Below are 288358 nucleotides of genomic sequence, written 5' to 3'. Positions count from 1 at the left end.
AGGCTTTCTGGTGCCTCGCAGTTCTGCTGGGGAGCCTGATGAAAGAGAAAGCAGGTGCTTTCTGATAAAGGCTTGTCTTCTGAGTCAGATTAAAGGCTTACTATAAGGACTAAGGGATGAAATTTGAAGATAGGGAAGAGCATGGGAATCTGTATGGTAAGGTCTCTCCTACATGTTGAAGCCTTCTTTAGAGGAAAGAAATAAAAGTTAGTCTGGAACTGAAGCACAAGAGAGCTGGAGCCTGCTGTGGCCTTGGGAGAGGGACAGAGTAAGGGAATAGTGTTTGGGGATCTCCATGCTCTGCCAGCGAAGCCGTCTGGTGCAGTACTGGTCTTGTGTCATCTCTGGGCTTTCCAACAGCAGCACAATGGCACATCTGTGGTACTCAAAACAAAAAGAGAAGCTAGAAATCCGATAGCTTGACCACTAGCCTGACTCTGCTATCTTTTCCTTAAATCCAGCCTCATTGCTACACTAGAGCCCCTAGTTTCAAAACCTCAATTCCTCTGTGCCTGCTCCAAAGTTGATCCGTATGTAAACTGTGCAAGCTGGGGTTTTCAAAGTTGGAAATATGCCTTGGGCTGTTTTAATGTTTCATCTAAAGTGGGTCATTCATTTCTGAGGAGAAGATTAGGGAAAAAACAAACACCGCTGCTTTGACCACACTGAACAAAATTCTGACAGATGGGTGGTTGGAAAGTGCAAGCTTATATGTTGGAGATGGGAATCGATGTTTGTAAAATACCACTCAGCCTAACTAGAGCTGCCCCAGTGAAAAGCCATGCATCTTTGAAAACTCCCCGGCCCATCCGTCTTCTGTAGAGACCGGTTGCAACTGGACTGCTCTGTCTTCTGAAGGGCCTGTCTATGCTGAGCTTGCCTTGCCTTCCCATGGCTCCTGCAGTCCAGTTTGACAACACCTCCAACATCCACAGGGTGATTTTTTTGGTGCAGCTGTTACTCTGTTGTATTGTGGCAAAGTTTTCAGTCCACAAAGCATCCTACCGCCCTACAGCTAAAAGATGTCTCCCCACCTCACTGTGCTCAGGATGAGTCTCCCCTGGGAGTGCGGGTGGGTGAGATAAGGCAGGAGGCGGCCCCCTGTCCGAGAGCTGCCCTGGCTGCTGCACATGGCGAACGTGGGGAAGGACTAAGTCAGGGAAATGCAAAAAGCAGAAGGATGATCTCACGCTGCCCAGCCCGAGGGACTGGCTTGCTTTATTCCTCTGTCACTGAGCTCCTTGCTGTCAGGGAAAGGTTGCATAAGGTAAGATGTTCATTGGGAGCAACTCATTCCTCCTTTTCTGAGTAATGAGTCTGATTTGTGCTGTCCATTATAACCAGATGGACTCATGCTTCAAAAACATAAAATCCCATGTAAACCCTGAAAAATCAGACTTTAAGATCTTTGCAAATCTAGCATCCCAAATTAATGATAATTTTGAATGAATTTGGCTTTGTTTCTATCCTTCAGTTCATCAGGTGTGAAGATAATAAAACCACCTGATTCAACAGGGAAAGTGCTGATGAATAATTCATTAATACCTGTGGCACTCAAACGCTATCATCATAAGCAGAACTTAGAAAAGGCTTAGAGGAAGGGCTTTGTCCCCTGCTGAAGGCTGTGAATGAGCTGGAGCCAGAGAGGCTGAGACAAAACTGGGAGGATTGGAGCAATGGGAGTCAACGTGAGCAGAGGCAAAATACTACCTGTCATTGTGGTCCCTCAGTCTGGAAACCTTCTCCCTGGTCCTTCTGAGGAGAGAAGGCATGGGGATACTCATCTTGGGGTGCTTGGTGACAGGACTGGAAGGATGCTGAGGAACAACCATGCCCTGGTACCCAGGAATGGACCAGATGGGGCTAAATGGGCCATCTCCATCGCAGCATCCTGTCCTGTAATTCCCTCCTAGAAAGGAGCACAGGGCTGAAGGGAAGAGACAAATGGTCCTCCTGGAGGGAGTGCAGTATTAAAAAAAGGAACTCCACGGAACCCTAGCTCTGCTCTGTGTGCCAAGATGCAAAACAGGACAATGTCAGCTAACTCACCCATCACCATGCTGCTGGCCTCCATCACTCCTGCTCCTTGTCCACCGCACACTCAGGCGTTAGAATAAGAGCAGTCTGCTGGTGCTATCAGACCAAATGCAACTAGCCTGCAAGGGAAGGAAGAGCATGTGTTAAATATTAAGTAGCTTACAGCCATTAAGCACTTTTGAGAACTTTCAGCTTGGGTGTAAAAACTTACTGAACTGCTAATCAGTCGATTATCTGCCAAACGGTAGTTTGCATCAACAGAGTGGATTATAAGCTTGTGCACACAGTGCGAGGCAAAATCATCCCCAGAGCTCTGCTCCTCAGATGGGCTCCCTCCCTCCCTCTGTTTCTGATCCCCACATAGACAGTCTTCTCAACCCCCAACACTCTCTGTCTTTTCCCTTAGTGCCTTGAGATAGTAAGTTATTGAGCGGTTTAATTTCAAATATTGACACTGCAAAAGGGTAGGAGTTTTCTGAGAGGTGGCTCACATATGCAAAAAAAGAACAGGGTGGTTTGATTTTACTGGGGTGATTCTCCAGCTGCTGGGCAATTCAAAGCATCTGACATACTTCTTCGCATGGCACAGTGGTAATATGAGCTCCCTCTATCCCACAGAAGTCTACTACTTATCAAAGAGATCAAAGTGATCTAAGTGATGGGAATAATCTGTCTGGAGGATTGGATGGAGGTAATACACATCCTCAGGTGATCCAAGTGTCTGAACCCAGGTGACTCCGACTTCCTCCATGATACATCACTAGAAATATCAGGACATGGATCTGCAAGTGTCTCTTGACTGTGTTAGCTCTTGGTGGACAGCCTAGGTCAGGTCAAGCAGTGAGCTACTACTTTGCACCAGGTCAGAAGTTACCTGCTTGGGAGATAAGTATGCTTTGCAATAATCTGAGCAGTTTGAGCTAATATTTGATCAAGAAAGTGCCACAGCAATGGGGTTTTCCACCAAAAAGCTCCAATTTATTGAAACCCAGAGTGCGTAGCAGTAAGAGCTGACTTCAGTGAATGGGAAAAAAATATATGTGCAAGAGTATACATTTGTAGGGAAAGAAAAGTTCCCAGATTGTCAAAACCATGATGAAATATTTGAGGCTTTCAGTTTGCAGCAGCTTTCCATTCTTGAAATGTTAGTTAATTCATACGTAGAAGAAGAAGAAGGAAAAAAAAAGCCATGAAAGCGCTAAAGGTTGAACAGGCTGTACGAATAAAGGTCTATAGCCTTGGAGCTGTTGGAGAGGCACGCTCGCCGCACAAGACCTGGGCTGTCTGGCGGGGCAGCGATATCTCCCATCTCCTCGGAGGAGCACCGAGGCAGGCTCTCAGCCCCGGAGCGACAGCCAGCTGCTGGCCAAGGGCTTCTTCTGGGCACCCTCCTTCCAAAGGGCCATTTGGCAGGAAAAGGACATGTTGCCACTGGGCAAAGGCAAAGATGCTGCGGCTTCCTTCCCTGCTGCTTTCCCCTCCCAAGTCACAGCTGGATCCTCTCAGGCTGAGGGGAGGAGAGAGGGGAAGACGTGCCAGCAGGGAGGGCCGAGCGATAGCAGCCTGTTTGTAACCCTCGATAAATGCCACGGTGCAGCCAGCGTGAAATGAAGAAATATTGCTTCTGGTAAATATTTATTTTATATCAGAAATTAGCATACCAAATGTAATTAAAAACAACTTTATGTGCACATCCCTCCCCCCCCAAGTCTGTCAAATGACATCTTAGAATAACTAGTCATAAAGAATGTGGCCTAATTAGCAAGCATCCCAGCCTACTGTTGCTGTTTGATAATTACCCTACAATGAGCTTCTGAAATTAGGATTTCATTCCCCTCTGCCCTCCTCCAGCCGAAGCCAGCACTGGCTGGTTTGCATCCTCCCCACTTTTATTTTACCTTTCTCCTGTTGAATATCTGAGCACCTACGTGCCAGAGCCAGACTCGAAATCCCTCGCTTTGCTGAGCTGGAGATGTGAGTGACACCTGTCAGCAGAGGCATCCCCGTCACGCAGGGTGGTTTTTGGAAGGCAGGAGCTGGGGTTTCACCTGTGCTCCTCAACTCCCCATCCAGGCACCAGGGAGGTTGGCTAGGGCGAGAAGAGCGAGGGGATGGGAGGGCTGGGGTGGGGGGAGACAGGAGAGAGCCATAAGAAGGAGCAATTAGAAAGGTCTTAAGACAAACAGGAGAGTGGTTAATCCTGACCTGGCATTCGGCTGCTTAATTGCTCATCCCGGGACTGCTCCAGGAGTGCCGGCATGCAGTGAGCCTGCTGCCTCCATACACCAGGGCGTGCACGAGACAAAAACCTGTTTTAAAGAGGGCCTACAAATCTTAAATCCATCAGAAATGACCCATCAGTGGCAGGAAAAAAAAAAAGAAAAAGAACCAGATGGCACCTTGTGAAAGCCTTTCTCCTCTTGTTGCTAGAGCAAAAACAAGGCTGCCTTCCCCAGCCCTGCACAGGCTCTTACTGAGCCCCGGGGAGAGGGGCTGCTGGCTGCCAGAAGCCCGAAGTTCGGGGACATGAGTGGCTCATTTTCTCCTCCTGAGATTTTGGACTATCCCCCTGTGATCCCTGCTGCTCATGCTCATGTGCAGCCCTGTCTCACCCTGGCCCCTTCCTTGCAGATCCATGCCCCCAAGAAGCATCCAGGGGCTCCCAGGAGCAGGGCAGGTGGAGGACAGTCCCTGGGGCAGGTCCTCAGGAGACCTAGTGGGGACTCACTGCCTGCCTCAGACATCTCCAGTCTGCCTGTCTCTGCCTGAATGAGCCCCTTGCTCCCTTCTCCCTAGAGGAGAGGACAAGGTGCTTTTAGAACCTGATTCGTCTGACTTATTTTAGACATTGACTTTAGTATGAGACAAATTACATCATGGAAGAGTCTGTTTTCTTCACTGACTAAGCAGAGACCCCAGGGTGACTTGCTCAGATGATAAAAAAAAACAAAACAAAACAGTGAAATGAATCCCATTCTGAGATCTTGTTTTCCCACAAATAGAGGCTAACCAAGACAAAGCAGAGGAGAGGGGCAGCTAGTATTAAAGAACAACAGAATTAACTATAATGGGAAGCATTTCCCAAGAGGCTTTTCAAAAGAGGCTTTTCATCAGCACACAAGAGAGGCATTGGCTTTGTCTGGCTTTGTCTGGGATGCTTTAGTAAGAGGAATGAGGGCACAAAGAGCCAAGATTTTGGAGAGAGCAGCAGCCAAAAGGGTCACACTGGAGCTGAATTCCCTGGAAATTTGGAAGTGATGCTGAGGCACCCTCAGCTCCATTGGCACACTGGTGGTTTTGATAGCTTGGTTGGGAGGGGGAGGTGTAAGGGAACCAGAGGCTTTGGGGAGTAACCTTGTGCATGTTTGGGAAGGCCCTAGGGGCACCTATTCAAGCCACTCCACATCTCTAAGGGCAGAAGAAAAGCTTTGTCCTACTCACCCCTTCCATCCCACATGGGACCAGAGACCTCAGATCCCAGCATGGGTCACTTGCTGGTGGTGCACTTTGGGTACAGTGACCGGCACACTGGGAGGGCAGCTCAATGGGAACTGGGAAGAGAGGCTGTGATGGTTTTGCTGGGTCTGCAAGTGAGGAGGGGCTTTGAGCAGATGTGCTGCAGTAGGGGCTGTGACCGTCCTTGTTGCCTGCCAATGCTGAGTCTTGTTTTGTGTGAAGTTTGAAACCGAGTTTGGTGTCCCCAGAGACGGTTCCCCAGCCAGACCCTGCCCTGCCTGGGGCACGCTGGGGCTGTTGCATGTTTCCAGCCCTGGGGTCGGCTCTGAGGCTGGGCTCTAAAGGGCTGTAGGTGCCACGAGGTACGTGAAAAGCACCATGCTGCTGGTGGGCTGAGACATGCTGGCAGCCAGGAGGATGGAGGGCAGGAAGAGAGGGGAAGGGACCTGGCTGGCTTAGGAAAGCCTTCCTGAGACTCTGCAGTAGCCTCTGTCCCTGTGCTGGCGGGGCTCCCAACTTTATGGAGAGCTCCTCATCTTCTCAGAGAGGGCAAAGAGAATCTCCATGCTGACATTGCAAATGCAGCAGCCCCAGGCACTGGTATCCTAATTGCTGTGCATGGCTGGGTCCTCTTGGGATTCCAGCAAGGAGGGCTATTGAAGATAAAGAAGGCTGGCGTTTCATTTAAGTCATTAGAGAGCTCCTCAGGGAGCTGGAGGAGAGACAAAGTGAGAGGGATGGAGGGGGAGAGGGAGGGTGAGGCAGCAGGAGAGGAGGGGAGCGAGGAGACAAGGAGGGAGTGAAGAAAGGTGTGGGCGAAACAGGATGGAAATATGGTGAAAGTATCTGGAAGGAAGAACAAGAGAAAGGGAGAGGAGAGAGAAAGGAGCGTGGGTGAGGGAGACAGGGGTTGGTGATGGAGAAAGGATGCCCCCATGTCAGAGGATGAGAAAAAAAGACCTGGTGCTTACCAAAAGCAAGCAGCAGGAGCACTGCAAGCCCATTCCCTGGGGTGTGCTGTGCCGAGGCCCTGCAGCCACCCGCTTCTTCCATCCGTCTTCCCTCCCTTTCACCCTGCTCTTTGTGCCGCCTCCCCAGACATTCTTCCCCCCAGTTCCACCCTCTGCAGCCATCTCTCTGCTCTGGCTTGGGCAGCATCAGGCAGATTTTTAATCCGGGAGGTTTTTATTTTAATTTCTGACATCAGTGAGAGCAGCACTTAGTCTCCTTCACCCACTCTTTATTTTCCTTTTTTTTCCTTTCTTTTCCTTTTTGTTTTGTTTTCCTTTTTTTTCCTTTTCCTTTTTAAAATTTTCCTTCTTTTTCCTTCCTTTTTCTTTCTTTTCCTTCCTTTCTTCCTTTCTGCCTTCTTTCCTTCTCTCTCTCTGTCTCCCCCCCACCCCCCCTGCTTTTGGACTCCTAAGCCCTTCTCCATCTCCTGCTTCCCCCTCCCCAATGGAGGGAAGCGGACGGCCACTTGCAGAGCAGAGGAAGGAGCCGACCAGCAGCAGAGTGAGCTCAGAATCACAGGCTCTACTCTCAGGAACTTCTAACTGGAAATGGTTGGCTTGTTTTCTTTGGAAATATTTTCCACTTAAAAAACCGACCCTTTTCTATACACTTTTTTTTCAGTAGCAGATTGTTGTTTCTGTCAAACATTATGTTTTTTAGATGGAAGAAAATAACAAATATGTATAACAAATATGTACTCTCTTTTCTCCCCCTTTTTCCACATGGGGAAAAAGAGAGAAAGCTCAACAAAAATGACACGTCTGAAAAAGTGAAATATTTTCATGGATTATTTTGAAGAAAGTTAATTTTTGTTGTGGTTGCAGAGCAAAAGAAAAAAAAAGACAGTTTTGATGAATTCTGCTGGCATTCTGAATAGACAAAGGGAAATATCCTCACTATAGCTATTTCACTGCTATCTTGCAGCAGGGAAAACTGAGGTACAGACAGCTTCATGGATTGGCTCAAAGGCAAGCCGTGAGTCTGTAGGGAAGTGAGGCATCGACCCTGGCTTGCAGGCAGTGCCATACCTGAATGTCTTCCCTGCTGGCCATGAATCCCACCCATCTTAGCAGCTCACCAGCTCTGCAAAGCCCAGGGGGCAGAGGGGAACACAATTTTGCTTCCCCTGAGGATGGGGGAATGGGAGGGGGCTGGATTAAGCTTGACAGCCATGGCTAGTTGCCTTACGGACAATTACCTCCTTCCAGTCTGAATTGCACTGTGCTTTTTCCCTGCTACACACAGTGTATTTGCACCTCACCTGCTCCGGCTGCGTTCCACCCCAGCGCTGGCTGCACCCTTGCGCTCAGGGCAGTGGGCACACCAGTTAAGAGCTGTGCACCAAGGACGTTTCTGCAAATGAGGAGGCCAGGGAGGAATAGAAATGAGAAGATTTAATTGCTGGAGCTCAGGAAGTTTTCCAGAGCTTGCAACACAGAATTTCTCAAACACGGGATGCATCAAACCTAATTGCTCTCCAGGCTGGCCTGCTCCTTAATTAGAAAGTGTTTTAAAGCCTCATGTCAACTCCCTGCTGATAAAACTGCCTTGCAGTATGAAATGAGAACCAGCTGCCCCAGCACCTTGCAGCACTGCTCAGACCAAGGCAGGAGCGTAGGATGCCTGGTCCTCTGCCTGCAGAGAAACTCCACAGGGCTGTGGTGTTGTGGGGTTCAAGGGTGCCTCCAGCCACCCCACCTTCCCTCAGACCGTTTCCCAACAGGACTGTCCCACTGGATGTGTGTGCTTCCCCGGGAATGAAATCCCCTGGATAGAAATTGCCTGGATAGAAATCCCAGTTCAGTGAGGACATGAGCGGTTGTCGTGGGTTCAGTCTTGAGGCTGGGCAACATGACAGCAGCAAGGGGCAAGTAGGGGAGATGCTCCCTGGCTTTCCCAGGCATGGAGATGCCGCTGCATCAGCCCTCCTGTCTGAGCTGGTCCAAGCTGTAGCACATCCGTGGGAGAAGAGAGGAAGCAAACAGTCTCCAGCGCAGCCTCCAGCCTCTGAATGTGTCCCCCTCCTCTGCCTTTCCCTGCTCCCCTGTTGTCATTTCCCACTTGGCCGGCTGCACAAACATCTTAATTTCATGCCTGCTTGTCAGGGCTGCTTTGTGAAACATCTGAATGACATTAGCGCAGTGTAAGACTGTGACAGACTGAGGAGCAGCAGCCTCCTGTGATCGTCTATTCCAGATGGTTAAGTGACAAATCTCACTTCTGATATCTTAACTACAGAGGTGCAGGAAGCAAATGTCCCCTGGGAACACCAACCCCCCCCCGGCCCCAGCTCTGAGCCTTTGCTGGGACCAGGCACCGGTTAATCCAGATGGAAGGAGACATGCGGCAGATGCCATGTTCTTCAGGGACCCTGGAAAGCTTTTCCCCTCCCTCTGACTTGTTGCTGTCTCATCTCAATTACATGCTGTGCTGGTTTTGGCTGAGATAGAGTTAATTTTCTTCACAGTAGCTAGTGTGGGGCTATGTTTTGGATTTGTGCTGAAAACAGTGTTGATAATACAGGGATGTTTTAGTTATTGCTGAGCAGTGCTTACACAGAGTCAAGGCCTTTTCTGCTTCTCACACCACCCCACCAGCAAGTAGGCTGGGGGTGCACAAGAAGTTGGGAGGGGACACAGCTGGGACAGCTGACCCCAACTGACCAAAGGGATATTCCATACCATATGATGTCATGCTGAGCATATAAAGCTGGGGGAAGAAGAAGGAAGGGGGGGATGTTTGGAGTGATGGCGTTTGTCTTCCCAAGTAACCGTTACGTGTGATGGAGCCCTGCTTTCCTGGAGATGGCTGAGCACCTGCCTGCCGATGGGAAGCAGTGAATGAATTCCTTGTTTTGCTTTGCTTGTGCGCACAGTTTTTGCTTTACCTATTAAACCGTCTTTATCTCAATCCATGAATTTTACATTTTTTTTCTGATTCTCTCCCCCATCCCACCGGGGTGGGGGGAGTGAGGGAGCGGCTGTGTGGTGCTCAGTTGCCAGCTGGGGTTAAACCACAATATGTGCACAGCCATAAACAGCTCAGGCAGATCCAGTGCTTGTTCCTGCAAGCGCCCTTTGCCCAGCGACTCTTCTCACTAGGGTAATACTCTGTCACATTACCTTCAAATGGTCTCACAGCCATGCTTTAAGTCCCAAACCATCACAGGACATTTTGGGGAAGAAACTCTGCATTCACACCAGTAGTGAAAGACAAGCATTTCCCGGGGAAAGTTTAGAGTCAAAACTTGATGTGTGTGTGTGTAAGGAAAAGGTAGTCCAGGCTGGTGAAGCCCCTTGCTCAGGGTGACACTGCAAGCTGCTTGCATCTCAGCTGCCTTGCTGAGTGCAGCTTTGTTTTCCAGTGCAACCCCTCCTGGGTTGTATCTAGTTCCTGGACCACTCCTTACATTAGTGTAAGTAAGTCTCTCCTACTACTATTACCTCTGGGACTGATAGAAATGCATTGTAGGACTAGTGCTGACAGGTTCAAACTCTGCTAGCAAGTAAAGCTAGAAGTTTCTGGGTCAGCACTGGTGATCGTGTGTGTTTTTATGGATTGCTATTCTACCTCTTGAAATGCAGCTGACCCCAGCTTGGAGCACAGCAGCTGGTTGGAAGGACAGGACAGGACAGGACAGGAGGTGGTAGGGCAGGAAGTGAAGCAAAATACTGTAAAACTGGGGAGGGGTACTTAATGATCACCTACAGTTGGAGTTTTGTGCCTCATCTGCAGTGTAGCAGTGTTACAACACTTTTAGTGAATAACCCGTATAAAATCTTTCCTTTTGTCCATGCAATTTAAAGTGAGTTTCCCATCCTAGCTCATGCCGTAGCAGCAAATATATTCTGGGTCTGCAGGCCACAGAAAATACAACACGCAGGGTAAACATTGAGAGGCTATGTCCTTCTATGCTCCCAATGCTGTTCCCATTGCTATAGTTACAGCCATGTGAGTGTTTGCTTGGTAAATGCCCTCGCCTCCCCTAACCCTCCCCTACCCCCAGCATCTCTTCCCAAGCTCAGACACCCAGGGGCAGAGGCTCAGAGAGCCTTTGCTGCCAGCTCACCTGGCTTGCTTGTGTCAATGACCTGGACAGGGAGTTGAGCAGCTTTTCTAGCGTTCAAACAGGGAAAATTGTCCATCCTTCCTGCCCCGACGCAGCCTCACAGCCCTGAAGCGAGGGCTCCCTGCCTTCCAGAGTGAGAAGCTGAAGTCATTGGCAATAGGTCTGGGAGGTGGGAATGAAAGACCACAGCCGATCAGAAAATAAAACCAGAGAGTCTGGGGAGAGGAAGTAAATCTGGCTTTTACTGATCTTACATAAAATAGCAGCAACCTGGTAGTTAGATAATTGCTTTTGTAAAATGCTTGGATTTCAGTGTAATGGTTGAAGGTTTCCTGGTGATGCCACACAAATAAATTTGGAGTCTGCGCAGGTACTGCTTTCCTCTCAGTGAGACATTTGCTTTTGGTGGCAGGTGACTCACAATTGCAACCAATGCTCTAGTCTGTGCTTGCACTCAGCTACTGCAGTCCGGAGGCAAGTCTGACATTGCATGACGAGGCATGCTCGTGGGAGGCATCCATCAGCATCCTGGTTCCCACCTGCCTTCTCCCTGTTGTGTTGGAGCACATCTGTTACTTCAGAAATGTCCCTTGAGCCTCTTTGAAATAGAAATACATGGGAATTAGTATATGCTGTTGAAACCCTATCTTCTGCCCTCTGCAGATGGGAGGCAGAAATGGGGTTGGATCCAGCTAGGATTACTCTGGATGGTTGAAATGATTCCCAGGCTGGTCCCAGAAGAATGATAGGCAGAAGAATGAGTGCAGGGGGAACAGACCTCTAAAACCAACCTTGCCAGTGGGGAGATGTTTCAAGTTACACCCTCAAAGAAGAAAGGAGATGTTCAAGGGCCCAAGGAAGATGACCTGGCCTGATGTAGTTCCTCCGAGAGGCTCTGGGTATGAGGAATCACCTGCCCCAGCTTCCACTGGTACATGGTGTTGCCCATCACCTCCACCCACTGCCTCCCTCCCCAGGGACCCTGGAGGAAAGTGACAGGCAGAGCAAAGTGGAGCCGGCAGGACTTGGGAAGACAGCAGCAAAGTCCCCAGCCATGAGTAAACTGTGCATTTCTCAGCGCTTTTAAGCTCCTTATTATGGTAATGGGCTGATAACTGATTGTGTAGTTAAAATGGAATTTGACACCAGGGCTGCAGTTTCTCTGACTTCAGAGAGATGCTGCAGTAAACAACCTGGTAAAGAGCTATAAGAGCCGATGTTCTGCTTCAAACCTGTGCTAATGGGAATCTGGAGAAGTGCAAGAGAATAAAGGGAAGCTGAATTTATGTGGATAGATGCGTCAAATGGCCCTGGATAAATAAAGCATTTCTTGGCCTAGAAAGGGGATGGTAAGAGAGGTCACCCTGTGGGTGGACATGAAAAGGCACGGAAGATACAGGTGCTGTGTGAATAAAAGACTCTGGGACCACTGGCTGCAGTGTACAGTGTCTGCACAATCCTGCTGCGGTGGCTGTACATGTAGCCTCAACAGGCAACTGGCCTAGCTGACACTGATGGTCCCATCATTTGCTTACCCCTGCAACAGCACATCACCTTCTCCTGACATGGTTCCTCTCTGCTTGGCCCAGCTGATCAGTCAGTGTTTTAACCACACTTCAGCCTTTTCCTTCTGCTGTTTTATTAATTTGTGGCTGCTGTTTTTGTACTGTCTGCTGTATTGCCTGCTATGAGGTCCGGAGTGGCCCAGCATGTTGGCTAAGGATTTGCCCTCCATGGATTTCCTTTGAATTTTCCAAATGTTTGGGAACCTAGCTCTATCGCTTCACCTGATCTGACAGCTTTGCTCCTATCCTATCCTATCCTATCCTATCCTATCCTATCCTATCCTATCCTGTTCTGTCCTATCCTATCCTATTCTATCCTATCCTATCCTATCCTATCCTGTCCCATCCCGTCCCATCCGATTGCAGATCCCCCCATTCAGTGTAAGGCTTTTCTAGGAAAGCACAGTACAATGACTAATGTCCATGGCCTGTGGTTTGTTCTTATATCTTCACTCTTGACAGTGGTTTGGCACCAAGCTGTATCTCTACAAAGATGGAAAGGGATCTCTATCATGGTCCTATCAATTAAGTTGTAGAGGATAAGAAACATGAAGGTGACAGGGCTATGAACCTATTTTCTTCTCCATCCCTATAAGCACATTTCTCCCACACTATAGAAAAAGAAGGGGAAGAATCTCTCTCCACTCACTTTTCTGAGACAGGTGACAACAGATGACGCAAACTGTGAACCCCTCTGGACTGCTGAGCTCCCAGTACTTTTCCGGGATCCTGAAATCTGAGGAATTGCAGGTTGATGGCCTGATGGCTGCAGGGAAAATCCTTGTGCAGTCCTACTGGATTTACCCCAGTGAAGATCCCTATTCATTCTCTACCAGCCACTTAGACCACTCTGTTCTCCCTTTGAAAAAGAGAAACAAAAAGATTGTTATTGTGAGGCTCTGCTTTTACTTTTTTTTTAAACTCACGGTCAAGTACATTTGCGTGGGGGAAAAAAGACCCATTGAATTTCAAGGTCTTGGGCAGCAGCTATTTCCTCCATTAGGCAGACGGACGTGGGGAAATGAGGGAAAGTGTATTGATTGATTTTACCAAGGTCCATTATAGGTTGTGTGGATATTGAAATATGAATCTGGCTTTGACATTAGGCGGAGAGGAAGCTAGACTCCCGAGAGGATGCTGTAATGAGAAGGCACAGGCTCGGTTTGTTGGTGGGCTCAGCAAGGGGAGGATGAGCAGTGTCCCCAGGTGGTGCCACATTCGAAGCTGTGTTCAGATGCTGCAGATAGTCCCCAAGTGCTCACGACCAGTGTCCCAGCCCATCCTCCTCCTCCTGAGGCAGACTAGGTGTCTGTGAAGCCTCAGACCCCACTGTGAGCATGTAGGGATGGTGTTGCCCTTGCTCCCCAGGCACCCTCTGCCTGTGTGCTAGCACTGGGAATGATATTAATATGGCTCCTTCGCAGGAGAAGCTCAGGGACTGCACTTAGCCTGTCCCTGAGTACTGGATGACTCAGGTTCTTGATGAAAAAGCAGTATTTATAGAGGAGTCCACTGGAACCTAAAGCCTGAAGGGTGCTTTTTAGGGGAAATACCGGCTGTCTGGTGCGATTAGTTGAGAATACCATATTTAGCGTGGAGGCTTTTATCTAGCTGCACATAGCACCCTCAGGTAACGAGAGGCAAATCTGCAGGCCTGCAGAAACCCCTTGCTGGCTGTGCTCTGCAAGTGCTGGGAATCAAGCAGGTCTGAGGGGATTAAACTGTGATGCCCACCAAAGTTTGCGTGCTAACGGATGTCTCACACCCACCTTTATTCTCAGCATGCTGAGAGCAAGGAGAATTCACTGCGCAAATAAGAGCAAGTTCATCTCCTTTAGGCAAAGCAATACTGCAAATCAAGCTGTGCTGATGCACACAGCATGTGCTAAGCTGGGGAACTCCTTGCCACAGGAAATTATCCTGCTAATGGTGAGAATAACTTAACAAAGCTTGATGACACAAGTAGCTAGGCAAACCAGCATGTGTAGCAACACAGTCTTGTGATCCATGGCATAAGGAGGAGTTTCTTTTCTAGCTGTTAGGTCTGGGGGGGCTTTCCCAGCTTTTTTCCAGCCTACTGAACAAATACATCTTTGCTGTAGGCATGTTTCTGTTTGCACCCATTTTTTTAGCAGGGGATTAGAGAGAGGTGACAAATGTTTTTCATCTGTGGGGTGCTGGTTGACTGATTTACCCTAAGTCAGAGGCTTGTGTAAAAGTAGCTAACAGGAGTCTGTGCAGTTCTCTTTCTTTCCCAGAGCTGTCAGTAAATCCAACACCACCATCTTACAGTTCAAGCCCCTTAACCATCCTGGCTGTTGTTTGGGAGAATTTGTGACCTTCTTCAGCCCTGACAGTCAAGAGCATGCCCTGCTCTTCTGCTGGGAGACTTTCCGTGTCCTTTTCTGTCTACATCTCAGCTCCCTCATCCCAAACTTTGCACTTGTCAGACACTGCCTATCAACTCGGAACAAACGGACGCTGTTTGCTGCCGGCTCGGCTGCCTCCTTCATATCTCTGTCACTGTGGTTGCACACCAGATTCAAGCCAGTGTTCCCTGGTGTGAGCTTGGCTCTCGTCTCTTCCTTCCCCTCCACTGCGCATCGTTTGTTTCCTTGTCACCTCTCTGGTGCCACGCTGCCTTCTCTCTTTGCCTTCTCCCTGGCCTCTCCTTATCAGGCGCCACTTCCAGAGCTTGCATTGGGCTCCCTCCCTTTACACAGTCCCAGGAGCACCCATTAGCATTAGACTTCCCCTCCTTGCAAGTCACAGGCAGCCCCACTCTTTTTGGACTTTTAGCCTCTAATTTTAGCATTGCTTTTTCTTACAGCTACTCTTCCCATAAGGTCAGAAGAGTCCCTGCCCTGTCAGAGACGTTATTCTCTTGGCAGCAAGCAGATATTTTGTGGTCATGCAAGCCAGCCTTCTCAGAACAAAGCAACTTTTATTAGGCAATGGGGATGCAGTGATTCAGGGTCATTAGGCTAGGCTGGCTTAGAAAAGCTCACACGCACATCTGTGTCGTGAGCACGTACTTGCAGCTCTGCTTGGCAATGGCTCGGGGTCCAGCTCCAGCCCTGCACTGGGCAGCAGAGGGGTCTCCCTTCCCTGGCTGGTACTGCTCTACAGCCGTGCTTCCAGAGTAATTCCATACATGCACAGACCTGGATCATGCCTCTGGGAGCAACCCCCTTTTTCTCTTCCCAGTTCCCAAGGTGTAGGGAACCCCTGCAGACCCTGGAGGGGTCTGTGCCTGGGGATGGCCCTAAGCTTGGTCCTTACTCAAAGGTTATTGCTCTGGTTTTGCATTTCAGAAAGCTACTTAAGTGCTTGGGAGAGCAAAGGTACAGCAGAGCCCTCCTCTAGCTCCTCTGGGAGAAAGATGTGCTTCCCTAAGCAGGAATTCCCTGGGTCGCTCAACATCTCCTTGAGTGTGTGGCTTTTCACAGAAATTGCCTCTGTCGTCTCTGAGTTGACTGACACCCTCTGTGAAGTGAGCTGCCTTTTGGTAGCACTGCACTGATGGTATGACAGGGCTGTGTATTGAGGTTCTTTGGGAAGAAAGGCAGCCTCTGAATTATTTAAGCATCTATGTTTCCGATTAGCTTATGACTAACGTTCATTGCACTAACCCCTGAGACGCTGCACGTTAAAACTACTGGAGAAAATATAATGAGTTGAATTGCTTTCTAGGTAGCAAGGTACACACAGAGCTTTTGTGGACTTTTGTGTGTTTGTTTTGCTTTTAGTTTTAAATAGGCACAGTGAAAGAGAACTCACAAAGTCTACTCAGGGATTGGGAGTCCACAATGGCCCTGAATCATTTTTCAAGGGCAACAGGCAACAATGGGGAGTGAATACCACAGCAGACAAGGGAATTAGAAAGAAATCTTCTTTCTGATGTTACATTAAGGTTTTAAAAGCCTTAGGACTGGGAGATGAAGCAGGGAGTAGAGATTGCCTTGAGATAGCCTGTGGAACAACGGGTGCATGAGCAACACCAGCAAATTTCACATCATGTTGAAAAAATATAAAAAATAGTGTTGGTGGAGCTCAGAAGCCAGAGGCTGATGTTAGAGCAAGTTAATAAATGTCTGGTGTGTACTGACCTTTTTGTGGTCTATGGCCAGAGTTGGAAACCCTTTCCTGCTGGAGTGGATATACGACAATCGCAACTACATACCTCTTACAAGACAGTGCAAGTCTTATGTAGGAGCTCAGCTACAGAACCCCTTTTAGATTGAAGAGACCAGCCCAGAACCTGACAATGCAGAGACTTAACTAACGGTTTCATGTAGGATTCAGATACTCAACATTACAGTTTCCCAAATGATTCCTGTACCTATTAGCAGCGCCCTTTGCCAGGCAGCAGGTCTGTCTTTGGGTCATTGGGGACCACAGATATCTTTTGTCTGCTTCCCTTCTTGCTGTGGGTCAAATGAGTTGAAAACTCTCAGCTCGTGCTTCTTTATTCACATGCACTGACTGTTAGCTGCATGTCCCTCTGGATACCTGTGTGCGGCTTATTAATCACCTGAGTTAGAGTTGCTAAATAAGGGTATTGTTCTTGATCACAAAACCCAAGCAGCAACAAAAACGGAAACTTAATTACTCGTCACATTATTCCACAATGTCAGAGCCAGCTGTGCCATGTTCCCAACAGTGTGAGTTTCCTGCAGACTTCCATCAGCTGAGCTCCCTTCAGGTAAGACAGCTAGAACAAAAGCCACTTAGAACAAAAGTTTGGGGTCCAGAAGGAACAGAAGGATATCCCCTGCTGGGGACCCCAAACCAACTCCTGCAGCCTCCTTCAAAACTTGCATCTGGTTCCCAAACTCCTTTTTTCTGCACACAGGTCTTTATTTGGGTTCCTTCCTTCTGAAGGACCAATATGTCTTGGGCCTGTCAGGATTGTCTGAGACCCCACTTACATCAGGAAAAAAAATTAAGAACAAAAGAGATGTATAACAATAAAGCCAAGGGTTAAGGTCTCAATAACAGAATGTGCAATTCATTGCACTGATAAACATTTTCAGAGGGTACTTCATCTGCTCTCTTTATCTGGAATAGATGAGATTTCTCTTGTCCTTAAAATGTCTCTTCTACTGTAAGAGGAGTCTGGGATGATTATTTCACATGGAGGCATTTGCACAGCAGACATCTAAAGGGTGGGCAGGAGGGGGCAGATTTTGCCCATGGTTACAGAAGCAAATAATAAAGATGAGAGCTGTCACCCATCTCTTCTCGTCGCTCCCTTGTAACATTTTGTGGAGGAATATCTTGGCCGTGGGAACCAAAGCATTGTTTTCCAGAACAGAGCCAACCAGTGAGTTTCTGATGCCTGTTTAGACTTGGGAGCTTCCAGCTTCTATTGGAAGCAAACAGAGCTTCAAAGCATCTCCCAAGAGCTCCTCAATGGCCCTATTCATTTAAGGGATCCCACTGTGCAGTAGCTGTGCCTGCCTGCCTGGTGCAGGCAAGAAAGCCAAGGGAACATCTGATCCACAGCTGGTTTTCCTGCCAGAAGTGCAGAGGGTGCTGGAGCACAGGCTCTCCCTTCCCTACTACGCTCATCTCTAAGGAAGCCAGCTCAATCACAACTCTGAATTTATGTGGGTGTCTGTTGCCAGTCCTAGCTCATCAAAGCATCTCCTCGCTGCGTGGTGAGCGCTGGGCTTCCCGGCAGTTTACAGAGACTACGTATCTTAGACTAAGGCAATAGGTGTGGGACCCACTTCTGCCTGCTCCCTTCATTAGCTTTGGGGGGCTAACTAGGTCTTTTAAACCACTTGAAGTCTCCAGAGGTTCTCCCCACAGTCAAGATTTCACCAGATCTCCTAAAATAAGCAGGTTCTTGCCTGGTCAGTGTGCCCATGGGAAGCCTGCAAGGCACATGCGAAGTGTTAAAGCAAACTGCAGCGGCTTTCTGCGTCACTGGCACAGTCTGACATGAAGGGAAGCTTTGCTGCGGGATGAGCAATCTTGTAGCTAAATCCTGAAACGCAGACTTCAGTGATGCCTTGTCAATTTTAAGCCCTGTTTTTGTGACTGTACCACAAAGTTTGTGACATCGCTTTGTGCACCAAGCTTCCCATTTGGGCTGATATTCTCCATTCCCTGCCCGATTTCTGCAAGTGCTGCCTCATGGTCCACCCCAGGGCCAGCTGCACTGCAGCACTAAGGGACTCCGTTACCTGTGGGAGACCCTTGAGGGGGAAGGTGCTGTAGCAGTGCCTTCCTTGATGGTGCTCCCTGCCAAGGGAGGCCATTGCTGGGGACCAGCTGCTCTCCCTCTCTACCATATGTCTGTTTCTGTATGCAGCCTGAGTGCAAATGCATTTTATTAAATAAAAACATCTTTAATTGAATGAAACTCCTAAAGCTGGTTGGACTCCAAAAGCAACATCAGCTCCAGGCACTGCTTTCCTTTTCTCTTTCGACTTTTAGCTTCTTAAGTCCAAGCATCTCTCAGATATTATCTCTTCTGCATTTTTAATTGGCAGGGCTCACAGGGTTAAAACACTTCTGTGCTCAGTTCAAGGAACAGCATGGCCTTGGGACAGTTGCCAGCAGGATGTGCGGGTGAGGCCATCCTGCTTCAGGAGAAGAGAGTGTAGCTGCATGGATGTCAGAACCGTGCCATGCTGCTTAGTTTCCTCACCAGAGAACAGCTCCTGGCCTCTGAGACGAGGAGAAAGGGTGTCTTGTCCTAGTCTAGCACTTCTGGACTCCTAATGCTCCCTGTCACTGCTCCAGAGTGTTGAGGCCAGGCTGGCTGTGGAGGGAGATCCCTCACCTCCACAGCTGTCCCAGCAAAAGGATGGACAGAGCAATTTTTCTGTAGCCCTGGGGTTTTTCTCCTTGCACACATCCCTCCCCAGCCATCACAGCTAGGCTTGACTTGAGGAAGGTAATGTGCTGGACTGGTACAGGCTCTTCCTGCTCTTGGGTTTCTCTGTAAGATCTTCTTCCCAGGCCAGCAAGCCTTTTGTGTCCTATCTCACATCAGACAGTCCTTCCTCAGAGTGGGGCTAGCCCTGGAGGTACTAAAATGGAGCCCCCCAAGGGAGAGATCAGTTCTGCCCTGGCCTGGGCAGACAGGGCGCTTTTCTGTGATAATAACGCTACCTCGCGTTGTCTGTTGCTCTCTGTAGCAAACCAGGGGCAGAAGACATGCATGCTAAGTGATCTCTGACTCATCTACAGCCCTGTAGCTCCTCTGCTAGCAGGGATGATTATCACCAGCCCTGTTAGCAGCCTGAGCTGTGCTTACAGCAGTGCTGTCCTCGGGGTGCCGAGGGCAGGAGGGTGGTGAGACAGAGAAAGGGCCGCAAACTGGTGAAAGTGTGCAGGAGGCTAAAGCACTCAGAGAGGAGGTGTACAGTATCTCTCCCAGTAATATCTTAGAGGCATGGCACCAGTGTGTGGAAGACAGTCTCCTTCTGCCAGTGTAGATACAGGAGCAATTTTCTACTCCGTTTCGTTACAGTCACTTGTAGCAAGGTCATGAGTCTTGCTTGTGCACCCAGGTGTTGCTGCGAGGTTCTTTTCCATGGTGACCCTGCTATAAGACATCCTACTGAACTTGTCCTCTCCTTGATACTATGAGTGTTGCCTGGTAAGAGAGGGGACCTGTCCCTTTATCACTTACAACCTGCTAAGAAATCCCTCTCCCTGGAGGTCCTCATCCCCACACTGCCCATGCTGTGCTGAACTAGCCGCAGCACAGGCAGCTGCCTACCACCCAGCAGCTGCAAGGGACACACATGTCCTGGGGATGGCCAGGTGGGCTGGTACGGATGTGGGCTATGCACAGGGTGCAGAGGGTCTTTGCGGGGTAACCGGACTACAGCAGGACATTTTCTCCATTCATGTGTCGGTCTCTGGCCGCCACACAAAGCTCCTGGCCTGGATCTTCCCACAGATACGCAGCGTTGGAGCATTACAGAGTGATGTGCTCTGGCACTGTGCATTAGGCAACCTTGACATACACTTAATTGTTGTTTTCAAACAAAGACAAAGGCAGTCATTAGTGCACAGACATTATCTCATCCATCCTAGCAGTACCCACTCCAGCTTCCTCAGCGTTTCTCATGGCACCCCCTCAGCAGTGCACAAGAGGATGGCTTGACCGCCTGATTCCTCTTCATTGCACTTAACTGCTGCTGCCTGCAGCCAGCACCAGAACGAACCTGTTTCTCCCAACAGTATTTTCAGGCTTGGGATTAAAGCAGCGAGAAGCCAGGAATATTTCCCTTCTCTACAGTCAGGCTGTTGCCATTGCGAGCCTTCATTTGCCTGGGTTGAAACTTGAAAGCAGAGCTCAGGGATCTGCAATTAGAGCCGATTGCTTCTGTCACCTGATGCTTTCAGCACTTACCTGGACACAGTCCCCAGCCATTCCTACAAGAACTGACAACACTTTCATAGTGGCATCATTTCTTGCAACGAAAGCACTTTGCTTTTGACAGTTGTCCACACTATGCTTTTTGCAAGACTCGTGGTTAATGCCTTGCGCAGATCATATGATGCTGTCACAAATCCCTGGCATTTTTAGTACTTGTTTCCGGTGATATTCCAATTTCTTGAGCAGGTTTGGGGTCAAATCAGCCTCACTCTATAATCACTGGTTGGGGGTTGTTTTATTTCCCTGAACACAGAGTACCCAGTTCCTTCATGCATCATTTATATTCCCTGCACCCTGGCAAAGCTCTGACCATTTCTCTATTCCAGCCACGTTTTCAGAAATGTTCATTTTCTTTCAGATTCTCTTTATAAAAACAGAAATGCTCTATCATCTCCAGTGACTCTGAGGATAGGTGATTTTGTAGATTTTCCACAATCTCAGCAAATGCTTTGTCTGCAGATTTAATAGACACTGTTAGGCTATGCAGCAGATTATAAATTTTAGCCCCCATTATGATCAGTAAACTGCCAGGTTTTTTTTAGATGTTATCCATTGTTCACTCTCATAGCATAGGGGGAGCGGTTTTCTCCCAAGCCAGTGGAAAAGCCCATTTTCCTCAGACAGACAGACATGTTTAATCCTTTTCTCTTTACCTCTGCATGAGTGGATTACTCACGGCCCCACGCCTGCACCGTGCAGCTCCCCGTGCCATACGAGTGGGTCTCACGGCTCTCGTCATTCACCAGCAGCCCAGGAACAGGGTAGAGCTGAACCACAAAAACTGGTGGGGAAGGAATGGCTGTAAGTCCTGAGGGCTGGTCTGTACCGACAGCTTTGCAAAGGGATGGTTTTGTGCACCCGTACCAGTGGAAGAGCTGTACTGTCACCTTGTGTGATGTTACACAGGCCTCCCCCCACCTTCTCTGTCTTGCAAAGTGACAGCAGAAGCTCTGCTGATTCCTGCTGTGGGTTTGCATGGCATGGGCCATCACTCTCATCTTGGCTGGGACTCCAGTTATTGCCATGACACAAACACCATTAACCTGCCTGCAGGTTGCTAGCAAGCTGCTGCCACTTCCATGTTGGAAAAATGACAGCCCGGTGGGCTCCGTGCAGGTTTTTGCCTTAGCTGGTGTGTCTTCAAAGAGGAGAGTGGCTGCAAACTGAGCAGGTGAGGCATGACATGTACTTTCTTCCTCCTTCCCCATGCCTGGGTTTCTTTCTGATGGCTAGGTGCTGCCTGGCTCATGTTGGTGGCTGTTTTGTGAGCCTGGACATCTCCAGCCAGGAGGAAGCTTCCCACCTCTTTACATTTTGGAGGCTGGCTGATGAGGACCTGCAAATGCTTAGCCAAGTAGCACAACTCCAGGAAAGCTTCTGAGTCCTCTCACCATCTCTCCACTCCTTGCCTTCTGATCCCATTGCTTTCACCGTACACTTCCTCTGACAGCTGGATTTTACTCCTGGTCAGCTCTCCTCCTCCTTCTGCTTTCTGCAGCTTGCAGTCAGTTCGCTGGATGGAGGGATGGGGAGATGAGCAGGAGTTGGATAGACAGAGCAGGCTGTGGCGGTGAGATGCATAGCCCTCAGCATCTTGCTTGTGCACATGATGGGACCTATGAGTTATGGTATCACTCAGTATCAAGAAGCTGGGCACAAAATGCCTTCATGCCTGTGTCATAAGATGGAGGCATTGGGCTGGCCAAGTGGTCTCCCAGGCAGAAGCAACTGACGCAGAAGAAAGGACTTTCCCGAGATCCCTCAGCCCCTGGTCTCTGGGTGGAGGTGATGAGGGAGGTCATGCTGCACATTCCAGGCCCAGTGTCCCTCTGGAGAGCTCTCTGCTCTGGGCTGACATGCTCTCTGCTGAGCCATCCTGACCTCCGGAGACCTGGGAGAGACGGGTTAAGGCAGAGCATGCCTGAGCTGCGGGAGGCCCTGAGGCTGTGATGCAGCTGAGCAGAAAGGCAGCTATTGAGTCTGCTGAATGTTTTATAGTGCATTCAAGTACTGAGCCCACTATCAAAGCTGCGCATTATCCATTTAGAGCCTTGTCTTTAAAATAAATGATAACTCTTTGAGGATGAGCTGCTGCCAGGTGAAGGAGGGGGGGTGTATGCCTGATACGGGAAGAGAGACTATACCAAAAAGGCTGAGCACTCTCACCTGAAGGGCAGCAGAGGTGGGAAATCAGCTCACAGAGCCTAGGTATCTCTTCAGACCATGGCATCATCTTAAGCAAATTTCCCAGCCAATAATATTTTTACATTAAATTGGAGAATTTTGAACCCCACACTCACCCCAGAAGAGAGGGTTTGCTTATTTTTTTTTAAACTGCAGAGGTAAGTAAACCCTGAGTCAGTACAAATGGTTGGGGGAGGAAAGGGGAAATAAAAAGGACTGTGCTTGGTGGGGAATGCGATGCCACAGGCGCTGGCATGCAAGGGGGGGCAACGTGGGCCTGGGGAGGGAGCTGTGTTGCCAGGGAATTAACTCTGGGATGAAGATGTTGTGGGTTGTGGGTAAAAAGGAGCTGTAGGTGTTTAAAGACGTGAGGGACAGGTGAGCAGTGGGGGTATAGGAAGGTTTGCACAGATCTGCAGGGAGCTGTGGGACTTGTGAGCCCTGCGAGGGGCGGCGGTGGGAGGGGGCAGCATTTTGTCTGATGGAGGTGCACAGAGCGGGTGACGGGCATTTATAAGACAGTAATGCCCACTGTAAGCCCAGCCTTGCTCAGATATACAGAAAGAGACAATCGCTGCCTGGAAAAACACACGAGCCATGAAGCCAAGTGGTAAACAAAAGGCGTGAGGGAAGGGAGAACAGGCGGCCATTGTGAACATAGGAGATGCCGCACCGGACAAGATGAAAGTCCCTTTAGGCCCTTATCTCAACCCTGACAGTGGCTGATATCAGATGCTCCAGAGAAAGCTGCAAAAACAATCTTCACAACACATCTGGGCATCGATGTGATAATATCCCCATGAGGGCTTTTCCTGCCAGACCCCATTTGCTGATCAGCCTACACATGGAAATCAGAAGACTGAGAGCTCTTGTCAGTTTTGCTCTGGCTGATGTTGCAGCCAGAAGGACTTTCACTCATGTAACCTGCTAGCCCAGCTGGTTTCCTTCTCCAGTTGCTCTGTTCTGGGTGTGCTATGGGCTCCTCAACCCTTCTGGCAAGCGTAGACCCATGAGCTATGTCCCTAACCCCTGTGCTCTTGCAGACAAACATAGCCCAAGGTGAGGCTGGACTATACCCTTTCTAGGTACGTCTAATTGCCATGAATTGAGGGCTCATCCATTCTTCATCCCACAGTTTTAAGCACCTCCTTTCAAGTGTGGGTAGGCAGCTGGAGCAGCATGCCACCACTCTTTTCCTCTGTGGGGGACCATTCCTGGAGGATGGGTTAGCAGGAGCGTGAAGAACAAACCAGGCGATCCACATACCACTGCCATGGATAGTCATGGAAGGTCCAACAATGTTACATGGCCCAACTGGAGGTTCTATACCAGCATTTGCAGGGGCCCTAGACTTTGAGCCTGCTGCCTTCATTCTGCAGGCAGCAGGACTGATGAATAGGGGAAATAAATTTGAGGAAGGATCCCAGGAGCAGATGACAAGCATCTGGGATTTACTGACAATTGCTGAGCAAGTTGATGGAGTGCAGCATTATCCCAAGACATCTTTGACAGGCCCTAAAATGATGGTCTGTAAGATACCAGAGTGTAATCTACAGAGCTATTGTGCATAGACCTCTTCATGGAAAACCCATACAATCTGTTCATGCTCAAAGCACAAGGAAATCAAACAACAAGAGAAAAATAAAAAGGAATAAAAGAACTTTCAAAGTTTTATTTGGCTGTAAATGAGAGTTGCTCTGGACTCTCTGCAGAGGATGCTCTTCAGGAAGATTTCTCAGCAGCTTAGGTGGCCACCTACAAAAACAGAGGTGGTGAAACTCTGATCTGATAGGTTTTCTGGGCAAAGTCACCATGGATCTGATTAGATGTGAGCCTGGGACTGCCCTGAGAAAGACCTTCCCTCTCCTCAGCACTGCATGGGAAGTGGCAGCATAAACCACAGGAGACCTCCTGGCTCACGGCTAGTTCAGTTCCTCTGATAGAGACTGCTGAACACACTGAGGGGTGTGGGGCTCTGTTTTGGGACCTCCTGCCCCCTTGCATGCACACACGCGCATGCATGTGCACAAGTGCCAGTGGTTTCCCAGTGCCGTTTCTGTGATTTCCCCCAGCTGCAGGATTACATGTCCAGCAAGCAGAGGTGTTTTTGTTCTGTCCCTCCATGCCCTCCCTCAAAGAACTGATTTTGGTGAACACACTGCACCAGTTCATTGCTATTCCTTTATGTCCCTACTGTAAAAGCGTTGACCGTGGATCGCAGCTCCACTGGCCTGTTTAACGTGTTCGGGTTCACAGCACTACAATCCCCAGGCAGTGGTTGCAGCCTGCCGGCCTCGCTGTGCCCTCGCTGGAGGTGCCCCAGGGAGGTGAGCGCTTGGCTGCTCAGCTGCTGTCAGCCCTCCGGATGCCTGCTCGCGTCTCCCCTCTGCTAGCGCCGGGGCTGTACCCCACGTGGCAAATCATGAGAGGCGGGGGACCACGGGGCTAGGTTGGGACACATGTGGTGAGCACATGGTGTGGTGAGGTCTGTCCCAATCTGCCTGCCCTCCATGCCCTGCTGCAGCCCCCAGAGGAGGTGGCTTTCACTCCTTAACTGCCTGCATCATGGGGTCAGGGCTGCGTTGACTTTGCATTGTCACCGCGTGGCATGCGAGCCCAGTGGAGGAGAGCAGGTCATTCACAGGAGTCTTAATGCATGAGACTTGGCTGGGCACTCCAGCTGCATTAAAGTCCTTGGGAAGATAAATCAGTGGCTCTCCTGGGATGATCTCTCCATGCACCAGCCCTTTGCTTCTTCTTTCTCCTGGCCTTTGGTGTGAACCTTCTGGCTCTCAGGGAGGTAAGTAGGGACACTAGAAAGCTATGATTCACGGTTTTAGGCTTATGCTGCCTGAATTTTTAAGGCTCAGAATTATTTGCTGCCGAGACACCACACTCATGCTCCAGCAGCCGCTTCAGTGCCATTATGTGCAACAGCGCTCGTGCAAGAGACAGCGCCCAAAGCAATGCCTCAGCAAGAGCCCAGCTCTCCATGGGTTATCACTGCCCTTCCCTGGGCAGCTAGGGGCAGTGGCAGCTTGGCACACTGCTTTTGTATATGCAAGGTGAGGGCAGTGGGTAGTATTCCTCCTTGGACTGCTAGTGGGTCCTGGTTTGTTATATGTGAGCTTTGTGGTTTCTGGTACTTGGTTGGAGTGACTGGCTCAGAATGCCTAATGCAGAGCAGTGAGCAAAGCCTATTCACAGACCACATGAATGTTTGCACTCTCTTTCCCTTTAAATCAACACTTTCAGGTTGTCAACATGGAGTTTGGCAGCCCGCAGAGGTTTTCGGGTTTTTTGCCTTTTTTATCCCCACTTTAGTGTAATTGTTTCTTCAATAAACATGGTTGGTTGGTTGGTTTGGGTCTTTTTTGTTTTTTGCTTGTTTGTTTGTTTTAGTGGTAGCAATGGCTATTTCAAAACTAACTCCAAACCAAAAAAGCCCCAGAATTACTCAGAAAGTTTTTACCAGGCTGGGAAAACCTACAAATGATGCAAAGGCAGCTATGTCCTGCAACAGGTTATTGAAGCACACTAGACTTCGCCACCCCCCATGTGCAAGAGCAAAGCCTACAGTTAATGCAGACCACAAATTGATGAAGTGCTCCTCACATGGTTGCAACCGTCCCCCCCAACACATTCTCCCCTTCATACACATTATAACCCTCCCCCCCTAAAACAGCAGCTTGGAGCTAGGGTAATCCCACTGTCCACAAAATAGGGATCCACAGCTCAAGGACTACACTAGTCAACTCAACACAGCTGCTCTCCAAGGCTTGCTGTGGGGCAGGGGTGCCAGGGGAGTGAAGGTTGTTTCTATGCAAAGAGTTTGAAGCAAAGCTTGGGTCTCATGAAGCTGAGATTAAATGGTCTATTAGCTTTGTGGAGCCAGCAGAGGATTTTGAGCTTGGATACTGTGGAAGTCAGAAAAGGCACTTGGGAGAGATAGGAGAAGGGCAGGATTGTGCCTCTGGCAATACAACTGTGTAGAAATGTGTTTAGCTGGATAAATTGTGTAAGATCATCTCAGTGTCACAGAATAAGTGTCCACGTCCTAAAAACTTGCCTTCGCTGTTGGTGACACACATGCCGAGGTGGAGGACTGAATGATGGATTTGTAGCTCCCCAATTGCTCCTAACAAAGATCCCAGTACTGATCCATGCAGTGCCTGTTATCTGTTCTGTGCATAAACAAGGGAATTCATCCTTCGGGGACTCTCAGTCTAGTTTCTTTCATTAAGAATAAATTAAACATTAAAAAAAAAAAATTGTACAAGGAAATTAAAAAAAGTGTTTTTTTGATTGGAACACATTTCTGTAAAGCTCTGACTGGAATAAGCAACATGTAGTGCAATGTATTTCAAATACATAGAAATAATGCCCTAAATATATCAGGCTAATTAGATGTACTTTCTCTACAAAACCACAATTCTAATGTTCCTGTCTCACTGTAATTAAAGAAGCATTTACCACACATTGGAACTTTTAATTAGGTCTAACATCTAATAAACTTGGAGTAAACTAACAAATATTTTCTCTGTCAGTGGGTAGTTTTTAATCAGTGTTTAGAGGTTTAAAATTTCAGATAGCACACATCAGCCAGTGTCTAAAGAGCTTGAAGAGACATTTGGGCATAACCTGGTAACCATCGTGCTCACCCATGTAAGGATGTGTCGAGGGAACCGGTTCCCAGCCTTTTCCCTTTGGTAGTTTAATTCTCCTGCGGGGGGAATTACTCTGCAGGCTGTATTTGCACGAGGTTTGCTGGGCTATGGAGCGGACTTGGGTCCCTGCTGGGTGCCATGTGTGGGCTCTTTCCCCCTTGCAGCAGCCATCCAGAAGCTAGACCAGCTCCTTGCTCTCCTGCTGTAGTCAGCGGAGGAAAAGGGGGTTCATTCCTTCCCAAATAGGTGAGGCCAACCCCCTGTCCAAGGTTCCTCTCTTTCTCCCTCAAGGCAGAGCACCTTGGTGGCGATCCCAGATTAAATATCTAAATTATAGACAGCTAAAGAGAGGTGAGAGGTCTCTCCCCACCCTGTACCCCAAGAAAGCCCTGCTAGTAAAAGATGGAGATCTGGGTGAGTTTGCTGACATGTCCCTGCACAGAAATCAGAGCATGGCCCACAGGAGAGCTGTCAGGGAGGAGAAGACATCTCCTGGTGGCAATGGGGTTGCAGGAACCCAATGGGGAGAGCTTATGCTGGCTGTGTGGAGAACTGTGGTCCTTTCCTCAGGAGGAGGGGACAAAGCTGGGGGAACTGGGACCTGGATGATGGTGAGGACGGAGGGGCCGGGGTCACAGCTACACCCATGTGCCACGTGCCTGTGTGGGGTAGGGAAATGGATATGTCTCTTGGTGACAAGAGGCTGTGAGTAGGAAGGCTGGTAGTCCATACTAAGCAGTTTGCTAAGGCTGCGTTGAGGTTCACATGGCAGTAAGACAACCAGGAAAAGACATGACAGTGGCCATACATGTGCACAGCTGGACAGCAAAAGTGCACAGGCCTGTCTGTGGGTTGACAGGTCTGAGGCCTGGGAAGGAGGACGTCTGAGGAGATGAGATCACCAGGACAGACTGCATTGGAGGAGAAGAGTGGGCAATGGAGGAGTGCATCCATCTGTTTTCTCACAGTGGCTCTTTCAGTGGGATCAGACCAGTGTGGACCCTTTAGGACTTGCCCTCTCAGTAAGTTTGCTGTGTGACAGGACAGCCCTTCTGAATCATACCCTCCTTTATCTGTTCCTCTGGAGGGCAGGGGCGTGATGCCAGAGCAGCAAAGCATAATCAGCGTATGGTGTATCTGCTTGCAGCACCTTCACTGAGCATCCTAGACTGCCTTCAGGCACTAGGCATGCTATCTTCCCATGTCCTGCATCTTCCGTCTCCTTCTGGCAGTTATTTGAAGTTAATGGTCCAGATGATGGTCTTCTATTACAGCTCCAAGGTAACTTTACTCCTGTGCTAAAGGGTCCTGAGAGACATTCCTACCTACTTATTGCCTTGGGAAAGGAATTCCCCTCCATTGCACCCAGCGGGGTGGCGGGACAAAGGGAGTGGGGAAACTGAATCATGAAATAACTCAGAGATTTCCACATTCTCTGCAGAAGGAGAAGGGGCGGGGGGAGGTAGGGTATAGGAATATATGTTAAAGGAGCTACTGAGGAAGCAAGCAGAGAAGGCAGGAGACACATGCACAGGGCAAAAGCTAAGGGAACACTGTCTGGAGAAAGAGCGTAATGGAGGATTGGATGCAGTGGAGAAAACTAGGAGAAAGGGGTAAAGACTTTCAGATTTGGCCATGGAAATGGGGTTAGGAACCTTTGGAGGGGCAGAATGAAGCTGAGGTGCTGCTGAAAAATGGGGACACAAGACGGTGTCTGTGAAGGAGGCTGGAGGAAGGAAGACACTGATATTTGCTTCAGTACAATTGGCAGGTGCCTGTGTTTTTGGAACAGAAGGTCATATATTTTGTGTGAAGTCTCCTGCATCTAGGGAATGACTTTAATGTAGCTTGAAGTGCCAATAAGTGGAATAAGTATGTGCCATTACCAATAACAATAACAGCCCTGGAATACTTTCTACCCAAGGATCTCAAAGCACTCCTTTTTATGACTTATTCATTGACTCTTTATGTCCCCAGGGAGGGAGGGGATTATAATGATCACCCACTTTACACGTGGTGAAACGGAGGGTAAGTGGCTGAGCTGTGAATAGAGCTGTGACTGTTGTCCTCTGACAGCATCAATTTCCCCAGTCATTGGTTGGGAGGGAAAAAGCTGCAGCAGCTGCCAGGAAAAGCCTCTGGCATCACAAGGGGTGCGGAGGGGGTGCCTGTCACACCTTCCTGATGTGACTGCAGTGTGGAGAAGACAGACACTCAGGCAACTTGAGGACAGACCCAAGTAGGCTCAGCCTTGTGCCGGGTGGCACGTTCCTAGGTGCTCTGGCTCCCGTGGCATGGCTCCCAGCACCATTTGGAGGTGCCCCACCTGCAGACCTGCTTTGAGAAACAGATTTACACAGGTGAACCCCAGCTCTGTCCCCTCACTCTCGGGCACACAGGCTGGTTTCTTGCCCACTCGCAGTGGGCAGTTCATGAGCCAGACAAGGGTGGTTGGTCTGACCTGAGAGTGTGGAGAATATTTGTGGCCTGCTACATCCATCTGGCTATAACTGATGTCCACGTTGGCTCTTATGCTAGCAGACCAAAGATTAAAGGGTTATGGCACAGGTCCACACAGCTATGGGTCACAATGCAGACTATACGCTATAGTGTGTGCTATACGTACGAGGTATACAGATATAAATGGAAATTTGAGCTCCTCCATAGGGTGCTTGGGAAACTTACCTCTATTTACATCTTTAAGAAGCCTACTAGGAACTTAGCTGGGCACTACCAATGTAGTAGACAACTTCCTAAAAGGCAGCTATCCACAGTGGTGGAGACGGTTGTTTCCAGATGCAGAGCAAAAGCTAAAAATATTTGTGTTGAAGTGGGAAAGGGCTCAATCCCTAATTGGACAGGATACAGTTAAGCGGCTTGGCCAAAGCCATTGAGGAGGTCTTTGGCAGTGTTAGTGAAGCCTCTCTCTTGCCTCCCGACCCTTTCCACCAACATGACTCCCTCTTTCCCCACTTGCTGCCCTTACTGGACCTGACTGAACAGAGACATGAGAAACCTGGACCATCAGAGCCAAGCTCCTGAAGATGTTTGTCCAGTGGGGCTGGGTCTGTCCCACCCAGAAGGTAGCCTTGCCCCTGCCTACACTGGCCGGCTCCATCTCTCAAACATGTACAGGCTAAAGCAAAAAGCAGCTGAGGAGGGGCTGGGGGAGCTGCGTGGCAGCGCTGAGAGTTATTGCTATGGCACTCATGAAGCATGTTGCTATGAATCGATATCTCACCATAATTACCTCATTTGCCCATTTTTCAAATTAGATAACAAGGTTGAATGCTTGACCAGACCATCCCTCATCCAGTTACATTTCCTCCTCTCCTTGGCAGAGGAGGGGAGCCCCTCTTCTATTAATTAGCAGGCCTTGGGGTAAGTGAGACTACACCCTGAAAACTCACAGCTCCTTTTGCCTCTCATGCCTGGACATTGTCATCAAAAGGTGGGAGGCCAGGCCAGACTGCCTGCTCGGCAAGGACAAGGGCTGTTCATCCCGGCTGGCTTTGTGCTGAGATTGGAGGTGGAGGGGAATGAGCTCACGCTCTGTTCAGACGGTGACATTTCCATGGGGCAGGGCTCATCCATCATGATGTGGTGGCTGAGGAGAGCTGTTAACCATTTCGAGCTGGCTGGCTGCCTCCTGCACTGCAGCCAGGGCTCACTCCAGTGGGAACCCCAGGACCCGCAGCAGCCCTGGGGGAGCGATGTGTGGGGTGGTCTGTGGGAAAACCCAGCCCCCCCAGGTGGGGGACAGTGAGGAGGACAGGAGACTCCCACCATGACTCACTGCTTGGGGAACACAGAGCATCCATTTGTAGGGGCAGTGCTCCTGTTGCACCCCTGACGGCCAGCACTGGGGAGAGGTTTTTTCCCCTCTGTACCCGCTGTTTTCTTCACGGAGGACAGGCAGACTCCCCCCACCATGTTCCCTGCCTGCATGGGTGCTCACGGTCTGCACCACAGACTGACATGCGTCCACCTCTTACCCCAGGGGTCAATTCCTGGCTGGACCCATCACCGCCCCCCATGCTGTGGCTGGGGCTTTTTTGTTTCTGTTGCTCAGCAAAGCACTCATGCTCATCTGGGTGGCCACTTGGCTTTTGTGAAAATGATACTTGCTCAAAATCAGAAGCTCTTGCAGCTTCTGATCATATCCTCACCCCTCTCCGTGCCCCGTCCTCCTGAGCCAGCCTCCAGGGCAATACCTATTACCAGGTATTACTAGCAAAGCAAATGCTTGTAGTCAGATGGCTCATTAGCTCCCGCTTCTCTGGGGATGCCCCTGTGCCTTTCCTCTGCTCTCTCTCCTCTGTGATGAGCAAAGGACCCCACCTTTGTCAGCGCTACATAAAGAACAATTAAAGAGTCATTAATCTGCAGGAGGGAGGGCAGGAGGGGCACCAGCTGCTGAGCTGCTGTTGTACAGCTGAAGTGTGGTGTTTCAGGGGGAGACGGGAGTGCAGATTGGATCAGAGATGGGGGAACTGTCTTGTGCCTCTCCCTTGCTGCCAATTAGTCCAAGAGGTTAGCCTTACCTCCAAGGAGCCAGGAGACCTTGGAGCAGCTCTCAAAACCGCAAGCAGACTCTTTGGAGACTAATTGGGGTCTTTCACCTCCTTTTAGCTGCTTCTGAGTGATGTGCTCTGGAGTGCAAACAGAAGAGGAGGTGCTTAGTTTGCCAGAGACTGGGAGTCAGTAGGGCTTCACCAGTGCCCTGCAGCCTGAAGGGTAATAGAAAAAGAGACCTGGGAGACATGGCCCTGAGGTCACCAAGCCACTTACAATCATTTATCAGCAGTCCTGGCTAACCGGGGAGGTCCAAGTTGACTGGAGGTTAGCAAATGTGACGTCCATCTACAAGAAGGGCCGGAAGGAGGATCCCGGGAACTACAGGTCTGTCAGTCTGACCTCGGTGCCGGGGAAGGTTATGGAGCAGATCATCTTGAGTGCCATCACGCGGCGCGTACAGGACAACCAGGTGATCAGGCCCAGTCAGCATGGGTTTATGAAAGACAGGTCCTGCTTGACTAACCTGATCTCCTTCTATGACAAGGTGACCTGCTTAGTGGATGAGGGAAAGGCTGTGGATGTTGTCTACCTAGACTTTAGTAAAGCCTTTGATGCCATTTCCCACAGCATTCTCCTGGAGAAACTGGCTGCTCGTGGCTTGGACAGGTGCACTTCGCTGGGTAAAAAACTGGCTGGATGGCTGAGCCCAAAGAGTGGTGGTGAATGTAGTTAAATCCACTTGGCGGCCAGTCACAAGTGGTGTTCCCCAGGGCTCAGTACTGGGACCAGTTCTGTTTAATATCTTTATCAATGATCTGGATAAGGGGATCGAGTGCACCCTCAAGTAAGTTTGCGGATGACACCAAGTTGGGCGGGAGTGTTGATCTGCTTGAGGGAAGAAAGGGTCTACAGAGGGATCTGGACAGGCTGGATTGATGAGCCGAGGCCAGTTGTATGAGATTCAACAAGGCTAAGTGCCGGGTCCTGCACTTGGGTCACAACAACCCCATGCAACGCTACAGGCCTGGGGAAGAGTGGCTGGAAAGCTGCCTGGCAGAAAAGGACCTGGGGTTGTTGATCGACAGCCGGCTGAATATGAGCCAGCGGTGTGCCCAGGTGGCCAAGAAGGCCAATAGCATGCTGGCTTGTATCAGAAATAGTTTGGCCAGCAGGACTAGGGAAGTGACTGTCCCCCTGTACTTGGCACTGGTGATGCCACACCTCAAATACTGTGTTCCGTTTTGGGCCCCTCACTACAAGAAAGACATTGAGGTGCTGGAGCGTGTCCAAAGAAGGGCAACGAAGCTGGTGAAGAGTCTAGAGCACAAGTCTTACGAGGAGCGGCTGAGGGAACTGGGGTTGTTTAGCCTGGACAAAAGGAGGCTCAGGGGAGACCTTATCGCTCTGTACAAGTACCTGGAAGGTTGTAGTGAGGTGGGTGTCAGTCTCTTCTCCCAAGTAACAAGTGATAGGACAAGAGGAAATGGCCTCAGGTTGCACCAGGGGAGATTTAGATTGGATATTAGGCAAAATTTCTTCACCAAAAGGGTTATTAAGCATTGTAACAGGCTGCCCAGGGAAGTGGTTGAGTCACCATCCCTGGAGGTATTTAAAAGATGTGTAGATGTGGTGCTTAGGGACATGATTTAGTGGTGGACTTGGCAGTTTATGGTTGGACTCGATGATCTTAAGGGTCTTTTCCAACTTAAATGATTCTATGATTCTATGAGGTGCTCTGCAGCTGGGAACAGACCCTCGCGTGGCAGGGTGGTGCCTGCAAAGGCACTCAGTGTGGGGGCTCCCCACCCCCAGCTTTCAGACCCTGCACGGTCACCTCCAGAGCCTCCCTGCTCTTGCATCCTTCTCTGTGCCCAGGTCCTTGGGTTGACACTTGTTCAACAACAACCTGTAAGGGACCACCTGCCGCCTTCTGTACCTTCTCCTGTGGTGGGAACATGCGTGGGGAGGCATTTATGCATGTGGGGGGAGCTGGTGTTTTGCCCATGATGTGCTGCAGAGGAGGAACATGTACATACACGTGGAGAAGCACCCCTTACCCCTGCTGCTGCAGGAGGCTCATGGTGACTTCCATCAAAAAGTAATGGGAGGTGTCCTATGAAAAGGGAAGGGGAAGGCCTGTCCAGAGGTCTCCTCCAGGAAAGGTGTCTCCTCCTGAAGAGAGGAGCAAGGGACAGGGTTGTTCCGAAGAGATGCTCTTCAGAATATGCACCAGAATACGCCATGCGATGAGTTTGAATGGCGGCTAGTTATGAGCCCCAGGGGGGGCAGCGGGATTCAGGCTCAGTTATTAAGACTATAAATCATGGAGACAGTCATAGGGAAGGCTGATGAGGCGGGTGCACGCAGCCAGGAATGCCGGGAGGGAGAGGCGGTGGGCATTGGAGGCACGCAGCTTCTCCACGTTGCATGTTATTTTAAGAATTTTTCATTTTTATGGTGGTGCTGTCAGTTTTCTCAGAAGAAGGGACCAAATGGTTTCAGGCTCCCTGATTTCCTGAAGACCCAGGCATGAATTCCAAGTGCTCCTGATCAAGAGCGAGGACTGGGGAGTGGGAGTGAAACAGCATTGGCACGGGGTGCAGGGTAAGAGCTGGAGGCAGGGACAGGGCTGGGGTGAGGCACTGACATACCAGGGAAGAGCCTGTATTTGGGGCAGGGAATGGCCAGGATTGGGGATGGCAATGTTTTCACTGCCAAAAGCAGGAGGCAGTTTTTGGTGAGGGGGGAAGATGGAGCTGTTGGAGGTAGCTGGGAGTGAGGCTGTGCAAAGCCAGGTGAGTTGCAGCCCTTCGTCTTGGGCAGACTACACGGCACTGCTGGCTTCTCTGTTGTCTAGTCTGCTGCAGTGCCCAAGCCCTGCAGTTTGTGGTCAACTCTTGTATCTCTGTGTAGATGTGATGCCTGAATATCTGGAGAGTACGACAGGCAGATCCTTGCCCACTTGCGGCTGTCCAAGCCTCCTGCATCTCCTTATGAACCTTCAGCCCTTTCTGGTTAGATGCTGGGGTCTCTCTGAACTATCTGGGGCATGGAGAGATAAACAGTCACTCAGAGCTGTGTAGCCAGTGCACGTGGCTACTGCACTTTGCTCAGGGAGAGCCCCTGTCATACTCAAGACAACTGCCTGGCTGTGGCTTGGCTCTGACTTTGGTTTTGGCTCTGGTTCGGAGCATCAGGCACAGCTGGAGCTGCATGGGCACAGCTGGGGCTGCACGGGAGACATACAGTGAGCTTGAGACACAGCTCAAGTACTGACAGCAGGGCACAGGGCTCAGGCATGCTGCAAAACCTGTTCAGGACACAGGGTTAGCAGAGGCTGTCTCATGAGTTTAAACCTATTGGAAAAAGGACACCCCAGTGATTTCCCTCCACAATCCAGCTCTTTTCAGAGGCAGACGAAGCTGAGTGCTGCCAGGGCAGCTGATGAGAACATAAAAACTGGCCCTGGCATTCTGGGATGGTGAGCTGACACCTAGGCTGACACAGGGCAGGAGTCTGGCCAAGAGCTGCAGCTCAGCCGTCAGGCATGGGGTGGGACCCCCTACTCCTCAGTGGTGAGAAGTGTTTTCTGATGCTCATGCAGGCTGGAGATGATACCTTGATCTGGTTTATGGTCTCCTACCAAACTTGACTTGCAGCCCTGCACCCTGCAGGGTTATGGGTGGAAGGGGCTGCCACTGAGGAAGGAAAAGAGATGCTTTGGGGGGCTGTAGGCTCCCCTTCCATCAGAGGTGCTGGCAGCCCCATGGTTTGCTGCAGGGAAACCCAGGAGAACAGAAAGCTCATGCGGTTTCCTCCAGGCCAGATCCAGTACCATCTGCACAACAGTCCTACAGCTGCACTCAGGTACGGTACTATTCCATACACCCTCATCGCTGCTGCACCCCCTTGCCTGTCTGTGGCTTGCTCTGCCCCAGAAGAGGCTGCACGCAGTGTCCGCCTGAGGGCTTTTCGTAGGGGTCTGCCGTGGGTGCACCGGGGGCACCTCTGGTCTGTCCAGAGCAGCCAGGACCCTTATATCTGCCACCTTCATGAAGGGCTCCCTCCCCAACCCGCTGTCCCTCTGGCGAGCTGCAGCCATAACATAAATATGACCGGCAGCTGCATGAGATGCAGCACCCTGCTCCCTGGGAAATGCCGGCGCCTGCCCCAGTGGGCTCCTGCTCCACGCACACACACCGGCCCGGCTAGCGGGTAAGGGCTGGTCCATCTCTGTCACCCCAGGGAGCAATGGCCCTCTCCAGCAGCATGCTCCCGCAGGGAGCAGGGATGGACAGGGCAGCTCCGGGCTCCAGCTGCCGAAACCTTCATCCTGCCCGGCGTCCCCTCACAGCCACCAGCCGCTGAGGTATCAGGTGCTGGGCTAGCCCATCTCTCCTCAAGGCAATGTGAAGTCGTTAGCTAATTAATCCCCATTCCCTCTCTGCAGCAGGGAGGAGTACTGGCTCCGTGCTAAACCTGAGGTGCAGGAGCAGGCAGTGATTTTGCCTTATGCTAAATGAGGTAGCAGACCTGGTGTGGAGGGCTCCAACATCCTGAGCCCCCGGCGCAGCAGGGGGGGACAGGGCAGCAAGCCCTGGGATGCAGGGCACCCCCTGCCTCAGCTGCGGGCAGCAGCCCTGCTCCTGGAGGTCCTTTTCCCTCATGTCTGTCCCACATGGACATGGGCTCTCCCCTTTTCTGCCCTGCTCCAAGGGACGTGAGGGCAGGCCAGAGGAGCTGGGCACCCTGGGGACCAGGCTGCACCCTCTGCCTCCTCCCACCAAGAGTCCCCAGGGCAGCAAAGAGGGTCAAGACGCATCTGTGAGAGGCTGAAGGGAGTCAAGGTGGCTGTCCCCATGCAAGGTGGGACAGTGCTGATGGCGGGCCATGCAGGGAGGAGGGTTTCCCAGCCTCGCCTCGGGGATCAGAGATCCAATGGGAGTGAAAAGCCAGGAGCAGATCTGCAGCTAGCATCAGGGCAGGGCTATCGCTGATAGTAAAGGGCTGGGGGAGGGAGTCAGGGACAGTCAGAGCCCTCATGGGGATGGATGTGTGGCAGGTATAAGGGACTACACGATGGAAGAGCATGACAGTGTGTGTGGAGGAAGGCAGCTAGAGGGAGGTGCCCGCTCCATCACCAGATCCCCAAGCATAATCTAATCCAACACCGCTTCCCCTTCCCCTGCACATCGAGCTGATGGACAAGGCTTTTCCAGCCAGACTTATGGCCCCACTGTGCTCTGGGGCTCACACGGGCTGGCAGGATGCTGCTGTGGTAGGCTGTAGTTACAGCCTGTGTATCTAAATCTTCTCTGCTTTTTAGGTCACTTTGTTCTGCTTATAAATCCTGGCCTTGTTGTACAAGCCATAAATCTTCCTCTCCAGTCAGCATCATTTATTTTTTTTCTCTGGTCTTGTTAAAATAACAGGGTCAGAATGTTTAAAATCCAGATTGTTGCATCTTCTGCAGTTTTGGCTCATAATAAGTATTCTTTTCTGCTCTGGGAAACTGCCACAGACTCATGGCCAGACAGAACCACTTGGGAACTTGGGGGGACAGAGGAATGAGGGAAAAAGGAATCCAAAGGATGTGCTGAAATGATCTGCCACTCAAAAAGCCCTCATATGTATGCACAATCCCATGTATGCCTGTGCACGCAACCTTGCCTTCCCTGCTTTCACACACCTGCTGCTTTGCTGGCACCCTGCACCTGTCTTCACTGAGGTACAACCTTGCACGGATCAGAGCTGCATCTTCTCCCCCCATCCCTGATCCCCATATCCCCCAGATACCTGGCAGGGAACCACACAAGTGGTTCCCATCCTCCCCCTTGCCAGGCACGACTGTTCAACCAAACCTGGTATGTGCTGTCCTAGCTTGGTGCTCTACAGCTTTCCACCCTCCCCACTGCCAGGAGCACCTTCTCAGCCACATCTTTACCCAACTGTGCTCCTCACCCCTTCCCGCAAGATGCTGTTGGGTCCCCATCTGGGAGGAGCAGCACCTCTCCTCCGCTGGCTGCCCGGGGAGGGGGAGAGACTTTATGAGAGTTGGGTTCACGTGTTGGCACAGCGGGAAATAGCCTCTGCTAAGCACCAGGTACCAGGGCAGCCCTGCATGGGAACATGAGCCTGCCAACAAGGTGTGTGTGATGGTGCAAAGCCAGCGCTCCCACACTCAGCCAGCTGGGAGCCCGCAGAAGTGCAGTGAAGCATCCCTGTGTATCTGCATTACGGTTTTCTTCTTAATGACCGTACAACTAGTGTTTCTGCAGATTTCATGTGAAGGGCTGTACTCACTTGAGCATGCAGTCAATACTCCTTTCGATCTTCATCACTCACTGCCTGGCTCCAGGCTTTATTTATTGCACAGCATCAAATCACCGAGCCAAAGCCAAAAACAGCTCGCTCCCTCCTGGCCCACCAAAAAGGTGGGCATTCCCAGTGATCAAGCTTTAACAAAATTAGCATTGCTTCTACCTTTGGAGGAGATATTGCTGTCTCTAGTGCATGCAGGAGGGGCTGAGCTGCAGCAGTTGTACAATCAATAGTACAGAGCACCTTGCAGGAACAGCCTGGACCTCAGTCTAGTTTCTAATCTGCCAGCACATGCTCTTCTCCCTCAGGGAAGAATTGCAACATAAAGTCCAGGAATATATTAGCATGTAGGTTGTGAGAATGACCGCAGATGGGGTGTAAGGCATAGACACAAACTAAAGAGTAAAGTCTGGGTTATCAGAGGTAATTCTCAATGGTGGTGCCCTGTTTGAGAGAGCCAGAGCCCATGCTTTTAGAGTATGTATCATTTTATAGCCAACAACACACTGAAAGATGCAAGTGCTTCTGCAAAGCAGACCCTGGTGTTGGGACATCTAGAACAGGTGGAATTAACAATTAATGACAAAAATACAAAGTGACAGGACAAAAGATCAGTGGCTAGAGCAGACTCCAGCTCTCTGGGTGATATTTAACAACCTTACATGTTCCTTCTCTGGCTGCACCCCCCCGCCTCATTTACCTCCCAGCCTGTGCAAGAAATGAAGCCAGGTTCCTGCAAACTGCAGCCTGCTTTCCTGCCCAGCCCCTGCCTGGCCTCAGAGCTGTTCTGGTGTGTGCGCTAAAGGAGGGGGGCCCTGAGGAGAAGTCATGGCAGAGTTGGACTCTGTGCCTCAACATGTGCATGACGAGCGTGAGCTGAACTTGTGCAGGAGTGACAGAGATGAATGCTATGTGCATGCACATATATGCGTATATATATGTATGTTGCATACATATATATATGTATTTAATAGTACTTTCCATCTTTAAGACCTGAAGCTCCACAGTAATTCCAGTATCCAGCTCCCTCCAGACTCCCATCTGGAGCAGTTATTTTTCATTATGAGAGAGAACAAAGGAAGCACTGACTAGGCGTGGTTACTTTCCCCTGAAGGAACCAGCCTTCCGCTTTGCCAGTGGGTTTCACAACTGCGCGCTGTGAGGGGACCATAGGAGGCAGAAATGCTGGGTTGGCTGGGAGGACCCTTTTGCATTGCTTTGAGCCCTGTCCCAAACTTTCTCCAGGTAGCCCAAGATGCCACTGACTCAGCATCGTTAACACCAGCAGAAGCAGAGGGCTGTAGCTTATGTGATCCACTGGCCCACAGTCAGGGCAGGTACCTGGGTGCTGTTTTAATATTTTAGCATCTGTGGAGCTTCAGCCAACAGTTGCAGCTTGTGGCATGTAAAATGAAACTATGTTTGGCTCTCACATCCAGTTCTCTTTAAGTGTTGCTCTAACCACAGTGCTGGGATAAGGCAATTTTTACTTAGGCTCTAGCTGGGTAACCCTGCAGATCTCTTGGCACAGAGAAGACACCTTCACCCAACAACATCTTAGGCATTGCACGGGCCATGGCTGGCATTGCCCATTCCCTGATGGGCCCATGGAGTGGCTGGACCCATGCTGGAGACCCCAGGGTGGAGGGAAGTACCAGGACAAGGGGACCTGGTGCCACACTGACATCCCACGGCTGCCGGCTTGTTTCACACCGACTAGTTTTGGAGCTGCTGCCCTGTCTCCTCTCCTTGCAGGAGAGGCCAAGAGCAAGGGACAGAAGAGGACCAGCTTTGCTTAGTGGCAGCAGGAGCCAGCAGCCTCAATAGCTGCAGGCGTGGGGCGGGAAGGAGAGGTTTGGGAAAGGCGGCAGCAGTGCTGGGTAAGGGCACATCAGGGGAGGGCTCTGCACCGCCCACCCCGTGCTCCCTTCACAAGGGTCCCACAGCACTAAGTGCCCCAAACCTGCCCGTGCAATGTCCTATGCCCAGCCACCGTGGTGGGGTTTGAGAAAAAATGAGAAGCCTTCCCCAGGGACCTAACTAGATGGTTTGGGAAGACCCAAGGGTCAAACACTGTCATGTACCTCAGTGTTAGGCAGCAATACCAGCTCCCTCCTGCCCCAGCCACTGTGAGCACAAATTGCAGGCTGCACCTCATCATCCCAACCCGGCACAGAGGGACACGCAGGCTCACCCACTCGAGTACTGCAGCTTTATTTGAATGAAACAATCCACGTTGAGAGTCTATAGGTTACACGGCGGGTGCGTCAGGGTTGGGGGGCAGGGATGGATGAGGCAACGCTTATAAAACATCTCACCCTGTTTAAAAGGTTCAGTTCAGTCCCTTTGTGTTTGTGCTTTTATCATTGTGGACAGCTTGGTATCGTGGTGGTGAAAGGGTCCCAGCTCCGCTCGACGACAGTGACAGCACCCTACGAGATGTGGAGCGGGGATGGGACAAGATGTGGTGGCGGCGATGAGGGAGGTGGGTGGAGAATGGGGCTCTGTCCCAGGGTCCCCATCCAGGATACCAATGGGAAAAGAAACAAGAGACACCAGAGGACCCCCCATCCTCCACAGTATCCCCAAATACACAGAGTCTGTGTGTAGCTCCTTTTGGGGGGGTGTTTCTAAACACTTCTGTCAGGTCCAAGTATACTTTCTACTGGCCTCGGCGACCTGGAAGCATGAGCGTGGCATAGTCCCACTGGCACTGGATCCCACTGAAGTGGCTCACTGTTGGGCCTGAGCTGGTTCTCCCTGCCCCTTGCAAGCTGAGGACGGGATTTTGGTGTGACCCCCTTCTATGGGATCCAGGGGTGAAGTCTGCTGCTGATCTCTCCAGGCTGGAAATGAAACACTTGGTGAGGATAAGTACGGAGCAGGGGAATGGAGTGAGGAAGAGTGTGGGAAACACTGTCTGACACTCGCTTCTGGCCAAAGGCAGGAGGTGCCACAGTTGCTTCCCCATGAGACAGTCGTATATTGGGTGACGGCCCCTTTCCTCCACTACGTGCATTGCAATACAGGCAGGATGGTTCTGGCTGGGAAAAAAGACCCAAGCAAAACCATGCTGGCACCAAATTTTTCATCCCATCTAGAGAGCAGAGATTGTCTCCCTGCTGTCAGGCAAGGGCTGTGACCAAAACCACAAAGAAGAGCCACATATCTGTAGCATCCACAGCTTTTGGGGAATGTCCTGAGAGATGAATGCATGCTGTGGAGGCCTCTGGGGTGAGATGGTAAATCTAGAAGACCCCAAGAACTGGAAAAACAGGCCAAGCTCATCTATTTGAAAGCACTGACACTAAGCCACTTTACCCAGCGTTGATGCCACCAGTTACATCAATGCACTGAGAAGCTGGGGATGGGCAGCAGAGGACAAACATCAAGGTTTGATGAGAGGAAAAGGTCACCTCCAGCAAACTCTGAGAGAGTCTTCTTGTCCCAAGATGTTACATACCAGGGCCTCCAGGAAAAAAACAAATAAATGCACAGGAAAGCTCCTTTGCTCCCAGTTGTAAATACCTTCCCCCATCGGCATCTGAATTTTCCCAGGGAAACCTCCAGTGCTCACAAGTCCCTCGCTGCTCAGCTTCTGTGCGGTGCATGCTGCCGCCTATACAAAAGACCTAAATACTGCCCGCAGTTAATGCTTGTGGCATTTCAAAGAGAGAATGAAATTGATTTTCTCCTCTCACCACAATTTAGGTGCTGTCTGAGCTGACCATGCTGCTACGGCCTCTCCTGGCTGTTGCTCTGTTTATTGATACCCATAGCTGGTTCTCGAGAACGAGGCCCGGTGAGACAAGATATACCAAATGCCCCCACCTTAGAGGGTGCTCAGGGTTGGAGTGCGGACAGTGGGAGAAGGGAAAGGTGGGGACTGGATGGAGATGCTGCTGCCTCCAAAAGGGGCTTTCAAGTCCTGTCTCCTCCCTGCTGCATTGCTGGCAGCTGCAACACATCCACACCTCAGTTTTCAGCTCTGATCCCTTGACAAGCTGCTAAGATAAACACCTTACCAGCGCTGGACCTACACAGTGCAAGCAACACCTGGAGACAGCTTCATCTCGACGCCGCACTGTATGTCACAGTCACCAAAAGAAAACCAGTTGGTGCCTGCCCGCAGAGGCTGCAACACAGACAGGGAAGTGGGGCTGCACTTGCTCTTAGCTGGTTTGGGCTCAGCCTGTGCCCTTAGCAGCTGTAACGCTGAGAGCAAAGGAGTCACTCCTCACCCACAGTGGCTGAGCAGGACTGCTGACATCTGGCATGTTCCAGCTCCTACCCAGGGCCTGACTTTGCTGATTATCTGAGGTATACTATAGTTATGCAAGTTTTGAACATCTAGGAGCAGCTCTCCATTGTAACAGCTGGGTTTTACACAACTGAAAGCCACTTCGCTGCCTAAATGGTAGGACCAGAGCCCAGCTCCCTCAGCCAAAGTAGACCTCCGTTGGCTAGCAGCAGCAGCGGGTCTTTTATCTTCCTACAGACTTGGCTGGTAGACAGGACATATGCATATGCAGGGTGGTAGAGCAGCCAGGTACCCTTCACTTGGCTCAGTGCTTCAGGCAAGGACCTGGCCGTTACAGCATAAAGCACATCCAGCGCTATGAGCTTTGAGTGCCGGCACTGCTGGGGGTACCGGCACTATGTGAGGGCTGTCCAGCTGCCCCTGTATTATGCCGAGTTTAGGCCACCCTGGGGGTAAAAAATCCCACTGTCAGCCAAGCATTCATAGCCAAATTCCCCTTTAGGACAATAGTTAATGGAAGCACAAAATTTTGCCTCCTTCCACAGGAGCAAATGGTTTATAGGCCATACCACATGCATGCACAACCTGGATTTACCACAGACCTTCACAGCTCTCCACAAAAACCTCTATTCACCCAGCTCTACCTTTGCAACAGCTGCCAGCAAAGATGGCATCTCTACCCTTCTCTTGTTCCCTGCCCCGTGCTGGAAAACCCTCACCATGAAAGGCAGCAGAGGGAAAGGCAGCGCTCATGTGCTGGGACCCAAGTGCTACCTCCCTTTGCAGCTTCCCCAAGGGATCACCCATGCTGGCACAGCGGGTTGCTCAGCTTCTTCACGCACAGATGTGCTGAGGATCTGGAGCTGGATTGGCACATTTTACTAGTACGGGTCCGCCTGGGAAATCTGGTCTAAGGGCTTTCCTTTAGTCTCCATCACCTAGCATCTGAGCAGCTGCAGGTCAGAGCCCGCTGCCTCTCACCAGTGAAACAAAGAGCAATGCAGCGTGGAGCTCGTCTTTCCCCTCTCCTTTTCAAGAAGAACACGAAAAGCTCTGTTCCATCCTCTCAGCCACCCATGGGGCTGTTGTGAGCCCTCTTTTGCCTCTGACGAAGCCAGGATGTGGCCCACACTAGGTCCCTGATGGAGCCAACACATGCCCTGAAGTGCTCCTGTCTTCCCGCTCCACCACCACCACCCAGGCAGCCCCACCAGCCCCTCAGGCTGTGCCAGGGCTGGGGGGAGCAAGATGGAGAAGGTGCCAGACCAGATCTAGGTGATGCCAGAGGCAGTTATCAGTGGGACCGAGCCCCCCATCCCCTGCAGCCACACAGCACAGGGACACGGTGAGCCCTGCTAACCTGCTCTCAGTCTCTGGAGCTCTCTCTCCTTTTGAGGAAGGATGCTTGATGGCAAAGCACCTGAGCATGCACATTATACCCAACCCAGGGTCTAGATGTCAGGCACACACCTCACTCAGCCAAAATGGAGTGGGATGGCACTGCTCTTCCACAGGCAAGAGGTGTTCTGGAGACTACAGCTCCCTGCAAACTGCATCCCCTCCCTCTCTGGAAAGGCAGGTTGGGTGAAGGTGGCCCTGGGCTGTCCTCCAGTACTCCTTGGGATGTTTAAGGCCTCCAGGGCACAAGTGACTGCCTCTGGTTTGATGTGACCATACCAGGCTGTAAGTAGCCATCAGAAGACCCCAGAATCCCTCTGTGGTGGGCTCGGTGGTGGGAGACGGTGAGCCAAACTGGCATGTGTCTTACTCCCCAGGGGAGTACTGAAAAACACATATATACTACAGCTATCATTTGGGATGCCGAGTGTACCAGAGCTATTCAGCTCCCTGCTGGAAACCACCAGCTGCCAGTTATTACCACAGAGTGTAAATTGGGCCCTGTTAAGATGCAATTTCCAGAGCTCTCCAGCACTTGTTTTTCTGCAAATGCCTTTTGTCTGCATTAAATGCCTTCCCAGGCTGAGCGGGATGAACAGTTATCAGTGGGACCAAAGAAAATACAAATGGTGGCAACACCTGGCTTCTCCTGCAGCCTGCACAGGGTCCTGCTGCTGTACGCTTGTTGCCTCTATGAACAGGGGTGCACCCACATGGAGGACATCCCAGAAGAGACAAGATGTCAGGGCAGTTTAATGGAGAAGGAGCAAGGGACCAAAACTGGTCTTTGCCAAAGCCAAGAGTGTGAGGCAGCCTCTCTTTTGCACAGGAGCTACTCAATGCAACTTCTTGTCCTCACTAAAAAGTAGGGTCCTGCTCCCTGGTTGCAAGAGCTGGCCATGTGGTGGGCACGTGTACTGTGTCCCACCACACCCAGCTTAAAGCACAGAGCTCATGGTGATGTGTCCCTCCGTGCTGTTGCTGGGCTGTCCAAAGGCACCCAGGAGGCCAAGGGGTGCTGCAGCATTTCCAGGGAAAGATGGATATCTGCATGGCTCCGACGGACGAAGCGGACTGAAACAGCAACACCCTGAAGCAGCAACTCCCTGAGCTCTCTGCTTTAAGGCAAAAGTTTGTCTCTTTGAGTGGGGTGAGGTGACACCATTTACCCCATCTAGGAGGGTAAATGCCCTGGCTCCTTTGTCTGTCACTGCCTGAGGCAGGTGGGGTCCCTCAGGACAGCGTGAAGGACCCCCTGGCTATTCCCACAGGTAAAACTCCCTGCCTCAGCCTTGCTGAGAGCTAGAGGGGGAGCAGGGCTTGGTCCTGCCAGCGCCTTCCACAGGGACCACTTCACGCTGGAGACAAGGCTCAGGGCAGCGATGGTGCGATGGAGGCATGCTTCTCCTACCAGCGCCGCTTGCTGCTCCCAGTGACTGTCCCTCCCAGGCTGAGAAGCACGGGGCACCAACACAAAAGCAGCATGCTCTTCCTGGCACAGAGTGATAGGGACGGGCTGAGGAGGAGGAATCCAGACCCTGCTCTCCCTTTGGTACTAAAGCGGTTTTGTGTCATTCTGGAGTAGTGCACCCACAGGATTTCGTATAGAAAGAAATTAAATTTCCGTAGTTTGAATAGCAAAAGGGAATAAAATACAATTTGTATCATGTTTACTACACTCATTCATACATTCATAAATTATTTTTGCAAGAAATTTACCAGCCTAAACATCTGAACCGCCCCCCTACTTTTTCCCTGATTGCCATCCTATTTCCTTCCAGAAGAAAGCTACTTCCCAGAAGAACGGCTCCGTACCGCTGCTGCTACAGCTGCTCTTCAGGCAGCACGCCGCGCAGCTCTGCTGGGGCAGCTCTGCATGCGTGCCAATCACAACACTTCACTTTAGGAGTTTCCGAACCATTTGTGCACTATGCAAAGTTTTTCATATAGATGAAACATTTTTTCACTCCCATACGGCTGGGAAGAGTTGCACTCAGGCGTTCCAAATTACTTAACTCCACATCAAATGAAACGTATTAGCTCCATCGCTTTCTAGTGGCTAATCTATGTGGAAGAAAAATAGTCTATTACTATTACCAGCCAGGAGTTGCTTTTCAGAGCAAGCGATAGGAACTGATGTTCATGTTGTTAAAAGCCATGGATTAAAGTCCTGTTGATGACCTGTTATTGGGACTTGCACTGAACTGTGGAAAATTATAATAAAAAAAGTATATTTTTCAGAATACAATGAACAACTACAAAAAGAGGTTTCAAGTGAAAGTTTCTTTGTAAGCCCCACTTGTAACTACACAGTAGCATTCACTACTTCTAATATCTACAACTTATACCCAGGAGCCTGCACACTCACATATTTTCTGTTTTATACCCTGAAAAAAAAAAAGAAATTGAGCATATATCGGCTAACACCCACATAGCATTCTTCCTAATGTATTTCTACAACTACCAAGCAGAGGTCTCCTTGTAAATAAAAGCAATCTCTTAAATTTATATTGCACTTTTCTTCTGCAGGGACTTTCATACTATGTACAGGAATAATCTCCACCATCACTGAAATGCAGCCACTTCTGGAGTGGAATAAAGCAGCTACTCGATAGGCACAGAGCAACATAAAACATCAGGAAGAGAAACATAATGTTGGGACTGCAACAGATATTTAAGAAGACAGTCTGTAATTAAGTTTAAGGACTGTAATTTAGCCAGAACACTGTGAAAAGTGTGAGGGGATCTTTAATTGCAAGGGGTAAGGAGCATGGCTTTATATCTCACCCAGGATGCATTACCACTGCAAGGAGAATTGCCCCCTCAAGCATGGGGTAGTAAACCACAAATACCAGGGACACTGCCTCTCCCCCCACCTCATCACTGCACAGCTTCTCATACTTGCTGCTGAAGTGCTTCTTTTCTCTGCTACACTCAGCACATCTGCCAGGGAAACGAGGACCTTCCTCTCATCCTCGGTACTTCTGACAAGCTGAGGCACTTGGGTTAATGACTTTCCCCCAAACTCACCACCAGCTGCTTTCTAGCCAGAGATAAAGGAGCAGAGGTCTGAGTGGGAAGGGGCTCCCTGAGACTTTTACTGAAGCTGACGGGCCCACATCTGACAGCAGGAGAAGGCTTCATCTCTGGCTGGGGTGATCTGCTTGCTCTGCCCTGGACCCACTGCCACCAACAGGCTTCTTGCCCTGTGTGCTGTGGGTCAGCTTGGTGAGGCACTTACATCCTTCCTCGCAGGAGCTGGCAGCAGGGCACGGACACCCTCCCTGCAGGTGTCCCTTTCTAAAAATGTGGTGCCCCTTTGCTGACACTTGCCTCACAGATAATGCTTCATCTGTGATCCTGAATCTTCAGGCTGCACCTCCCCTGCCCCACAGCACGTCTGCTGCCCACTAAACATGAGCAAAACATGCTTGTGCAACCCTGGCTAAGCAGCCAGAAGAAGCAAAACCACAAGGGTTTCTGTCTCAGAGCCTAGAAGGTGAGATGGTTGCCCTGGGCTATCTCTTACCAGTGGGAAACGCTCCCGTCTCCACCTTCTGCCCAGCAGAAGGCCGCTGGAACCAGCAACATAACACAAGTGTTTTGCCGCTGACAGATCAGGAGCTATCATGAAGCACCCAAGGGCCCCTGGAAAGCACCGTCTCTCTCCTAGGAGTGAAAGTGGACTCTTACCAGGAGTGAGGTGATGTCTTCTGGCCTCCAACAAGCATGGAGGAAACGAAGAGCACAGGACTGAAAGAACTCAGCTAAAAGATGATGGTGGCACTGGCTGCCCATGAAAATGGCAACACACAGCAAGAAGCAGAATTGCTGTCAGTACTCACAGCATCCCACAACACTGCCTGGCCCTGGGAAACAGCCACAGCTCTCCCGGTCAAATATGCAGTGTGATTGAGGTCTGGGCTCTGGAGGGAGGAGTGGAGACAGAAAAGACACAGTCCTCATTCTTGGAAATGGAGGAAAGCAACAGGAGCAAGGAAGACCTGTATCATCCCCTCTCACTGTCTTGTGAGGCCTCCTGTGAAGGAGGTCCCCTTGTCCCTCAGAGCTGACATCCTTTCTCTCTCCAATGGTGGCCGGGGAGCATTAGTACAGATGAATGCCCTTCCAGGACCTAGAGAGTGATGCGTTTCAAGACTTCAAACTGGATCTCTTAGGAGTTAAATTAAGAGCTTTCTCTCTCCATCAGTGGAAGAAATGAGGCACCAGCTGTTGCTGGAAGCTGAGCAATGCAGGAGGCAGCTAATACATTCAGATTATTTTAGACAAACACAGTTGTCTCAGAGAAGCTGATACATTCATCAGAAATGGGTAAGGAGCCATGGGTACTGGGGGCTCCAGTGAGAGAGCTAGCTCATCATACATCTGTGGTGCTTCAGATACAGAGTTTGGATGGGGTGTCCCTTAGGGGGAAGAGTCCCACTTAACTGAACTGCCAGAGTGTGGGCTAGTAAACCCCAGTCCACAGTCCTGTGGGGCTAACTCTGCCCTGTGCTGGGAGATAAGTCATGCCCAGAGCTGCTTCCAGTTGCAACAAGGCTATCACAACTCCCACTTGGCCGGTGCAGGGCAGAACCTTCTCCTGGGGGTTCATCTGGAGCTGCACGTGCCTCCACCCTGAGGAGGTCAGGCCAGACCTGCTGCAGGTCTGCAGCAGAGCGAGACACCAGCTTTACCCGTTCATGACGCCGGCAGGAAAAAGGTGAATTTCCCCCTCCCTGTTCCCCTGTTCCTCAGTGGCAAATGGGGCCACAGTTCAGCACAAGCCCCTCTTTTGGGTCAAGCTTCCTGCCTCCATCCTTCTCGGGGCACTTCCCTGCCTGTTCCACCTTTCAGCTCCTCTGCCCACTACCTTGGCAGTGGAAGCCGAGTGCCTGCGAGACTGCACGTGCTGACAAAATTCAGCCACCTCTCCCCTGAGCAGTGATGCTGTTGCCACGCTTCGCCCACTCTGCAGCTAACGCACTGTGCCTGCTAAAAGGCCTCAGAAGGCGAGGGGGCAGTATCGGAGCTGCCCGAACTGCTGGCCCAGGGCCTGGGTCATGGGCATGGGACCCACTGTCTGGCTGAAGAAGGTTTAAATGCCTGACTCTTCCCATAATCCAAAAAGCTTGAGGTGGGGGAAGTTAAGCAATGGAATACAATACCAAAATAAATAGGTAACAACGGAAGAGAGGCAGAGAAGCAATCCTGGGCTTAGGGCTGAGGCGACTGTCATCCCAGCAGTCACAGGGGGAAGCCAATGTGCAGCTGCCCCCACTTCCCATCCCACCCCGCCCCATCCCTCAGCCCCACAGAGACACCCTTCTGTCTGCAGCTCAGACCTGCTCTCATAGTTTCTCCACCCAGCAAGAGTGCTGAGAGAGAGAAAGAGGTGCTCAGAGGCCAACACTGCAGCCGGATCCAGCCGGGACTTCTCCACCACTCAGCGTGGTCCATGTGATGGGTCCATTCCTGCTCCATCTTCTTCAGGCTGGCGGGTGAGAAGCACAGAGCGGTGGGGAAAGGCCAAAGCAAACCACACAGGGGGCAATTAAATACATGAGAGCCTGGAAGATGCGGATGGGTGGAGACACTGAAGCACATGCGGTGCGAGGCAAGATGCTCCAGCCACCGGCACGTGGGGCGGCTGCTGCCCCACGGTCGAGGCTGGTGTTACTGCAGGGAGCTGCAGCTGGAGCGGGGCAGCCCCAGCCAGCGGGAAAGCATGGGGAGACAAGGGGAGTACTGCGGTATATCATCCACTAAGCTGTGGGCTCTGCAGTAAAGAAGGTAACTGTTCTGGTAGAAATTTGTGCTTTAATATATTTTTGTTTGTTTGTTTAAAACAAGTTCCCACTTCCCTGAGGAAGCCCTGTCCGACATTCCCAAGGAAACATGGGGGTGTTTTTTTCCTCCTTCAGTTGCTCTTCACATTTCTTCATTCCTATTTTTTGTCTTTCGTTCCTTCTTTTCTGTGTGTTTGTGTCTTTCCTTCCTTCCTCTCTTTCTCTCTCTCTCTCTCGTGCACGTGCTTTTAAAAAACTTTTGTCTTTATTTTTAAATTTTGTTCTAGACATTATGACTTTCTCAAGGAGTGCTCCAGTTCTGAACCAGATCCCTTTGTGTGGTCATGCCTGTCAGTCTTTGGTAACATATGGACACTTTGGTGTGCCAGTGAGGAGGGGAGGAAGAGGAGCAGAGGTGGCTGAGTAGGAAAGGAGCAGGAATGTCTCGGTCCGAAGACAGGAGCGCTCGCTTGCCATCATCTGAGCAGCACGTAAAGGAAGAAAGTCAATGGGCCACAAAGACAAGGGCTGTGCAGGGCCGGGACACTGCTTCCTGGAAGAGCAACCGCTGCCAGCCGAGAAGAGAGGAAAAGAATTAGTGATGGGACAGATCCAGACCTCATCAAACAAGTCAGTGCACACAAATGTCTTAGCCTCTCCTCCCACCCCGAACCACGAAGCACCTCCCAGATCTATTGGAAGATCTTTCTAGCCTTCCCTGGACATTCTCAAGGCTTCCCAAAATTATTTCTTTTCCAACTCGGGAGAAAAGGTTGAATCTTAGTTACTTTTGCAATCCAACCCTCTTTTCTTCCCCAGAAGATTCAACTTGAGTCAAACAAAAGGTTCTGCTTGTGTTTTGGTTACAGCTTGGCCATCCTAGGCTGAAACAGACCTTTAACTGCACCTGAAACTTTGAAATTTTTATGGTGTTCTGACTTTTTTGATATTTTGTTTCCCCCTTCACCTTTGGAGTTAAGAAAATTGCTGAAAGTGACTCTTCCTCAACAAGGGTTTTTTCCTTCAAAAATAAGTAAGACACATTGAACCTTGCTCACAAGTGCCTGTCTGGCTCTGGTTTGCATACTCCGAACATCTGCTCTCCTGCCCACCTGAGGCATGTTATCGAGGGCACAGGCAGGACTAAGCCACGAGGCACACCAGGGATTCCCACCCAAGGACTAATGCCTACGTACTGCTTATGCACCTTGCTATGGCTTCAACCTACAGTGCACCTCAGTGAGAGCGGGATTGTCTCCATTTCTGCAATGCTGGCACCAGGATGATGTGGATGGACTGGAAAGGGGCTGGTGGGATTTAGCTCAAGCACTCACTGTCAGGATCGGGAGGGAGGTGATATACAGCTCAGGTAGCTTGCTCCCATCCTGCATGTGCAATACCCTGCCTGGCTGTGCCTCTCTGCTGAGAGGGCAGTGGGAAGAAGCCCAGCCCTCCCTGGCTCCAGGCCCCAAAAGGCAGATTTTTTTTCCTGGAGAAGGACTGACTTAACACTGCAGAGGCCATTAGAGCCTGCAGAAGGTCTTTCCCTTTCCAAAGTTCCCATACCTAAGGTTTCCAGGAAATCAGATATTGCAGAAACCTTTAGTGGCTTGGGGATGATACCCCCAACCCAACATACTGGTGCAGACTTCAGCATGCTGGTGTCCGGCAGCACAGTCCCTACAGGATCTAGTCATTCCTCTGAGCTCTTGCTAACTCACAACAAGAACAAGTTCAAGAGTCTGACAGCACCTCTGCTGACTTCTGCTGATGGCGTCAATCATCTTGTTGAGTCCCACCAACACGTCAATGTGCTCTGAAATTAGCTGCACATCCCTAGCACATGCATTCATTCATGCACTCCCACTGACTCGTTTTCCTCTGAGGCACACACACTCTCACCCTTATTCGGTCCAATTGGCTTCCTTGGACAGTCCCCCTTTTTCAGAGTGACGTCATCGATGGCAATGTCCCCCTCGTAGCTCGTGCCCCGGACACCTTCGAAGATGATCTGCAAGCAGAGCATGGGACAGAGCCCAGCGTGAGGCTGCAATTGTGGAGGACCCTTCCCGCGCTGCGGGGCTCTGCAGAGGTGAGCAGGGCACAGACCAGATCTTATCAGGTCCCCAAGTGAATGATTCCTTCCTGTTTCTCCAGTACTCATAGGACCTGGAGAGCCAGACCCCACTGCTTACAGGACCAACCTTTGTGTGCTGAGCGTCTGTAGAGTAATAAATGAGCATGTAGAGCTCTGCTTTATTAAGTGTGCTGCACTAACAAACCAACCAATACTGAACAGCGCTCAGAAGAGTAACTAAATTCTTATTTATTATTTTAAAGTACCCAAAAGTACTCTGGGCATTTTGCCATAGTGCCACAACTTACCACCCTGCACAGACCCAGCTCTCACAAACAACCCTACAACAGCAAAGTAGCATGTTGGGCAAAAACATCAGCAATAAAACATCCAGTAACAAAGCAGCCCAGTTCCTGGGTACGGATAAACGACTCGATGAGCAGATAGAGTGCCTAGTTCATATTCACAAGCTGTCCTACAGTCCTAAACCAGGGGACAGTGGGGGTGGGCTCTTGCAGCACGTGCCAGAAGGAGCCTCTAGCACTCAGAGTCACTTTACACCAACAGGCCAGCATCCCCCAGCTGCTCAACACCAAGAGACCTGTCACACAGACCTGGTACCAGAAGGAGCTCTTTGACAAGCAGTTTCCAGACCAGCAATAATCAGAAAATTTATAGTGCCAAACTGATGCTTGCACATAACAATGTTGGATGGCTTCAGAGAGAAGTGGATTTGATTTCTGTGCATCCACCAAGCTCTTGCCTTGCCCCAGTGACCCTGGGGGTGGAAAGCTCCCAGTGCCCTCCCTGTGCCCGACCAGCCCCTGTGCCATGGAGGCAGATGTCTGCTGGGAAGTCTCCTACAGCCCATGGCACATGGACAGGACAGGTGGCAGATGGCTCCTTGGCTGTGGACCTGACTTACCTGGAAGGGCCCGGGCGGGTTGATGGGCACGTGTGCTTGCTGCCACATGTTCCCCCGGTTCCCACTGAGTGACCAGACCTGGGTGTCGATGGCTCGCTTGTTCCGCACGCGAACTAGCAGGTTCAAGGAGCCTGTAAGAGAGAAACTGGGCGCTGGCGTGCCGGAGCAGGCAGGCAACCCTGCCTGCTGGGCTGGCCCCTGGCATAGCTCTGGGGCTCAGTCTTGAGCCACAGCTGTATGCCCCAGCTGGCCCAAGGACAGCCTGCAGAGCCCCAGTGGTAACCTCTGGAGGGAGCCAGCTTTCTCCTGGGTTGATAAGCAAGTGCCGCTGGCAATGTTTCATCCATCTGGTCTGCCCAAGGGAGGACACAGACCCAGATGAGGACAGAGAGGACAGGATGAGGAAGCAGCAGTCTGTAGCATGGCTGGGGTGGCACAAGAAGGGGGTGGCAGAAATGCTAGCTGCAAGGGACCTCTAGAAGCATCTCATCCAGCCTCCTGCTTGAAGCTGTCTCCAGCTCTACATGAGGGCAGCATGGCTTTGCCTGGCCAAGTCTTGAAATCCCCTGAGGAAATCAACTTTTCCTAATGTCCAATATGGACCTCCAGCACTACCAGTTGTGGCCGCTGTTCCCTATTATACTGTCTAATACTACTGATAAGATTTTGGCTTCATTATCTTTGAAACTGCCCTTCAAACAGTCGGGGGCCAAGGGCTGATAGCAGCCTCCTCTTTGCCAGACCAAGCAAGTCCAGCTCCCTCAACCTCTCTTCCCCAGGACTTCTGCTCCTGGCCCTTGACCATCCTGATGCCCCTCCGTTGGGCCCACACCAGTTTCTCTACATCCCACTTGAACTGAGGAGCCCAGAACACATGTTTGCCTCTCCCCATTCACCACTAACACCTGATGTATCCTACGCAGCTTATAGCCCTCTCCCTGCCCTGGCCCTGGCCATCAGCTGCAGAAAAATGACCTGTGTCCTCAGTCGCCACTTGCCCTGGAAGCAGCCTTGGAGCGAGCAGCCGTTCTTTGCTAGTGCTGGGTGGCACTGCCTGTACCACACTGCCTGTACCATCCCAGCCCCACGTTTTCAGATGGACATGAATACCCTGTGGATCACCACTGACTTCAAGTTCTTTCAAACAAAGCAATTCCCAAAAGGTTTTGTCTGCCATTAAAACAAAACCAAAGCCAACAAATCTCAAAGCATTTCCAGTTCTTACTTTGAAAACAGTGTCACATCCCCCTACCCTCCACCCACGAACGAAACCATCTCAGTTTGTCTTCCTGCAGCATCTGTTTAATAATCCTCTCAGCTGACTTTTTTTCCTTTTTTGTTTCAGTGAAAAAACATTTTTAAACATTCACTCAGGGTTGACCTGAAACACTTTCTCTCTTTTTTTTTTTCCAATTCAGCTGGTGAACCAAAAAATCAATCACAACTCTAGTCACACTGTTGCTCATCGGTGTTTCTGGTCTCCATACACAGACATATTACACCTGAGAGCAGAGAGGCAATAATAACCCTTACTTATATGTCCATAGTCTGTCTGTGCTTGGGATGCTGCATCCCCACCTGGGTAGGCCCTTCTGAGAGGCAGCAGCGAGAGGTCAGGGAAGGAGACAGGGAAAGAGACTTTCCTATATAACCTCCCTCCTACACGATCCCCTGAAATTCTTCATTCTTGGCACATCAGCCTTGGGGGCACTGTGTGAAGGACAGGGACCTGGAAGTACCCCTGTCAAGTGCCTGGCTGTCAGAAAGCGAGAGATACATAACAGGGAGTTCAGAGATGCATAATAAAGATGATGAAATGTTTAGATTCTGAGTGGCTGACTTACAAGAAAAGGTTAAAAGAATGAAATATGTGTATAATTTAGTGAACTGAGGAAAGAGGGGCATGTTATTGCCTGGAAATATTCAGAAGCGTTACCACTAATGCTAGCTGAGAAAACTAGATGAAGGCCTGATGGGACAGGGAGAGCATATCCAATTACCCAGTTTGGGATGCACACCATAACCCAAGATAAGGAGTGAAATAACTTGTTTCTCTCTCTCTTGAGACCAGCTGCCACTGTAAAACCTTGGGGAGACAGAGGTAAGTGAGTGGGATCTCCCTCCTGGAAACACGGTGCCAAGGACGAGAGAAGTCACTACGGGAGCCTCTGGCAAAACCAGCTTTGAGCTGCTGGTTTCTTGGTGTCCTCCCTGCCCTCAGGAGCTTCCTACGAGGCAAAGTCTCTTTAAGAATGATACCTAGTCCTCACGGAGGCCCTTGGCCCTTGGCCAAACTGATGGCCCACGCAGTTCCACGCAGGAACTACATAACCGCATAGATCAATGTCAACAGGAGTATGTTCAGAGCAGCTAATTACAGATGCCAGAGCCAGTGAGGTGAGGGATTGAGAGTGACTGAAGAATTAATATGAAGCTGCTAGCAAGCAAGGATTAAAAACAACCGTTGTCTATTCTACCCTCATTTGGGGACTTGCAGCTAGGATCTGCTGCACAAGAGCCTGGCTGAGTAGCCAGCACTGGGACAAATCAGGCAGCAAATGAACTTTGATGCCCTAGGGAAAAAAGCAAAGGTGAGATAGAAAAAGACCCAGAGAAGCATCTGTAATGCAAATTAGTGCCCCCAAAGCAGGCTGTGAATGCCTGGCCTGAGCCCAAACCAAGCCTGAACATATCCTGGCTGACAGCTCCACGTCCTTGCAGCATCAGGAAAAAAGTTTCAACCTTTTGGCCTGTGAATTCCCTAATAGAACAATACTGAATATGAGCAGGCATTCTTCAAATGGTTTGCAATCGGAAAGGAAGCTCCCTTATCTGCCACAACATGCAGTGTTTCACCACTCCTGTCTACACATGGAAAACTGAAGGTCAAAACAGACGAACAGCATGTCTATGACTGTCTTACAAATCAGTTAGAATTGTGAAGGGGAGTCAGATCTCATAGCCCTACCTGCAATCCCTGCTGAGTTACAGAGCCTCCCTGAGGCTGGGAAAGAACCACAACACCTCTCTTTCCCAGTAATGCTCTCACTGGGAATGTGCTTCTGGGAGGCATGGCAGAAACTCCAGGACTTCAAACCAAACAGGGATGAAGCCTCTACCTCACATGAACTCGGTCCAGAGTGTTGTAGATGTTAAAGATTGTGCAGGTCTTCTACTTTATTCCCTTCTACCATGTGTCAGTCTGCCACAGGCTGCCAGTCAAGTTTAAGGGCATGTAGCCTGTGATGGAGGTGCTTGGAAATGAACCTTCAGATCTGAGCTCCAGGCAGAGCCATAAAACATTGCAGTCCTGGACTACAGAAAGCTCCAAGTCATCTTTCCAATTCCTCAGAGCTTCTTTATCTCCATTTTTCAGTCTAGCCCCAAAAGCCAACTGTGTGATGGAACAAGTGCTGCAGGGCTTTGTGTTTTCCAAGGGAAAGCTTTGGGTTCAGCCCACTGCCCTAAAATCAAATATTGTTCCAGGACGCTACTTACAGTCATGAAAATCCATAGATTAAGTCTCAGGATAAAAAGGGAGGTGAAGCCTATGTAGATACTGACATCCGTAGCTCCTGACCTCTGGTGAATTCACAGCTGCCCACACCCACCTCCATGCAATCTAGCAATACCCATCTCATGCCTTATTAACTATCTTCACTCCCTGCGTAGCTTTCAGCATGTCACACAAGTTCAGACCAAACCAGCCACCTGATGGTTGTAAGGTGCCCCTCCTAGAGCACAGACTATACATCCAAATCCCACTTTGCAGGAGGTGGCCAATGCACAGTCCACACATGCGTGGGGTGTGAGGAGCCCATTCACAGCTGTGAACTGACTTGCCACGTGATCCTTAGCAAACTGCTTTTACCTGCTTTTATCTGCTGACATGATACAATGATGATAATCAAGAAGGATAACACTCACTCAGAGGGGAACTCAGAAACATAGCAAACATTTTACAAGACCTGAGCAAGAAGACACTAGGGAACAGAAGTGCTTGAGCTCTTCTGCCTTTCCAGTGGTCACAAACTGAAAAAGAACCAAAGTGGAACCTGCTCTCCAACCCCCATGCCTCCATCAGTGGAGATGTGAAAGGCCCATCTGGGACTTTCTCCAGCGCCAGCTGTTGCAGCCACCCCTTTTGCCTGGTTTTATACTACAGTCATGCCTAGTTTCCTGTATCAGAGTCCAAATCCAGCTGGCCAGTTTTGTTACCTATTTCCATCATTGTTGCCCCTTCCCCATCTCCCCCATCAGATGTGTCTGGCATTTCCTAAGGGCACCTGCTGGTGAGACACACACACAGAGAGGCCATCTATCTGCTGCTAAATCTCTCCAGCTGACCAGAGACAGACAAACACAAGGGAAATCCCAGGACACCAGCAATCCTGTTGTTACCTCTCCCCATAAAAGGCAATCTTTGCATTTGTCTTGTAATCTGTATTATTCCTTCTTCCCAATCAAAAGGGAGAATAAAGGCCAGTGACGAGCGATGAGGAATCAATTACAGGGAGAGTGAGCCATACCTTCTGTTGGCTGCCTTTAAGACCAGAGCTGGCATTTCAAAAGAGTGGCACTCACACAAAAGAGCACCAGCTGGGCTGCCAGATAGAGTAGCCCAAGGGATGCCTTTAAATGTTACCTTCTCACGACAAGAAAAGGTCTTCTCTCAGTTTCCACGGGATGGGGACTTCGCTGTCGCATTGAATAGCAGTGCAGATCCAGAAGAGCCAGCACAGGCAGCACTGGGAGGGAGGCAGGGTCTGTAAGGGCAGGGCCATGGGCACAGTCCGTGCGGGATGGCAGGGAAGGTAGAGGTTTCCTCAAGAGCTCTCCACGGGGCAGCTGGGGGGGGTTAATGTGGGGTGACGGGGTGGGGAAAGGCTGAGGCACAGCTCAGTTTACGTGGCTCGGATGGAAGGCAGGCAGCCGGAGCAGCTAGGAAGCAAAGGGAGGACGACACTGCACACTGAGAAACAGGGTGCTGGGCCAAGTGCAGCAGAGCTCCATGGGATGGGTAGGGAAGGCTGTCGGGATCCACAGCCAGGAGCTGGGCTGGCTGCAGGCTCACGCGCAGCCTGGTCTCACTACGACTCCCTGCTGCGCTCCTGCACGATCCTTGCTCCAGCACGGGGCGATCTCAGGAGATCAGCCATCCATGAGAAATCCTGGCTGCAGCCCCAGTTTAAGTTTGGCACCCAACTGGGAATCCAGGGCTGAAAGCCCTCGTGGAAATTCACACAACATTTCAACTGCAGGCAAGACAGATTAAGACAAGAAGAAACTGATTCATGGCAAGAGATGTCCAGTGGATGGAAACAGATACATGGTGTGGAAAGGACTCAGACCTTGTATAGCCTGGCAGAGTCACTTGCAGACCCAATATGAGGGCTAAAACCAGGCCAGGGAGAAAAGAGCTCTTACCTTTCTAACAGGGGCTCTGAGCACTTCCTTAAGTGTGGTTTAGTGTTAGCACCACTGATCACAAACTAAAAGCCCAAAGCTTAGTGCAGGCAAATCCCAGGAGCAAATGACGGTCCCCAGAAAGAATCTATTACTGTTCATAATCCCTGCAACAACCACAGGTCTCTCCCTCTCTTATTTAAATGGATGTTAATGAATAGCAGCCAGTGTCAGGCTGGTGTTCTCAGTTACAGTGCTGTGGGGGAAAGTCACTGCTCTGAGAGCTACAAAGCAGAGGGTGGAAAAATAATCATAGCACAGATAGAGATGGAGAAATAATATCAGCTTGTACTGAGTCATCATTTCTAGGCATGTAAGTTGTCTTCGTGCCATGATAGGATGTATTTACTCTTTCACAGTCTCTAATGATGCCTCATACATTAACATATGCGGAGTAAGACAACTAAAGCCTCTTGCCTGCTTTCCACTCCTGATTACAGATAACTTTACCTCTACATGTCTTTAACTGATCTCAGCTTGGTGTGCAGGGTCCCCTGTTTCCAGTCACAGGGTCACTACACAAACCCCTTCCTGCAGCCACCGCTTCAGTAACTTCAAAGCGGGAGGGTTCAGAGAGCTCATCAATAGCGAGCAAATGGAGTCTTGGTCACAGTTTGGAAAGCACCACTATCCCACCTCTACTCACAAGGCATCCCCATTGGCTTTAGAGAGGCACTGAGCATGTTCAGTGCTGTGCCGCAGGTCGGCTAATTGCTATGGGACACTCTCTGCTTCATTACGGTGGGGAGGCTATTGTGAAAGGGATCAGGGGAATCAAAGCCTCCAGTTCCCTGCTGTGGCTGGGACTTTCTGGGGATATAAACAGCAATATGGTAAGTTTTGATTGGCAATGTTTCCCCTACAGCAAACCTGTGAAAATTACTTATATCTGGCTACAGGGAATTTTCTTTGGATTTTACTGTGGATTTAAAAAATCAAAGAAACAAACACATTTCCACCCCTGACCTCCTAAACCACCATCAATGAGGATGGGCTTGAAGCAATATCCCCTGACATGGCAAAACCAATTGCACAGATTGATTTATGATCCATCACTATCTGACCTGTCTGGCATGCATATGAATTTTGGGATGGAGGGAATTGAACCAGCAGAGAAGCAACAACACTGCACTGTAAAGAGGCAAAGTGGACACGTGGCTGGACCCATGGCGGGGACATGCTGCGCAGGGGGACCTGGGAGATGCAGGCTGTGGGGTAAATGCAACGGTATGGTCATGTCTGCCTTGTGATGAGGAATGTGAGTGCTAACAGAGGAAGGCAGGCAAACTACAGTTACAGCTCCTTCTCTCCAGCATATCCCCACCTGTTTGTGTACATAGAGAGCAGATGGTGATATGGTAGGAGCAGACTTGCAATGGAGCTATGCTTGAGCTCCTTTGCTCATTTGATCCACAGTCTAATTAGAGAAAGTGTTGGCATAGAAAGATGAATGATACAAGACTTCCATCTTTGCTGCTATGTGTATGGAACAAAATCCTGCCACGCCTTTTAATGGAAAATTCCCTCAGAGGTTGTTTGTGACCAGTAACAGGCTTTCTATGCGTGGACAACAGGATGTGGTTTAAGGAATTCAAAAAAGGGAGAAAAAAATCTCCACGCTCCATAACGTTAGATTTATGCTATCTCAGAAGAACAAAGGCCCATCCAATATGCAGCCAGAACAGAGTAGAGGGAGGGTACAGAGTCTGGCATTTAAAAGACAAGAATTGGGAGTCCTCAGGCTTTTCGCCAACTTCACGTCCGATTCATTATACCATCTTGCTTAATCACAGCCCTTTCCCATACTTAAACATTTTGCAGGGCACAATGTGGACAGACTACGTCCTTGCCTACAGGACAGATGGGGTGTCTGACTTTCAGCCCCAAGCCCAGCTGTGTTTTCACAGCCCCTGAATGCCGCTGCGGGCAGCAGCTCTGCTCCCATGTGCCAGCTCACCGCACTGCTGTGCCGCATGGCGCCTGCCCACGGCCAGCGCAGGAGTCATCATGGCAATTCACAGCAGATCTGACCACGGGATCAGGCTAGGAGCAGGTTCCCTCTGCCTATCACCTGCTGAGCCATGGTCCTGTTTGCCTTCAGTCCAGACACTCAGCCCAATAGTGACCAGGTCCTCAGTTTCCCCACACCTCCTGGAGACCTCCTGCCCTCTGTAGGCAGAGGGAGGCAGGCAGGCAGGATGGTGCCTACTGCCCTCTCAGCTGGACGCATGCTTGTTTACAGCCCAGAAAAGCGGAAAACAAACGGCATCATGAGCTGAACGAGTCTCCAAACACCTGCGCTCCAGCACACATCCCCCTCCCTTGCCAAGCCCGGCGGGGAGAGCGTGCACTCAGCCCGCGGGGACCAGACAGCCTCTCCAGAGCTTGCTCTTCCCAGCCCCAGCTCAGGGGACACAAATGCTTTCCCACAAAGGCGGTCACTGACCCACATCAACCGGACTGGGAAGCACCCAGTAATCGCAGGGTCAATGATGGGAAGGACCTTAGTGTGTGTGTCCCTGCTTGCTTACTGAGCAGGATGGTGCTTGAGCTGCCTTGCTGGTGTCTTTGCCCCCTAGCAGCCCCAAATGTGCTGCCAAGCCCCGTTCCTGCATGGTGATGCTCCATCATGAGATGGAGATCCCTCCTGGGGTTCATCCTGCCTTGCTATGGCCCCCTCCATGCTGGTATACACAGTACGCTGTCGGAAGGCACTGTCTGGATGCAGAGAAGCTCCCATTTGCTCTGTGTTCTCTGTGCCATGATAATTCATGATAATGCTCCAGCTCCTTGCGTGACTCCCTCCATAACCAGTATGTGTGATATTTTACATCTGTCTGTCCATACACCTCTCTACACAGAGATTCTTTCTCATGGGATTTCTCACTCTTCAAGAAATACCACCAGCCCCAAAAGAGAGGAACTTGCATTACAAGAAAAAACATATATTTGTTGGAAATGTCTCCTGTTGTTTTATACTCCAGACCTGCCTCAACAGCTTGTTTTTATCCAGAGATCCTTGTAAAGGCTAAGGATGTGCACCCTTAGAGACCTCCCCATCTAAGAAGGAGAGGATGTAGCTGTGGAAAGAAGTTCTCCTGAACGTTTTGAGCAGAACTCCAGCTCTAGAGATTGAGAACAATCTGTACCACCCCTTATCTAGGGCTTGCCCTTTTGCTCCTAGCAAGGATCCTCTGTACAAAAACACACAGAGGATGTAGCCTGCCTGAAGTCACAGAGCAGGATGAGATATATCCTGGCCTAAATGCAGTTGTGCAGCTCCTCTTCTACCCATCCAGCCCTAAGAAAGGTGTTATGACCTTCCCATAGCCACTGCTTCTACTTATGTAGCCAGGGAGTTCGTCCTTGCTTTTTGGGAGCTCTCCAAGCAAGCCTGCAACAATACGATCTACCTAAATGCAGAGCAGGCAGAAACAGACCCTTCCCAGACAGCAGTGTTGCATTCCTGGCTGAGCTTGAATAGATAAACTAGACAGTCGGATCAAATCGTTGTTTTTGTTTGTTTAACAGAAAAAAAAACCCTCATCAGTGAAATTCTGTTGGGAGGGAAGATGTACTAAAGGCACAAAGTGTCTGGTCAGGGAAAGCTGGCTGTAGTAGCAGAAGGAAACATGATTTCAGCAGAGCAAGGGGAAAGGGTGATTCAGGGGTAAGTTCAGAGCTGGTCACTTGTCAGGGCCACAGCTGTGTACGAGCCCAGCCCTGCCTCTGACTCAGCCCCAGGCAGGGCAGAGGGAGCCCCGGGTGCTCAGCACTGAAATGGACGCCGCTGCCTTCATTTCTCTGTGCAGCTCCTGGCAAGCAGGATGGGGCATGCTGGTGGGGATGCACCTGCAAAGCCCTGACTCCCCCAGTGCAAGGCGGGCAGCTTCTGTGGGCAGCAAAACAGCCCAGCCCTGCTGCCTTTATTGTGGCCCTAATCCTCCCAAACACGGCACCATCTCGACATTAATTTAATGAGCAATTGTGGGACTATTTCTGCACCATTTCTGGTGGGCACATGGGGCAGGGGGACAGAAGGCATGCGAATTCGCCTTTATGGGGCATGTGATGGGATAGAGGGGCTGGCCCCAGCTTCAGCTGCCAGCAAAACCACCTGCACAGGGGCTTGGTATGTCCAGACAGGGCTCTGAAGGAGGCCCAGAGGGTGATTTGGTGAGGTCAGACTCCTGTTTGTCCTGAGTAGAAAGACAGCCAGTGTTGGTCTTTGTCAGACACACCAACCTCTCTCTTCTCACCTGGCAGCCTGCATCAGTCACCGCTCTCTTGAAGTTGAGCACTGTAGATTAGAGCATCTAAATTAATCTCAAACCCCAGAATGGACTGTCTGCATTATGGTCCTAAGGCCCTACAGAGGGTAGATGCCAGACCATGATTTTGCATTACAAAGACCAAGTCCAAGGCAGGGTTTGCGACCTACTCTGGTGAAGCAGCTGTCTAGAAGAGCCTCCACAGACAGCAGTTCTGGCCAGCCCATGGACAGGATCATTACACTTGCTCTGTGCCTCACGCGAGTGAGCTGCAGCAGCCCATCTTTCTTCCCCTCTGATATTTTCTGGAATCAAGCAGTCTGAAGGCAGCCAGGCAGCTCCTTCCCTCTTACTGTTGCTGTACCTGATGGTCCCCAGAAGTGCTGGGTACTACCTTAGGGAGGAGAGGCCAGCCTGGGGGAAAATGGGAGTACAAGGAATGCAGCAAGAAGGAGACCATGTGTAGGCAACTTTTCCCACCAATTTTGCAGACTCAAGAAGCAGAGTGAACCATAGTTGCTGTGAGGTCTGCTTGCTCCTTGTTCACCCTCTGTTTCGTGACATGCCCAGATGCCTCCAGGCAAATGCTCTCTCTTCTCCCAGCTTTGATAACAGACCCTTTCATCTTTGCCATCAGAGACAGCTGGGTCCTTTGCGCAATTCATGTGCTTAGCGCTCAGACTGAGAGCACGCACTCTGCTCAGCTCTCTCAGACGAGCTGAAACAGAAGTCTGCTTCATAGACACTGCCAGGTTTAAAAGAGCACAACAGCCAGATGGGGGGAGCCTGCCTGCCTCCCTTCTGTGGGCAGGCTTTGCAAAGACCTCAGCCAGAGAGGAGGGAGCCTCCCAGAGCCCCCGAAATACAAGTGGTGTGTGTGGGAGGGTTCCTGACAAAACCCCTGCAGAAGCAGGTGTACTTACACTGAGGAAGACTTTGCCTGTCTCTTCTCTGTCCCTATTAACAACCTATTTCCCCATCATCACCCAGTCTGTGGTCACTCAGTCCCGGGAGCCAAGCACAGGGCAGCTGCACGGCTGCAGGGCTTGGAGCAGATGGGCTGTTTTAGTGCGATGCTGAAGCCAGCAAGACAGCAGGAATGAGCAGCTGAGATCACATATTCTTCCTGTTGAACTGAAGACACCACTCAAAATCTGTTCTCTGGCCTCCTCCTCTGCCTGACCCAAGGAGAGGTGAGAGGTGAATGTTTCAGGCCTGGGAGTGGTTTGCTGCAGGAAGGCTGTTAGAGTAGGCTGTGTTCCCAGCTTTAAGGCAGGATGCATTATAGCAAGACACTCCTTTCCCATTTCATGCCCGGCTGTACTTTCACCAGAAAACTTCCAGGGGACTCGCTGAGACAGTGAGACTCCCAGCCTGGATCTGCAAACTTCTTCAATTCAAGTGCTGGGGTGCCTGTCATCCCTGCAGAGCTCTCTTTGGGAGAGGTAGTCACTCCTGGAAGTAATGGTCATGACTGACACTTGTTGAGCATTTTTCATTTTCTGGGAAGCATTTCAATACATGTTACAAAGTCATGTCTTGTTGAAGTTCAAGAACAGATTGGGATGGTTGCACAAGTAGTGCAAGATAGTTGTGCACTCTGGCCCCCCAGCCTTTATCCTGTCAGAGCACCCAGGGGGGTCTCCAGATGTGCAGCTGGAATGACCAACTTCAGTCTCCAATTGTACAATTAGGGCACTGGTGAAATAGTTAATGGTCCATGGAGAGAACAGAAGAGTGACCTGGGAGTGCTAAAGAAGTAGCTGGATATACACTGAAAGCTCCCATTTCCTCTTAAGTGCCTGTTAAGTTTTGTATCTAGCAATTATTCAGGGTCTGAATAATTGATGCAACACCTGATGTCTCAGGAGACATTCAGGTTGCAGTATATCCTTACAGCTACTCAACTTTGCACAAGGCTGCTGCTGCTGCTGTGAGCCAAGTCTGGAAAGATGCTTTGCTGAGAGCCTGGAGGAAGGGAGCGGGGATCATAGCAGCTTCCCACCAGACGAGTAACAGTGACTCAAATCAGGTAAGCAGGAGCAAAGATAATCTGTGAGGATTCAAGGCATCTGCAAATGAATTGGTGTCAGCAATCCGTGCCCCTGACAACCTTCACAACAAATTCTGCAGCAGAAATGTGGTCAGATCATGACTGGTAAGACAGAAGAAGAGGACTTTTGAAGAAGGCAACATTTCAGTGGCTACCTGCACTGGGAACTTGATTCAGTGATGCACTTTTAGTGAGGGGCAAGGAAAGGTGGGGATCAGTGCACCCAGATTCAAGGTACTAAGTAGAATGCCTGCATCAACATGAAGACACGCTATTTGTGGAATAAAAATAACATATAGCCAATCCACATCTGAACACCTTTCCCTCCTCTCCATGTCTTCTTCAGCTTTACATGCCAAGCTCTTTGGCTTAGGGATGATTCAGTCCCACATCTGCAAGCCATGTCAAGCATGCTGTTGGTGCTCTTTGTAAGTAAACATCCAATGAAGGTGTAGACACATAGTGTTTACTGGGCTCCAGCAAGAGTAACTGAAGGGAGTTCTCTGCCCTTGGTTATGCAGGAAGTTTGATTAGATGATGTATTGGTCCCATCTGGTCTTAATAATCTTTAAATCTATAGCTCTAATCCAAAGTTCACTGAAGTCTTTAGAAAAACAATGACTTCAACGGTCTTCAGAGCCACTGTATTGAACCTACAGAGCTTGAATGACACTTTACAAATATGTGGTTATCTTGCCAGGTATTTATAATCCTTGCTCATGATCATGGTATTTGACTAACTTCCCCAAAAAACCAGCAGATACTACCAGAAGAGACCACAGTCTATTCAAAGGGTCCATACCATAGACCACAGGAAGCTGCTGGATGTCTGCACAAAACATTAGTCTAATACACATCTATTGATGGAGGAATGAGTAAAGCCAAGAACCCATCTGAATAAGTGGAAAAAGAAAGAGTATTAAAAAAATTGAATACATTTTTTCATTACAAACTGTTCACTTAACTCTAACTGCAACTTGTTTTCAAGAGCCTAGAGGGAAGTGAATCATACTCATTAGGAAAATCAGCCTCCCCTCAATCAATTCAGTGATGTAATCTCTACGATGTAGTTATTGCACTGGAGATAATGGCATGGATTTCAGGAATGATGCCTTTGTATATAAGGCAAACTTTATAAATCCAACAGAATGCAGCTACCTCCAGGGTGCCACCTGTATAACTGTGTGCAGTAGCAGGATGCTGTATTCATAAACAACGTTTGGGTAGGAACGAGGGAGCTACGATGTTGAACCTTACAAAAAGGATGTCTTCATGATTCAGATTGCTTTTACATTGACATAGCTGGTACCTATCAATCTGTGTGACCTGACAGTTCTGACTACTGTCACTTGTCAGAAACAAGATGCAGCCACATGGCATCCGTGCGAACACTGGCTCCTATGTGTGATCATCCACCACGACCTCTCAGACACACCTTTGCACTGGTTGCATTATCGGAGTTGAAGAAGTAAAGAAGCAATTCAGTTTGGCAGGCCTTCCAGATCTGTGTTTCCTACTCAGCAGGAGTGTGCCAGTGGTGACACCACCAGTGTAAGTAAGTGGCCTGCCTACAACCGAATTACCTCTGTGAAACAGCTCATGGCTTTCTTGCACTTGGATGCTGTGGCAAGTGATCTGATCAGGTCTCATTGTTTCTAGTGACTCAGAACCAAAATCCCTCTTAATCAGCCCCAAGCACTGTTCCCCACAGTATCTTAGAATAGAACAGAATAGAGTAGAATATGAAAAGGAAAAGGAAAAGGAAAAGGAAAAGAAAAAAAAAAAAAAAAAAAAAAAAAAAAGGAAAAGGAAAAGAAAAGAAAAGAAAAAGAAAAAGAATAGTTCAGTTGGAAGGGACCTACAACCATCATCTAGTCCAACTGCCTGACCATTTTGATCACCTCTCTAGGAAGCCTCTTCCAGTGTCTGACCACCCTCTCAGTAAAGAAATGTTTCCTAATATCTAGTCTGATCCTCCCCTAATGCAGCTTTGAACCATTCCCATGCATCCTGTCACTGGATATCAGGGAGAAAAGATCAGCACCTCCCTCTCTACTTCCCCTCCTCAAGAAGCTGTAGAGAGCAGCGAGTAGTTTACAATTTCATTGGAAGCTTCCCATCCTGATTATACATAGGCTAGACTTAGCTGGGGTGGTCAGATAAGGTCTGTGTCAGCAATAAGCAGGAACAACAGCACCTTTAACTCTCCATGAGTTTCACAGATGCCGGACACATGCCAGAAAATAAGCCTGTTCCCTGATTTCTGGGAGAGGAACTGACCAAGGTAAGACCTTGACACGGCTAGTGCAGAAAGGAGGCTCACAGTACAAAAATTGCAAGCCAAGAGCAGGATCTTGAGACATTGCATTCAATCAGGCCCAGCTTTTGAAGCCCAAGACTTGCCAGTTTCACTACAGGAAGCATCTGAACAGTCCCATCTTGGGAGGTACCCCAGGGCGAGGTGGGGTCTTTGCCTTCTCCCCTCTCTGAGGCCTTATCTCGTCATCAGCCTGTGTGCAGTGACTACTGCTATTAAAAACACAGCAAACATAGTTTGAAAAGGGTCTACCAGTGAGCTCACAAATCAGAAGGAGGCTAAAAAAATGCTGCTTGGGTACATCCTACATCACTGCTTTTATGTAGGTACCCCTGTGAGCAAGTAAACTCTTTGACCCAAGCATTTTCCCCATGAGTACAGTCACTGGTTCACGAGATGATAGGGAGCTATAGCGTTAGCAATCGCTGTGTACCATGGGGACCACAACAGCCACACAAAAAGCTAAATCCACTGTGACTGAAATTTCCTTGTCCCTCTGAGCAACCTTCCTCCTGCTGTCTGACCATGAAGGCCTCTCTTGCTGTGGGGTCTGCGAGAGCATCCAACAGTGGGCAGGAGGCTGTGCAGATCATAACCTGGCTACCACTGAGCTAGGAGACGTGAGAGAGAGGTGGCAGGGGACTGTGGTGGGAGCAGTCTGTCAGTGACACTGTCCCCTCAAAGCATCCCCCTCCCAGGGACCCCCTGGGAAGGGAGGAAGAGGAGTCTGATGGCTGAAGCAAGGACTTGAGCATCTGCTCCCAGCTGTGATGCTGACTCACCAAGCCAACTCGAGAAAGAGGCTTTTTGAACTTGGTGACTGGTCGCTGCCTGCCGTGGCTAGCTTCCTCTCCTGAAGAAAGCAAGCAATTCCTCATTGGATATATCTGTGCCTGCTGCAAGCAAGACACCCTCGTTCTTGAATGCCTGGTGGAAACAGGATTTCTTTCCTTCCCCTCCCCCTGATTTTTGTGTTTGGGCTGGCAGGATCATAGGGCAATGCGAACGCTCATTCCAGAGGGGGCTGGAAGAAGGAAAACCAATGACCAAATAACTCCAGAAGAACAGGAATTGCCTCCAGGGAGCTCCCCTTCACCCTGCTCTCTCATCAGCTGAGAGATATTCAACATCACCCTGCTCTGCTAGTCACTGAATATTTTATACCATGGCTACAAACGCTCCATTTGTATTCTGTTTCTCTCTTTCGTCATATCTATTATAAACGAGCAGTGTCTGGGAACTCTCCCAGGGAAGATTTGCCTGGATGGCTATGGATATTTTATAGTCAAATTGTGAGAGTAAACCAGCTTTCAAGTTCTGTAGAGGGGGGGAAGAGGTAATAAAAGGGTTATTAAAAAAATAAATAAATGTCGGGATTTTATACGGCTTCTTTTCATAGTGACAGAGCTTCGGTTTGCTCCATGATGGAGCTGGAGCTGCTAGGAGAGGCTTGGGCTGGGAGATGTCCTCTTGCTGGCACTGTCTGCCAACAGGAGCAATCTGATACGCTTTTGCTAAATGCTACAGTTGGCTCAGCATGGCTGGCATCTGCCTTGGTAGGACTGGGCTGGCACTAGGTGAGCCTGGGGTTGGGGCCGTGACTGCAGGCATCAGGAATAGCTGGCTATATGGGAAGCAAGACATGGCCCAGGGTTGTAGCCACCTCATCTTTACCTTCATATTCTCGCATATGTGATACAGGTAGGAGGTCGGGGTCTGTCTCCTCATTTGACAGAAGTCCTAGCGAGGAGCCCTGTATCTGAGAGGGGGCACTATCCTACAACCCAGGGCTAAAGAAGAACAGCTGAAGAAACTTGCTTTGCCCTCAGGCAGGCTGCCACCTCCCCAGGGGACTCTGAGAGGACTTCAGCCACCAAGGGCAATCGAGCCTGGCACCATCTGAACAAGCTAAAGCTTTCTGGCAGGGTTTCACAACCTCCGCACAAGCAAAACCAGCCAGGGAGTAACCAATGTGCATTAGAAATGTAGATCGAGCCATTAGACCTGCTGGTGAAACAGCGTGTCCCAAATGCGGGTTCGTTCGTGCATGTACAGGGATGAGGAGAGCTATGCCAGAGTGCTGCCAGCGGGGCAGTAAGGAAAAAGACCAAGCAACGTAAGAGTTAGTAAGTAGGATAGCGGGAATGATGAAAACCAGACAATTTTAGGATTACTAGGCATTCTGATTTTTCCTGGAGAGGTCTCAGTTTCACCCTGGTGCCCTGATACGCAGAAGTGAAGCCAAAATGATTACAGAATATCATGACTGGCCCTGAAAGAAACTCCAGAGTAGAGAGCAGATACAAGGTACTGAATTTCAATTTGCAAACAGATATATTGTGGGTTCGCTAGACCAAGCCACATATTCCACAGGCCAAGAGAAAAAGAACTTTTTCTCATTTCTTTCTCTTTCATTCTCTGGCTCTATCTATTCAGTCTAATTTTAAAATAATTTATTCGCTCTCAGCTCAGCAGCACCCACCCTGGAAATCATCATATGGCATTAAAGAGTCTATCCACCTCGCACAAATTTATCCGCCCCTCTGTGCAATAAGGGGAAAATGGGGAGCAGGCAGGGGCAGCAACATTGAGTATGAAGGGAAAAATCAACAGATACAAAAGACGCCTGAAGCCGAGGAACAGAAAATGGCACTCAGCAGCTTTCTTAGTCTTGGGAGTCACTGTATCTTTTCCTCTGGGCAATTTGTGGGTGGAGCAAATGAATGAAGAGATAAAAAGCTAAAAGCTAAAAACCTGTAATGAATTGATTCCCTGGTATGTCCAGTCCACCCCACCTTCAGACAGACCACCACATGAGAGCTGTAAAACAGAGCTCTCTTCCAAAAGCAAGCAAAAGCTGACGGGCTTTTACTTTCCCCGTGAAATGAACTTGGAAATGTGACACACAGCTGTATTCCTAAAGGAAACAAAGCAAGAGAGGCCTCCTCCCTCCACATCTTCTTTCCTTGCCAGTCTCCCACTGGTCTGGGCCACCCTTCATAGCAATCACAAAGAATGAGATCCCTTTCAAAGCCTCCAGGAGAAGACGTGCAGGAATTAGGCAGCAAGGCTGACTGACCGCAACGGACAACTGCAGGGAACAAGGGAGTTTGCCAGCCAGCATTTAAGAGCTGGACTCTGTCAGCTAAGCAGGACCAGCAGGTCCAGGGAAAACTTGGTGTGAACCGACGCTGACAGTGCTCTGCCTGAGCAACCTGCCACCCCCAGCGTGAAGACAGCACGGAGCAGCCTGTCCGCAGGGGGAATACAGGTGTGTGCAAACACCTCTGACCGAGCTGGACCCTAAGTGCAAACAGCAAATATGAGCCCTCAGAGCAAAGACCGAGATGGAGACCTGCTCAGTGAACCGCAGCCCAGCCCTTACCCCCCGGTACCCACGGGGTCAGGGTTTCGGCCTCGCCCCCACTGAGAGAAGGAGATCCCAGATTTTGCAGCTTAACCTTTCTGCCGTGCCACACGCACACGGAGACATGGCGGCCAGAGTCAGGAGCATGTTCCCTCCCAACGACATCAACGGTGCTGAGCAGAGAGCTGTTAATTAACCCCGTTTATTGAAGGGCGGACACATTCCTGCCTGGGCCCTGATTTTTCAGTCAGGCTCCAGTCCAGCAGGTGATTAATAACCCAGTGTGCTGTGGGAAGAGTGCATCTATTATTCAAATTAATGAAATTATAATCAAGAGGTGACGAATTAGCAATTGCTCCTTGACTGGATATGGAAACTCATTAGTTTGCCAGGCGCTTCTGGGGTGCTCACTGCACTTGTAGGCTTACAGTTAGAGAGGAGGGAGTCAGGCAGAGCAGACAGCCCCTTGGCACAGCTGAGGGAACACACATCCTACCCACCCCAAAATAGCTGTGGCCACCACAGAGCCCTCCGGTCCCACAAACCCCCTGTACCTCTGTCTCCTCTCTTATGGACAGACTGTTCACCTGGTGTCCTGCTGCCTGAAGCAAGGTGGCTGTGGCCGTGAGCGGGGAAAAAGTGTGCACACAGGTACAATGCTCTTTTTTGTGGAGGGCAGGGAGCCTTATGCTGGAGGAGGAGTGAGCCAGAAGGGAAGGGGTGATGGCTGACTGCAAGATGCTGCCCCGAGGATGGGCTGCAACAGCCTCGCAACCCTGACACTGCTGGGGTGTGGGTAAGGGACAAGTATCTGAAAGCAGCAGCCCACCCTGGCGCTTTGAGCACTGGAGTGAGACTCCCATCCTCCTGAACCGCTGGCTGCAGGCACAGCTGACAGAGCAAGAGGCTGGAGGTCTTCCCCAACAGCCTGCACTAGGCTGGGGTTACCCATCCCTGGAGGGTACTCACCGATGTGCTTCCCGTACATGTGGTAGTAGAAGGAGACACAGTAATACTTGGCAGTAATGTTGTAGAGGGGGCTGATGAGCCGGGCTTTGTCTCCCGTCACCCGGGGCCGGGACGCCTCGATGAACATGTAATAACCTACAGAACAAGAGGGAAAGGTGGGGAAAGGCAACGTGCACTGCGTCACCCTTCTTCAAGCGATGGGAAGCTGGAGGCTGGGAGACCACTCCTCCTCTGAGAGACATGGACTTGCTCTTCCCATCCGCTCTGCACCCACTGTGGTCCCGGCCAGAGACACTTGCAGGATGTCCGCAGTGCCTCCCCTGCCTCTGCAGTATTTAGGGGAGAGCAGGAGAGACGGGCATCGGCAGACCTGCTGTGAGCGCATGCAGCAAATGAGTCCCTGAACATGCACACACACCTCTGTCTGGGTGCAAAATAAGCCTTTCTCCTGCAGCATGAGGAGCCCCAGAGCTGACTGCACTGTGTAAGGAGAAAACCAGAAAGAGGAGGGAGAAACCATTCCAGCCTAATTTTTCTGCCTCAAGCAGAGGGAGAGAGGATTCGGTATATCTCGCCTAAACAATATTGTTGTCTAAAGAGAACAATACCAAAGTAGTTGTTAACAACCCAGGGAGGAACAGATTAGCTATTTAATTTGTTGGCATCGTTTTCAATGCTCGATCAGGCTGGTGTACTGAACGCTAATGGGAAAAGCCGTTTCCTTAGCTGGCCATTGGATGTTTCCCATTTTTTCTGAGTTCAAAGATTTGTGCTTGCATACAAATTTACTCTCCTCATTAGAGAAAGGGGAAAGTAATATCCAGCTAAAATGGGAGCATGTACTCCATGCACAGCTAGCATGGGCGTGTTGGGTTTGTGTGGCGGGGGTTTGTGTAGCGGGGGAGGAGCTACAGGGGTGGCTCCTGTGAGAAGCTACTAGAAGCTTCCTCGGCTCCAACTCGGACCCGCCGCTGGCCAAGGCCAAGCCCATCAGCAATGGTGGTAGTGCCTCTGTGATAGCATATTTAAGAAGGGGAAAGACTGCTCAAAAAAAAAAAAAAAGAGCTGCAGTGGAGAGAGGAGTAGGATGTGAGAAAAACAACCGTGCAGACACCGAGGTCAGCGAAGAAGGCGAGGGAGGAGGTGTGCCAGAGCAGAGATTCCCCTGCAGCCCGTGGTGAGATGGCAGGCTGTCCCCCTGCAGCCCATGGAGGTTAATGGTGGAGCAGAGATTCCCCTGCAGCCCGTAGAGGACCCCACGGTGGAGCAGGTAGCTGGGCCCGGAGAAGGCCGTGACTCCGTGGGAAAGCCCACGCTGGAGCAGTTCGTGGAGGACTGCAGCCCGTGGAAAGGACTCGCATTGGAGAAGCTCATGGAGGGCTGACCCCCGTGGGAGGGACCCCACGCTGCAGCAGGGGAAGAGTGTGAGGAGTCCTCATCCAGCTAGAGGTGAGGCACTTGCTACCACCCCACAGGCAGCTCCTGCCTGGTCTCTCATGCTCCTGCTTGGTACTAAGGAGATCTGTTTGCCTTCCCAAGACCTTCTTTGAGGAAACAGCTGGCTAAAACCAGTAGGGCCGTTTCTAGGCCTTAGAGATGTTCTCCTACTTGTTTATCCTTTTTTGACTTCAAAACAAGCATCAGATGGGACAAGGGCATTAGGCAGCAGGCAATTAGCTGGTAACACGAACTAATGCTCACACTATTCCCTTAAACAAAGTCGTGGGCGTTTTAATTGTGTGTTTAATGCCGATCAGTAACATGCAAATTAACTGCCTGCTCCCTGAACCCCGTGCGGAGGAGAAGCGTGTTGTGTGGAAAGCAGATCAGCACTCCAGCAGCTCCCAGAGCCATAGGACTCCTGACAAGCGATGGCATGCATCTCGCCTCCACAGCCAAGCCAAAAGAAACCCAGACATGTGCCTACCCTCCGGCGTACCGCTGATGTCCGTGGGGGGCCCTGTGTTGACGGTGCGCTTGGGGTTCTGGGTCAGGGCGTTCTGCCGGGTCCAGTCAAAGTTGTCCATCTTGTCCTGCACGAAGCCGCAGATCTTCTCGTCCTCAAAGCGGCAGGTGTTATCTGTGGGGAACGGAAGGGGCTGGTCAGCTGCCGCTTTTCAAACCTCCTCCCCAAGGCTGCCTGGGTGCTTGTAGCAAGTCTCACAGCACTGCTATGTCACCACTGAGGCTCCGCATCAAGTCGGGGACAGATGGGCAGCCCTCGACATCGGGAGGAGGCTGAAAAGGAATATATCCGTGATTAGTATGATTAGGGAAGGGTTAATCCAAGTTGATGGACGTGATGGTCTGACGAAATGGAAGAAGGCTATTAGGGCTAAAGAGAGATTCTGCTGGGAGGTCTGAGGGGGCAAACATAGAGGAGGGTAAAAAGAGCACTGAGGGCAAAAAGAGCATTGAAGGCAAACAGGCCACAAGGGCTTTTAAACAACTTGATGGTAGAATAATTTCCCCAGGAGAGAGGAAAAAGCACCAGCAGATGACCCCCCTTTGGGCTATATATTAAACTAAACTATGGCACACATGAAAAAAATCAGCTGTGGAGAAGAGGTCAGCTCAGTGCTACAAATGTGTCATTTAGCTAGAGTACATCCAATTTATATCAGCTAAAAGGCACATTTGATATTGCAGCTTATGCTGGTTCCCCTAACAAAATAAGTCATGTAGGTAAAAGATTTTTGTGTAGGATCAACCACATGTTCAATAGGGCTCGGTTTTATTACTACCACAAGACAGTCACACCCTACAGCAATATTGTAAGAAAGACAGGCGAAAAATCCTGTGCATAGACATAACCCAATATAGAATTGCAGAGATTGGAATGAATTGGACTTGACCAGGCTGAAGATGGTAACCTTTGTGGTAAAAAGGTAGTTCCTGAGCCACAAAAACAAAGGCCAAGAACCAGCTTTACACTGCTGACACAGTAGGAGAGGGATGGAGGAAACAGGCAGAAGAGAAAGAGAAAACAGGTCCAAGACCCGATGTGAAAATTGCTTTGTGGTCTGAAAGGTCCCTGAGCAGAAACCGGAGCTGGAGAATGGGCTGAGTGGGATCTCAGACCTTGCGAGTGGCGCAGACACAGTAAGCACAGATCTCTTTACCTTCTGCCTTTATATAAGAGCAAGGAGGTGTGCTATGAAACTGAAAGATAAAGTACTTAAAAGCCGTGAAAGAACACATATAGAAAGGAAAACAAGGCTCTTGCTAAGGGCTTGGGATGTGCTAGAAACCTCATCCATGGCATGCTGGTGCAAGACTCAACTTTTTGGGGTTTACCCCCCACACTGTTCCTGTTATCATGCCCAGATGAAGAGAAGCCCAAATGCCTACTTGGGCTCCTTCATTCCTGTATCTTCAGTGGTGGTTTGCTCTGGTTCCTAGACAGGAGGCTCTCTGTCCTAGCATGGGTGACTCTGGCAAGACATGTAGGGCAGAGCAGCGTCAGCAACCTATGGGCTGGGTGCCAAGGATGGGATGGGCAAGGGAAGCTTTCTGCAAAGCCAGGGCCAAAAGCTCCAGACATGGTACGTTGTGATGGTAGGAGCTTCACACACCTACCATGCACACCAAAATCTGCCATCTTGTACCAGAGAGGAGAGACTACCCATGTAATGAACAGCATCTTCACTCTGAGATGCTGCACCTCCTGGTTCCTACCCTGCAGCTAAGGCCCTCCCCATCCCCTCCCATTTGGAAATGAAAACGACCGTCATCCAAACAGATGCACACAAAGCCTGCACACCCCTGTGGTAGGGAAATGGGTTCCCCCTTCTTGCCTGTCTCTCTCCAGCATCCCAGCAGTGAGAAAAGAGGAGGCAGCCTCGGGCTGTGGCCCGCAGAAAGGTCTTCACCACCACAGGTTGGGCACTGTGCTGCAAGCCAAGGGCTTGGTTCACGGACCAGGGCAGCTGGGTTTTCTGTAAGCTCAGCAGCAAACGCTGCTCCTGCGAGCTGAGCACAGCCACTGGGAGCTCTGTTGGGCTGGCCACTTAACTGCTGATTATCCCTGGCTAAGTGCTTACCGTTCAATCTGCTCATTTCTAATTAGCATCCTAATCCAAATTAGCCACTGCTCCGCAGTGCCGAGCACAGGGGGCCACACGGCCGCTGGAGCTGAGGGAGGAGAGAGGAGCGGGGAGCAGATAATGGGGCAGATGCTTGCGGGGTTGGAGGCAGGGCAACTATGTGGAATGGGGGTGGCCTCTTTCGTCCACAGCACAAGGAGATGGAGGGGAAAAAGGGTGAGAAAGCAGCTTCTAAGGGTCCTTCCCCAGCCCTCGTGGCTGAGAGAAGGGAGTTCATGACTGTACCAGGTACCCACTGGTCCTCGGAGCAAGGGCTGGAGCCCGCAAGCTTTCTGATATTGCTGGGTTGGTCTAACACCCCTGGCTTCTCTCCATCGGACCGAAGACAAACATTTGCGTGGCTCCAGCTCACAGGTTGCCAGCTGCAGTTAGAAGACACAAGTTTTCTCTTACAATGGCATTACCCTACACAGCAGGATCCACTATGACTGTCCTTTTGCAATCAAAGGGACCAGGGTGGTTTGCACCTCTGACCCTGTTGTGCATGTGGACCTTCAGAGGAGAAAGGTGACATCTTTCTCCAGCACAAAATTCCCTTAACAGGGACTATCAGGTGGAAAGCAGAGCTGAAAGCTGTAACACAGAGGCCAGCCAACTGATTGAGAGGGAGCAAACCCACAAAGGATGAGGCACAGAAACCAAAGGAGAGGCACATTAAGGAGAAAGCCCAAGCTCAGGTGGAGATCAGTGAGCTGTGCAAGACAAGAGGACTGAGAACAGTATTCCCAGCTTAGCACCAAGGCCTGGTTGTGCTAGCTGACGCATTGCTGTGCCTCATTTGTAAGAAGCCCCACACACCCATGGGATGAGACTGCTCAGAGAAGACGACTCGAAAGCTTGAAGAGAGCTCTTTTAATGCCAAAACAGGGCCCTGACTCCATCCTCTCCTCTCACTCAGATGTAGCTACTTCCAGAAGGCAACACTTCTAGCAGAGAGCATAAAACAGAGAAGGGTCCTATGCATGACAGATGCCACAACATGATCAAGCTTATGTGCAACACCATTTGCTGTGCGGGAGTTTATAACTACAGCACATTGCCTCTGCTTAGCTTGGGATCTCAAGGCACTTTGCAACAAGTAATGAACAAGACTTTTTAACATCTCTATGAGGTAGCAATGCCTCTTTCTCTGTATCTCCTGCGTTACACATGAGGAAACAGATGCACCAAAGTACAGAGACACACGTTTAAGGTCACAGCAGGCAGTGCCAAAGCTGGAAACAGAACCCAAGTGCACTGACTCCTGGTCCTTTGGTTTAAAACAACCCACAGGAAAGCAAAGCTCTGGCGCTTCTCCGAGCTAGAAGTGGAGGTGCCCAGAATAACTAGGAGGTGTTCGGTGTGGTTTGGGACACCGCCAGCACGTCACCTCTGGATGGTTATCAGAAAGGCTCACAAGGAGAAACCTGGCAGATCCAGCCAAAAAGAAAACCTTTAAAGGACCTGCTGTGTCTCAGAGGCTACAGCAGTGATCTAACTGCTGACCTCGGCTGTGCGAAGCAAACCTTCTTGCAGACTCACACCATCTGCCAGGGATCCTGGCTTAGCACTGCGGCGCAAAGGAAGCTTCCTGTTTAAAAATTAAAGAGTGGATTTAAATATTGAACACAGAAGTTGTTCTCTGGATTGTTACAGGTGAGATGGAGGTGGCAGGGGAGCCGGCTTCTCAAAGGCTGGAGTTAGCGCTGTCTTCACCAAACAGATTTCCTTGGCAGGCTTTGCAGTAGCAGCAGCTCAAAGTACAGAGATGTTTGCTCCTGGTTACAGACACCTCCCTGCATTCCCAGGGGAGAGACCCTCTGCCATGGCTATTAGCATTTCTTGTTGCTTTACCTTCTTGAGAAACATAATGGAGGTTTTCATTTCAAGTCCTTAGGGGGAAGCCATTCCTGGTCCTGAATTTCTGGCTGCCAGATGAATGCAAAAAATAATAATCCTATTCTAGCTGCAGACTATGGGTGAATAGCAGATGGAGCGCACTTGAATAAAATTGCCTTCGTCATTTAGCTGTGGTCTGATGACTGAAACTGGCTTGGAGCATAAGGGACCATGCTCTGAGCCTCAGCTCTGTTGCAGACCTGCTGCATGACCCACAGGCTGTCACTTTCTCTCTGGAGATCAGTTTCCCCATCTAGAAGATGAAGACAATGAAAACTGTATTGCGACCTCAAAGTGCATTGTGATCTAAGAAAAAGCATTTAACAGCCTTTTCCATGGCAAGTTTCTAAAGCATTTATAACCAGTAATGGAAGAAAGCTTCACAATACCGTAACTGGTTGGGTCATACTGGATTGCCATCTGCTTTAATATCTCCATCTGCGACAAGGGGATAATATGGCCCAGACAATCCTATTTGCCATCACGATACAAGGAATTCATGGCAGTCACCTTTTTTAACCTTTGTGTTACACACATTCCTGAGGAATGGATGCAGATTTGAGGAATCCAACTCTAAACACCAGGCTCACATCTCATTCCCACATGTTCATACCCGGGGAACATGTGGGAATTCCTCAGATTCCTCTGGACTGTGAGGCATTATCAGAGACAGGACACACAAGCACTAGACAGTAAGCAATGAGCCAGGGTAATCTACAACAACCAGCATCTGGTACTGATCACCACCCACCACACTTGTCCATGATCCCAAAACATTTTAGCACCACACACAGCCAGACTGCAGAACATGAAAAATAGTGTTGCTGCTCTGGAAGGGCAAGACACACTGGCCAAGAGAAAAAAAAACCAGCAATCCCATATGCTGCTTAATGCCCTCATCACCAAGGTTGCAAGGCTACATCTGCTAGAACCAGGGAAACCAAACCATCCACTGCTGATGAGCTGGAATAGTTTGCAGGGCAGCACTGCAGGGTTTGGGTTAAAAAGTGAAGGCTATATCCAAATGAAATTGCAGGGGAGAGGTAAGAAGGACAGAGCTGGTTCCCCAGCACTGGAACTTAGTCATGAAATTAAAATGATCAGTTATTCTAAGAGATCTTTAATGTAATACCTTAGAATTAAGATAATTCTAAGACAGTTTTTTAAAGATAAATTCTGGTTTTTAGAACCAGATTAACCAATTTTTAAAAGTTACGGTCAGTCTTACTGCTACCCTCTAAATATCTGAAATCCTCAATGTCTTTTGTTCACTTCCTCTGCTTTTACTTTGCTTTTGCTTTATAACCCCAGGACCTGGCTCTGTAACCATGCCACATGCATGCCTGCCCCAATGTCATTAACATCTTATTAGGCTGAAAGAGAAAATGCATGAAGAAATAATTGTATTAAGTGACTCTGAGAGTTTGTAAATTAATCACCATTGTGCATGCCCTTGGAGCAGGCTGCCAGAGGCATTAATCATCTAATCTTTGCCTTTCACGAGAGCTCTCAATGTTTGCTCCCAGAATTTGGCTGGGCAGCCTAGCGTGAGGATACCTTTACAATCCTGTCCCAATCCTTTTCCCTGGAGGCAGTGGTAGCAGGGGAAGTGGGAAAATAAGAGGTAGTAGCAGGGATTTCCATGTTACTGGGATGAGAGTCTGGGAACTGAGCTGTGGCCCAGAGAGAGAGCTAAGAGCCTTTGGGCTCATATTTCACTGGCAGCAGGTCTGAAAGAAAGGTGCATTTCTGACAGCAAGTGTGGTGGCTGCAACTTTAGGCAGTCAATCTCAAGGCATGAACTCACGGGCAGGACCCTGATGACTGGCCTAGAGGTCCCAATACCCACCACAGGCTGGGTAACTTGTATCAAGGAGAAACCCTAAGTGTTGGGTTTACTGCATGAAAATACAAGCATGGCTGAGTTATCCTCCACCATAGGCAAATTTAATGCAGTCGTTCTGGTCTCAGTCAAGCTGCCAAAGCAACCCGAGGCAAGCAGTCTGAAGGCTCAGTTTACAGAGACCCCAAGAGATTGACACAATTAGGACCGACGTTGCTCTGGCTTTACCAGTGATTTATGTAGTGTAAAAGCAAGTGGCAAAAGGCCAGATTTTGTCACTTCCACCTGTGGGCTGGGATGCTTGCCTCCTCCAGCGAGTACCGAGGGACACATTCTGGAGTGGGTCCCTGGCAATACGCTCAGTGTTTCCCAGCGAGTCTTCTATGGAGAATGTTTAAAGAGGATCAGAAAGTGGGGAAAAGCAAAGCAAAGGGAATCAGGAATTAGAGCCACAAAATCTCTCTGACTCTATAAGAAGCTCCTGCTCTCATGCAGAGTATGGTTCATCAAACCATCCTCAGAGTGCGAACTTGCAAGAGTGAATGCCTCGTGGCTGCCTTAACAAGATAACCCCATACCCTGATTCCTGGCTGCCATTGCCTAATCCTGGCTTTTCCTTCCCACTGCTACCCTGCAGTGCAGCAGTAGCACTTGCCTGCACATACACAGAGTAATATATAAAAAGACTGAATGCTGACTCAGCAGCTGGAAACAGGGAGAAAGAAACAGCTACATGGAACCACCTGCTCCCCATGGCCCACCAGCAAGTCGTCTGCCCATCTCTGCCCAAGAGCTTTGCCTGGGCTTATATCCAACAATCAAAGTAAAGGGACTTTGTTTCATCCCCTGAAGATCACTCCACTACTACTTACGGCATGCTAGAAATCCTCTTTTACGCTCGATGGGCACCATCATGTTCTTGTTAAAGACCATCATTCTGAGATGTTGTGTATTCTGCTCTCAAAATCAATGGGAACTCTGTGTTCTCAATAAAGATGGGCCTGCATCTTAGCAGGAATGACCAGAAGGTAAATAAGCAAGTAAACACTAATGACACTGGAGGGGAAGAAGAAAGGGACTGTGCTCAAGGAGTTTGCAAGAGGAACCAGATCTGAGCTGGAGACTGCTCCACACCAGCCTGCAGAGATGTCAAGTGGTGTCTTTCCTGGTCAGAAGAGGATGGGGGATATACATTCCTCAAACACAGATATTTTGGGGAACATTTAATAACCTGCTTACTGGATGCAGATTGCTAATGTTAGGTGGAGGGTGGGTTCAAGATCACAGCCTATCCAGCCACAGAGACATCAGGTGTGAGTGGGAGGCATATTTCTGGTGCATATCTCCTGGCAATAACCAGAGGTACAACAAATGGCATTACTTACTGGAAGCATTAGTGTATACAATTTCATCCTCTTTCGGGGAAAAAGATTTGACAAAGTCAGCTGTGTATTCCAGCTGTTTGGCTTGCCTGATCTGCTGGAGCACTTGACTAACATGCATTACATTCAGAACATAAATACAAAGGTCTTGTTGCTTACCTGTTGGGTTGGGATAGTTGATTGCTGGAAGAGGAAACAGAAAAACAAGTCAGAACAGCTAGTACTCCCTCAAATCGCAAATCACAATGAAAGTCTGAAAATAAAACAAACACATCAAGAAAGGTCAGAGATGCACAAATCTCCTAGCAGCATCCCTGTGAAACAGCAGTGCTCGGTGTCTGCCTTGGTGATGGAACAAGATGCTGACTCTCTGATCCAAGCAGCAACAGACCTTAAGAAAACCCCACCTAAGGGGTGATCCTGGGATTGCACAGGGGAACCCTTCTGGCAACGCAAGTAGTTTCTTTCTGGAGCACCCACTGGGATAGCACCCACTTAGATATCAAAGCTGGGTATCTAAGAGGGACATCAAAACAGTTTGAGACACTGTGGAAGTCTGAGACAACAGGTATGCTGGGGACACCAGACACATTGTCACTCCATGGGACAAGAGGGTTGTGTGAAATCATGCAAACAAAGAGGAGAGGGATCTGTACTTTGTGCTGAAATGCAGGGTCCAAACTCCTGAGGGGAGTAAAGAAATCATAAGGTTGTGGGAATGGGGAGAGTTGTGAGCTCTTGGGATGCCGGGGAGAGAAGCATGGTCAATGTATATCAATGGGATGATCTGGGATTCAGGGTATTGGACAGAGCTACAGGTTTACTAGTGACTAGTTAGGAAAGGAACTGTGCATTCAGCTCTGGAAAGAACTGAAGCCCCCTGAAATCCTCTTACTTTTACGGGCATGTGGCTAATATGCAATGTCCAGTGGCTGTCCTCTAAAATACGCCACTGTACGATGGGAAGCTGCAGCACGGCCTCACGAGGGACTGGGGTTTTGGGGCTCTCCTGCCCACAGAGCAGAGAGCATGAGTCAGAGCTGCTGAGTGAAGGATGAGTGGAGACTCACCCTCAGAGGTCTCTATCCAGTGCTCTGCATTGATGGCAACAGCCAAAATATGGCCAAATGTGATAGCACCGTGCCATCAAAACTCCATAGAGCAGAGAGATCCACCCAAGGGTCACAGAAGACAACATCTACGCATGCCCATGTCCCTAGGCTAGAGGCTCGGACCTGCTCTCGTAGCCAGGACCGAGGAGGAGACACCTACGTTCCATGTACCGGATGATGCGGGCAGCCATATCTCCAGCCCCAAAGCTGGTGATGGGTGTCAGGCGAACTTCATAGCTCTGAGGCACTTTCAGGTTGGGCAAGATGTGCTCCAGCAACAGGCCTTTCTCCATTTTCTGCACAGGAATGAAGGTTTGGATGGTGTTTCTCTGAGCCAACTGCATAGAAAAAGAACCCACAGTGTTATGAAAATCCTGAAACTGGAAACCTGAGGGATCCTATCCACCATCTAACACCCTATTCCTCCTCTTCTTATACAGACAAGTACACCTGGTTTATCAATGACATCTTCATGCAGAATTGATTTGAAAATTCCCACCCCTGGTACAGAACAGTGATCAAGAGCCTGAGCTCAACCTGAAGGGAAGCCTTGGGGTCCTCCTGAATGGGGGGACAACTTGAACCAGAGGTCCTGGAGCAACTCTGTGTCAGAACCAACGTCTCCAAGAGGGGAGGAATGAACCCAACTCACCTCCATTAGTGCACCTGTGCACACACAGCATGGCATTTTGCCAAGATACCCTTCAGTTCACAATCACTGCTGCAGAATTCATTCATTTGCTGCCTGGGCCCCGTGGCATTTCATTTGGTGCCTCGCTGGGACCTGTCTACTGCCATGCTTCCTCAGCACCCTTCCACAGGATCCACCCTTGAATCCCAGCCCATGCTGCCGCCACAGACAAGAGCAAGGGGTCTAGTTCAAGTCAGTGGTCCTCTGGAGTCACTCATAGGCTTCCTCTTTGTCTAATGCCTACAGAGGAAGGAGCTAAACCATGCTAGCTGAACCATACCGGCTGAACATTGTTCAGTTTGCTAAGGCAGCAGGGAATTTTCAAGAAAACAATGGGAAAAATATCATTGTCAAAATCACCACCACTAAAAATGATGAATTACATGTCAGTGAAACTTCCCTGCCACAGTCATGCTTGCTTGGCGGGGGAAGGACAAGAACAAGGATTGCATTGTGAAGATACAATTTCCTGCCTGTTGCTGTGCGGTGCCTGGATCCTTGTGGCAAGATATGTTATTGGGGATGCTGGTCCTGGTAAAAAGACCTTTGGCAGGGCTTTCCATGGCCCAGTGTTCACTGTCCCAGACACTAAGCCTTCTTCTGCCTCTGATATATCCTCTAGGCTGACAGGTTTCATCGCAAAGGCAATTCTCCTGATAGACAGGCTCAGTGTTTTTCATGAACTCTGAAGTTACAGGTTTACTGGAACAGGGATGCAGGGAGGAAGGTTTACAGCAAATCTGTCCATGTGGAGAGTGTGGGGCAAGATGGAGTGAGGTCGCGGCAGGAGCGAAGGCCATCAGCAAGGCAGGGCAGGGGAGCAATGCAGATGTGGCACTTGGTAAAAACAATCACGTGCAATCCCTCCTCTGCCTGCCTCCAGCCCTAATGTACAGAACTGTAAGTTCAAACTCAGAAGCAGCGGCTGCCACTGGAGAGCTTCCCGTGCCGGAGGCCTGTTCATTTCCAACATGGCCAGGACCCAACGACCCACCTCCTCACCTGAGGTGACCTGCCCACAGTTTGGACTGTGCTCCCAAGCAAAGGGGCAGGGACTGGCCCCTGGGAACCCGTGGCTGCATGTGGTTTTCACAGTAAACAATAACTTTGCACCTGCCTTACAGATTGTACCTAAAAGAGACCTTTGTACCTAAACAGATCAGGGTGCAAGTTGCTTGAGGAACTGCTTTCTGCACCGTCCTCCTCCTCCCCCGGCCAAGATGGGTCAGAGGGCCGGGAACTGCTCCAGTGCCTTCCCCCAGCTCGGTGCCTTCCTGCGAGGCACCTGGGAGCAATCCCAGCGGGCAGGACCAGGGCAGAGCCTCTGGGAACCAAGCATGAGCTTGGCACCGGAACGCTGCCAGGATCCATTCGTATCAACAACGCCCCATCCGCACGCACGCAAGCTGGGTGCCGATCCAACTGGCATGCCTACCGCTCAGCCCTCCCATCTGCCAGCCCTCTGCACCGCCACTCTGCCAAGCAAGAGCGGAGCTGGCTCCCAGTGGCAGCGATTTCACCTGGGATCATTAGCACCAGACCCCCAATTATCTGGGAGGAGAGGAGAGGAGGGGTCACAAGCCAGAAGCAGGAGGCTGGAGTGGTACGGCTCCTGGCATGGGGCTTTTTGGGGAGCAGAGCCTGACTGGAGGGGCTGGTGGCAGCTCCTCCCCGCAGGCTGCCATGAGCCGGGGCGCTGGGAAGGCAGCCAGCAAATAGGAGGAGGTCAGGAGCCATTTCCCTCGTCTAGACATAACCTTTAGAAGAGAAACAAAATGGAGAGTCAGAGAGAAGCCCGAGGGTGAGATTCAGACAGTGCAAATTCCACCTCAGCTGGGAGTTAGGTGGAATTTGGGTATCTAAATCCTCTGGGAGCAATGTCAAATCATTTACTCTCCCACATCACCTAATCCAGGACAAACTGAGAAATCAGCCTCCAGTCTGGACTGCAAAGCTCTAGATTCCCCAGTTGAGTCTATCCTCAGGGGCACATGCATTTAACCAAATAAATACCTGGCTGCCACTCAGGTTTGGCTGTGAAACAGAAATCAATAAAGGCACATATGCCCCCCAATGGGTCACAACTGTCCTGCTTCCCAGGAGAGACTTGGATCACTAGGTAATGGGAAAGGCACAGCCGGGGCCCGGCACATACCTCCTCTTGGAGCATAGGGGAAAAGTTTTGCGAGGGTCTTTTCCCTCCACCAAGTACTTCAGACGCAACTCTTCTCTCAGCCTGTGTCCTGCCTCTATTCAACCTGCAACTTGGACAGACACAGCAACTGGCTGCCAGCAAGGCTGCCCTCCGCACATCCTTACTATAGTGCCTACAGTCCTGGCATCCCAACAGAACTAGCCTGGGATGTCTTTGGAAAGACTGGCTCTTCTGGGTGAAAAGCAGCACTGGCCAAATGTCTCCCCTGGGCTAGCTGCAGCCGTCAGGAGAAAGGGCCAGATGCACTGCCAGCACAGTTTAAAGGGCATGAAATTACTGCAAGGGAGAAAAAGGGCACAGCTCCAGCCAGCCGCTGGCTCTGTGCACACAGAGCAGGTGCCGGCTTGCAGTCACTAGCACAGGTCCAGCAGACAGAAACATTAAGGCCAAAGTCTGGCTCTGCCTCCCCCTCCCTAAGCATCCTTTGCCTCCCTGATTGCCAGCAGCAGGTTTGTGCAGAGCTGCATGCATCAGTCCAACAGGAACCCATTTTTTAATCCTCTGCTTCAATCGCCTGCTGCTGCCCTCATTCTCCTGCTCCGTGCATGCTCTTCTCCCATGTTACCCTGGTATCTTCTTCCCTCCACCCCCTCCTCAGCCTCCTTCCTCTTTCTGATCACGCTGGCACAGTGCTCCAGCTTAATATTGCTGCGGTGCAGTTAATAAAGCAGAGGCAGGCGCAGAGGACAGTGAAACGCTGGCCACCTTATTAGAGATGCTGAAGCCTCAGTGGAGGATCTCACGCAACAAGCTCATTCATCACAAGGCTCGGGATGCTGCCAGTGGGGCCAGAACAAGAGCACAGCGCAATGCACAGCCTCATCTCTGCCTTCACCTCCTTTCATTTCCAATAATCAGAGGAAGGGGACGGGAAGGGAAAAAACAAACAAACCCACAGTTTCTACCAGCTGGCTGCGAATATCACACAGGCTGCAGAGGGGAGAACGTTCTTGCAGAATGGGTTCACTAAAAACACCTTACAAAGGGCAAAATCAGTCCCGTGTGGAACGTATTTATTCATATGCACAGTGTGCACCTGTCACTTGTAAGCAGTATTAGCAACCAAGGGAGAGAACACTCACATGCTCATATGTACTTAGCCATCAAGCCTCCAGGACCTGCAAACTAGGTCTGCCCTTTCTCATTCTTCACCATCACATTCTGTTGGTAGGTACTGTCTGCCCAGTCCCCCATCTTATCGTCTGAGCTGGCTCATGATGCTTAGAGAGTGCTCGTCCCACTGTGGCCAGCCGAGCCAGCTCATGGTCCAGGAACACACACCAAGAACCTCAGAGAGAAAAGCAGGATGCCACACTACCCCTGCCCCCTGCTTCCATCCCAGCTAGGATGCTGTCACAGCAGAGGGGTCCAAAGTATGACACTGCCACATCTACATTTTCTGTTTATGTAGGCTGTTAAAGGAAAAAAGGATGTTGTTTTCAGACTGAATACTGTTTAAGCCAGGTACATATCGTCTAATAGACATAATAAAGCCAAAGGATATTAATAAACACATCTGTCAACAGTTAATGTTGCAGTCCTGCTCAACAAACCGCACCACAGATTCACAAGACCATGATAACCTACCTGTGCTGGGACTTGGTGTGACCTGTGTAGCCACACATGTGGTCTCACAACCAGCTGCACATTAAGCAGCTATGCATGCTTGTTTGAGAAATTAGAAAGAAAACCTGTTTCATCACCAAGCCCCAGGGAATTGTTGCAAACACCAGCTAGAAAAACGTACACTAAAATCATGCAGATTCCCCAACAAGCTGATCGGAGCAAAGGAACTGGTCTGCGGGCACCCAGCTTCCCAGCATTACTATTCGCTCCTGCCACTCTCTCCTTACTTGTCCCGCTTCTTCAGCAACTTCTCAGCTCAGGGCACGAGCGCTAGCTCTGCTTTCCAGTACCTCCCCTCCAAATCCTTTCCAGACACGCTCACTCTCTCTCCCTTTTTTCTGAACCTCATTCAAATTCCCCCACCTGCTCCTTCCTGCAGCGCAAACGAGACCAGGGTGGCTGCCCATGCTCCCACTCCATCCTCGCCAGCTAACCGCAGATATGGGCTGCTGGGAAAGCTCCCAGCTCCCATCCCCAGCCACGCCGGCCTCTCCGAAGGGAGAGGAGATGGCAGACAAAGGCAGGCTGGTGTGGCACAGCAGCCTCGCACGCAGGCTCCCTCCCTACGACAGGCTCTTCCTCGCTCCCTGTACAGCTCCACAGAGGAGCACAACAGACAAGTGCTGTCTCTGGCACACGTGCAGGTGGGGCGTTAGGCTGAGTCGCCCCCACGCCACCCCTCCTCTCTCATCTGTGAGTGTCAGGACACTCTCAAGAGCAGATGTGCATGGGACCAGGAGCCATGGGGAGCCTGGTGGTGTGCAGGAAGCGCAGGTATCTCAAAAAGGTCTGAAAGAAGCACGGGGCAATAACGTGGACAAAATAATCTTCAACTGCCCATGCAGCTGGTGGGCTGCACTCTTCAAACAACCAGCAATCAAGGCGGTCATCAAAGCTCCATGCCCTGGCAGCAGTAGGTGTGAGGGCATCTGTCTCTCTCATGTGCCCAGGAAAACAGTCAGTCTCAGCCAAGCTGCCCAGTTTCTCATCAGGCATAGACATCCCTGTTGAGCATGGTCCAGGGGCCAGGAGAAGGTGACAGCAGTGGAAGGGCACTTTTCCTCTGATGGGCAATACCACTCACGGTGTGAGAGCCTCTCATTTTTACCAGTTCAGCCTGTTGGCAAGAGTCTTGGATACATTACATAGCTCTGTCCTAGAGCGCTGCAGACATCATCTCACATCAGATTTCCCCTGTGGCTGCAACTGCCATGAAGTCCAGCTAAGACACAGCTGCTCCCTTCCAAAGGGAGTGTTGTTCACAAAGACCAGAAACAATCACACCATTGACCTCAACCTGATGGGACTGGCAGTGTCTGTGGCCTTAAACTAGTGACAGCCAGGAAAGATACTCCCAAGCACCCCATCCTAGGGAGTGGAAGGGGCTGAGCTTTGTTATGGCGCTGGTAACAACTCCTGAGATGAACACGGGGCTCTGCAATGCAAAATACCCTGCTACCTCAGCAGACATGCCTTGCCCTCAATTTCTGCCCCAACTGCACCTCCAAAGCTACACAATGTCTTGCAGAGAGGTAACTTCAAAGAGTTTACATGCCATGGACTTCTTAAAGTTAAAAAAAAAAAGGAAAAGATGATGACAGGATTTATGTGTGTCAGAGTTTACAGTGTCAAAGATTGAGAGCAAATTATCCAAGGGCCAGACCCATTCTCCATTGCTGGAGAATGAGAGCCCAGGAGATGAGTTCCATGGGTAGAAATAAGATCATTGCAAATTCCTTGGGAAAAGAGGAATGAAAAATGCTCAGAAACAGGGGCAGGAGGGAGGTGGGGACAGGGAATTTTAGGAACCTCTCCTGAACATGAGGCTCCAATATTTTCCACAATGATGGAGAAATGCGCCATAAATCTGGCCCTTCTCTCCCACTTCTTCCCATTCACTTTCTGACACACAGCAATGGATTGAGATTCTAATCCTTGATGTCACCTTGGCACTACAGGGCAGAGCAGAGGAAGACGGTTTGTCTTTGACATTGCAATTGAACACCACAGATGTGATTCTTGCTCTCTTTTGGCAGAGGGATAAAACCCCTCTGCGCTGGCAGCCCCCTCCTATTCTCCAGGAGTTCAGAGAAGGGGAAAGCACGGCCATGTTCAGGGACACAGCAGGGAAAGTACACTCCTGGCTGACAGAGCCCAGTCCCCTGTCACCACAGGGGCTACCTCTGCTTATTGATTTTATGAATGTACCACATCCCATCTTAAAAGTCGTTCCCATTCGGCCTGCTCCTCCCGCTGGACGGCTGTTCCAGAGCCTGATCGCCCTAATGTTCTCATTTCCAGCCTGAATTTATTCACAAGCAGCTTGCACCCAGTTGATCTTGTGCCAATATTGTCCTTTAGCTTAAATGGCCCTTTTCCCTCCCTGCTGCTTGACCCTCTGATGTTTTTATAGACAGCAATCACACCACCTCTCAGCCTTTGCTTTGCTAGGCTAAACAAGCTGAGCACTCTGTGCCTCCTCTTGTAACACAGACTCTCATTGTCCCTGATCTACTCTGTAATCCTTTTCTGCATGATCCCACTTGCTGGAGTTCGGTATCCCAGCCCTGCACATAGGATGCAGCAGCACTTCTCCACCTTGCCTCTAAGTACCTCAGGCTTCACCTAGGAGTACATTTGCCCTTTCTCACACCTGCATCTTACCAGGAGCTCCTTGAAGTCAACTCACTCACCCACATCATTCCTCCACTTCAGTCATTTCCCACTGATGAGCTCCCAGCCTGTAGCAGATTCCTCTGATAGCACTCTCTGCACGCATGACCTTGCATTTGTACCACTGCATTTCATCCCACGTGAACCACTCAAGTAGTTTTCCATCTTTCAGATCTTCCTTACGGTATCCCGATCCTTCACTGAGGTGGCATTGCCTCCCAACCTGGTGTCAGCTGCACAAAATTTCAGCAGCACAATCCTAATAGGGGGTTCTGATCTGACTGGCTGGTATCAGCCTTGGGGAATATGCCTGCCCACTCTGGAAAAGCCATTTAGGTAAGTTTTGGGTAGTGGAGAAATTTGGTTTGGATATGAAGACAGTCACTGTGATGTTTCTTTATAATCTCTCGTCAAACTTCTTGTGCCTGTCAGATTGGATTAAAACATTTTCCTGGGTTAGTACTTCATCACCACCTTGGATGGAAATGATGTCAAGCATTAACAGCATCAATTAAAGGGCTAGGGTAAATTTAAACTTGGATTTATTTAATTTTCCTTGCTTGATAATCATTACTCATTAGGGGTTTCCAGAGCAAATAATCACATTGCAAACATAAAGTTGGCATTTGCCAGACAAGCACATCAGTGAACTGCAGTTCATGCCTATGTTGTTCACCAGTCAAGCACACAGGTTCAGATCCTGGGGTTAAGCAAGCATGGATGGCCAAAGCAAATCCATTATTCAGTCTAAATGAGGCGTCCTGGAAGCTTTTCGTCCTAAATTGTCCTTATCAGGAGGCTCCCTTTCTGGGCTGAAACATCTCCAGCTCCAAAGAGAGAAGCAACTGCAACCTTCAGTAGCTACTGAGGACAGCTGGAGCCATCTAAGCCAGGAGACAGTCTCTCTTTCTTCCTCTTGCACATGCAATCAGCTGCCCATCTTCATTAGGTGCCAAGAGCAGCAGTTTACAGCTTCCCAGAGAAGCCAAATTGGTGCTGTCATGAATTACTGTAAGTGCTTGTTCCACAGTCTTCAATAATGTCTTTCATTAGGGGCTGATCAGAAAGCAATATGTATTTTATTAGCATATGTTCCCCAGTCTAAGAAGAACAGACCTAATCTTCACTCTGTCAGGGAGACAGTAAAGTAAAAGCCCTAACTGAGGCACAGCATGACTGGCAACTTCATGAGCCATGGGCTTACTGGGGCATCGCACAGCTGCATGTCCAGAGGAAAGCGAGCCCAGGAGCTGGAGAAGAAAAGGAGTAAACTAACACCTGAACTTGGTGATGGGTGGGAAGGGAGGGAGAGCCACGCACTCCCCAGTCTGTGCCTATGTTGGTGTCACTGTGGTTGGTACTGAGCTAGACAGGTTACATGTATGTCTAGCTATGCTTGTTATCTCTCTCCTACTGTCTCACAGCCATATCTTCGACCCTGAAGGCATATGCAGTCTTTCTGTTCAGACTGGAAGCTCTATACTGCTGCTGCAAGATCCTACCTGTACTTGACTATGCACTGCAGAGCCTGAAATCACCTCTCTGTCTGCAGCACAGGCATAAGCTGAATAAGGGACAACATCCCTCATGTTGCTCCACAGCCCCCTCCTGCAGAGAGCAATGGTTCCAGTCTCTTTTGAGCCTCACATCTGAAAACGGGCACTGCTCGGTGCCTTACTGGATCCAACTTTATACCTATCCCTAATCTCAGTGAGCACAGTCTCCTCTTCCACCCATTTCCTTGCATGGGACAAGACTGCCTGCAGCCAGACCAATGTACATGTCTATGCACCGTGCTGTCAGCACTTCTGGCTCCAAGAAGAAACAGCAATCTGGCTCTGCATAGCCCAAGTTTGCCCAACTGCAGTTAGGTTGAGCTCTGAGCCATTTTGTCTATAATATGGTTGTAACTTACCAAGGGAGACATGCTCCACCAACAGGAGTTGCCACCTCCCAGGCTTCTTTTCTTGGGTTCTCTACAGACCCTGGCAGAGCCCTCTGTTAGGGCACCTCTACCCTTAAGAACAACAATTAATAAAGGATGGGGCTACTGCTTACTGGAGCAGAAACAGCCTTTGTATGGGACTCTGGCCTTCCCAGTCTGGTACATGTAACGAAGGTATACAGGTAAGTATCATTCCAGAGCCAGGCCACCTCTAACTCTACTGCACTTGCAGTCCTGTCTCTAGTAAAGAAGAGGCAGGCAGCACAGCATACGCAGGGAGAGCCATAAAGCCCTTCACATTGCTCCGTGCTGCCTGCACTGGCAGCATGACTGCGTACACTTAATTTCTTTATGAAACACAGTCAAAACATCTATATCTAGTGCGTACTCTTGCCTGTTTGTCACTAGCTATGGGAGAGACTACATCTCTCTTCCAAACCCTTACCCCTTCACACACTCTCTCCTCTCATCTCCAACACGTTTTAGGAAGTGAGAGCCAGCGAAAAAACCCAAAACCAAGAACAAAACCAAAAAAGGAAACAGAAACAAAAGAAAGAAGAGGTGGAAAATAGGAGGGGGAACAGGGAAGGGGAAGAAGGTGCACAAAGGAAAGACTCTGACGCAGTAGGAGGAACATTGGCTGACTACTGAAAACAACTGGTGAGCAGAGTAAATGGGAGGAAGCTGCATCACAGCCTATCAATAGGGACTCTCAGAAAGTCTCAATAACTAGTGTGTACCCCTTGAAGCCACCAAGGGAGTGTGGATAAGAGATGCACACAAAGGAATCACTTTTATCTTTGATACCTGGCAAGCATTTTTCATCCTGTGCTCAGCTTTGTAAAACACAAGCCAACAGCCTGCTGGATACAAACAAGCACAATGGTGTGAAAACAACATCTCAAGACTGCAAGGCTAATATGAGGGGTATATTGGTTGGGGGAATGTGATTATCTCTTCTCCCACATTCTCCTTACCCTGAATGAGCACTGAACAGTGGTGTTAGGAGCTAGAGACAGTTGAGATTTTGCTACTAGATGTGTTTTAAGATCATATGAGCCTTTCCAGCAAGATTATTTGTACTGTTCTTCTCAGGCACTGTAACTATTCCAAACAGACTTAAGAGTGGGAAAACTGTTCGTAATTATTCCCTTGTACTAGGCAACCTAAACAATATCCTGCTTTCTCTCTTGCACAGTCAAATACTTGAATTGCATTAGCAGCAGTACTTATGAAAAGTGAATGTTAAGGCAAAAATCTCTGCTGCAAGGCACCTTATGAATGGCAAACCACCTTGTAAAATTTTCAGCTACCCTGTTTTGGGCAGGTTACCTTACTTACTTTGGATAATCAGAGAAGAGAAATGGCACCATGAGACTGAGGCATAACTAACCTGCCACTGCTCATATTACCCATTTTCCCAACTAACTGATTACAAATGATCTGTGGACCAGGGATAACCAGCTCAGGAAAACCATGAATCATACTGAAGAGCAATTTGTGAATGCAAAAAGAATTAGTCAGACTAATTCTTTAGTTAGGCATCATTTGCTAAGCTCTCGTGGGCAAAGGGAAGTCTCAATAGCGGCATTGGAAGATGTTAGGCAGACCTAAGGGGGAAACCTCATCCCATGACTCCCAGCCATTTCCACTGAACTCATCTGACCCTTCAGTGCTGGTCAGGCCTGTGTCGAGCTTCCCTGGCCAGCCTTGTAGAAATCACTCCAATCCTCTGGCTGACAGGGCTAACAACAACCACGGCCGGGCAGACACCTCTGCCTGCAGTGCAATGGCCAGGAGGAAACTCCCTTCCTCTGCGCTGGGTGGAGGCTCTGCTGTTGCCAACTTAGCCAGTAAAGAATATGTACATGAAATGTGGAAAAAGATCCTTGTTTCCCACCCCCACCAAACATCCAGCTGTCCTGGAGTCTTCCCTTACAGCACAGGTAGAGAGGACCTTATTCTAGCAGCTGGTCTCATTGACATATCATCCCCTGTGACAGATTGTTAGGGACGAAAAGAGAGATGGCTCAACGTGCTGTCAGCTGCAGTGACTGACATTGTGTCCCATTTTCAGGCAGCAGAGAGCACAGCTGAGGCAGGATCCTACCCTCTCTGCTCCCAAACGCCTGTGGCAAAGTTGCTGCTTTACCCCCAGGTACCGCACAGGAATCTCATTAAGCTTCAAGCACAGCTTGTCCATCAAATGCTATTGATCAGCCAGCTCTCCTTCCACCAGCGCATGGCTGCCACTCAATCCCACTGCACATTCCAAACCTCTCCTCCTCTTGCAGCCTAAGAAGGCAGTGTCACCTCTCCCTTCTCTTGCTTTCCCTGGCTTTGCATCAGGATGACTGTTCAAACTGTCCGCCAAGAACACCTCCCGTTGACACACTGGCTTCTTTCTGCATCCTTTTCCACCTCCCTCAGGGCTGAGTTCTGCATGGCACCACGTACGCCACTGGCACAACTGAAGGCAATTGACTTGAGAGCACAAATGTAATCTGCCTACTCTCATCGCCTGAACAAAAGTTGAACTAAAAAAAAAAAAAAAAAGAGCACCAGTGGGGGAGATGGGAGAGTTCGAGCTGAAAAAACACCTTTTCCCGCTACAAAGGATGGCTCAGCAGGTAGGTGGAATTGCATTGATTTGACGTTGTCCCGTACAACAGCAGCCTGTGATCAGACATCAAACTGGCAGCCAAGGTAGGCAAAAAAGAAGACAGGACTAAAGAAGCTTTCCGGCAGATGTGACTTACAAGCCATCCTACAACAGAAGGTCTGCTTTGAGATTCAGTCCTGGGCAAACACTGTGAGGCCAAGTCACTGCAGTCCCCAGTTCTAACACCAGTGAGACAGGACCAGTGCAGCCTGTATCAAGTGAAATGATGAACAGTAAAGGGATGTGTCATTTGCCACACCCCACAAGCGTTTTGATCCGTGCAGCATCTCACATGCAGCCAGGGCCACCATCTGCTGCTTCATGGGAAGTCACACTCCCTTCCTCACTGCAGCCAGCTAGGACTGCGATGCTCTAGCAAGGGAGGAGGAAAGCAAAAGGGACTCGCACATCCCTGTTCCATGTGCCCTGTCTGTGCCCCACACTGGGACATCAAACTGGGCTGTCCAGTTAAGCAGCCTCTCAGCAGGAGGATTTCTTGGTGGATGTGACACCACAAGCCCTTTCCCTTTTCCAGGTAACACCAGGCCAGTGCACCATAGGTCACATTTTACCCAGAGCAAGATGGGTCCCTCCCTACTTTACAAGCCACAACTCCATCCTTTAAGCTTTTCATCTTCTAGTATGAAAAGGACTTAGGAGGACAGCCCTGACTGCTTTTTAGCTAAGCTGTCCTAAAACCTCACTGTATCACCTCCTCAGCTCTTGCAGCGTACCCCAGGTGAAAACCCCACTGCAGCAGTAATCAGAGGACACACAGGATGGGGCCACTGGGGGCACGGTGCCCCAGAGAGCCTCGGGATGAGGGCTATGGACCCAGGCCTGTCGGCCTTGGTGATGGCAGCGTTGCCCAGACAGCATGTAATCCCCCAGAGCCAGCAAAATGTTAGCCCCTTTGTTTGTAAAGTGAGTTCAGCTGCCCCTGCCTGCCTTGCACAGAGCTGCCTTCTTTCCTAGCCCTCAGCATCCCCCCAGTCCCGAGGTGCAGCCCTTGGGCAATCCCCTGAGGCACCGGCTGCTCAGTTTCGCAAGAAGCTTCGTCTGAAGCCATGGTTGCATCTGTAGAACAAAACGGATTTTGTTCACCTCCCAGAGCACAGGGCTGGGCTGCTGCAAGGGCCACCACCCGCTTGAGTACATCTCCTTTCTGCCTTCATAGCCTTTCCTAACCTGGGACCCAATAAACAAATGGGTTTATAGTATCTAGAGGCAGAGAAAGCAATACTGCATGTGTCTGTCTTGGTTTTATACTCTTCTCCAGACACTGGCCACTGCTGAAGGTGGGAGGAGACAAGCTTTTGGCCTGGATGTTCTCACTCCTGATAAGTACACGGCTGGGTGGATTAGCTTGCTCTGGAAGTTTGTTCTACCCTGGCTGCCCAAACTAGCTATTTATTTTATCACAGGGTTGCTTACAAGCATTGGAAGATGCATCCAACTCACTAGGCTGGTTCCTCATGGGCCAAGGGCCATGCACATGGGTTCACCAAGTCATGGTGGTGCACGAATCGGGAAAGCACAGTGGTGCGAGTTAACAGCGTTCTCAACTAGTTACGTAAAAGACTATGGGCTGGTGCAGTGCTTGCTCATCGTCCCTTTCAAGTAATACTATCCCTGCTTGGTGCATGAAGAGAGCAAGAGATGCCCCTGTCCTGGTCTGTGCGCCCTTGGAAGGGCGTCCAGCTCCGTGCGCTAATGAAGCCAAAGACAGACAGCACTTGACAGATGCTGCTGAAGTGGGCTCAGAAGACAGCAAAAGAACAACTCAGAGGCAGAAATGAAGCGATACAGATCCGCAGCCCATGGGCCTCAGCATAAAACCTCTCCCGCTGCGTTGCGATGGGCATCAGCAGAGTTAACCTTCCGCTCTAATCACAATCATTAAATTCCTGCTAACGCCCCTGTCCTATGTCTGTCCAAACAGCTCTGTTATCTGTCACCTCCCCACACGGTGAGCCCGGCTCCCCACTGCCACAGCTCTCATTAATGCTGCTCTGGCTGGCTGATGAGGCAAGTGGCAGCCGGCTCCGGAGCCCAGACGAGTTTTGTAGACAGCAGGGGATGTTTATCCAACATGGAGGGGATGAAAGTACAAACAAAGACAGACCATACAATTACTTAGGCATCGCACAGGGCCAGTCTCATTAAAGACAGTCTCCCTGACAGGAATTAATCTGAAGTGACAACTGAGTGAGCTAATTCAGCAAATGGGTCTGGGGCTTGGCCAGGGGGCAAATTTCAGGGGTCTGTCTGACAGGTAGAGCTGAGCCTGCTCTGAGGAGGGGAAAGGCAGGAATGTGTTAAGCTGGGCCCGTTCTGGCCCGAGCCTGCATATCAGAAGGTACAGAGGAGACAGCAGCCTCAGGTCTCCTTGAGGGGCACAATGAAGATAAAACTTCCCTACTGCACCAATACCTTCTCCTTCCTCTTTCTCTTGCAGCCTCAGGTCACTGACGGGTTCCAGCTCATTAAGTGCACAGTAATTCTGCCACTATCCCCTGTAACCGTAACCACCAGCCCAACTCAGATCTTTCCTCCAGGATGCAACCTGCTTGCAATATTAGATGGCTTTTCATTTCTCTTTAATGTTAGAGCAGAGCTCTGGGAGGGGATAAAATACACAGAGAGAAACAAGCAACTTAAAAGGCTTTTTATTTTTTAAGCAAAGATCTGGTTTGGGGAGGCTGCTTTGAATCCCCAAGCAATGAAAAACATTTTCAGCTGGAGCACAGTGCCTCAGTGCCTTTCTATGCTACAAGAATATATGGAAGAAAAAAAGCTGACCAAACAAATAGCCCAAAAGCCTCATGGAATCTGCCCACAACCAAACCACCCAAGGCTGTGAACTCATGAAGTTCACTGACTAAGGTGAAGTAAGGTGGTCGGCGTTTGGATCAGTTGCCTTGGAGCAAGAAAGGAAAAACCTCCCAAGTTGTCAGGACAGATGTCTGTGAGGCCCCTGCTGTTCCTCAGTGGGGAAGTTTCCCCCTCTGAATTGCCACTGCCTAAGCCCACCTGACCAATGCCCTCCGGGAAATAACAGCCTATTTGCAGAGACATACAACAAAGGCTTTACAAGAAGTTTGCTCCACGTTGCTATCGTATGCGCTTTGCCCGGGTCAGTGGCTCCAAGCTGTCAGGCTGTTTATTTGGTTTTAATCGAAAGTTAATTCTTATTCTACTGGAACTGGTACGTCTGCTGCGCCGCTCAGCCTGCTCCGCAGTGCTGGGAACAGTCGGCTCCTGTGGAAATACTCCTGCCCGTCTTGCCGTTCTTGCTTAGGAAACCAAATTCCCCCAGACTGCTTGCAATCTCCCCAGGAATGCCCAAGCAGCCCTCGGAAGCTGTTGAACATGAAGAGCTGGAGGAGCCACAGCACCAGCCAATTAATAAGCAGCACTTTTACCCAGCCCCATTTTCAGCAGCTGCAGCAAGCAAATTTAATTCAAGGGTTCCCAGGTGCCTTGCAAAGCATCCTGCTACTTGGGGATCTTCACATTACATATGCCAAGAGCTCTTCAAGCAAACCAGGGAGAGTGAAATGAAAACCAGCAAACCGTTTTACAACCAGTGGGCATCCCAGCTGGTTACCCTTCGGATTCCAGCTCAGCAAGAGTTAATCCCCGCCCCAGACAGCCCCTCCCCACCCCGAGACTGCAGGCTGCTGCTGCCACATTCATTCATCCTTAAGATGCTGAAGAGCACCTGCCTTGACCGCTGAGGCTGGGGAGCTCCCAGGGCTCGGGGAGAAGGTGGGCTGGCTGAGAAGGTGGGCTGGCTGGTTGGGTAAGCTTTCATCAGCTTGATGTTGGCAATAAATCAGTCGCGTCTGGCCGTGCGTAAGGCCCGTTTTATCTGAGATGAATATTCCACTTCAATCCTAGCTCTCTAGGAGGACTTTTGTGCCACCACAGCTAGTGCCTGGAAGCCAGTGTATCCAGTGAGGAAGGCGCGCAGGCCAACAGCAGCTCCTCGTTCCGGCAGACAAATCCCCTTTCTTAAGAGCTCTCCAGTCAGCAACGCTTTTAAGCTTTTGAGCTTTTCACAGTTACATTCAGTAATGTCAGTATGTTCTGCAGTCTAGCAATGGAACAGCAGGATACAAAGCTTAGTCCACGTGCCCCAGCACAGAGAAGAAGGTGCAACAGAGCAGCAAGCCTGCAGGACGTGGAAGAGGGTGATGGTGCAAGGGAAAGAGTGAAAGGTCAGGAGGTGTCACAAGGCTGCTTGGAGCCCAAGTGAGATATCATGGGGAAAACACCAGGAAGGCAGGACAGGAGCACAGAGGCATCTCTGGGAAACGGCAGGTTGGAGACAAGAGGGGATGTGATCCTCTGGGACAAGGAAATGAAAAGGGCTCAGTGAGACCTCAGTATGGCACATGGAGGCAGAGACCTCACCGTGAAACGCAAGTGTATTCATCGGAGGAGGGCCAGGAGGAGGCAATACCATGAAAGCCTTTTCCAGAGTGTTTCCTGCTTGTGCTTGACAGAAGTGGGAACAAATCTCCTCTGCTTCTTCCTCTCTCTGCCCTCCCTTATTCAGACCCAGGCCACCATGATGGCACCTGTAGCCATTTCTAAGAGCCTGCCCATACATGAGACTGGGCTACAGCAGGGCCGCAGTATAACACTCCTCTAAAACACACCACTCAATAGTCACAACTATGTGGTGATGCTGCAAAAGAAACATTAACAGCAGTAACTGACGGGGTATGAACAAAACGAGGGGGGGTTACATTTGCATGGGCACTCAGCTTCCTTTATGTCATAACTTAAAGCAGAAATGTGATTTTCCCTTTTCTTGATCCCTTTCAGTAGCAGCTCAATGAGGAATGGATCCGAGATTACTTCTAGGCACTGTGCAAAAGGAAAAAAACCTCAGCATCACTGGAGAAGGATAAAAATCACAAATTAGTTCATTGAGTTGCAGTGCTGATAACAACGAAACTTGGCTAAGAGGGAAGGGGTACTATGACAAACTGCCTTCATTATTAGAGGCTCCCCTGTGTCCTGTATTATTATTAAGCACTGCCAATGTGCTCCGCACGGTTTGAGTAACAAACAAAGGCTGTCCCACCCCAGAGAGCTCACAATCAAACGGAGACATAAAACTGGAGCCTACTGTGCAGAAATAGAGGAAAGAGACACTTTCCTCTTTAATTATCTTGTTTTCTATCTACAGTAAACAAACTTTTCCTTGCAAAATGCATTTGCTTCCAAGCTACCACTGAATGGCAAGAACCACCAAATTTTAAGTGTCCCCATTTTTTAAAAATGTTCAACGCAGGCACTTTGCTGAGCATGGATGAAAGTACGTGGCAATCCTACTAGGTTAATGTGCTCTTTAAAAACATCAGCCTCTTTTCCCTAACCTTCTCCAACCAGTGATCTCTTCAGGTTTTCCTCAGTTCTCCCCCCACCACCCCAGTATGATTTCTCTTCAGACTCAGAAACCTTGAAATCCACTTCTCTTCCCCTGCAGGGTTTATATAGTCCAAATAGCTTCATTACTGTGACAGTATGAAAGCCCTTCTGCAACACAAACAGCCGATGACTTTTTCCTGCAGTTCCTGCCTGGAGAGCTCTTCATCTTATTCCCTCTATTTCATACGAGTGAGGTGGATGGAATTCCACTCGCTTGAGTCTTTGGCCTATAAGATCTACAATACCTACTAATGACTGTGGGGTTTTGTTCACATTAAAACCCCATTCAAAACACTGAGCATGAACAGTCCGATGGGAGGCAGCAAGGCTTTGAAAGCCCTCGATTGCACCCAACACCAGATGTAAAAACTGACACTGAGCTGTGCACTTGGCCTGTCTCTTCCATTCAGTGGGGAAGGTGCAAGACCATCAGGATCTGGCAATTTCATCACCTTCAGCTCTTAATTGTCAAGGAGACATCGATGTAACTGCCTCCTGAGAGGTCCTCTTCCCAAGTGCATGCACTGAGGCTCCAGAAGAGCAGACCTTACCTGCCGGACTTCCAGGCGGTACTTGAGGATAGGATCCACAGCATCAGGCTCCTTCTGTGTCCACTGCAAGACGTAAGAGTAATTCTTGGATTGCTTCTGGCTCAAGGTGGGGTTGGGAGTGTCATAGTAAAACTCTGGGCTGTAAGCTTTTGCTGGAGGGGGGGAAAAAAAAAGAGGGAGGAAAGTAAAAGAGTGGGACCAAGGGGAACATAAATTACAAAGAGATGTGGTGAGAGTGGAACAGGTCCGCTCGCCCAGCTCATCCACTTGCCTTTGACATGATGGACACCTTTACTATTGTAGCTGGTGTTGCACTGACGTGCCATCATTTTCTGGGAATCACTAGTGCTTTCACAATCTAAACTACTGGGAGGGTTAGCAGCCCTGCAACACCAGTGGGGCATGACCAACACCAGGGAAGGTGGGAACAACTTCAGTTCTCCAGCTGGAACCAGCTCTAATCTTTTCTCTCTTGCTTTGTAGTTCAGATTGAGGTAAAAGCTTTAAACTGGCATTTCTCCTGTTTCATCTGCTGCTTTACAGAATCTCCTGCTAACAAACCCTGAGGAAAGATCATTTGGCCAGTAGGTCATAGGAAAAGTGTTATTTATCACACAGGGACCACGGCATTAAAAAGGAGACCTTGCTCCTTCTGCATCTCCCCTGCCTTGGCAACACAGTGCTCCAGCCTCTTTGTAACACAACAGTCAACTCAGCAGCAAAGGGGATGCTGACCTCAGCCTGGGTAAAAACAGCAGGAGCTTTTGCAGGGGCAGAGATGTCTTTTCTAAACCCATGTCTCCCCTCAAAAACAGAGGGCAGCAGGAGGAAGGGAAACAGAGGAGAAAGATGTACCACAGAGAAACTAGATAGTTCAGAGAAGAAGGGATTTCCCATGATTTCCCCAGCCGCTGCTGTCCTGAACCACTACCAAACAGGATTTGAAGACTACTGCCATGCAGCCCAGCAGCTGGTGGACTAATGCACAGGGCCCAGAAGCAACTCGAGGCTTACCTGCAACTGGTTTTGCCCTATTTGAAATTACCTTCATTTCACCCTGTGCACTTCAATTTTTGGCAGGTCCTGTCCTGGGCCAGGCAGCAGCTGGACCTGAACCAAAACTCTCCTTTCTGGGTTCAGGTCCAATCTGGACCTGCACAGACCAGAAAGATGCCTGGGCAGCAAGGGATGCTGGAGAGCAGAACAGGCATAAACACCATCTCCCCAGGCAGTCTGCTGCACCTTTCCACTTGAATCACAGGCCCTGCCATTCTGTGTGGTTATAATTAGGCTCGAAAGGATTCAATGTTTATTTTTTATGAACTCAGATGGATAATATTGATGTTTATTTCCAAGTCCTTTTTTTCTTATTATTTTTATTGACTTGAATTTTTGCACAAGCAAGAAGTTCAGAACAACCTCAGAGACTAATTGCTGCTTATTCAACTTGTATTGACTGTGGAAGTCAAGCTTCATAATGGATTCCAAAATAAAATCAGAACTGATGATAATCATCATCTTGCATGATATTAATTCCTTATTAATTGACTCCAAGATGGAAACGGAAGCTAAAAAATAAGCCTCCTAATAGAAATGCAGCACATCAAGATACTTTTGGAACTGCCTTTCTGGAAACTTTTACCATTGCTGGGAAGTTTTGTCTTTCGCTTATATCTGATGGGAAGAGCTGAAGGTTATTCACTCCATCTTTTAGGGCTTTTCTGTGGTTGTGGCTAGTGGGAGTGCGGGTGGTGACCAGTATGGGCTGCCCTGATAACTTGCTCAAGGGGAGTGGGTTGGATGTCTCGCTATCCTTCCAAAACATCTCAGAAAGCTAATCTCCCATCCATAGAAGAAACTAATCCTATCCTGGGCAGATTTATGTACTCTGTTTCCAGTACATCTGAATACCTCACAGTCACAAATGAGTCACTACCTCCCTGTCAGACAGGAAGGTTTATGGTCCTTCTTTCACAGAGAAGAAACAGAAACAAAAAGAGACTATGCCATTCCCCCTGCTCACACAGGAAGGCTGTGACTGATGGGAATTAAAACTCCAGCGGTCCTGAGCCCAAGCGCAGCCGTCTAGCCGCTGGATTATTTTTCAGGTTGCTCTACAGGCTCAGAAGGTCTAATTGATTTGTAACCGTCCAGGACACAGGCAGAGATGTCTGGCGCTGAAAAGCCACCATCAGATATCAATGCCTTGGAAATGGAGAAGGGATGCAGGAAAATAAATGCTTGCTGCTTTCCTGATGAGTGCTCTCTAGGGATGAACGCTGCTTTCTGCTGAGGGGATCTTATCTCGTGGGGCACAGCATGGCATACCAGGTGGCAATATGTATTTGTTACTACTTCCAGCAAGAAATTCAGATCCTGGGGCATTCCCAAGCTTGCTAGGGACACAGTTTGCTGTGGTGGCTCATAGCGGGATATGGTTTGTCATCACTTACTTAGTGACATGAGAGTTGCAAGCGTATGAAGAAAGGGTAGAGGGCCAAAGCTTTCAAGCAAAATCCACTGCCAGACAAATTCCAGGAAATCTCAAGGGGTGAGAGCAAGGTCCTGAAAAGGGGCCCCAACAGTAGAAGTGGTTTGGGCTTTCCCTTTTCTGAGAGCATCTCAGAGTTACAGCATACCTGAGCTTTTCCAAACCCTGGGAAAGATCTGCCTCAAAATCAGGCCTCTCTGGATGTTATTCTCATTTGTTCAGCCCTGACTTGAAAAGTATTGTAAATTGACCCTGGACTGAAAACCCAGTATTTTGGCTGAATTTACTGCTTATTAAGGCAACTTCATCGGAGAGCTTTTCTAGAAACTGGTGCCCAAGTCAATTCTAGGGTCATGGGAAAAGCAGATTTAATGATCAGCTGGAGAGGCTAGGTCAGATGTGTGGTTTTAGATGCTATAACTCTGCCATCCCTCTTTGCAGTTGCAGGTGCTGGAGAGGAGTTCCATTATGGTACCTGCTGGATTCACAGAAAACTGTCAGCAGCAAATCCACTGAGTACTAGTACCCGTTCCCAGCTCATGTTTGTCCTAGCAGGCGTTGTAAGACACAGACAGACAGGAGACATAGGAAGGTACAGGAATATCTAATACAGGTTTTTGTTTGTTTGTTTGATTTTAAAGGGGAAATTAGATGGTTTGGAGCCTGCTGAGGGGATGTAGAGAGCCTTTCACTCCCCCTTGGTCAATACTTATCTACAATTCAGGTTGTCCAAGCTTGAAAGCTGATGGCAACCTTGAGTTTAAGCCCTGTATCTTTCAGGCAAGTGGTCAAACACTGCTAAAATGTACCAGTGGCTGGCACTAACTGCCACAGGTCCATCCCAGACTTAAAGGACTGCCTGAATGATGGAGTCAGATCTCCCTGTTGGCTTATGGAAAACCATCCCTTCTGAACACAGCACCACGCACAGAGGAGGCAGTAGAGGTTGCCTGTATCAGCACCAGGTTATGGGGAGCAAGCTTCCCACGTCCATGGCCCCATCCAACAGCTCGCTCTGATGTGCACTCTGCGACTTACCTGACACCTGGAAGAGGCAGGTGGAGACCCCCACGTCGTTGGAAATGCTGCACTCATAGCTACCGCTGGTCTCCCGGCTGACGCTGTCCACCTTCAGCTCCGAGTAGTCCTGCTGCTCTGCCAGGGGCTGCGCCAGAAGGGTCCCGTTGAAGCGCCAGACGGAGGTGGCCACCTTCATGGGGCTGCCCTTCAGCATGGTGCAGCGCAGGGTGACGCTGCGCCCCACGCCCTGGCGCACGTCCTGGAAGGCCGGCTCCACCACGGGAGGGACTGGAGACCGAACAGAGCAACAGACGGGGATGCTGTCAGGGAACAAGCCGCCTCGCTCAACACGGTCACCCCGGCGGTGCCTCTGAGGAGACAGGCACCTATGATTTCCAAGAGATATTTATTTTCTAGCAGGAGCCAGGCTTCATCAAACCAAAAGCAGCAATGGTCGCCTGACATCCCCTTCTGACTGGGCTGGGGCCACCTCCCACCTCCCTCCCATTTATTAGGTAGGGGTGGCCTTTAGCAAGTACTCATCCCACAGTGAGACACTGCTTGGAGAAGCTAGCAAGCTCTGCTTTTTCATGTGAGAAGTGCAACTCCAGCAGCTAAGCGCCACAGCTTGGATTCAGTCCTCAGATCCTAATCAGAATAACCATAGTCCTCATACCCAGCATAAACTGCACTCCCTGAGCAGGCAGGTATGCTCCCAAGCAGTAACATTCATGTCCTTCTGGTCAATGTCTGACAGGGTTATCAGGGACACCGTGTTCAGATGGAGGGATATGCAGTGGCTGTCCCACAGAGCACAGACCTGAAGGGGTGTTAGAGGGCCTCTCCTAAATACATCAATTCCCAAATACATGCAACACATCAGGGACTGGCTACAGGGACTCTGGGTCCTATTTTTATCTCTGGCAACAATTCCCCGACGTTGGGAGGTGAGTCACATCTCTCTGTGTCGGCTTCTCTGCCAGTAGTGTGAGAATGGTGATGTGTGGCCACCTCCTTAGCAAAGGGAGGCTACTAAGTCCTGTTCTTTAGCACTTAAAAATTTACAGGAACCTCACAATTTGGACATGGTTGAGGCAGAGCAAGGAGAAAGTCTGGATTGGTATTGCTTGGGTTACCCCTTATTTAATGCAACGGCAGAGGACTTCAATCTCCACAGCCACCTGACGGACATGTTTCACTTGCAATAAACTCTTAATTAAAACACTACAGCATGGGAATAACCAGAAGCTCTCCCTCTAAAATGAGAAAAGCTTCCTGAACACAAAACAGCTGTTAGCCCAAATGTAAAAAAGGGAGAACAGATTTATGGCAGCTCCAGCACAATCACAACTCACCTTCTCCAGGTTCAAAGCACCTGCTCTTCCGCAGGCACTTCTATGCGCTGCAGATCTACAAAGCACCTGCCTCCTCTAAAGGGTCGCAGAGCTGCCAAGCACAGCCATGCCCAAAAACCTGCAACACACAGCATCTGCAGTGCCACAGACACAGCTCCACCAGGAACTACGGGTCACACAGCATCCCTGCTGCCTGAACACAGCCGTGCCTAGAGGGCTCCAGCACACCAGTCTCTCCCCTCCCATAGCCTGACCCCAGTAAGACCCACCTACAGCTCTGCAACGTTAGCAACATGTCCATTTTCACCACAGATGAAGGTGGTGCATGCACCACCCCAGAGGTATGCATGCAGTGTCCCCTCTCCCAGGGACACAGATGCATCTGTGGGTACTCAGCGTACAAGCATCCCCTCCACCTGGCAGCCCTTGTTTGACAGTGGCTGATTGTTTTCTAGGTACCCATTCTCAACTCTCAGCCTCTGGGCCCTTTGCTGCACTTAAGTGGATTAAAAGCAGCCCTTGACTGAGCTCATGTTGCCGTGCTGAGTGGCATGGTCAGCTCATTACAGATGGCTTTGCTAGCAATGTGTCTCTGCGGGTGCTCCAAGTGCTGACTTGCCTTTGGCTCACACGTCTCCCACCTCACGGTGAGAATAATGTGAGAAGTTGTTTGATTAGACCTAGTGCCATGAATGTGTCATCTCCATCCCTAGCTGCTATCCCATTTCTTGGGTCACATCTGCTCCTTAATTGAAGCCGGTGGGGTCTCACATTATAAGCAAGGCCAGCTGGTGATGTAGGGGAAAAAAAAAGAGAAAAAGGGGAGAGAAAAGAGAAAGGAAGCCTTGAAAAAAAAGTCACAGCAGCTCCAGATGTACTCAAAGCAATCTATCTCATGAGGAGGAGAGAGAGGGATAGGAAAGCAGCTTCCCTCACTGCACCTGTATACGCAGCTGGGACAGAGGAAGAGAAAAAGGTCTGAAATTGGACACAGTGCCCCTGCAAGGACACACGCTGCAAGGAAAGTGCCCCCCTGGGCCTCACTGAGGGAGTGTCTGAGGCTGGTAAAGGCTCACAGAGCAGCGGGGCTGGGACACTCCAGATGCTTCTTAGGTCACAGGAACAGCAGTGCAGCCAAGGATGCAGAAGATATTTAATCTTCTTCAGCTGGGAAATGGGATTTACTTGATTTGTACTGGGACAGGCTCTGGGCCTATGTTATCACCTTGCAAAGGGAATGTCTGAAAGTGCCTATATAGTAAAAATTGATCACATTTTCTCCTCTTGTCTCTGGCACTAGGAAACACCCAATGAGCATTAACTCTGCAGGTAGTCCTGGAGCCCCTGGGTCTTCTGGAGAGAGAGCTGAAGCAGGTCATCCCATCACTGCAAAGGATGCAGTACTACACCAAGGGGCTGCTATTCCTGAAGGCTGCCAGTGGATATGAAAGCAAAGTCAACAGCAATTACAGAGCCAGACATCAGCTCTGGCCTACAACACCTATTGGGGAGCCCACACTTCTTCAACTAGGTTATACACAAAAGGGAGACCCCACCACCAAGGCAGCGATTCAGTCTGCAAATCCTAGCAAATAACAACACAGCCTTTTCTCATCCCTGGCTTAAACGCAAAAGAAAGCTTGTTTAAATGAGCTGGTGCTCTGACTCCCCAGAACTGGGAACTGAACAACTCCAGTACACCTGAGATGGTGACTGTCTCAGAGCAGAGACCTCCAACATGATTCCTGCACAGACACCTTTAGGGAGCTGCAGGAAATTATAACGATTTTCCAGGTGCCTCTAATACCCACAGGGAAGCAGCATCCCTGCTGCATCCCTATAAGGGAGCAGTATCTAGCTATTCTGGCTCACTAAGCTTCCACGGTGTTCTTTGGGGAGCTTGGGTATCAGCCCCGGTTTTTAGCCCAGTTCCAAAGGTGGGTCCTTATCCAGAGGCTCCTCAGATGCCTTTCTGTATCTCCCCTGAACTCTAGTGCATGCAGCTGAAGTGCTCTTTTAAGCAGTGGCCACGTTGCAGGCAGCAGGTTGCTACGCTTCAAGGAGGACGTAAAAAGCCTCTCTGCATATACAGGGCTTCGGGATCCCCTGGTAAGAAACACAGCAAACAAATATAGACGATTACTGTTTTCTCTCAGCACACAGCTTAACTCTAGAAGAGCTAGCTGGCAGGAGGAGTGACAAAAGGGGTGAAGAGGGCAGCACATTATCGTTCTAGGCAACGTTGAAGGAGCAAGGCTCCTCCAGCAACCTTGTTAAGATGCGGCTGCTGTGAAACACAAGGCAGGGCAGCCTGCCTTTGCAGCAGAATTAGCTCGTTAGGAGCAAATCAAATCAGCCGAACACAGGCAACCTACTCCAGCATGCCAGGCACCCTAAAGCAAAGCCGGGCTGTAGGCAGCCCCCTTGCTGTGAGGCAGAGCAGATGCTCTGCACTGAAGGGTTGCTAAGCTAGCATGATGTTCATGATGATGAAGGGCAAGAGCGAGGGAAGCAAACAGAGAAATGTCAAGTGTCAAGGGGTGTTGCTTTGTGTCCCAATAACCTCTTATTTTCTTGGTTTCACTGGAAATAAGAAGGACTGAAATGCTCATCCTGCTAGATGAGTGAGAATTGCACTGGCTGTTGAGCTGTGGTCAAGTCTGTAAGTATTTGTTTTAAGTCTGTTTTTATTTTAGCCTTGAGGAAGGGAGGAGTGTTATTCCTTACAAGAGCCAAAGAGCTTGCAGGAGAGACCATAGTCTCCTTGCACTGTTACTGTGCTGTCCTGCTTGGGCACAGCTCAAAAAGGGGTACTCCATGATCTCTGCAATGCTGTCTTGCTCCAGGTTCCCATCAAATTCAGATGCTTCCAGAAGGCAGAGATGCTTCTTTCACCAATGATGAAGTCAGAGCATCCCAGGATGGCAGTGACGCACTATGGAAGGTTTTTCACTTGTGGGGTAAATACAGAAAAAAAAAATTAAGTGAAAAAATTTTTTTTTTCACTTTAAAAAATGGGGATGTTGTCATGAGGCTGCTCAATCTGATATGGACGAAAGACAAAGAAAGGCTCATATTGGAGTGGACTGATGCACAGAAATCAGTGACAAGCTTAAACACAAACCAGCATCTGCAGAACAGGGGAACACTGAGTGAACGGACCTAGCATTAAGAGCTCAGGCAAGAACTGAGAAGGTCAAAAATCCTAGACACCACTGTACAACACTACTATGCAAGACACGTGCAAAGTCTGCTTTCCCACTGTAGACTGAGGACTGTGAATAGCATATCCTGGTCAATTCCCAAATGCTGGCTCATTTTGAAAGGGCCTGTCAGAGCTGAGGAGCTCACTCATAACCTGCTTTCTAACTCACAGGCAGCCCTTTCCCCCCCTGTAGCCACCCTGACCAGCGGCTGACAACAGCCATCTCTGTAGGTGGTCAGCTGCCCACACTGTACCGCTGGTCTATGCAGCTGCCATGGGCTGCTGCACTCTCATTTTTCTACAGGGATTTGCTTCCCGCAACACTTCCTCTGCTGCAAAGAGCACCACGGCACAGCAATGTCCAGGTGGAAAAAGAGAGGTACAAGCAGAAAGACGGCCTGCCCGAGGTCACATGAACTGGCAGCATCAGACAGAAGCAGCACAGGAGTCCTGTATCCTGACCCACACTCAGTCCTTAGCCCAGGCTTCCTCCCCTGTGACAAACACCTTCTATTCTACCCTCCAGAGTCAGACATAATTTACATTTTTATTTAAATCTAGAAAGTGCAACACGTAACACAAGTGATGAAAATAGCAAGCCTTGCTAGATTAGAAAGCAGCTTTATTTTCAAGCAGCTCTCATCCCACTCTGCTGAATGACTCCCTCCAAGCTTAGCCATGCAATCACGGTGCCAGTGGGACTCCTGCTTGTAGTCTTCACCTTATCACACGTGTGAGAACTAATTGACCACTCACTTGCTGGATTAACACTGCAAAGGACACACAGATAACCTGGTATGAAAGACTGCAGTTTGTGATTAGTTACAATTATTAGCTGCGTTTTGTTATCCAAAGTGGCTAACGACACCAGGCAGTAATTTCTCAGGAAAGCAAATCAGCACAGGCTGCTATTAGGGCCTTATGAGACCTGTATGACCCCATACAGCATCCATTTAAATTCTGATAGGTAACCTTCTGTAGTCATACTGGATGCAGTATTCCCTAATCTTCTCTAGACAACGAAAGCGATCCCAGCAAAGGGTGCCTTCCTTATCCAGCCCCTGGTCCCATAATCCAGGGTAATAAAGATGTCACAGTCAAAGATACTGCACCTCTGCTTTCACAGCAGGTAGAAAACTCCATGGTTTCAGCTCCAGGAGAGACCAGAGCTCTCTACTCGAGCAAGCGGGAAGCTCTTTTATTGTCACAAGGCTGGGAAATCACAGCTGACCAATTCTGTTCCCTGCAACAGCACCCACATCTCAAGAACGCACATTAGGCACCAGCAGTTTTCCATGTGGAGACAAATATCCAACTAATATTTACAAGCCTAGTCTCATCTGCTTGTTTCTGAGAGATGGTATAATTGAGTAGTTAGAAGGGAGATGGAGGAAGGCTTGCTTAACCTATTTCAGCTAAAAGCCAGAATCTCTTTCTTTCATCTTCTATGCCTTTTGCCTTTGCACTTCAGTCTACCCATGTATAAAGACATAAAACGTGTATTTTTTGCAAAGTGCTTGAAAGCCAAGTTGCAAGTATTGTTATTTCAAACAAAACAAGTTTGTTTGAGTACATTTTCTGCTAGACAAGTGGGTGCAGGGACCAGAGAAGCAGGGCTCAGAGAAGAGAAGGCTTAGTTCTGTGCTAGTTGAGTGCTTTTAAAAGAAGAGCAAATGAAATGTATTCACTACCAGCTTTTCCGCTTTCCTCTTCTCTGAACTTTCCAAGCCAATTAGCTCAACCAGTCTTCACCTTGTTTTAATAAAGAGGGATTTACTGAAGGATTTCTTCTGCATGACGAGCTGTGCTGATTAATACATGAGACCCCTAGCTCACTTTACAGAGTGCTTTGAAGAAAGTCCAACCTGGGTGGGAATTTCCAGACCTTCTGCCTCACAGATATGCCTCCTCAAAAAGGATCTGTCCCAGACATGCTGGAACTCCACTTAGACTCACTGCCCAATTAATTCATGTTAACAAGACACTACAAAGACAAGTATTCTCCTGCCGTGTAAAGCCACCTCATTCCCATGCCTCACTTACCTTCAAGTGCCTGGTTTCAAAACAGAACACTCCTCTAATTGAAAAAGATAAGTGGGAAAAGATGGTGTATGTACAGAAGACACATACACATTTGTATGTGAAATGCATACTGATAATCCTCCCCCCACCCACATACCACCCAATTAGCAAAGTTATGCACAAGAGAAATAGAGGGTGAGAGAGTGGGCATTTCAGAGCTAATACCTTCAGTTACTGCCAGACCAATGGCATAACTCAAATCTAGATTTTTTTTTTTTTTTTTTTTTTGCCACAGACTAACATGAAAATATTGTCTCTAACTCACAGCCAATTTTGCTAGTTATAGCATGGTGAAGTAGAATGACGGCTAGGGCAGATCTGGGATTCTCCTGCCCACCCACATACCCACAAGAGGGGAGCCTTCCCATGCATAGCATTGTCAGACCACCAACTCTCTGCTCAGGTTCTGCCTCTGTCTTCTAGAAGATAACAAGATGTCAGCTCATACCCATGCATCTGTTATTACATGCTTCTGTTTAACAAATTGGGCTGGCAGTGACATGCCGCTCCCAATAGCATATAAATAGTTTAGATCCAAACATTCACTAACAGTCAGCCAATGATACTCTTTCCCCAAAAGCATCCCATATGCATTAACTTTTGGCAGAGAACCAGTTATCTTACTACTCAATAATTCATAGGTGAGCTACTCAGCTGGGTAGTTCTGGGAATAAAGCAACTCATTGCCAGTGCAAACTAAGGAAAAGTAAAAAAAAAAATCAACCCACAAAAGAGAACCAAATGAGATTCTTCTTCCAAAGCAGAGAATCCACATCTTTCGTCTTACTTCAGAGTTTATCACTAGTTTTTCTTATGATCTAACCCAATTCCCTCGCTGCAGTTTAAACCTACTGCAAGTCCTCCCTATAGGTGTTTTTATGTCCTAGTAATCAACTCTGTCCTATCCCCAGTAGCCCCCAATCTCAACAAATACTAGGAGGAGAGAATTCTTAGTCCTCTTCTCCTCTCCCAAAGTCCTTGACAAGGTGATGTTGATGTTTTATGTGTGTGTGCGTGTGTATGTACATATATCTTTACAATTCCCCTTTCTCTCCTTCCTCTGCTCTTCAGGTGGCAGAAGCACAGTTTTAGTTCCTATTTAGATTTTGTTTTCTCTGGGCAGAAACACTGTCCTAAAGTTTTAAATGCCAGAGGAATGACATGCAAAAAGTTTGGGAAAGGAGAAAATAAAAGCGAAACCTGAATCTACAGCTCTGACTCTCCTCACATGCCTGGCAGAGACAAGCAGGGTACAGGGGCCTAGAATGGGGCAGAGATCAACAGGTACCATTTGCAACCTTGCGAGCAGAAACAGAGCTGCTTGGCCCATCACAGCAGAATGCATTCCCTATGCTTCCATCCACAGTGTAAAAAAGGGAAAATAGAGGGAAAACAGCCAATCTGTGATGTTCATCGTCCTAGGATAGGCCCTCCACATTCCTGAGAAGGATTTGGAACAACTGGGAAAGGACTGGTCATGCCCCCAGGTTTGACAGCAAACCTGGAGCTAGCTGGAACAGGACTTTAAAGCCCAAATTTATCCCATCTAACTTCAGGCTCTTCATTGAGGCACCCAAGTTAGGAACGCCATCTCCCTCCAAAGCCATTGAGTGAGAGGGACATCTCCAGACGACGATTCAGATGGTACAAATCCCTAGCTGGCATTATCTCCCTCTGTCCTGTGCCTGCACAGGGAGCCTACGGTGATCTCAGCCCTCGCATCTCTGCTAGGTGGGATGAATGCAGACCGAAGTAAATGCTTGTGCGACACCTGCACAGAAGTGGCCAGTGCCATCGCTCTATAAGAACCTCTCCGTGAACTCTAAGTGCCTTGTTTAATGAATTCATCAGTAAGCTGAGTCATAACACGCATCTGAAACTTGGGCTGCATGTCCTGCTCTTGGACAGGAGACACCTCCTGTGTTCGAGCTGCTGCGTGCCACAACAGAGCTACCCTGGGAAGGAAAACAGACACCAGCCTGCACATTCCCCGTAGCAAATATAGTGATAAATCTTTGGACTCCAGACAGCATATAATTAGTGCCACTGCTAGGGCTCATGTCCAGAGTATGCAGTTGCCACCTACAAGGAATTGACTTGAGTTTCCCCTAGTCTCCTATGGAGGATCTCACCCACAACCAGAGGAGCCAGCAGGCAGAGCTGACTGCTGACTCCAAGCAGCAATCCAATAGCAACAGACTCCTATTCCATCACCAGCTGCCTGAGCAATTCAATCGCCTCCATATGTTTAGACCTTTTTAATAAAAGAACTGAAAGTTAAGAGCAGAGAGGCTGCAGGAGAAAGTGCCTCCGAGAACTGCAATCCTGTCAAAATGGAGAAGAGTCCTTGCTTTAGAAATGCAATGATTGTCAGGGCCACAGGTGGTCAGAGCCTTCTGCTCGCAGCTGGGCTACAGCATTACCTCACCTTCTGTTTTCAGTTTGAAAGCTAAATTGGGAGCACTAGTTGATCCCTCCACAGCTGCTTTCCAAACAGGCAGGCAAAGCAAAAGGCAGCATAGCCAAAAGCAGAAATGTTGATTAAAAAAATCAGACCTGCTTTAATGATGGGGTGGTGGGATCAGAGCTGGAAAGGGGAGAGATCCAAGCCAGAAAGAGCCTAGTAGGGGAAGGAGGGCCATCCAAGGCAATTAAGATAATAAAATATTAACCAGCACTCCTTAATATGTTTACTTTGAATTCTTTGTCTGTACTAGTAAGCAAAAAGGACGCATGGGGCAAAGCTAGACCAGGAAGAGTTAATACAGTGGTTCTCCACTTGTCTACAGAGTGGAAAGAGGACAAGCTTCCCCACACAAACCAAGCTCTTCCTCAGCCTCTCCTTCAGGCCTAGTAGGGAATTTGGACCAAGGAGGAGGAACTCAGTAGAGAGCAACACCCAGTTCTCCATCACTTCTCTATCGGCTGCCTCGGAGTTCTGCTGTGAACTGTTTAATATCGTGCTCTGCTAACTGTCATCATTACCCCATTTTTCCATCCTTCACCCTTGATTGATCTTGATTCATCTGAGGAAGATGACGACAATGAAAACATAACCATTCAGAAAGAGGCTGAAAGGATGCTCAAACTAAAAGATTTATGGCAAATGTTCAGTCTCATAGATGAAGCAGCTGAGGTCAACAGACATCAAAGCAATTTTTCCCATAAGAATTAATGTAACAAGGGGGGTGGTGCATACAGGAACTTAAGAAATGCATGCAATTTAAAAACACAGGATCAGTATATATAGCATAGGGAAAGGAGAAGCAAGAACATTTTTTACTGTAAGCATTTTTGCTGTCACTCTCTGGATGGTTATCTCTTCATCATTGTCATCATCTTCTTCAGATGAATCAAGGTAGATCAAATCAATCATGGGCAAAGGATGGAAAAATGAGGATAGGTTCAGGCGGTCCATCAGATGAAATGGCTGAGGTCTTTCAGAATAGTGACTGGCTCCAAAAAGCCAGCTGCCAAATAGCCACCATCTCTGCCATCTGAAAGTCCTGTCTTCCCCCTCCATCCTTCACACCGTTACCTGCACGCATTTAAAATGTGTGAATTTATAAGTGCCTGTGTCCAACTCCTCCTCTATTAATTAATTATGAAAAAAAAATGCTTCATCTGTCATATCAGTAACTGTCATAGCTTTTCATGAACGTGTCTTCAGCGGATTGCTGGTTACAGAGAATCATCTCCCTACACCTTATTCCCAAAACTGCTAACCACCTATGGAGACAGCAGAGGATTTGGCAGTCCTGTTTCTTCAGGCCTGGATGATACCGCCTGTCTCAGAGAAGGGCATGGACTCAAGCTATGGAGGACTCGCTCCCCCATTGGAAACCTCATGTCTTCTCTCTACATTGCCACCATGTTTCCAGAGAAGCAGCAGCACACCAGCCTTGCTGCTGAAGCAGACACAGCCCTGCGGCCCTCGTCTTTCCCTGTATTAGGAAGAGCACTGTCACTTCTGACAGCCGCAGGTGTTGTGGGCTCCCAGAAATCACTCTCCAGGGCTCAGGGTCTCCTCTGCAGCAGAGGGCACAGGAAGGAGGCCAGTGACAGAACTGGCAATCATTCAAGGACAGCAGCCTGCTCCCTCGACCTCCCCATCTGGCTATCAGCTCTGTCCCATCTCCTCTGGACTTGGACCAGGAGAGGGAAATTTATTAACAGTCCTGCTCACTGGATAAATCTGCTCTGACATTCGATTTTCCAGGCTGCTTCTGTGGCTGACCTCAAACCGGGCCAGCACGACAGGAACCATTTGGGGGAGCAGCATCTCTGTAATGCGGGCACACGCCTATCTCACACAGACACTTTTTCATGTTGACTGAGGAGGACTTAGGCTGCAGCAAAGGCAATATGCAGGACAAGTGGGAAGTACACACTTCATTTCTTCTCCTGATGTCTGGATTTTGGTCCAACAGATAAATGCCTGAAGCTGGTTCCATAAAGTTTCCGTTGTTCACATTCCCGACTCTTCTGGGACACAAAAACTAAGGCCGTTACCTTCCTCATTCTCACCCATTGCATGAAGATCTGAAAGTGGATGCTGGCCTGAGTCAATCCATCAGCAATTATCAGCCCGAGGGGTTGCGGCAGCACACACTGTAACATGGTATCCTGCTCCTTCCAGCCTCTCCTGATAGATAATAACACCTCCCAGAATCAGATACCCCAGGTGAAAAGGACATTTCAAACAAGTTTCAGCAACGTTTGCTGAGCCATCCCACTGTGGTGGGCAGAGAGAAGATATAATTCTGTGTACAGCTCTGGAAAGAACCTGTGTGGACTTAAATCTGGGAATATCTGTGGCTAAATCTGTGATAAAAGTCAGAGCTGATGGAAAGACAGGCTTCTTTGTAAGACTCTAGCTGGATTTGTGTACCCTGATCTGAATTCATCAGTGCAAAAATGGCAGAATAACAGACTAACAACAGATCATAAAAATCTTTAAAATGCCATAGAAAGTAGGAAAAGATGGGGGAAAACTTCATCAGAGACCTCAGAACAAACAGCAATAAACCTTTTTATTCCTCACTGATTCCAGAAAAAAACTTGTGGAAGATGAATGTGAGATGCAACTTTACAAGTTAAAAAATGAATGATGATTAATGTAGTTTTATGGGTCCTTGGCAGACAAACTGGGTAGTGTTTGAGAAAGCAACAAGAAAAGTAACTATCTTGTCATAACATCCTCAGGCATTGGAAAGATCCTGGCTTGCTTCCACATGACAGACTAATTGAAGATGTAATACTATTCAAATGCAGCCCACATTAAGCAGATCAAAACCACATTAACTGAAAGAGTTCAAAAAGAAATTTTAAATGGGTGCACTCACCACTGAGATCTCTCTAGTGAGAGGGAAGACCTTCTCTAGGAAGACCTCTCTAGTGAGATCCCATATGAACCTCTTAAACTAATGCTAATTCACATCTTCATCAAGGTCAAAGATCCAGCCAGCAGGTTGGCATAGCTAAAGCATATCAATTATAAAGTCCCCCGTTCAGGCTGTGTAGCCAACATCACATATAACCACCTTTGGTGTCCGAATGACCTTACATCCATTTGCAGCTGGGGTGACTGGGCGCAGACTTTGGCACAGCTCTGGGATGTGGCTTGTGCTTTGCTTCCTTCCCTCCCGCACAAAGGCAGCATCCTTAAGTACCTATGTCAGGATAAGATACCAACATCTGTAGAGGACACAAAACATGCAGCAGTAAATAACATACTAGAGAGATACCTCACACAGGACAACTCGGTTTCCTTGATGGAATGGGCTTATGGTAACTGCATTCAATTTATCTTGGATAATGTAAAGGACTGGAAAGAAAACTGTTGAGGAAAGAATGCGTCACTCTTGTTAGGAAAGAGACAACGACTCCAAGAGGAGCCTGAGTCGATGTAACCCAGTGAACATTAGCTTTCAGCTTAATTCTGTAGTCCAAAGATGTCCAAATCCTTGGATAATTAAGCCAAAGCTTACTAAACGTATTGTGAGATGGGCATCACCTCTGCATCTGCATCGGTGAGATCATTTTTGAAAATCTGTTTAATACGGGTGACCATGCTGCCAGAATGATGTTGAAAAAAACCTGAGAAGTGGGCTATAAAAATGAATCAAGGGCTGGAAAACATGCCTTGCGGTGAATGGCTAAAGAGACTCTTTCTCGATTGCATACTGAAAAAAGGCTAAGAGATTACTTGTTCTGGTGTCTGAGACTACACAAGGAAGAGACTGCTGATAACAAATAGCTCTTTATGTGAGAAGACAAAGGCATAAACAGAGCTTGTAGTTGGAAACTGAAATGAGACAGGCTTAGATTAAGTCATGACAACTGAACCATGAGAGTAAAAAAACCGCTTGAGCAACTTACTGAGGCACACACTGAATTCTCTGTCACTTCAGTCTGTGAGTAGATGCTGCACTGAAAATGTACAAATAATCCAAGTTTAGATCCACAAAGGTAAACTCACCTTGTTCCTCAGCTCCACTAGTGAGAGCCTGGCATATAACTAACTACATGTTATAGCATAGACTATGCTTGGCATATAACTAACTCTCCTGTCTAGACAAATAGCATAAAATGGTTAGAAAGAGATTCAAAGAGCTTTTGATTTTTCATAATGATCAGGAAGCTGGAGTCCCAGCATTTTGGGTAGGTGAACTGAAACACAAAAGCTTCTCCAAATGGTTTTTTTAAAAAAGACAAACCACCATAGCACAAAACCCAACCGTATTTCCTCCTTTAAAACCTGCAGGTAGTTTCATTTGCATTTTTTTATACATGTGAGTTGGTTCCTAGAAAGCTAATCACAATAAAAACTTGCCCACTTCCATGCATAAACTTGGACTTTTGCAAGGCCTTATTACAAGCAGCCCAAGGGGAACAGAAAAATCCCCAAACCGCAAAAACCCATTTTGAGCGTTGCTCTGTTTTCCTCTGACCCAGCCAACTGCCACAATCTTCTCATCCCTTTAGACCCACTACGCTCTTTCCAGCAATCCACCTTAGATGGAGGGCTGCTCCCTTTCCCTCAAGCCCCACTTCCCCATTTTACGGCATACCAGAGTTGGCTAAAGGGCCTGTATTATGCATAAGCTATGAACTGCTCGGAAAATCCCAGTAGACCTAGCACTATTAAGCCCATCTATATTGCATTAAGTTGTTATTAGCTACTGTATTCTAGCTTATGATTAGGACAGTAAAATAGCTCTTTGCAATCAGCACTTGGTAAGGAAAAACCCTGTTCAGTGCAAATGCCACTATTATTTATTGTTCTCTTGACCTCAATCACAGCCACTGTCGGGAACCCCTGTTAGTTTTGGCACTCCAACCAATTCCTCCCATCAAATGCTTGGCTGAGTTGGGCCCAGAGTTGTAGCAGAGCCCACAAAGGGTCGGCTGGAAAGGCCTTCAGTTGCCATTCTTTCTTTAGCCAGCAGGGATTTATCCCAGATGCTTCTTCGCCACAGAAATGGAGTCGTTTTCAGTCTCCTACATCCCATTCATCCCCTTGCAGCTTGGCAAAAAAGCAAACAGTCTCAGAAGTCAGCTTCCTCCCAGACAACAGTAATGAAAAATTTCCATGGTTTCCTGTGATCACACACGACCCTAGAAACAAGGACTCCAAAATCGTACAAAATGCAACAGGTCTGCATGCATCTAGGAAATTTCAGCATGTCTGTCAATTCCTGGGACCAATGATGGTTTTGCAGGTTCATCGCTGGGTTCATAAAAGAAAACCGACTGTTTTACCTCAAGTCCTGGAGGCCAATTAAATTCAAATCAGAAGCAAAAGCTGAGATAAGGTAGGAGCGTGTGCACACACATGCTTATTTGTGTTCGCAATAGAGAGGAATGGAAATCAGGAACTATACGAAGTGAAATAGGGTGAGAGGGGTGCATGTTGGAAATGTGATCTCTGCTCATTGAGAAAGCACTGTTTCCTGGCTTCAAAGAAAAAACAGTTTCTTTCTCAGAGACTGGCCCAAGTGGAAAAGCACAAACTAGTAACTCAACAGTTGTCACCCCACAGAAAGCTCCAAAAGGTCCCTATACCCTTCCTAAAAATTGAACCCTCAGCCTCTCAGTACAGTGCCCCAGCACAGAACTGGCAGCAGGAAGACCTGCTGGGATGTAGAGAAACCTGAGCACCTCTGAAATTTAATTCACATTCCAACAGTTTCCCTATAGGAGTGAACATAATTGGTGCTGTGTCAGAGCTTGGGGTCAGTATGGTCACAACTAATTAAATCCTGCCCGCCCCAGGATGTTTCCTACTAGGGCTTCTGTTCGTTATCAGGAGCGACTCGGGGTCTTCCCTGCATAAGCCCCCTCCTCAAAAGCGGCATCACTATTCTGTGCGTTGCCTCCATGTGCCTGCCAGTCTTCCAGCCGGGCTGGAGGAAATAGCTCTGCTCTAGTGCCAGGGTGCAGGGAGTAGGTGAGGAATAGCATGGGAGCCTCCTCCTGCACCCTCATAGGTACTGCCTGACATGGTTTATGGCCCAAAAATCATGGGAGAAAAGCAAAGGCACAGGCACAATGCCATGGCACCACATAGTGCTCTCTGGGAAAGAGGCTGGGGGGAAAACCCAGGTCCTGTGTCAGGTCTGATGTCCTATGCTGCCTGCCGGTGCGGACAGCTGTTTTCACTTCTCTGTGCCTCAGGCTCTTGTGCAGAGGCTGAGACTTATCATGAGAAAATGAATTGCTTTTTTTTGCCTGCTTGGTGTCTTCCTGGTTTCCCTAGTGAGCTCTGGTCCGTGGCATCTCTCTCCCCACAGCTGGGCACTCAACATGCTCATGTCCTGGTCACCGAGAGGCAGAATTTGATAGGGACAGGGCATTCCCTCCTTTCCTGTCCTGTGACCCCAGCCTTAAAATATGAGAGCTGACAGCAGTTTTCTAACTCCCTACATCTACCACCTCCCTTGCCCCATGTCTCCTGATGCCAGTGTTACCACATATGGTGCATGCCTTCCCAAATCTACTTTGCTCAGGTGTCAGCAGCAGTTCTCTCTTTTGCTAGAACATATATACAAACCTTCCCATCCTCTTAGCTATCCTATCCCCAGTCTTTTCCACTGGCTTTTCTCTTTCAAATATACACACTACACCCAACTCATACAAGCAGGTACCATCTTCTCCTCTCCCTAACACATTCCCCATAAACTCAGGTCCCAGTCCCATCCATCACCTCTGGCAGAGAATATCCTGCTGCCCCACGCTCCAGCATCCATGGCCCTTTCTCTGCCTTGGCCCAGTTCCCACGTCCCCTGGACATGTACTGGTGCTGCGCAGACCAAGAGAGAAAGCTTGGCAACAGCTGCCGTGCCAAGCTCACCATCTCTGACCTGCTGACTGGAGGTAAGCGCCTGGCAGAAGTAGTCACAGCGTATGTTAGAGAGGAACCTGCGTTACATCCCCATGCAAACAGAAGCAGAGCCAGGACAATCTCTCCCTCCAGCCAGGCTGCCTCGATGCAGTCTGGGTACCACCAGCGGTATCGCAGTTCGGAGATCTTTGATACAGGTAGTTTCACCTATGGCCTAAACACAAACAACAACAGGGCTCAAAAACAAAGCGGTTTCTTCAGAACGGCAAGATGGGAAGCACTGGGAAAGTGTCTGACACTACTTCGGCAGCAGTATGCTCCTGTGGCTTAAAGACAAGGACACGCTTGGGCGAGACCCAAACATGCACAGCCTTGCAGGATGCCCAGCACAAAGCATTTGAGAGGATTCTGGAGTTGCTTTTTATCCCAACAAGTTGATGTATAGCTAGGTCCTACAGGGAAAATAGCTGCCATGGCAGAAAAACCTTAAAAGGAGTGTCTGAATTAGAACAGTGTGAGATGTGGTGTTCAGCCCTGAAAGGGCCACGGTAGGTGAGCAATTGTCCACAGAGAGATGACCAAAACTGTCTGCCATCCACTGTGTCTATACAGCTCTTGTCTCTCCTTTCTTGACAAAACTGTATAGCTTGGATCTCTCTCTCTCTCTCAATAAAATTAAGTTGCTCTTTCTGGAGAGTCTGGCCAAAAAACAGGATAATGGCAGCTTATGGAAAGTGTATTTGTTTCTCCCAACAATATCCAAGAAATGGATTAGCTGATTTAAACCAGTTCTCTTCTGAACAAACAAATTCATCTCTCTAGGCGAGGAGCTCTCACACAAGCTTTTACTCAGCCTGTCACTACAACCACAGAGGTGTTTAGAGAAGAGCAATGAGCTGCACAAAGGCTGAATGGCAGTGCAGGCAGGCTGCAATCTCATGTAGCAGACCCAGGTCCTCTCTTTAAGGAGGGCTCCCACCTTCCTGATGCACATATCTGGGTATCATCCTCTGTGCTTTCACGGTCATTTACCCAGGGCACAGCAAGGAGGCTTCCTGGTACTTTGCATCTGATGTATGGTGCCACAGACTGAACATGCCAGCTTTGCAAAATCTGCTCCCCAGCCTCCACTGCTCTGGTGAATTCTCCCTGCCATCTGGGCCTTTTGCTTTATGTCTCAAGTCTCCTCTATCTCCTGGCCACCACAGCGTGCAGTCATGCTCTGTCAGACCAATTTCAATCAAAGAGGTAAATTGGAAAACTCTCGGGGCGCAAGGGAGACTTCCCGAGAAAATCTCAGTGAGTGGCAGCACATGGGAACCTTCCCCACAAGGCAGCAAGCAGAGAAGAGACCAGGTCCTGCAGAGCAAGTCCTAACTGCTACACACTGAGGGGAAAAATTCAGGCCAGCCAAAATTCATACAACTGCTTTACCCTGTGAAAGACATTTTCCTCCAAAGCTGCATATAGCAAACGCTACAAAAAAGCAGCACTGGGAGTCCTGGGGTGGTCACAAAGAAGAAGGTTTTAGCTAAGCATCCTTAGCCTGTCAGACTACCTGCCCCTCAATGCCACGAGGCTGGCAGGAGGGTAGGGCCAACAAGTCCTAGACAAACAGGAGCCATCCTCTTTTCAGTTGTATTTGGTACAACCCCATCTTAAGACCCAATCCAAGTAAGTGCTGTCACAGCCTCTGTCTGCCAGGCCCCAGGACCAATAAATGGTAATTGTTAAAACAAATCTGAGGCCAGCTAAGCCTCTGTGGTTGTTACTGTGCTCTGAACCATGGCCATTTGGGTTTACAGCCATGACGGAGTAAAACTGATTCCTCTTTCAGCCTGTCCTTAGACTGACAACTCTAATTAGTTGTTAGCAGCCCAGGCACTGGGAAGTGCAGTGAGCAATCCTAACGCCGTATCATCGAGGACAGGGCTACGTGCACAAACACAAGCTCTAAGCAACTTAATCCCAGACACAATACTGCAAGCAGAAAGTGTGTTGACAATCAGGAACAAAACTCTCTGCTCTTAATGGGAGGAGCAGAGGGGTTCTGTGTATTGATAGAAACACAGAAATAATATGTATACTTTCAGCTTAGTCACACAAACCTCTGTACAACAAATTAGGGGATAAACAGGGAGGATTTCCATCAAAATGGAACCTAACAACCAGGTCAGGCTTTGTTCAGATTGGTGGTTTGAGGTCATGCCCATGACTACAAATAATTTTCTTCTTTTTGCTAATGAAGGTCTCCAGGTTTGCAAACACTGAACTTGCAGAAGGCACAGTTTTCCCCTGGCTTTGAATGCAGACACACCTTCCCCAGAACATCAGTTCATTCTTAAGCCGCTGATGGTCTAAAATGAACCAGAACATCCCAGAGCTCTGGTTGGTAGGAGAGCCTGAGGTTTCCCTCTCTTGGGAGCAAGACCTGTACCATGTAGAACAGCAATACTGAAGCATGAATGGAAGGGCAGGAAAGACCCAGCCACTGCAAGGGTAGAAAAATCACCTTCTGCCCCCAAGTTAGCACCTGAACAGCGCTCCTCAGCTTGGAGGAGGGTGTCAGGATGGACTTCACTGATGAAAATAATAAAAAAAAATTAAAATAGTCACTATTAATAAATACACTCAGAAATGAAACCAGCCAAGTCTAAAATTCTTAGCAGATGGCTCCATACTCCAGCTCACATGGCCAAGCAGCAAGACAGGTAGGCCAGCTCAGTCACAGATATATGGGTCAGCTCTGGCCACAGACAGTCTCATTTCTCTTAGACTCCCTTCACATAGGCAGGGAGAGCTGTAGGGAGCTCTCAGGAGCCAAAAGCCCAGTCTTAGCCACCCTGCAGAAACATCTCCATGCCAAGAGCATGTCTCAAGAGCGCTTTTAACGGAGCAGTTAATATCCAAGCTTATGTTTCAGAGGGGGCAGGGCACCAGCAAAGAGCACTGACATTGAGCTATGGCTTCAACAGTTGATCGAAACAGTTTAATGCATTTCCATTTCCAGTTGCGTGGATCCAGCAATGCTTCTTACTTATTTACAGTATCACCCCCTCCTCTCCTCCCTGCTCTTCTGTTTGCTACATAGATAACAGGGGAAATTGATGCTGACTATTGCTCGCCTGATATACAGCATTGCCAATGGGTTCAGCAGGATTTTAAAGAGAAATGAGTCAACAGCATGTGAGCTTGAATAGGAAAACATATCTGTGCCCACCTGAACATTAGTTTAAGTGACAAGGGCAACAGATGCCCCAGCAGGATGTATTCTGGCTGCCTTCCAGGCCAGGGCAGAGCCAGACCTGCTGGCCACAAGCCCTACGGCAATGCCTATGTCTAGGACTATGCAATAGCTCCTGAAGTCCTGTTAACCATGATAACTGCCCCTCCAAAGAGAACGTTAGTCTGCTTTCCTGATTACAGCTAATATTCATGATGCTTTGAAGATAAAGCACAATAATCCACCTGCTCCTTAATGTGGCAAAACTCTACCTAAGGGCAATAAGCGTAATCCTTCAGAGATCAATCCCAGATGATTGTGGACTGTTATTTTGGATCCAGAAGGGGCCAAATTCTCAGGCCATGTTATTCCAGGGAAGGAGACACTCAGGTTAATTCCTTTTCTAGTCTCTCTTCCTGCCAAGATCTCACCTGCTGTCTGCCCCAAAGATGAGAAACAGGACAATCTTTCAGACTTGACTATCCAAAACAAGGTCAACCCTATGTAAATATCTCCTCTTCCTTCTTCCCTTCTTTTTCTGGGCACTTAGAGACACCAAGACTTCTGCCAAAGACAAAAAATGGCACCAGCAGAAGTCTGCTTACCCAATCATCAGAATTTGGTGAACTAATTAACATCTCTCAACAGAGGAGACAGGTGCTCTGCTACCAGGCTTTGGTGGTTATCCAAAGAGAGAGGACCCATTCAGGTGATCAAGCAAGGGCCTGAGACAGCAAGTAGTGAGTGCTGTGAGGGAGGATAAACCTACCTGTGGGAAAATACTGGAGTAGATGTATCAAGGATCAGGTGTGATGAGGAGTGCAGGATTGAGCTGGACTTTGATTGAGCTGTCCAGTAGTTTATGACATGCTGTTCAGGATTGACAAAGCATCAGAGCTGACACAATATCATTCAAGCAGGATAATGTACTAGGATTGCAATTTACACCACACTGTTATATGAGGCTCTAACAGAGCAAATGTAACATTCACTGTGATAAGACAGTCATCTCAAAGGCCAGTTCTAGCCAACAGCTAGAGTTTAGAGTCACTACTAATCTTTGTAATTCATGGAAATGCTATTTTGACCAGGCTTTTAGGATATGTGGCTAATATATTTTTTGCAATTTGTTATTATCTACTTGCTAAATTGGTATCTAGGTAGCATCCTTTTCGCTGATCCACACATACACACTTTCTTTCTTTCCTCCTTTCATACATACTGGCTCAAATGACACTTTGTATTCCAAAACCCAGAGTGCTGCACATTTTCAAGCCCAGTGTGTGTTTTACAGCCCTATGCTATCTCACCTACACAGGGTGACCCCAGCCCTGATTTTAAACCCGCCTCTGCAGAGGATTCATTTTTCTGCTGGGATTTTCTTGAGTGAGTACCTGGTCCTGAAAAAAGCCTTGACAACGGCATCAGCAATAGCACTGATATTAACAGCAGCACTCTGCCCTTCCATTACTATTTTTATTTCAAGATTTCAAAGTGCTATGTTTATTATGCCCCACAAATCCTTGAAGAGATGGGTCAGTTTTATTCCTGTTTTGAAGATACGGGAAAAGATGACAAGACACTGCCACTCCAAGTGGTAGCCAGATTCCCAGGAGTTCTGACAAGCCCAATCTCTCGCTCTAACCAGTATACAACATTTCTTCATCCTAACCGCAGAGCTATAATGCTGAAAGGACTTTCATGAACTTATTAATCTTCCAAAGCTCTACAGTTCAGACCAAGAAGTCCAGGGAACAGACCATCCAGCCTGTCAGAGAGCTGATGATAGACAATTACAGTTCATAAGATAAAGGGAGAGCAACTTTTTCTGCTTGCAAAATACAAAAAATAATAAAAAGCCTAAACACTACTTTTTTTTTGACAGCTGACTTGTTCTTTTTGTCTTCTTATTCTCTTTACACTATTGCAGTGCAGTTGGCAAAGCCTATTTCTGGGCTAGTTTGTTACAATACAGCACTATATGCATGAGGGTGAGGGGAGAAAAAGAAAAGAAGAGAAACACAGAAACAGGTTCTGACATCTAATCAGATCTGCTGTATTGATTTTGCAACTTTAGCTTTGGAGCAAATCAGAGAAACAACCACATTACCACCCAGAATTCGCTCTTCCCTTGAGTGAGCCAGTTCAAAAGGAGCTCACGCCGACACATAAACAGGCACGCCTGCATGCACGCACACACACACACACACGCACGCGTGTGTGCCCGCCCGTGTGGACGCACACACCACCTAAGCGGCTCTCCGGTGGGACGCGCGGGCTGGGGGAGGCGGGGGAAGCGCTCATCACAGAGGCTGCAGGAGCCACACGATCCCCATTTCCGACAAGATGAGAATTCCAGAGCAAGCCACCGGACTAATGAGCTACCCACGCTGGAGAGCAGCGTTTCAATTAACCACAGCAGCCCCCGCTGTGGCACCCACCTCCTTCCAGCTGCGTGAACAAGGAGGAGAGGGATAAACAGGGACTGTGTTGTTTGCTGGGGTTTTTTTCGCGTGGGGGGGAAAGGGGAGAGACTATAAAGGGGATGAGGGCAATTCTTGCCCTACTTTCTTGGTTTGCAGTTTGTTTTTCGTGCTGATGGAAGGAGGAAATTGACAGCCCGGAATCCAAAGCTGTCTGCTCAGGCACAGAACAGGCAGTCCCACAGTAAGGTCCTTCCACAGTTTCCAGGCAGGAGGAGGCAGCTCAGGTGTACAAACACTCAGTACGCACCCAGCTCCAACTAAGGGTATGCAGAACTGATGGAGAAGGGAAGAGGGCCGTTTAGGTGGGCTGCCATATGGACCATGCCACCATTACTTGGGCAAGATCACAATAAAGCATTGCTTGGCCTTGGGAAGAGCTATAGGAAGAGTATGTTGAGTTGCTCTTTACATAGAAATTCATCACATCTTTGCCTTCTTGGGGGTCACATCAAAGGCTCTGCTCCAGAACAGCTTCTGGCTTGTACCTACCATCTTTCTTGTGTGGGGACTCATGTCCTCCCCCTCCAGGCCAAGATTCAGGGCTGTGATCCTCCTCCAGACCACCTAGTAAGCCTGAATTCATCCCAGGCTCGGCACTGCTGCTCCCTCTGCAGGGGCAATGAGGGTCAGCGAGGACCACACAGCTTTCAAACACCCAACACCAAACTGGGGACACAAGCAGGTCTGATGGTTCTTTGCTCCAGAGTGAGATTTTGCTGCATCTCCCATCAGTTCTTGGGGTGACCAAGAGTCACTCTCCCTGCCATGTCCTGCCAATGCCCCATACGCCTGACCCAGCCTGCCTTCCAAAACAGCTTAAACCAAGACACACATTTCCACCCTGCTTAAAGGAAGCTTCTCCACACATACTTACATGCATGGAAATCTGCACACATTTCCCTGTCCCCATCCTGTAACTTAATTCCTGCCATGCTCCTGAATGGACAGAGATAATTCTAAAAGGGCATCTTCGAATACTCAAAGTGCCTGCAGGATTTCACACACCTCCGTTACTGCTGTGCTCCTAGGAGCTCACAGTCTGTGAGCAGTATGTTTGGTTGGCTTCAGCCAGGTTATCCGCTCCAGTCTCACTTCTCTTCTTCCTGGGAAGCGAGCCTGGACAGAGCGCGGCAGCATGTCTAATGAGCGCTGCTGTGCTGTGTGTGGAGGCTCGTCAGTCACAGCCCAGAGGCAGCGTACCCGGGTGCAAATTAACCTGCTCCCTACCCATCCCACACCTGCCAGATCCACACCGCTCAGAGGACTCTGCAAGAGTTCAGCAACTGCCCTATCCTGATGGGACAAGGTCTGCATGGAGGGCTACCCCTACAGTCACAGCTCCTTCCAGACCAAGGCATTTTACCCAGCTGCCTTCCCCCATCTGATTCAAAGTCTTGAAGGAGAGAGCACAGACCCCCCCCACGTCAAAACAGATGGGAGCTGAGCAGGCACTCACTTCTCTGGAGGGAGAAACCACTGCAGGGAAAGGACAGAGACAGTCATCCAACGCAGACACCAGCAGCATCCCTCCCTCTACGTTCACCTTTGTGCACAGATATCGCCTTCAAGCGGGGCTGGGAGCACCACCCATTACTGAAATCACTCAATACAGCACATGCTAAGAATCAGTTTTCTGTTACTCACAGCTTTATTGCATGGAAACCATTTGGGAGTATGCAGTCCCTATTAGGGTCTGCCTAGCACTGCTTTTCAGGCAAAATGGTTCAGGCATGTCCAGAAATGACAGCTGGGGTAACTAAGTTGAAGAAAGGGTTGTGGGGTGGAAATGGTCTAATTAACATTCATTTGCTAACTTTTGAGTGGTTATGTTGTGGTTTGACCCCAGTCAGCAACTCAGCACCACGCAGCCGCTTCCCCCTCCCCCTCCCAGTGGGGTGAGGAGGAAAGGAAAAAAAAAGTAAAACTTGTGGGTTGAGATAAGAACAGTTTAATAACTAAAGTAAAATATAATACTAACAATAGTAATAATGAAATATAATAATAATAATAGTAATGAAAAGGAATATAACCAAAAAAGGAAAGGGGGGGGGGGGAAACCAGCGATGCACAATGGAATTGCTCACCACCCGCTGACCGATGCCAGAGCCGCCCCTCCTGGCCAACTCCCCCCTGTTTATATACTGGAAATTTGGGGATCGAACCTGCAACCTTTTTGCATTATTAGCACCACGCTCTAACCAACTGAGCTAACCACTGGGCATGACATTCCATGGTATGGAATACCCCTTTGGCTAGTTCAGGTCAGCTGCCCCAGCTATGCTCCCTCCCAGCTCTTTGCACACCTGCTTGCTGGCAGAGCATGGGAAACTGAAAAGTCCTTGGCTTAAGATAAGCGCTACTTAGCAACAATTAAAACATCAGAGTGTTATCAACATCATTCTCACACTAAATCCAAAACACAGCACTGTACCAGCTACTAAGAAGAGAGTTAACTCTGTCCCAGCCGAAACCAGGACAGCTTAACTTTACAAACTTACATACCCTGAAGGTATTTTACACATACGTAATGCACACAAATGCACACCTGGTAAAGCTGCTGTTCTGCACTCATCCACTGACAGGGAAATGGAAAGCATTGGATACAAACACACACAACACCTCTCCCTTCCACTTGCAACACACTGGCTATACGGTATCCTGCCCTTAGCCTTGTGTATCCAGACCAATTAAAGATAAACCATTCAAAGGTCCCCAGACAAAAGAGATGTGTCTGCTCAGCCCAGTAAGAAAGGTCAACTCTGCCTGAAAGCAGCACTCAGTGTGTCAACCCTGCTTAGCCCACAGGCTTTTGTGTACACAGGCATTCAGACAGGCGCTCCAGTATTGTATGGTTATACTCACACTGCACGTTGAGCTGCACCAGGGCTTCCCGGGGTCTGATGTTAAAGCCATTGTACCTGGCTGTCTGACATTTATAGGTCCCACTCATTTCTCGGCTCACACTCTCCAGGCGCAGCTTCCCATCATATGTCTCCATCGTCATCGTCCCTGAAGGCATGGGGGCTTCCTTATCTACCCGGGACCAGATGATGGGTGGCTTGGGCTTCCCTCGAACCTCGCACTGCAGCTCAGCCCTGGACCCCTCCCGGACGGTGATGGTGGACTGACCCTTAGGGACACTGATGGTTGGTGGCACTAAAAGGGAGACAAGAAGGGAATCGTTTTACACTGAGTTTCCAGCGAGCAAGGAACATTCTTGAGATGCTTGTGTTTGAGTCACACCAACAGCCCTGAACTCCAAAGGCTTCCACTGGACACACGGCAACCCCTATAAGAACACACTGCCCATATATGTCATCCTACAGGATCTGGAGCTGCAGCATACCAAGGAAGATCCCAGCTTCTCCAACAATGTATCCCAACACCAATGGCAAGTGCCAGCTGTATTGGGACATTCCCCCAGCTCCCATCCCTCTGGTTGCAAAATGCTGTCCAGCAGCAGGGCTAGCACCAAGGAACCCAAAGGCAAAAGCCTCTTTGGTCCATTTCTCAATTTCTGGTCAGTGAATTTCCCAAGTGGAACTGCAGTCTTTTGGCCAAGAAATAAAAGTTGTATCTGCCAAGGTATCCAGTCCCCTTATCCAGGTCAGACCAAAACCAAGACTTATAGGATTAGTGCTTGTAGATAGCATCTCCAGCCTTATCAGACATCCAGGATCCCTGTTTGCTCCTAAACTACAGGAAGGAGCCAGCTCTGTTAAGCATCTTTGCTTACTTTACATTGAGATTCACAGCGCACTGGTTATCTCTGGCTCACTTGAGTGAGAGATAGGTCCCAGCAAAGATCACTTCTGGCATCCCTTCCAGGCTGGGAAGAGCTCACCCAGCAGAACTGCTGCTGAGCTGGGGCTGGAGCTGGAGGCACAGTAACATTCAAGAAATATCCAGCTATCAATTGACAACAAAAACTTTGCTGGTACACAAAGCTCAAAAGAAATGCAGTGACTACAGCTAAAGGGTGCAGAGGTGTCGGTGGGAAGACGTTTGTTCTTCACATCCCCAACTCCACCAAGAACCCAGGAAGGAGATGTTTGTGCTAAAACCCATGTAATGTTGACATTTTATTTGTATTAGGCTTCAGAGTTAACAGTTCAACTGAGGTAAATATGGCCACAACCATTTTCTGAAAGCTCCTTTTTCAGCCCTTCCTGCTGACAGCGGCGACACTTGGATTGACATTTCCATAACTGCAAGGGCCACGTACTGTGTTTCCATTTAAATCAAAGTTTAGAACTACAGAGGCTGTAACAAGCTGGTCTGACTAATGTTAGCTCAATTCAACTCCAGCGAAGGAGAGTGTGCTACAGTAATTGTACACGTTACAGCCCACAGCTGCTTTACGAGCAAATTTAGGATGGCTCCAGCCCAATCTCCCTCTGCAGTGACCTCCCTGTGCAACAGGGAGGCCACATTTTCAATTTGCAGGTCTCCTGTGGGCTGGGGAATCTCATCACACCCTGTCCCGCACAGCACAAAGGGACGACAGCACTCTCGGCACCCGACACTGCCGGTGGCCGCTCACCTGGCGAGAGGCAATTTTCTCCATAGGGAAAAGCTGTAAATTGCATTTGAAGATTTTTTTTTTTAATTAAAGCTATCTCCTCGGAGCCGCTCAGTGGAGGCAGCCACCTTGGTGAGCTCAGGCTTTGCTCAGTGGGGAAACATGGAGCCACTGCTGCCGCCCTCCTGCTTTGATCCTGCGGTCTGGGGAAAACCCACTGGGTTTTTTCGTGGGAACCACATGTCGGAGGTGGCTCGTTGCTGTTCATGGGGATGCTGCACGCTGGACAGCCTTGGCTGCTGCATGGAGGGCTGCTCCGGCAGGGATGGCTGTTTTCAATCCCTGGATCACAAAGCGGTCCTGCTGGCCCAGGCTGCCAAAGAGAGGCTTCAAAACGCCCCAGGCTGCCCCCCTGCCCTTCCCCATCAGCGGCATCCACAAGAGCATGTGGGGCTCATCCTCCACCGGACAGGCCAGAGCACAGGGCAACCTGCCACCGCAGACACCTCCTTTAAGGCATCAACCAGCTGGTGCTTGGACCAACACCTGTGCCAACAGACACTGCCCAGCCTTTTGGTGGGATCATCCAGGGTCTCCCAGCCCTTTGCAGCCTCCTACCCTCGAAGTCTTAAACACAACTGCACTCTGCCATCTAGTGATCTTGGGCAAAAAAGATTGCTCCTGGCGGCAGCAGCCACACAAGGTCGGGAAAGCCGGCTTTGCACCAGGATTGGGGCGTTCCCCTGGTTTCGTTCCCTGCTGGTACAACAGGGTTGGTGTCTGCTGACACGGAGAGGGCCCTACCTTCCAGGGCTGCCAGCAGAAGGAAGCACCACCCTTCAGTGTTTAGTGGGTCCGTGGCATGGTCAGGGCTCGATCTCCAGGCTGCTAATGAGCACTGGGTGCAGTCCTGTTGGGAGCAGGCTGGCCCCAGCATTTCTGCTGGGAGACAGGGGCTTCCCCAGGCATCAAAAGCAGTCACAGCACTTTCTGCTGGGGGGGCTGAAGTGAGCCACATCCAGAGTCAAGACTGGGACCAGCCTGGTCAATGGATCCAGCACAACCAGGGATTGAGAAGAAACTTTCCATGAAGGTTCAGGACAAAATCTGTGGGCAGCTGGATCCCCTCGGGAGTCCTCACCAGATTACTAGCCCAATGCTGCTTTGTGCTGTACCCTCAAGGTCCTCGAAAGGCAGCAAGATGACATGGATGTAATGGAGAGCAGAGCTGGACCCACCACTTCCCCAGAAACAAAAAGGCAGGCCTGAGACCCTGTATTTCAGTCCCCAAGGTGACTGACAAACACACTTACAGATTAGTCCTGTCCTCACCAAGCCATGGGGTGAAGCTTTGACCCTGATTTTAAAGGGGCGAGGCATTTATAACACTTGGACTTCTACAGAGAGTGCCCAAGACAGATTGCAATTGCAATCCAGTAAACATTAAAGCTCTTCACAGAATTTGCTGTCACAGACGATACCAATCTCCTGGCCACAGCTCTGAAAAAAGGGACATTCCTCAGAAGCAATGCCAAAGAGAGGAAAGAGCAGCTTGCTTTCTCTTGTACTACTTCTAAGCAAAGGGACGTTTGAAATTTGGTGAAATACCACCCCCCCTTTCTTCCTTCACAATTTGGAGGTTTCTTTGAACAATCACACTCTCAACCTGTCTCTGTAGCTTTGACTGGACTGCACTTTGGATTTTCATAGGGAGAAAACATAAAGGAAGATCTGCTTGGTGCATAACACATCTGGCAGAGGAGCTGTAACTATCACTCATCTCCAGTCTCAGCCAAATGCTTGCCTGAGGATGTGAGACTTTTCCCCACTGGGATTCAAGACACTCATGTGAGGTCCTTCAAAAAAGCCAGAGGCATGGGGGTGGGGGCAGCTAGTGATGCCAACCATTCCTCTGAGGTCCCCAGCTGCCATAGAGAGGCTCACCTGTTTCTGAGGAGATGTTCACCTCCACACTGAGGTCAGGAATGGGTGCTCCCTGGAAGGTAGCCACGCACAGGTAGGTGCCGTAGTCACTGAATCTCAGGTCAATAATCTCCAAGCTGCAGGTCACAGGCGGGAGCTCAGGGTCATTCCGGGTGATGAGCAACCGGTCTGAGAACCTGGCTGGTTTCCCGTTCTTGTACCAGGAATAGACAACCTTCTCCTGGGGGACAGCATCTACATGGCATGAAAGCTTCAAGTCCTGCCCTAACTGGATGGTCTCGCTCTCTTTAATCACATCAGGGGTGATTTGGAACGTGGCATTCTTCATGGCTGGGATGAACACAAGTGCAAAACCGGTTAGGGACAGCAAAGTGTCTTGCATGGGACAGGACAACAGTTCTTTGCTCCTCAGGAAGGCAAGATCTCCATGCAAAATCTGTCTGAAGACCTCCCTCAGTTACGTTCCCACAAAATATACCCAGGGCCTCACTTCTGGCAGTCTGGGATCATTCTCCAATTCAGGACAGTGCCACAGCCCAGGATGAGGCTGCAAGCAGAGCTAGCACAGCTGTTGGTCTGGGAGCAGAGAAGCTTGCACAGGCACTTCTTCAGAATACTAATCGCTGCTAAGTATCACATTCACCCTCAGCTGTACAAGAACAGCCAGGAGAAATGCAAATCTAGCCCCTCCACCCTGAAAACCCATGCTCTGAGAAAAAGAGCAACTTACACCGCACCAGCAGGTTCACTGTCTTCTTTGCTGGGTTCCCCACGTTGTTGATGGCTGTGCAATTGTAGTAGCCTGAGTCCTCCACGTGGATCCTCCAGATGGTGAGGTTGCCTCCTTGCACAAGGCTATTGGGTGGCATTGGGCCAGGAGAGTGCGACCAAACCACCTCTGGCTGTGGGTCACCGCCTGTCAGAGAGCACTGCATAGTGATGTTGTCACCAGGGTTGACCACCAGCGTCTCATTGACAGACAGCTTCAGAGCAGGTGGAGCTGGAAGAGTACAAAGAAGGACACTTCTGAGCTTGAAAAAGACCATCCGCTTGCCTGTGCACAGCTTCATACTTTCTAGGATTTGTTCTTGAAGATGGCTGGTTTGAGTAGGGAGAGCTGGAGAGATCCATGAATTCATTACAAATACAAGGTTTTTGTGAACCTAAAGCATGATCATTACCATGTCTTTGAGTTAGAGCACTCTGCTCTGTTATGGTTAGGAAACACTGCAGGCAGGACCTCACACCGCCCCAGAATGGAGGTCATACCTAAAACACTCCACCACTAGTGCTTAGGATTGGGGCACAAGCTAGGTATGATATTTTAGCAGTGTTCAGTGCAGATTTTCTACAGCTTAGGACTCAGGTCAAAAGAAAAGCCTGATGAACGCCTTTTGCACAGGTAGGAGGGGCAACCAGACAAAATTTGGCACTGGAAAACCCGAGGCTAGAGGCTTCTTGACTTCTGATGCAAACAACTGCAGCAAGGCAGAAGGGCAATGGAAAGCCACTGTGTCTCTGCATTACTTACCTGCACTGCATCCAGCCCATTCCTCTGCAGACACCACAGTGCCTTCTGTTCTCCCTGCATTTAACTCCCCTGACTCTAGGCAGGCCCTGCAGAAGCAGCACTGGAGAAAAGGCTCAACTGGTAGCTCCCACTACAGCACCTGTATCTCCCTTGCTGCAACACTATTGTATGAATCACAGTTAGTCTGCTTATGCCTTGGACAGAAACAGCACAATGGACTGAGCCCTGGGAAAGGCAAAAAAAAAAAAAAACGGCAGGAGAACAAGAGATTCATTGTCACAAGGCACGGGAAGTTGCAGCCATGGATTGAGCTTAGCATCTCAGGACCCGATCCAAAGCATACTGGGAAGCTCACTGGGATGTCAGTGTTTGCTGGACGGTTCTCACAATCCCAAGGGAAGGTCAGGCAGAGCACCAGGTGCATGCCCAGTCACAGCCTGCTCTTTCTGCCTGACCACCAGAGCTCCACCCTGATGGAGAGGTGAAGGAGAAAGGACAGGCTCAGAGGAGCCTGCTTGAACCCAACAGCTGTTCAAGGACACTTGGGATTAAAGTGTCCACTCCTCCCATACAGACTTGCCATCCCAAGAAGGAGTTTTGGGGAAGGTCTACCATTAAAAAAGGACCTCAGCTATCCCATGATATGCCTCTCCATCTCTCACACCCAGCTAAACATCTTTCAGTGGCAAAGCCTTTGCCAGGCAGCTGGCCCTGGCAACTCGGAGCCTGACACATAGGACCAGGACCCGTCTGCACCATAACAGACCATGAACAGCAGCTCTGCACCCGCTCTTAACCTCCTTCACCTCCACAGGTGTCAAATACACTTTTCTATAGACCTGGGGGCTATAGACCAGGTCACAGGGATTGTCTTTCATGCACAACTGAACTGAGACTGATTCAAAATATCTAGACAACCTTTCCTTTGAACACCCTAGTACCTGTTTTTGGTTTATTTTATTTTGGCACCCTTCTCACTACATCCCCCTCCAGGAACTGATCCAAAAAACTTCCCTTTGTATTCTCTATTTTATCCCATGAAAAGCCTTTTAAAGCCCTTGTCAGCACCATCACTGGCTCCATCCAGACAGAGCTGAGAAAGTAGCAGTCCCCAGCACAAAGGCGGGGAGTATGTTTTAAGTAACAGCCATAATAATGCAAAATAAGACATTGTTCCATATTCATGAAGCCTGATTTAACAGCATCATTATTTCTGCCTCTGCTCTCCCTGGACCCTGCGTTAATGAGCTGTGCTGGATTTGTGTTGGATCTCTGAATTACAGCCCATACAAACAAGGCAAAGAGGACTGCTCTCTCCTCAGCACCGGCGCCATAATTTAGCAGCGCCACTATTGCCATGCTGGGATATTGCTTTGGTGCACTGAATCAAATGTCCTCTCCCTGGCCACAGCGCATGCTGTTCGTGCCAGAGGTGGCCGGCTGGGCCTAAGGAAGAAGGTGGCTCCTCTGCCACCTGCACTGGCCATTTTGAGGCCAGTGGTTGGAGTCCCTGAATTTCGGGAGGCCACAGCTTCCACTCGGAGCCTTTGACAGGTCTCTTTGCTGGAGTCTTGGAAAGAGTGTGCAAGTGTTGATGTGCACTAATGGGCAAAGGAAGGATTTGTACATCCTCTCCGAGCTCCAGGTGGTTTCACAAGACGTTATGAAGCCCAGGAACGCAATAGCTCAACTCACTGTGGTTGGGCAGGACACATTCCTGTCAGTAACAGGCTGTCAGCTGAGTGTCATTGACACCAAATAGCTGTTCCTGCCCTCTGACATTGAACTGGTCTCAAGTTCACAGGGCACAGACAAATTGACAGATGCAGCATCTTGCCTGGGAATCTTCATCCATCCCTGTCCGAGCTGGAGAAAGACTGAGACCAGCCTATGTCCAGAGAGAAGATGTCAGAGTTGGGGAGCACAAACCAGACGACCTGCAGGCTCTGGTTAAGATTTAGGGCTCTTGCAGCGTTTGATGTGCACATATCTGATCAACGCTCACCTTGCCCAGTTCTGGGCAAGGCAACATGGAAAAAAAGTGACATGCTGATGCAAGCACTGCCTCGGGGCAGGTTGTGTGTGCATGCAAGAGGGAGGCAGGGAAACTGCAAAGCTGCCACCCCCACAGCTCCAGGCAGCAAGCTCCCATGACGTGCCCCAAAATGGAGCCCTGGCTGTGGCAGCCTGCGCGGGCTCCCACTCCCACTCCTGTCAGCAGACAGAGGTTAACAGTCTGCAGACATTGTTATGCAAGAGATGAATCTCATTTATTTGTAACCTGTGGCAATTCCTTTTGTTCTTGGCTCAGAAAACCTGCCGGCGGAGTCTGCTGAGCAGCAAGGGGACCATTAAAAACAAAGAGTCGCTTTCAATTCCCTTTGAAGTCCAATTTGCTGCAGTAAAACTGCAGGAGAATTAACCAGCTGGGCTGCTTAATTTTGCAGAAATCAAGGAAGGGGAAAACGTCAGCCTGACCCTGCTGGAGCAGGTGACGACAGCCCGGTACTGAGCTGGTCCTGTGGCTCTGCGGACCCAACCTGCTGCTCTAGAGCCACAGAACAGCAGCAGGACAGAGGAGGAGCAGGGGAAACCTCCTTCCCATTAAGGCTGCAGACCAAGAACCCATCCCCTGCTGCAAGGGCCAAGCCGCTGACACAGAACTTTGGAGAAGCACATCTCCTTGCCGGAGACTACGATCTGCCCAAAGGCCACTGCCAGAGGAGCCAAAGTGAGCCAGCTGAGGAACAGCAAACAAACTGGGAAGAGAAGATTCCCTTGGCCTGACATGACCTGACCCACCAATTCCCCTCAAGGTCTGTAGTACTTGGGCCTATAAATATTTAAGAGATCAATTTCTGTGCACCTCAGCACCCTTTGGGCCCTCCTCAGTTGCAAAGGCAAAGGCATCCTGAGTGAAGCTGCTCAGGATTCTGGGCACATCCAAGGCTACGGAGGCTGCTAAAGCACAAGCACAAGACAGAAAGAAAAGGGAGAGAATGAAAGATTTTTCTTTAAGTATTTTCTTATCTATGCACAATACTACCTACAGGGCAAGTAAGCCAGATAATATTTCATGTTAAATATACCTGTGTTATTTAACGCAAACCCTGCTCACACCGCAATGCCAGCTTCATTTTCACCGCCAGCTTTTAATACAATTTGCTAGGAACACATTTTCCATGGCCTCTTTCAGCTTGTAGTGTCAGGCTCCACTGTAACTATGTATAAATATGCATCTATAACTCAAAAACAGGAAAAAAGAACCAGATGTATGTGCTACGTGGTCCAGGTTCAGAGCTTAGGTAAGTACTTAAGAAGTTGGTGTAAATTCAGCCATATCATTGGCTTCTGATCTGGCTACAACCTGAAAACACATTTTGCCGTTCACTCAGTAAAGGGGCTGGACTGAAATGAAGGGTAGTTTCCCTGTGCTTGGGCTGGCAGGGGGGAGTGGACATGAAGAGAAATTTGATTTTCTAACTCTTCAAAGGTAAAGACACAACAGGGAAGAAGAGCTGTATGAGACACTTTTCTTCATCATGAGCACAAGATAAGTTTTTAAAGGGAATATTCCAACATCCTCTACAGTCTCTTCCTGAGAGAAATTCAGGCAGTGGTGTTTGTTGCTCAAGACATGTTCAGAGATCTTACTACACAGAGAATATTTTTTTCTGACATTAGCTATAGTTCACTTTCTTAAGCTCGTTATTTTTCTTCTTTCTACATAAATTGATGCAACTATTGTTCAGCACCTTGGGCTCAAGTCAGATCAATAAACATAATTTATACAGCATCAACAATATCCCATCAACAGTTGGCAACATCAAAAGAGTTCTGTTTCCACTGCACAAAGATGACACAAGGGATGCAAACTGCTTTGTGTTACATTAGAGAGGTAAATAATTCAAACAATTACAATGCCTTTCTTTCTGATCATGGAATACCCCAGGGCTGGAAGTGATTTCCTGACATTTACTTATTATTTGAAAATATTCAACATATGTGGGGGCTTTGTGGGTGGGGGGTTTTTGTGGGTGTGGTTTTGTTTTGTTTTTAATGGACAGATTGCAATCAGGTCCTTGCAAGTATTTGGTACGTGATACTCAGTTATCAGTCAGTTATTGCAGGTCAAGCAAGAGTCACCGAACTGATTCTGTTCACAACTGGAGGCGCACTCAAGCACTGCCAGGATGAATATCAGTGTAAAATTTATTTATTGGGAAGGCACCAGAGATATTTGCTTTCCACAAACTTCAGCACCAGCGGAGCCCGTTAGCTGGGAGGTGCTGAGAACTCAGCCTGGCAAACCAGGCCGGAGTCACACACAAATGAATTATTTGTAAGAACTCCTGCAGCATCTGCCCTGCTCTAGACTGTATCGAATCTATTTTTAAAGTCACTTAGAATTATAAATAAATAAAACAGTGTCTGGATTAAAAACTACATAGTGCCTCAACACCTACATGTAGTCTGTTTTAATGATCTCACGGCAGGCCTAGCCAAGGCACCGGCTATATGCAGAGCTACAAGAAATTAGAACATCCCTGGCCACAAGACTTCTGCGTGAAGGATTTGTAATCCTAGCAGCCATGTACATGAACATGAGGTTCTGCAGGCCCTGGACAGGGTGCTGTGTGTCCCTCCTGGAGGGGTAATGGCTGTTGAGCAGGTGAGGGGTTGGAGGGCTGCGGGGACCCTCTGCATCCCCTCTTACCTGTGGTGTTTGTGAGCTGGAAGGTGATGGATTTGTCAGGGATGCTGCAGACGTTGCGGACGGACACCTGACACGTGTAGCTGGCGTAATCCTGGGGACGCAGGTTCTTCAGCTTCAGGACTTTGGTTTCACCCTGGGAGTTGGGAAAAAAGGGGGGAAAAAAAAGACACAGGTGTACAAAGCAGAGCTCATCATTGCAAGTTCATAACCTGTCCCAAAGTTTACAGATTACCAGCAGCTCCCATCAAAACCTCAGGGAGCTGTGCAGACTCCAAGGCTCCCTAGCTATATATAAAGGAGACACAAAATGTTTGGAGTGGTAACTCCACCTCCAGGATTTCTCAAAACACCCAGCAACTGACTGATATTTAACCTGAAAGCACTGCTGAACAGGTCTAGGCATAATTTTTCATCAACTGCCATCAGGATCATCTTGCGGAACTTGAAAAACCTTAAATGTCCCAGATCAGACCCTGAGATCTCACACCGAGATGTCAGTAGGAACCCAAGGGACGTCATTGGGGTCTCAACATTGCAAAATCAAAGTAAATCAGAGCAGATTCAGGCATTAATGCTGGCCTAAATATGACAAGTTCAACAGTTACGCTGTAAAAATTTGCAGTACAAGGGAAAAAAAGATAATTCAGAGAAATACTCAAAGAACCCCCCAAAACTTTCTGATCTCTCTTCTCCAGACTCTAATCTCATCTATGCTGGTGTAAATCCAGACTGACTGCACGGACTTTGATAGCCTTTTCTCATACTATGGTAACAAACAAACAAAATCACTCCCTGGCACTCCATTAGTTACTGGCTTGTTATAGAAACAGAATCAAATTGTTAAATTAACAATAGATGCATTCTGTAGACTTTTGTTTATGGAATGTGGAAAGCTCTGAGATGCATCCTGTGGTTTGTACACCCTGCAACTCATATGTCTTCCCACGATAGCTTGTCACTGTTGTTCTCCTTGTGTTTGTCTAAATCTCTTTTGGAGAAACCATTCCATAATTGCCTGCAAATGTGAGAAGGTGTCAGCATGACAAATCCGCTTGAGGACAACCTCAAGGGACTGGACGATGAGCTCAGGCATGCTAATATGCAGAGAACAAGGATATGAACTGAGAAAATTAGAAAGATAAATACCTAGGAGACCAATAACCCTATGAAAGTCCTGTCCCCTGAGATTTGTTGCTATGCCACACAAATGATGGCATTTACAATGTGCATGTCAACTACTTACTTACAGGGTCATATGTATCCTGTTTATTCATTAGTAAATGTTGGGTAAATGTGTACAAACCTTCAGTGTAAATAAGTTTTAGAAAGCTTAAACAGTAAAGTCGTCACATCCTTTTAAATGTAAAAGCCTACCCAAACCTGACACTGATACCAGTTCATCTCTAAGACAATATTACAAACCCCTGCGAAGGGTGCTTCTTTAAACGTAGTGCATTTGAGCTCCAGCAAGATTTTCCCCTCCCAATAGTGTTGCAGAGATGTGTTTTTGTTAACTTCAACTCTGACCAACCCAAACTCACAGGTTTATGCTGGTGCTAAGGAGAGGACCGTAAGGGCATGCCTGTGCGAGCACAGCAGTCCTAACACCCTCTCTCAGAGCTGGGAATGACCCATCATGGCGGGAACATTGCCTGACAGGAGCTGCAGGATGCTGGATCATTTACACTTTACTGCTGCAACACGGTGAAATTCTGCCAGATGCCTTACTTAGCTGAAGAAAATATCTCAAGTCCGAAGACATCCTCTCATTAAGCAATGTCTCCTGTTAATTACACTGAGCTTAGTGAAAGCTGGAAGAGCCCATGGTGGCTTCCTCTAAGGCCAGGATGTCCTGGTTGCATGCCACATAGCACTGGACTAGACAAAGCTCTTTTCAGGGCCCAACAGCAGCGCTGACCTGCAGTGTTTCTGCAGATCTGCTGCTAACCTGCAGCTCTCTTCTCTCTCCTCATCCCCCTGAATGTTTCCATTTGGCTGCCCATTTCCATGACCTACAGAGATGGCGTGTTTCAATAAAATATGAACACGACTACATTAGCTGAAAGGTTGCCTGGAGCATCGCTCAGAAATCAAACTCAGCCAGAATGAGCTCAGGGCCCAGCTTTGGGAGCGCGAGGAAGTGCGTGGGATGAAATGAGTGCCCTGGGGAGCAGCCCTTTCAGCCCTCCCTTCCCACCCATCACTGCCTCGTGCTGCCGAACGGCCTTGCTGGAAGTGCTGGGGCTGGTTAGCATCTGAAGGACATTCAGAGCCAGAGCTCAGCTTAGGATAACATACCCAGAGTGCCTTGGCAAAAAAAAATTCCCCTCCATCTCCCACTGCGTTGGTGGGCTAATTACTGTGAAGAAAGTGGTGTTCAGAGGGGCCAGTCCAGCACAGGCAAGCAGGAGAAGCAGAAAGGATGTGGATACCCTGTCACAGGATGGCAGTCAAAAAGTGCCCAGGCAGTTGGGCTGCCACTGTTACTTATGGCCATTAGGAAAAGCTCTTCATCATTTGCCTCATGGATCCCACAGCAATTCCTGCCATTCACTCACACTGCTAAACAGGGAGCAATTCCCCTGATTTATGGAGCTTGGGCACTCAATTAAAAAAAACCAAAACATTAGTCATGGGAGATAGAGGAGACCCAATCTCAGGATTGTTTGCTTGGATTTTAGTCTCAGCCATCCAACAGCCATGTAACCTCATTAGGGGAGCTGTGACCTGCTCTCAGGGACAGTGCCAAAAAGGGGAAGGGACTTCTAGGCTGTCATGCTCCCTCCTGCTGCTCTGCTCCTCTTGTCCCCTGGGAACCTGCATACAGAAATAGGCTCTACCAGCCCTTTTGGAGACAGTGCTCCTTGCAGCGGCCACCACCCTCTCCCCAGCATCATAATCCACACAGGGAAAGAAACGCCATCCACTACAGAGTGCCCTGCATCAGCAAGACGCTCAACACAAGCTGGTGGAGGTTTGGTTTTCTTCACCTGTGTGTAGAGGGGTTCATAGATGTCCACGCCATTGTCCTGACTGTGGGAAAGCGTCTCAGCTCCCCTTTTCCAGATGAAGCGAGCTGGTGGGTTGGAATTGACAGTGCAGCGGAGGAAGACAGTCTTCTCCTGGTAGAAGCTGCCACGTACATCGCTGATGGTCTGATGAACGGTGAGAACAGGTTCATCTAAATCTGGAAGGAAGGTAAGGAGGGCCGCAGCAGTTGTTAGTGAAGCTTGGTCTGCACATACAGCCTGCAGAGCAGATGATGCTCCAGGCGCCACAGAGGAGAGGGGAAGCTCCCACACATTTGGCTGATGACAACTGCTGCATTAAGAGCTGAACCGAGGGCAGGTAACACAAACAATATCTAAAGGGAACAGACAGGAGAAGCCAAAATTCTCCCGCTCACCACACAACCTTCAGAGAATAGAAAGCACCCTCTAGTTTGCAGATCCCATGTGGTCCTTGAGCAAACTGCCTGCCACATGCCTCTCAGACCAGTGCACTGCTTCACCTTCCCCAATGACACCCCACACCCCAAATCACTGCTCTCTGCTTCAGTGAGAGCTCAGAAGGATCCCAGGAAACTCTGCTCCATCATCATTTCTTCTGCTCCCACTTTCCACTTCCCAAATACCTCCTGAAATCATGAGGCTAAGCCCATGGCTGTGAGATGCCCATACAAAGGACATGACAAACCTTCATGTCAAGGGGTGAGAGTAGAAGTCAGGACAGGATCAAGGAGCTGAGATGGAGAGTCATCTAGACAGGAGCGAGTCTCATGGGGTGCCATGGGAACATGAGATGCAAAACACTGTGAAAGGTATGTACAATTTCTCTCTCTTCCTATTAAAATAGCCTGTGTACTTTCGTCTTTTCAAGTCTGTACTGACTCTCCCTCTTCAGCAACTTCTAGTCACTGCATCCCCATCACACACCCCTAAACTGATCAGATTCTTTTGTTTTCTCCCTTTACAGAAAACGCTCCTTCCAATTCCCTCACCATACTTGCACCAGACACACAGCCGTCACGACTGAATCGATGGTTATCAGTCACTTCACTTGCAAGGACACAAGCAATAGCCCTGCGGGGAGCATACTTTCTCCATCCACTCAGAGCACACTGCTCCCTAAGGGTTGCCCCCCTGCTATAAAGGGTTCATTTTCTTGGGCTTTTCCACCAGACATCAATGTTTGAACATCAGGGAAGCATGGGGAAAACCTCAGAGGGGATGGATCTTTCTCCTCCCAGAACCACTTTGAGACTGATTGGGGTTAAATGTAAAGAACCCATTTGACAAGATGGGACCAATTGGCCCCCTAAACTGAAATCTGTCCCTGTGCCCTTAGGCATGTCTTATAAGGCATGAGCTCAGGTGAAGCAATTCTACATTTTCAGGAGCCTTATGACCCCATCTTCAACTGCGAGGAAACTGAGGCACACGTGCCCAGTATCCTCTTGTGCTGCCAGCACTGTCTTCTGCACATGTTAGCAGAGAGGAAGAGGACATGTGCTCATCACCGTCTGCTCTCCTATGCCACCTAATTTTCACAATATTTTATTTTAGAGATTTTTAAGTTTGGAGATCTGACTCCCTGAAAGGAAGAGTGAAGCAGGGATGAGTTTCTGCTAACGTTTCATCCAAATAACATATGTTCTCTGCTGAATCACAAGTGTCAACTTGTGGATTTGCATATTTTAATGAGCTGTATGCTTGGTAGACAGCAATTGTAATGAGACCTGAGATTTGTCTGCTTGACCACACCATAGCTCAGAGATATGAGTAGAGCCATTAGCAGAAGAATGACAAGGCACCAAAAAACCCTCCAAAACCAAGGCTGAAGAAAAACATACACAGGTGGGAAAAAAAAAAGGCTCCTCTCCATACAGTGCTGTCTCCATGTGGCCATAGGGTGACTGAATTTTACACCAAATTCTCTTGGACCAGGACCTTGGGCACAGCCTCTCCTCTTTCCTCCTTCTTTGTCCTTAACCCTCCTTTATTTGTTCACACTTTACATGAGTAACTCTGTAGCTACCATCCTTCTGAGGCTCCATTTCTCAGCAGGATGCATGGCAAAACACTTCCCTTACTGATCAAAGAAGATACTCATCATTCAGGTCTCCTGGATCCCAGCTACTCCCCACACAGAAAACAACATCTTTCTTTCGGCTGGTAAACCTTTCCTCCCTTGAATCTTTCAGCCTTCTTTCGTAGCAGTCAGCTCTAAGTTTAGCCCTCCTGAGAAAAGCTAAAATAAGACCTGCAACGATATGTATGTCCTTGATGTACGAGTAACGCCACTGATGTCAGTGAACTGCACAAATGATAAATTTGGCCCAAGGCTGCTCATGGATACGATCGCATGGGATGTTTCATGCACAATATAAGCTTGTAAACATCCATTCTTTCTTTTTCTTTACTTTCTCTCCCTCCCACATGGAAATACTCCAAACAGCAGCTGCGCCTCTGCCAGTATCTAACCAATACTTTAAAGCCTCACTTGATGCCCACTTGGGGCAAAGGAATAACTTGCTACACAGGTTAGTGTTTCCAGTTTGATATCCTCTTGGCACCAATGGTGCTCTCTGCACAACCTTGCTGTCTAATGCTAAAAGTATGAGTGAGGACTAGCACTAGCTGTCAAGGATACCAAGGTTCACATGAGGGTGATTACTTACCTCTAACTACAAATTGGGATGCGGGGGAAGAAGGGGTTTGTTTTCAAATTCTGGTTCATTCAGCTGAAGGCTGCCTGCGTGAGCGTTCAACAAAAACTGTGGCTTTTCCTATGTGTTCCCTTGTAGCTACTGCAAATACTAGCAGAAAATAGTCTCTCCTCCCCAAAAACCAAGTGAGCAGAACAGAGGTGCGTTACCAAGTCCATCTGCAGAGTAGATGTTAGTATGAGAAAGCCCTTGGCCACCCCATTAGCCCCATAGTTCTACAGGTCAGAGCTGCACGAGGGACCGCGGAACACTACATCACTCTAGCTCCAGCCTGCACCCCAGAAGTAAAGGGAGCGCCCTCAGGGCATAAAGAGATTCATGCCACAGTCCTGTTCCTAGAGACACAGGCCCTGGCAAGGTGTCATACTGAGGCTTGAGAAAAGCAAGCCCCCTTTGCAATGGAGAGTTATCATATGTCTCCACCACATGGAGGAGAAGAAATGGGCAGAGAAGCCAGGCAGATTTAGGTGGGTGTCAGAACTCCTCCAAACAAAGCTATGCAATGCCCATGAAGAAATGCTCGTCCTATCCAAAGTGGCTGCTGCTGAAGCAATCTTTTTTCCCAGCCTGTAGGATGGTGCTTACACTACACTACTCCAATACAGGGTAGGGCAAGGAAGGAGCAGAGACAGGAGCTGCTCCAAGCCATATAATACAACTGTGGATCATGAACCTGCCAAAGCCTAAGGATGTTCAAGTTTATGGCATACTTTGTGAGGGTCACGTCATTGTGGGGCTGGACAGTAGGACTAAGAGGACTAAGAGACCAAGGACTGTCAGCAAAGCTCTGCCCAGACTCCAGGCAGGTACTGGGGTTTTGAAGCCTGGAGGTTGCTCCACTGACAGATAACCACAGTGCAGCTCAGCACAGAAGACTGTCTTGCTAGAAGGAGTGTGGGAACAGGCGGTGACAGGTTCAGGGAGAGTTCCAGCTGCTTTATCACACTTTACATCTTTTTAGCATCAACCTCTTGCTGGCTAGGCCTTCTCAGAAGATATGAGTGAGGACAGGGATTTGGTGTCACTCGGGTTGGAGAAAACTGGAATAGTGGACAGCCAAGGACAATGAGCAGAATGGTAATCTTCCCCAAGGGAGCAAATCTCTTCAAAAGTTGCCTAGACCTTAAATCTTGGATTCCTCCCATATGGGGGTTATGGGATAAGTTTAATTTCCCTCCCTTTTGGCCACAGCAGCCAAGAATAAACAACATTAAGCCAGCATGAGAAATCTTCAAAACTTAAGGCCCAAGGTGGAAAACCGCTAACAGCATCTCCAGGACACAAGAAGGATGGGCATTGCAACCAGCCAGAGAAATGTGGAGTCACTGAAGCCAAGGGGTCCTCACAGATTCCTTCACGTTCACCCCTTCACAGCTCAGCCTCCTCAGGTGCATCCCAGAGTCTTTTGCTCTGCTTCCATCATGCTGCAGAGGTAGCAATGCTGGGAGCAGGGCACCGGTTTCAGGAATGACCCAAGCATCTGAGGCACTACCAATTTCAGGAAGCACTGGTTTGCTTCCAGCATTGCCAGCTTCAAAATGAAGACAAAGAAAGCTGAAGCCATCTACAATGCTACATCCCAGACAAGTGCTGGGAACCCCTGGCAGTGACAGACATCACGGCACCTAGATAAGAATGACTCACATGGAGAGTCACAGGCAGAGCTATCTTTTTCGTGGATGAATCTAATCTCCTAGGGGAAATGGACCCTGGGGACACCGCACCAGTCCCTTTGCTCCTGAATTGGGTGCGTGTGGTCCTAGGGCAATGCAGCTCCCTGCCGGCCCCGCAGCGAGGCAGACACATGCAGTAGAACTGTGGGAAGGTCTGGGTTGCCGCTAAACGACTTACACTGCACATCTACTCGAATGGACTTGATGGCAGGGACCCCAACCCCATTTTCTGCTTTACAGTAATAGCGGCCCCCCTGCAGCCTTTGGATCTTCTCAATCCGAAGGGTCTCGTTAAGCACTGATGTCTCTTGGAATTTGTCCGACGCGCTGCCAGCAGTTTTGGTCCATCTCACCTGCACGGGAAGAACAAGAGAAATGCAAACAATCAGTGACACAAACTGGAGATCCCAAGGGACAGCAGCGCTCCCTTTGCTCCTCTTCCCCCTCCTCCCTAGCCACTCTCAAAAATGGGCCCTACAGCACCACCAGACCTTACCAAATTTCAGCTACTGATCTCAGTGTGTCTCAGAGGACCAGCCGCTGATTCTCATCCATCACTAATCCCCACGTCCGAGTGTCCAGGATAACCCCTCAGTTCACCCAGACACACACTGCATATTTACCACTCCCGCTCTGGTCCTGTAAACCCAGCAGCTTGGTTAGTTTTATACCACTATCCACACAGCACAGGACTTCCAGCATTAAGCCTTGGGACCCCATGTGGCTGGTAGGCCACGAAGCTACAGCAGACATCAGCTCACAGCTAGAGAGCTTTTATTGCAGTCAACACTCTTTCCTCTTTCTCTGGACAGGAAGGCTATTTCTGCTGTTTGCTTTTCCAGGTAAGAGTGAGAAAATGCAGTTGCTATCTGGCTCTTGTCCCCTTCCCACAGGGAACTCCTGTGTGTGTTATTTTTATAAGTCATCCCTTCGCAGTACACAAGCTTTTACTTTGATTTTAAAGATACAGAAAAAGAAAAGAAAAAATCCCTTCAGATTTCAAGCTATCTTGCATTTTTTTGTCCTTATGTTACATGTCTTAAGATCCTGGCTTGCGGGAGCAATGGAGCTGCATGATATTTCATGGTGAATGGTGGCAAGAGGACAGCACTCCTAAAGACTGAATGATTATTCTTATGTCTGGAATGAGGTACAGCCCTAGCAGTGGCAGTACAAGCCTCCCCCTTGTTTTCTGCAGTCCAGGCAATGAAAGAGAGAGATGGCTTTTCTCAGCCCATTGGCTTCCTATATCTGCAACCTCCCTTCTAAAGGTTGGTGACTGGTGCTCTCCCACACTGGTACCCATCTAGACTCTGGGACTGAGATCCAGCAAGATCAGCCAACAGAAAGAAGATAGACTTTCATTCAACATTGGCCACAGGTAAAGATGGACCAGATACCCTGACCACTCCGCCAGACTTTGCCTAAAGCTCACTGCCATCACCTGATTGATGCTGATGCTCTAGAAAGAGCAGGGGTGTCTACATGCCACTCTCACAGCACTGGGATGAGCAGATTTTTGGAGGTAATGACCACGGATTTATTTAGCCTTTGTAGGCTTATTATGAAATTGTCTGAGAGCCCCAAGACTCTCAGAGTCTCCTGTTTGCAAGGACAATTCAGCCAGCTCTTTAATCTTTTCAATTTCAATCTCATTTAAGTATTTTGGCCACATTTTCATGCTTTACTGACTGGTTGATAGAAGGGAAAAGAGAAGATTAAACAAAGGTTAGGATAAGATCTTAGCTGGGGAAGAAATCTATCCATGAGGAGAGAGGGCAGAGATAGGATGCATGCCACGTTTTACATGCACGGGTTCCAGCCTCCCCGGTCATGCCTGGTTCCACGCTCTGGTGTGCCCTGGGCATGTCCGGGCAATGACAAGCCACAATGTTGCCCACTAGCATGCTGTCTGCATCAGGCTCTGCTCCAGCAATCTCTCTGGCTACTCAGGCTCAAATCCCTGCAACCTGCCAGCACCTTCCCACACATCCAACATCCTTAGGCAGGGCCAGCCCTACCATCTTCCTCGTTTCTGATGTACACAGCTATCATCTGCCCATCACTGTCACAAGCCTAGGCTACTCATTTTTGCTGGCTTGGCTCAGATAATTTCCTTTTAGTTGTTTCCAGGATATGCTTTGATGGATAAACCATTTCAAATCCTGCTGGCTGAGTCTTTCTCCCTCTCCTTTGTCATCGCCTCTTAGCCAAGTAGCTCCTCACAAGCAAGTCCACAGAGGCATTGATTGGTATATGCAGACGCATGGCTTCTCAGCACAAATATCTTTGGCAGGATTGGGGAAGGGGGCCAAGAAGGCACATGTATTGTACTTGGCTCCCTTGAGTGTATTCTGGCACATCCAGTCTCGTAGTACACACCAGCTGCCATTCCTACCATGCTCTGTCCCACAACGGGCAGACCCATGCTCTGGTCCAGTATCTCTATAGACACATCCATACTAACATTGAACCAGCCTGCTCGAGTATCTGAAGGGTGAGGAGGTGGCTGCATGGGGCTTGAGGCTATGCAACCCTTTAGGCACCCTGAGGAAGGACTGCAGCAGTTAGCCAAGCTCAGCTCCGTACCTCTCCACTGAACTGTGACTTTGACCAAAGCATGAATATATCCAGTGCTGCAAGTCTGAATCTGCCTCTGGTCAGTGGCTATAAAGCAGCGACCAGCGGGCTCTGCATGGGGCTCAGTGAAGTGCACTATGAACAACTTCCCAAACTCCCCCAAGCAGGTTCTCCTTGGCTGTACATCCAGAGAAGCTGAGAGACTGATGGACCATGAAGGACCAACTCCTATGGCCGGCACATGTGGGAAGCCTCCTCTAGCCTGTTCAGGCTGTTCCTGTGTCCTGGTTTCGGCTGGGACAGAGTTAACTTTCTTTTTAGCAGCTGGTACAGTGCTGTGTTTTGGATTCAGTGCGAAGAATGATGTTGATAACACTCTGATGTTTTAGTTGTTGCTAAGTAGCACTTATCTTAAGCCAAGGACTTTTCAGTCTCCCATGCTCTGCCAGCAAGCAGGTGTGCAAGAAGCTGGGAGGGAGCATAGCCAGGACAGCTGACCTGAACTAGCCAAAGGGATATTCCATACCATGGAATGTCATGCCCAGTATATAAACAGGGGGGAGTTGGCCGGGAGGCGCGGATCGCGGCTTGGGAACTAACTGGGCATTGGTCAGCAGGTGGTGAGCAATTGCATTGTGCATCACTTTTTTTTTCTTTCTGCCCCCCTTCCTTTTTTTTTGTTATATTCCTTTTCATTACTATTATTATTATATTTCATTATTACTATTGTTAGTATTATATTTTACTTTAGTTATTAAACTGTTCTTATCTCAACCCACAAGTTTTACTTTTTTTTTTTCCTTTCCTCCTCCTCCCCCCACTGGGAGGGGGAGGGGGAAGCGGCTGCGTGGTGCTTAGTTGCTGACTGGGGTTAAACCACGACATCCTGCTTTGTAGTAAGAGGGTTAAAGATTTGAGGGTGATTTGTATAATGGATTCAGTTTGGGCTTTCAGTTTTTTGGGGGACTTCACATACTGAAGACCACAAGGTCTGTGTAGGCTCCAGCAAAGCTTTGTGGACTGTTTTCCATGAAAGTAAGGCTAGATGCTTCATAGTTTAACAAGCTAGTGCTTGCGCCATGGGGCATCCCTACCTGACTCCAACATGTAGGAGAAAGCTGGGCACCCCACTGCCCACAATTGTCCTTTACGTGGAGACTACAAAGAAGTGCTATAGGGAGCATGGGTGACAGGCAAGACTGAAAGCTTACCTGTGGCCGGGGGTGTCCTGTGACCAGACACTGCAGGACCAGTGTGTCCCCCTCCCGAATTGTGTAAACGCGTTCACTGATGTTGTCTTCCTTCACCACGCACGCCTGGCCAGCATGGATGATTTGGGCCTGAGCAGGAGCTGTGGAGAGGAAAGAAGAGGTAAAGACGGAAACAAGCAGCACCCCAGCCCCTTACGCCCACTGCCCAGGGTGGCTGCTCCCACGGCAGGGTGGAAGAGCCACCTCTTAAGCCACAGAGGGGAAGAGCCGGACAGTGCTGGGTATGAGACACAAAGGTCTCAGGAGATATAAAATCGAGCAATTTTTCCCATCTCCTGGGCAGCTGGTATCAACTGCTATTTTAAAACCTTTGGTCCTGTTGGGATGAGCAGCTCTAGGCACTGAAAAGCAGAATATGGAGCTTTTTGGGGGGAATCCTCCTGCACGGGCTGAGGATCAAGAATTCCCTGCTCTAATCTCTCCCAGAGAGGAGTACGTGCAAGCGGTTGAAGCAGGGACCTGGTCAAATCACAACAGCTCTACACCTGTCTAAAACAGGCCTGATTACTATTATCTGCCTTGCAGGGGATTGGGATAACTACCAAGCAGAATCAGAAAGGGCCTTGAAGCTCTGTACAGCTTTTAGTGCATGTCCTTAGAACAGGCATAGCATACGCTGCAGGAGAAACAAGTCTTTCCCAAATTACACAGCAACCTATCTCAGCCCTGAGCAAGAGGGAACAGCCTCTGCAGGATCAGGGGACCCATAATCTCTAGGGAACTCTCCAGCTAAGGCTCCAAGCGGAGCCCAGCTACTGCCAGTCTGGCCAGGAAAACAAGTGAAGACCAGTGCTGTGGAAAAATACATGGAAAGAAAGTTCCCAGAACAAAGTTTAAAAACTTCATGCCTGCCAAACGGCAGCTATGTCCCACTGTAACCCTAACCAACAGCAGGGAGAGACAAGCTCTAAGAGAACAGGGTTTTTTAAAGAAAAAAGCCTCAGCTCCAGAGTCCTGTGCAAACAGTCCTTGGGTCCCTACTCCAAAAGCATTTGTGTGATCACCGAAGCGGCTGAGATGTATTGAAGGTGACTGCGCAGCCCAACGGGACACCTGTGCTTGTTCAAGGGGAAAACTCCAGTCGCACTTCAAGGAACAGAGAAACCCACAAACGTGTCTAAGAGTCGGTGCCTCAGTGAGAGTCCCCTGGGATACTTCCCCGTCTTGCTACAATGCTTCCAGGTGACTCGAGTCACAGCTCTAGCTGCCATTAGTGAAATACAACACAAACGAACAAAGCACTGAGGAGGTGATCAAAGGGTTTAAAGCAACGAGCCTTAGCAAGCCTTCTGAAACAAGCACAGATTTTGCACAACCTGTTAAAGCTGAATTGAGCACCCACTTTTTCCTCAAGGTTAGTTGAGCTTCAAAGACTACTTCCCCCTGCCCCCCCCCATTCTTTTGGCATGACCAAAATGCTCTAAACCCAATCACCTGGGCAAGGGAAGTGCTCAGATTTATGCTGGTTTAATCCACCAGCAGCACAGACCTAGGGCAGGCTGAGCTTGGGCAGTGGAGGAAATCTGCCTTTGAGGTCAGCCTGTACAAACTGGTGTCACCACAATGCACTGACCAAGCAGCAGTGACACAAGAGTGGGCACAGGGCTAGTGGGCAGCAAGCTGCTCTTGCTGCTGGGGCTCCACAGCCTGCCACACCCTCCCAGCACCCAGGCAGCAGCACTGCACATGCAGCAAGCTACTCCCTCTTTTTGCATCTCTTCTGTCTTTCCAGCGTGGTGGCACTTTGTTAAAATCATTATTACTGTCCAAGCTGTTGACTCACAGAAGCAACATGTGTATTTGAATAATACGATGGCACAGACATGGACGAATCCCTCAGCCTCTCCTGTCTTCCCCCTCCGCATGGCTCCCAGGAACGTACCTGCCATCGCTCGAGCATCATGGAATGTTGAAACCAACTGTCAAAGCTTCACTAATACGACTGAGCAGATGAGTGACCTTCCCCTGCCTGGATGGCAGAAGAGTCTTGCTGAACCCAGGAGAAAGCAGAAACCTATGTATGTGCTTACATACATCTGTGTGTTTGTCTACACATACATGTATGGATATACATACAGATATGTAAATACATTAAGTAAAATAGTGACTTATCAGGAAAAGACATCGTGAATGCTTGTCAAGCAAACAGTGGCAGAGGAGTAATTCAGAAGCCTATATAACCTTTGCCAGTACACCTTAATCCAAATGACAGTCTCTCGTGCCATTTCAGCCCTCGGATCAGTCCTCTGCAGACCTGCCATCACACCTTTAACCCCAAGTGCACTGTAGAGCATTGCTCACAGTGCCGAGACCCAGGCTGTGATGCTGAAGGATCCCTGCTCTATGATTAAAAGAGAAACCCTGTCCCTTCCCATCCTGTACCATACTCCCCCTCATTCCCGACCTGTGCTGCCTGCATTTCAGTGGGGTCCTGGCACCCTGCAGCAGCAAAGCTCCTGTAACCTCTCTTCACAGTCTCTGGGCTGCATTTGCCAGCTGGTGGCTCTATTCTCCCTTTGCAAACATGACCTTGCTGTAACAACTAACTTCCAGCCACCCCATGGAGAACCAGAATATTTATCTGAAGCTCTAGCTCCCAGTTAAATGTTTCCTTAAGCTGCTCTGCTGTACCCCACATGGTATGCAATGTAAGTCTTTCAACTTACACTCTTTTTCCTTTGGCCATCCCACTTCCATAATTTCACCTGTCTTGTGTAACTCTTTCTTGCCACCTGCCTAAAGGGATTTCCACATGGGGAATCTCCACAGCAAAATCATTAGGTACAGTGGTACAGGATTAGAGGGGTTTTGTGCAACTGCTCTGGCACCAAAATACCTTGTGGTAATTTGCTGGTGTCTCTCCGAGTTTGATAGAAATAGTATTTAAACTAATCCTTATTTGGCACTACAAAGCATTATATGGCACTAGTCTACAGCAAAATGACAACCCTAGGGATAAGCCCTGCATCATAATTTTGTCCTCTTCTCCCAAATTCTCCCTGGATCCACTGAGCTGTAATGAAGCTTACAAGCAAGGGTTTGCACATCCAGCTTTGTTCATGGGTGTCTTAACTTGCTTGTGTTACCATCACTAATACCTTTCAGCTATATTCATTGGAAAGGGACATCACTAAGTGAATCCTCACTGCTTAAGCTGTAACATCTCTCTTGCAATCACAGCACCAGGTCCCCAGCAGAACAACCACCGTTTTTCCATGTCTTAAACCCCATATGAACCCAGATCTCTCAAAAGGGAGCTCAGAAAGCCTGGAGTTGTCTTGGAAAGAAAAGCACTCAGGTAGACAGCATAGGAGTCTGAGAAACTCCGCCTTTGGTTACAACTTGACACTAGTGAAGTGGTGGGGGCTGAGCAACGAACCAACCCAGCTCTTACAGGATTGCATTAAGTCATGAAGATGAGACTCGGGAAGGTCTCTGTTCCAAGCTCAGCCTGCCACAGCACACGCAGGCTGGGAAAGTCACCTCATGCCGTATTACAGATGGGCAGAGAGATTGTGAGGATTAATTGCACTTTTAATGTGCTTGAACAGAAAGAATACATTATTGTTTGACATCATCCCAGGTCTCCTGGAGGATTTCAGCATGCAGACAGTTTGCGCAGTGCCAGCACAACAGGATGGCAGGACCATGCCTGTTAGAGTAAACAGTCTCACAGAAGGCCCTTAGGACGGAAAAGAAAGGCCAGAGCATGAGGCCAGGTGCCGGAGATGAAGCAGTAATCTCAGCCATTCTCAGCAGTGCTCCACAAAGAACAACCTTGCACAGATACAACCTGCCCTGCTAAGTCCTGCTGCAGCAGCACCCCTCTCCTCAGGCTGGCAAACCCCGAAGCAGAAGTCCAAGGAAGACCTCTGATGACCTCTATGGGAGAAGACGGGACAGGTTGTTCCCCACCCTTTTTTCCCCAACATTTTGAGGGACAGATGCATCATCACTTCCATTCCACTTCCAGGTAAGAGATCAACTTAGGAAGGCTCCCAATACAAAGTCCTCCAGACAAACCAGGCCAGCCAAATGTTGAGTGTCAGATGCTTTACAAGGGAAAAAAATTCAGACTCTGAACCTGCAGCATTAGGCTCTTCCTTGGGAAAGGGCTGGCTTGCAATGCATTTGGCCTGTGCACTGAGATTTTCTACTATGCTTTCACTTGATATATTTACACATTAAAACAAAACGAAATTGGAGGGGATAAAATAACTTTATTCCCAGTGCAGTGTACTGTACAATGTTATTATTACCATAATCTGCAAAGTTTATGAGACTTTTGGTGCTTAGAGGTTGCTAATATCATTAAAATGCAGAAAAGGAGAGAGAAATGGTCTTTTGGAGAGGACTGAGTAATCTGTATTTGGTTCACAGGTCTAGCTATTCATCTTTTTGAGTCTGAGATCCCATCGCTACAATAGCAATGATGAGAGCTCCTTTACAGAGAGGGTGATGAGTGACAGATACTGCATTGACACTCCCTCAGTCACAGTCAGCAACAGCAAAGGCAGGCTGCTCGCCCCTTTTGCAGCACAGCATCAACTGCGCTTTACTGCTGCCTTCTCAGCAGGCTAACACTAGCCATCACTGTTAGACTCTGCCCCACCACCACCTTTGCCACTGGCACATATCCTGCAGACAGCCTCAAGGATGAAGAACATTCCTCTCCAAAGCTGCTGGCCCAATACCTGCAGCTACACACGCAGGGACAGTGAATCCACCCACCTTCGCTACCACCCTCCTGCAGGGTGGGGAGAGAGGGAAGCTGCACCTGGGGCTTTCCCTCTTCCTCAGGCTTAATCTACCACCCTGCCTTGGCAAGGCAAGTGATGCCCTCTCATACATCTAGTGTAATTATAACTCAGCCTCTTCTGCATGTAAGCTAGGCAAAGAAGCCAGGGTCCTTCCCCATCCCTGTTCACAGGCTCCCTGTACTCACATTGCTCGGTTACATGCGAGCAAGGGGCGTGGGGGGGGTGGGGGTGGGGGGGCATCGGCTGCTAGTCTGCTGTTTAAACCCTTCAAGAACCTGCCTGTCTCCTTCCCTCACCCTTCCTGTCCTGAGCAAGTGGCACGTAAGGGATGCATCTTGAAGGGAGTACCCCAGAAAGGGGAAGAATACACAGTGCTGATGGAGCACGTGGTGTTGAATAAGCATTTCATTAAGGAAATCCACGTGTGGCATTCCTTGCTGAACAGCCACCCTCAGTAACTGCCTGTCCACAGGTGCAATTGCCCTGCGGCACTGTTAGTTACAGACCCTGCATGGCAAAGCACCCAGGGAGTGTCTCAGGCCTTGAAGTCACTGCTTTAGTTAGCATTTTATCCCATCTGTTCATGCAATGCACAACTCTACTTGAAGAGCAGGGGCATACAAACATGTAGACCTTTGAGGAAGGGGTCATGTCCCCTTAGCAGAGCACAAAGAGAAGCCAACACACAAGTAAAGGGAAGAGACGTGCTAGCAACACCCAGCAGGAGCGAGGAAGGTCTAGTAGGATGGGAAGGGTCTGCAGGGGCAGCATCCTGACAGTCAAACAAAAAACCCTGTTCATGCCTGCTCTGGGAGGGGATGGCAGTTGCCTTGTTGTGTGCTCCATCACTATTCAGTTGGTATCGATTGCTCCACTGTGGATGAAGACCACAGGCTTTGCTGAAACTTTCGACAAAACAAATTAACCAGGCCAGCTCCAGCCCACAACGCAGGACATGATATCGATGGGCCATTTGAAAAGGAAAATTCACTCCAGCTTGAGGACGATTATGGAAATAATAATACACAATCAGTGTCCATTAACACTGTCAGCAGGGCTGTGGATCAATAGCGTATTAATGGCTGAACAAAGACCGCCCGTACCTATCAGCAGTTAAGACCAGCACAACAGCAGAGGGAGAGGAGATGGCAGTGGGTGGGTGTAACTGAGCTCAGGCACTGGATGTCTTTGCACAGCCTGCCCAGGGGAACCCCTGTCATCGCCACTTTCTGAACATGTTCCCCGGCTGTTTGCTTGGGGGCCTCCTCCTGCGCACCTCAGCCCCTCCCAGCCTCTTTGCCCAGCACAATGGCAAAGGGTGCTCAGCCCCTGCAGGGAACTTCCCCAGCTGAAGCTGCCTGGTACAGCTTAGCCTGATTAGGCTCCAACTTTTAACACAAGGCCAGGCTAGTCCCCTAGCAGAGAGGGAGGCAATGCAGAAGTCCCCAGGGACAGGTGAGGAGCAAAGCGCATTCATGGTCCTGGGTCTCCTCCCACTCCTTGGACTTCTCTCTTACCCAGGCTCCTCCTGTTGACTCTTCCAACGCGCTGTGCTGCCTGGGCAGCTCTGTGCTACCACAAGACTGCCCTAAAGCAAAAGCCATCAGGAAGCCCTCCCTGCATGCTGACTCTAAGGGTTACAACCCCAAGCAAGACAGATCTCCACTGAGGCTCTTTTGCTCCCATGCATCAATGTTCTCACTGCAGCCCAAACCATGTACGCACACAAAAAAAAAAAAAAAAAAAAAAAAAAAAAAATTCGGCTTACTGTACTCCTGGCCTAAATTTGCAGCAGGGAACACGTCATATTTCAGCAGCAAAATGTCTCTGACTCCTTTGGTATTTGTACACTGATCATGATTAAAACACAAACATCAATCCACCCACAAAAGGAACACAGCCACTTCCGAGATATACAAAGCAACCATGTCTAACCCCACACAACACTCCATAGCACTCTTGAGCGAGAAGAATATAAGAAGAATATAATTTTCAATGGGAAGTGCACAGAGAAATGACGGAGTTGTGGAAAGTAATCACAGAGCATGAAACTTGGCTACTTAAAATAACATGGAATGTTTTTTTACTTGGAAGAGACCAAGACTATGTCTTTACATCTCTGGCTGATTGCATCTCCAGAAACAGAGTTTCCTTTTGCAAAGCTCAGTCAGATGATTTGCATGGTCTTAAAATAACTTTTTGCTTAATCAATGTCACTTCCTTGAAGTATCTCTATAATTTTGTTTCTTTCAGAAAAATGCCAGCAACAAAATCACATGAGATGTCATGAATAGCAGGTACACCCCCCAGTGACTGCAACACCTGCTCCCGAGACCTTCGTTCAATTCAAAACTAATGAGGTATTGTGTGCTTTACTAAAGTATCAGAGCCACCAGATCATCACTGACCCCCTGCCCCAATCCTCCACTCCTCTGCCTCACTAGTTTTCCCAGGTGTTCCCAAAATTTTCTTACACAGGTCCACCTAACTGCAGGGTATCAAGCAGCAGAGCAAAATTGTTCGGCAACTTTGTTTGATAGAAATCAAGTGACAGATGTTACACACACAACATTACGGTGGCATAAACTCTGTATCACTGCCTAACTCATATGCCTGAGTGGAATTTGTATAGATGACTCAATGCCAGCAATATGAAGTACATTGTCTTCAAATCTTTAGGGGCTCCAGATACGGTGGCAGTCAGAGCCTGGACCTCAGCGATACTGTCCTGGAAGCTTCCAGCTTCTGTTAGGAAATGAAAAAAGTATGTCTGTCTCGCAATGGCCATAACAGAGACTTTATCATCTCTCCCAACCCACTTCCCGCTGTGCCAGCTTCAGAGCCTGAGCTGTATCTTTAAATCTTCCTGCAAAACCCAATGAGCCACAGAGCCACACTTGGGCAAGGTGATCCTGCCAAGCTGAGTGCTCAAAGCACTGCACTTAAAAACCCATTTCTTGTCTGGTTGCTACTTAAAGCTCCTAAGCATTTTAGGGGAGAACACAAATGAGGCAAGCAGCTTGGGGGAGAAATCAGTCATCCTCTATTCTAGAGACCACTGACAGCCTGACATGTTTGTCAGCTGGTAAAATACCCAAAAATGAAACGGTCCAGTCAGAGAAGAGAGGGCTACAAAGAGAGGAACTCTACCGGACACGGGCAGCATAGACACTCGCTTATCCTGCCCATGTGCTGCAGGAACAGTCCCTGGAGGACAGGCCAGCACCAGACTCCTTGGCAGGTTTGATCCCTTGCCTCCTTATGGAAACTCCCACCAGGTCTTCAGTCCTCTGAGTCAATCTCCAGCTGCTCCATGCACCCACCACCCTCTGAAGGGGAATGAACAGTGACAGGCATCCAGAAAGTCTGCTGACCCTCTGGCCTTTGCAAGCCCTCGTGCTCTCAGCTTTCAGCATGCCCATCACCAGGAGCCTCCAAGCAGCCAGTTCGCAGGAGAGCCAAGGCTGGCTCAGTGGGGATGCAAGTCAGCTGCTCTTCATGCATCTCGTGCTTCTGCTCTCCCTTTTCGCTCCTCCGTCGCAGCACACAGGAGCCACTGAAGCTGCACATCCCCTCTCAGCCAGGAAAACTGTCTTCCACAGGCATGCTGCAGCTTGTCAGCACAGGTAGCAAAGCCCAACAGGCAACATGCCCAGGATCTGCTGCTAATAACTTCTGCTGGCAAATAGGCTTTGCTCAAATGGTCCCAAGGGTTTTACCTCTCTCCTCTTTCCCCTGAATTCAAGATCAGCTCATTCCGAAAGTCACCATTGGCGCTGCTTCTTCCGCTTCCTTTCCCTTTCTATACTTTAAGCCACTTTGGTACAACAGTGACTCTTCAACAAAGAGGTCCATGCACACAGATCTATAAACCAGTGTACTTTGAAACTCAGCTGTTGTTTCATTGCTGGACCATTTAACACAGGAGATGAAAGGAGAGCACAACACAGACACTTCATCCCTTCAAAAGGGAGAAAAAAAATGTCAATTTGCTAATCATCTGTCGACTAGATTAGCAGCAAAGGTGCACGAACTCTAATCAATGAGTAACTACAGGCTTGTTTTCATATCAAAAGGGGAAGAAAACATCAGGCAACAGCTGTGGCTCGAATCATGAAAAATAAGGAAAGGCAGAGGCAGCGGGTTCAGACTGGGTTCCCTGGCTGGCAGGATGCTCCAGACTTTGCTGGTGAGGACTCCACTGAAGTCACACATATGTGCTAAAACCCACCCCTGGAAACACAGGAAGAGAGACAGATTCAAGCTCCAAGTATACTAAAAACAACAGACAAGAAAAATAACAGAAACCCAAACCAGGATGCAATCAGAGTACACTACCACAACCTGGGTAAGAACAGGAGTATTTCCATGCAACTCCAGCTGGTGCTGTTCAAAATGCTAAACCCTGAGGCCCAAATTCTTCAATGCCGAGGTGGAAACTGGGGTCTGGTGAGCAGCAGAAGGGTTGGCAGAGAAGAGCTCTCGGGGGAGAGGACTTCTCTCTACATGGAAAGCCAAAGGGGACGTTGTACGCTCAGGGCTGCTAACCCCAGAGGGTGGGTGCACGGCTGTGGGGTTAGCAAAGCAAGGCACTTGGGGCTTTGACTAGCCGGTGCCCCAGCTCTCCTGCAGACCTCCCTGTCCACGTGACCGAAGCAGCTCCACCGTTGTCAGACAAGCTCCTGCAGAGGCACAGAGCTCAGTGCAGACCACAAAGCCCATCTGAGAAGCTGGGTAAACACTCAGGCACTGAATCTATGCTAAATTCTCACCTGTCACAGCTCCACTGCTTCCAGGGCCCCATCTAGCCGGGCTCGGAGGGAGCTGGGGATGCGAGGGCAATCACGCCGTGATGGTAGTGCAAACATTCCCTCCATGCAGGAGAGGAAAGATTCAATAAATGGCCATGTTTACCTGCTGCTATACCCAGCCTCCACAGAAAGCGAAAGGCTATTTCAATTGTGAAACGGAGTAGGGGTGGGGGGGGGGAAATCACTGCAGGAGCCAGAGGCTGATAAAAGCCACAAGAAAGAGACTGAAATAAAATTCACTGAAAGCCTGTTTTGTTCTTGCCATAGTTAGAAAGAGCTGAAAATACAAATTCTACCCTTAATTCAAGTATCTAAAATCCAATTTTGCTACTGAAAAGTGGCGGGCAGCAGGGACTCCTCTTTGTCCGAAGCTCTATGCGCAGCGGTACCCATCCCGCAGGCACCTCAGGTCCCCTGCAGCAAAGTCACTTCCCAGGGGATGAAAGCACGGTGACTGCACGAGATCAGCTCTCAGCCCCCACTTCATGGGGGACAGGCAACTGTGGCACAAACCTCAGCACAACCACTCACTGGCAACCCTGGCAGAGATGCCAAGGACCCAGAGGACAGCAGAGACTTGGCACCCCTCTGCCGGGTGCTTATCTGCTCCTGGCAAGAGCAGGATTAGAGACAGGGGTGCTGCTGATGATACAGGGATGCTGCTGGTGATACAGCCCCTCTGTGGAAAGAAGCCTTTGTGCTCAAATGGGTTTCTATACAGGCGCTCACAAAACACTGATGCTTTTATCTCCCAAGCAGTGCCGTTAGGTGGGAAATGCTCCTATTGCACTCTGCCAGCTGAGGAAGGTAAAGAAATTAAATGGCTTGTCCATCGTTGGGTGGGAAGCCTGAAGCACAGCCAGGGATCAATCCGTACCTAATTCCAGTCTAGCGCCTTACAGTGTAAAGGCCAAACTAGTGGCCAAGGCTGCCTTATACAGTACTAAAAATTCACATTCACAGGGAGCAGAGGAAGAAAACTTCTTGTGCAACACAGAAGAGTTTACTCAAGAAGAACTGTTTTCCTCTGGATTCTCTCCCATATCCCTTTTCACCAGCACAAGGAACTTGAGCCTGAAAACTACTGCTAGCAAGCAAAACGATCTAGAGAGGGGAAAGCAAATACGACAGCTCAACTCTACCCCAAAGGAAGAGACAGAGCACCAAAAGGAAACGCCAGCAAATTGTCAGCAAAGCTGAGGCAATGGGGGCTGTGTGGCACCCCTGGAAATCAAGCCAAGCAATATTTTATCTTGACAGCGTCCTTTACATCCCTGCAGTGCCTTTGGTGTGAAGAGTCCTAGAAAGTCCCCAGTTCTTTCCCTCTTGAGTACCAATAATTATAACCACAACCTGGCAGAGAAGCAAGCAATTCCCTCTGGTTCCGATAAGAGGAGCTGACATCCCTCTAACCCCAGCCACCTCCATTGTTTTATTCTCTTTGTTTATTGATCCTTTTATGCACATAATGCAAATTGACATTTAATAATTCAGCCAAGTTAATGGTGCTTAAATATTAAAAGGCTTTTCTCTTTTAATTAGCTGTAGCAAAATAGGCAACAAAGGAGTGCTAGATAGATGCCATTTAAAATGCTCTTGTCCGAGTTCCTTGGCATTTTTCTAGGGACGGGAAAGAACAGTTCAAGGGAAATTTTGTACAAGTCTCCCACTCTCGCTAGGAAGGTAACTAACCCATAGAAGCGTTTCCAGAGGCTTTGATTCACAGAGCATATTCATCTCTGTCAGCTCTTTGTTTTCTCTCCCTTCTGCTCTTCTCCTAATAAAGACAGAGGGGAGGGAAAGGAGGGGCAGAGGATAGAAGAAAAATCCTTCCCCATAAGAAGTGCTGCCACTGGTGGCTGGCACCTGCGTAACACAGTGCAGATGGGGATGCAGAAGCCTTCTGATATGTCACTGCAAGACCTGCAACCAGGTGAAAACAGAGCTAAAAGGAAGAAGTACACACAGCTAATTGAAGAGTTACAAACAGTACAGAAATCTTGCAATTATTCCCTGGGGCAAGAATAACTAATCTAGGAAATTAATTTAAGATTATACTGGGGAAAAAAAAAAATCCAGATGCAGCAGGCTAAGGGAACACACATTTATTTCTCTTCTGCTCATTATGCCAAGGGCTGAGAATGAGAGGGAAAATACATGATATCTTTAAACCTCAGTTTCATCTCAGCTGGAGCCGATGGCAGTAATATATCTTAGTCATAATGTTGCTGGTGTATGGCATCATAACTGCAAAGAGTTGGTATTATTTGGGGTGTTTTAACTGTGCACACCTCCTCGCTTAATTAGTGCTCATTTTAAGTCCTGGATTGGTTTGAGTTTGGGATAATGATCTCCCACCTGACCCAGAGCAGAATCACATAGTCACAATAATTAGATATAGTAACTGTTAATAACTTAGTTCAATTACAACCTATTTTCTTCAAATTTAGCTTAGACATAAGATTTCAATGAATTCTAATTACATGCCACATTTGAAGAGCCTGTTCTACTACATTATTAATTCCAGACAAAGAAAGAGACTGACAAACACTAAATTCCTTACTGAGGATACTTAAAAAAAATTAATCTTAATTCAAGCCAATTAATAGATTGACTTGCAAATTTGCTCCAAATTCATTCTTCCGGTGAGGACTAAGCACTGTAAATCTGCAGAGGGTAAGCTGCATTTTCACACATAACAAAGAGATCAAATTCCCAGTTTACGTGCACTTGTTGAGTTCATCCTTAACAGCAGAGCTGCTAGTTGCATTTCCACGAAACACTGAAGTCACCGCTCTGAAGCTGCCAGGCAGGACATCATGGCAAAGGGTGTCGCCACGTGTATTGGCACCCAAGGGCTTCAGGATCATGGGAGAGGGCAGAGCACCAGTCCTTCTGCCCAGAAGGGACAGGCATGTGCAACACAGCCTTGTTCACAACCAGCATCCCCCCATGCACACAGGAGAGGGCAGTGGTGCACACGCCAGAGTGAGCCCATTATACTTTCATGACTGATTTTAAGGTGGGGAAATTCGGACGCAGGAACTGCTACTTTCTCTCCCCTTGCACGCAAATGCTAGATGAGTGTCTTTCACAACCCTCTGAGACTTGGGGTACCCCCTGCCAGTTGCTTTGGCAGAACATGGGGAACCCCTCCTTGCCTCTATAAGGCTCTGCGCACAGGGAGCATTTTCTGTCACTCCGCATCTGCCACATGCTGCTCATGCAGTGAAATATTCTTGACACCATAACAAACAGTTGCATTGTTTCCTTTTAATAGATTATCCGTCTACTCCTCTCCAGCTGTGCAGTACATCTGGTCACGCTGCCTCTCCCGGGCAGGCACTCCTCAGCCCAATATTCTGCTTATTGTTGCTCACGAGACTTAGGAGGTGATGGGGGAGTAAACGCCCAGTGGACAAGTTGCATCTCCGGGCATTTTCAGAGGCAATAAAACACAAGCCTGTTTCCAGCCTCTTCAGCACTGAATTACCAGCTTTGGCCTTCTGTAAGTCTCCCTTCCACCTGTAGCTATTCTCAGTAAGAGAGGGCCACTCTCTGGATGTACGTGTGATTAACTAACACAGTACTGCAAGGCTGTTCCCACAAATGGGATGGGCTTTGGGCCACTACTACAAAGAGCCCTCCTCAACCGCAAGTGCCAGTTGTTGGTCTCAGGAGCATCCCCCAACCCCTGCAAAATGAGAATAGCTCTGGCATTGCCACATCCTGGCTATGTTGATGGAGTTCATTCTGATAAACAGCTCCAGCAGCTCAAACAATTAATCTGTTTGGGGGAAAAGGAAAAAAAGAGGCAAAAAGGAATATAGACTAGTAAAGAGTTTTGCAAAAAAAATCTGATTACAGCTGAAACACAGGCAAGGAGAAGCAAGGCGGGCTGATGCTGGCTTGGCCATTCCCTGGTGAGAGAATGATAGCAATGAACTTGGAAGCAAAAGTTCCACAAAGCAAGGTTATGAATGTATTACTCTGCATCTGTGTGGAGTCAAAAGATCGTCTGAAACACTAGAGACTTGCAGAGGAAATTGAGGAAGCACAAATGCACACGGGACGGTGTTTAAAATAATTTCTCAGCTGGCTGACTGCACAGGGGGTAGGAACAGAGATTAATTCTCTACCCGAGATCATGCATTTGTGCAAACATTGTTGAGCAGCTTGTTCAACAGGGGATTCGGGGACTAACGCAGCCATATCAAAGCAGCCAGGGTCTAGCTGACAGCCTTGCAAAGGAAGCAAGATGATCTTTGACACTAAGGAAATAAAGCTTTGAGAGACTGAAATGCTGACAGGCACCAGCCTCAAAGCCAAAGCATGTCTGAAGAGGAAAGCTCTTTAAAGACTTTTGTTCTCAAACTCTCTTCTGCAAGAGAAAAGTCTTTGGCCTACTTAGGCAAGGCCAAGGGCAGGCTAAGACCTCAGCGTATTTTAAAATCACTTACCCTCAGCTCCATTTGATGTTCTCTTGATATCAGTAGGAAATTTCATTTCATTTAAAACACTCCTGGGCCTTCGGCTGTTTATGGAATGACACAGAGCAGCCCATCCCACAGAGAACAGAACAGTCCCTTCGTTTCTGAAGGGGACAGGAGGAAAGCAAACTCCCAAGGAGAGCAAAGTCTCAAACCAGCCTCCTTTCTTAAAGACCTCAACCAACCCAGCCTGCTGCAGAACAGGACAAATTAACACAAAACTAGACAGTGGGCTTCCCATTTAAAAGAAAAAAAGTGTTCAAGAGGGCAAGAGGCACAGTTTCTGAAAACACACACTTACTTGAACCTCCATAGTGTGCAAACTTGAACTGCCATCCCCTAGATGAGCAAGTCCCTTGTGCTGCCTGTCAGGCAAGGAATTAGTTTACCTTCTAAAAGCTAGTTCTCCGCCCTGTTTCAGCCTGCTCCAATTTTGCACAAAGGGGAAAGACTCCAGATCTGGTTATGCCCCAGAGGAGCGTAGCTCCCCAGTAGCCCAGCAGACTGATGGCTGACAGGGACTGTGGAACTATTTCCCAGTGTTTGTCCCACAAGACACGTCACCATTTACCAAGGCACCACCAGTTTGTTTCACTGAGATGTGCAGCACATCTGTCTTGGGCATTCCAAAGCCCAGTGTGACAAAAGATTGCTTCTGTTATAAATTACATTGGGGAAACAACCAGGAACCATTTGAGTCTTGCAAATCACTTCTGCTAATCCTCATCTGGAGGGACACAAGTTGGCCTGGACAAGCTTACAAAATTGGCTGGGGAAAAAAGAAGTCATGCCTTAATCCAGCAATGGGTGCAACCAGGGCTGCTCCTCCTGCCACAGGCCAACAAGCATGTGTACTGCTGAACACCCAAAAATGAGCCACTCTACCGCATATTACAGTCACCACGCCTTCAAACTTCTCTCCCTGTTTGATCATGTCCTAAAACAGGCTGGGAACAAAAAGTTCAGTTATCAGCCATGTGCTTTCCCTGTTGCTGCCTGCCAAGGAGGGGGCAGGAAGCCAACTGAACTAGCTGGGGAGCTACTCATTAAACACCAAAGGATTTCACTTGCAGCAGCAGCAATGTTCCAAACCACCAGCCACCATCGAGCACTGACAGCAAATAGCTCTTCAGGATCCTGTTAACCAAAAAGTTTTTCAGCCAAGCTACCCCAGCTCCACCCAGGAGACATGGCATCCTGTATTTTTGCTCAGTGACATGGACCTAATGGTCTTCAGTTCATGGCCTTCACCCTCTACCGCTCTCGCATATCACTGCTCAACTATGACACCAAGGAAGACAGAGAGTGGGAGAGAAACCCAGAAACTGAGAATAATCTTCAATGAGCACGAGTCAGTAATTGACTTGATGTGTGACCTTAGGCAAGCACATTCTCCCCTTGGTGTATCTTTGTCTCCTCGTGTCATTTGAATAATTGCACTACCGTGTCATGCAGGGTACTTTAAAGCTTATTGTTTATACAACTTTTTGAAGATGTAAAATGCCATATAAGTGCTAAGTATTATTGTGGTTATTACCTTCCTCACAGGGGGGTTATGAAGCTTCGTAATTAATGTTTGTAAAACAAACCTCCGTCATCGGATGAAATGTGCTAGAGAAGTGCAAGGGATTAATATCCTCAGTAATCTGATGTGGGTTTTACTGTTCTGCGCAACACTTAATAAAAAATAATTAAAAACAAACCTAAGCTGATACTGATAGGAAGGATGAGGAGGCAGGGCCGGATGCATGTGGGGACAGACTGCTCTCCATTAATTAAGCCCAGTATCATCAGTCTCCCAGACAGTGCCAAGTATTTTCTTGCTCCTGCTGATAATCACGCATTAAACTTAAAGCTGATTTTGGGTAACCAGAACTCCTGAGCGCCCCAAAAAGACTCGCACTGCAGTCAGGAATACCAAACACGGCTGAAGCATCACAGCTCTGACCCCACAACCCTTCACACAGCAACTGCTGCCTGAGGAACTGGATGGGCAGAGAGCAAACAGGTGCAGATATGCCCAGGGACCCCACAAGCACCTCGAACAGAGCTGAAAAAAAGCTGGAAACCCAGCCACACGGCCCCACTCCCATACAGCCCAAGTCCTGGTCTCCAGTCACTAGCCTGGAGGAGTAGAGAAGTATCACACCTTTGGCTGTGCAGAATTCGAGTCCCCCAGAGCACAGGCAGCTACCAGTCCTATGCTTCGAGAGCCACCAGCTCAGTGGCTCTGTAAAAATACATACCAACAGCTTTACATTTCTTCAGTATGAGAAATGTGGTTGCTGAAGTGTTTTGCAGTACAGCTACTTCCAAGTGCAACAGAGATGGGGAAGCCTTTGGAGAGTTTCTTGGAGAACAATTACCACCAGAGAAGAAAAATTGCTGGCAATTGCTTTAGCTGCTTGAGTACCAGCTTTCTCCCCAGCACAGCAGATGCAGAGAGAGTATCCCCCTCCCAATACCCCCGTACGTGCATTAAACAAAACAGCCCTCCAGATGCTTCACGTGACTGAGTTCTCACCACATGTGCCCTTGTATTGGGGAGCAGTGGGATGGGCTATCCTGCCTTTACACACACAGGTTGCAACAGTAGCTCTCTGGCAGACTCCAAAATCAACAGGATGTCCAAGCCCTGCAGATTTTTTGCGCAACTGTTAATTAGGCTTCACTCTTATTTACTGCATTTGCCCACATGGTTTCTTCTGGTGCCAATTCTCTTTGGTTAATGCCAAAGTGATAAAAGTGATACTGGTTTTTCCCTGCATACGTGCACACAGATATGCCAACACTTTCCATAGGCAAATGGACCAACAGCAAAACTCAGATGAGCTACAGAAAGAGTTCAAGGAACCACACATATTACAGACAGAAGAGTCCCATGGTACTTGCCAGGTCATCTGCAAGCCTTCCCTACAGCCTGCTCCACAGTGATGAGCCGGATCAAGCTTTAAAATGTCCCCAGAGAAGCATCTCCACAGCTGCTTTCATGTTTGCATCAAGGAACTTGTTCTGGCATTCAGCCCAAGTTGTCCCCACAGACAGAGGTTTAAGACAGGGTAGAAAAACAGCACCCAAAGCACCTGTCTTGTAGCAGGCTTGTCATCTTTTTGTTTATCACTTGAAGGCACACAGCAAGGGGATCTGAGCTCACATCAGGTATTACAGTAATAGGTGTGATTATCAACAATCTTGGTTGGACCCCATACACCACCAGAGCAAGGAAGACACACATCCTCTCTCTTTAGAGGGCTTCAAGTGATGATGGGAAGCAGACTACACCACCACAAGAAAGACAACAGCCACTCGAGGAGTCTGTGGGATGGGGTGGGAGCATGAGAAGTTAAACAAACACCCTTCTTCACATAAGAGGCTCCACTCAATACTCGCTTTTAAATCCTGAGAAACTACTTCCCCTCTACACTGACTCACTGGAGACTCAAAAGGAATACAAAATACATGCGGCACTATGCAGCAGTGTAACATCCCTTCTCTCGCTGCCCGGTGCAAAGGATCAAGCCAAACATCCCCTCACCATCTTCAGTTTTACAAGGGAGAAGTTGGAATGGCTGTGCTTCATTGGAGGATGCTCTGCTAATCCTTGCTATACATGACCGATAAGGGCAAAGGATTAGCATCACCAGCTGCTCTGCCAGAAAGTGCAACATGGAAAATTGGATGCATATATGCAGTGTGGAGCCATTAGGAAGAACTGCCTCAAACACCTTCCCTTCCCCATATTGCAGTTCATAATTCCCCCTGTCATGCCCGCCGCACTCCCCTTCAACACAGCCTTTATCTCGTCTCCTCCACAGCCTGTTACTCCAAGTGCGATTTCCACCACTGAAACACAAGCAACACCCCTTTCCCATCTGCACTGCTGTAGAGCATGTTACTCTCATCAAAACCATCCAGGGCAGCTGGTGCACGCTGCAGAATGAGTAGAGAATTCAGCACTTTCTGCAGCTTGCCCTCAGCAGAGTGGAGATGCCAGACACCCCAGCTGTGAGAAATCACTTTACCTCACATTTCGCTATCATTTGTCATATCAAAAAGACTTTGTAAGTACGCAGGTGGGGGAAGGGGGCTGCTTCCATAAGCAATAAAATGCAGTTTCCTCTGAGGTGGAACCTAGCTGGTTAACAGGGCTCAGGAACATTATCTAATTGCTCAGGCTAGAAAGGGAAAAGTAATCTAAACTGATTTGAAGCTTCAGAAGGAATTAGGGAAGTAGAATATAATTACCTAAGTTGGAATTTGGCCAGAACTTGGGGGGGGGGGGGGGGCGGGGGAAGTGATTCTGGTCTTTAATGACCACAAACAATCAGCAACTTAGTTTCCCATTCCTTTCCAGAGTGGTACAGACATGCATTTGATCTCGTTCACGCTAACATTGCTCTTCAAGAAGCAGCTTTGAGGTAAAGAAAGATGCACTGGATTTACACCAACATAGCTGTCAATTACATTGCAGCGCCATGCTAGAGACCATAATGTCTCACATCACTCAGGTGACCTCAAATTTGGGAATATAGAGGTTTTCAGTCCTTGAACTTCACAATTTTTAAAATCCTCCAGCAAATCTTCAATAAAGTACAGACTAACAACCAACTGCAGCCAGCCACTTTTCAGAATATTCCGTATCTGTCACCTCAAGACTTTTCACAAAGCACCCATGGCAGAACAGCAGGTTTTCTATGGCCAGCTGTTGGCTGCACAGCTCTGGGTCCATGCAGCAGGACAGCGGCACTGCCCTGGGCTTCTGCCCCGGCAGAAGATCCTGGTGGCAGTGGCAAAGGGCTTGGTCAAAACCTGCATCCCCAAAGCATGCGTTGGTACAGCTCTTAGCAGACCTGGTGTCACAGTGAGAAGAGACCAGAAAAGCATGCATTATCAACGCAGGAAAGCCTTCAATCTCATTAGCTCTGGCACACCATTACTTTGAAGCTTCCCTGTATTTTACAAGCGGTGAGAAGCAGCCAAGTCAAATCTGGTCTGTTTTAAAGGACAGCCAGACTCCCACTCAGGTCTGACAGACTACACAGCTGCCTGCAGCTCCCATGAAGTCCGTATGTGGGACAGGTCAGGGCTAAAACACTGCTCATAAAAAGCTGCCAGCAATGCCAGACTGGCCCTTTTCCACCTCCAACCTCGCAAGCACCTGCAAACAAGTAAATAGAAGGCTGGTGCCCTTCTGCTCCAGCCTACCCAGAAACAGAGGAAAGACTGAGCTCTGACAAGGTCTGAGCCTTGGCTGTTCCTGTCGTAGACACGGCAGGAACAAGCTGGAGAGCACAGAAGACCCTGGAGAGCAAAGCCCGCTTCTCCTGTTCCCCTGGGGAGGGGGCTTGCCCCACAGCAGTCATTACCAGCCCTAACTTGGAGAGCTTTGACAGGCACAAAGTAGGCACCAAGGCCAGAGCCCCCATCATCCCTACCGGTCCTAGCCAAGTGCCTGTTTCACCTACGTCTTATGGCCAGCCTTGCCCCACTGTTAAACAGCAAAGACAGAGCTAATGCTGGGCAGCATCTGGGCTGATCCAATTGCACTGAAATTGATCCTCATGCTTTGCTTCAGCAAAATGTGTCCACACAGACAACGCAGCACAAGTGCTTTAGCCCATGGAAGTAAGGGAATGTATTATCAGTTACACTCAGTGTTAGTGCTACACCAACATGGGCTTGAAGAAGCTCTCTACCAGAAGGATTACAGGGAGACAGAGAGGGCAACACCATCTCTGCTGTTCAGTACCAGTCACACAGCTTTGACAATATTGCTGTTCTCTTCTGAAGTAGAAGATGGAGGAGGTGGGACTGAAGGTAGTTTGGGGGGATAGGGAGATCTGCCAGGAGGAATTAATTTCACTGTTTTTAGTGCTTAATATAATCCAACCAAAAAAAAAAAAAATCCAAGCCTTCACAGAATGAAAAATGTCACAAGCTAAAACACTTAAAAAACATGTACAAAAAAAGGAAACCATTGGCAGTAGGCTTTGCTCTCCACCCCCTGTCACACTTCAGTTCTTAATGGTAAAGCCGGGTGGTGGGAGACACTGGCATGTCCAGTGCACTGCAGGCTGAGTGAAGCACTGGTCACAAACACTTGGAAAGTCTCTTGCACTGACCTTGGAAAAAGGTCCAGAGGAAGCCAATGATGGATTTCTGTCTCTGATACGTATGGATCCAATTCCACCTTCCGCTGCAAAATTGTAACTTTCACTGCAGTCGATGGGAATTACACCTATTTAATAGACGGCAGAATTGATTTTGTGATCTCAGGCGTCTGGGCCTGCAAGATTTCTAGCCCATATAACTTTAGATAAAAATCCAGCAAACCCCAAGATAATGAAGTCTTTGAGATTCCACAAACACTGCCTCACTGAGCAAAGCTCAGAGGTGGCTGGAGCTCAACGCAATCACAAGCTTCTGCTAAATTACCTTGGGCCAGAAACATTACAGATCAGGACATTTCCAGCCAGGCTAGGGACTAATGTCATGAGAATTGCTACCTAAGGGTTATTTTTATCGCTACTCCATTGCTCCTGGGCAAAATGCAAAGGGGATGATGTGTACACAGAGCTACAATTCCCATCTAAGATTTGAGCCTAAGCTTCACATCAAGCTGTTTGACTTTACTCTGCAAGCTTTGCTTGTCACAGTGCAAATGCAACGATGTGTTTAAGGAGATCCTGTTACCAGACAGAAAGAGTGAGAAAGACAGCAGGAGCAGCTGTCACCTGCTGAGACGTGGCTTTGCAACTTAGTCGGTGTCACGTTGAGGACTGTGAAGTGCCTGACGGAAGCAACAAAAGGTCACAGATACATATTTCGCTAGTGGGTCTTGGCACCTTGATCTAAGCACCCTTGGGAAATGGGAAGACTCCTCAGCTTTGCTCCCCTTTGTGCTCTGCTTGCTGAGCTTTGGAGCACAAGTCGAGGGCAAGAGGCTGCTGCTGGAGCCAGCGGGTGCCTGGCAGCTGGGGGAGTTTGATGGAGAGGGCAGGACAAAGATCCGAGGCGTGAGGACAAGCACCTACACCTTTTCTCCCAAAACATTTAATCTTTTCTGAGGCACGGGAAGCCTCACCATGCTGGAAGAGCACACAAGGCACCACCTTCCCCCCAGCAGCAATGGGGAGGAGAAATTGGAGCCATGCTGAGCAACAAGCTGGGAGCTCAGCAGGGCTCATCTCGCAGTGCCATCCCATGGCAATGCCTTCTCCAGACCTAAAGGCTGCCCTAGAGTCCTAAAGATGAATTAAGAGTGTTCAAGCCAGACTTTGGCTTGCAATCCCTGTTCCCCTCGCAGGATGCCGCCTCTGCTCTCCTCCTCCCTCAGGAGCACTCAGCGAGCGTTACTGCATTCAATTCAGCATCCCATCTCCATTAACAATAACTCAATGCCAGTGGACCCTGCGGACCTGGGTGATGCATTGTTCCCACTGCACAGAAATTACATTGTTTAGCAGGCACGCTGGCCACAAACTGCGCCATTTTGTTGGCTCTTGGCCATAGTGATGGTGGCCCGCTAGGACGGAGAGCAGAGGCAGCTTCCAGGGAGTGGGCCCTGCTGATGGCCCGCTGCTCGTCTCCAAAGACAGACAGCAGAAAGAGGTGCTGTGGCACCCCACGGGAGCCCGCACCATGCCTGGAGAAAGGGAGGTGGGAGAAGAGAGAAACAGACACATCATCTCTCCTCTGTGGAGGGCAAGCGGTTAGACTGGAGGGATTTGGTTCACTGTCCTTCTTCACAGCCTTACACAGGCCTCTCATTTGCAAAGGGACAGATGCTCATGCCCTCCTGGCAGGCTGGTCAGCAGCTGCACAGGTAAAGGGAACTGGGCACAGAGAAATTAAGGATTGTGACCGGGATGCTCAAGGAGTCAGCAGTTCAGTCCAGGAGCTCGCTGGGCTCGTTTACTCCCATAGCTGTAGCAGGCTTCAGCAACGTACGGTGAGGAACAGCCTCTTTGGTGCTCATCCTTGCAATTTCCAGTCCAGTAGTCCAGTCACACGTCTACCAGCCTCCCGCAAAGGGAATCACAGTACAGAAAACACCACAGCCCTCCGGGCCTGTGTGCTGTAAGGTATCCAGCACACGTTAGCACGGGCTGCCTGGTGTGTCCCCATCCTATGGTAACTGCTCACTACAACAGCTCGTGCCACACAACACCCCAACAGCCTAGAAAAAGAGGTGCTATGAGATGGAGGGTTTTACTCCACTCACAAGCAACCCAGTTCGCTGCTGGAGAGATACAGCCCCTGAGGAATAACACAAGGGAGAGAAGTGATGAGCAGGCAGTAGGAGATGGAGACAGAAAGCCGCCTTTGTGTTTATTAAAATAGTGTCTGCTAGTCACCTCCTTGGCAGTGGTGGCATTTAGGCTGTAAAGCAGTGCCTTGAGGCAGAAGCCAGCACTCCTGGACTAACATCAGTGTCCCTTTGAGATACAGCAAATGCCTTGTCCCCACAGGGGGCTGCGAGCACACCCTCGCCAGTTGCCTCCTCAGCTGCAGGTGTTTCACTTCCAAACTGCCCCAACACATGGAGCCCCTCAGCCTCCTGGAGCCCTGTCTCACACCCCCACAGCTCTGCAGACTGCGCTGCCTGCCAGGAAGGGCTGCAGTTTTGCACTGTCTGAAACACCCAGGTGCAGAGAGGAAGGAAACAAGGGGAAGGGGCAGCTGGCGATGCAGGACACTGCTGCTGCAGCAGCAGAGCAAACCCTGGTCAGCTAGACATGTGGCCAGCCTAGCCATGAAAAGCAGCTGGGGAGTTTTCAAGTGGCCAGCCCCACAGCAACTACCGATAATGCACACTACAGTAGGCTGGATCTTTCAACAGGGAAGGCACAAGGTCTCCCACACAACAACTTCAACAACAGGTTTCAGGCTACTAAACACGTGACCTGCGATAGACTCCTATTCATTGCTTGAGCCAGATTCCTCAAAATGGAGGTTGATCCTTGCACGTTAGCATTTACCGCTTCTCCCTTTGCATGCTCCCTCCTTCCTCGTAAAACTGAGCGAGCACATGTAGGCTGTTTCATGGTCTGTCTCACCCAAATCAGTCCACTCGCCACAGAAACGCATCCACGTGGGGGCAGAGCCCAGCAGCAGTTTAATGGTGTTTTGCAGTACCAAACACCACTTGAGTAGGGCAGAAGGAGGAACATTAAATATGATCTCACTTCAGGCATTAAAGTCCTTTTGCAGTCAAGGAAAAAAAAAAAACAAAAAAAAGCCCAGAACAGAACATAAACCCATGATGTTTGTTTTTTTGTTTTTTTTTTTTTTTTTAATCTCTAGGTAACCAGGCAAGCCAAAAGACTAGTGCAACGCTGGATATTCACACCAGCACAGTAAGCAAGACAGCATTTCACCATTCACCTCCCATTGATGCTATCAAAGCACTGGGAGATGCTCCCATCTGTTCCCAAACCAGGGATTTCCTGCCGTATCCTGTGCTCTTGCCCCACAGCACTGCATAGGATGTTCACAGCTCTACTTCATGCAGCTGAAGAAAGGGTAAAAAAACCAAACTAGCAGCTAATGGCAAAGGGCTCAGACTGCCCTTGCATACACACTCATGGCAATAGTGCTGCTGGGCAGACACTGTTACACCAGTTCCCACATAAAAGGCATGAGTTAGAGACCCAGGGAAGGCACCTTTTCAGTAGCTGTAAGGGACAGCTGGTGTGTCAGGGGTTGACTAGGGTGGGAAGCAGTGGGGACTTTCAGCCCAGATGCAGCCCCATCCTAAGCTGTTAGCAGTCTCATGGGTGTGAGAGTGCTCTGGGAAGGACTTGCCTCGGGAGGCCACTGGAACCAGCCAGGTCTGTAAATGGCTTTCCCAGGGCACCATGACAAGAAGAAACTCCAGGTTTATTTGGCTGGAGACACACATGCTGCTTTACTTCCTCCAACGCCTTCCTGCCTAATGCTGCTGGCTGCCAAGCCCAAATGAGGCAGGAAAATGAGGGGGTTTGTTTTGGTGAAGAGCAGAAAAAAACGAATAGCCTGCTCCAATTGTTTGGAGAGAATTAAGGTTACTCTCAGAGAGGAAACAACAGGGAGCAGCATCAGCCCTGCCTGGGGAAAAGCAAGTCTCTGCTCACTGAGGGGATGGTATTTTGTTCAAAGTCCTAAAAGCAGTTAAAACTCAATTCTGTGCTCTGTATCTAAGACAGGAATGGATGTGGTATAAGGAGCAAGTTTCATCCTGTAGTGTGAGAATTGTTTTGGTTTTCCTTGGATTGCATTTCTCAAGCTTTTTCTTCCCTCCACCCCCCCAATCCCTCCCATAACTGAATCATGCCTCTTCTGCAGATACAAGGCTGGTGAAGAAGCAGAAAGCATCCAAGCCGGGAGCCCAAAAGCTTCAGCTCCCTGCAATGCACTGGGGCCAGAGAGACGGCTTTGAATCCACTGCAGCTATCTGGGCTAGAGCACATCTGCCTGGCAAAGCTGCTCCCCTTGGTCCCCTCCGTTTCTCACACAAACTTGCCTTTAACTCACAGGGAGAGAAGGGAAGAGTTCCCATCACCGCCCTTTCCTGGCTTGTGGGAAGCCAGTGTTTCGGCCACAGTCTGCTGCGCAGATGACCACAATACAGACCATCCCCACACTGACTCCAATTTACTGCTACACTTGATGGGAATCTGTGGTCTGAGGACCAAATTGTAAACTGCTGCTCATGCCAAGGAGAGCTGCCAGGGTCAGCAGTGAGGGCCAGTGGAAGGAGCTGATCCCTCTGGTGTCATGGCACCAGCCCCAGACGAGGAGGAGACGCAGCCCCTGGAGCCTGCCCGTGCACACAGGCTTGTGCAGCATGAGATTCAGAGCTGGACCAGACTTTGAGTCAAGCAGTGCCCTCCCCCCTGAGTCAATGTGGGCAGGCAAGCACGTAAATAGGCAGATGCAAGTGAAGCCTGCAAGGAAGGCTTCCTCTAGCATTTCAGGGCAACTAACCCTGCCAGTGCTGTTACCTCATAAAAAAAATACACCATACAAGACATTAAAAAGAACACAAGAATACACGTCTATAGAAATGTTGGAGAGAAGCAGGTGTTGTTTTCCATAGTCCTGAACCAGACAGAGCCTGATACGCTTTCTAGGAGAAGCATGATGAATCAGTCTTGCACAACAGCAGGGACACCACGAGGCTGTTATTCTGGGGACCTGTCACAGACTGCTGTGCATCCCAGGGACACACTAGGTTTCTATAGATACCTGGTATACTTTCCCAGTACCCATTTCCAAGCCATACTCCACAATATATGCTACAAAACTTTAAACGTTAATTGGAGGAAACAGCTTGCCTCAGTCCTTACGATAACTTGTGAGTATTATGCATCCCTCCCTATCCCCCCTTCCCTCTGCATCCCCCCTCAGGGAAGGTCACTCACAGCATTTTCTCCCTATAACCACAGCAAAGCAGCCCCCAACAACCTTCCTGCGTGGTCCTACCCCAGCAGTCTCCTCCTGCCAGCTTGCTGCTTGGTGCTGTGCACAGCATCCCCCATAGGAGCAAGCACACAACTCGATACCAGCTTAGCTCTGTCTCCTCAGCACAGTAGCAAAGCACAGCTTGCTTTCTTTGCTGCAGGAACCAACACTGCAGAGGACAGGCAAAATGTTAAAGACAACAGAAACAGTTCAGTTCCCTCCCACAGCCTGTGCCACAGCCCAGGAGGAGGGCGACAGTGGAATGAAAGGGCAACACATCCAAAGCAACGCCAAGGACCTGCAGCTTGACAACCTGTTTCATGAGTCACTCTTCCTTCTGCGAAAGCCCTGGGAACTGAGCACACTTAGGGCAGGGACTGGACCAATTAGCTGCCATGAAAGGCTTAAAATCCTGCACCTGATGGGAGCCAATCACTGGTGCATGTCAAACAAGCAGCACCTCGGATTTTAATTGTTCCCCTCTAGCCCACGTTGCTCAGAAAGCCTGGCACAGCACTTGCTCTGCCTGTTGTCCAGAAAGCCATGCTACAAGCTGGAGGAATGGGGCTCTCCTTCCCTTGGGAATGTAGCCGGCAGCCCTCCTGCAGCAGCCGGCACCCTTGCCAGCTGGGCAGAGGAGCCTGCCCTCTGCCAACCCTCCCTCCAGCACCCTAACAAGCCCTCTACTGACTATAAAAGCAGCAACAGCACACTCCACAGCCCCAATACTGTTAAATACTCTCCTAAATATTACAAAACGCTGCTGTCGTTGTCCCCATACATGCTCCCCTCATGCCATCGACTGCAGGGACCTCTGCTTGACTGCTTTAAAAATCTCATAAACTTTCCCACTCTTTCTCAAAGCTGGAGTTACTGCTCTCCCCGGCACCCAGGCTGGTTCCCTGAAAGTTATGGCGAAGTCAAAAACAAACTCATGGTTTAAAAATTGCATAGAGTTAAGATTTACAGTACTTATTTATTTCTGCCTTCCTACCTCCTCCCTCCCTCTAAGTGTTTCTGTGACCATCACTAAATTAAAGCAAGTATAACAAGGCTGAGGAGAATTCCAGCCAATTTTAAAAGCTAAAAACAGCATAAGGAGAATGAACCCATCCTATTACTCCCTGCTACTCTTACCCTTTGCTTTTACACAAAGGAAGGTTTTCCTCTCTTCCCCTCTTTACTAAAAGGATTTTTCCACTTTAGGCTCTCATATTTGGGCAAGTAATGGAACACAGGCAGGCTAAACCCCGAACCTGGAGGTCTCAAGGCTGGCACAGGGACCAGCAGGAAGCAGTTGGCATCAGACCTGCTGGTGACCCAACAGACACGGGAAACCATCAGCCTTGCTAACCTTGCCAGGTTTTTCACTATTGAGATTTCTGGAGGCTCTTGATAGCTGCAGGAACTGGATTTAAGGGGTGCTGAGACTGTTTCTTCATCTGGATTACTTCTGAAGCAATAACTAACACGCAGCCAACTGGGAGGAGTGAGAAGGGGAGCTCCATGTCCTTACGGCACCCTCAGCACAGCTTTGGGTGGACGCTGGGGCCCAAAGCTTGTTGTTATCAAGCAAATTCTGGCAGACCCCAAGAAAGCATCAGGATCCAGCAACTCCTGTAGCAGGCTCTTAACTTGAGAAGCGGCACCCACACTGGCCCTCTCCAGCAGGGGCAGATTGGGGTCAAACCAGTTGTGAGCCCAGCTGGACCAGGCTGGTGGAGAGAGCCAGCCAGCCATCCTCAAAGGAAACCTGTTCCTCAGTCAGTACTGGCAGCACATGGAGGGAAGGTATAGGCAGGAGGCAGAGAGCACTTTTGCCCTCTCTCCCCATCTCTTTAAAAGGCTGCAGGGAGAGCAGCTTTCTCCTCCCTGGGGCAGCTTTGACATGGCAGGTCTGTGCGTCCTCCCTGCCAAGGGGATGCCAAGGGGATGCAAAGGGCTGCCCCACTCCCCTTGCCAGACGAGCCTGTTGCAGTGCCCAGATAACCCAAAGAGACGGATGGAGGGTGCCCAGCTCAGAGTTTAATCAGGCATTTTTTTCAGCCAGTTACCTGGCTCAAGCTTCATTCCCACTTGAGAAGCACCACCCCGCAAACCCCCACAACAGGGCCCCCCTCTGTACACTGTGCAAATTGGAATACAAATCAGAGGAAAAAGCTTTCCTCTGTTTGAACAAATTGCTATAGATTCACCCCCGTCTCAGGTCAGAGCCCCCGATGGGAAATATTTTCACTGGCTGACTGCTAATAGACTCTGGAGCAGCCATTGGATCAATACCTGAATAAGAAAATTAGCCAAAGCACACAATCTGATTTTGCCTTGTTTTGAATTACAGCAGGTTTGTGTTTATTTCGCTCCCTTTTCCCTCCTTCCCTCTCTAGCACACTTCCCCTGTCCTTGCTCCCTGGTTACCTATTTATCAAATCTAGTCAGATTTGTGGCAATATAATAAAGTACGTGCAGGAAGATGTAATGCCTTTTGAAAAATGTTTACATGCATTAATATTTCCTAGTGAAACTGCAGCACTGCCACTCCCTCAGAGGAGATGGTTCAGGAGCAACAGCAAGATTTTCACACACCCTCCTCAAAAAAGCCATATGCAAACAATACAAAAAAATCTGCAAAGCCGAAGTGGGGATTGGCTGCGCACTCCCTCGCAGAAAACTCAAGAGGTCAGCAGCAAGGTTTCAACGTTGGGAATTAAAAAATAATAACAATAAAGAAGCAGCTCAGTCCTTTCATTCGATATTGGTAGCAATGGAGATGTGTAACTACACCTGGGCTAGATTTCAGATGCACAGAGGGCAAGACAGACACTAGAAGTCATCCCCATTCTTTGAAAGACTTCACCAGCGAGGGAACAAGCAAAGTCGATGCCTTTCCCAGCAATTCAGTGCTGTGTTTCTGGCAGCTGAACACACAGACCTCCCCAACTTCCCAATCTCTTCTTGCTAGTTTAAAGCCTATTTCATTTTACTCTGGAAATGGCCCTACAAGAGGGGGAGAGATGGAGAAAAAGAACACAGATACTAAGCACATTAAAAAAAAAAAATACTACCAAACCAACTGTTCAGATAGGGCACGTTGCCCAGATAAAATTCAATGGGAATAAAATAATTCCTTCTGCTTCCTACCCCAGCATCCCACTCTCCATGCCACCTACAATTGTGTCAAATGAAGAGAGAAAGCAAGACTCAGTCTTCAGCTTCCTGCTCCAGCACGTCACGCTGTGAAGCAAAGCCACCAACCGGGCGCCTGTGGAGAACTCAAAGTGTAAAGAAACCCCAGAGCATTCAACGTGAGACGAGGTCCCCCTGTCACATTAGCACACCGCAAGCGGCTTCAAACTAAACAGGCTGAGCGGGACCTGACATCTCCTTTACAAAGCTTCCCTGAGAAACTGCACATCTTTCTTCCTACCCCGTCATTTGCTGCTGCACACTGGGGCCACGACCCTCTTCTCTTGACACGGTGCACAGCGCAGGGCATCTGCTGGACACTCCCTGCTTTCTAATCAAGCAAACTGACCGGGTATCTCAAGAGAGACCCTGCAAAATGCACTTGTGCGTGTAATAAATACATATATTATGTATGCACACACATACATACACATGTGTGCACATATATACCTATATGCATACACACACAGATATTTTACTCCCTATGGTATGTGGTCAATGGGTTTAATACCCTTTTCCGCCACCTCTAACCCTGTGTTTGTTTAATCTTTATGTTACGCTCACAGAAGAATACTAAGTGTAACTATTACCAGAGATTATGCTGCACATAATGGAAAATGTACAAATGTCTACCAGTGTATCTTCAGTTTCCCAGCTTGTCTGTGGCAGACTAAGCCAGGAGTGTGCTAATTACAGCATGTTAATCAAAGAACTTTAAAGAGGAGGATAGGCCATAAAGCAGTCCTTTCCATAAACACCATGTAGCAAGAACCATCTCATTGGAAGAAACCAGGAAAGACACTTTCCCAGAAAGCAGCACTTACATACTGGATCAAGTCCAGCGAGGGACCACCAAAATGGTCAGCCAGATGAAGCATATGGTGTATGAAGAAAAGCTGAGAAAAGTTTGGGTGGGTTTCTTTGTTTGTTTGTTGGTTTGTTTTTTCCCCAAGCCTTAAAAAAAGGCAAGGGAGATCTTACTGCTATTACCCAATTGGGATGAGGTGGAGGGGGGGAACAGATGGACACAGAGTCAGACTCCCCTCAGAGATGTATGGTGAAAGGAAGAAGGGCAAAAGCCACCAGATGCAACACAGGAAATTCCCATTGGCCATAAAGACAAAAACTACTTCACCATGAAGGTGGCCAAACACCAGTAGAGAGGCCCAGAGAGCTTATGGACCCTCCATCCTCGGAGATCCTCAAAATTCAACTGGATGAGGTCCTTAACACCCCGCCTTAACTTCAAAGTTGGCTCTAACATCAAACTAGCTCTGCTTTCAGCAGAGGGCTGGACCAGGTGACTTCCAGAGGTCCCTTCCAACCCCAATTATTCCATGAAGTAACCAAGGCAAGAAAGTGCTCGATTGGCACCACCTAGACAACAGGGTTTGCTCTATGCCCTTGCCCGCTCCAGTGGGGAAGAGAGGCCATATCACCTTAAAAATACACACACACACCCACACACCCAGCCCACACCACCCTCGAACTTAAGATAACAGATTTCAACTTGGAGATGTAGAAGTAAGGTAAAACACCAAAACCACCAAGGAGGACTGTCATGGATATTAGACTTATTAATAATGTATTTTTCTTTTGCTTATTTGGGTTTGTTTTGGTTTGGGTTTGGTTTGTTTGTTTTTTAAGATTTGTTCCATTATTGCAGATGTTGACAAAGATGAACAAGGGTTTTTATGGTTTAGGACCTCTAAACCAGGCTGCAGTCCAGGCAGTAGGAATTTCCGTCAGTCCGTTCACTGAGCTTTAGACTGAATCCTCAATTACAATGACTTTAGTGCAGGTTTAAATCTCTGGGCCTTACCGTCTCCCAGAAAAAGGCAAGAGGAATGGAAAGATGCCACAGATTAAATGCAAGCTCAGTCCCAAGAAAACAGAACTGTAGGGCTTCTTTTTTCCTTTAAAAACGAACATGGATTTCCCTCTCCCCTCTGCATCCAGTGTTGATTTTCACTATTATGAAGTTACTGCAGTGTTTCCCCCCTTGAGGACCATAAAACCCAGAAAGAGCTTCTGGGAAGGTGGCCACAGAGCTCCCAAAACAATGCAAAATGTCACAGCTTTCCCCAGCCAGGGATTCCAGGGAAATCTAGCAGATTACCAGAGAGACAAAAGCAGTTTTCCCCAAACGGATGAATGATGCCTTTGCTGTAGTGCCTACAACTGTACTGCTCACCTAAGGCACCTCACTGCTGCCGTCTGTGGGCACACATGCTCCTGGGGGAGAGCCACCAAATACTGGAAAGGATGAATAGACCAACTATGAAAGGGGAAGAGGCACACTCCTGAGAGACTGGAAGGAAAAAAGAAAGGTCACTCTACAATTTAAGTAGATGACAGCTTCATGCAATTCCTTTCTTCAGTAAAAAGGACTGCACTTATCTCTGTTCAACCTAACCATCCCTAGATGCTGCAGAAGAACTGCAGTTTTACACTTACTACTCATGAGTTACCTGAGAAACAACAAAACACCGATCCAGCAGCAATGCACATTATAAGCACACGAATATCACGAGGAGACAGCTTCCTCTGTCCACCCTGGGAAGTTTAGTGTCCGGAGGTTGTTCTGTCCTGGAACACAGAGAAACTGAGTTTCGGCTTCATTTCAGTGTCAGCACTGGGCTGACGGGTACCCTGGCCCAACTGACCCGCCACCAGGATGGGCAGTGCTCCAGGAGACACACCAACTCCAGAAGCACTCAAGCACTGACAGACTTAGAGCCCGCACTTCTTCCTGGAGGGTGATGAGAAGATGGACAATTAATCTTGGAACTTGTCTGCCCAAGAAAGAGGCAATAAATTAAAAAAATAAAGGCAAAGATAGCAATAATGCCTGTGTTAGGAATATCATGGACTGAATTCATGTGTGTAAACCTACGCTCTTAGTTGGCCAAAGAAGAGGGTGAGGCTGGCAAGATGTCTCTAGGAAGGAAAGCAGAGTGAGGGAGCACTGGGAATCTGAAAAGCTACTTGACAGGAAAAACAAAACATCTGAAAGTAAGTTTGCTCTCTCACTCTTGCTCTAAAATGGAAGCAGTGATGACAGCTCACACCAGCAGAGTAAATGCAAGCGCAGAGATTGTTAGTGGCTACGTAAGCAGCCCTGGAAGACTGCAGCCCTGCCTCAGTTCACATCTGGTCTCACACACAGTCCTCAAGAGACCCAGGAGCTGGCCCTTGAACCCAAACTCTCAGCTCCCTGATGACCACCAGGCTAGGTTCTCACCCCAGTGAGATGATACAGTTAATGTCAAATGTGTATGAATAATTACAAAAATATTAACAGGAAGGAAAGGAGAGACATGGACACAGCGGAAACGTCCATCTGGTCTGGTTAGCAGGGCAATCTAAACGCATTATGCCCAGGTCCTTCTCAGATATTTCTCCAACAGTAACAAATATAATCTGGCTACATTTGACAGAAAGAGCCTAGATTCACAGCAACTTTGGAGGCCTGTATGCACCCACACAGCTTCCACAGCATACAAGGTATTCGGAAAATAAAGACCAAAGGAGCAAAGGCAGGGTGAGGACCTACAGCACTGCTCAGACCCTTACGCCTCCCACACAAAGAGAACCACCACAAAGTAGCCATAAACCCAGGAGGTGGAGAAGGACAGAAAGTTGTCATGCAAGGCGCTACCTGAGGGAACGTCCCTTGGTTGCAAGGGAAGCTCCTTCCCCCCACTCAGCTGCCATGTGCCACCGGTCTATATCTAACCCGTTAGGAGTCAACCATTCAGGTTAAAATCAGGAAAGTCAAGTTGCAAATATCAGCCCTCCCAAATGGAGACCAGTTACGAGCACAGCTGGTCAAGCCACACACACGAACACCATGAGGCAGACAGATGCTCCAGTAAGGGAAAGGGACACAGGCAGAGCACTCCGCTGTGCCAAGCTCTCCGGTCACCATTCCTTCAGCAGGTGCTGAAAATACTCCGCGCTTCTCCAGAAGCATTCAAAAGCTTTGTGGGAGAGGGTCAGGAAAATAACCCTCACCAGCACCATGCCTGCTACTTAGTCTTATTGATACAGAAAGATCAAACCAAGCTTCCAGCTGCTGTTTGCCTTCAGTGTTATACGTCAGTATAAAGGTATCGCTGGCAGCATTTCAATGCCACTTGGTTTTCCCTTGCTGCCGCTTCAGTGGTAGGAATTGCTGTTGTATTTGGATATTTGCATGCGGGGAAGCAGGGGAAAAGGGCTTTCTTCAGTTGCAGAACTCTTGCAGGATTTTGTTGACACACTCATTTTATGTGCAAAAGCATACAGTTAGACTTTCTTTGCAAAGCCCTCTCTCGCAGAGGCAGTATGTGTATTTAAACTAAGTGATAATGTATCCCTTTAATACAGCTTTTATTGTTCGAACAAATATTATTTTAAGCAAAGTGAATTCAGCAAGGATTCTGAAGGTGAAGCAACAGGAACTGAGGAAAGAGAGAAGGCAGAGGGGAAGACGGTGGGGACAATGGAACAAAGACTCCCCACCACCAGGCCCTTATCTCCAAAGCCGAGTGAGATCCTGAACACTAGCTCTATTTATGTCCCTTCCTTATAGCTGTACTTTTTAAGGCCACCAGAAAAGTTAGGGAACAAACATAGGTGACAAAGGCAAGGAGAAAAGATTTCAACCAGTGTAATGCAATTAAGCAACAGAAAGGAAAAATTCCTCTTCTCCCAACACAACAATCCTGCAGGAAAGCAAAGGATGGGGAAAAAAAAGAAACCCAAACAACTCTTGCCAGCTACCTCCAATTCACTTCAAGACAGCAAGTCGTAAGAGTGACAGGTCTGCAGTCTCTAGGAAAGGATACTCAAGTAGTATCACATGCTAGAGAAAACAGCCAAAAACTTTTGGGGTAGGAAAGATTGTTTTCCCCATTATTCCAGACTGACCAACAAAAGTGGAGGCATGACTTGCTGAGAGTTAAGCTGTAGTTCAAGTATAACAAGAACTATCCCATTCTGGAATAATCACAAGCACAATCCAAGTCCTCCAGAGTAGTGGGTTTTGAAACCAACGCACCCAGACACTTTTCAAGCACAGAGAAATAAGGAATCCCCCTACAGAAACCACCATCTCAGAGAATAGATCCAGAAAACAGTGACTACAGAGCTTGGCCTCTCCAGCAGCATGTTACCTAGGTAGCCCGAGTCTCGAGGCACTGCACTCTGGTTGCACAAAGCAAGCATGCTTTATGAAGAGGGTTCACACTCAAGGATTTTCTGTGCTTTGATGACAGATCTTCTGTCGGGTTCTCCAACAGCAGCTCGCTGAAGGCAGCTCAGGGGCTGCCCAAGAGAGTGGCAGCAGCTCAGTGACCACAGCAACCAGCCATCAATCAAAAGATGCTCATCAATGCATCAAAGTGGAAACTGCCACAAAACTAAAAATGTCTCAAGTCAAAATTTAATGGTGATGGGGAAAAAAAAGTAAAAAAAAAAAAAAATCAGATGTCCATGAAAACCTGTAAACTACTAAGACAGGACACCACACAAAAACTGAGGTTGCCTGTCTATGCCCTCCCCCTTCACATCCAGATGGAAACACCTCACTGAAATCACCAGCTTCATCTTCAAAACATCCATCTGAGGCAGACAAATGGCACCACCTTCCATTCGCACAAGCAGAAGGCCAGGAGAAACTACCAGATCTGGCCTTTTTTTGCGGTTTGTTTTAAGGCTTTTTTTTTTTTTTTTTTTTTTAAAGAAACATACTTGGCTTACACTGACGTCTTTAAAAAAAAAAAAAAAGTTGTAAGGGAAGACTGACAGTGACAGGATCCAAGCCATTATGTGCAGCATTTCAGGCCAGCATTTTTACCAGAGCAACAGCTCATCTGGATTTAACTCCCTTGCCTTGGAATTAAAATGCTATCTACATGAGTAGCACAGCAGAGCCAAAGATTGCAGCCAGGGAAGTGAATCCTCCAAGATTTCCCCCCACCCTGCTTCTAACTTCTGTTTTCCCAGAGGATCTGAAGAAACACAACCATTCCTCCCAGCCAGACAGTAGCAGAGGCTGGAGTCAAGAGTCTGGCCAGCAGCTTTTGCTGGTGGATCACAGGCACGACGGCTGCCTGCTCACACCCCCGTAGCTGCATCGCTTCCTTCTGGGCTAATGAGTAAAAAGTCGTCTGTGTCAGCAAGGCGAGCAAGTGTGACAAAGCACATGCAAGAAATAAGACCTTATATCAACAAAAATCCCATCAGCCAAATATGCCTCGAAAACTAATTACAATGACTAACTGGATCAGACAAAAAGGGAGAAATAAAATACAGGAAAAATCACAAGAGTTAGTTCAGCAAATGAACCTCTTAATTACAAGCTATCACCCATTTTACACCACCCTGGGATTTGGGCTCCAGCCTTGGTGTTACCTACAGCTGTTTCCCCACAGACAACAGCAATGCTCACAGAGCATCCAGGACCTTAAAAAAAAGTATATAGGAGTACATATGCAAAAACTACATTAAATCCTCCTGTTTCTTGCAATGGGGGTGCTAAGACTATCCCCCTTTTAGGTGACGCTGGAATTACAACTATTGCCCTCTGGGAGATGTGCAGTCCTGTTCAGGCAAGGCTTCCGCCTGGGGGGATGGCAGTTCTCACTTGCTCTTCCAATCCCTCATTTTCAACAGGAACAATGTCACAGGTATTATCATGAGGCCAATGAAAGAGAGAAATATTCTCACTCCTAGAATTTACACACCATCAACAGCATCCATTTCTTTTCTCTCTTTTTTTTAAATCTAGCAATAGCTAGACACATTTCTTTCTCATTTCCCTGTCTACCTCACCAAAATCACAGATCCTAGTACTTTTTAGCACCTCCCCCTGCTTCCTTCTTCTGCAAAGCTTTTATTTGGGCCTAACAAGCAAAAAGCTCATACGGTGGTTTCCTTCCCCCACCCTCCTCACTTACTACTTCCTCTAGACTTGCCTTGAGACAATCAAATGCAATTCCTAAATTAAAATCCGTTTATTATGAATTAGCTATGCTGGAGCTTTCCTGCATGCTGCTCTACACAAGGAAAGAAAGTTTGCAATGCTGTGATGCAGGGCTTGCTCCTCATTTTTCTTTACTGCTCTTTTAAGTGTCTGTGCAAAATGCCCTGCTGACCCATCTGAAGCTGAGTGATAAGCAGCTGATCTACTGTGTTTTACCGAATGTCTCTTATCTAAAACCATCTCCTTAAGCAAGCCATATGCTGCAAACATACTTTGAAATGCCTCCATAATAATCTGAGAAGCAGAACTGTTTGTCAAATGGCACACGCACTACTGTTGGCCACTTGGAATAACCATCAGCCACAAGTAGGTACATATGCTCATTGTGATCTGCAAAAATCAGCATGGCATCTTTGCCAAGGCTTAGCAAATGCCAGAGTGGTTTCTAGTTTTGATAACTACCGTTCACTTTGGTTAATTTCTCCTTTTACATGAAGTTTCAAGCCTGATTACCAACCACGAATATGTAACAAACTGCTCCTTTCAATTTGTTGTGGTGATAGTCATGCCTTTCACCCAACATCCCAACATGAAAGATTTATGGTGTTAATCATGCACATCATAGTAAACAGTCATTCTCTACTGTCGATTGCATTTTTCTGCTGGAATAAGGATGAAAGTCCTGAGCTACTTATCATTTGACTAGCCAGAAAACAAACTATTATTGTGCTATTTTAACCAAAGCTGGAGCTTAGTTTCTATGGGTAACGTCTTCAGATGCAGCTACATGGTTCAGGAGCTTGACTATCCCATTTTGAAAAACAATTTAGGAACATAATCACAGCTAAATGCAGGGCTTGTCTATGCAAGGAATTATTCAGGAATAGCTTTTCAAAATTCAAAATTAAAGGTTAATTCTAGACCTGTTGTCTAGAGGCTCTCTTTCACAACAGCAAGCTGCATTAAGCCAGCTTGCATTCCCGCATTGCAAGCTATGCTTGCTTGAAAGATACCACAGAGCAAGAACAACCCTGGCATTTGTCTTGCTAGAGTTAGCAGCTACTGGATTGCGGTAGCTAAGCCGCTGCAGCCCTTGAGCTTCAAACTGCATCCCACAATAAGCCAGCTAGTTGGATTTATAGGATCACTACCCAGTTGCACAGCCAGGAGTTGAGTATATTTGTTTGCGCTGCAATCCAAAAGCAAGCATGAACCTGGTGTAGGTGCCCCACAACTTATTTATCAAGGAGTCGAGCACAGTATGTTGCTGCCAGGTGACCCCAGGTGCAGGGGGCTCAGCACACACTGCAAAGCCCGCTCAGGACGTTGCATAAATGGCTGGAGCACAGGCCAGGCTGAGCTCCACGCTGTTATAGCTGTACTGTGATCAGTAACCGAAACAGCTAAGTTAAAGCTAATTTAAAGAGTGCACCCACAAGTTACAGTCCTACTTTTGCATAGGCATAGTGTACATGCACCTTAAGTCGATTTGTTTGCAAAAACATTCCCCTAATCCCACTGTCTCATAGCATTGGAAAGCTCCTGTATTCTTATCCAGTTTCCAAGTATTCCTCATTTGTAGAGGTACAGGGAATAGTAAGGCACCATCTTTCACTACACCTTAAAACGCAGATCTTCCCAACCTGCAGCTAACACCACTGCCCACTTCTGAGTCCCAATCTCCAGAGATAAGGAGGTCTTCTTATTCAGCAATTATTTGATGACTGATCAAGATAATCCCCTTCTCAAACACATACTTGTGAATTTTAATTGCTCTAAATATAAAAGAAAAATATCTCTTCCAAAAAAAAAATCCCACAAAAATCACTGACATTAATTCCTTTTGGCCTTTGTTAGCATTTGGGAAACAAACACTAGAGGTTTCTTCTTACTAACTTCATACTTGCAAGAAAAACAGGAATACAGCTTAGCACATATTTAAAATAACAAAACGTGTTGGAATATTCAGACTTTCCTTTTGCTTCTTCAAAAGCTGTGCTCTACTCTGGCATCCAGAATCCTTGATTCTGAGATAACTGGATCAGAGCCTGTTTTCAATGGCTTATTGCTTCTTACCAAGGATGTATTTACCTTGGATCTATCAGCCACAGGGATTGCACTTAATACCAGCTGCACTCTACCAGAGAGAAAAGGATGGTTAAAACTTTGCTGGTGTTCGATTCTCCATTCTGCCATGGGCAAATCACTTAATCTCCATCTCATTTCCCCAGATGCAGAGTGGAATAACTGTAGGCAACAGAGGTGTTGTAAAGGTGGAAGTTCATAGATATTACAGTGATGGGAAACACATAAACCCACAAGAAATCCTACTTGTGTACTCTGAGAGGGATTTTCAGGGTCGAACAACTGCAGTGGAAATGCCCCAAACCAGTTAAGTTTTCTTGACACCCCAGCTGGATTCACTTGTCTGGCAGGGGAGTTCAGTCTCCCATCCCCAGCTGGCTCTTGCTGCTCAGGTTACTGTTGTGAGCCTCAATTTCTCACATTTCTGCTATTTCAAGGGATGATCCGAGTCAGAATAATCCGTTTATTAAACTTAGCGAGAGACAGTCATTCTTCACTCTAATTCTACAAATGCCTTTTTCTACCGTGCAAGGCACGCAACAAGCACCAGAAGGTGAAACAGCATTTGTAAGCAAAAGCCATTTTGCCACATTTCTCAAACGTCTGTCTGAATCACATCTTTGTTTTTCCTTTTTATTTCATCACAAAGGCACACAAGAGATGCACAAGATTCCCATCCACATTTATTTTAAAACAATTTACGCCAATTAGTGAAGGACCATTTCCTTCTGAAACAGGAGCAGCAACGGCAAGCAGCTACTCTTGTATTAAAAGTCCACCTGCAGACATCCTAAAGCCTTTCTCACAGCTTGACTTTAGCTTTCAATGTTATGTCAGTTCTTCTTTAGGCGACATTTGCTAATTTGTCTTTAGAAACTGCCATCTTACTGCACCTTTGTCAATTGCTATCCTCACCCTGCCATCATTTCCATTTACACGAACCCAGCAAAAGTATCCGCACGCCGTTTGTCCTACACCATAAGTGAGCACATCACAGCCAGCCAGATTTTTAGTTACATCAGTGATATCTCCCCTATGAAAGCTAAAGCAAAGGGTAACAGCCAACACCACATCCACGAGCAATTTGCAGCACGAGTGAAAGGAGCAACAGGAAAGCGAGAGGCTGGCCAGATCGATAAAAGCTGCTTGAGATCCCTGCTCGCCACCTTGCTGCACCCTCTCCCTGGAGGTCTGCAGCTCAGCACAGAGCCATGACCTGCTCAGTCAGTGACTCTGAATCACCAGGCCACTCTAGCACCACGGCTGTCCTGCCTTCTTTGCAACCACTGAAATATATAACTGTGTCTACGCTGCTGTTGATTACTAGCATGATACTAAGAACATGGAGTGCTTTACAGAAGCATACAAAGGGAGCGTCCTTCTCAGAGGAGTTTAAACATTACTAGACCATACAGCTCTGTAGATTTTGGGAATACAGTCATACAAGCATGCGCTCGGGTAACCATATTGCCTAGTCTAGAAGAACAAGTAGAAAATTTAAAGAAATAATAATTTATATTCAGCTGTCTCTCTCTCTCTAGTTCCCTGGTTAACTTCAGACATCTCGCTTTGCCAGCCATGGACCAGATTATTTAGGCATTAATACTTAAGGTATTAGCAGTCAGAAGCCAACCTGAGATACAGCACAGCCAACGCACTGGTGCAAAGAGCTCCCTGTAGGCAGCCATAATGCTCTGAAGACAATGTTGCACTAAGCTAGGGCCCCTAAGTCATGTTTTCCCAAGAGCCAAAGCACCAGCATCAATCAAATGCCTCTGCTCTGGCGCCCTCAGCTCTCCTGCCCCACAGAGCCAAGGAGATACATTGCAGCACTAATGCCCCTGGAGTCACCTGAACACATTAGAGGCCCCCATAGCCAGCCGCCACCTTGCTGTCTTCTTTTCTCCTCCTGCCAGAGCATTATCTTCATCACTGACATAGACAGCGGGATTGAGTGCACCCTCAGCAAGACTGCAGACGACACCTAGCTGAGTGGTGCAGTTGACACGCCTGAGGGACGGGATGCCATCCAGAGGGACCTGGACAAGCTCGAGAAGTGGGCCCATGTGAACCTCATGAGGTTCAACAAGCCCAAGTGTAAGGTCCTGCACATGGGTCAGGGCAACCCTCAGTACCATTAGTATCAGTATTCATCCTGGGGGATGAAGGGATTGAGAGCAGCCCTACGGAGAAGGACTTGGGGATACTGGTGGATGAAAGGCTGGTCATGAGCCGGCAATGCACGCCCGCAGCCCAGAAAGCCAACTGTATCCTGAGCTGCATCAAAAAAAGCATGGTCAGCAGGTCGAGGGAGGCAATTCTGCCTCTCTACTCCACTCTGGTGAGACCCCACCTGGAGTACTGCGTTCAGCTCTGAAGCCCTCAGCACAGGAAAGACATGGACCTGTTGGAGCAGGTCCAGAGGAGGTCCACAAAAATGATCAGAGGGATGGAACACCTCTCCTATGAGGAAAGGCTGAGAGAGTTGGGGTTGTTCAGTCTGGAGAAGAGAAGGCTTGGGGAGACCTTATTGTGGTGAAACACTGGAACAGGTTGCCCAGAGAAGTTGTGGGTGCCCCATCCCCAGAAATGTTAAAGGTCAGGCTGGGCAGGGCTTTGAGCAACCTGATCTAGTGAAAGATGTCCCTGCCCATGGCAGGGGGATTAGAACTAGATGATCTTTAAACGTCCCTTCCAACCCAAACTATTCTGTGAGGACACCTCTTCCCCCATATCTGTTCAGATTTCTTTAACTCCAAAAACAAAACCCCAAACGAACAAAAAAAATAAACCCAAAAACACAACCACGCAGATATGTGAAGAAAAAAGAAATGGAGGCTATGGTTGAAAAGCTCATTCAGGATTCAGGAGGCCTGCACTCACTTTATTGTGTGATCTTTTATGGGAAACGGACAACAAGATGCTCCTGGAAGGAAAGAATAGCACTTTCCCAGTCCACAAGAGTATTACAAAGGAGAGAGGGGGGCGGGAGGGGGGGCGGGAGGGGTGGGGGAAAGGATCATGAACTGCTTGGGTACGATGTGACAGACCCTAAAACAAACTAGAGAGAGATGCAAAGCAGCATGCAAGCAGCCAGCACCAAAAACCTGGAAGCAGCAGCTCAATCCCGGGCGTTCACTCCCGCGAACTTCGGCCTCGCTCCCACCCTCGGGAAGAGGCCGGGAAGATGGACAGGAGGGTTTTTCCCGAGGTCCGCCAAGGTGGCAAACGGAGAGGACGAGCTGCCTCCGGGCGTTACCTGACGCTCAGCCGACGCTGCCGAACGGCGGACAGCCAGCCCGTCACCCCGGGGACACGCCGCCAACCCGCCCCACGCGTGTCCGGCAGGGCGCGGCAGCGCCCCGGTTCGGCCGGGAGACGGGCGCTCCCAAAGCAGCGTTTCGGTTTCCACGGGGTTTGCCCTGAGCAAGTCCCGGCGCCCCCCCCCCCCCCCCCCAACCCTTCCCCGGGGGAAGGGGTGCACCCCCGGGCACCCCCCACCCAGCCGCCGGGGCGGTGCAACGCCTCCCTCTGCCGGGCAGCGGCGGAGCGGCACGGCCCCGCCGCCCAGATGTGCCCCCCCCAGATGTGCCCAGCAGCCACAGCTGGACGGTGAAGGAGGGGCAGCTTCGTTCGCCTTTCCCTTGGGCGGGAGGGAAAGCAGGAGTCGCCTGAAGCCGGCGCGCTGCACCTGGGCAGCAGTCAGGAAAGCAAGCCGGGAGTCGAAGCCTTCCTTCGGAGAAACACCTGACACCGGGCATGAAAACTCCCTGCCTCCCAACAAGTCCTGTCCCAGCTAACCTGCAGGTAACAGCCCTTCTCTGACTTAACTTTTGCTGAGCCAAGATCAGCTCATGCCTGGGATCTCCCTTTCCTGGCTCCGCTTCTCAAGTTCTTTCCTAGCTCTTTAATGCAGCGCTTTTGATTGCCAGCTCCATGGGTTATCACACATTTAGTTTCTTCTTTTAAACACTAAGCAAGTGCTTGGCTATAAAAAAACCAATCCTCTGTTCATTCAACCCCTTCCCCCAAATAAAGGGCAGATGAAAGCTTTTTTCGTTTCAAAGCAAGTACTTTGGATCCCAATAGAGCAGAGATCTCACCAGTTAAACATGGGCACAGAGACATGAAACACATGCACTCTCCTCTCCCACTCCTTCGCAGCACATCACTCTCTCTGGTAGATCCTGGAGGCCCTGCCAGATCTGCATGCCGCTGCGCAGTGTCAGTGCCGTATCCCTCCCCCTTCCTCCACAAGCCTGGGGGACACTGGCATATTTTCCCCTTCTGAATTTAAACCTGTGCAACACCAGCAGATGACGATTGGCAAAAGGTGGCTGGGACATGGGCACTTGATGTGTTCACCTTGACTGCTTGAGAGCAGGAACAGTCTCAAAGTTTTCTTAATAGTTTCAGTCTACGTAAGAGTAGGGCTTAGTCTGGGCTACCAGATATAGCCTAAAGAAACCCACATTGTATTACCAGGTGCGGCTACCCACAGCATCTCTGAGAACAAAACAACACTTTCCACTGTCTCTTGTCTGGAAGGCTCATCTTCCCCACAGCAAAATGCAGCCCCCTCTGAAGACACAACACAGCAACCCCCCTGCACAAAAAATACCAACATCTCACCTACCCTGATGAGAACTTCCCCAGTGAACTGTCCCTCCAGAGCTACACAGGCAAACCACTTGACTGCAGACTTACCTTATGGTGACTAAAGACAACTTCTGCAGGTAGGGTTCAGGACATTTCCACAAACGGAGTAGGAAACACCCTCCACCCCAAGCAGTCTTTCACTCATACAAATGCATCTCACTTGCTTTTGCCAGCACATTGGCATTGGGCAGAATGCAATTTTTCCCCATCCCCCATTTCTGCCCTCGTAACAAGCCGTAGCCACGCAGGCAAGGCTCAGGCATAGACTATGCTTAATGAACCAAGAGAGCACGGTATGTGTTGAGGGAGGGACTGGAAGCCTGAAACTGCACTATTCAAGCAAGCAGAATAGCAGTAACTCCTGTCAAAACACGGGTAAAACAGTAGGGCTTCTGGTTGATGGGAAGCATCACAAGATCTCTGAGTTTCCAGCATGGAAGTCACTTAGTCTTGTTCCTTAAAAATAAGAACAGCAGCCCCAGCAGCACACCATCCCTTACTGCCACTGCTGAATTGCTGTCTGACTACTGAACCTCCAAGGCCATCTTCTGCTGCATCTTCCACTTACTGGGAGCCACTTATTATATCTCCCTCCCCTCTCTCAAACTCATCTGAAATACATATATATATTTCAAAAAAATCCAGTGCAAACCTGACACGGTGATAATTTTAAAAGCTATGCTGCTCATGTCAAATTATTCAACATCTGTCTTCATGTTCCCACAAAAATTAGCATAGGATGGTGGTTCCTGATGACACCTATAGTGAAATATTTTGACTTCTACCAGCAAGTTGCAAACAACCTGTCAAGAGGATAATGTCAGTTTTCTAGTACTGCATATTAAAGCCAATTGAGGGCTTATCTGGCTTGTGAAGCTACTGACCTGACCTAAAAACAGAGGCTCTAGTGTCACAGGAGGGTGAATCTGACACACTACAGCTGGAGAACAGCAAGGCATGCTGAAGCACAGGGCTGGCCAGATTTAATGTCTTGACCTTAAAGAGCTGCTAAAGAACTATGCAAATCTTGGACCGACCCAGTCCTTTGGTGAGACTATTTCTATAGCCCTCCAGTTACAAAACTCATTCTTGGAACCAAAAGGCTACAGCCTAAGCCACCATAGATTTAAGGGCTGGACAACAAGGAGAAATGGCTGAGCACAAAGGATGTGTGTACATATGTACACACACACACAGGTAAATATATATATATGTCTGGAGGACCACTGTGCTCATACATCGCATTTTCAACAGATTCAGCCAAGAAGTGGCTCACAGGAGCCAGCTCCACTGCTACTTTAGCCAGCGATCTGCTCACCCATTTCTGAGGGCAGAGGGTGCACTGGGATAGCAGCAAGGAAGCTGATCTCCTCGTCTGGACTCTTGTTCCCGCTGGCAAAACAGCTATAGTTGGGGGCAGGGGAGAGGGACTGATCCGAGTCACCAGGCTCAAGGTGAACATTAGAGTGCGTCTGTGCCCCCAGAAACTGGCAGAAAAGACACACACAGGTTGCAGGAGAGTATGAGGCATCCTGCTTGCACAATGCTGCATTGAAAACTCTAGGAAAAGAGTCTTTTACTTTACAGGTAAAAGGAGCAGGAAACAAATCATGTCATGCGTACATGAAATAAAGAAGTGCGGATGTTTATGGCCTAAACCCAGGATATGTTTTACCATGACACTCCTCCATCGCAGATGCAAGAAAACATTCTTCCAATAGATTTTCTGGCTGCCCATAGTGGCATCTCACAGGTGATTCAGTGTGATGGTGTCTCTTTAAAGAAGGAGATTACTGGGTCATTTATTCCCCACCTCAGAGGCCAGCGCAGGACTACTCCGTACTGAAAGTGCTTCACCCCCACCAGTTTCAAGTGCCTGAAGCAAAGCAGCCCTTCCGGCCCCTCTGATCACAGTGCCAGGCAGCTTTCACTGCTGCCCAGCCTAAACCTTCCTTGTATTCCCTTTCCATCACCTTGCTGTAGCCCCTCATCACACACTGTGATGACCATTCCTGAAATGCCTTTTCTGCAGGTGAATTATGAGAGGCAGAGGACAAAACATCCTGCTCTTTTACTCAGCCTGAAAGGCTGCTGCTGATCAGCTGGATTGTGCTAGTTGCAAGACAACCCACAAATGTTAATCATATATTGCACATGGAGTAAGCAGAGCAGCAGCCCCGTGCATGCTCTGAACCAGAGCTACGCAAGTCCCAAAGTCTGCAAGGCTGACTAGGAAGCAAGAGGCATACTCTTCCCTTTGGAACCCTCCCCCCATCCTCCCCTTTCAGTCTAATTTATAGTCTTTAAGTGTTGATAACTCTAAGCCTGGAAGGGCAAATCCCCTTTCTCCTTACCTCTTCCTCCCTCCCACCAAATTCTGACATTTCCTAGAGATCTATTACAGCTTGCTCCTCATCTTGACCAGCAGCATTAATGCACCAGGATTGAAAGGCACATGCAGTTTGGGAAATGGGGTACCACAAAAGGCTAAGCAAAGTTGCCTCTTGGCAGTCTGCTGAACTGCCTTCCTTATCAGGCCAGCCTTGTCTTACTGCAACAAACAAGGCTGAAAGGATGGGATCAGCTAATGAGAAGAGGGTTTCAGACACACTTCAGTCATTACAACAAATGCCAATTTATATAACAAGCCTCTTCAGGTAGCAGGCTAAAAGCACCTTGACTCCTAATTAAATTGCACCTCCATTGCAAATGCTCCTTCCCCAGAAACCTCCTTACACACATTTTATTTATACCATTCATCTCAATAAACCTCTCCAACAACTCTGCTCTCCTAGACAGAGGTCTTTTGTGCACATCCATGTGGGTGTATTATTTAAAGGGTACATCACATGGATACTTTATCTAGTTTAATCTGATTTAATCTCAGCAGATTTACTAAAGTGAAATATATTTATAGACCCATATAGATGCCTCTCGTCATCTCCATCACCATAAATAAATATTCAAAAGCAGAAAAACAGATCTGAAACATGATACTTGAGTTCCCATAATTTCTACAACAAGTGCCACATGAGACTGACATTCACAACACAGAACACTCAAGTACAGCTTAAAGCTATGGCAAGAGACTAACATTTAGGACAAACCAAAGTGGAGGGGGGCAGCAGGACTAGTTTCTAATCCTGCATTAGTTATCCTTGCAAATATAACTGTATCAATCCAGCTCTGCTTGAGCCATCAAAAACAGCAATCTCGCATCCAAACTAACAGTGCTGGCTGCACAAGGCATGAAATCAGTGCAGGGCAACGGTCTGAAGGCAGGATTGGGAAAGACAATATGAAAACTATTAGTCACCATAGAAGTTTGCAAATACACTGCTCTGGGCTGCACTCAGAGACAGCTGCGTATTAAGGCTCCTGACGGTCTCAGTAAACAGTTTGAAGAGGTAGGGGAGGGGAGAGGAGGGAAGAGACTGGATTTCTCCTTTGTGTAGTTAAGTAAGAAAATAGATAGAAGTAGTGTACCATTTTGACTTAAAAGGATGCCTTCATCTTAGTGCATGTCTATATCTGTGCTTTCTTTTGTACACAGCTTCTCCAATCTCTCTCTGAGAGAAAAAGACAAAAACATCAGTAAGTTATTCTGAAGATCTAATTTAACAGCAACTCTATCAAATGCATGTTCACTGAAGTGGATGAAAAAATACAACAGGCAACCTTCTAAAGCACATTTAAGCAAAACCGGTTTTAAGCTCTGTCCCTCTTGCTACGATCCTGAGCAGAGAGGCCATTCTACAGCAAGTGACAGCTACGCAGCAGCAAGCACACTGAAACAAAATACTAAAAGTTCGGCTAGAAGCAGATTACCTGTTTTAAAGGATTAAATAACCTGCCCTGACCAGGTTTCTGTACCACAAATTCATTCTACTCCTCATCTTTCCAGCCTTTGGAGGGTCCTACAATTTTCCTCTGGACATGCAGACTGGGAGAAAACATATACTGGGAGGAAGAAAGAAAAAAGAAAGGAAGCTAAACACCCTCTATTTAAAATGGTTATTTTACAAAACAGACCCAAACTCAAATTAACATCCCAGCCCTCAAGGAGAAAGGAGGAATTGTTTCCATTAAAGAAATACATCATTAAAAAGTGACCTACAAAGACTTACCCATAGTCAGTGAGACTGAACTGATCTTTGCCAGAGCTCACACAAGAGACTGGCTGCGTGCTGTTAAAAAAGGGGGAGCGGGGGGGCTGGATTCTCTCACTGGGGTCTCTCTTCAGAGCTCAGAGAGCTTGGCTTGTTAAAGGCAGAGGCATGCCTTCCAGAAGGACTTTACAGCAACGCACAACTGAGTTGTAAGCCAAGATAAAGCCGGCTTGTTATGAGAGGCAAGTCCTGTGGGTTGCTTTTATTTATTTTTTCCCAGTGTATTGGAAATGCAGATCTTGTAAAGCAAGAATTAAGAGAGGGCTGGGAGAGGGAAAGGGGGGCTGCACGGCTGGCTAAAGTAAATCCCGGCTGTTCTCTCAAGCAGGGCTTGTGCTCGGCGGGGGCACGGGCTGCCATCCTCAGCCTCTGCCCCCTGCCCTCCTCTCTGCCCTCGGAAGCTGAGGGGCGGCGGGAGCCAGACCTCTCAGGGGGACACCTGAGCTTGCCATCTGCCACCCTGCCTGCAAACAAGGAGGGAAAGTAAGCACCATAACTGCAATAAGAATAATAAAAAAATAATACTAATAAAAGAGAAAAAAAATCAAGCAGCTCGACATCAGCTCTGCCACAGACCACCCCCCACCCACCCCCACGATCTTAAGAAGAAAATCGGCAGCAAAGAACAATAGGGTGCAAAAGTAGCCTCACCCCTCGCCCCCCCGGGGAAGGGAGGGAGCCCGGCGGGGCTCGCCGTGGGTTGTGCGGGGGAGCTGGGGCAGGGCGGGGTGCCGGCCCCGCCGAGCCGGGCAGAGCCGGGGAGCGCCGCCCCGCACGCCGGCGGCGGGGAGCGGGCTGCCCCCGGCAGCAAGGGAGACCCCCGGCACCCCGGCAGGGAGCCCCGCCGAGGCAGCGGCGGCCGCCCTCCTCTTGGCTTCCCCGTTCCGGTGCTCCTGCAAGGAAGCAAACCCGCAAGGGCAGCGCGGGGAGGGGGATCCTCCGTCCTCCCCCTGCCCCAAAGAAACTGCAACTCGGAGGTGCTCCCAGAGCCGCGCCGCCGTGTTCCGCACGCCGGCATCAGCGTGGCATCCCCACGCGAGGCGGGTGGCGGGAGAGGGGAGGCAGGGCCGGGGCCGGGGGTCGCGCCCCGCGGCAGCTCTCGCTCCCCCCGGGTCGAGGCGCGGCCAGCCCGGCGGCGGCCTCGCCAGCGGTCCCTGCGTGCCATCTCGGCGGGCTCGTAAATCGGAGGCGGCCAGGGGTTACGGCAAGGAATTATGAAGTAGCTACAGGCGCTGGAAGCCCTATTGCTGCATAAATCTCTCCGCTCAGGCTGCGACGAGCTTCGCCGGCATCATTTACTTTCTCCTGCAGGTGCTTTTTAACTTTGATCCCACCGCCGCCGTCTGCGCCCTCGCCTCGCCTCCCTCCCCCCCCCCCCCCAACCAGCGACCGCGACAACGTCTCTTACCGTAAACCCCTTGTCCCCTGCTGTACACCGGCACCAGAGACAGGAATAAAAAACAGATCATCTCCATCTTCAAGGCAGAGCCTTCATCGCCGGCGAAGAAAAGCAGCCAAAACAGCCCAGGCAGCATCCGGCGGGGGAGCGAGGAGCAGGCGAAAGCCTCCCGAAACGCCGCCCCATGCGCCCCGCTCCGCGCCGGGCACCGGCGCCCCTGGGGCGGAGGAAGGGACCCCCCCACACCAGGGCCGCCTGGGGATAAAATTTAAAAGAAAAAAAAAAAAAAAAGAAGGGAGAGAGCGAGGGAAGGAGGCAGGGAGGGCAGGAAAGCGGAGCGCCGCTTCCCGCTTCCCCTCGCCAGGTTGCTCGAGGATCTCCAGGAAAACGGGCAGCCTCGCCCGCACTCGGGTGACGGGGAAAGGCCAGCCCGGGGGTACTGGGCCGGCGCCGGGCAGGGGCAGGAGCAGGGCCCGGACCAGCCCAGCGCTGCCCCCCCGGCCCCTGCGGGAACGGGGGTTTCTTTGTTCAAGCGGGAGCCACCGAGCGCTGCCCGAAGTCCCGCCGCTGCCCGAAGTGCTGCCAACTGGGGCCAACTTGGGAGAGTCCTCGCCCTCCCTCCTCCCGACGAGGCTCTGGCCGCAGCCCCAGGAGCGAACGGGGGGAAGGAGAAGGAGGTGGAGAAAAAGGGGGGAAGCGAGGGTGGGGGGTAGGAGCCAGCTGCTGAAAGGCGGAGGGAGGGATAGGTGATTCTCTCTCCTCTTTTCCAGATCTTCTGGGGAGGGGATTGTTGTAATTAATCAAATCCAGGAAGGATTTTTTTTTTTTTTTTTTTTTTTTTAAAGCGGCTCCCAAGAGCTCCCCCAGCTGCACTGCATCGCCCCAGCCAGCCTGAAGGGAGAAGCAAACGAGGAGCAGATAGACCACGCACCCTCGCTCCGCCTGCAGCTCGGCCCGGCTCTCCTCGCCTCCTCCCCAGCCTGCCAGGTCCTTCTCCCTTCAAAACTTTCCCCGATGTTGTGTGCCGGGTTCGGGCGGGTGCCTCGCCTCCGCTGCTTGCCTGCTCCGCCCGCCCCGCGGATGATTTGCAGCCGTAGAGAGGTCCGTGTCGCTCTCCCTCGACGGCTGCCGGAGCTCCTGGTGGGAACTAACAGGGGCCGCAGCTGGAAGGCAGCCGACGAGGAGGGACAAGAAGCTGGAGAAAGTTGGGTTACTCCTGCCAGACGCCGGCTGGAAACCGCTTGGCAGGTCCTTGCCCCACCGCTTTTTCCTGAAGCGCCAAAATCTCCTGCAAAAGTTGCCGGGAGCGTCACCGCTCCCTAGCCGGCCCCGGGGCGCTCCGCTCCGCCGACCCCCGACGGGGCGTCCGGGGGGCACGGCACCGCACCGAGCCCCGCCGGCCGGGCTGGCCCGCGGCCGCCTCACCCCTCCCTGCCTGCCGGGCGCGCCGTATTTTCTTCCCCTTTGGCTTTCCAGGTTTTTCCCCTCCCCTCTTCACCATTTCATTCCCCTTCGGTTAACCAAAAAAAAAAAAAAAAAAAAAGAGCCAATTAAAGCAGCCGTGCTCGGAAGAGCCCTGCCTCCTGCCCAATTCTGCGAGCCTTCCCTCGCCCCGGCCCCATTAGAGACAGCACCGCAGGGCTGGGGAGAAAAAGGGACTTGCTTCGGGCGGAGAGATCAGACGTCAGCCCGGGCGCCCTACAGCCTCAGGACACTCACGGCAAGGTCGGCTTCTCCCGGGTGGGACCTGAGATGCGAAAAGCCCAGGGTCAGCGGGGGCTGGGGGCTGGGGGCGCCTCCTGGCTTGCATGGGCAGCGAGCCGGGGGCGGGGGGGTCTCCTGTGTCGGCGCTGGCTGGTGCCAGCAAAGTTTTTTTGGGGCCCCCCCACGTAGGTTGCAGGCTGGCGGGGCTGCCTTGTGCATGCCGCTCGGGAGCGGCGGGGCGGGGGGCCCCGGTGAGGCGGGGGTGCTGTGCGGACCCCAAGCCCGCTGCGTGGCTGCGGGGGTCGGCGGTACCCGTGGGACTGCCGGCCCCGGGCTGGGCTCGTACATAAAACCCGGAGCGGGGGAGCTGTGCGTTTCCCGCCGCGCAGGGCCCGGGGCGAGACCTCCGGCCGGGAGGAGGAAGAAGATGCTGCGCGACCGCCCCGGGCATCACTACCGGCACCGGGGGGCTGCGCCAGCGCCCCGGGCGCGCCGGTGCGGAGCCCTGCTTTGCCATCCGTATCTCTATCATCTGCTTTGCTAAGGAGATAAAACGCTGCTTCGGGGGAGCCTAGACCCGCTCGCCCCGCGGGGCTCCGGAGCCGGCGAGCCCACCCGTGCCTGGCTCGGGGCCGTAGCAATGAGCCCAGACCGTAAAGCGGAGCCAGCGCCGTGGAAACCCCTCTTAGCGGGGCGTGCTGCTCCCCGGGAGCAGGCGGGCTCCGGCACGCCGCTCTCCCGGCGCTGGCCCCACCGAGGCTCCCGGGGACGGGCTGATGCGCCCCGTCCCTTAGCGACACCGGATCCCCTCCGCCTCTTCCCCGGGGCTGGTCCCTGCGTGCCCTCCCGCCTCGGCCACGCGTGGGCTTGGCGGCCCCACGCCGCTCATGGTGCTCCTCTGCTGCCCGCTGCCCCCGGGTGGTCCCGGCCCTGCCCCGCGGCTCTGCGTCGATGTCTGCTCGCCACGGTCGCTAGCGAGAGGTGCTATACCCGAAGGGAAAGCGGATGGAAAGACGTACCCCAGCAGGCACTGAGTCGCCGTGTGAACAAGTCACTCCCTGGATAAAAATGTAATTTAAAAAAAAAAAAAAGAAGAAAAAAATATATTGAGAGATATGGCCCAGAGAGCGGCTGGCGGCTCAGTCACGCTCTCACAAACAAGCAATTAATAGATATAGCCGCTAATTAGTAAGCAGTTATTCCTATTGTAAATGGTGCTCAGCGGGAGAGAAAGGCAATAGCGTGCACCAGGAGGAGAGCGGCGTTACGGACAGGGCAGCTTCACCCCATGAGCAGCATCCCTGCGTGCAGGAGGCAAGGCAGGCGGATTTCCCACTGGACCCTATTCCCTCACTTGTCACGCTGTTGCCAGTATAAAATTGCTTTGTTTGGTTTTGGTTTTTTTTTTCCCCTTTGTATTTTTTTCTTTTTTTTTTCCCCTCTTTTTTTTCCCTATAACCGAGCTAAGGGAACATTTGCCAAGAAACTGTGGGCTTTGCACTCTGAGGTGTCCTTTCCAAAGATGACGGCATGCCGTGGGGCACTTTTGAAAGCACCTGATGTGAGCAAGTTTATTTTTTAATACAATAAACCCTTATCTGAGAAGGATTTAATCCTTCCCGCGGTGGGTGGTGGCAACATTAATAAAGGGCATATAGGTAGAAGGAGGCAGCCAGCACCAGGACAGGCGGAGCCGCCCCTTTGCCAGGGCATGGGGAGAAGCAGGAGCTGACGATGATGAGACAAAGTAAAATTGTCCGTATCTGCATGAAGCAGGCTGAAAGCAACACAAGGAAACGAGACGAAGAGATGTTTGCAGATCCAGGAAACTTCATGGTGATAAAAAAAACATGGAGACATGAGTCTTGTTTTTTCTCCTCATAATTTTGAAATAAGGGTATTTGTGGGGCATTTTGTAGCCTTTCCATTCCCCCCCGCCCCAGGATTCTCATTAGATTATGGAATAGTGCCTCAGAGTTTGAACAAGTATGAGTTATATATCTGGATAATGAGTCTAAAAAAAATAAATCCCAAAAATGTGTCCTTCACACCCCTTTTTTGTATCAGCATTCAGTGCACATGCTCATGTTTCACTGGCACAAATGCTTATGAAAAATGAATTTCAAAGTAAACTGCCAAAGTATGTGAAACAACCCAGCTTTCTCTTAGCAAATAAAAGTATTTGTGCCAAAAGTACCTTTGAACTCATCCAATTAGGGAACAGTAAAAAGCCATAAAGTGAGACTGTTTGTGAGCAGTCCATTGAATTAAAGGGGAAAATAATTGGATAATAAATAATTAGAAAGAGCTGTCATCTGTCCATGGATATTCTGAGTGGAAAAAAATACTGCCAAAACCCAAGTACATATCTGCATTTGCTAAATAAGGTGATTAATCATTATTGGTTGAGGCCTAATAAATCATAACATTCATAACTATGGTGTTTCCAATGGGTGACAGCAAGCCAGTGCTCCCATGCGCACTTGCTAAACAATCTATTTGTCATAAGGAAACCGTACCCTGTAGTGATTCTACTTGTCAAAAAGCAAAGATGAGGGATGTCTTTCCTCCCCCCAGTCTGTTTCCACAGAATGTATTTGTCCTGTCTTTCCGGCTGGGAGTCAGTGTCTCCAGTCCCTTCTCAAGACTCCACTTGTCAAATGAGTCCTGTCTCTTTGAAATATTTATACATCACCTATATTTCACAGCTACGTTAAGAGGTAGACAGTCTCTGGGACAGATGTGGTGTTCAAAGAGAGCAAATCATATATAGCACAATGTCACCAGGCAAGAGACGATTGAAGAACTGTGTGAGGCCAAGGTCCAGTTGCAAGAACATTAATTCTCTTTGTGTCAATGTTTTCATGTTATAGTCTGGTGCAGTCTGTCATTTATTTCTTTTCTGGGATGATGCAGCTATCTCTGGGCCCTTGTGATCTCTTGAGCTTGTGGCCTGACCTTTCTGTCACCTCTTTCCTGTTCATTTTCTTCTCAGCACCACATCCAAGAATGTCTCCAGGATCCCTGAAGTTTGATCTCTTCCTCCCCTCCCTCCCTACACACACTTATGGAAGTGAGTACAGCCCAGCTGGAAGTTTTGCTGCAGCATTTCCCTTGCTACGGCTTACTAAAAGGGAGTAGAAATAGGAAGTAAGAAGGGAAAAGGAACACAATGGGGCACCTTAAAGGCAATGGGCAAAACCAGGGTGACTCCAAATGCTGCAAGAGAGGTGGGAGTTGGGAAGGGTAAAGCCAGAGGACTCTAGCACTGCAGCAGAGATGTTAGCAGGGAGATGGGAAAACAAGGGAATTCTAACTGCAGCACAGGTCTGCATCGAGGAGCTGAGCACACAGGGTTGCTCCTGCGATGCTGCTGTGCCGGGCTGAGCTGGGGCAGGCTCTGCAACAGCGCAGCACAGGGGCAAGGCTCCGACCCGAGGCAGCGAGATAGGGCAGCAAGAGAGCCAAAGAGGGGGAACTGGGAAAGGCAAGGGAAAGCCAGTGTGCGTGGGGAGGGGGAGCCCTGTCGGACTGCTATGAACAAACTAGGGGCAACAGCACCAAGTACTCTGCAAAGCATGAACTACTGGAAGATGGGAAAGCATGGGCGAAGCTGCAATGACAGGATGCAGTTAAACTGTCCACTGTCTGTTTTCTTTCTGTTTAATTGGTCTTCACAGGAAAACTGTAAAAAAAAAAATATTTAAAAATGCTAGTTTGTCATTCTGAAGTGCTGTAATCAGCATCTCTTTGGGGAAAAAAATCCCCCTAGCCTAGAGGAGTGCTTCCCACCATCCTTAACACTAGGCTGGTGCTGCTACTGTCCCAGATCCTCCTGGGTATCTCCTGCTTCCAGTATGAAGCGTGCCAAGACAGGGCTATAAATCCCAAGGGCTCTGCTTTGCTGTCCTCAGTTCTCCACAGCTCCACTCCAGGGAATACACCTATGCTGTGCTCACTTTCTTCCCAGATGCATTTTACAACACTAGTAGTACGTCTGAGCCTCTTGTGTATTCTCTCCTTTTTTGATTAGCTCTCCTCATCACAGAGAGTGTTTGGTACTGAAAGGAGTGATGAAGAGGGAGTCTGTCTCCGCTCCTCACCCAAGGTATTCATCCTGCCTGAGCTTTACCACCCTTCCTCCCTGCACTTCCCTGATGCAGCCAGTCTCAGGGCCGTGCTGGGATTTCTGGCAGCTGGTTGCTATTGTATTGGATTTTGCTATTCCCGTCTTTACCCAATTATACTTTGACAAACTTCTGTTTCCTGGTTAAGGCTTATGTGAAAGCCATTGCAATCCCTTGCCCCTGTGATCTCAATGTGTGGCTGCTCTTCTTTCCTCAGCTCAAGTGCTCACACACACACCATCCCGCTTCTTGTGCACTAAACCCACAGGCTTTTAACTCAACATTTTCTACCAATCTCTATGCTTTTCAGCCTATATATCTAGTTTGCCAGAGATCCTGCTGGTTTTTTGCTCTTGTGCTTTAGGACAGATTGGGGCTGGTATAGGGGCGCAGACAAGTGTCTCAGCATCACTGGGAGCATCTTTTTCCTGTTTCACCCTTTCTTTGATCTTTTTTTTTCCTCTCTGCCTCCTTCTCCTCCTGCATTCATGCTTTCTTCTTCTTTCCCACCCTCCCTTTCATGTGTAAAAAGTGAGTTGAAAAAATGCCAGGCTGGTGCTGGTCAAAGGAACTTATTCTCCCTTTCTTCCACTACCTTTCATTGCCTCAGCCCCCTCTCCTAGCACACGTCTCCCAGAGTGCGCTGGAGAGGAATGCTTTTTCACGGAGAGCAGATACAAAGGGTTTGTGCATGATTCTCCCCTGTTCATGCTCTTTGCCACTCCCAACAAAGGGTGCATCGATTGCAGATTTTGTCAGTGCCAGGCAGATGATCTGAAATGTGTGATCTCTGCCCTGCGGTGGAGGTGTTGGTGTTGGCAAGGGTAAAGGAGCTACTCCTGAAGCAGATGCCTTCAGCCAGAGGGTTGTGTTTGAACTAGCTGTCAGCATGCCCAGAAGACTGTGCTACTTGAATTTCCCTTGAGAGGTTTTAAACACAACTCACAGCATGGGGATGATTGATTGACATGAGTCAAAGTAAAATCTACATAGGACAACTCTCAGATGGGACCTTGCTGTTTAGACCTTGGTGGAGACAGCCTTTGGCCACAGACAGCACATTGTGTCTCCCATAGCCTGACAAGAGGAGGAAGCCATCCTGCAGAGTCACTTTTGTGGGAGCACTCAGATAAGGCTGTGGGCTCACATGCCCTGAGACCTCTTGTTGGTGAGAAAACACCCCAGCTGGTACCTCCTCACTTCAGTTGCCCAGTGGCCACGCTCGTTTTTGGGAATCTGATCTATTATCAATACATTGACTTAAAATTACACACAAGAAGTTCCTCAGTCCCTGTTTGTCCCCAGAGAGAGCCACCCTCACTTCACAAAGGTGAGCATCTGTGTTTTGGATGTAAAAAAGGAAGCTGCAGAAAAAAACATTTTTCTCACTCCCTCTCTACTGATCTCCCCTTGCTGCTGATCTTGGACCACAAGAGCTGGGAGGGATGGTTACAGAAAGATTTAACAGTGTGCCAGGCAGGCTGCAGAAAAGAGCATGCAAATCAATGCCTGAAGCAGCCCCACTGCTTTCTGGGGAGCTATACATTGTTCATCAGCGGTGCAGCTCTCCACCAACCCTCTCACTGTAACATGACAATGAAAAAAATTTGAAATCCAAAGCTGTCAGGAGCCTATGTGCACTGCTGCCATCCAAACAGCTTGGGCAGTCAGACCTTTACTGGTATGGGCTTCGTTCCACCCAGGAGAATGGGCATGCAGTCCCCAGCTCACCTGGGCATCGCCAGCTGTTTTGGCTGGAGATATCTGAGCCAGCCCAGTTCCCAGTGGAGGCTTCCTTCTGCTCTCTTTTTGGCAGCTCTTCCACTGATCGGTATTTCCCTTCACTAACACAAATCCACTCTCCCGGCCTGACCCATCTTACCTCTGCCCACACTCCTTCCAGGAGAATTATAAATAAGCACAGCTTCAACCTGAGATTTGGAAATCCTGGGGCTGGAACTTTGTTGAAAATATAGTGGCCCCAGTGTACCTGTCTCCTCCAGAGGTACTCAAAGCTGAATGTGGACACTTGTGTTTTAATTCAAAATAACTTTTATGGCCTGTTTCACTGTCGCATCTTGCTCTGCTCCTACCTATAGCCCCGGGTGGCAGGTGAATCCATCAGAGGGTTTTCAGGCTTAAGGAGGGAAAGCAAGGAGCTGCCTCACTGGGCAATGCATGTCTCAGTGCCGCTGAACTTCCCTGCTTTGGGTCTGTAAGCTGGTGAGGTCTGAAGGGATAGAGCGCTGGAAGTCTTACCCCTGTGAGGGAGGACTCTCTGAGCTCATCTGCTAGGAGTCTGGGTCTCTCAGCCCTCATTTATGTTCCCCAGCAGTCTCTGCACAGATACCACTTGCGTATACACTATTTCATCTCCGTGTTTTGACCCTGTATGACTTTAAGGAAACTTGGGTGCCTGAAGTCTAAGTGTCAAGAGAAATATGGAATGCAAAAAACCAAGGGTAGTTGGCCCCTCTGACTTAATCCAAAAGCCACTGTCTTCTTGTGACCCAAATCTAGCCCATGGTGCAAAACTAGCCCACAAGGCTCAGCTCCTCTAAATGAGTTTGAGAAAGAAGCCTCAACGGTTAACTTGTGCAGAAGTAGTTTCCTTGTTGGATGCTATATATAGTCTATGAGCTACCCTTACAAGTTACTATTGCCTCTTCATTTTCAGGTGTTGTTGGCGACCGCTGGAGCACTTGACTCAAGAATCCAGTGATTTTTGTCTTTGCGCGAACCTGTATGTACACACACACACACATATCCTTTCCCCTCCTGTCCAGTGACACACTACAGCTACATTTTTAACAAACCACGTGTTCGAGTCAAAATATCTTAAACAATTATTTGCACAAATCCAGAAGTTGCAAAAGAAATGTGCAAAGAAGAGAAAACTTTTGGAACTGTGCCTGATGAAACGATGCTTTAAAACACAACACCCCCCCCCCCCAAGGGTTGCTGCTCCCTCCTTACTTTTGGAGTGGGTCCGAAACACAATTCCATGTTGCCTTTATGCTTAAATATACTCATATCCTTAAGGCACAGGGGCATCCTTGTCTTTCCTCTGTAACTTGATCCATTTTAGAAAACCCATGGTGAAAGACTCTGTTTCGACTTACCATGACTATTTATAACACAATTCTCTGGCGAACCAGAGTTAGAAAGGGCCATTACTGTGAAACTAAGTAACATGAGATGGTACATACAAGAAATTAACAGAAAAACCCTATCGGGAGGAAATCATAGAAACACCAACCGCATTTACCAACGTGTTTTTCATTTGAGCTGCTCTAATCATTTTAGAAAAACTGGGGCTGGGGCTCCTTGGGGACACGATAGAGGTGTGCGGGTGCTGTGCAGCACTGAAGCACTGCTGGTGGAGAGGCACAGTTTACCAGCAGAGCTGTTCCTGCCAGGATCACCCATCTCCCCAGTGCTCCCAAGCAAAGCAACAAATGAATCCGCACTCACACAGATGGGTTTTGCTGGCATAGCCATCTCAGTCATGAATTGCACCCCTGATCAAAAGTGAGTCTCAGGGAGCGCTCCCCTGTGTGAGGCAGGGGGGATGAAACACAAAGGCGAGGTGTGACTCACCCAAACTCAGACAGCGAGGCAGAGACACAAGCAGAGCTGGAACAGAGTACTTTCTTCCCTCATTTCTCAGCGCGGCTGCAGGCAGACAGCTTTGCCACTGAACTGTGTATTCTGATGTATAATTACTTGCTTATTAGCTGGCTAGCTCATCATGCCAAGAAAGTTAGTGGGAATGTGGAGCAAAGACATTTCTCCTCTTCCTGTCTTTCAGACCAGAGAAGAAACGACAGATCATACAACCTGCTGGGAGCCTCCACCTCCTCCACCCTTTATAGGCTTGCAGAGGTTGAAGTTTGATTGATTTCTCAGTTACACCTAGTCCTCAGAAGAAAAAGAGCTAATCATGCTAGCCTGATACTAGAGCCAGGGACTCTGATGGCCATGGCTATTACCGCTTCCAGAGCGACGTGCTGGGCACATGTGCCTGACGGGTGACCTCGCACTGAGCCGTGAAGATGTTGGGAGCAACCAGCTCTACCACACACCATTGCTCAGTACTTCACAGAGGGGGAGGAATATAACATAAGAGTGTCAACCTGAGGTAAAGCCAAATACAGGGCCACTGGAGTCAAGATAGGGCTTGGCTTACGTATTGTATAGGCGGCACTTTTTTTAAAGCTTGAAAACATAATCCCCTCCGTTGCAACCTCTCTCTAGGGGCTCACCAGGCACCACAGTATTTTCATGCACGTCCCCTCGTGTCTCAAGCATTGCACACTCACCCCGCGGGTTTCCAAAGAATTTTCTCCGTGCAGCTCCCCAGGTGGCTGCGCTCTGGTGAAGGGTGAAGCGATTCTCCTTGCTAAACCAACGCCTGCATCCAAACTTCCCCAGGAAAACCAGATGAGGGTTTTGAGTAATAGCAGCAGACTTCCCTATTAGTGAAGTCAAGCAGGAAAATTAGTGGAAAATAGCGTAATTTTTGTATGGACCAAATCATTCATAGATTATGGAGACAGAAGGAAACACTGCTGGTCTGACCTCCTGTTCTAATCAGAGCGCATTGTGAGAAACAACCTCCAGTCCTGATTTCTGAGAAGCCAATAATAAACCATTCATTTGTATTTCACACAGAGAAGTGCCATATTCCATCAGGATGCACAAACTGATATTCTGAAGAAACAATACGCATTTGGGATCGGATTTACAGCTGTTCAGTAGCCCTCAGATTTGCAGGTAAACCACAATATCTGACTTGTTGGAAGGTTTCATAGCACTGAGGAATAAATGCCTCTGATTTTCCCCTTCTGATTTTTCCTGGTCTCTGGCATCAGGACTGAGGGAGACAGGAGCCACCTCTCCACCCAGCTTCAGGAGGGACTGGGGGAACCAGCAAGATCCAGGAGAGAGGGAGAAGCCGGTGGGAAGCCAGGGCAGGACTGACTCAGGAATTAATGGGGGCGGGCAGAGAAAGGAGGGGGTGGGAAATGACCTGAGGGAGGGATGAAAGAGGGACACTGGGGCAGCTTGAAGCATGGGAAGAGAAGCAAGGACTGCTGGAAAGATGGTGAGGGCAAGTGGACAACCGAAACTTGGGGAAAGCCAGGATGTAAGATGGCACTGCTGTGGCATTGCTGGGGCAGGGAGTGATGGCCCCAGGCTGTGCTGAAATGTCGTCCTGGGCCATGGGCAGGCTGGGGGGAGGCTTGGTGGGGGGGAGGCTGGGCAGGGTGCCCAGGACCTGGCAGCTCTGCCCCTTCTTTCTGCCCCATCAGCCCTTATTTTTCTCCATCCCACCTTTTGGCACCCCCTCACTGGTTTCACACCTCGCCAGAATTCCCTTACGGCAGGTAGCCAGAGGGGTTGGAGAGGCTGATAGGAAGGCGAGGAAAGAAAAGGGTGAAATGTGCATCCCTCTGCCTGAGGAGGCGGTCCAGCTGCCCTGGGCATACCTGGTCTTGGGAATAACATGGAGTTTGACCACCTCAGCTGACAGGGGATGAGCTCATCCCTGCTCCAAACATCCTGTGTGAGGTGTCTCGTGTTAAATACTCTTCTTCAGTCACCATGTCTGGAAAAAGTACCTCTGAGCCCCCAAAAACAGCAGACATTTTGATGGAAGATACCTGAGAAAGAGTATTTTACAGGAACGAAGAGATGCCTGTCTCTCTGGAAAATGAGCATTGGCCGATCAAGAAATTACCAACAGAAATTTCTCATATTAGCACTTTTTTTTTCCTTGCTTGTCTTGGTGGAGAATCACATTTCATTTTCAAACCACAGTTCTACATTTATCATCCCTGATTTAGTAAATTGCCTCTTGCAGAAGCAGTGTCTAACCTACCTTTATTTAAGACTTTGCAGGATAATGTGTTTATGTTGGACTCAGAGAGGGTCACAAAAAAAGTGGCAGATGCTGCAAACATATTGAAATGGAGGTAATGTAAATTATTTTAGATTCAAAATATTCCTCCTCAAGTAACTTAACACTTTCAGAAAATATTGTATTGTCAGTGAGACTTAAATGTAAAATCTTGAAGCAAGAGGAATTTTATTGTCTTTCTCCTTCTTTATTTTTTTCTTAACAGGGATCAAAATCAACCTTTCAATAAGCCACTCTTTGTAGTCAAAATAGAAGGAGGTGAAGATACCTCTATAATCAGAGCTGACTCAAGGCTTATCAGCAGGGTAGGCAAAATTTAATTTTGCAGCCCAAGGATTTTCTCTTCACCCTTGGGCAGGCAAAATTCAGCTGTGTGGCAGCAGCAGGGTGGGTCCCTCCCGGGATGTGTTTCTCCTTTTCTACCTCCTTGGTACCACACAGCTCGGGGGGAAAGGCTGGACAGTCGGCATGTGCCTGCTGCAGCTACGGCCATCCCCATCTCTTCCAGCCCAGGCAAACTGGGCTGCTGGTTGCCCCTAGCAGGCTCCCACCTTTGGCAGCCGACAGCTTTGCCTGGGCCTGAAACCAGCCCTGTCTGTAATAAGGTAGAGAAACTCGCATCTGCAAAGCTGAGCCTGGAATCGTTATCTTATAGCTGCAAATGTAGCCTCCCACTTAAATGAAAGGATGCAGATAATTGGGTTATCTTGCATAAAACAAATTCTTCTGCCCTATAAACTGGAGCCAGTACACATGATGCAACTTCACTGTGCCAGGCTGGAAAGGGGGGTGTTGGGAATGGGGGTGGCTTTTACCCCAAGCAGGAGAGGACTTCTCCTGTGCCCTTAGCACACACAGCTAAACTTCAGGGGATCGTGACATTCACACATATACCCCCTCCCCATTTGAGCTCCATGGGAATATGATCAAGCTGATGATTTCCAGTGAAATCAATAAGAAAGGTAGAGGGCATCAACAAAATCGTTAATAATTTCTCTCAATTATAATCTAGTTCCTTCAAATACAGCTGTTGCTGGAGCCTCCAGCCAGAATTAATGATATGGAAAATCTGAAGGACAATAAACAGTGTATTTGTGAGCTAGAAGGATGTGAACAAACAGTAAACAAAAAGGAAAATGTCAAAGGGGTTAAATCTTTAATAAACTACTGCTCCAGTATTGTTTGATAAGCTCTCCTTCAGATGTTTCACAAATATTCTCCCTCACTTTCAGAGTCAGCCTGGTCTTTTTCAAGCCAAACACATTTCACATGACAAAATTGTAGAGGAACCGAAATGGGCCTTTAAAAGAGAAATAGATTGTAACTTTATTCTTACATTTTAGAAGCAATAACATGAATGCAAGATTACACGTTCCTCATAGCTGGGATTCCTCATTCCTTGTAGGTACACAGACTGTCCTGTGTTCAGCATGGAGCTCATTGGTGTTCAGTAATTTCTGCTGTTTATAAAGTGAATCAAGCAGGTGCATTTTGCAATTGTTAATACTAAGGGTAATAATATACACACACACATGCATCCACCCACATAAGCACAGAGAGGTTAATACCAATCTAAAATTATTTTGTATAGCAGAAAGAACACAAAAACATTGTCAGCAGAGTTGTTGGAAGATAGTAGCAGTTAATGGGAGGTTCGTAGTCTTGGGCACATGAGTGCAGGAGTTAATCTGTGTTCATCTGTCCAGCCTGGGCAAACACTGTATTTACCTCTTTTAAAGTACTTTATCAAGTGCTTTGGGATGAAAAAGGCCACAATCCCTGTATGTCTTAAATAAAATAGCCAGCAATGCAGATGGAAAAGGCACATTTATGAAGCCAAGAAAGGAAAGGATAAGTTTTCTTAGGCCTGATTTCATGTCACAGGTGCATTTTTGTTACTTTTGGACTTGCCAAGAGAGACTCAAAATGCAGAATTGTAATCCCCCCAAGACACAGAGACAATCAATCACTGATGAAGGGGAAATGCTGAACTCCCAGTATCTAGCCTTCTCCAGGAAAGCCTGTCGGCTGTGTAATGCAAACTAATCTGTTCCAAGCATCAGCTTTTTTGTTTCTTGCCCTGGTTCACATATATATACACATCCAGTGGGGGAGGGGGAGAGAGAGAGAGAGGAAAAAAGAGAGGAAGGGGAGAGAGAGAGGCCACATCCACACATATCAATGACTGTTGGAAGAAAATAGCTAATACATGGAGCTGGAGTTGGAGAAAGGTGGGACTACTCTGCAATTCTCTTGGTGAACTGCAGCCGAGATCGGTCCAGAACTATCCGAAATAAAATACTGCACAGAAGACAAAAATCAGGGCACGTTTTTAACCGTCTGGGGGGAAAAATAGCTATAGATTCTGGCTGGGAGAAGCAGATGGCAGTGAATTAGAAGAACAGGGCACTGCTGCTGTTGCAGCCACTGCTGCAACTGCCACAGCTCAGCTCTTTTCCATCTGACAGAAGGGCCTCTGGGCAGCCAGAGATGAATCAGACTCGTGTGTGTTGTACGGGCGTCTCTGGAGAACCCCAGTTTTTCCCTTTCATTTGTGTCACGCTGCTTCAGGGTTTGAAATGAGTTGCGCAGCCCCTACATCCTGTGAGCACCCTTTCCCCTCTCACTGTATCTTTCCCAGTGTCTGAGCTGCGGCCAACCCCGATGAGCACAGCGGGGCTGGATGGCATCATGCAGGAGGGACCCCGTACAGTCTCCAAGCAAGGGTGCCATTAGCATCCTTCGAGGGTTGCACCAAAAGTCCTGAGCTAACGCCAAGCTGAGGAGAAGCAGCCATTGAGGACACTCACGCTGAAGCCACCTTGCTTGCACTCCTTAGGAAGACCCGCAGGCTCCACCTGCAAACCCAAGGATGTGCAGCAGCCATGTTGAAAAGCTTCAGGATTCGGCAAACCCACTTAAACCTCTAGGTTACCCATTAGCACTGGTGAATAGTCACCATTGGCTCTGGGAGACATCTCAGCCCCTGACCAACACTGGCCCCAACCCCAACAGACAGTGGAAGCAGAAGGACAGCGTTTTGAACTGGAGACTGGCCAAAGCACATATCCAGTGTATCCCACTGCATGAGAAGTTCCTGGCTGCTTGCAAAAGAGAAACCACGCCAGCAGTGGCACCCTGGATTGCTCTTTTTACACAAGACTTAGCTGTTGTTTTGAAGCTGGTGAGCAGTTTCCTATCCTCAAAAGACTATTTTAAGCTCCACAGAGAGCAGTTGTTGAACAAGCTCTGTTAATACAGAAGAGCAGCAGCAAATCCATTTCACCTTCTTAGCTAATGGCTTCCCCTCCTGGAAAACAGATTCCTGAGGAAAGAAACAAACAGTGCTGTCTCTGCCACCAAGCCTGACCTGAGCCTCCCGCAGCAGGCTGCTCCCCCCGGCACGTGGGAGGGGAAGGGGCACCTCTCTGGTGAACTGGTCTGCCCTCAAATACAGGACTGCAGGCTGAGGGCTGTGCTACAGGAGGGGAGATGAGCTGGGTGAGGAATTATTGCTTTCTGTGCTTTGATACCTTCTGGGAAAAAATTAGGGATACTTAGCTGCTGTCATACAAGCATTTTATGCAAATCTTATCTTTGTCTTCTGCATACTGGTACATAATTTGCATCTGATTATCAACTTTGGGTCTATTGTTTTATTCTAAACAGAATTCCTGCTGCTGAAAGGTGTTGGATTGGCAGCCCTGGTGAATAAAGTCATCTCTCTAACAAGGGGGCAGGAGAACAGCTTCCCACACAGGGCTCTGCCATTATTCCGCAGCCAGGGCCAACAGTGAGGATGCCAGCCCTTGGCCTCTTCTGAGCCTGCCAGCTGATGCAGAGTGGGGCTCTGAATGTGGAATCCCTGTGAACTTTCTACAAAGACAACCCAAAATCCTTTAAAAAGGAACAGCTAGTCTGTTGGGTCAGATTCACATTTGTGCTACACAGACAAAGGGTTCCAGTACCTAGCTGGCTCGGAAGTCACACCCAGGGATCATGAGAAAGTTTACACGGTGGGATCTTCACACCCAAAATGAAAGCCTTTACCCTCTTGACCTAGAGGAGAGGAGGCTTTTGCTCCCTCTGGCACGTGCACAAATATTGCCAGCTGGATATAGCCCTGTCTTCAGCAGCAGCAACATGCTGAGTCCTTTTCCTGACTGTAGTAGGGTGTCTTGCCTTGTGTCGCAAGGCAAAAATATTTGCCTGGGGCTAAAGTGGCTCAAGTCCGCTGGGGTCAATGGCTTGACTTCAGTTTACCCTGGCTGAGAATTTGGCTCAGTTACACCACATTAGCAGAAACTTTTTGGGAAGCCCCATGTAGAAATCAATGATAACCAGAGATCATGGTCTTCAAGTTCTGCAACATGTGGATCTTACCAGTTACCTCCTCTGTCTCTGGAAAGATACTTTTCTTTCGTCTTGAGTTGGGGCACAGGGCCCTCCCTAGTGCTGGGGAAGCACAGGGAACTATTCCTGGTAGCTACAGGATGAGATGGGGACTGAACTACCGACCTACCCTGCAACACAAGGCTGCTTCAGTCAAGCCAAAGGATGAGGACAAATGAATGTTAATCCTGATCTTTAGGCTTCAGCAGTCACAGCACTGAGCGATATGAGTCTGTCCACTTGATTTTGGGATGGATGGCTGTTCTAGCTGTGTTTGTCCTGTCGATAAAGTATTCAGCCCCAGTAACAGCTGCTTCTGTAAGAGTGCCAGATTAAGACAAATAATGCAGACTTAGTGCTCTTTACATGGATTGCATGGGCTGACCCTGCTGCAATATGCACACCCACAAATCTTCTCAGCTCATTACCTCATTGAACACGGCTGCTCCTCTGTAAGGACAGGAGCGGGGTGATACCTCAACAGAATTTGAACACGACATGCTAAGTCAGAGCTGGAAATAGCTGACTGAGAGCGCTGGGCCTGGCCCAGCAGGGAGGTGGACCCCGTCAGAAAAATGCAGCCTCAAGAAGGACACATGGCAGCCCTGCTGGACAGGACCCTTGGCTTTGTGGAGGAGGGGGCATAGCTTTCCTATCATTAAGACATTCCTCGTTATTTCCGCACTTGTTCTTTGCTAACACCCCCTTAGTATTTCACTTCTCTCCTCTGCACAGCCAGTTCTGAGTTAAGAAGGCAGGAGTATGCATTCTGTAAATAAAGTTTGTTGTTTTCCTTTGAAGTATGTGGGAAGGCTTTGAAAACCCAACTGTAGCCATTCCCAATAATCTCAACTTTCTGCTCTATTTCTCTGGTTAACCTTGCTGACTCAAAACAACAAAAAGCATAGCCTGAAGGAAATAGCGCTCACTGCTTTCTTAACTTTCCAATGCCATTTTACTGGAGATATTTTCTTTTTGTTAAGATCTTTGAAGTCCATTCCTCTCTTTCTGTGTGGATTCCCATTGAGACCAAATGGTTCTTACCAGCCTGCTTCCCCAGGCATGGGGTAGGAAGCATGACTGCCTTCCGCAGGTGATAACAAGAAGGAAGAGTCAGTGAGGGGGCTGCTGAGATGCCAGCAGTAAACAAGTCAACACAGAGATGTGTTTTGTTTTCTTCCCAGAGGATGGTGGGAGCAAGATCTTCCCTCACACGCGTGTCCCAATTAGAAAGCCAAGACGTGATCTATTAGGTCACCACTCTGCCCATCTAGTAAGACTGAACAAGTCTCTCTTTCACATTGCTTTGCAGTCAGCCCAGGAGGTCACTCGTGACTCAAGTAAACTTTCTTCCCCCACCCACACTTGCTTCCCCCCGCCCCTAGCTGCATTTACAAACGAATTGCCTGGAGAAGGAAGCGATGGGAACTTCACATCAAGGCAGGCTCCTGCCAAGCTTTGCTAAGAAAGCTGCCTGGAGGAAGAGGGTGAAATCTGCCAACAAGATCACTTGAGGGAAAGCAGACACCCTTCCTTGTTCCCCTCCTGCCACAGTACTTCTGGGCAAGAGTCCATCTCCCTCGTCTGGGCTCAAAGGACTGTGGTTTGCTTGCCAGCCTCAGACACTTTTCTCAGGAGGGTTTTCCACATGCTGGTCAGTGGCTTGAGGGACAACCATCCCATGCCTGCAAGGCTTAGATATTGCTTCTGCTGAGGTACAAATCCTGTGTGTGAAGAACGTGGTGAAGAAGGGCATTTGTCACACTGTGAAGTGTGTACCACACCACCACACCATATAGCAGGCTGAAAATGGGAAAGACCCACAGCTGGGAGATGTCGCTACCAAGAAAGCCTGTCCCATGGGTAGAGCAATAGGGTTCATCCTGACCAAGTCAGCAGAATACACCACCCACCCACCCACCCACAGGAATTTAATATCACCACCCCTTGCCTCTGTCTCATCTCTAAGGAAATGTCTAGTTCTTCAGGGGAAGATGAAGAAAAAGACGTGTTCTGCCTCCATAAACCCCAGCCCTTCCATCATAGACGTGAGAAAGAACTGTATAAACAGGCCCCTCGAACATAATTGAAAAACCAGACTAATTTGGCTTGTCTTTATAACAGGCCAGAGCTGGGCACTAGACTTACCCACAACAGATAAAGATGAGTAACTACATAATGAGGTTAAAATATTCATTAAGCTAATTGCATGTTAATTAAGTAAAGGATGCTATTAGGGATCCATTGAGCTCCATCTGTGTGTGCAAACAGGAGTGAGAATAATCACACCAGAAAGCAGGAGAAAAGACGGTGACAGCTCTGGGGGTCCTGGCACAGGGGAACCAGGGGTGGAAGGGACAACCAGTGGGGGCAGCTCTGGGCCCTGGGGGAGCTGGCAGCTGTGAAAAGGAGGGTGGTCTCATGAGAAGAGGGGGGGCTGCTAATGAGAAACTCTAGGTGCTGTTGCCAGCAACCACGTTGTGAATGGGCATGTCATTTCCCCACACTCCATTTCCAGATATGTAAAACAGCAGCTATAGCCATCTCCCCAAGTGAGAAAATTCATGAGAAAACTCAGGGAAGGGTCTAGCCAAACTTACCTTCACTATTGTATCTGTTGATTTTACCAGAATTGCTTGCAGGGACAGAGATCCATCACCCCAGAAAGCGCCATAGGACTCAAGGCAATAGGCCGTAAGGCACTGGAAAGGTCCATTTTTGAAAATGGCCTACAAGAAGGCTAAAAATAAGGAGGCAGAAATTACTCTTCTTTTTAAACTTCCTCTGTCAGCACCACAGAGGACAGTTTCTAATAAATACTTCTTCAAAAAAAGGAGAAAAAAATTCCATCTGACATAATTATGGCCAATGCTCCGTAAGGCAGAATAGGGAAAATGCCTACATATTTCATGTTAAAATTCATTAATAATGGAAGGCAAGGATTAAATTATATAACTGCCACCTTTAAGTTAAATAATATTTTCAGCAGAAGGAAAGGGAGATGGGACAACTCCATAACCAACACGTTTATTTCAGCACATGAATAATTTAGGCAAATAATACAACAGCCTTTTAAAGGGGAGAAGATTCGACAAGGAGGTTGGGTTAGAAAGGACTTGCACTGCATTGGGATATTTGAAGGTCTGGGAGAATAATTCATATTCAATCATTCATTTGATTAATTTCTCCTTTCTTTCAGGCCATTAATGGGCAGATTGTTCTTTTCGCAAATGCACTTATAGTTTGAAGTTACTGGAATAAATCTGGTCCATGGTTCCCCTTGAGTGGCCAGTTTCTTGCAAGGAGTCACTGCACAGAACGGAAACAGGTTTGGATGGGGAGGTCATCTCCCAGCAGGTTTCTGATCTCAGACCGGCTCCTCAAGCACTTTTTGCTATGAATCTAAATTTAACATCTCCTCACTCTCCTGCAATAATTGCTTAAAATTTCTGCTTCCCCAGGTAGACCTGCCAGCTCACCCCACTCATCCTGCATGGTACGAAGTAGAGGGCAAAACTGGAGTGAACATGAATGAAGCAGATTCATTAAAAATGTCAGACCATTATTCATGAAAAATTAGTTTATTGTGTTAGCTTGTCCCCAGTGAAGCTGGCATTGATCCAAACTACCCTTCTGATGAGTGAAAAGGAGAAGAACTGCCTAAGCCATTCATATTTCTGCGGTGAAACCTGACAGATGATGCTTTATCCAGGGGCTGATTATTGTCATGGGCAAAACAAAAAAAATCCCTGTAGATTCTGCTAAGTGTCCAAACATATGTGCTCTTCTCCACAGCCCCAGAGCCTCCCAGACACACTCCGGCTCATGAAAGACACCCAGGAGAACTGGCACAGCCCTTCCCGCAGGCTCCCAGATAAAACCAGCTGCAAAAGTTAACCAGATTTGTCCGAGCGGCTGGAGCTGCTGGCAAGAGCTCGGCGCAGGTCTTGGGATGCTGATCCCTGCGTAACAGCAGAGCTCTGGCGCCCAGAAACCATCCCTGTGACTGACTCAGCAGGAAGCCTTAATCCTGATAATTTTACGGCTCTTAGAGGCCTGTGCCTAATGATTTTTGTCTGGGGTGCCTGCCCATTTCCAGGTAGGTAAATGTCTGCGTAGCGAAAACAGAAGCCCTGTTTGGCACTGAGGTGCCTGCCAAGCTAGGGATCTCAGCAGGGAGCCTCAGGGCTCGGTTCAGTCTCCACTCCACATCTAGAGAAGACCGTTTTGCAGCAAAAGGGACAGACAGCAAAGGAAACATGAATACATGTTGCCTCTGCTGTCTGTAGTAGGAACAAGCAAAGAACACCCGTCTCCAAGGATGCTAATTAATTCTGCACCATATTCTCTTCTTTTAAAGAAAAATTAGAAATAATAAAAACATCTGAAAATATTTGCTGTAGGTTTGAGATGCAAGTGAAATCCAGGGAGTTCATATGTGTATGCAAAAGGGAGAAGGAGCAAGAATGAACGAGAGCGTGGGTATGGGTGAGCAGGAAAGACTGTTATTTTATCTGAACTGCTTTATGGGCTAGATGACCTAATAAGTCTTTTCCATCTCTAATTTCTCTGCTTCACCTATCCCTAGTTTATCATTAAGGAATCACTTATGCAAATTCAATTAAGTATTTAACATTTTCCTTCCTGTAGCTCCCTGCCTCACTGACTCTTCATCCCATTTCAAATCTCAGCTGACAACACCTCTTACCTCTCTAGCTCCCATTTCTTTGCCCTTAAACTATTAACTCAGTAACTGTGTCATTTAATCCACTGAAATATTTCGGGTTTTCACTTTCTCACAAAGGAGAGACAAAATGAAGCTGTAGCGTACTGCGTTAGCAAAGCCCAGCTCGCAGCTGCTGGGTGCACAGTCGTACGCTGCAAGAGCTTAGCCCGCTGGCCTGGCAGCTCTGGTGACCCCAGTCCAACGCTGCATTAAGTCAGGAATGAAAATGAGGTTTTTCTTTCCATTGTTCATGTTCACTTACTAGGTACGACATATGGGGCTGAGTTTAGCAGAGTGCATTCGTGAACTTAGGCTGGGAAGAAGCAGGCTATGGCGTGGGCCAGAGGAGGGGGAAGAGCTGTGCATGAGGAGTTCAGGGCTGGAATAGCAAAAGGTGAATGGGTTGCAGGATGTACAGCAGTGACGTGTAAGTGCTGCACAGTCTCGGCCAAGAGTTACTGCTCTTCTGGGCTTTGAGAAGGAAATTTTAACTGTTTAGCACCTTGGGTTTTATCCTCCTGTTCTTTCTGCCATTAGTCTTCTGGGTTTTTGCTCTCTCTGGCATATGCTACCCTCCCTTCCCACGTACACGCTAATGCAATTGTATGTAAACTTGCTCAAGTTGAAAAGCAATGTTCTAGAAAGGCTTAGGAGCAAGTCCCAGCTAAGTGCGTAATTATATAGTACTTGCAGTAATTTTCCTTTTCCTCTGAAAATGCACATTGGCTCTGATTTCCTATCTGCAGATTGTAAGCTCATAATTAGCAGTAAATTACTCACACAAGTGACAAATTTTGTGCTTTCAAGTAAACAGACAAAATACCCACAGTTTACAAATTGCCTCTTGGTGCCGCAGACACATGGTTTTTCCTGCTCCCATCTATCCCACTTGCGAGAGGGATAGATGGATCAGAAAACGTTTCTTCAAGGAGCCTGGATGATGATATCAATTACTGAGTTACCACAAAAAGCTATAAAAGGCAACTGCTGACCTAATGCTGGCCAGTCCCTGAGGATCGTGTGGCTTGGCTGGGTGTGAGCAGGAAAGCATGTGGCAGAAGCACCTCGGGAGCAGAGGGTCCCCCTGCAGCCATGTCTCCAGCTTGCCTACCCAGAGCATCTGAGGACATGAATAAACTCTTGACGTAAGAACTGTGGAGGATATATCCACCCCTCTCAAGCAAGGGGAAGCAATATGAAATAACACATGGTCTGGGAAGCTGCTGCAGAGCACTGGAGGAAGGTGAACTTGCTGAGCTATTGTGGAGCAAGGGCCAGGGTAAGCACTGAGGGGGGGACAAGCTTCTTAGAATCCAGTCTGGTCTTGGGCAACCCTGTATGATGAAGCAATACCGATACACTTTTAATTGCAGTTAAACACATATTTAAACTGCACTGATAGCCAGATGTCTTGCTGAGGGGATAGCCCAGACAGAGTGGGTGGACTTCAGGGCAAACAAGCCTATGATTTTCCAGTTTTAAGAGCCGTCAGCTGAGAAACGGCTCCTGGAAGAAGCCCCAGGGATGGGTGCAGCTGGATGGAAAATCATCTATCCTGACTGGGCATCTGTCTGAGGCTCAGAGAATGGCAACAGGCCCATTCATCTGGTTAACGAGCAATATGTTTTCAGGGATCTGACCTGATGGTCATCAGTATCTCTACCACATAGCAAGAAGGTGTCTCAGAAAAAATTGCCACAGCAATTATCAGAGAGGTAGAGATGACAACAGAAAACAAATTACCTCTGGGGTCAAAAGGTAGCTGTTTGGCAATGCTTAAATCCAAAGGAGGGATTATTGGAACGTGCAGTTAGGAGCAGAGGAACAGAAGAAAAATGTGAGGAGAAGATGCTGGGTGAGGGAGGTTGGTTGGGTCTAGAGTAACTTCCAAGAAGCAGTGCTGTGTGCAGTGGCAGGGTAAGCCCTGTTCCCTGAGCTGGGACACTGTCATGGACGCTGCTGTGACAATGTAGGCATAAGCAAAGGCAAAAATCATATCCTAGTTTCAGCTTCATTGGAAATTCAAGGGGGAAACCACATAATCTATTCAGCAAGCAGAAAAGAACAAAAGAGGAAAGGAAAGGCATTAAAAATGGAATTTAAAAATAAATAAATAAAAGAGGGAGATTACATGGGAAAAAAATTGAAACCAGAGGTTGCAGTTGGCCTGGTATCATAATACTTTCATTATTCCATATTAATATGTAAGGGATGTTTGCAGGGAAAAGATAGGATAAAACAATTAATCTAGAGCATCCATCCAAGTAGAGGCAATTCTTTCCTATGTGTAGTATCATGTGAATACATTAGAAACAGGGCTAATCACAGAAGCATTTCATATAGAACTCACATTTTTAAAGGTGGACTGAAATTTTCTAAAATATATACATATATTTAGGAACACTGCTTAAGTCCTTGAATAATAGTACTTTGCACTTTTGTAGCAACTTCCTTCTGAAGGACTCAAAGGACTTTACAAAAACGAATGAAGTAAGTTTCTCCAACCCACTGTGAGGGAGATAACTACTTTTACCTTATTATACAAAGGGGAGGAGGTGAAACAGCAAGACAGAATAGTTAAACAATTTGACAAAAGTCGCACAGTACATCTGATGGTCTGAATGAATTTAAGAATGAAGTTGCTAAGTTGCTACAGAAAGTACACAGCCTGGCTGATATCAGCTCTAAGGAGAATCAGGGGGCGGCAGATGTTGCAGCAGCCCTCTGAAATAGGCGTTTGGGAAAGCAGAGCAGGGAGTGTTGGTTACCTGCGACAAAAACAAGACTGGAATGACAAAATGTCTGAAAGTTGCAGATATAACAGGGACTCTGGAAGGGCATTTGCAAGACCACTTCAATCTATTAGCACTCTTTGAGTGTGTCAGCAAATATGGGACAAATGAAAATTGTCTGCCTGTTTTCACTCGGATTTTCAAAACATTCTCGACAGGACCCAAACAATAGAGTAGGCAATCAGGTACTCTGTTAATGAGAACATCATGCCGCGGCAAGCAGACAAGCTGGCTAAGCAACTGAAAAAATAAATACGTAATTTAGCATCAAGTTTGCCATTTCCAACACGGCAAAATATTAGTAGCAGTGTGCATCTACCTCCTAGAACGATCTGTATTGGTTTGTAGATTAATGGACAATGTGGTAAAGGTGAATAGTCAGTAAGGTGGTGATATATGCAAATGATAAATATTCTTTGTCAAACCTAGAGAAAGATGTGAGGAATCAACCATGTAATGGTGTAAAATTTCTTGGTAAAAATGTACGTTGGAAGGATTCATTTGAAGTATTCATATGTGTTTCCAGGTTCAAAATTAGAAAGATTTGATGTCCTCCTAGGCTGCAGTCTACATCCTTGTAGCACCGTGCTCCTCTACAGTCAAACAATGCTCTCCATTTGTTGGGGCGTGCATAGGGAATAGGGTGGAGTTTCTTACTAAAAACAGTGTGAGATCAGTGTGTAAGTGCATTATGTCCGGAACATTGTCTTCAGTTCCGTATTCAAAGAAAATTACAGCAGAAATCAAAGGAGTCCAGAAATAGTCAACACAATTGTTTCAAGGCATAGCATGACTTCCGTGTAGGAAGCAAATTAAATGGCAGGTGTATTTATTTTAGAAATCATATGAATAAAATAGGCATTCAAAATGGTTAGAATAAATTATGTAGAAAAGCAAATTCAATGTTCCTATTTACCTTGTCTTTCACACTCCAGCACCAAAAGCACATCTCATTAAACTGAGCGATAGGGAAAGTATTCCATCAAAGGGAATACTTTTCCTCAGGCATCCTCATTCACCTGTGGAAATCTCTGCTACGAGGTATCTCTGACATACAGGATGTGGAAGGATTCAAATAAGAAAGAGATACTTGTGGATATTGAAATTTTCCAGATTTACAATAGAAGAAGTTAAGATACAAATGATGAATAGAAAAGCTTCACACTATAGCATGTAAGCCAACCATTAATGAGGGTGCTAGGGAAGATACATCCCTAAGCAATGGTTATCCTTAACTGTCCAGCGTGAGATCCTGTGAGCCTTCCTTTGTAGCTTCTGGTACTCACCAGTATCAAAGACAAAATACCAAACAAATGGATAATTGGCCAGATCAGACGTGGCATTTCCTGTGTTCTTGAACCTTCTTCTCCTCTGTTTTTTTCTGTCCTCAAGGCCACCCTTCCTGTCATCTAAAGTGCATGGAGGTATCGCTGAATCATTTAACATTTCTATCAGTGTTTTTTTGGCTCTTTTAAGCAATTGAACTCATGGTGCCCAGCATCAGGCTCACTGCCAATTTTGACTTGACCTGGTCACAATTTTGCAAGCACTGTCAATGCCAGAGCGACAGCTGAAATGGAAATTTTAATGATGTTAATGAATAAAAGCTTAAGCTGTGCTTCCTGCACCTGGGCAGCAAAAGTGCGTTTATAATTACTTGCCAAACAAACCTCCTGGCTGCATTCTATCTGCCCCAGGCAAGCAGTTAACTGAGGTTCTCTCCTTCCACCAAGATTATTTTTGAGTGAATACTTCTGCCAGTGAAACGTGTTGGGTTGACAACTCTGGAGACTGAAGTCCTCTATTGTGTGACAAAAGTGAAAAAATCTGTAACAACAGTTTTTATTAGGTCACCTAGTTCATCCCTCTGTCAACACAGGATTGTTCTCTATAATATATTCTTCAGTGATTCCCCCCCTCCCCATTCTCCCCCCGCTCTTAAATACAAATCCCTAGGTCTTTTCGATGTTGCTGCACAGCTCCGATCCTCACGGTCTCTTCCATACTGACCTTGTAGAAAAAAAACTCTGTGTGTGAGTGTGAAGATACGCATGTGCATCTTCCAGGCTCCCAGAGTTCATCAGAGAAGGGGCAACAAGAAAGTTTGGAATCTGCAGGGATTGGATCTGCTGAGAAAATGTCAGATAGCAATTTCTGTGGGCCAATGTTTTTCCTCCTAGATGCCTCCTGAAAGGAGACTTCAGATCAAACAATGTTTTCTTCCTTGCCCTGATGCTAATACACTACTGATACTGTCTGGGCAACCACCACCTTTTTACCAGTGGAGCACCCTGAGAACTCATCATGGCAACTTTGCCTTTGTTTAAAGAATGAGAATTGAGGCATAGAGGGATTAAGTGACTTGTCCAAGCTCCCAGTGGGTGAAATGAGTCTAGATTCCTCCCTACTTTCTAGCTCAATCCCTTAAAGCCTCTCTGGGGACTGGTTCACTAAAATTCAACTACCTGTGAAACTTTGTCCGTTACAGGGTAGTGGTCCCATACCAATGCAGTAGGAGCAAAGGATCCTTTCAAATCTTGCATTGCATAGATTTCTGGGAATACCGATCTCCTCTTAGCCCCTTCTCCCCTTGCATATCGCCAGAGCACAGGCTTTATTGCCTCAGTATTGTAACATGATGGTATTTCTTCCAGAATAGGTCCTTCCCTTGTGTCAAAGTTGAACCAACAAACAGATGAAAGCTGGAGCCTGCTTAGCCTCATGAGAAGAGCTCTGATGGCTGTTGCTATTTAGTACATGAATGGGAATGGGAGCAGAAGCTACACTAGGGATGACCAGTTTACAGAGACGCATTTTATCTCCGTTCTGAAAGCTTGTATTTACAAATCATTCCAACAGCCAGCAGCAATTACCAGACACCCTTTCTTATCAGACCCCCTTCCTGCTACCAGTTCTTGTACTAGAACAGACCTGGGCTAGACAGCTTCCTCCAGAGAGGCACCCTCAAACCCTTTAGCTTCAAAGGAGCATTATATCAGTATATGAAATGGCCAAAACTACTGTCCCAGACATGATCCAGTTTGATTAGCATTTGGGTTCCCGCCATTTAACTCTTTATGTTGGGTTTATAAAAGAACCTTAGCCGCCTAGTGTCAAACAGTAACCAGGTGTGCTCAGCAGGGGAATTACAACTGACTGACTTACTTATTCCTTGCTGTGACAGTGCACATGGATGGATCCTAGACCCTCTGCTCAAAAACACAGGGCATCTTTTGCTCTCACTTACACTAGAGAGCATATATCCATCATGCAGTGCAGCTCATGCAGAAATTTCCAGGCTTGCACGTCATAACTTAGCTGCGGTTTCAAAGGCACAGGAGCTGCACTGTGTGGTGCTGGCTCCCAGGATTTGGTCCTGCTGGGAGCAGTCTGCTGGCATTGCTATGCCACTTCCATGACCTGAGCTAATGTTTCCACGCAGCACCCTGCTGTTGGGCTCACTCAGCGCTCCAGCACAGCAGTGCACTGTGCCATGTGGACGTGCCCTCGGGTCACTTGCCAAAGTCATTTTGTTCCTCCCAGCTCACGCCATGGCACCTGTGCAGCATCCAGCTGCGGTTATTGAAAAAGAGGGTGATTACAAGAGGATGCAACTGACAGCCTTGAGCAGCCTGTACAGGGGAAGGGCTGGTTCAAGAAAGTCAGAGCATAAGCAGAGGTTAGAAAGGAGTCTGAGACTGGAGACGGACTCTATGGGGATTTTGCTGCACAGGAGAAAGGTACATGCATGAGCCAGATTCAGCAAAGAAACAGGGGATAGTGGAAGTGCACCTATGCTGAAAAAGAATCAGCAAGGCACTTAAAAGAAGGTGAGAATCTGGGATGTAAATACTGGTTGTGTCACATGTCTGGACCAAGCCTGGCCACCTGGCCTCCTTCTGTCTGATATCGTTACTTTGCGCTCAGCAGAACAAGGGCTGGCTGGCTATGCAAAGACACCTGGAGCCTGCCCCATCCTGGAAGAGATACACCTGGCTCCCAGCCATCCTCACGCACCACGGAGCAGCCAAGGACAGGAGCTGCGAGGACCACTCTGGGGTCTCGTCCACACCATACCCACAGCGCTCATCCAGGATCACACAATCTTATGCCCTGGCACAATTCATGCCCTCTCTAAGTGAACAATTTCCAACAGAGTAACACAAGTGAGTCATTCTGTCTGACAGTCTTTCACATGTAAATATTTTATATTCCTATTGAATATTTTTGGATGATTATGAATTCTTGATGTGATGAGGACCTTGCTATGTATGAGATGCAGGCAGCAGCAAGGACTCGGCAAGGAGGAAAAGCATCCAAGAATAAAAAATAAGATATCATGACAAACTACAAATTAGAAAGAGCTGGGATAAAAACACAGGCACATATCACTCTTCCTTCCTCCTCTGTCTGGACACTTTCAGAAACTGTCTGGAGCTCACATAAGGAGCTTTGCACCTGGATAGATGTGGAGTTGGCTGCCTCTCTCTCCTTCCCTCCCTTTCTCTCTCTCTCTTCTTCTGATTTAGTTTTAGTTTCTTTATTCCTGATGAAAGATGCAATACCAACAGCCCAAGGGACCCAAGACTGAAGTCACTCCAGAGTTTCTGCTCTGTCTTCAGTTTTACTCTGTTTCTGCAGTGCACCCAGAAACCCAGACTGGGTCTCTGAATCCACGCAGTGAGTCTAGACTGAAGGTGGAGAACTTCTACAAAATGTGAAAAGATCTGGACAAGACAACGATTACTTCTATACCCCTGGTATTGATAGGGGCAGTACGAGCTTCATGTACGAGTACTGAAATGTCTTAGTTGACAGGAGGGACCTTTGCTAGGTTGCAACGATCTCTCTCTAGGTCTCAGTGATCCAGTTAGTCAGAAGGACTTGCGCACATGCAGCAGTGAAGGGGTGAAAAATGTTAAGTCTCAGCCAAGTTAGGGCAGAGTTTGTCAGCAGAAACATATCCTGTTGATTTGGTCTGAAATAACTAAAGGTATGAAGGAGAACTAATGTTGTTTGTCCCTATGTATCCATACATAAGCTTGTCGTCTCTTCTAACAGTCCTCCCCATGAGCTAAGAAAGGGACTCCTATTGCCAGTTGTTTTCATAGTGCCCTGACTGGCAATGCAACGTCCATGTCTGTGGGTCACCACAAGCTGGCTGAGGCCTCACTTGCTGGCCCAGATCTAAAAGTACATGGGCCTAAGCCTATCCAACGGGCACGCAGTTTATGTTGTTGGTATATCTAGCAAGATTAGGAATAATACTCTTTCCAAGGTTTCTCCAGGATCCTGGTTGTCCCTTGTCCCTGGACCCAGCAACTGCAGCTCCATAGAAATCCCATGACAAAGAGCCGCACTGCTATCTGCAGAAGAACCATTTCTCAGAGGCCTCTATGGAATAGCAAAGACACCTTTGCCTTATTTATGTGGTGACAGAAGAGAAGCTAGCATTGTCTTTGCAAGAGTGGAAGCTAATTTGGACAGGCCTAAACTAAGAAGTCGACACAGAAGATGCTTAGCTGCCCCATGACCCATCTTCCAGACCTGTCCACCTCTGCTCATGCATCCCTAAGTAGTTGTCTGCAAGAAGAGCCCCCCATGACTGTTTGCTTAGGATGTTGCCTGCAAAGACAAATCATCCCACCGTGCACCAGGGAAACGTGGCCGACCAGCACAGTGAGGGGAGTTCTCAGCTGGACAAGCCCAGATAAGGATTGCACAAAGGACCCTGGTTATCTGGTCGCTGTTGTGCTGGCATCAAAGTCCTGCACTGAGCATTAGGGTTTCCATGTGCCCCCAGGGTGCGGTACACTGACTTTGCTTGAAGTGCAATTTAAGACTGATGAATTCACAGGTTTTAAATCAACTGCAAGCATCCTGGCTGGCCCCTTGATGGAGGCTATTAACTTAATGAAACTGAAAGGCTGTGAAGTCAGATAACAGACATTAGAGTCTTTATTTACCTAGAGATTTAAGGAGACCTTTCTGAGGTAGCACACGACTTCTTTTTTGAGAAGTGTAAGCTACTGCCTAACAGCACTTCCCAGACACATGTACACACACACTTGAGCTGCCAGGAAGGCACTGCGTGCTGACAAGTGCTTGTTCCCTCTCACGTTGGCTGATAAGTGGTGCGTTGTGGCACAAGGAGAAAGGCTTCTTTTAAAAGCTCAGGTTCTATTGCAGAGGCTGTCCAGTACCAAAGGAAGGACACCCAGCGAGCATCGGGGTCCCACATAGCCAGCCCCCCAAAAATGATGCAGCCAGATGATTAATGGATGCTCTTGACTGGGTATATGCAAAGACACTCAGCAAGTCAGCAGCAGGGCCAAGGGCAGAGCCCAGCTTTCTCGACCGCTGTCTGGCTGTGCTGGGCACTGGGCACTGCAGCTTTCCATCACACACTTCAAAAGGATGAGCCAGAACAGCTCTCCAGCTGAGTTAGCCGAGATCTAGTAGCAACTGGGATCCCCCTGCTCCTCACCTCATGGTTAATGCATACGGTGTAGCACGTGCGTGCTTATTCTGTGCACAAATGTTGCCCGTTTCAACTGCTATCTGAAGGAGTCTCTCTGATAAGCTCGAACCTTATGTTTCCTGCCTTTCCCTTGCTTCCATACACAGCTACAGTGACAGGGTGCATGGTTTGAATGCTCCAGTGGCTGCGCACGAGATGGGAGAGGCTTGGCCATCTGGCTCACTGCTTTCGGGAGGGAGTGGGGAGCAGCAGAGCAAGCGCCCAGCACGTACAGCAATCCCCAGGCCCCCGCTCACGCAGAGGCAGTGCTGCAGCCCCCCCCCTGCGTGGCATCCCAGCATCACTGGCAGTACCAGGGAAAGAGCAAGGAGGACCGGAGTAGAGGATGGATGGCAAACAGATCTAGTGACCTCCCCAGCCCCTCGCCTCCTTGGCAGTCAGCTCAAGGAGGAGAGAGGGTGTTTGGAAAAGAAAAAATGCACCAACTCCATGTCCCTGCCTTCACTGCAGCCAGCCTACATGGTGCTGAAGTCCCACCAGACTTCACGAACCACACAGACTTGCAATGAGCGCTGTTAGGGCTATGGAGTAGCCTCCTACGAGGCAGTAAGGATGTCCTGCTGCTGAGGTAATTTGGAAGAACAGTCTTAAGTGAACCACTGGTGGTTGGATGCGTTCGTAGTTATGCCTCCTTCGTTCAAAAATACCTCCTTGCTCACTCACTGAGGTGCAACAGGGCAAATTCTTTATAGGTCAGTCTTATCCTGGAAACCCCACTGCACAGCCTGGCATAGCTTGCTCAAATGTACTTGGACTCCTCCCAGCACCAGACAGAAGGACTCTCAGAAGCATGTGATAGAGGATTTAAGTGTCAAAATAACTAAGGAGCATTAGGGAATTTATCTCGTCTAAATGACATATGTTTCAATTTGCATGAGGCTGAGGACTATTCCATTTAAGCTCTTATGCAGATGATTTTTGCTCCTGTTCACCTAGATATAACCATGCCTTTTCAGAGAAAGTGCAAGGGTCACTTTCTGAAACAGTCTTTCTATTCAATTCTCTTTAGGAAAAAAAAGGAGCAGTTAAAGTTTACCTTTTAAACCCTTTCCATTTTCCAGTCTTCCTTTAGTGATGTAACACCTCTTTGGATTTTCCTATGGGCTGAATGCATTAGTTAGTCTGTAGCAAAAGGACTACATTTAAATTCCAGAATAATCTTCCATCTGCAGGAGGCTGAAATCAAATACTATGTCCAAGTTCTTGTTTATGGGCACAGTGGAAACATGCACATATATATATATATATATATATATAAAGCCAAGAATTCGTTGTTAGTATAACTGAAATCTTAACAGTGTAATCCAAGAATAATACTCCAGATTTGACTATAACAGAAAAAGGAAGCGTACTTCTGTACAGAAAAAAACCCTCAATAATAGTAATAAAGCATTTGAAACTTCTCAGTTTGCACCCCTTTTCCTGGTGTTATGCTCACCCTTCCACTGCTCCTCTGGGTCTTGATGGTGATAGTTCCTCTCTGATGGGAGGGGATGGGGGTTGTCATGGTGTGCCATCAGCATCTGGAGTCCTTCACCAGAAAGAATATGATGTCAATGTTGATGGTTTCTTCTTCCTCACTCTAGGGTCCTGTTGAGGCCTTTTTTATATGTCTGCTTTTACACCTTGCTCTTTCTTCATTGGTCTGCAACTCTACGTTACATCCAAATTTATTATGTATGGTGCATTTTACATATGCTAGATTCTTGTTCCTTGTCCTCTTTGTTGCCCAGAATAACTGTTTTTGTCCAACTCCAGGACATTTGTCCAGCTGCATTTCTTTAACTGGCTGTTGCTGAGTTGTTTATAGCCATGCGGCTTCCAGTGCCAGCCTGTGCCCCATCTCTTGCCATCCCATACCTGTACTCTTCTAAACTGCATCCCATGCCCCCACTTCCCAAGGCCTGTTGTCAAACCAGACTTACATTTCTCTGTGCTACGTCATAACGTTAGAGTCAGAAATACGGTTATACCATGGAAAGATAAACAAAAGCAAAACAAACTGGTCGTAGCTATCTGGTCAGTTAGCAAAGCTGTTATTACAGCTAAACAGAGTAAAACAAATCTACAGGCAGGTCAAGAAAAGCTCAGGCAGAGCAGGCCTGACAAACCTCAGCCCCAAGGTCTCACAGACTCAGTACAAAGCCTGTGACCTGTTACTAGCAATGGCAATATCGCATTACAGGGCTACAGGTTTGCCCAAGCTCTTTCTGGAACTTTTTATATAAAGTAACTGGACTTTCAACTGAAAGTGCAGAGTTTCATGCCTACGAATCTGATAGAGATCCACCTGCTGCACAGCCCCGCTGGTGCTGTCCGGGCATTTTTGCCTTAGTATTGTTCTTCACTGTCACAGAAACCTGGAAGACCGAACACAAAGACAGGGAGCTTTTTCTTTTAAATCCCTGTGGCTTTCATTCCTCCTACTCGCTGTCTGCCACCTCTAATTAAAGTGCAAGGACCATGTCACGAGGATGGTGAAGTTGTATCCGGACTGCAAAATTTGTTTCCTAGCCCTGTCACCAACTTACCGACTGACATCAGGCGAAACCACAGTCTGTGCCCTTTGTTTTTCCTTTTGTAAGGACAGGATGACATTGCTTATGTATCTGCAGAACTGTCGTGGTTTAACCCCAGTCAGCAACTCAGCACCACGCAGCCGCTTCCCCCTCCCCCCTCCCAGTGGGGTGAGGAGGAGGAAAGAGAAAAAAAGTAAAACTTGTGGGTTGAGATAAGAACAGTTTAATAACTAAAGTAAAATATAATACTAACAATAGTGATAATGAAATATTATAATAATAATAGTAATGAAAAGGAATGCAACAAAAAAGGAAGGGGGGGAAAGGAAAAAAAAAAACCAGCGATGCACAATGCAATTGCTCACCACCTGCTGACTGATGCCCAGTTAGTTCCCGAGCCATGATCCACGCCTCCCGGCCAACTCCCCCCTGTTTATATACTGGGCATGACGTTCCATGGTATGGAACACCCCTTTGGCTAGTTCAGGTCAGCTGTCCCAGCTCTGCTCCCTCCCAGCTTCTTGCACACCTGCTTGCTGGCAGAGCATGGGAAACCGAAAAGTCCTTGGCTTAAGATAAGCGCTCCTTAGCAACAACTAAAACATCAGAGTGTTATCAACATCATTCTCACACTAAATCCAAAACACAGCACTGTACCAGCTACTAAAAAGAAAGTTAACTCTGTCCAAGCCGAAACCAGGACAAGAACTTTCGGAGCAAGGACAGATAATGCATTGACCCAGATTTGCAGATGTGCTCTGACAACTCAGACAGTGAAGGAAGTGGCTAAAACGGATTAATTCTCTACCCAGATTTTCGCTGGTTGTGGTCCTGGGGTGGAGAAGAGAAATCCTGGGGATCACCAAATGGCAAGCTTAGGTAGTCCTCGAGGGACTATCCCCCTGCAGGGGATGGTGAAAGCACAGTGATTCCTCACTTTTCCCATATCCCTCACATGCACAGTGCCAGGGATGGGCTGGGGATGATGACCTAATCCACGAGACCTGTGACAGCTGAGTACGTGGAACTCCTTAGCAGTCAGGTACCCATCCCCTCTGGCAGGACAACAGGATGGAGAAGGTCTGATAACCTTTCAGAGAAGCAGTAATAACAGCAATAAGAGGAGCCGTCTCTCTTTGCAGCCTGCCTCCCAGAGCGAGAATTTCTTGCTGAGGCTCTCATCCTAATTCACTGCTTCATGCCTCCCAGGCTGCAACTTCAGAAGCAAGCCATTGTGCTCAGAAACATTTCTAGTGCACAGCTGCTGGCTCCATTATTAGAAAATTGTGCATTATCCACTGGTGAGTGACTTGCGTGTTAAAAGTCACCCACGGGGCCCGTCCCCTGTGCACACAGGGTGGTGCAGCCTTTGGTTACTAAGATCTGGCACTTTGTTTCAAGCCACTACAGACCATGTTTCCTCTCCATCACTACATCACGCTACCCACCGCACTCTAGCCATAACGCTGCGTACCAGAGGGCTACTTCTGCTTGCAGTTGTGCTGGTGCAAATGGGCAGTAGTCATGCTGGGGACTGATGGATATATTCCAGGGTGGGTGAAAGCAGAATTCAGCAAATGCAAAAAACCACCATAATACAAGTAATTACGTCTCCTACATCTTACCCTTCAGCATTAGGCATAGTTAGGGACCTGGATGTAGTCCCATATCCTAAGTTAGGATTGTAAATTTTGCCTTTTCAGCATGGCTGATAATAGGTATCAGAGAAAAACCCAACAAAAGCACAACAAAATGATAACCATTCCTGCCCCTATTCCCTGCCGGAGGCTTTCTGCCCTTTGGTTGTTGCAGAGCCCGAGAAATAGCAGACTGACTGACTGTCACATTTCTTCTTTGGCAACCGGCCCTCCAAAGGCAGCACCCTTTCCCTTTTCCTTTCTGGCTTGGGAGATTGCTCCTTCCTGTGCCCTCACCATCGGTTTTTGCCCTGCTTGGCAGAAGGAGCCAATTCCCTGTGTGGCCCAGTCTATCTGAAGTAGCATCACCACTGGGCGGGGGAAGGGGACCCCCTTAGCTTGAAGGCACTCTGGGGAACTGAAGAGGAACTCTGTAAAAGATAATAACGAAACCAAACCCATTATCATTTGTGAGAACAATAATTATTAAATCCACTGTGAACTACTCTAACCTACCCCTCCTTTCCCCAGTCTGCCTGGTTACATGTCCTAGGGGCATGTCCTGGTTTCAGCTGGGACAGAGTTAATTTTCTTCTTAGTAGCTGGTACAGTGTGTTTTGGATTTAGTGTGAGAATAATGTTGGTAACATGCTGATGTTTAGTTGTTGCTAAGTAGCGCTTATCCTAAGTTAGAGGATTTTTCAGTCTCCCATGCTCTGCCAGCAAGCAGGTGTACAAGAAGCTGGGAGGGAACGTAGCCAGGACAGCTGACCCAAACTGGCCAAAGGGATATTCCATACCATAGAATGTCACGCTCAGTATATAAACTGGGGGGAGTTTGCCGGGAGGTGCAGATTGCTGCTCGGGCATCGGTCAGTGGGTGGTGAGCAATTGCATTGTGCATCACTTGTCTTTTCTTGGGGTTTATTTCTTTTTTTTTTTGTTATATTCCTTTTCATTACTATTATTATTATATTTTTATTATTATTAATTAGTATTATATTTTATTTTACTTTAGTTATTTAACTGGTTTTATCTCAACCCACCAGTTTTACTTTTTTTTTCCCCGATCCTCCTCCCCATCCCACTGGGAGGGGGGAGGGGTAAGCAGCTGCACGGTGCTTAGTTGCTGGCTGGGGTCAAACCACAACAGGGCACAAATGCAGCTTGAAATGAGCAGCCACTCTAAACTGAGATCAGCTGGAGTTACCTGAGCACATGCCATGTCTGTAGGAGCAGCTGGGGCGATAGCCTAGCACACGGGCAGCCCCCTTGGGATTACGTCCAGCTACCACAGAGAGTCAAGATCTCTGCCAGCTGCCCTGCCCAGATACCCTGGGCAAATTCAGCATTTACCATGTAATACCAGAGGCTGATTTTACGAGGTGTTACTTCTGTTTTGCCCAAGGACAAACCCAGAAAGCCAGCTACAAGTGAGCCCCGAAGAGGACCATATTCTCCCAGCTGTGAAGGAAAGGTCTGTGTTGCCTGCTGCTCAGGCAGGGAGGGCGATAGCCACATAGGGACTGTGCAGCCACATGCTCCTCAGAGAGCAGGGGAAGCCCCTCCAGCTCCTGGGTCTTTGAGCCATTCATAGCCCTGCCCCGGCCCTGCTTCCCCACCGTCTTCACCCCCCGGAGGGGAACTAGATGGTGCTTCTCCAGCCAGGCTGGCGCTGCCCCATGTGTTTAGTCGTTTCACTCTGTCACAGCTGGATTAACCCTCCCGCTCAGCTGGACAAGCTGATTAGTTAAAGAACTTGTTTCATCCCTCTCTAGGGCTTTATTTTTCATCTGTCATTTTCCTCTTTATTACCACAGTAAGCCTCTGCCTCTGCAGCTCTTTCCATGCTCCCCACTCACTGCCCCCTCCTTTTCCCCTGCCACCAGCCCTTACCAGCCTTTCCCAGCTGGGGTGAGAGAGCAGGGCCTTCCCGTTTACCCCAGTGTGGTACGTCCCCATATCCTTTCATCTCCTTCCTTCAGACATTCCCTTTCACACAAGTTAATCTCCAGTTTATTCCTCCAGCACTCTTTCATACTCCCTTCTGTTTCATCCTCTTGGGGCCGCGTTGGCCCCATGCACAGGACTATGCTTGAAGACCCTGGTGCTCCTCCTGTACATGCAAACGCAGTCAGGGGCAGCCCATCGTCTTAGGGTCTTTCCTCACCGTGCATGGCAGTCTTGGGTCAGGAGTCAAGGAGGAAGGTGTACGCAGGTAGCTGCCCTATAGAAAGCTTGCGCATTGGTGCTCGTTTCTGGCCCACAGGAGCTTTGAACCACGAAATGGAGGCTCCAGGACCTTGCAGTCCATCGGAACGAGAGGGACTGACCCCGGCAGCTTTCCTCAGCCTTTTGCAGGCCCAGCAACACCACCTCCTCAGCTTCCTTACTCATCTTAGCAGTTTGAACATGGCCTTATTTCTCCTTCTTGGCTCTGTCTAGGTTGTTGGTTACCTGATCCTGATGACTGCTCCCTCCTCCTGCGAGCTCCTCTCTCTGCTGTTGTCCTTCCAAGTGCCCCTGCACGTCCTTCTCCATCTCTGAGCAATACAGACGAACCCTCCAAATGGTGGGCAAGTGAAATGTATCTTTAGGGAAAAAAAACCAAAAAGAGCCTATAATTATGCTGCCCCTGTGGCTGCCAGCACCAGCCCTGATCACTTTGATTGTACATTGTGACCCCTTTTGCCATGCTCCATCTGTTTGTTTTTATAGTCTGTGAATTTGCAGCAGCAAAAGGACTGCGTCTTCTTATTTGTATCTACAGGGTCCCCTGTGCAATCTGCCCCAGTTCTGACCAGGGCCTTGCTCTACAGGAGAGATAAGTAAGAATAACAATGAAGCGTGGGAGCTGCAGCCAGCAGCACAGCCCTACTTTGGGAGCAGAACAAGACAATTAAGGAAAGGATTTTCAAATAATCCAAATGAAGAATACATGGGAATAAATATTTAATACTCGGTCATGCAGCTTCATCCTCTTTAATAATCCCTAATGTTTCTACAGTGTCTTTGAGAAGGGAGCAGTGCATAAAGGGCAGATGCAAAATGTGGGTCCGACAGGCAAAGATCCCCCCTCTTCCCCCAGTGGGATGGCAAGTGTGCAGCTACACCCAAGACACGAGGGAGTCCTTTCAGTGGTAGCCACATTTGTAACCCCACAGAGCCCTGTTGGAAGGATATACTCTGCTTAAGCAGTAGCTGTGGCTACAGTTCCCATTCTTATTCCCCTTGACTCTACAGGCAGGATCATGCAGAGATTATGGATTTGTAATACATTAAAAATTTGTTAGAATACAGTAAAAATCTGTTTAAAATCAAACCAGTTTGCACTTTCTGCAACACAGTCCACGTTCCCTTCTGTCTGGGGGCTCAGCAAGTATTGTGAGGGGCAGAAGAAAGTATTCTTCATGTGGAGAGAGGGTGCACTGACCATAGCTCTCCTGCAAAAACTCTGTATCCCCCAATTTCTCTGCCCTCCTCTTCCTCAGGCACTTTCAGGTGCCAGGCTCCACTCAGGCATTCCCAGCACAGACCAATGCCAGTATGATGAATACTGGTGACCAGGCTGGGTCAAGGGGAATTGAGGACAGTAGGAAGGGACAGACAGATTGCTGGTGGGTTGGACTGCCAAAGAGAGAGAAGGACAGGCAGAGAGGCTGTGTGTGCACGTTGGAGGATGCAGGAGCCAGAGCCTGGGATATGTGCAGGTGGCAGTATTTTGTCTGTGTGTGTGGAGAAAGGGGAGGATTTCAACATTCTGGTTTTTAAACCTTTTTTCCCTTGCTTGATTATCAGTTGCGATTATAAGCCAGAATTAACAAGCCATGCTCGTGCTGGGCAGGTAATATCTGTGCACAGAAGGAGACATATACAGTAGGGAACAGGCCACCTGCAGGGTGTCTACAGCCCTATTCCCCCTCTAAGTGCAAGCTTGGTCTAGTTTTCTTCTTAGTAGTCTAGGGCTAACTGCAAGCAACCGGAGGGAGAGGGGAGAACTGTTACCAACAGGCTGCATCCCTGTTTCTGAGATTTCATGAGTATATTTGGGTGAAAAGAAGTCCCAATGGCAAAGGATGGATCCAGATAAAATCTCACTCTGGGACCTGAAATGTTCATCGGGGATGGTGTTAGCTTCCAGAGACTTGGACAAAGGAGCTGCTCTACCACATTGCCTTCACAAGCTCTCTGGATTATATAACCCTTTGCAATTTTCTGCAAAATCAAACGTGCGTATGGAGAAAGCACCCGCTTCGTATGTCGTTCTTAAGGTGTTTTTCCACAACTCAGTTTCAGGTCCTGCATCCCAACAGGAAGACAGGCTGGCATTTCAGAAAGGCATTTTCCCTCAGCAGTTTCCATGTGACCATGAGTACAACACTGTGCAGTGGCACGCTTGGGAGGAGAAAGGAGCAAAACAAAGGATTGCTGAATAATCCAGGTCGGGAGTGACCTTCCAACTCCTGCTCATAGCATGGCTAACTTCAAAGCTGAGTTGGATTACTCAAGGCCTTGTGCAGCTGAGTTTTGACTATCTTCAAGGATGGAGATCCCACAACTTCTCTGGGCACCTCTCTCATGACCACCCTCATGGTGAAAAATTTCTTCCTTATGTCCAACTGGAATTTCCCATGCTGCAGCTTGTGATGACTGCCTCGTGCCTTTTCACCTCTGGGAAGAGCATCTTCACTATCAACCCTTTTAGGTAGTAGAAAACAGCAATTAGATCTCCCCTTTGCCTTCCCTACTTAAGACTAAACAAACTGAGTTCTCTCAGCCTCTCTCTCTGCACTGTGTGCTGCAGCTCCCAACCATCCTGGTGGCCCTGCACTGGAATCCCTCCAGTTTGCCAAGCTCTTTCTTTTACTGAGAAATCCCAGACTGGACACTGGGCACCAGATGTGTCCTCATGAGTGCCAAACAGAGGGGAATAATCACTTCCTTCAGTTTGATGGTCAGCTCAGCTTTCCAGATCTGCCCCTAATAAATCCACATTGTAGATGTGTCCTCTGCAGTTCTGTGCTATGCATACATGTCAGAAAAGGGAGAGTTTACTGGTGAGTGTCAGGCAAAATTTCTTTTTATACTAAAAAATGAAAAAATTTGAAATAATTAATATTTGAAAATTACCAAGAGGGAAGAGATTTTCAATGTTCAGTAACATTTAAGGGCAAATTGTGTGTGTATGCATGTGGGATGTAAGTGAGTAGGTGGCTGAGTGGGTGTCAGTGGCACTAGAAAGGAATTCTGATGATTTTTAAAATAAAAAACATTAAGGAGCTAACAGTATGAAATAGCAATTATTATGAAGCGTGATCTCATTTTTGAATCTGGTATGAATTTCAGGCTCTGCAGTTATTACATTTTGAATAAATAGCAATTAACATCTAAGGCTTTTCTATTTCTTTTTTTTTTTTTAACTTCTGGCTAACAGACAAACTTAAGTCATTCTAAAATACAAATACCTCCGAAGAGAACGTCAAGACCCCTACATCACCACTAATAGCAAAAAAAAAAATCCAAAGCGTGTTGTCCAACTTTGAGATTTTGCTGTATCTTCCTGGACTGACATGCACTGACCACTCGTGGGTTGTCATTTATTGCAGTGCAAAATGCTTGCAAATCTCGTACTGACTTTGCAGCTGATTTGTATTTCAGCTTCTTGTTCTAGTGCCTCACTGCCAAGTTTAGACTTTTTTCCGCTTGCTTGTACAATAAGACCCGTAACAAAGTTTTGCAGACCATGTTCTATTGTCAGCGGCATCTGAGCAACTCCACTTTCTGCAATTCGCTGACAGTGATACAAGTGCATATGCTACGTCTCCACATTATGCCTGAAGCAGCAGATGTGGGATGCCCGCACCGCCACTGGAACTTGTGAAAAGGCAGTGTGGAGATGAAGCATGGAGAGCTGGAGCTTCAGGTCATCCTTCCAGGCTTGTGTTGGTGCTGTAGGAGACATAACATTGAAAACCAATGAAAATGTAGTTACCAAAGAAAACAAACCTAATTCTCAGATGGTACCATTTCCTTTCACTGGAAAACCCTTTCTGACCCATCTTCTTCCCCTAACGTCTCCAGTCAGTATGTCTAACATCTACAATTAGAAAAAAGCCTTGAAGATGAAACATCCACATCAATGGATGAAACCATTTTTTCAGTTTATGAGATCCTTAACAAAATTCCAGTTAAGTGTTATTTCCTGTAGAACAAATGTAAGACAACTGACCACATTCATGTTTCTTTGTTATCATCTGCAAGTCGTGTAGGAGCAGTCTGTGGACTCCCAGGAACCTGCAGAGCTCAGACTGAAAACTATTGCAGTGATGTATATGGAATAGATACACAGCCTGCGGAGCAGCAGTTGGACTGGCATTCAGCGAGGTATGAAAGCTTCTGAATAGACAAAATATTTCAGTATTAACCTCTGTTTAATAGAAAGTGCTATTGCTGGAGGACCGATGCAAGTTTCACTTCTGAAAAAGCAGCAGTACTACAGGCCACTTGATCCTGAAACACAATGACCTTACTAAGCAAGTGGTGCAAATAGACTGAGACCGTGTGCTGCCGGTTTTAAGAAAACCACAAAGGATTTTCCACCCCTTTCCTTGGGAGGCTATTCCACAGCCAGATAGATGCTCAGTCAAGATTTGCCTTTACGCTGAATAATGCAGTTCACTGTTACTTCATCTCCCTGCCCCTGTTTTACATACTGCCTCCATGTATACTTTTCAAACCTCCTCTGAAGCAAGCTGGGGTATGCGCGATATACCCTCAGAGTGTGACACAGAGGCTCCAGTTGTCCCTCTCCCCGTATTCCCGCTTGACTCCGCATTGCCCTCCGCCACGCACAGTGGGGGATCTGGACGGAGGAAGTTTGCGGGGAAGTTTCCTCCCTTGCCAGTGCAGGATTCGCCGCCGGCGGTGCGGAGACGTGCCCTCTGCTGTGGTTTTCAGAGGGCAGAAGCTGAGGGAGCTGAGTGGGGTTGCTGGAGCTCTAATTCGCAGCCGTTAGCAGGGGTCACTTTCAAACGCTTCTCCCGTAATGAAGCGCTGGCTGTTCCTTCCTGGTGTTTCATTACATCGCAAGCTGGAGCAGGCAAAGATGCACCGGAGTGAAAACAGGGAGAGAGGGGCCCCAGCTGGAGCCCTCCGCCCTCCCTCAGCCCCTTCGGCCTCCTGCAGCTGGACCCCTCCCCCAGCTCACGAAAGATTAAAGCAACTATTTTTTGTGTTGAGGGTTTTTGTTGTTGTTGTCGCCTTTTCCCAGTGCCGTGCCCATCGTTCCAAAGAGAGGAGTGAATATTTGATTGCAGTAATTAGTTAATCAGTAACTGGCATAATTTTTTCCCTGATTAATGCTTTGAATAATCATTGCAGCCCTATCTGTAGGCAGTCCTGTTATCAGAGTCACTTTGAAAACAGCTTTGAAAAGACAGATCTGCATCCTTACAGATAAAATTAGACAGGTCAGATGCTCCACCCTCAGAAAACTGCTCCTTCATTGTAGTTAGCTGGTCAGGGGAAAAGAGAGATCACAAATGCATTCTCTTCTCCCAGCTCACTCATTTGCACTTCCCTGTAAGTACTGTGCTGGAAGGACCTGGGGAATGAGTCCACATGGAAAATTTCAAGCTCACAGGGCAGACAGATAGATGGAGGCACAGGATGGGCCTTCCTGGAAATGAGGACCAGGAAAAACATTTATACAAAGACTAATCTATCTTTGTCCCTAGAGCTTATTTCATTGCTCCAGGGGAATGCTGAAACAGAGGAACCACATGCTGATCTCAGGGAAGGGTAAGCTCAGTGTGGATTCTGTGTGTTTATACATATATATATATATAGCATATGCATATATATAAAAAAATATATTTTTATATATAATATATTTTTTATATATAATGCATGTTTTATACATATAAAACATGCATGCACAAGAAAAACATTAAAACTAACTTCACAGAAAGAAAAGGATGTGATCTCCTCCTCCCTGCAGGAGTAAGACCAATTCCTAAAGCGGTGTCGAAGTTCAAAGTCAGCCTTGCTTTGGAGGGATGAATAGTGCTCACTGAGGATCCCCATAACCAGGCCTAGGTGGGAATTTTTCAACTCCAAAAATTTTTTGTAACAAATTATTAATTCTGAAAAACTGAACATCTCCAGAAGAACATCCCAGCCTCAGGAACAGTCTCTTTGGCTCCTAGGTGGGATTTCTAAGAGAAATGTGAGAGAGACAGTACAAGGGAATATATACGATGCTCAGAATGCTCAACACGAGGTGGTGCTCAATGGGAAGGGCCCAACTTTCAAAACCATGGTCTCTCCAATTGAGTTTGAAAACCTAGACCCCAGTTCGACTCATCCCTGATCAGTGCTGTAATCTCCTGCACGTGAGCTGTTCTGAGCGTCAGCTCCCAGCCTGTCATGTCTCACCAAAAAACATGAAAGACTGAAAATTTTCCCTTTTTTTCCCCACTGTGAAGGGGGGATATTTCTGAAATCCTGAAGATGCTGGGAGGATGGGATACCATCTCCTGACAGCTTCACCTGGGCCACCTGATCCCAGCAATTGTAACATCTGCACTGGGCACATCAGTAGTTATGTGATAGGCCCATCAGCAGCTGTGACTTGATCATCAGGTCATAAAACCCAAATCAGGAAAACAGAGGGTATTTTCTCAAGGTACATTTCTGTTTATCTGACAGACCGCTATTGTTTTTTTACCGGCCACTGTAAGCTATCAACAACAGCCATGGGAGACTAGTGATCCTTGCTGTGATTGTCACCAGTGGCTAGGTAAACAGATCATGACCTGCTGCCATTTTTGCTAGAAGAAAAGAGTGAGAAGATACGTACAGCAGGTGGAGAAAATGCCCCCTCTGTAACTGGGGCTATCGCTGCAAGGATGAGCTGGATAAAATAGAGACATACCCAAGCATCCTTTCCCAGATACAAGTTTCCCCTCCTTGAGCCAGTTCTCAGAAAACCACAGCACTGATGTGTATCAGGTGGAAATCAAAGGGATTTTTAGATTAAAGGAGAAGAGAGAAGCAGCAGATTTGTGTGTGAGGACTGACACTATATCATTCAGAAGAGCTGGACCCAGCTACACTGTGTGACCCCACAGACGTTAGCAAGAAAGGGTTGAAGGAACCTCCTCTATGAGACTAGGATTTCCTGTAATATGTACAAAGAAATATATTTAGCAATCTTACAATGTGATACCACAAGTAAATCAGGAACAATGCAATACAGTTACGATCAGACCATCTTATCTTTATCTAAACTATGTCCTCAGTTATGTTATAACTTAAGTAAAAAATTATATCTACTGGCTTCTTGGCAATGAGGCCATTTCTTCTGACCTTTTGCCCGTGGAAAGCCTCAAGTCATTTGTCTCACACCTCCAATATTTCCTGGACATTTAACTTCCACTTAGCCTACCTAATGCTGAGCTGACAAAAGCTGTCTTGGTAATGGGTACTCATACGTGCGAAACTACTACCTATACTCCTATCGTATTCTATCTCTAATGATTATTGTATAATATTTCCTACTTTCTCTTATGCTTAATGCTATACTTAGACCTACTAAAAGAGTCAGGATTAAATGACATGTGAACAGCTATCAAAATGGATAATACTATTCCCCTTGCATCAGGAGGACTCCCAGAGTGATATGGTCTGGCTGGCCGGTGCATTTGTAGTCACGAGAAACAGAGCAGGCAGATACCTCCTCATTTCTGGCTCTGGAGAAAGGAGAACTGCTTAGAGCTGCTTTCTGGCTGCTTAACATGCAGTGGCCACTTATGGGGCAAATAAAGTAGGACCCAGACAGTGATTGGAGAGGACCCTTGGACAACTCTGTCTCATTCCTGTACTTGGAAGAGCCAGGTCACTTACTAGTAAAGCCAGTAAAAACCGTGAGATTCATTCTTGCTTATATGATTTCAGAAATAACTCTCATCTTCCAAAGACTGTTTCTGCCTTAATAATTAACCTGGTCCTGCCAATACAGAGATATCTCCAGAGGGGAAAAGATGATCATTTACTGATGTTTACTCACTCTTGTCCCAGTGGAGATGCACCAAAGACAGAGGGTCATGGACTCCCTTGTCCATTTATTTAACTAAGGAAATTTGTGCCTGGAGCTGCCCAGCAAACCCAGGGCTCCCAGACTGGGGAGAGTTAGGGCTGCTGTCCTGTCCCTGCTGATGGCAACTCCACAGCCCCTGGAGACTCAGACTTCACTGGAAATGCAGGGAACAGAAGCGGTGTTAAATTTAGACCACATTCATTTCTGCTGTCTGAGGGAGGAGGGAGCAGCTGCCTATGCCCCGAATCCCACATCTGAGCTGTCTCTCCCTCACGCTTGGATGCTTGGGCATGCAGAAAGTCTGGGAAAGGACTAGGGCTGGGGGCAATGGCAGGAAAGCTGGAGGACCTCTACCCACTCTCATCCCCAGGGAGAATCTCCCCAGGCTTGGATGTATTTTTAATCTGTTCCATCAGCAATAACAGACACAGTCAGAAGAAGTAATAACAGGGATTTTGCTGTGTATGAACTTGTTATCATGAAATGTAATCTCTTGATCAAATTAGAGCTGTGTTCAGACATTCTCTTCACTGACCTTGGGCTCATCAAGAGAAAAAGATTTCCTTCCATAGGTGGCCTGTTCTTCACTCAACCACCTAAACACTTTCCCCTTGTAACTACCTCTTTAATCTGTCGATGCCTAACCACACCTGCCTAACTCTGGCTGAGTCAACAAGTAGTGTCAAAGCAGCTTGAGATGTTTTCTTTAACATGAGATGTCCCATAAAAACCACAGCTGAGTCTGTTTAGTATCAGTGCTGTTGTTACTTCTGTGCCCGGACCAAATTCCAAGCCAGAAGAGTTACAGTCCAGACTGGATTTATCCTATTGTCTCAGATGGCCAAGAGTACCTTTTCCCTTCATATTCTTAACTGATGTGTAGCTATGAACTGAAAAGTGACTGCTATAGTTCACAGCAGGGCTAACTGAATTTCAGTGCTGGGCAGAGTGCTACCAATATGTATGAGGTGTAGTAAGTTGGTGAAGTTTGTTAGATATCTTGGGTGGAAGACACTCATCATTTACCTAGGCATAACTTCTCAGGCAATCAGTTCAGGATGTCAGACATCCTCCATCCCAGAGTGCCAGTGGTTAACGGCTCACAAGGAGCTAACAACTACTGCACCTGCTTGCTTGGCCAATGCTCCATATGATGAATGTTTGGGAGGATTCCCTCCTGACCCGTCAGGCTGATCAGACAATTTCCTCATGCAAGCAGGCTGGGTCTTTGTCCAGTGCTCCAGCAGACTTGTCCAAACTCACCCAGCAGAAGTTATAGGGCAGAGGTACCAAATGACGCTGCCGTGTTCTTAATGTGCCAGCATGCATAATTCATCATCCTCAGATAACCTGCAGTCCTTCCACCCTTCTGGTGACTGTATCAGCATTTGCAATGCAGAGCACTCCTTTAATTTTATTTATTGAGGGACTGATTTGCACAGCAGGGCATCACTTTGTTTATTCTCTGCTATCGTTGTTACCTTTAATGAAGACAATGAAGAATTTAAAATAATTAAAAAATATATCCCCCTCAGTTACCGTGGCAACAAGCTGGAGCTTTTTAACACTGCCACATATTCCATCTGTTTCTTTCTTTTAAATGACAAAACAGCTTCCTCCCATACCAGCATTGCATGGAGGAGAGGAGGTTCTCAGGCGGAGGGAAACAGAAATTCCAGCTAACAAACAACTCACATTACTACCCTGAAGGAAAGCCCCTTTCTAGTCAAGAGTGGTTTCCTCCCACCAATGCTGTCTAACAAGGTTTTCTCTACACAAAAAAGGGCACAGGTCTGTTAGCAACCAAGCCTCTGGGACTTCTCTCACTCCTCCATCGCCGGGCAATATGTACAGTGGTGAATGTCTCCCTCCCTTATCTCCATCTCAATAAATCAGACTCTATCAACTGAATGTCCTTCAGCTTGGTGCAAGTCTAGACCTCGGTATGACTCAGCCCAGTTTGGAAGGCAAAGAGCGAGAGCATTCTTGTGATACTGCGAGAGAGATGTCACAAGGTGCTTTCCAATAGATTTGGGGGATGTGGATTGGGGGTAAATAAAATATAATAAAATTATTATTTTCTAGCCTCAAAGTTTCCTTAACTACTCTCTCACCCAGATTTCCTGGGTGGACTTTTTTCTCTTCCTCCTCTTTCTCAGACTCTGTTTTGGGGCTTACCCCAGCCCATCCCCATTCCCAGAAATCTCTTAGCTCTCTAAAATGGACTCTGGTCTTCTCTCTTCCCTTAGGCTCTTAGTTTTGTTGGCAGACAAACCCTCTCCCCCTAAAGACTGGCTGTCAGCCACTGCTCAGATGTGTGTCACACCTGCCTCCTGCTTAGCATCTGACTCACAGTTTAATCTGGAACCATTTGTTATATGAAGTCTCCATCTGCAAGATTTTGGTCTTACTTGCATGGATGTAAAGCCAGAGCAATTCTCCCAGATTTGGTGGAAATACTCCAGCTCTTATGCTTGCGTTACCAAGACCAGGACTGTGCTCAAATGTTCCCCTTGGTCTTGCAACTGATGGTCCACAGAGGAACACCAATGGACAAAACTGAACGCTTAGAAAGAAAGCTGAGAAGTGACCTTACATGCACAGCAAAAGTAAGCCTTATCTTCAGAAGTATCTTCAGAATCAAAGAGGTTGTGGTCTCTCTCCCTTTCTTTCCAGCTTCCAGGGTTAGGGTTTTTTCCCCTATTATCTAAATGTCTCCTGTAGTCTTCTGCCCTCCTTGGCAGTAGATTTTGCTTTTTTCGTCTTGTGCCCCAGTGTTTCTCCCAGAGTCCAGTTTAACCACCCAGAATTTTAGTTTCAGGCAGGCTGTATAGTGTTTTGGGTTTTTGCCTCTTCTCATACAGTCAGTTTATTGGTTCCTTCTGTCCTTCCAAATAAACAGCAGATTGCAGCTGGGAGGCAGGGAGGAAAGCCTGTTGGCTGTTTCTCTCTGGGAAGCGATCTGAGAGTCCACCCAGTGATGGAGCAGCAACTCTAACCAAGCCTGAAATGAGAGCCAGCACCTGGCCAGGAGAGGTTAATGCCTTTCACTTCTGCATATATGGATCTTGGCTAGAGCCAGGTCTCATCTTGACCACTACTAACAGACACCAGAATACCATCATGATGGCAGTCTCTGCTTTGGAAAGATTCAGGGCTGAACAGTAAAGAAATGGGACAGTCAATAACAGGGATCTATCTGCAGGAAAGCCTGGAGGTCACAGACTGGAGTAAAAGCAGGTGCTGTACCACTGACTAAGGTTGCCCCAGGACATGAATAACAGGACAGGCACCCGGTGGAGTTCAAGGGACAACTGTGTAGTGGCTGCAGTGTAGAGAACTGTGACAGAAGCAGTAAGACTGGTCTGAGTGGAGGATGAATAGGAAGGTCTGGGTATGGACACACAAGAAAGAACAGCAGAAGAAGAGCTATAAGAACAACAGACGTTGGTGGCACCAAAATGAGAAGGTCACCAGGATCACGACATATCTACAGGTAGTTTCTCAAGAAATCTGGAAAAAACACTGGAAAAATAAAGGACAAACTAAAACAAAGACTTTTTTGTTTTCATCAGCTCTGGTGTTCTAGCCCTGAAAGATGTCACTGCAGAGGCAGAAATACCGCCAGCCTTTCTCTGTCACACAGAGGCTGAGATGCTCCTTTTCTCCTTCTCCCTTCATCTTCCCCCATAAAAAGGAGGTTCCCAGAAATGCTGTTAGTTTCCTGGAGAAAACAGAGAGTTATGAGAGCAGCAGGGATGTTTGCCTGTAACCTTGATGAGCCATAGAGCCAGGGCTGGCGAGCAGTGAAGCTTGTCTGCTGACCAGCCCAGTGTGGAAAAAGTGGAAGAGAGCTCCTTGGAGAAAGCAAGAATTGGACACTGTTGGAGGAGAAACAAAAGGGCTGAGTGGCCTTTTAACAAGTGGGATGGAAGAACCACTTGACGAGTAGTAGAAGATGGAAAAACTGGGCTGGTTTTGTGATACCTTGCCTCGGGATTTCTAAGGGCAATGTGCAGTCTCTGAATGATAAACTACCAGCAATGTGGATGATATCAATGTTAAGAGGCACTATGATGAAATCTTTGAGGGGCAGAAGGGGAAAACAGATCTGTAACATCTTCTGTAATATCACACGTGAGCCAGGAGTGCTCGGGGCAGAAATGCCACCATCCTGCCTTGGGCCTGCTGTTTCACAATTGTCCATTGCAGGGGATTTTACCCTTCACCCTGAGGTGTCCCTTTGTGAGCATTGCAATAAACAGGGCCCTGGAGCCAGATGGTCCCATTAGCAATCCTGATGCTGGCAAGACAAGAGCACAGCACTTGGCACTTTATTACCTCTTCCTTTACATTGTGTATAACCGATGGTTGTGCTGCTAAAGCAGGACAAATATGATAAATAACCATGGAAAGGAAATCTATGGAGATGGATATTCTACTGTAAACCATATGTCTCTGTCCAGGGCTACTGCACAGTCATTACTGAAAACGGCAGGATAATAAAAAGCAAGATTTCCTACATTTTCAATAATGTTTTCTGACCACCTGAAGTATCAAGTGTTGAGAGACTGGCCAGAATTTCAGCCCTGGAGGCCAGACAAAACCTCCTCATGTCACGCCTTCTGGGACCTTTCGCTAAGAGGAGGGAACCATTGCTGTCAGCCAGCGCTTGCCTGGCACCAGGCCCTCCTCCTCCTGCTGGTGGTGAATCTGCGCCTCCAAAAGCAGCCAGTTTTCACTGCAATCCTGGTGATCATAAAGCTAAATGTATTGGCCCTTGGCATTAGCTGTGCAAGGATGGAAAACTTACTCAGAGGAAGAACACATGGACAATCTGAGGAAAATCCAGAATACTAGTGCCAGCAAAGAGTTAAATCCCCAGCTTCCCAGGATCCCTGATGACAGAGTCAACCCATCCAATTCCTTTCTCACTTACTGTTGAGGATCTCCTATAGGGAATAGCGTCTGGACACCCATCTACCAAACTCCACTCATGGCTAGGCATATCAGCTCAGGTATTCCTTTGCAGATCTTCCTCTAATCCCCACAGAATCACCTGCCTTCGCCCTCTTAATCCAGCTAATTATTCACCTCAATTAACATCCATACAGGGAGGATTTACCAAAGACATTTCTGCTCTAATAGTGCCCTGACCACCATCTTTTGCCCCAAAGTCTTCTGTAATAGCTGTCCTTCTCAACCTTTCAGTCTACGTTGGCTCTCTGCATTCCTTGATTTATATCTTCTGCAGCAAATACTTATAGGATAAAAGCTAAAAGTGCTTAGCTAAGCAAGGACCGAGATCAATGAAATCAAGTGTTTTGGTACTCCCAGGTGAGCAGCAAGACATGAGTAAACACAATATGCTTCAAGTTAGAAGCAGTTCTGTCCCTTTACCTGCATCCAGGGAGACATGGTGAGTGGGCAGTTAATTAACTGTTGCCCCCAAACATGAATGTTTCCTGCAATTAAAAATAAATTATTTTGAATCCTACAAATCTGAAATCCAAGGTTATAGTGTTTAATTGCCCTGTCACACAGAGTACTATGGGTAGGGAATCCATACAAATGGAAATAGTCAAAGAGTCATTTCCTCCTCTGAGTAGATGGAATAAAGAGTCCTTCCTCCCTTAGAGCTCTGGCTCTTGGGTATTGGTAAGCTGGGAAGATTACCTTTCTAGTAGCAACTACTGATGCAAGAGGGGTTTTCAGTTGGATTTCTGCCCCACTGAATTCGTAGAAGTGAAGCATTACAGGAGAGAAGAGCATCTGCAATCCCTCTTTCCAAGCTTTATCATCTTCTCCTAGCTACTAAGAGGAGCTGAAGGATTTGTTCCCCTACCTGTCTTCCCTGAGCTGTTCTTCATAGTGGACTGAGAAGGGCTTAAATGTTACAGATGGCTGAAAATCTTGTGGCATCAGCATGGAATGGCTGTTTCTGTTCATGCTAATAGCCCAAAATGAACAGCAGCAGCAGCAACATGCCATTGTGAGCCTCGCTCTGGTCCCTTTAGTGTCAATCAACTGAAAAAAATGAACCAACATACCTGATGTCAAATACAGTCCAAGGCCTTTTTGGCCCAAATTTCCCACTGTTACTAAGGCTGCTTTGGCTCCCTCAGTAGTAGCGATGGAAAGTGAGAAGGCTCATCCAGACAGTTGCCAGCATTGTTAATGTGTTTTTTAGCAAAGTTGGACCTAAGTGCCTGTATAGGATATTTGTGTGTTACAGGGAACTTTCAAAGCCTCTTGTTGTGTTTGAGACCATTTGGCTACGAGGTCCCATTAACTCAGCTCTCTACGATAGCTGGGAGGCCACAGGTCAGTGTCGTGTAGCCTTTTCTTCGCTGTATGGTTTTGGACCAGCATTAAAGGTGACCAGCATCTGACTGTCTAACTGCTTTCTGTTAACCAAAGCAGCAGATGAATGCGCAGCATCCTATACATGTGAGCTTTTGGTTGGAAGACCTCTCAATCTGGCCTTGTACAAGTCCCTCCTCATACTTGGTCCCTTCATGACCTGCCTCCTTTTTTCTTACTTATTCCTTTTCCTAGAATGTAGCTGACTCTGGTAGGATGAGAAACCAGCACAGCAAGCTGATTATTTTCATTCTCACATCAAGTAATAGCAGTAAATGCAGATGCTTCGTGCAAGAGCGCCTGTGACTGAGACCCATCATGGGAGCCCTGGAGCCCTCTGCTCCCCATCCTCCTCCGTGCAAGACAGGTATTTGCCAGCAGACATTTGCAGGCACGTGTGTGTCATCTCTACAGCCTTCTCTGTAACAAAGCGTGTAAGGAGGTGTTCAGCCAGGCCTGTGTTTGAATTGTTCATCTAACAACAGAAAGAGCGATCCTTTTAAAAAAAATTGTGAGCTGGTATATTAATACCTCAAGAGATGCATTTGTTGGAGACAGATTCCAGGGTGCTCCTGAGAAGTTGAGCTTGGCTAGTATTAAGTGACAGGGCCTAAAACTCAATTTCCATGTTTTTCTGCAGATATGTTTTTAACACCGACCATGATTATGCCTTGGACTGGCATCCTAGGAAAGCAGATGGGTTTTCCTGGCATGGGGTTTCCTGGGCTTTTGGCTGTTGGAGGCTACTGCATCCTGTTGTGAGGGGAATGTATTTTCCAGTGCCATAACGGGATTCTATCTATTTCCAAATATAATGGTTCCCTCCTAATTCGCAGGCACAAGGCACTGCCAGGCATGGCTCAGCCTGACACCATTTTACTACAATGCACATGTGAAAATAGCCTGATTTCTGCATTGAGTGTCCAAGCCAGGAATTAATTGAGCCAAGAACAAATAAATAATTCCTTGTTTATTCCTCAGTTAAGCTTTGCTGCTGTTGTCAGGCCATAACAGGTCAGGGAGGAGAATTGTTCTCTGTGCCGCAAAGAAAATATTACTCACTATTACAGAAAATTAATAAATGGCAGGACTCCAGAGTGGGAAAAGGACTTGTCCTCCTCTTTTTAATTTACACTAGTGTTTAGTAATTTCTGCCTCTTAACTACAAGTGGTTGGACTATCACTACTACTTTTTAAAACAGTGGAAATCTTCAAGCCAGAAATCACAGAACGGATGAGATGCAGAACTTCCCTGGAGTTTTCTCTCAGCTTGGACACCACAGTGGTTACCCCACGGGGAAGCTGTAGAGGTCACGCTTGGCTTTAGGGGCAAATCCAGGGACAACATGCCTGGAAGCACTGAGCTTGTGAGCTGAACCCATGCATTTCCATGCAGAAGCACCAGAGAGTTAGTGTTCAACAGAAAGAACATCATTGCCTCACTAAAGCCATGGGATCTGAACCAGAACCTCCTTCTGAAGCTCTCCTTCCTGTACCATCCTGGTAGGAGGCAACAGGAGTTGCTGGTACCTGCAGCCCAATATGCTCTCTTCCTTCGTAGGTACTTTTGAAAAGCTCTTTATTTTGTGATTCACGTTCTGATCACTAGGAAATTTACTCTTGGCTTTACATCTCAGGTGAGAGCAGGGACATTTCCTAGCAAAGTGAGCATTGCTTCTACATAGTGAGCCCTGAAAGGAGAGGTTTCCTTGGGGCTTGACCTCCTCTGTTGCAGGCTTCTTCTCTCTGGCAGCTGAGGAGACTCTCCATGGTCTCTGTACAGCAGGGCAGAAGATAATGCAGCTTGGGAGCATGGCTTGTGTCCCACCAACGGGGACACATGCACTGCTAGCACCCACCTCTGGCTGGGCAGTAGCCTGTGGTCGTGTGCTTGAGCTCGCTACACTACAGGGGCACTGCAAAGGCACCCTCTTGGCTAAGCTTGCCTTTAGGAACAGGCTAAGTTAGAGGGGGGCCCATGGAGACACACAACAGTCCTGCTGCAGCAAGGGAGGTGCCCAGGCCATCTGTCCCTGCTCAGGGCTGCTCGGGATGCTCCTCTGCTTGGTCAGACAAGGGGCTGCATCAGGATTCTGCTCCATGCCTCTGCCAGCCCTCCCTGCCCATGGCATGTGGCCACTGTTACTGCAGTGTTTTTACTTTACTATTTTACATTTCTATTCTGCTTTTAGTTTTAACATTGTCTGATGAGCAATGGGCCCCTTCCAGTGCAGTGGTAAGCACCACTGAAATAATTCACAATTGGTAGAGCCCGCCTGTCTTTATGTAACACGTAATTTTCCCCCAGCCTTGAGATGAATAACTTGTGGAGAAGAACAAAGCGGCTGTTTAGTGGTGTCCACTAAAATTATGCAAGAGTATAGGGCAAAAAGCAAAGTGAAAACCTGCACTAATCTGAAGTGTTAGGGAGATTTAAAGAGCGAGACTGTAATTAACCAGACAGGAATGTGGCCAGGAAACCCTGTTTAGTGCCCCACTCTCTTTAGGAAAGGACCTGAATTTTGTGTGTGCAGCAAACAAGGGATTTACCAGAATATTAACAATATCCCATTCCTATATGACAGTGCATCCTTGGTACAAATAGAAAGGTATTGCTTGCCACCCATGGTCTATTGCCCTTGCTACTTAAAGACCCCAAGCACTTTGCATTTTGCCAGCCACTTGGAATATATATACTAGCTATAAAATGATACTTAAAGAGTTCCTGCACTTTGTACAAACGGCTATTTATGACCTGCCATCAATGTTGTTCTACAGAGAGGCATGGGGAGGGGGGATTGATGGAGCACTGAGCCTAATCCATCAGTCACTTTGCTACAAACTCTAAACAGATTTTAATTGTGAGGCCAGATTTACTCCAGCCATCTGTATAGCAAACATGTCTCCCCACTGAAATAGAGAAATACTTTATTCTGAATGCTCTTTTGCAATGTATATATTGTATCAATGTCAATAAAATATTTGTCACAGCAAAAATGTAAGCCTGTCTGCTGCATAACAGAGAGCCCCAATGGAGGGCAACACTCCCAGATTTAATGCTGACTAAACTTCTCAGTTTCACAGGAAATTAATGGGGCTGGGGAAGAGCCTTGCAATTAGACGAGCAGGGCTACAAATTCTTGCCTTGCTGTTGGCTTTTTTTATTGGAAAGATCTCAGTTCTCCAAGCAGGAGTGGGCTGATGGCTGGAATTGCTGGGAGCTTTTATTTCTCCTCAGAGCAAGAAAAATAAAGCCACTGGCATAACAAAGCTTGCCTACGCCTCCATTCCCTGCTCTGCCAGAGCACCCCAGGTTGTTCCTCACCCAGAGCAGTGGATTTACTCCCTGCAACCCCTTTAAACCATGGCATCGCTGCTGCGACTGCCAACATGGGAGCCAATTAGGTGGTGCTACAACGATGTTGATGCCTGTGGTCTGAGATCTATTGGCTCATCTCAGATATCCCCTGAACTGCCATGAAGTGGTAGCAGCTTTTAATCACTGCTGAGCTTGACTCAGTTCAGACCATTTCCTTGAGCTATCCAGTCCTTTTGTCCGCCTCACTTCCGTGATGATTAAAACTCTGTTTACTGCAAGAAGACACTTTCTTCTTTAAATTTTATTTCTTTCCTCATCGCTAGCTATAACAGAATTGCTCCTGAAGATCCTCAGGTTAAGTGACTTCCATGTAACATGCCCGTCTCTTGTGGTAGACCCAGCCTGCCACCTCAGATCTCTGGACAGCCTGGCACAGTCACCATGCTCGAGATCTGGTATGCAGCCCTGCCACAGCTCAGCTCTCTCTGGCGCTCGGAGAGGCACCGAATTACGCCATCCTCTCTGCATTACCATAGACAGACCCTCTCTGCCACTCACAGATCTGTTTTAAACCATGTAGAACAGTTTTTCTTTGCAATTCCTGATGCACCTGCTAATGATACATAGCACAGACTAGAAGTGCCCAGTACAGCCTAAAAGCTTCTTTATGCAGGAGGGGTTGGTCTCCGGGACTCCCAGGAGCGCTGTGCAGGTGAGAAACACTTTCTCTGCAATCAATTGACCAGTGCATGCAGATGTCATCTTTATTATCTGTGACAGTGCAAATCCTACCAGTCCCATTGCATCCACATTTGTATTTTTCTCTTGTGACATTGTGGGTACCATTCACTCATCTGTTGTGATTTTCGGTTATTCACACAGCTGATGGCACAGGACTTTAGTCTAATTAACCTGAATGGTTGCTGGCGTGCCAAACATTGCGTACTCTGATTTATAGAGGATACCTCAAACGCTTATCCTTGCAAGGCTTTTCAGAATCCAATTTGCTTTTCACTTTCTGCTGTTTGCTTGTTCCTTGGCATTTCTCTCTGATGGACAATGAAAACAGACGCCTGGCTTTCACTTCAGTTTCTAGTCAGGTTTACTCTGAATTTTGTGCACTAACAGAGTAACATTTGTGTTGCAAGCCCCCAAAGGGGATTTTTTGTTGTTTTTAAGAATGTTTCTTTCATGGGATTTTTTAAAAATGAATTTCTGTGCAATATTTTTATTGGTCTGTGGTATTTTTGGGGCAGGCTTATTTCCAGCAAAAGCTGTACTGGGGGTTAAGCCCTAGCCTTGGCGCCTCCCTTAAAATGGTGGCCCCTGGGCAATAGTTATATGAGTCTAAAACATTCATCACAGGCTTCTTGTGTGCATGAAGGGAAGAGCAGATATTGACAGTCTCTTATCTCTATTTCTGGCCAGCCTTGCTTGGTATCAGGGCAGCTAGTTCTCAAATCACCAGATGAACCCAGACTTCTGCGCCGTGTGATTCAGAGGTCTGCCAAAAGAAGAAAATAGTAGGTCAGTGTCAGTCCTTCTGCGTTAACCTGGCGATGTTTGTTGCACAGGCGAGAGCCTCGTCTCCTGGGTGATATTGAACAACCCAGGAACGACTCCAAACTCCTCAGGCTTTGCTCTCGCTAGGCTGGTGGCACATTTTGCCCTTCTCCTGTTAGTGGTGAAGTGAGACAAGGAGTATCTGGATGCAAAGATGAGAAGGGATCCCAGTGAGGCAGGCAATAGTTTGGCAGTTAAATTTACCATCAAAAACACTCTAATGTATTCTAGAGGCATTTTAAGTGCACTGCATTAAACACAACTGGTAATACAAAAACAGAGCAGAAATATGCCTTTGATTTCCTTGCCTGTGTTTTATTGCTCTAGTGTGTGCTCTGTAAACCACGTGAGCATTTGCATCCAGCATAAGGCACTAAGTGACAGTGCAATTCAGTGGGCAATGTTCCTGCCTCTAGGCAGGAGGGTCGGAGGTTCGGATTTTCCTTCAAGCTCATACCTGCTGGTAGAACAGCAGCAAAGGGCTGGAGGGATAAACTGCTTTTTGGACCAAGCATTAAACACAGAAACATTGTGAGATGCAACAAGGTGAAAATGAGGATGCACGTCACTCATTGCAGAAACATTATAGCAGAGTACATACATCTGACACATAACAAAACTTATTAAAATGACAGTACAAAGTCAAGCACTGAAAAATTAGGAAAAGGCAGGAATCTTCAGGCAACCATTAGTTTGCTCCCTTATGCGTTAACTATGTGGCTACACAGTGTTTTCCCTCCAGGGCCCTGTTTTATTCACTGCACAAGGTAGGCAGCGCTAACTTAATAAATAGCATTTCAGTATTTCCTTTCTCCTTGGTGTTCGCTCTGCTGCCTGCATGGTTGGGTTCCTCATCTCCTGTGCCCCTCTCCCCTTTCTTGGTCCCTGTGCTCCCAGCCATACTCCCTGCCCTTGCTGGTGTCCCATGCCAGATCCTCTCCTCAGACTCAACACCAGTTCTTGCTGCCCCTTCCCATCAGTGCCTCCAAGACACCCTGTCCTGTTAGTCTCAGCTCCCCTACATCCTCCTCAACCCACATCCAAGGGTTGCCGCTGTCCCTGCAAGGTCCCACCATTATCTCCTCACCCATGCAGCCTCAGCCGCTGAGGACTGGCCTCCCACAAGACCCTCACCCAGTCAGCCCCGCTCGACCCCAGGGGAAGAGGTGGATGGAAGGGCCAAGGAGTCAGCACTGCATCCAGGGGCTGTGGGGGTTGGACTGTGACAGGGAGAGACAGATACCCTGCAGAGGGTTTGCATGCCAGCGTGGGCCCAGGGCTCTGCGATACAGGCAGATCCCCCGTTCTCATCAGCCTCTGAAGGCTTAAAACAGCCAGGGGATTCGGCAGCTGACGTCCCTCCCGCAGGCTGTGAGCCCAGGCCCCATCTGATCAAATGCAGAGGTGTCCGTCTGAGCTAATCATCTGATGAGCCTTTTGTAGTCAAGGCAGAGAAAACACAGCAGTCCTGGGGCATGATTCATCCTAAGCAGACACTTAATATAGGTCAGCTGAATTGTTCCCTATGAGTGCCACTGACTGTAAACAGAAATAGAGCATACAAAGCTATGCAAAATGAATGCCACACTGGTGGCCAGGAGGGGGAGATCACACCATCACCTAGACACAGTCTCCGTCTCCACAATCCGAGTCCCAGCCTGACTCCCTGATCCACTTCCCTCACCCAGACCATTTTCTAGGCCCGTCTCTTTGCTCATCGTGTCTCAGTCTTTCACCCTTCTTCAGATCCCAGCCCAGTTTCCCTCTCTCTCTTGCTCTTACCAGCTCCCAGGTGAAGCTCCAACCCTCACCAGGCTCCTGTGCAAATCTGCTCCCCCAGCAGCCACTGAAAGCTGGTTCCACATGGCTACAGCCCTTGTACAGCAAATTCTGCATAGCCTGGGGCATCAAACATGTCCAGGACAGACGGACTCTTGGGGGAACATTGCTTCTACAATCCAAGTAATTTCCAGTAGGCACGTGCAAACTGCAGCTCTTGGAGGCCAGATTTGGGGCAGGTTCATGAAGAGACAAAGAGCACATTCCCAACTCAGAGACCACCCAAGTGCTCAATTTCAAGTCCTATTTCCACAGCATGCTGGATACAGAACATTTAAAGAAAAAGGTCACCTTTATTTTTTAACATGGACAAACACATATTTTTTTTCTGGCTTCATTTTTGAAAACTGCTACATCATTTCGGATGAAACAGTCACAAATACATGTAACCCAAAAAGGAAGACTGAGTAACCATGAAAAATCTCTGCCCAGAAGAGGTCTTACATAACTAAAAATAAGATCTTATGATGGGAAATGCTGGACAATCTTAATTATATGTGAGGCTAACAACCTGCACATAACGATGAGACACTGTCAGGAATTGACATGTCAAAAGAAAAGATGCTAGAATAAATGCATTACATTAAAGAGCTGTAAATCACCAGTCTCTGACGGCCCAGGTTAGAAAATTCTGAAGGCACCTAAGAAAGAAGTTTTGAAGGAAAATACATAATCTCTCAATAAAATTAGTTAGCTGGAAGATAGCAAACATCAAGTCTACCATTTTCAGAAACACTAGGGTTACTCATCCCAGGAAATACAAATCAATACATCTTACTCTGATAAACAAGTTTTGTAATGAAAATTTAAAATATAATTACAGTGCCACTGACTGAGATACGTTAAGGTCTAACAAGCAAATTTTCAACACAGGAAAATCACGTTTCATTGGTCTATTGGACTTCTTTGGATAAAAAGGCAATGGAGAATTGGTTGCTACAGGCTATTGAATTCCTACAGAACTTTTGACAAAGCCTTTCTTAAGACAGAATTGCAAAAATTAAGTAGCCAGAGGCAAAGAAACATCATAAACTAGAGCGAGGCTGCAAAGCAAAAGAAAATCAAGAGGAATGAATGGCCAATTTTCATTATGGTAAAACACCATTAGTGAGATACAATAATAAATAAATATTATTTAACATAGTCATTGGTGATCTTGAAATGGGAACAAGCAATATAGCAGCAAAATGAGCCAATGAGGTCCCTTTATTTAGCCAAGGCTGTGTAAGACTGTGGGGGCTGATCCAGGTGCCTGGGCTACTCAAACCTCCAGTGGGGCCACCACCAGCAGCAGGCCAGAACTCAGGGTTACGAACCTCACTTAAAGCTGTATTTGCCTACACTGCTTTCACAAGCCTGCAGCTGCTGTGCTGCATCTTTCCAACTTTAATTCGAAGTACAGCTGGTCTTCAAACAAATGCTCCCTTAAAAATCACTGATATTACTTATGAAGCACAACCTTCCCTCCCAGGAAGCCATCAGGCACAACCCACACTGCACTCGCTCTGGACCATGAGGATCAGCACTTGTACCAACAGGGGTCTTTTCCTGGAAACCTTTGCTTCAAATTCTGTAGAACTTCTACCACATTTTTAAATAGCATAGCATCATGCATATTTATAGCATTATAAAAATTAAAATAGTCTTTTTGCTACCACCAGTCCACTCTAATCAACGGCCAAACCAACCCAGGTCCTTTGTCCTGGCACATTTGGATAGAAGACTCCTTAAACTCCCTGCAAGGGCAGCCAAACTGAAGCCAGTTGCTCTGGAGGTTGGCTGCTTTAGTGTCTCACATACCTCTGCCTTTGAACTCTCTGCTTAAAGTTGCTGAGGACAAGGCACCTCTAATCCCAGCAGCTGGGCATGCATCCATAGATCACAGCTCCCATTCTCTTGGGCCTGACCCCACTTTTTGCTGTGGCATGAACAAATCTCCCAGATTGTGCATATAGTGGGTAATAAACATGCCTCGTGCTCCCAGGTATGCATCACTGCTGAGTGTGGGGAGCCGATGAGGAGATGCTGTTTCCTGTGGCCTCAGAAACGATGCTGTTTCTCTGTTGGGATTTTCCTCTCTTCTCCGGTAGGTAGGAATGGCATCACCCGGGAGCTTTCAAAAGCTCTCCACCCGCAGCAGCTCCCCACAGTGCTGCAAAGGGGGATGTAGGGAAGGAGTGGAAGAGGAAGAAGAAGTGACATGAACTTGTCAGGAAGCAGAGCCAGAAATGGGAAGTGTTTCTAAGCCCTCACCTGCAATGCAAAATTCAAAATGGTCAGGCTGGTTTGGAGGCTGTAGTTCTGTAATAAGGTTTGGAGAATGCTCTGGAAAGAGCTGGACAGTCCCCAGCTTGCTGTCTCTGCAGTAGGACGGCAATATGCTCTATGGCTCTTCATCTCCAGGCAGTGCCAGCCATTGGGAGGCACGCTGCCCACACTCTCGGATGGGGCTGTGTGTTTCGGAGGTGCTCCTTTCTCCTTTCTGCGCAGTCATTTCCTTCTTTGCACACAGTGTCCTAAGATGCTGAAGTGGAGATCATGGGGATCTTGGTGATCTGTCTGCTCATAATCATTAGCTGTACAACACACTGTGACACTGCATTCACCTCCTTGCCCCCCTCTAACTCTCTTCCTTGCCATCTTTCCACCAGTCTTTCCTCCTGTCTGTACAATCTGATGTTTGAGCTCAGATTCCCATATGGAAATTCATATTTTCCATGTTTGACTTCCACAAGGGCCCTCCCCCAATATCACCCTTTTAAGAAATGAACATCAAATCAAGACTTTTTTGCATTCTCAGACAGCAGAAAAAATAAATATTTGCTGTTCCTCCAGCTATTTACAAAAGCAGGCAGACGTTCCCCCGCCAGTGAGGGCAGGACGTAGCGACAACCATACTTTGGGGCTCCTAAATAAAAGCAGCTCCACAGAGCGGCTGGCTGAGCTGAGCTTCAGCGCCACTCTTCTCCCTGCCCTTTCCCTTCTCACCCCTTTCTCCAAGTCCCCAGCTGCAAAGCAGAAAGGCAGCAAATCTTCAAAGGTCAAACACTGGTGCTGGCTTGCCGGGGTGGGAGAGTTTGGTGTCTGACTTGTGATGTGGCGTCGTTTTCCCTAGTGCCCAAAGCAGCATGACAGGCTGTTTCGAGGATGACACCTCAGAAGTAAGATGGATATTTGGGGTCTGAGTTGGATGACAGCTGTCTAACAGATTGAAAAGAAGTGTAAGAGGATGGTCATGTGGGCCTGGCAGCAGGGGACCAGCCCCCTGATTAGTATCTTCACATGCAGGCTGGGAAGAAAGCCCTCCCCTCGTGACCCCATATTTGACTGCCTTGGAGACTGAGGGAAGCATTTTCTGAAGCTCCTGTGGCAGAAGAGCATCCCTCACCGCAAGGTAAAAATGGTCAAAAGCAGGGCAGCTCTGAGGCGTGGTACACTCAGGTCTCCCTGGAGCGACATGCAGAAGGTACCAGCCTCAAGGTGCACAGTTTAAAAAAACTCAGCTGCCTAAAACGGAGACAGTGCAAAGAAAATAATGAAGCTTCTGTATTTGTGCCATGAGTTTTGCGCAAGAGAGTCTATATCTAGGATCACATGTGCCCGTGACTCAGTACCTGCTGTAAATAGTTGAGGTAAAGGGGAGGAGAAAGAGGCCATCTTTCCCCATGCACAACTGAAGATTTTGCTAGCTAGACTCCACTGTAATTTGCAGGCAAGGGGAGGTGGCAGGGACTGCTGCAGCTTTCCATGCCGACCCAGCGTGGACGGATGTGGGTCATGCAGCTGGCAGAGCACATCAGGATATCTGCAGTCCCCTGACAGCCAAAGCTAGGAAGAGCATCTGCTCTTTACTGCACTTAGACTCAGGGTGGAATTGTGCCTGGCCATCGACACACGCCTGGGGCTGTTTTGGTTCTGTGCATAAACCATCCCCGGGGGAAGGGAGGCGTTTCAAACACACCTTCTTGCCCCAGACAAGGGGGTTAAATTAATGCATCTGGTGATATAAGCAGTTGAGACTGTTAGAAACTGAGGGCAATTCCCACCATTTTTTTTTTCTACTTTGCATTGAAAAAAACAAGGACTAAGAATCATTTTGGGATATTTTTTGGATCTGATTTTCTGAGAGAAGTTCATAAGTTTGCGGGGAAACCCAACAGCTAATGCAAAACTCCTCTGATGCTCTAAAGGGGCAAATGCTGGAGCCCCACATGTGGTCAGGTAAAGATCATGAGCAGTGATTGTTTGACTTTCTTGACAGTGTCATGAGTCCCAATTAGCAACCTCAGGCATCTTTGTAAAGAGATGGTGCACCTTTTCTTTTAGGGGTCAGGCTATCACCTCATCCTGCTTTAAGTAATACCCCAGGGGAACCAAAATAAAGTTCCCAGATAGGCTCTGTCAAGCTGTCTTCCCTTCAGCTAAGCTATCACCGGAGACGTTCAGCCCCACAGCATAGCCACATACAACAGTTTTAGCTGGGCAAAATGTGCTGAGTGGGAAGCTGGGAGAAGATTTATCCTTTTTTACACCATTTTGTCAATGGTTTTCTCTATTAGACTTTTTCTTCAACAGGAATTGTTTCAATTTAGACCCTTAGGGATAATCTGCGCGTAATTTTTCATACTGACTTAACTATATTAGCTTCAAAGCCAATGTAATTAAAGTAGTATTCCCTCCTCCTCCACAGTCACACTTTAACTGGTATAAAGGGACTTATAACGGTACCGCTTACATGAAAATTAACTGCATTAATTCTTCCTTCTCTGCACACCTGTATTACATCTGGACAGCTGCAACATCACCAGGGGATGGACTGGGGATGAAATACTGAAAACCTTCTGACAAAGTTAAATGGGTCCAAGTGTAGGCAGGTAATACTGCCTACAGTAGTAGGCAGACCATCCTACACTCTGGTCTTACACTTCATGGGACAGACTGAGAATCAGCATCTACGGGTTTGAGGAAAAGGAATCTAGAAAAGTTTGATTTGGGGCACTGTGTCAAGAAAGCCCTGAAAGAAAGTGGAAGTTTCAGCTTCTGGTCTCACACCAGCATTAGGATCTCCACTCCTGATGGCAGAGAACAATGTGGTGATTTCAGCTATTGCCCCTATCTCCTCCTACACACAGCCCTGTCAAGTCTCGCAACTCCTTGTTTGGGTGCTGAAGTTCGCAGCGGTCCCTCCGCCCTCCCTGCCCTGCCTTTCCTTTGCCCCCAACTCTAGGTCTCCTTCCAAAGGAACTAGCTGCACCCCGCATCAGGCGAGTACCTCTAAGTCACTGCAGTCATCTTCCCTGCACAGACACCAAACAAAGTGCAACATAATTTCACATTTGTCACTTCCCAGGCTCCTTCCCAGTCTCCCTGATTTGTGATTTCTATTTCAGGAGCTCTGCAAAGGAGCTCCACTGATTAATCCTCCCTCTACGAACTAAAAGTAGCTGTAATCCCAGGGCATGGGGGAGGGACCCTTAAACAGCCCCGGTGGAAAGAGGCAGTATTAATTCTGGCATGGGAACAGCACTTAGCTTGCCTGCAGAATGACTTAATTTGTTTCTTAATGGACACGATGCTTTGCTGATAAAAGCCCTAAAGTGCCTTTAAAAAAAAAAAATTAAGAAAGTGATTGTTCATTCTTTACCCATTGGAGATTTCATTTGTAATGTTTATGCTCCAGCCTGGAAAGCGGAAAGGGCTATGCTCCAGATGGGAAATTAACACATGTGCAGGCTCAGGTACTTTGTTAACTTTGAAAGGGAAGGGAGGAGCCTACCATCAAAGAAATTCGGGGAGCAGCTTGCTGTAGGAATTACTGTCCAGCCAGAGCTTCAGGGCAGGGCAGGGGGGATGCCTAGACATCCAGGGAGATTTTTTACCTACGATCTTGCGTGTTATAGGAAGAAGAGATGGGAGATTAAACCCTGCATCTAAATTTCCCTAAACTGGATAGTAAGGAAAGTCAGCTCCACCATAAGTCAGGTAAAAGCTGGCACCAAACACCACTCCCTGAGCAGAGAGTGTTATCAGCCTCTTGGCTCTTCCTTCTGATGCAGCCTTCAGGTGCTTATATTTCCTCATAATTGCTGATATCTCAGGGAAATGGAGGAGGAGGAGTTGTAGGTCCTAGAGGTGGGAATAAGGAAGAGCTTTTTAGATGATATATGACATCAGAATATCAACCAAATATTCAGAAACTGAAAATCAGATCACTGCCCAGCTCTGGATACTGGCCCAGCACTTTGTTCTGGCCATTTCTGCAGACTGAATTTGTGCTGCTGACCAGTGCCAGGGAGTCTAGCTCTGAGCTAGACGAACCATTTGTTTAATCTAACATGACAGTTCCTGTGCTCCATAATGCATGATGGCTATTACATTTCTAGGGACCCCAGGCTTTCATCTTAGGCCCAACATCCAGGTTTTGGTACTCAGCCTCAAGCACTGGGGCTCCTGCTTGCACTCCTTGCCACATTTGCCTGGAGTTGCTGGGCAAGTGCCAGCCCCAGCGCTGCCATTTCTGCACACCTCCATGGCAGGCAAAGTCTTTCTGGCATCCCCTCGGTATGTGCTATGTGCCAGGGAGGGTGCTGCAGCAGTGTTGCTCATGTTTCCTGGCAAGGTTAGTGGGTCACCCTTTCCCACCTCCCCTGGTCTGGGATCCCTTGTTCAATTATTCTCACGCTGGACTTCTTGGAGATGCATGGCTGACAGGACACCATCTCCTCTTATGCCTGGAAGCCTCTTCTAAGAGAATCAGGAAGGAGGGGAAAGGAATCTCTCCTCAGAGGTTCATCCCTCTCTCCAGGGTGGGGACAGCAGACTGGGTCGGAAATGGAGGGCTTGGAGGTCAGAGTCCCCCCACAGCAGAGAGTTTCCTCCCTGTCCAGGAGATGAGGATGGAGCAGCAGAGCTTCCAGGGGCCGGGACTAAAGTAGATGAGAAACCAATGTAAAACATTTGAGCTCACGGAGAAAACTTGATGATCCAGGAGTATCAGCAGGATGAGGAAGATCTTGCAGAGATCAGAGCTATAAAGGGCAATAAAGCAAAAGAACGTGACTAGCTACACAAAAGAAAGCTTCTTGAGTCATACTGTATTAGCCCATTGACTTCAGCAGGAGAAAAATACCCTGAGTAATGTACAGAGCAACTAGGTACAGAAATCCTGGGCCAAATCTGAAAGAGGGGTAAAGTGCACAGGAGTCTCTGTTTTAGTGTCGCCCTGTCATGAGCACTCAGCAAGGTTCAAATACTGGTGAAAGCTGTGTATCATCCTGCCCCAGTAACCAGAAAGGGCACTCTTGTGTCTGCAGAGCAGGAAGGATGAGCAGGAGAGACATGCAGGGACTCGGCACCAGGCAAGGTGAAAATCCCTTGACATTAGGCAAATCCAGGTTGAAATCAGTGCAGGAAGCCCTGCTCTCTTGGGCTTCCCTGCCTCTTGCCTAGCAGGTCAATATACTGTTACTTGCTCATACAGGAGAAACCAGGGAAATTCCATTCCTAAATGCGCTGTTCTCTGGCACTGAGCATCCAGCCCAAATCCTGATCTCACTTTTGCAGGCATCAAGGCAGCATTAACATCATCTGAGCAACTTCAGACTCAGAGTGGTGTCACCACGATCAGAATCAGGCCTTCAGTCATTCCTGGCATGAGACTCTGTTTCCCGCCCCCTCTTCCTCCCTTTATTTTCTGCGGTCTATAAGATAATTTGCTAAAAATATTACAATGTGCTGTTTATTCTGGCTGCCTCTTCAAGATCTTCCTGTGCCGTCACCTCTTCTCCACCCTACTCTGCGGGAATTTCACAAGTCACTGCAGGTTACACTCACCTAACATGGGGACATGCATCACCTAAATACCCTCTTCACAAACTGCCTTTCACCTCAAGGACAATAAGAAAAGATGCTCCTGCTGGCTGGTCCGCTTCTTGCCTTGCAGAGGATGCGTGAGCAAAACTCCAGACGCAGCAGTATATTGATCTAAATTAAACACACACACACAATCTAATTGAACTGACAGGAAACTGGTGTTTAAAGGCAGAAAATTAAAGCTGTTAATATAATAATGAACAGTTGTGCTTACTGTCTGTGCCTCTAACATTTCATATTGTCATCTCACCAGCTAATCACTGCCTCTCCCCCTTTTGTGGGAGTTAATATGTTTTCATCCATTCACCCAACAAGGTAGCTCTCTAATTGTTTGACAGTTACTAATATATCCTACCTGCTAATGAGCCACTGAGCTGGAGCCACGCAGGTGATGGAATAATAACCGCCCACCGCTCCGCAATAACCCTGGTCAGGCCAGGCACGGCGCACTACATGCCCGCTTGCTGCTCGCCTCGGCCTCTTGGATGAGGGCAGCCCCCCAGTAGCCCCGCTCGCCCTCTTGGTGCTGGAGGGGGACATCAGGAGCGACTCCGTCCAAGCCGTGATGCTATGCTGCTGCAGGAGGAGGGGAGAGCCGTGGCCACTGCCTTTGGCCGGGGAGGTCCCTCCCCAGCTCAGGGCTGGGATGTCGGACCCTGGCCACGGATGTGGACCCCAGCCCAAACTGCTGCACCGTCCATGGCTTTGCAGGGCACCCGGCAGGTCTGCCCATGCAGCTATTCCCAGAAGAAGCCCTGGAGGTTTTGGAGGCACTGCGCTAGACACTGGTCCTGGCTTTTACAGTAATTCGGCTCCTCTAACCTCCAGTCGAGAGCTGTGAAGACTTCAGCCTGCAGCCAGTCAGGCTTTTGGGCTGGGCCATTTCCAGCGGTCTCTGTAAGTTTGCTGGCCAGCTGCCACCTGCCTGCTCGCCCAGAATCAGGGGCATGAGCTCCATGGCTCGACAGCTTTTTTCGCTCGGAGAACTGCGCTCACTGGCAAGTAAATATCTCTGCTCCACAGATGGGGAGCCCAAGGGGAGGACAGGAGGACAGGCTTGCTTGCAAGTCAGCAGCCCGACCGGGAAATGGACCCTTGCCCCAGCCCCCAGCGCTGCCAGTTTCCTTTTCCAACAGTAGAAGAGGGAGAAGGGGAATGAGGCTCATCTGCCTTTAAAGACGATCCACGAGCTGATTTCCTCCACTGATTTTCCAATAAACTTGACTACATCGCTTGAGTGGATTCTTGACAGCCTCAGCATAACAGAGAGGGCACTGCACTCCCCTATGGTAGCCCCCACAAGGTCTGCACAAGCTCAAAGCCTGTGGAATAAATGTTACATTACGCAGGCCAAATCCTGCTTTGCGCTGCCCACCAGTCATGTCCTAGGTGAGGGGTAACTACCTTGTTAATGGTAGAGGGATGAGCTTGGAGTTGCCAAAGTGATTGCACCTATGGCTATTCATCATCATGACTGGGAGACACCTTCCTCTGCTTGCATGGCCGGTGTGTGCAGAGTCCCCTGTCCAGCTGGGAAATCCAGAGGAAGGAAGGAAGGAAGGAAGGAAGGAAGGAAGGAAGGAAGGAAGGAAGGAAGGAAGGAGGAAAGGAAGGAAGGAAGGAAGGATGGATCTGGATCTGTCACCATGGGCTCTGGAGACTCTCACACTTGGGCCTCTGACTTGAAACATGGGGATGAGCAGGACCTTGAACTGGTGCTGTGGTCTCATCCTTACCGGGACTTCCAGAGGACAATGAAAAAAACTCTGCAACATAAATTTATAAAAGCAAGTGTCCCTGGGGGAAACTTCCTCCACCACCCATCTCATAGAAACTGGCTTCTGCCATGAAGCATGGGGATTGATAGTTCATCTTATAAAATTAAGGGTATTTCCATTATCCATATTCATGCTTAATTTTTTATTTTGGTCCCATTCTGGTTTTTGGACACATTAATTTCTGACAGCAAGGAGTTCCACAGACCTGGAGCTATGTATTACACAAAAATAATCTTCTAGCTTTTTATGTGCAGTTTTTCAATGTCATGACTCATCTCTGAGAAAGAAAGTAATTAAGAGCATCCAGTATACCTTGTCTAACCGATCTATTGTTTTACTCGTCTACCATGTCCCTTGTTATTTATGTCCTCTGTTTAATAAAAAGATCCAGTATTTTCCACCCCCTTCCCAAGTTTTTTCTGTCTGGTTGCCAGTTCCTTTTACTTCTCCTACACCTTTTCTAGACAGATCTCCAAGGCTGAGTACAGTATTGCAGGTAAAAGCAAGCCATCTAGCAATATCATGGCATTGCCACATAGTTGATCTCCTATCACATTTCCAGCTGTTCTTTGCTTTGCTTCACCACCTTCCTGCATGCTGGAGGGGTTTCACAGAGCTCTCTGTACCAGAAAGCTCACTTTTTTCCTTCCCTTAAGTGAAGACACAGCAATGTCATTGAATGGTTTAAATTATTTCTCCCTGCTCCTCGCCCATGATGGCACCCGCAACTTTAGGAAACAGATTATTGGCCTTGTTCGGGTTAGCAGTTTCCCATCCTCTGCATCTCTGTCCACCTGTCACATTCTCTATCAGCTCGCTCTGTTTATGGGCTGCACGAATTGCCCTCCAGTCCCTGAGTCAGCCCCACATACAGAAACCCACACACGCCGCTGGGAGCAGCGCTGGATGGAGGTGGATGAAGACCTCTTCCCCTGCAGTTTGCCCTACACCCTTCACTGAGGAGCTACAGGAAATCAGTCTCCAAGCCCAGACTTCCCACTACCAGAGACATGAAGAACAAAATAAATCTCCATCCCCCCAAGAGGGGAACAGTACTCATGGGTCACATTCAGGTTCCTGCAGGGAGCAACGAGGCAGTCAGATAGCCCTCACTGCCATGCAGCTTTCCCAGGTTCGCTTCAGTGCTTGGGTTAATAAAATCCAGAGGACAGTCAGCAAAGGCCACTGAACAAGGAGGGACAGCAGAAATCCTGTTTCAGAGGGAGAGAGAGGACAGCGAGGCAAAGTGGAGGGGGCCTGTCCTGCGGAGCAGAGTTGACTCCACAGCCTGCCACCACCACACTGCAGAGCATCAGTGTGCTAGTCCCTGGGGATCGCTGCCAGTGAGGGGGGGATGCTTGGTGGAGATGCTTCACTTCTGGGCAGCCGCAGCTGCTGGCACCACATGCTGCATGGTAGTCAGCAGGGATGGGAAGTGGGGATGGGGGTGATCAGAAAAGCCAAGATGTGATGAGCTGTAGCAGTGAATCAGCTCTTTCCTTGGCCTGGCCCGTCCTTGCCCACGTGGAAAGGCTGGTGGACATTGGGTGCAAATCATGGCTACTGCACCTGCCTTTCCCATCAGGACTGAGCCCACTAACATCCCCTAAACATGGATCCCATCCTCTGACAGGTAGGTAGCATCCAGGCTTGCCCTGAAATTTGCCACTCAGAGGTCTCTTTTGGGGCACTTTGCTCCTTACCTGGCCCACAGCACAACCAAGAGGAACGCAGGGAAGGAAATAATTTCCCATTGCCCAGGCAATAAAAGTATCTTTCCTAGTTTTATAGACACCTGCTGACAGGCTTTAAAAATAGGGGACCCAATTTCCATTTTCATGGTGTTCCCTTATATAATATAAAGAAGCTTTAAATTGGAGTGATCTATATTCATCTCATGGTTTCTTTCCACTGCCAAAGTGCTGTAAAATCTGTTGTAGTGTAAATGAGAATCAGGTCCAAAATGTTCCTCTACAGCACAGAACAGCACTGGCCCCGCCAAGGGTTTGAGCAAGGTACCTGAGAAGGGGGAGAGAATGAGAAATCCCACGGTCGAGGAGGGAGGGAAGTAGGAGGGCAGGGAGGGAAACGTGACCTTGACAGGCGCGTTTGAGAAATAACCCTCTACCAGCTCATGGCTGTGGATAGCTCTCAGGGATATGAATGCTCAAAGAGGTCACACATGGCTGAATTAATGTGGGTCTAGGCTTGCGAGAGAAATAGGCAGCATGCAGGTAATACCTTCCGTGACACTGTATATATGTATAAATCTGTATGTATATACGCATGGATATCCCTGAGTTTTGGCAAATCTTTTCAAATTTGTTTCGAGTACCGCCAAGATCCAGTGGATTATTGATAATTTAGAGTTATCCTTCCTGTACAAGATAACCAGTTTCATACGCAGTGTAAGCAAATATGTCAAGCAATTTCTTGGTTCACCCATCTGTAGCTGCCAGTCATGCTAGGATTTATGTATTAACTGTGTTGGATCAAATGTCAGCTCAAATGTTGGATAATTTGGGGAGGGACGCCAGTGTTTTTCCAACTGAAAAGAGAACGTGTTGTAAGATGAACAGGACTGCGAGCAACGGTATAGTTCTACTTTTTTAACCCCTGACAAATGCCACAGGCAGCAAGGCTGATCACCTCCCCTGTTAAAACTGGGAAGATGACTGTGGTTTTGGTGTATACCCAGCTTACATGGAGGTAGCCACCGCCATGGGCAGCGCTCCCCTATGACCTCCTCTGCTACATCTATGGGTGCAAAGTGATAGCTGTGACTCCTGGGCTTGGAGGAGGAGGAGGAGGTAGGGCAGCTGCCAAGAGTCAGAGAACAGCAACTGCACAGCAACAGGTTTCCCTAACAACTGTCAGCCTCCATAAAAACCATCTTTTTCTGTCAGGGTGTCTATGCAGCCTCTCCTCTCACTGCTGACGGATGGACCAGCACAGCTAGGAGGCATTTTGGTTTTATGACCAAGATCCACAAAGGCTCCCAAGTTGCTCTATGTATTTATCCTCCAAAGAAATTAATATGGGAAGAGGAGGGTAGCAGTGCCCTATCCCTCGGACCCACACTGCGCTCCAGAGAAACTTTCTAGCTTGAAGAAATTGTGCTGAATGAAACCCTGGGACCTGCACCAGGCCAGTGGCTGAATGCTGGCATGTCCCAAACCCCCCCACAGAGGTGCTTTGAGGACTGGAGGAGGGACAACCTTTCTGATCCTTGTGCCTTTGCTCTGGTTGTGGTACCTCCTGCCCATCTAGTTCCCTGTGGGACTCTGAAAATGCTGGGAAAACCAGTAGGTGGGCAAAGTGGAATCAGCTTTCACCTGATGATTGCCCTTCCCTTGGAGCATCGTGAAAAAGTCAGGTACGTGTTTCTGGGATGTTGAAAGAGAAAAGAGGGGAGAAGGGAGTTTCCCAACCCAGCAAGGGTGAAAAGACATGAAGTTTGTAGGAGGCAGCCTCCAGCCAAAAAGGAGGCTTTGTCTGAGGTCTCCGGTGCATTAAAGAGATGTGCAAAGTGCAAACACACTGGCCAATGCTTTGCACTAATGTCCTCTCACCACAGAGTTACTGTCACTGGGGGCACAGCATTTGGGGTGAAAGACAGGACCATGTGAATGTCAATGGTGTACGTAACAAACGAGGAGACCCCATTAACTCTCTCCTCTCATGGATTTCTGCTTCAAAACAAATTGATAGTTGGCTTCAGGCTCCCCCTACAGAAGCAGCTTCCTGGTGTCCAACTGGTGGTCTTCTTGTTCTGCGAACATCCATTGCTCCTCACCATCACACAATTCTCTTCAAAGAGAGAGGTCAGACACAGTTCAGCAGCTATTCGAGCACTGCACATTTTCCAGCCAGAACATGTGAAAACAGCTAAATGAAGTGAGTGAGTTAGAATTGGTCCAGGACACTGGTACTCTTTGTCCTAGGGAGAAAAGCTGTGGCATTTGCCAGGGATTAAAGATATCACTAGCTGTACAGTTCCTCCAGGTCTTGCTGACTCTTTTGTTGAGCATAGATTCAAAGGGCAGAGTGGCTGTTCCCTGCAAACACAGACACACCAAAATACCAGTGCCATTTCCCACAGCAGCTACATTTCCCCTAGTGGGGTGCTGATGCAGATCGGTGCTGCTTACTTTGTAGGACAGGCCAGAAGCACAGCCCTGAGTGACGCCATGTGCTTGTCTTCCTCCTATAACTTCCTCTTGCTGAGATGGGTCACATCTCCCTCCAGCCACCTTGGCCAACAAATCCCAAGCAGAAAGATTGCTGTCACCAGCTGAAGCAGACCTGACAAAAAAAAAATCACAGCACTTGGCTCTTCCAGAGCAAGACCTGTCTGCAGTGAGCCAAGGGATGAGCAGGAGTCAAGAGTGACTCTTCCCGAGCTCCCAGGCAAGCAGCTGCTCATGCCAGGTTGTGCTTCTCAGAAGACTTCTCTGGTTGGGATCATTCCTCCAAGTCTTGCTTTGCTTTCACTGTTTCCTAGCTCATATTTGACTGGTTAAAAGTTTTATCAGCCAGGGCCATAAATTACCATGACAGCTTCTAGGGAAACTCGGCCCTTTCGTCTCCTGCTCATTTCCTCTCTGTCCCTCGCCATTGATCAAACCTGCGGAGTTTTAGACTTTTCAAAAGCAGAAACAAAGAGAACTCCAACCCTGTCTAATTGAGATGTGGGTAAAGTTAAAAAGCAGCCGCCACGCATGTATTTGCCTCAATTAAATTGGCTCCTTGATATTTCTGATAATTCCTTTTTCTTGTTTGCTTATTTTTTTTTTTTATCGCAGCTTTATGATTAATGGCTGCTGTGATGTGCTGACATTTCAGCTTTTCGCATATCCCACGCTCCTGTTAAATGGCGGGGGCTCAAGCTCCTATTTGCAAGGAACAAGAGGACCGCAAGTTGTACTATTAATCAATGGGGTAATTCAGCCAGAGTGCTTAGGGAGAGCTCAGAGCCTGGCTCCTGGCAAACATGATATCCCCCAGGAACCTCAAAAATGTTTGTATCCGATGCGCTCTGCACCTGAGAGCAAAGTGGCTTGGCTGAGTAGGGGGCTCAAGGCGGTATCACTGCACTGCTTGAAGGTCATTAATTTGTGTCTGATGAGGAAGAAAAAAAGCAGTGAAAGCCAATGCTTTTCCAATGTGTGGATTGAGGGCTCTAACAGGCCCTGAAGAGCTGATGCTGGAGAGCAGGAATTGTGTTTCAACCCATTAAGCCCTGGCCTGACTTCCAATGTCAAAAAGGAGATGGATGATGGTGCTGAGAGCAGTTTCCTCACACAGGAATTTGGAGGCCATACAGTAAACTTTGAATTGGAGGGAGTCTGAGGAATATCAGGCTTTGCTGGGGGCTGCCTCTGTAATAACAAGAGTTTCAGACATTGTAACTGTCTCTGATCCTAAAGGGACTTCAACAAACCTGGGTACAGGAATCGGTCGCTGTGCTGAAAAGGGAAGGGCGGCTGCTCCTGGAGGGAAACAGTCACAGCAGTGTAAGAAAGATGGCACTGCATGCCAGGAAGGTGGGACTGATCCTTCCTTTTAAAGGAAGCATCGAGAGTCCAAAAGCAATGAACTTGGGTAATGTTTAACCATGCCCCTAAAAGTACATCCTAAATTGCATGAGCACTATGGTTACTTGCCAAAAAGCCTCAAATTTCCACAGGCAGGTTTCTTGGTCAGGTCTCTGCTAGGTCAGTCATTCTGCAGCTGGGGAGATCGGTTAAGGTCGTAGCCCAAGATGGGCGATGAGCTTCGCGCACGAGCAGCGGAAAGTACAGCTGAGGGACAGGCGATCAGGACTGTCCCTTTCTGCCCCTGGCACAGCATTTCTGAACAGGGGTGCCAGTCCAGCATTTAGCATCCGAAGAAGCATCAAAGCACTGAACACCCTTTCATCTGACCGGGACCAGAATCGATTCCCTTGCTATTGAAGGGGTAGTTGCACAATATGGTGCGTTCAGCAACAAATAAAAAGACACAGGTTAAAAATAATCCTTCCAGAAAAGGGCTGGAGAAGCTAACCTCCATCTTCTTATCAACGCACAGCACAGCCCTACAATCAGTGAGGGGGCTGCAAAATGTGGTACGAGAGCAGGAATCTCTTAAGTCAGCTTTGTGAGCAAAGGAAACTTATGAAGTAATTACACCCTGCCAGCAAGCACAGCAGCAGCAGGTCTCTGTTGTCTCTGGATTTCTGTTCCTCCCTAGATGGGTGTAGTCGTATTAAAAGTAATCCAGGCAATCCAAGCTACCCCATGTAAAATAACAGCAGTGAAAACAACAGTTGAAAGCTTTGTCTGCCGTGGCCGTACGGGGCTTGTAGATGATGTTCCCAGTCCTAGGAGCAGGAAAGGCTTCTCTGAGAGATCAGGACACCTACAATCACCGTGTTGCCTAACTAGTGTGGAGATGGAAGAAGTCGTGCTTACTGTTTGGGAAGACTCATAGAGCAGCAGCCCCCAGAGAAAGCAGCAGTGCTGGTAATTAGCTATTGCAGAGAGTGCTCTGGTTTGGCACCACAACAGTAATTATCCCACACTGACTGGGGGGGGACCAAGAGCAGCAAAGCAAAGAGGAGAACCCCCCAGTCTATTCTGCATCGCTGCCTCTCTTTCCGAAGCACCAGCAGAGACATACAAGAGATGAAAGACCCTCTTCTGGGCAAGTGTTGTCCAAACCCCCTGTCTTTCCTGCTGCCCTGCCAAACCCAGCTCCGAGATGTACTGAACAAATAGTCTCCAACCTAACTAAAACAAGGGATGAGCAGCAAGTGTTTTCCCTGAACTACAGCAGCTCCCAAAACAGGGTTTGGGAGGCCTGGGAGGTCCAACAGAAAAGGATTTAAGGGGGCTTTGACAGGGGGCTCAGGGCCACGAGCCTCAGAAGGGGAAACACCAGAGGGACACATTGGCACCGCTCACCTTGCCTGGGGAGTTTCTGGTGTGGGTACGTGTCTGCTGGGAGAGATCCAGCTCTAACAAACCCTGCTGGGGTAGGAGGATGGACCAGCAGATCTCGTGAGGTCCTTTTTACTCCCATTTTCTGCAGCTGCTATGAAAGGGGCCTCTTTGTAAAAAAAATAAATCATCATCTTAATTCTTCCACAACCAGAAAACAGGTTTAAGCAGAGCAAATAGATTTAGATATAAAACCCAAGGGACAGGCAGCTCCATTGGAGGCCATAGCTTTATCCAGGAACCCCAGCCACGTCCTCCCTCCTCCGCTGAATAATTCAGAGCTTCATTTTCTTATCTGCTCTAATCTGGGTTTGTACAAACCAGCCCTGCTGTTAAGTAACATGAGCAAGATAAAGAACAACAAGGCATCTTTGTGCAGGGGGAGCCTCAGTAGGCAACATATACCTCCTCTTTGTGCTGCCACGCTCTGCGAGAGACGAACTGGCATCTTTCCTCCGCTCTGGCACGTTCACTTCCCTCCATTTTCTCTCCACGCTCCTTTCTCCACAAGGATTTGGTATGTGCCTAGACTGGTCTCTACCTGGAGCGGGTAAAGCCAAGCAGCAGTGGGGGGAAAAAAAAGGAAAAAAAAAAAGCCCCAAGCTCTGCAATAGACTTTTCAAGACATTTACTAAATCTTTTAGAAGTTTTCCTTCTTTCTGCACTAAATATCAGTTGCTTAAGATAATCTGCGAACCTGTAGAATGGCCATTAGGAGCTCCCTGTTGACTAGGTTAATTCACAGTAAATTACAGTCACTGCCAAGGAGATTGCAGGGACGTTAGGAGGAGATTGGAAGCGGCAGGCAGCAAAGCACTGTAGCATTTACCAAAAAAAGAAAATAGAACAATAATCAAAACTCTGCCTTGTAAGGAACAAGGAGGCCAGGCATTGAATGCACGTTGGAATATGGTCATTTCCAAACTCTGAAAGATGCTGGTAAATACTGGGATCAACACTGAGCACGTTTTCTGAGTGACAGGCCAGCAGTAGCTAGTGTTACCATACCCGGGAAGCATGAGGAACAGCCACAGAGAGACTACCCTTTTCCTGACTCTTTTTTAATGTGGTAGAACCCAGGAGTGCCAGGCAAGAACCAAAAACTTGGCTGCACCAGGCACTGTATGCACGGGAAGATGTTCTTCAGGTAAACAACCTTTTCCACCTTCCCTTCCCCTTCCCTTTCTCCTCACCATCCTTCCATCCTCTCCTATTTCGCTGTTAATGTGATGGCACTGACCTTGTCACCAGCCCCATCACTGGTGTCGCTGTGAGCACCTGGGCTCTTCAATAGCCCAAATGTTTGCTAGTGCACTGGGTGCACCATAGCTCCGAGGCAGGCACTCTAGGTGCATGATCCTGGTCCTGGTGATGACCAGGTAATTTTAAGCGTAAAATGGGGGACAAGTTCCCTGTGCAAGCCACATCTCGCAGAGCATACTTTGCCTCCTTTCTTCTGGCTCAGTTCAGAGCCCAAATCCCTCCCATCTGTTTGGCCACTCTGATGTTGAGAATAAGTAAATTTCCATAATCACACTTGAGAGGGGAAAATGCCACAATCCAGGCAATCCCCAAATTTCTGAACAGTAATTTGAGTCACACGCAATGTCTAAGCTCTGTGACAAAATTGTGCCTGGAGAGCTTTTTGGAGCATGCCAGAGAGCAGTCTCCGCTGTAGGACTGTCCCTAGCTAACTGGGGACTGCAGCTGCCCCGCTACAAACCTTCTCAGGGCTTCCAGAACAATTGCGTGCATCAAAAAACTGCCAGGATTTCTTCACCACAGCTGCCAGACACAAAAGACTCCCTCAACACACTTGTACAGTATCTGCATCGCTTTGAGAGACCAGTGCAGTGCGGACCAACCTGGCCCATAGCAGCAGTGTGGCCAAAAAGAGGACACTTGACAAGTGTCACCTTCCCGCTGCGGCTTCTCTCCAGCCTCCCACCCAAGATCCGTTTCCCTTCTCTTGGTATTTCCAAGGTCTCTTGCTCCAGCCACTGCTCTGGCTACCAGCCAATATTCAGATCCCTCTGATATTCTGGCTGTGGCTTCTTAGCGTACAAAAGCCCAGTATTCAACATAGTCCCAATAAGTTGGTAGTAGATCATCCTCCAAAGTGCTGGGGTTTCCTGCACAATTCAGCTCAATTCATTCTTCCACCTTTGTCTAAAATGGGCAACAGGCAACAAGGTATAGAGGCCCCTGGAAATTCAGATATCATCTCGTGCTCCTCTCCCTCCTTCCCTCCCTCCCTCCCTCCCCAGCAGCCTCTGGGCTGCCAATTCTTTTAATATGAACTTTAATTTCTGCTGCTAGTAAAATTTAACTGTACCAAAAAAATAATTTGTGCCTTTTTGTTTTCTTCCTGAAAATATACATATTAACCTATCAGAAAGGCTTCCTTTCTTCTGCCAACCAGTATCAACAGTCAATCAGAATCTGTCAACATAGCAATTTTATCGTCTCCAACTCGGGTAGCAATGCAGTCGTCATGGGAACCAAAATAGTAACTATGGAATAGCTGCCTTAGTAACAACAACAACAAAAAATGTGTTGGCATAAAATTGCATTTGTAGTAAATTTCAGTTAACACTTTTTAGAAATTAAACAGTCGCTGTGTGAATCCTGGAGTTTGTAAATCCAGGGGCCCTCTCCAGGGAAACGGTGGCTTTTAAAGTTCCCCAAGATCTAACCTCATTGCTGGCCTCTTGCGCTACAAGTTGAAAGAGGAGGAACAGAGGGAAACATGTCTTTATTTTGATATGGGCGTCTGTGTAATGTGAGATTAAGGATGCAGCAGCTTTATCCTGCTTGAAGAGGCAACCTGCATTCCTTATGTATAGAGTTAAATTTGTGATGCTGGGGAGAACTACTAACTACAGAGACTTTAAAGGCAGCTTGCTTTGGTCCGTGTGAAGATCCAAAAGAACATGACCATGGGCAAACAGCAGGAAGGGAAACACAGAAATTGCTGTACCAGAACAGACCTGTGGCCCAGTACTCTGGGGCATATCCACATTTCAAAGGAAAATGTGTGCTCTCTAAATGCTTTTGGTCACATATGCACAGATATTCAGCTTTGCAGGATAGTGGGTCTTTCCCTTAATCCATTTGATGCTCACACTATATACCCAAAAGCAAGAGAACAGAAAGGCAGGGTATGTCTAAGAAGAGCACTTGCTGGGTTTTTCTTTTCAGAGGACAGGTTTAATACACTCAGTGCTTTTATCCCCTCTAGACCTCTGGTTTCTGTCCTGTAACACCTTCAGAAATGGAAAAAGTCAATCCTAGCTTTACTTTGTATGTGACCTCTAAGGATTCTGCCAGATCTCCTTGCATTGCATAGATGAACATGACTCTCTTAACAGCGAAGATGAATAGCTAATTTCCAGCATGGCTTTTTAAATTCTCTGTCAAGGAGGTGACCTACTCAGCTGAGCAACAACACTACCCACAGCAGCAGGTTCAAATCTCAGCACTGTCTTCTCTGCCCTGCATCTGCTTATGGAAGGTAAATCGTGTTCTCTACCACTGAAGTCAACAAGACACTCTGGACAGTTGAGGAGGGGGTTGTAAGAGTCCCCAAAAGAGTAATGAAGTTCTTTATGAAATGTCTTAGGGCTCTTTTTGAAATGACAGCACTATTTATTGCAGTTTGCCAACACTACCAAATATATAGAAACCACATCTGGCACTACAAAGACTGAGACACAGGAGGCTGGAGGCTGGAGAAGATGCAGGGAAGTATCACTAGCTGCTTACAGTGATCTTCTATTTTTCCTGAAAGGTCTAATTTTTGGCTCCCAACAGAGAAAAGATGCTGTGCTATACGGATCTTTGGCAGGCACAGTTTGGGTATTTTAATACTCTTCTATACACATGCCCAGTTTGTTATTGGCCTACATCCAAGGAATAGTTTTATTTAATCGGTGTTGTATTGAAATTGTGAAACCATTCTGATAAAAAGGGGCTGGATAGGTAGTTAATGTTTGTCTTTCTAGAATAAAAGGTAGTTTAAAAATTCGTGCAATTGCTGTGTCACAGGTTTACAATCTGTTCACTTTAGCACCAAGACATCCTTTCTTGGAAACAAGGCCATTGAGACTGTCAATTTGCGACAAAGGCCAGCGACCCAACCTTCAATGTCCTGCTCCAGCAGATGATGTCCCCAAATAAAACACAATCATTTAGAATGGTATAAGTGGTGTACACAATTTAAGTGACCTTTTATCCAGATGAGTTTGTCCTAGTGACTAGTTACCTAGAGAGAGCACGCTCAGAGGAGAGCAATGGTCAGAAAGGTCAAGAAAGCTTTCCACTCTTCCCCATTCTGAAATCTTTTGTAAGCCAAAGAAGTGAGGATGCCTTGAGATGCTCCAGAGAAATCAATAGGAAAATTCTGCTGGAGCAGTAACAAAATCTGCATCATGTAAAGTGAATTTAGACCTAAGGTTTAATGTCATATTATCTTAAAAGGGCATCTCTCTACATTCTTCCCAGCACTGTGATAGTACAGTGGAGAATGGCCAGAAAAGGTGTTTCTCAATAGAAGATGCGAGTGCTGGAGGGTTTGGAGGATTAACCTTTCAGTTTTGGAGACCAGGGCTCAAACATAGACTTTGGCATTAGAGAAGTGGCTATGAGTAAGTGAGGGCTGCAACGCTATCAGCATGGACAGAGCTGACAAGGTTACAAAACAGTTTGTGTGATTAGCCAGGAGCCACAGTAGAATCAGTGACAGAAGCGAAAACTGATTAGAAATTCTGCTTTGAAGACAGGAACCGGGACATTGGCTAGAGAATAAGGTTAGTTTGCTCAGAGGTGTTCCTGTGCCAATAAACAGGGGCCAGGGGAAGGGGGGGGCGGGGGGGGGCCTGTAAAGCTGATCCAGAAAGCAGAACTGCAGGGGGAGAAGGACTGGCCTTGCAGGCATTAGCAGGTCTAGGGTATCCCCATGCAAAAAGTTGTAGCTATTATTTCCTTACTCCACACTTTTACCAGTCTATCACTTGCCCCTTCGCCCTTTCATCCTGACATACGCAACCACTTTTCCAAGCAAAGGTGGGGGCGAGGTGAGAAACCTTTGCAGTTGTATCGCTCAGGAGAGCTGAGCACTAACCAGGGTGTTCACATGAAGCCGTAAAGGACTAGTCAACTTCAGTGACTGTTGCCAAACTTCTTGTGTTTTCCTGCATCTATGAACCACACCCCTTCAGCCCGAATGAGACAATTGCTATCATTCTAATTTCTAAAACATACAAGAGAATTATGATTCCTTTTTGCATTGGGGAGTTATGGGTTGATCCCAGTGTTAATGGTACCTGGCTACTGCCTATAATGTTCTCTAATCCTCAAAAGGTTTCTGTATCCCACATATGCTACAATTAAAATGTTTGAGAGAGAGATTTCATCCCAAGAAGAAAGAAGCAGGAATATCACATAAATCCACTAAAATCTACTGGGATAAGGAAGGTTTCAGGAAGGGCAAAGGGAGATAATAAAGCTATTTCAGAAGACAAATGGGGCATAGCATAGCATGTGCATGAGAGCCAGTTTGTCCCTCAGTGCCACTTCTGCCTCAGGAGGTCCCATAGCTGCAGACCACAGGCAGGCGACGAGAGTGCACCAAGGAAGCATCATCGCCTAATGGCTTATTTCTGGTGCTCTTCTCTAGGCAACAGCTGCTGCCAGATACTGGATCCTGAGCGAAGTGGCTCTTGGGTTTCATCCAAAACAGCTGTTTGGATGGTCACATCCTGCATTCCTGGAAGGCAGCTCTGACTACATGAGCTGGAAAGGGAAGATCTCAGTCCAGGATGAAACACTATGAGCAGTTCACAGCGGCTGTGCTCTAAAAGTGTGTGTTTACCTTTGACACTTCCAAGAAAATGTTGCTGAAATCAGTTCTGCAACTGCTGACCAATTTTTGCAGTTACAGAGCATATGATTTTTGAGGAAAAAGGGACCAATTGATGCCAATTTTCCCTTATCTCAAAATAAGGAGCCAAACGCGGAAGGCATCTCCAGCATGCCCTGCATGGCTATAAGCAATATTCCTTGTAATGCAGCAGCACTCAGGTGAGGGAGATGGGGATGAGGCCCTGTCTCAGCCACACGCACATCCCAGCAAAGGCAAAGAGCCCAGCTCCACTTGGGTGAGGAGCTGTCTGAATGCCACAGCATGAGGAAACCCAGGCCTGAAATGGTCTGCCTGCCCAGCTTTGTGCAGCACCATACTTATCATTTGATGCAATTATGTCATTAACTAATTTGCAGATTTGCATAGAACCATTAATTTAATCTTTAAATAAATAGTATGGATTTAGTGCTGGTGAAAGCACTCCAGATTAACTGCTTGGTGAATGAAGCCCTCTGCTTATCTGTGAGACAGCAGCAGGACAAGCTTTAGCCACATGCTGACCTGCCAGCACACTGCAACCTTGATTTGACAGATAAGTGCACAGCTTCATCTGAGGAGTTCGAGGAAGGAGCTCAGCTCCCTGGCTCAGGCACCTCGTAATCTCTCTTGGGCCACTTAGTGCACATCAGGGCAGAAAGTTTTCACGGAGGGCAGCTGGCACTGAGACTCACCACGGTTCCTGCGCTTGAATCTCAGCATCCTTGGAATTGAAGTGACTAGCGAATTGTCTCAGGGAGCCAGAAATGGCCCCTCGACAAAATGAACACTACGCAGCTGTGAGCAGCCGCAGCAGAATAACACTTTCACGTGTTCTCCTGCTGTCTTATTGTCCTATGCCACCCACCTCACTTAAGCTATTTATACTATGCTCTACACAAGATGCTCACACCTCCCTAGAGATGGGGAAGACAGACAAGGCATCTGATGGTTGCATTATGACAGCTCAACTGATTGGATTATCTTGACTGCTCGGAAGCTGCCCCCGCAACCACTGCTCTCTTGCAAGTTGCAGAGAGGCAGCAGTTGGGTTGAGGAGGGGCAGAAGATCCTTACATACCTGCTTGGTGGCGGATGGAGCTGAATTCCCTCATCTACCTGTCATAGCTGGGTGGACTGACAGCTAACAGCCCATCTCGCTTCAGCTGGAAAAAAACACAGGGCCCACACTGCTAGAGGAGGAGGAGGATCCAGGGTCTTGCTCCACTGCCTTTGTGAAATCCCAGGACCGCGACATAACCATGACAACCACCGCTCTGCAATCAGGGGAGTGAGTACTAAAAGACAGTTGCGGCCAGCCATGAGGAATGGCAGACAAAAATCAGAGGCAGGAAATTAACAGGAAGAGGGTGACTTTGCAGCGTGTGATGTGAAAATAGACCCCACTGCCTCGTGCCACTGCCAGGGAGGCACGCTCAGCGGCCGGGCACACCTGGACCAGCCAGTTGGCTCTTGGCTGCTCTTGTTATTTTCTGCAACCCTTCAGCATGACTCTTGACAGAAAAATTACCAAATGTAATGCGCTTGTGACTTAGTTAATTTGCACCTGTATCTAATTTCAGACTTGCTAGAATAACAGAGCAGTTCTGTAATCAAAACAGGAGGAAAAAAAGCTAGATCTGCCAGTCACCGGCTCCTGCACGGGAAACTGCCCCCACTTCACACAGGGACCCTGTGCAAGAGCTTCGCACGAAGGTCGCAGCAGGACGCAGAGGTTTCCCTGAGAAGGGACAAAGCGAGACCCTGCGTGTGGGACTCAAGTGAGCCCATGGCAGTTCACAGCGGCAGCTGGCAGCGCCATGCTCCTCCCTGCTTTCCCAGGCAGGAATTGCTTCAGTCTCCTAAATGCCTCTGTGTTTTCATTTTGGAAGATTGTTCCGAGCAGTTTACAATTGCCTACTCATGGCTAATGGCCATGACTTTCTGGATGCCAGAGGGTGCCACGTTTCATCATCAGAGAAAGCACTAATGAGACAAAGTCCCTCTGGCCCATGGTTATGGCTCATTAGGGTACTAGTCACGGTGCCTCTGTTTCCCCTCCAGGCTCTCGGGAGCCACAGTAGTTAGAGTTCATATGTCATTTTTAATCCTCTCCCTCAGTCTCTGCAAGGGTCTAGCTCCTCTGGGGTATTCAAGTCCCAAAACAAGAGATTTAAGAAAGTCAAAACCACTTTTGCTTTTGGCAGGTCTCCCAGGCCCCTTACCCACCCTGGTGCCGGGACGCTCAGCCCAGCCTGCTCAGCACCTGGCCAGCATGCCATGCGGCCCACCAGCCCACAGACCTCGTCTGGGCTGCCCCATGGGACCTTGGGCTGGCCTCAGCCTGCCCAGCCAGGGCCAGCAGCTGCCTTTCCTTCATTGCCCGGCACAGAGCTGTGATGGCAAAAATGTTCTTTCTGAAGGGAAATCAACAAGGAAGAGCTTTGGTTTTCCCCTTGGCCAACTTCTCTGTCCAGCCCTCCCCAAAGAGGTCCTACCTATCTGCCTCGCTTCCTGCTGTCCCCTCCCTGCATGGATCCCACTGCAGTGTCTCCAGATACCCCTGGCATCCTGATATCCCTTAACCTAGGTGCAACTCTACCCTGTCACATGAACTGCTGTTACACTAAATCCTCTCAACCCATACCCAGCCTTCTTCCTACACCTTCCCTTGATGGCATCTGCCGTTCCTGTAGCACAACCACCCAGCTCCTTCCCCAGTGAGAGTGGTGACTAACCCCAGCCGCCTCCTCCCTGCAGGGAGCTGGAGGCAATACAGACACACACACAGCACAGAGCAGCCTGCACTTTTCCCCTTTGAAAGACCATCAGCCTATGACAGAGCTGCACAGAGAAAGCAAATCAGGACATAAAACATTTTGAGATCTTCAGATGAAAGGGGTTAGTACGTCATTAACATCAATTTCTTTGGCTGAGACACATGTTAAGCACAGGACTGGGAATATCTAAGTCTGATGTTTTAACCTTGGCTTTCTCACTGACCTCACATCTCTAACCCTGGTCACGCATTTTAATACCCTTGCCTCAATTTCTTGTCTAAAAGGAGGCTGATCCTAACTGCCCTGCCTTGCCAGGCTGCCGTGGTTCTGTAATTAGGCACAGCCTGTGGATCACTGTAAATGTAAAGAGCAATATGTAAGCATTATCTATTTATGATAGCCTCAAAACTCAGAGCCCTATGATAGCAGGTGTACCACAGCAATGTGCTCGCTGAGGAAATCAGTCCTTCCACCTCACGGCCTTGCTTCTCTCCACATGAAAGTGCTCTCTTGGGCAGCCTGTGCAGGGGATATCCACCCATTACAGCTGAAGCTGAAGGCTGAAGCAAGAGGAAGGAATTTCAGACCCTGTCTCGGGATGTCCTCACACCACAAAGGCATTTATCATGCTGTTATCCAAAAGGTCTTCTCTGCACTTGAATACAATCCCAGGAGGCGGTTGCTCGCTCACCAAGGGAGAACAGTGCGAAGCACAACCTTTGATCCATGCTGATCATCCCATCACTGCTGAAATTTCCTCCCAGTGATGCCCTACAGCAGCGGAGCTTGGAGAAAAGTCTGGGTGAAGGGTATACACTTCTGTCTTCAAAGTGACAGCTGAAGCCACCGTTCTTGGCCTGCTGCAGGAGTGCAAAGGCCATGAGCAGGCCATGCCAGGATTCACACCAGAACCACAAGAGAGAAAGACTATGGGGAGCGAGGCAAACTCAGGGCACTGAGTGGTGTCAAGGACTTTCTTCGTATCATAATTGGCTCCAGCAAACCCTCTGCTTTGGTCAGCTGAAGAACTGTTTCACATTCACAGTACCTGTGCAGAAATTCTTTCTTTTTGTCATTTCTATGCCAAACAGCCTTTATGTGATGATACACTTTTATATGCTCAGCACAACTAGCATGGAGAACCTGGAGTCCTCTCAAGCCACTGTGACTCATGACTAGGTAATTACCTACAGCCCTGCTCCTGTGAGACAAGCACCTACCTATCAGCTGGCGTTCATCAGTCCTCTTACTTTCAGTCCTAGCAGAGAGGCCAAGCCTCGAGTACACCAGGGAAACCAATCTAATCCCTAGAGGTGGTGCCTCCAGGGCAAGGTTGAAGGCGTATTAGCAATACAGTGTGGGAGAGCTTTAGTTTATCTCAGGATCCAGAGCTATCAATCCAGCGCTGCGGTGGGGAGATGCAAAATCTTTAATTAACTTTTGTGCGCTTGCTCCCAACACTGGTGGAGGTGGGTGGATGTGATTGTCGCTCAAGGGAGGATTCTCCCCTCCCCCTGCTTTTGAATTCCCAGGCAATTAGTGCTCTGTATAGAGCAACGTAAATAGAGCTCCTCAGACCTGGAGGGTTTTAGTTTGGTTTTGTTTTGTTTCGGGTGGGTTTGCCCTCCTACATGTTCTATCAAATACCAAGCAATTCATGGACCACTTTGCGTGTGTTTGCGCACCCTTTTTGCATCTTAACTGACAACCTACATGCTTTTTTAATTAAAATTTTATTGGCTTTTCCATAAGTGATATACCTACTGTAAGTGAGCACAGTTCAGTACAGATAACGTGGTTTGTTTAGCTATCTTGCAGGAGATTATTTCTGTTATCATTGTAAGTTGATTATTGTAATTATTGAAAGAGAGAGGGCTGAGAGAGAGAGAGCATGCAGAAGGAAAATGGGGGGGAATTAAAAGATAATAATAAAAGATAATAACAGTCTCCTTTGTTCTTATTTCTTTCTCTTGACAACCTACTGTACATGCTAAATTCCAGTTTAATGTTAGAGTCAATCCCTCCTGTTGCTAACACACCCCCATCAATAACACAAGGTCTTTAAACCCTAGAGGCCTGCAATTAACTTCAGTACCAAAGAAAGTCAGGAATTGTCTCTCTTGTTAGTACTACCAGCCCTGTGAGTATCTCAGAATGCTTCTTTTCACCTCTATTCTGAATTCACTTGACATTTTTAACCCTTTTTAGAAAGTGTATGGCTTAAACATACACAAAATTAAAGATAAGCATTATGTTTGTGGGGGATGTGTGTGTGTGTGCATAAAAAGACTAGGGGAGAGAGATTATACGCCGCACCGATAAGCATGCTGTCCTGCCATCACTTTGAGGCCAATGTGTGGGACAGGAAGGCGGAAACCCCTGAAGGCCAGTCCCAATGCTCTTGGTGAAACACTGTGCTACCTTGCTCTAGTCAGGAGGGACGTATGTTCCAGAGGCAGTGAACATTCCCCGCTCGTGTGAAATACAAGGCAATCTGCAGACACTGGGCATCTCTGTAAGGAAAGTGCTAACCGTCCCAGGTGAGATTTTTTCCCACACTTCAGAGACACTGACCAATGCTTACAACAACTGGAGGAGGATATCAGAGAGCCACCTCTTCCCCATCTCACCTTTTGCTGCAGTGGGAAATGGCAAGACTGTCGTATAATTCAGATGGTGCTGATAAGGTGACTTTTTTAGATACTTTGATCCAGGCTACTAAGGCTTTCAAGGACTGAGATTTTGCACTTGACTATGTATTCTCTTGAAATTTGAGAGGAGGGAATGGCACAAGCAGCTTGAGCTCTTGAAGTGTTCTGGGCTGCAGCAATGTCTCCCACACCCTGATGACTTTGTGCTCAATTGGGTCAGCAAAAAAGGGAAAAGCATAGGTCCTTGTAGGACAGCACCACACCCAGGCATTAGCAGTAGGGGTGTATGTTCACATCTCTACTAACTGGGTATGTCCCACTGAACCATTCCCAGCAGACTGCAACCCCCCTCCTCAGCAGGGGCCAGCAGGGTTTCATGGTCAACAGGGTCAAACGCTGCGGAGAGATACAGCGGGAAATCTGTCCTCTAGCCATCAAAATCAGAAGTGCCACAAAAGCAGTTTCATCTAATATCCTGGCCTGACTCCAGCCGGAGCCTCTGTGTCATTCCAGGAATACTGCGAACAGCAAACCTCACTCGGGTCGGGGGGTCAGTGCTGAAGCTATCCAGCTATCAGCTATTCAGATGCTTCTCAGAAAATCCTCCCAACAGATCAAGCCCCGCGAAACCGACCTGAAAAATAAAAACCAAGAAATCAATGCTGTGCTCTTTACAGTTTCTTTGCGGTAAATAAATACTGCATTACCTACACCGTGCTCACATTAAAGGATTTTCTTCACTATGGTTAGTTACTCACTTCAGCATATTTGGCGTTTGCTTCCCCTCTTTGCCAGAGGACCTGATTTGTGATGTCGCATGAAACTTCAAAATGAAGTGCAGCTCTCTGTTCCCTCACACGGAAAAGGAGACTAACAAGCTGCATACCCTTGCCCACCTCTCCCGGGGAGGGAGAGCTACAGCCCATGTTATTGCTTTATAATGACATAACTATTTACGGTTGCAAAAGTTCTTGCCAGGGTTCCTCTAGTGAGGAGGAGAAAAGTGGGAGTTAAGACTTTGAAGGTCAAAACAAAACGGACAAACCAAGAGAGTATTTTTTCCGCTGTGGATGGAGATGGGGAGAATAAGCCCCTTGAGATCATCTGTGACCATTAAAAAGCAGCAGGAATCAAACCAGATGATTTTCATTTGAGGGGTAGAAATCTGGAGATCAGACTGTAAATATATTAAAGAATAACCAATATTACCATGCCTTCATTATAAAGCAGTGCCCATCCTGACCTGCATGCGAGAAGCAAAAGAATGAAAGAAATCGGAAGGAAAGTATTTTTAAATTAACCCAGCTTTCTCAAACCACCTCAGATAAGCAAACAAATAAAAAAGCCTGAACCGTCACTCACTTCTTGGATGCAAGCTCACGTCAACTTTTATTTTTCTGAATTGATTCGCTTGTTTGTATTGCTTGCCACTTTTATTTTTTTGTCCCCGAAAATATTGTAAAAACCAACTAATAGGAGTACAAAATAGTAAGTTTTATGTACATTGCAGAAACTTGTATATGATGCAGTTTGTTAAGATCTCTGCCATTCCCCCAGCAGTGTGTCAGGTTTGTCTAACACCCGGCCCTTGAGTTACAGTTTTACAGTGCCGATTTATAGCGTTGTAAGTTTAATATAGTGGTGCGTTGTAAAAGGGCTTTTTTTCCCCTTAATTAATGTTGTAGACCCCAGGAAAACACCGCAAGGGCACATGGCAGGAGCCGGGGTATAACTTACAGCGTGCCCGGAGCACAGCCTGGAAAAGCGGTTCCTAGCGATGGGCCGGGAAGAGCCCCGGGGCTCGGCGGGGCTCGGCGGGGCTCGGCGGGGCTCGGCGCGGCTCGGCGGGGCTCGGCGGGGCTCGGCGCGGCTCGGCGCGGCTCGGCGCGGCTCGGCGCGGCTCGGCGCGGCTCGGCGCGGCGGGGCTGCCCGGGGCAGCGCTGCCCCCTGCCGGCCCGGCTCGGCGCGGCTGCCGCTGCAGCGGCCGCGGGCACCGCCTCCAGCGGCCTGCGCCCGCGGCGGGCCCCGTCCCCGCCGCGGCCTTCCCGGGGTAGCCGCCGGCAGCCCCGCGGCCGGGAATTGCCTGCCGAAATGCCAGGACCCGCGGCGAATACACGTGAGGTGGGAGCTGGAGGGTCGTGGGGAGATGTAACAATGGCTCCATCTCCCCCGCGCGCCCTCAGGGTACTGGGCGAGCATCGTTAAAATATAGGAATGATTTTAGAAAAAGATAGCACTCTCTCACTAACTAAAAAAATTAACCAACCACACTAATTAAAAAAAAATAACCAACCGCACCCAAGAATATGGCAACCAGAAAATAATAAAAAATGAACAGACACAACCCCTTAATTCTCTTTCATTGCTAATGTTAGCGTCAAACTGTAAATAAGTGGGGCAAAAGTCAAAACGTGCCAGACCTTGTGCACTGGAAGTAAAACATCAGCCTTAGGCTCATGAGTTCTTTCCTGCACTTGTCTGATCCTCCTGGAAAGACCTTGCTGCAGCTGGGATCATGCCATGTGCCCAGGCCACCTCTTTGAGGCCTTCACCTCCCTGGAGCTCACCTCCAGCCTGACAGGTCTCCTCCAAGACACTTGGGGACATCTGGGCAACTCCAGGAAAAGCAGCAGCATTGCCGCTAATTTTTAAGCCTTTTAATTTGCTGTTCTCCAGTGAGCCGTTTTCCCTACCGACTAGTGGGATCTAACAATATTGCCTGCAAAACCAAGCCGTATTGTCGTACAATGGAGGTGGTGTGGCAGAAGCGAGTTGCAAAGTGAAGCTGCTTCAGGGACGGAGGAAAGAAGAGATGCTGTGACTTTCGCTGCAGCCCCTCTTCCATTGAGCCCGCTCTACTCCAAACAGCTGCTTGCCATCAGCCGTGCCCATCACTGGCGTCGGCTCCTGCTTTAGTCCCTGCTCCTCTGTCACTCTTCTCTCCTTCCCTAGAACACCAATTTGTCTGATTGTTTGCAATTAACTGTTGATTATTGTGCACAGAAGTCCAAAGAGGATAATTAAAAACAGTTCAGCAAGCAGCGGTGGAAACAGCCTGCTGCCGCAGAAGAGAGAACGGTGCACAGCACGCACATCCCTGCTTACGGCGGACTGACGTGAGCTGGTGAGGACCAGCGAGGCTGGTGTGGACGGGTAGGCTGCAGGCAGGGCAGGGCAGGGCAGGCCAGAGGCCGTCGGTGGTCTCAGAGAGCTCGGACGAAGCACTGCAGCTTGCTGCCCCAGCTCTCAGGGGCCCTCGCACTGCAATAAGCACCCAGCAAGCCCTGAAAGAGGGGTCGTTCCCCATCCCATTAACCAACGGGACCAGGAGCCCTGCAAGTGCAATGTGCAGCCAGGTCCACAGCAGCAGCCGTGAAGCCTTGAGCGATTTCCTCAATAACTTTGCTGAATGGGTTGAAGAAACCCAGCTTTCTGCCTTCTCTAGCAGCATCTCTTTTTAGACAAATTGTCAGTGGAAAACCTTTCAAGAAACCACCTTGCTGTGAAATACGCTTTTGTTGCTTGAAATAAAGGACACAGGCAAATGCTGGAGCTGATAATACAAAGTGCCCACTCAGTCCTGTGTCAACACAGATCATTTTTATACACAGTAATAGACAACATAGAGTGTTGAGGAGAAGCCTGAGCAGAAACAAAGTACACATGATAAATTTAAACCTTGGATGACAAAATGCTGGAAGCGGAGTTTTATTGAGGTAGAGGGGTTTTGCCTCCCCAGTTATACAAAAAAGAATTTCAGGTCAATTAGAATGAAGAGAAGTCTCTCCAGTTGTATGTGCTAAGCTGGCTCTAAATGCAGACCTCAGAGCCTCTCTCGGATGCCACCTGGGAACAGGAAAAGCCTGTGACTGTGCAAAGGGAAGGAGGGTGAATGAGAGAAGAGGGGCTAGCAAGGAGGACTGCTGTTTGTCTCTAATACCATGTCAGAAATGAAGAAAATAGCTTTTCCACTTAAAAAATGAACCATGTATCCAGACGGGGCTACTGAACTTGCTCCACCATGGGTGAAACCAAGTCTTCGTACATGGTCAGCTGAGGCAACACAACTGTTTCTGCTGAAAGAAAGGGACCTTCTTCCTCGCCCCCTTGTCTTTCTTTACCTCTCCCCTTCTCCTGGCCCTGTGGGCCTATCTTTTCCCTTGAGCCAATTCTTGTTGCTCACCAAACCCTCCAGTGAACTACGTGAATCATTAGCCTGGCAGGATATCATCCTATTTTCTGGGGTGGTTTCCAGCTATCTTAGTTAAAGCCATTCCAGGTATGACATACGCAAGGTAAGAAGAGGACAGATGCAACTGGAAGAAATAATAAGTCTTTCTTCAAAGGGAAATAGCAGGATGCCAAAGCCTGGTGAAATGGTTCAATATTTTGTAAGAAACAGACCTTGAGTAAATCCCAACCTTGACCTGTATTTGGGTGACCGTCTTGTACCCCAGATACAACCAGCAATGCAGAAATGGGTAAAAATGAAGAATAAAAAGAATAATTGAACTGCTTTGATTTTGAAAGAGAGGTTCAGGACAGCCCAACTGTGCATATAATGAGCATCTTTTGTTTCCTCCATAGGAGATCTGTAGGGATACAGTTCCTATAAAGATACGGGCTCAACAAACTGATAAGACATGATTACAGGAACTGTGCCATGCTGCTACAACAGAGCATACTTCGAGACACAGATACAATATTTTCTCTGAAAAAGGTGGAGCTAATGGCAAATTTTCTTGGTTTCACTGAAATCTGCTTATTGGCTTCATTTCATAAAGCCTGAGCCAAGGAAATGTGAACAGCTGGGATACCAGAGGCAGAGTGGAAAGGAGCAGGAATTCTGTGCAGGAGAAAATGCAAAAATCCAAACTGAATGAGGCTTAATACATCAGGGATGAACTCTGCTTTGACTTTTTTTTAATAATATCCCACAGCCTGAAGACACGATGCTAGATGCTGTAAGAAAATAGCTCTCCTCTGAAGCCTGATGTTTCAAAAGAATCAAAGCTTAAAATCCCATTAGATGTTTGTTTAAGGACTAACACATTTAGCAGCTGTAAAACCTAACTATAATGTCTTGCTGTTTGTCCACTACATCACATTACGCTCTAGCAGTGGGATGTATATTCTGCATTGCTGTCCTGCCTGTCCCCAAAAGTAGGGTTTTCTCGCTGAATGCGCCACTAGCATTGTACAGTTCTTGTTCTAGACCTTGTATTTAGGGCTGGTCAAGAGGGTTTTGAGAAACATCTTTGAAAGAGCTGACCTCCTGCCAGGCAGCTCAGGAGCAAAAAAGGCAAGACTTGAGCTGAGGTAAAAAAAGGAACAGTTTTTCTTTTGTAAGAATTCAAGAAGCAAAGGGTAACTCCTGAAATACAGAGCTGTGGGACACCCATTGATTCCAGTGACACAGCGCCTTCCCCACAGGTTACTGCTGTCTGCACCATGGGATGATGGACAGGTCTGAGGGAATGAGGGTTCCTCTCATGGCAGGCACTGTCCTGAAACAAAGGAGGCTGCCCATGTTTCATTTACAATTTCAGCAGGAGCTTTGCTCTCTTGAACCCAGTCTGCTTTGGTCCATGGATCCTTTCCAGTGAAGACTCTAATGCACGTTTCACCAATGCTCAGCTACTCACTGAATCTGTGCTTAGGTAGACTGGTAAGTCCCGGCGTCCTGGCATTCGGGCTGCTAAAATGCGACACCTTGAAGCCTCAAATCTTCAGGTCAAGCTTCTCATTTATCCCAGTCACTGACAGGCTTTCATCTCGTTCAGAAAAGCTGCTCTCAGTGCTTAGAAAGTCATCCTTACAGCCCAGTCTAGCTTCTCTGCTGAGCCTCATAGCCCATTGACAATTTTATAGCTCTCTCCCCTGCTGTGGATATGCCAGACCCAGAACTGACAATCCTCAGTACTCAAATCAATAAATGGTGCCCCAAAGTCATGAGTTTTGTCCAAAAGTTGTAAGCTCAAATAGATTAATTAGGGACAATTTCAATTTCCCTTAGTCTGTATTTCCCTATAAGTAGTTGGCTGGAGATTTGGGTTTTTTAGAAAGAAGGAAAGAACAAAGACATTAATTCCTTGTAATCACCCAGCTTCAGGAGACAGACCTGCAAGACATCAGAGATCCGGCAAAATCCTGAGCTGGCAACACCCCAGCCCTGGGGCCTCTAAAGAGCCACTGGCTGAAACCAGGCTTCATAGCTCATCAGCATGGAGCAAATACAAACTTTATTGTGTAAGCATTGTCGCTGGAAGAATTATCTATTCTTTATCTCTGTGAGAGCGCGAGAGATTAAGTTTGGAAGCCTATTAGCCACCACTGAAATGCCATTGTTATCATTCACTGTTAATCATCACGCCCAGCTCTAACGCACTTAATCAGAGCAGCTGACGCTTGGGCTCTAAATGAAAGTCAGCCAAGCGGGAGAGAGGAGG

At 48.3% G+C, this 288358-nt stretch overlaps 1 protein-coding gene across 1 annotated transcript; it reads right to left on the bottom strand.

Moving 5' to 3' along the window:
• Positions 1–50159: 50159 nt before the first annotated feature.
• MDGA1 (MAM domain containing glycosylphosphatidylinositol anchor 1) lies at positions 50160–196538 on the bottom strand. Its single transcript, XM_050894416.1, has 17 exons — positions 196412–196538; positions 148372–148511; positions 144759–144933; positions 140170–140366; positions 137180–137312; positions 131662–131931; positions 130932–131261; positions 127328–127621; positions 102787–103056; positions 99258–99409; positions 81610–81787; positions 80497–80520; positions 73056–73208; positions 71129–71263; positions 52686–52816; positions 51586–51694; positions 50160–50251 (listed from the first exon to the last, which is right to left on the bottom strand). The coding sequence occupies exons 1-17, from the start codon at positions 196536–196538 to the stop codon at positions 50160–50162; spliced, it is 2910 nt and encodes a 969-aa protein (XP_050750373.1).
• Positions 196539–288358: the final 91820 nt, after the last annotated feature.

This window comes from Gymnogyps californianus, chromosome 3 (assembly GCF_018139145.2).
Source record: "Gymnogyps californianus isolate 813 chromosome 3, ASM1813914v2, whole genome shotgun sequence".
Lineage (NCBI taxonomy): Eukaryota > Metazoa > Chordata > Aves > Accipitriformes > Cathartidae > Gymnogyps > Gymnogyps californianus.
The sequence above is the reverse complement of the archived record's forward strand: the minus strand, read 5'-3'. Positions and strand labels throughout refer to the sequence as shown.

What these genes read in the sequence shown, in the direction of transcription:
- MDGA1 (XM_050894416.1), bottom strand. Translation starts at nt 196,538, where the DNA reads ATGCTGCCTGGGCTGTTTTGGCTGCTTTTCTTCGCCGGCGATGAAGGC. An exon ending in AGTGAACCTGCTGGTGCGGT is followed by an intron (nt 131,262 to 131,661) that starts GTAAGTTGCTCT and finishes TGTTCATCCCAG; the next exon opens with CCATGAAGAATGCCACGTTC. An exon ending in CATCATCCGGTACATGGAAC is followed by an intron (nt 80,521 to 81,609) that starts GTAGGTGTCTCC and finishes TTCCTCTTCCAG; the next exon opens with CAATCAACTATCCCAACCCA.